Here is a 281,349-nt window from a genome sequence, read left to right on the forward strand (position 1 = left end):
GATTGGCTGTGGATTTTTTAAAAAGTTGCTTCAGCAACAGCTGCCACAACCATCTTCACTGCATTACTGAGCATGTTCATTTTCAAAACCATCCTGTTAAACAGAGATTCTGCATGAAATGTCGAAGCGTTACTGTTAGAGTTACATACCTGCAGGGCTTTTTTTCTGGGAAAAGAGGTGGTGGAACTCAGTGGGTTGCCCTCAGAGAAAATGGTCACATGGTTGGTGGCCCCGCCCCTGATCTCCAGACAGAGGGGAGTTGAGATTGCCCTCCTCATGGTGCGGAGGGCAATCTCAACTCCCCTCTGTCTGGAGATCAGGGGGCGGGGCCACCTGCCATGTGACCATTTTCAAGAGGTTCCGGAACTCCATTCCACTGCGTTCCTGCTGAAAAAAAGCCCTGCATACCTCACTCCTTCATATTTTGCAGTTGGCTCCGCCTCCTGGAGCAGCCATGTTGTGGTTGCACCCAATATCCTGAGCCAGAATTCCAAAGGGGTCTGCAAGGCTTGAAAAGACTCGGGAGCCCCTTCTCTAAAGTGCCACGACTAGACTCCTTTTTGTTTTTGCTGCAAGAAACATCACCACCACTCTGGATCCCCCCCCCCCCCCCACAACTGGAGATGTTGCCAGTTGAACCTTGGATATTCTGTATGCAAAGCATGTGCGGCTCAGAGTACATTTAGTAAAACTCCAAGATGCATAGACACAGATGGAGTCCCTACATTCACACATCTGCCTGTTCCAAGCCCTACCCACTTTTAATGCTGGTGGCTAATGATGCAGGTTTTGAAACTGGCACTTTAAAATCGGTAGGTTGCTCGTCAGGAAGTTTCCCTATCACCCGTCACTTTGCCTGTGCTACTGTGATATTATTTTGGAACTTCATAGGTCATGGGATATTCAGCTGCCAACGTGGGACACTGCTTGATGGGGGGAAACCTTACGCAGGGCCAAACCTCTGTGCGCTGCTGTTGAGAAAGGATGCCAAGAGAAGAGAAGGACTGCATTTCACATATTGGTCCATCTTTGGCTACAGGTCTCTAGTTAATTAGCATATGCAAATTAACCCAAAGGCAGGATTTTTCTGTATTTCCCCTGGGAGATGCAACAAAGATCTATCTTGGCTTCCTCCGCCTCCCCCGCCCATAGCAAGGAGTCAATGAATTTGGTCTTTGTTTCTGAGTTTCTCGTAAACATCCCCCTGTGTCGCAGCAAGCTACTGATCCAATCTTCGCCTTAAAACAGGCGTCTTTCTCAGGCAGACAGACAGTGACAGCCAGGCCAGGCCTTGTCCTAGATTCAACACAAGAAGAAATGAAGGTGAGGACAAGCGGAGACACTGGTGTGTATTTGGTTACTTGCTGAAGGCATAACACTCCTACAGAGGGGACAGCAGCAGCTCTGGCCTAATACTTGTAGAACTAGGAAAAGGAAGGGTGCAGGATAGGGTACCAAGCCTGATGCACTCTAGGGCACCTCTGGATTAACTGGAGATTGATAGTGACCTAGGGTTGCCAGCCTCCAGGTAGTGGTTGGCAGGGCTCATTTCGAGGGGGAACGCTCAGGAATGCAGTTCCAGCAGTTCCCCAAAGAGGTCACATATCAAGTGGCCATGCCCACCTGACTCTCGGCCATTTTGGGCCCGTTTCAGCCTGGATTGGGGCCAAAACGGCCCAGATCAGGCCTCTGATGGGTGGTGGATCACTCTCCCACTCAGCAGCGGCCCAATCTTGACCATTTTGGGCCCCTTTCCGGCCATTTCCAGCCCCTTTTTGCCATTTTGGGCCCAATTTCGGCCCTGAATGGCCAGGATTGGGTCCAAAACAGCCAGTATAGGTGATGTCAGGGGGTGTGGCATATGCAAATCAGTTATGCTAATGACACACTTCCGGTGATGGCAAAGGGCGTGGCATATGCTAATGAGTTATGCTAATGAGTTCCTCCAGCTCTTTTTCTACGAAATGACCCCTGGTGGTTGGAGATCTCTCAGAATTACAACTGGTCTCCAGGCCACAGACATCAGTTCACCTGGAGAACTTGGCTACTTTGGGGGGTGGACTTTATGAAATTATGCCATGCCAAGGTCTTTCCCTCCCCAAACCCCACTTTCTCCAGGTTTCACCTCCCAGATCTCCAGGAATTTCCCAACTTGGAGCTGGCAACCCTATTGTGACCATAAAAAGGGGTTACTTTTTCTTGGTATTCAAACGGCTGCCTACAGTGCAGGGGCAGTCTTAGTAATTCTGGGGTACGGGCAAAACTAGAAGCTGGACCCCCAGAAATCACTGGGAGTGGGGCTGTTGGAGATCTCCTGAATTATAACTGATCTCTAGGCAAGAGATCAGTTCCTCTGGATAAAATGGCTGCCTTGGAAGGTGGACTCTATGGCATTATTAACCTCATTGAGGCTCCTCCCCTCCCCAAACCTCACGGTCTCCAGGGTCCACCTGCAAAATCTCCAGGAATTTCCCAACCTGGAGCTGGCAACGCAGTGGGGGTGGTGGTGATCAGCTATAAATATTTGAAGGGTTGTCACATAGAGGATGGAGCAGAGTTGTTTTCTGTCACCCCAGCAGGGTTAAAATTAAAGCAAAAGAGTTTTCGGCTAAACATTAGGAAGAAGTTCCTGACATTAAGAGCGGTTCCTCAGTGGAACAGGCTTCTTCGGGAGGTGGTGGGCTCTCCATCCCTGGAGGTATTTAAGAAGAGGCTAGATGGTCATCTGATTCTCTGACTTAATATGAATGCAAACCGAAAGAGTGCATGAAGAGATGAGCCGGTGCTTGGCTCTCATGGCCTTTCTTATATGCCCAGGGTAATGCTGATCACCACTTTGGGGTCAGGAAGGAATTTTCCTTTAGGCCAAATTGGCCAGGAACCTGGAGGTATTTTACCTTCCTCTGGACATACAAGCAGGGGTCACTGAGGGAGGTGAGGGGATGGGATAGCTGTGAATTTCCTGCGTTGTGCAGGGGGCTGGACTAGATGATCCTTGGGATCCCTTCCAGCTCTATGTTTCTGTGCCTCCCCCCAAGCTGATGGCCCTTAGTCTCAGGCAATGCAGATTGCAGCGGGGTCTTCAGGGCAGCAGGGGATTCCAGGCTCCCCCACACACCAGGGCACAGCCTAGGCAGCCCGAATCCTTCAAAATGTGCCTTGAACTTGGGAGATGAAACTGCCCTTTAGCTGATTTTGGAAAGTGTTGGTCTGAACTGGGGAGCCAGGATCTGGGCACGCAGCAAGCTGTCCAACCATCGCAAGTCACTTTTCAATGACCAGAGTGCCACATCCCATTTCACCACCGTGCCATACAGGTGAGGGATAATAATACTGCTGTTCATCCTTTTTTAAAAAAATGAACTGGATGGCAGCATGCGTCCACTTAGGAATGGGGACACGTTCCAGCTCTAAAGAAACAAAGTATAACCAACTATAAATTACAGCTAAAGAGAAGATTCACAAAATGGCAAGGCCGTGCTCTGGGTGGGTTGGCAGAGGGCAGGAATGGTGATAGACTTATTAGCGTCTGCCACTTGCTTCAAGAAGAATGGCCAGGCTATCTGAGTGCTCTTGCGTTGGGGTCATACAGCAAAGGAGAACACACACAGCCTCCTAAGCATTTTTTTTAAAAAAACAAACTTTTCAAAGATTCATAAAGTAGTGTGGACGGGGTGGTGTGGAGGTATATGCTGTTTGTCCCTAACCACATTGCAAAATTAAATATCTAATGACTGCTACAAGACTCGTAGCAGCAAATTCCACCAAGTAGCCACACCAGCAGCAGATGCCCTCTCCGGAGGAAGTGTTGTACTTCCCCAGGCGCTGAATTGCACTTTGCTCAGAAAATGCAACCAAAGCACAACCCTGAGCTAGAACATCTGGATCTTGCAGCTACATGGGAGACAACATGAGGTTTGCAATGTAAGAAAACTGGCTCTGAGGGTCAACCCAGGTCAGCTTGCATCTAGACATGCATCCCCTTTGCACACCCTACAATCATCTTCCTTTACTACAGCTCTCTACCTAGCATTACTGCCTCACTTCTTTCTCCGCCTGCTCACCTCTTTTCCTCACTTGTCCAACCAGACAGCCCTCTACCCTACAGCCTTCCTTCTTGCAGACACATTGATTTATCCATCCTCAACCCTACTTCAAGGTGCCGGGAACAATTTGTCCCAGCCTTTTCAGTCTTGTTTTAGGCCAGGCCATGGATGGAGACAACTCTGGTGTCTCTAGTTGATGACTTCCAGCTGAATGCTCCTTCTGGACCTACCTGCAGTCTTCAATTCAGTAGACCAGGTCATCTTATTGAGGCATTTAGAGGTATTAGGGAAAGTGCCTTGGATTGGTTTAAATTGTTCCTCATAGAATGGGCTGAAGCGGTCACTAATGGAGACCAGCTATTCATAGAGTGGGGGATATCTTGTGGGGTTCACAAGGTGCAATCTTATCCCTCATGTTATTCAACCTCTATGTCAAGCCTTCAAGAGAAATAATTTGTAGCTCTGGAATTGGATGCCATCAATATGCAGATGATACCCAGCTCTACGGGAGGGAAGGAAGCACGGTATAGCCTGATTTCATCAGATCTCAGCAGCTAAGCAAGGTTCATCCTGGTTAGGCTGTTTCTGCACATCCTTAAAGGGCTGGCCCACTCACCGAACGCAGGCGGCTTTTCCTCTTTACTTCAGACATCTACGTTTTCAAAACAGTGGCAGGCTGTTTGGCTTCCTTTTTTCTGCGCCTTTTCTGGCACCATGGGAACGTGCGGTTCTAGAAAAGGCGCCAAAAAAACGGAAGCGAAACAGCCGGCAACCATTTTGAAAATGTAGATGTCCGGAGTGAAGTGGAAAAGCTGCCTGTGTTCGGTGAGTGGGCCGTCCCTTTAAGGATGCGCAGAAACAGCCTTAGTATTTGGATGGGCAACCGCCAAGGAAGACTCTGCAAAAGAAGGCACCTCTGCTCCTCACTTGCCTTGAAAGCCCTTTGCTGGGGTCAACATAAGTCGATTGTGACTTGACAGCACGCACACACACACACAGATCTTTATCTCTCTATCCAAATCCCCTGGTGATGCTATAGAGGTACTGAGTAGCTGCTTGTCAGCTGTTGTCAAATGGCTGAAAGCAAACAAATTGAAATTGAACCCAGACAAGACAGAAAAGCAGAGACTTTGAAGAAGACTGTGCTTCCGACCTTTGATGGGGTCCAGTTGACCCTGGATGACTCAGTTAAGAGCCTAGAGGTTATACGGGATAGAGCACTGCTGCTAGAGAAGCAAGTAAATGCAGCAGCCAAAAATGCCTTCTTCCAACTCAGGTTAGCCTGGAAGATGATCCCCTACCTTGACACAGGGGATCTGGCCACCTGGATTCATGACACGCTAATATTGAGGCTAGACTACTGTAATGCACTCTACATAGTTCTCCCCTCAAAGTCAACTCAGAGACTCCAGTTGGTGCAAAACATTGCAGCTCGTTTATTCTCAGGAGCTAGACGGAGCATGCATATCACTCCCATTTTACAGTCACTCCACTGGCTTCCCATCAATTACCAGGCTCAATTCAAGGTCATGATTCTCAAATTCAAAGCCCTTTGTGGCCTCAGCCCCTCATATCTGTGCAACCAGCTCCCTCCCTATGTTCCACCACAGCAGCGCCACTCATCTGAATAGCCTGTACACATGCTTTCTCTGTGGCAGCCTCCACTTCATGGGATGGCCTGCCCGAGGAAGTGAGAAAAGCTTCTACTTTCCTGGCTTTCCGCAGGAGGTCTTTCTACTCAAATTATAGGATGGTGTCATAAGAAATAGCTCAAAGAGAGATCTTGGTAAGGCAACAGGGACTATTGGGTACTGTCTGTTGATGTAAATGTTCCTTCTGGATAGTTTGAAGTTGCTAAAGATGTCATGTTAATTAATTACACTTTGTTTCAGAAAGGTTTAATCTTCGTGTTCAGCGTTTTGCCTGTTTTCAAATTTATTGCTATTATACCCTATTGTGTCTGTTTTTGATTAATGTCCTGTTGATCATATTGTATTGTGCTCAATGAGTGTCCTAGCTATTGATTATATTGTATTTACTTACAATGTGTAATCCACCTTGGATCTCAATGAGAAAGGTAGACAAGTAATAGTGGTAGTGTGGTCATGGGCTCGGGCTCCCCCCCCCGCCCCGCCCGCACGAGGCACTAAGCCAAGCCCACTCAGACCCATTCACAGAAACTTTTAACAGTCTCCTACCTCGATATAGAAGTTCCATTAACCCGTCATAGCAAACAGTGGTTAACAGACTTCTCCATTAAATGTGTCTAATCCCCTTTTAAAGCTGTATGAGCCAGTGGCCATCATCACATCCCATGCTCAGGGGGAGTGAAGAAAAAATTTCTCACTTTGTTCACAATTTAAACCCCTCTAATGTCCTTCCTTAGCTGTGTTTTTTCTAAACTAAAAAGACCAATGTGCTTTGGTCTTTTTTTTTAGGGAAGATACTCCAACACCTTTAACAAGTTGGTTACTATTTTCTACACCTTTTCCAACTGTATGGCACCCTTTTTGAAATGTATTGGCCAGAACTGTACACTGTATTTCAAACACAGTTACACTGGAGATTTATAATAACAATAGATCCAGAGGAGTTGGCTATGTTAGGCCGATTCCAGATGACTAACCTTAAATCGCTTCATGCCGCCCTCTTCCGGATCGCGACGGGGAAAATGCGAAATATCGCGTTTCCTCGCGCGAGTTTTGCGCGACGACGCGCAAAACTCGCGCGAGGAAACGCGATATTTCGCATTTTCCCCGTCGCGATCCGAAAGAGGGCGGCATGAAACGACTTAAGGTTAGTCATCTGGAATCGGCCTACGTCTATAGTCACAAAATAGTAAAGAGTCCAGTAGCGCCTTTAAGACTAACCAACTTTATTGTAGCATAAGCTTTCGAGAAGCACAGTTCTCTTCATCAGATGACAAACAACAATAATAGCAGCAACAACAACTGTGCTTGTATACCGCTCTTCTAGACAGATTAGTGCCTCACCCAGAGTGGTGAACAAGTTAATGTTATTATTATCCCGACAATTCAGCTGGGGAGCTGGGGCTGAGAGGAGTGGCTTACCCAAGGCCACCTACTGAGTTCATGGCACTGATGGCAGTAGTGGGATTCGAACCAGTAGAGTGCTGATCCACAGCCGAACCACTTAACCAGCAGCTACGGCAGCTCTCATACCACATCCTACTTTAGCACAGGGCTCACTTATTATTATAATAATAACAATAACCATGTGTTTTTATACAGATTAGCGCCTCACTCAGAGAGGTGAATAAAGTCAGTGTTAATAACATTATATAAATCGAATGTTGTTATTATTATTATTATCCCCATAATACAGCTAAGGAGCTGGGGCTGAGAGGACTGGTTCACCCAAGGCCACCTGCAGAGTCTATGGCAGTAGTGGGAGTTGAACCAGCAGAATGCTGGTTTGGAGTCCGGCCACTTAACCACTATGGTATAGTGGCTAATCTCCTTCTGCAAAGAATCTTTTCCTCAACTTGTTTGCTGAGGAAACTTGCATGCTGCAAAGGATTCTAGGACATGTTCTAGGGCAAACAGTTCAGACAGGGCCTGTTTAGATAGCAGATGTGGTCTAAAACATACCCAGTGTCACATACAGCTACAGAATCTCGCCCGCTGTTACTGAACTGCTCATTTAGGAACTCCTGATAAACTTCTGAAGAATACCCGGGGGTCCCTGAATACAATCCGAAAACCACTCTCATGTTGCCCCATGGAATATACATACTGGTTTGTATATTTGGCTCTGTTCTTATGGAACAACATAGCAATCTACAATTTTTGTTGTTTTGTCCAGGAGAGGCTCTACATATCAAGATGGTGATCTTCTAAAGTCTAACACTGGGACTTTGCCTATGGGAATTACAAATGCCCCAACCATTAGGTAGTGCTATCCAATTTAACTTCTATTGACCACCTAAAATTAATTTCCCGCTTGCCAATGTAATGACTGTGAAGTGATTCTTTGTTTGCTATTAAGTAAAGGCTATTAAGTGTTTCTTTATTTCCACTTCCTATTTTATGAGGTACCCTGTATTAAGATCCAATTAACACTTGAGAAAGAATCTATATTGCAACTGGCTTTTTATTTTCAAAGGAAGGGCAGCCATTGCTTCTTTATCCCAGCAGTCTTGGGTGCAACCTAAAATCTTTTTTGCACCTATTTGGTTGAACTGAATTAAATCTGTGTAGCATTTCCTGTGCTCCATCTAAAGACGGTTGCCCTTTGCTTTTCCATCATGTCCAAAGGCAGGTTTTTCTCCCACCCACCCTGCAATTTTCTACTTAATGATCAAGAATTCTGGTGGACTCAAAATTTGATCACAGATTTGTGGCATTCTAGTTGGTCCCAATAAAAGGTATTATTACATTATTGCTGTTTTCTGTTTCTAGTTCTATGGAAGCCAAATTCATTTTGGCCCAGGCCTTAGGAAATGCCTGGGTGGCCCTCTGCCGTCTCTAGCACGCACCTTCCTTCTTTCAGTCTATCTTTCCATTTACCATAGGTTTCCAAGCAATCACCAATCCTTAAAATGCAGACATCCATTTCCCCCCAATAAACTGATTCTCTGGTCCTCACTCGAACCCTTTCCCTCTGTGTCTTTTCTTTCTTCCTTTCCTCTGGTTTAATCTTCACCATCTCCACACTTCTTGGCTGCAAGACACCAAGTTATTATCAGCTCAGAGACAGAAAATGATTCCCTCAGTCATTCTCTCCCCGCTGATGCGGCTGAACGTTGCAGTCATTTCACAGAGAGGCTGGGGATGAGAGATGGTATTCCCGTACAAATCTCTGCTGCCCTCTCCCCAAAGCCAGCTGCATCTCAGCTTCCTGGAAGTCTCCAGGTGCCAGTGAGAGAGCACAGATTGATGCAACTTTATACATGCTCATACACAGTGCCACTGGAGCCACTGGGGCATAATTGCTCCTAAGTCCCATCAGATAATCACACACAAATCATACAGATATATGGCACAGGGTCTCCCTGAAAATGTTCCTACAGCACCCCACGGTGTCTGCCAGAACACACACAAAAATGCCAACAGAAATACGCAGCAGCCCCCCTCTCCAAGCCTCCCACACACAGATATTTCATGCCTATGAAATACTTATAAATATAATCGCAGCCCATGGAATGCTACGTTTCCTTTCAACTACATTTTATGCAGTATGCGCAAACACAATCACAGAACATGCAAGGCACATTGAAGACTCATCCATCGAAAAAGCATCGAATGCAAGCACACCAAATGGCTCAGAAGCAGAACCTCACAAGCTACCCAATCCTGCTGCAAACTTTGCAAAGGTAGCTAGTCCCCCACAAATTAGGGGTATGTACAAAGCAGTAATCCTAACCCTGAGTTATTCCATGCCACAAACGCCATCACAAGTGTGCAGCTAAACAATTATACTATCAGTCACCATGTATTGTCGAAGGCTTTCACGGCCGGAGAACGATGGTTGTTGTGGGTTTTCCGGGCTGTATTGCCATGGTCTTGGCACTGTAGTTCCTGACGTTTCGCCAGCAGCTGTGGCTGGCATCTTCAGAGTTGTAGCACCAAAAGACAGAGATCTCTCAGTGTCACAGTTGTGACCTGATGTGACACTGAGAGATCTCTGTCTTTTGGGGCTACACCTCTGAAGATGCCAGCCACAGCTGCTGGCGAAACGTCAGGAACTACAATGCCAAGACCACGGCAATACAGCCCGGAAAACCCACAACAACTATCAGTCACCATCTCAGGCACACAACCAAAGATACACAATGGCCTCAGTGCAGCTCTGGCACCCCAATATACAGCACACGCAGAGAGATGCAGTTGTAGTGTGGCCTGTATGTTAAAAAGAAAGCCACTGGTGAAAGGCAGTGGCTAGGGATTGAGGCTGGGTTTAACACATCATTTTAAGGCATGCTACACCTCAGCAACTTTAATTTCAGAATAAAGAAACCAATGGCTGCTGTACACCAGAGGCACATGGCAGTGCCAATGGAGCTAGCTTCGAGTGGCCAACGACCAGCTAGGATGGCAACCAGGTAAACTGCCTCCCCTTTTTGCTCAGTTGTGCCTCAGTTATGTGCCCTCTCAGCCATTCTGTGGCCACATAAAGACTTTGACCTACTACAACAGAACATCTGGAAACAGCATCTGGCACCAGCAAGTACAGTGGCTGCAACACAAGCAGATGTGCCATGCCAACAATCCGGCTCGAGTTGCCTTTCTCGCACACTCTCCACAAATCATGCGGAAGTCCTCGTGGGTGATCCTGTGTCTGTATTTGCTGGCAGGGCAGCTCATTCAGCTGAGCCGTGAATCTGCATCTTTTTTGCAATTCCGTATCTATTTAAGTATTCTGATGCCTTCAAGGCCGCTGGCTCTGCACCCCTCCCCTCCCTTTCCACTCTGCCATGCACTGGCTTCCTTATTCCCTCCCTCCCCATTTTTGAAACATTTACTGAGTAGTGTTAATTTTCATGCAGGCTGCAGCCCTGACAGGTGGCAAATCCCCTGGGAGGCCTGCCGCAGACCTCTGAGGTGCCAGTGCCTCCCTGGTATGCGGCGGGCACGACCCACAAGCTATGCCAATGCTTAATTTAGCTTTCGTATCAAATTGGAAAATCAGTGGAAAAGCGACAGCATCTACAGGCCTGCAGTCCCAATGGGAACTTGCTAAATTAATCCCGTGTGTGTGCTAATAGGCCTGGTTCCATAAACATCCTGGGCCAAGGTAACTGGGGAGGGCTTGGAAGAAGTGGGCAGTGGAAGAACTCAGGGTTGGGATTACTGTGTTGTACCTACCCCTAATAAGTGGGGGACCAGCTACAGTTAGAGCCAGGCCATATTACAGGCTGGTGGGATTTTGGTGTTGGACCCTGGCTCTGCAGAGGCCCCAAAGAGGCAGTTGCCAATATGCCAGCCACTGCTGCAGCAGGCACAAGAGTTCAACTCAGTGCTTGGTGGCCTTACAGTAGTGAAATCAGAGTGCCACCTAGTGGCTAGAGTTTACAAGCGATGTTTAAATTTACATTCTTGTCCTCAGCTCTGTATTTCCCACTCCCAAAATGAAAAAACCTCTGTAGTGGCCTGGAGGTACCTTCTCATTCGTGTAATAGCACACACTTGGTTTTAAAATTTTGTACTTTGGCACAATCCCTGTTACTGCACATCAGGTTCCTCCCCTGCTCGTAATGCATTCTTGTCACCCTAAGTTGCTAACTGGGTCGGAATCCGTTCCCACTTCTAGAGGCCTGGATGGAGTCAGACTTTCTCCTTAAATGACAGTTACCTGCCAGCCCATTTCAAAGGCAAAGGTGAAGTTATCTCCTGGCCCACATCCCGAGAAGGGGGTCAAGACATGTGTTCAGCTCTGGCAGAGTTATAGAACACTTACCTGGAGACCTGATGATTTGGCAGACACCTTCTTGTAAAATACAGAATTCATGAATACAGGTTGGTTGTATCAGAAGGTAACAACCAAGATTCACTTAGTTCAAAAAGAGGGTTATGGCTTCAAAGCTGCCCTCCAAACCGAAGCAAGATTGAGAGACGTTTGCTTGCAGCTTGAACTGTTATGGAGTCACAACCCAATGCCTGGGTGCTGGCAAGTAAAAGCTCACTTGGGCTGGTTTTAGGGTTGCCAGGTCCAGGTTGGGAAATTCCTGGAGATTTGGGGGGTGGAGCCTGGAGTGGGCAGGGTTTGGGGAGGGGCCTCAGTGGGGTATAACACCATAGAGTTCATCCTTCAGAGTAGCCATTTTCTCCAGGGGAGCTGGATACTGTTGCCTGGATATCAGGTGTAATTCTGGGAGATCTCCAGCTCCCACCTGGAGGCTGGCAACCCTAGCTGGTTTGGGGGAGCAGAAGGCCTAAACCAGGGTATCAAATGATTTTGTTATCCTTGTAGATTTATTTTTAAAAACTAGGAACAGAGCTGGGCTCGTGCCAAGGTAGCTTTGAGAGGAAAGCCCCCCCCCCCCCCGCACACACACACACACTTCTTTTCAGAAGTGTTGAAAGTATTGTATGTGCACAGCCTTGGGTGTGAATCGCTATTCTAACTCCCTGCTCAAACCTGAATTGTGCGACAGTGGGTAAGTTACCGTCTCTCAGCCTAACAACTGGCTTCACAGGGTTGTTGTTAGGAGACAAAACACTTGCAAATCTTGTTTTCTGCTACAAAGTGTTACAGTCGTTATAAATATGACAAAGCTGATGGGAGCTGAAGGGGAAAACCCAAGTTGGAAAGTAAATCAGAAACCAATTCCCTTATAAAATTATTTGTCTCTAAGTGGCTGTTTATGAAAGATTAGCAGGTGTGCGCCTTGCTAATAATGCTTCCGATTGCCTCCCTTCCCTGTCATAAACAGTTAATTAGCACATATAAAGAACTGCCTGGGCTGATTCAGAAAAATGTTCATTTCTTCTGAATCAGCCCACTGGACAAACCAACACAGCGCCGTTTACTCTGTTGGCTCTCCCAGCAGTGGAGATCTTTCACAGCTCTGCTATTAAGGCCCAAGTTTGACCAGAGATTGAGGATCTTATACAGGCAAAGCAAGGATGCCCAATGGGGTGGGTGTCTCTGACCTCAATGGTTGTGTGAGAGTCAAACCCTCCACAAGTAAACGATTCCCCATCATTGCAACCCATCAGTCCCTGGCCTTCATACAGCTGTCAGCCTCGGGCAGGGTTTCCTGTCTGCCACAAAAATGGTTTCTCAGTTCTGCTCTCAGAGACAGCCTGAGGCAGAAAGAGCAAAAGATGACACTCCCTCTCAGCAATAAAAATATAAAATAAACAATTGACAATTTGCTGTGCTTTAATGATATTCCAGAATATTCATGTGTTTGTTTATTTAATTTATACCCAAGCAGCTTATATCATCCGTCTCTCCTCCATTTTATCCTCACAACAACCCTGTGAAATAGGTTAGTGTGTGTGACTAGCTCAAGGGTTTGATCCCCCACTCCTCCATTTGAAGCCAGCTGGGTGACTTTGGGGTCAGTCACAGCTTCTCAGAACTCTCTCAGCCCCACCCACCTCACAGGGTGATTGTCCTGAGGATGATAACAACACACTTCGTAAACCACTCTGCGTTAAGTTGTCCTGAAGGGTGGTATATAAATCGAATGTTATTAAGATCACCAAGCGAGCTTCGATGGCAGAGTGGTGGGGATTCACCCAGATCCTAGTCCAATGCTCTAACCACTACACCACACTCCTTCTGAGGTAGGATACTTCACTCTGCCTAATGGGAGGGCCAATCCCAGTTGCTCTGAAGCACACGGGACAAATTGTAGTCCTCCTCAAACCACACGAGGCTTTGGCCACATCTTCTCTGCTTGCTTGAAGCAACATTGCTTCCATGTAGCCCACACTGTAGCGCCCCCTACTGATGCCCTCCAACCCTTCTTTCATCTCAGCTGTTGTTTCTAGCCTGTCTCCCACCTTGGGAATCATAGCTTAGCTATGCGCCAGCTTGTTCAACAGTGCCGCCCGCAGCCAGCTTCAGCTGCCCGCTGACAGAGCCTGCCTGCCTGCTTCCTGCCTTGTCACATTATGGGATGCGACCCTCCCGCTTGACTGCACACAGCAACTTTCTGGCTGAGCCGTAGCAGCCGGCAGGCTTCGGGACACGCTTGTTAGCAATTTATGATCCTGCTGAGGATGGATTGCAGCCTGCAGGGCTGGGAATCAAAAGAAACAGAGATGGCTGTGATCTGTCCCTAGGACTCGAGAAGATGGAGAAGGAAGGCAAGAGTGATGTACTAAAAAGGCTGAGACAACCAAAGATTCTGAAAGCTTCATTTTAAAAACTATTATTATTTGACCAAGAAGAGGCCATGCTGCAAAAAAAGGAGACTGGGAATGAAGTGGTTACCCAAGGAGTGAATTTTGAAGTCTCAACTCGCCCTTGGTGATGGGCAGTCTCATAGTTCCAGTGACAAAGGAGGACTATGAATGAATGAATGAATGAATGAATGAATGAATGAATGAATGAATGGAGTGCTAAGCCCGTCTTTTGGCAGGCATGTAAACAGCAGTTTCTTGAATCACCTCCAGGTCTTTTGTAAATGGGGGGGGGGCTGTTGCTTTTTATTTTTTCTAATATAACTACTAGCGTAAAACAGAGGTACACCTGTCTAAATCAATGGGCTTAGACGGATATAATTCTGCTTAAGATTGTACTTGAAGGTAGCTACATGTCGGTGGGCAGGCTAGGGGGAAAAAATTCCTAAGAATTAGCAACTGTTTGTATCCTTATTGGAAATGCTGTGCTTTTCAAGTCTGGAATGCATCGCTTGTAAATATTTGTTTTTTCCTTTTAAATTAAATTTTTAGTAAGAGTATCTCTACACAAGATATCTTACACTAGGGTTGCCAGTCCCCTGCTAGGGGTGGGGGATCCCCTGCTCCCACCCTCTATCCCTCGCCTCACTTACCTAGCCGTGGTGGGGGGAAATGCACCTCCCGGGGTGTGCTCCCAGTCCACAGTGGCCCAATCTGGGCCCCAAATCGGCCTGAATCAGGCCCAATTTAGGGCCGAATTGACCCAGATCAGGTCTGAATTGGCCTCTGCAGTGGCCCAATTTGGGTCAAATTGGCATGAATTGGGGCCAAATCAGCCCACTGCAGAGGGCAGCAGCACTCTTGTGCTCTGCAGTGGCACAATTCGGGTTGAACTGACCTGAATCAGGGCCAAATTGGCCTGCATAGGGCCCAAATCAGGTTGCTGTGGAGCTCTGCAACGGCCTGATCCAGGCCGAATTGGCCCAATCCAGGCCCAATCCGGCCCGGATTGGCCCGGATCAGGCTCTTGCATGGCCCATGAAATGACATCATTTTCCAAAAGTTCTCAATTCAGATTGAGAGTGTGGCATGAGAAGGGATTTCAGCCTTCCACTTGCAGTGCTGGGGAAAACATAGGTGTGCTGATGGCTACGTGTAAGTTTCCCCAACAGGGTAAATAGGTCAGGCCCCTCTCCACAAGCACCAACATTCCAGTTCAAATTGGGCACCATGCACCTGGAACTCCAGGCACACATCTGTTAACAGTCCACATGACTCCCATCTGGACTCTGAGAATCAGCCCTGAGTCAATTTGGTTCCTGGTCATTTGGAAACCCTGGCCAGCCAAGGAACTGCCTCCCTCAGTGCTTCAGGGCATTAAGTGGGACAAGCAGGATTGCAAAGCTGAAGTCCAACAGCCTAATTTCAGCTAGTCCCCATCCGCCAAGAGAGAGCACAATATTTATCTGTACATAAAGAACTGGAGTGGGTCAAAACGACTAATACAGGGGAGTCAGCCCAGCATTTTTTTAAAAAAGCCTAGCTTAAAATGCCCTGACTGGATGGTCTAGGTAGCCTGAACTTGTCAGATATTGGAATCTAAAGAGGGTTGGCCCTGGGCAGTATTTGGATGGGAGGCCACCAAGAAGTTCAGGGTCACTATGCAGAGAGGCAGGCAATGGCAAACCACCTCTGAATGCCTCTTGCCTTAAAACCCCAAGGGGTCTCTATGAATTAGCTGTGACTTGACACACAGAGCTGAAAACGCACTCAGGCTGTCTTTTTTTCTTTGCAAAGATTCCATGTTTACCAGCTACATGGTATGCAGAAATTCAACAATGGGAACTTTACCTACCACTTAGGGCTGCCAACCAAAACAGCTGCATATAGTTCCAAACAGCTGCTTTGGACTCTATGACCTTATATTTTATTTATTTAGATTTTTATTCCACCCTCCCTGCAAGTGGACCCTGCTGAGGTACCTCTCTTCCCCTAAACCTGCTATTCCCAGGCTCCACCCCCAAATCTCCAGGAATTTCCCAGCCCAGAGTTGGCAACCTGACTGCAAACAAAGGCACTACCAGTTGGGTTCTTCAGACACACCTCCTGCTCCGATGAGGTGGAGGGAAGCCAGGACTGGCTCTTTGTTTTGATGAGGAGATGCTTTGGGGAAGAAGCAAGTGGGTGCCAGAAAACACAAGAATAACTATAATAGCATCCCCAGGCAGCGCAATGCAGTATTATGTAATGGCTAGAGGGAAGGGTTTTGATTAGAGAGAGACCTGGTTTCAGATCTACTGCCTGACCTTGAGCTAAGCACTACATCCAAACATGATTGTCTTTTTAAACTGATTGCCTTATGCATCTTTTCCATTGGGAGCTTTTCCTTTGTTGTCCCCTTCACCTCCATTACCGTAAGCTGCCTTGATGTACTTTGGAATAGAAAGGCAGAATGTTAGTTTTTAATACCAATGCGTAACTTACCTCACAGGGTTGTTGTGGGGATAAAATGAAGGACACCCCACGTGCTCTATCCTTAGTTTTTTGAAAGAATGTTTGGGTTTAAAAAGAGAGAAAGCTTTCCTATTTTAAATAAAGCACCAACAAAAGTTACTAGCCTATAGCTTATTTGACTGTTAAGGGTGAGGGTTTTTTTTTTACATTTCATATTCTCAGAAGTCAAACATACCCCTAATTAGAGATTTTTTTATAGGTTTTACTCAGTGAGTTAATTAATTCGTGTGGGGGTAGTGTGAGGAAGTGGCCAATTCTGGGCACAATCAATTAAGAGTAATTATTTAGCAGAGAGTAATGAAGGCAACTGTGACAGAAGGGCATCAAGTGGTACAGAGATGTAGCTAAGCATTTCCAGAACGCTAAACCAAATGTATAATGGAATCAGTAGGGCTGCAGAGAATGGGGTTACCATGGTGATTATAAGGTTGCCAACCTCCAGGTGAGGCCTGGAGATCTCCTCGAATTACAACTCATTTCCAGATGATATAGATGAGTTCCCTCAATAAAACGGATGTTTTGGAGGCTATGGCATTATATCTTATTGAGGTCACTCCCCCTCCTCAAACTCCGCCCTGCCCAGGATCCAGTCCCAAATCTCCAGGAATTCCCATCTCAAGAGCTAGAAACCCTATTAAAACAAGAACTGCCCTTTTCAGAAATGGCACTTCAGGGTATCAAAGTCGAGTTTGCTTTTTTCCAAAATGGTCTTGATACGCTTGCCAGTATGTAACACGTCCATCCTGCAAAATAGATGAATCCATACGTATGTTTTTAAGACTTTTACAAAAAAAACAGGCAACAACAACCAAAAATTAAAATTTGTGGGCGGAGTAGAGGGGAGAATGCCCTTTTCCAAGATGGCAGCAATCAGGGTAAAGTAACTCAAAATGGCGGCAGATATTCTCTACCCACACTCAAAATGGCGCCAGCCGATTACTGTTTTCGATGAGAGCTGCTCATTTTGTTCCTATGAATGGCTACCTCTCTCCTTCTCAAGGTTCAAAGACCTGATCACGCCCTCAAAAAATTATTCAATTGAACTGCCAAAATATAAAGCCGTCTCTCTTTCCTTGCATCTACAAGAAAGCAGTTTACCTTAATTAAGATGGCGGCTCTGGCGACTTCTAAAATACTAGTATTCTTCCCGCACTTAATGTGGCTTCTGTACTTTTTTAGCTAAAGTTTGATTGCCGGAAGAGGGAAGTTGTCTGGCCGTTACAGGTTTTTAAAATTATTGCAGGGGATCAGGTCTTTGAACCATGAGAGGGTGAGATTTCTACTCACTTTCCAAGACGGTGACACACTTTCTTTAGCGCTCCCCTTTCGGAAAAACATTATGAGCAAGCGCACAAACAACGCCGGAAGTTAGGGATGCTGAGTCTCGATAGGCGGAGCTATTTGCCCTTTTCCAAGATGGAGGACGCTAGCCCGTGGCGTGAAGGGACCAGCGGGTCTAGCAGTAGTGACAGGGAGGAAGATGTGGAAATGGAGGAGGAGGAGAGGAAAGGGGAAAAGAGAGCAAAAAGGATGGGTCCAAGACCAGGGCTTTATTTTCAAGGGCAGGACTGTGCTGCAGAGGGGGAGGAGTTGATGATGGATGAACGCGCGTATCGGCTTTACCACCGTGCAGGCACAGGTGAGAAAGCACTGTGCAGTCTGGGCTCTATATTTTCGAATGGGAGGAGGCAGCAACTAGGAGGGATAAGTATATGGATCAGCTATGGGAGTGCTGGAGGTGGTCCCCGACTGTGCTGCATGAATTTGCCTTAGGTATGCAGGGATCCTGAGATTTCGTAGGGTTGCCAACTCTGGGCTGGGAAACTCCTGGAGATTTGGGAGGAGAACCTAGAATGGGCAGAGTTTGGGAAGAGGAAGGACCTCTGCAGGGTATAATGCCATAGCATTTACCCTCCAAAGCAGCCATTATCTCCAGGAGAAACTGTTCACTGTTAATCTGGAGATGTTGTAATTCTAGGTCTCCAGGCCCCACCTAGAAGTTGGCAAAACCATCGTTGGAACATTCTTTTGCCACAGCCACATGGGGAAGGCAGAATTTGTTTTGAGGTTATTATACAACTGAGAAGTCAGTAAAGGTTATTAGGTGAGATGCAGAGGGCCAGGAGCACAGAGGTATAAAGTGGACCCTTAACACCCTTTGGCCGCTTTCCTAAAGTTGCAGTTGGAGTCCCTGGAAGTAGATTGAATTAGTGACAAGATCTCACTATAGACCAAAAGAATATTGTAATAGAAATGAATAGGGATCCCATCTCTTTTCTCCACCAAACCCAGGTGCTCCTTGCTTGAGTTTTGATATCTTGCACGATGACTTTGGTGAAGATCGAACCAGCTACCCCTTGAGTCTTCTGCTTTGCGCTGGCACCCAGGCTGAAACTGCCAACGCCAACAGGTGAGAGTGCCTTGAGTCTGATTTCAGAGGTGGTTACAGGTAACGCAAATGGAGTGACCCTCTGAGCCAGCAACAGCAACAACTGTGTTTAAGTGAGCAAGAACATAAATCTACTTATATACCCTTTAAATGCTGTTCATGTTCCCTCCCTGCCCCCCAATAGATTGATGGTAATGAAAATGCATAACCTGCATGGGATGAAACAAGCCACCAAGGAAACTTCGGAGTCAGAGAGCAGTAGTGATAGTGATGATGATGATAATGAAGAGAAGAAACCCCAGCTGGAACTGGCCATGATCCCCCATTATGGGGGTATAAACAGAGTTCGGGTATGGTCCATGTTCCCTGTCCAGTTGCCCTTGCTTTCTGACATAAGTGTCCACCTTAATGAATATCCCTGTCTATTTTGTTCATAGGTGACAGAGTTTGGTGGATCACAGATAGCAGCTGTTTGGTCTGAGAAAGGGCAGGTTAACCTATATGACCTACGGAGCGCCATAGTGGCTGTGTCAGACCCTCAAGCAATGGCTGCCTTTCTGCGAGAAGAGCAGGCTAAAATCAAACCCATCTTCTCCTTTGCTGGGCACATGACGGAGGGGTTTGCTATGGACTGGTCCCCCAAGAAACCAGGTAAGTGGAAAGGGAATGAGGGGAATGCCATCAGCCTTGTAGAGAAAGTTGGAAGACCTTAAGTCAGCTGGACTGCACAGTTCGAGATACTTGGTGTCATCCGTTCCAGGCACTCTTCTCACTGGTGACTGCAACAAAAATATCCACTTGTGGACGCCGAAGGAGGATGGCTCATGGATTGTAGATCAGCGGCCTTTCACAGCCCACACTTCATCAGTGGAAGACCTGCAGTGGTCTCCAAATGAAGCCACAGTGAGTAGTAGTTGCTTTGGGGCATGTAGAATTGTATGCAGTCTTATTGCCCTATTGCTGTCCCAGTTACACACTTCAGTCTGACCTACCTTGCAGGGTTGATCTGAGGATAAACTGGAGGAGAGGAGAATGATGTAAGCTACTTCGGATCCCCATTCGGGGAAAAGGCAGAGTATAAATAAAATAAGTAAACAAACAAAAATAATAAATATATAATAAAGAAATTAATAAAAATAATACATATATCAAGTGAATAAAAAATTAATAAATACATAAGAGTGAGAATTTGAATATTTTGGAAAACTCCTTCCCTCCCCTTTAGAGCAAGTTTACTTTGCTTAACTTTCTCTAAATTAAAGTTCCTACTGATTGCCTCGATGTGCTCTAAATGTTAGAAAGACTTCTACTGTTGAAGAGCTTCTATGCCTTTTTTTCGACTGAGGCAACCAAAAAAGAAGCACTCCCAGTCGAGTAAACCAAAAATTAATAATGGCAACCCACAACCAGGAGTGGATACTAAGACACAATAATCAACATTATTTTTAAATTAATTAAATAAGTACAAAGTGCTACGTGCTAAATTCGTATAAAAACAGAATAAATACATTTACAATAAATAGTTAAAAGCCATACAAAATATCCAGCAAATACAATAATACAGCCAATGAAGTCCACAGATTGTAATATGAAACTGACATCCAACAGAGAGCTCATAGTTGATTCTTTCTTTCTCTTTACAGCTGCAACAGCAAAAATGGATCCCAAGGGAATAAGAACTTCGACAGGTAAGTGGTGTCCAAACTGAAAACCAAACACACATATTATTATTTTTTTCTTTTTGCTACAGGTGGAGCCGGAACGGGAGGAACCAAGTTTCACAATCCCAACAAGGGGTCAGCTAGTAAGGGTCTTGTTTCATTGGACCAATTTCACCAGGGGATATTAATAAAGTCCACCCTGCATCTGGAAAGAAACTATCAGAATAAATATTTTGATATTAACACCCAAGAATTTCTCTGTTGTTCATTCAAACATTACTCACCCACTGGCACACCTGCAATCTCCTGTGTATCAGCATTCGCTGCACCCCGCGCTTCGGCTGTGCGCAAACTGCCTCCAGGGCTACTTGGCTTAAATGGATAACCGTTTTGTAACTGACAGAGGATTTAAAGGTACATACATATACTACAATTCACAAGTAACAACTAAGATTCAACTCATTATTTAAACCACGTGGGTCCAAACTCCCTAAATAATGGATCCAAAATGCTTCCTTCTGTAATAAGATTTTATGAATTCTATCCGCTTTATCTTTGGCTCCAACAAACAAAACCATGTATTTAAAAGCATCACATTTATGTTGACATGTAATGAAATGCTGTACAAGAGGTGCTTCTGCCATTCTATTTTTAATTCTAGATGTGTAGAATTCGTACCTTTACAGGGTGGATAGTGCTGCCTACATAGATTTTTTGACATTCATGCTCAATCAGATAGACGACTCCTGCTGTCTGACACGTGGAGAAATGTCTTAATTTGATGGTAACTTCTCCATTTCTAAGGGTAATGTTATTCCATGCCAAGGCTAATGTGCACACCTTACAACGGCCACGTGCAAAGTGGCCAGTAACATTCTGGGGTGTGCATGCGGGCTAAGCTGATCGTATAGCATTTCATTACATGTCAACATAAATGTGATGCTTTTAAATACATGGTTTTGTTTGTTGGAGCCAAAGATAAAGCGGATAGAATTCATAAAATCTTATTACAGAAGGAAGCATTTTGAATCCATTATTTAGGGAGTTTGGACCCACGTGGTTTAAATAATGAGTTGAATCTTAGTTGTTACTTGTGAATTGTAGTATATGTATGTACCTTTAAATCCTCTGTCAGTTACAAAACGGTTATCCATTTAAGCCAAGTAGCCCTGAAGGCAGTTTGCGCACAGCCGAAGCGTGGGGTGCGGCGAATGCTGATACACAGGAGATTGCAGGTGTGCCAGTGGGTGAGTAATGTTTGAATGAACCACAGAGAAATTCTTGGGTGTGAATATCAAAATATTTATTCTGATAGTTTCTTTCCAGATGCAGGGTGGACTTTATTAATATCCCCTGGTGAAATTGGTCCAATGAAACAAGACCCTTATTAGCTGACCCCTTGTTGGGATTGTGGAACTTGGTTCCTCCCGTTCCGGCTCCACCTGTAGCAAAAAGAAAAAAATAATAATATGTTTGGTTTTCAGTTTGGACACCACTTACCTGTCGAAGTTCTTATTCCCTTGGGATCCATTTTTGCTGTTGCAGCTGTAAAGAGAATCAACTATGAGCTCTCTGTTGGATGTCAGTTTCATATTACAATCTGTGGACTTTATTGGCCCTATTATTGTATTTATTGGATTGTGGATATTTTGTATGGTTTTTAGCTATTTATTGTAAATGTATTTATTCTTTATTCATATGAATTTAGTACGTAGCACTTTGCACTTATTTAATTAATACAAAAAATTGATTATTGTGTCTTAGTATCCACTATTAACTTTCATTTTATCGAACGTGCTCTGTCCATGCAACATTAGGTATGCCTAAAACTGCTGAAAGCAATGGGTTTAGGATCAGTTTTGGGAAGGATTAGGCCATGCTTGTTTCCCTTGTCTCCTTCCATGCCATCATTCTCTGTCATCAACATCCCAAATTCTGCAGACTCACAAAGTGAGATTCTATGAAAGGAGTACTTCTGCCTGAGCGTTGCTTTGCATCACTTAATTTGAGCACAGCATTTTAACAGTGTAGAGCAAAGGTGTGCTAGTGTCTAGGTTGCAGATCCGAGCCAGATCAGGAAGACACGAGTTCTGCTGATGCTAAGCTAGACGGACCCATAGGAGTCTTGGATGGGCTTGCTACCGCTGTGCTTTGGGTACCAATCCCTGACCTTGTTCTTGGGACAGGTGTTTGCATCCTGCTCAGCAGATGCCTCCATCAGGATCTGGGATATAAGGGCGGCCCCTGGGCAAGCTTGCATGCTGACCACCAGCCAGGCACATGATGCAGATGTCAACGTAATCAGCTGGAACCAGAACGAGCCCTTTATTGTCAGTGGTGGTGACGACGGAGCCCTAAAAATATGGGACCTGAGGCAGTTCCAGGTTAGTGACTGGCTCCCTCTATTGCTGCGTGTCACTTGTCCTCTTTTCTGCCCCCGTTTATGGACTCTATTGCTAACCCCTCAACTCAATCCATCCTTTTGTCTTTCCGCGCTCTGTAGAAAGGTTTGCCCGTTGCCACCTTCAAGCAGCACACTGCCCCCATCACCTCTGTCGAATGGCACCCTACAGACAGTGGCGTGTTTGCGGCGTCCGGTGCTGACCACCAGGTTACTCAGTGGGACTTGGCTGTGGAGCGAGACGATGCAGAGGAAGAGAAGGACCCAGCTTTGGCTGCCATCCCACCCCAGCTCCTGTTTGTTCACCAAGGAGAGAATGAAATCAAGGAACTGCACTGGCACCCACAGTGTCCCGGCACCGTCATCACCACAGCTTTGTCGGGTTTCAACGTCTTTCGGACCATCAGCGTCTGAGAGGAGAGGCTTTCAAAAGGGCAGCTCGCATGTCCCTGATAACGACAGACTGGCTGTTCTTAAGATGGTTCTTCGCCTCTGCTTCAGCAGTGCTTGTTTCAAAATGGGTATCATCCTGTGAACTCAAAAACCCTTTCAAAATGGGTTGTTTTTCGGTCTGATTGAATGAGGAAAAGAAGTCACCACCACTTTACTAGACTAAGCCTTCAATGAGGGCCTCTACTTTCCTGTCTTCCAGTGACAGAATTATCTGTGTGCCACTTTAACAGTTATCGCTTCTATGCCAGAAAAGAAATCCCATTTTAACTGGCCAGGGGGGATTTCCCCCCTGTAACTAAGTCTGACAAATCAGTTATTCATGCACAACCATTCTGGTGAGGTGGGGGAAAGGGCTGAGCTCAGAAAAAACATGGAGCTCTTCAGGTGGAAGGAAGCAGCGTTTGGCTGAGTACCTCAGAACCAGAGTCCCTCTACAAAGAGCATGCCCATGGCCTGTTTATTCATGCCAGACCTCTTGAAGATAACTCTACATTTGCATTTAATTAAATAAAGTATTTTGAAACAAAGTCAACCCCCTGGGCTCAGTCCTTCCTGCTGTTGAATTTTTCGCACAGCCCTGAACGTCTTATGAGCCACTTAGGTGTCTGCAGGCCTGACCCACCAGGGGCTCAAGAAGCTTTTGTCTTGCTGGCCATGCAGGCATGTTGACAGAGGGGCTTGCTCAATATCCCGCCTCTGCGTCATAAAGAAAACTGCTGTTGGCTGCATGAGAGCCAGTTTGGTGTAGTGGTTAAGAGCATGATAATCTGGAGAGCTGGGTTTGATTCCCCACTCCTCCGCTTGAAGGCAGCTGGGTGACCTTGGGCTAGTCACAGCTCTCTGGAGCTCTCTCAGCCCCACCCACCTCACAGGGTGTTTTGTTGTGGGGATAATAACAACATACTTTGAAACAGCTCTGAGTGGGCATTTTCTCCTGATAATAAATCAAATATCATTATTATGTAGCAAGAGCTACCTTTGCCTTTAGGTCACATTCCCAGCCCTGTTTCCTCAGCCCTGGTCCCCTCGTGTTTCTGAGCTGGCAAACGAAAAAAGCAGCACTGGAAAGAGACGTCCCTTTCATGCCACTGCAGAGGTTTGTAAGAACAGGGCATTTTGCCAGCTTCTGTAGAGTGTAAGTTTGAAACTTTGGTTCAGGCTTCTGTTCACGCAGGCTCTGCATGAGGCCTGTTTTGTGGGAAGTCCCTTCTTAATTGGATGCACCTGTGGGCACTTTGTTCCTGTGAGAAAGTGGCCTTGAACAGGCCACAGCCTGGTAGCTGAACTCCTCTCCTAATCAGCACTCTCCATATTTTCACACGCTGTAATGCCAACGAAGTAACTGAGCCCTGATTGGTTCCCAGACTGGTGGGCCGACCTACACATATCTTAAGAATCCTCATTGTCTCTAAGCAAACCTCAGCCTTTACCTCATTGTTGCCCATCTACAATGCGTGAGAGAGCTTCTTAGCTCCATGCCACTCTGCCAGGATACCTAGAGTTGGATGGCATGAGAGTTGGTTGTTCTTTGCTGAGAACAACCAGCCTTGGAACTACGCCAGAGAACGATAGACTGTTAGCTTGTAGTCGTTTTAGTTATTTAGATGATATATAGAAAAGCAAGCACTTACTTGTTTTTGTGCCTTATCTAAATGTCTTTAAAGAGTGATTCCTGGTTTACATACGCTCCTATGTTCGTTCTTTAATAAACTCCAGTAATACATTTTAGCTGCCTGTGTCCAGTGGCTGAGTTTCAGCATTGAGGGACGGGAGTCTCTAGATCGTGGCAGGGTTGTTCATGGCAGCCTGGTAGAAATAGTCTTAACTCTTTCCAAAATGGAGCTCTCTGTAGGTGCCCCTGGAAGAGGTTGGCTGTACAAGGACCCCCCTAAGAATTATTGCAACCGTTTATGCAATGGAAATGTTGATAAAGGCCAAGTGTGAGCAAGGTGGCCTAGAGCAACCTTCGCTGAGGAATACCAGCCCCTCTCCATTGTTGGAATGGCTGGCCTAGAGCTCAGCAGTGTTATCTGAATACCTTAATAATGGCCAGTCTATTTCTCACTGCATCCCGCTCCACTGCAGGGATGTGTACACTACAGTCCCATCCTGGTCCACCGAGCAAAGAAGAACAGTCTTTTTGACGCTGGTGCCAAGCCGTCCCACACTGATGATGTCACACAAGGAAAGGGGTGCATCTCGAGTCACACAGAGGGCGATGTAATGGGCATGGAACCTCATTGGGTCACCTGCAGGGGTGGAAGGCAGAAGGATTACCAGAGGAAAAGTGACCAGTCTGTGCAGCTGTAGCATAGCAGTTAAATGGTTGAGCTACGAATCAGCACTCTGCTGGTTCGACTCCTGCCATGAGCTCTGCAGGTGGCCTTGGGAAAGCCACTCCTCTCAGCCCCAGCTGTATTGTGGAGATAATAACAACAGTGACTGTTCACCACTCTGAGTGGGCACTGATCTAGCTAGAAGGGTGATACATAAGCACTCTGTTGTTATGAAAGATCTCATCCTTGATGGCTCCCTTGTATTCTAAAACAAATGGGTGCAATTTTTTTCTAAAGTGCACATCCCCAGGTCCAGAAACAAGCAATAGGTGCTTCTCCAAGGCTAGCATGCCCCATAAGAACCTCAGGTGTGGCATTTCTTAAGGATTTCTGAGCTAACTGCCATTCCCAAGAGACTCTGGAGGAGACTACAATATAAGCATGACTTAAAGTCTGCTGCTGTGGCTATAAGGCAGAAAAAATGGATGGGAATCTTAATCACTTCCAAGGAAGTACTTAGAAATAAACCTTTACTTCAGATTTTTTCCAAGTAAGAATTACTAGACTAGGAGCATGCCACCACCCTTTCATTGTAGGGGGGGGGGAAGCTAACCACAACATAATTGGAAATTTCTGAATTTAGAAATTGTAAGGACAGTGTCAGAGGCAGGCTACGTTTCTTTAAGACTGCACGTTGCTGTTTCTCCTCAGCTATCTGGATAGAGGGCAGGAGACTCCTTCAGTCAAGCATCCTCCTTCCCAAAGAACATAAAGTGAGGAATGGCAAATCAACTTTTTAAAAAATTTTTCATCAAGATGGGTAGTCTTGTTAGTCTGTCTGTAGCAGTAGAAAAGATCAAGAGTCCAGTAGCATCTATAAGACTAACAAAATTTGTGGTAGGGCATGAGCTTTTTTTTTTCACTCTGGAGGTGGCCTAAAAGTAGCAGTGCTTCTGCAGAGGAATTTCAAAGGGAACTTAGAAAGAGAGACTGCTGAATTGCAACTGATAATGAAGCTTAAGACAATGTATCCACCTGCATTCAATCAAAACCTGGGCTTCCTGTCTCATTACCAATGCCGTTTTCTCCCTATCCACTAGCCCTCTGCATACCTCACCCTATCCAATCACACCTGCTATTGTCATTCACTGGCTTTTGTCATTTGGCATCTGGATCTGAACACTCTCTTATATATAAGGACAGATGGACTCACATTCCAGCTGTATCTGAAGTGAGCTGTGACTCACGAAAGCTCATTATCTACCACAAATTTTGTTAATCTTGTTGGTGCTACTGGACTCTTACTCTTTTCTAATTTTCTTCAGCTACATACGGGGGAGTTTTTTCCGCTCAAGAGCCTGGAGAGCCACTGCCTGTTCGGAGCTAGATGGACCAGTGGTGGGAATCGGCACGTTCATCCATTTCACGCTTCCCTTGAATGGGCTCACCAAGGCAGAGTCCACAAACCCTGCTACTAGTCCCCTCAACTCCCTGCCAGCCACAGACATTTCCTCTACCTGGATAAACAAGGAAGTCGCCCCCAAATTTGCTCCCACTGGTGATATAGTAGCCTTGTTCCCAAAGGCTCTGGAAAACACAGTAACGCATCTCATGTTCCGGTTGTCCACCATAAGGCCACTCTTTGGAGGGCAGGTGCCAGTCGACCTCTTCTTGACCCAGCCAGGTCCGCTCTGTGGGAAGCTGGACCATCATAGATTCCCGGGGAAACACAAAACTAGATTCCGGATCTGCAGGTTTTGACAGAGGCTCTAGAAAGAAAAGCAACAGTGAATATCACCACACCCAGCACTGAAAAACTGGCTGTACTTTCTCCTTGAGCTTCCTGTGGGTGGTTGATCCACACAGGAAGTAGCATCAGAGTTTATGGTCCCATTTCTAGCAACTTCACTCCCATCTTTTTAAAGGACTTGTATATATCTTTGATTCTCTAGATGCATTGTTACATAAATGATTTGATATGTAATCGTGGTTTTATAGAAACAGTTTTAGGGATCGTATCTTCAGAAATAGTCCTTGGAGCTGCAGATCAGAGGCTGAGAACCACATCCTACTATATAAAAGACAACAAGCATATTCAAGACAACTCACTTCCTACCCTGGTGCACCACCAGAAGGTCATTGTTGTGGACGAAACAACAGCTGAGGAAAGCTTTCATCTGAGGAAAGCCCAGATGAAGCAACCGGACCTCCAGAGAGTATGCTGCGACAGGTAGCCCAGGCTGAAATCAGGCACAGAGCAGGTGACAATGCCTGCCCCCTGCCTTCACCCATCTGGGATCAGGAGGGAAAAGGTGGCAATGCCCACTCTCCGCCTCCACCCAACTGGGATCAGGAGCAGAGCAAGTGGCAATTCCTACCTGCCCTTCACCCAGAGGATCAGGAGGGGAGCAGGGAGCAATGCCCATCCCCTGCCTTCACCCAGCTGGGATCAGGCATGGAGCAGGAGGCAATGCCCACATGCCCTTCACCCAGCTGGGATCAGGAGTGGAGTAGGTACCAATGCCCACCCCCCCGCCATCACCCAGCTGGGATCAGGAGCAGAGCAGGTGGAAATGCCCACCCCCTCTTCACCCAGCTCATATCAGGAGCAAAGTAGGTGGCAATGTCCTCTCTCCCCGTTCACCCAGCCAAGATCAGGTGGCAATGCCTGCACCTCCCCATCCAGGTTGGATCAGGAACAGAGCAGCTGGCAATGCCCACCCCCATCTTCACCCAGCTGGGATCAGGTGGGAGCAGGTGGCAATGCCCGGCCTCCTTCACCTGGCCCAGGATCAAATGAGGAACAGGTGACAATGCCCGCCCCCTTCACCCAGCCTGGATCAGGTGCAGAGCAGGAGGCGATGCCTGCCCACCTCCCCACCTCCGTTCAACCTGACGGAATCAGGAGCAGAGCAGGTGGCAATGCCCCCCCACCCATTTCACCCAGCCAGAATCAGGCACAGAGTAGGAGACAATGCCTTCCCTTCTTCACCCAACCGGGATCAGGAGTGCAGCAGGAGGCAATGCCCACCCCCCCCCCATTCAGCTGGCCGGGATCAGGCACAGAGCAGGTGGCCATGCCTGCCTGCCCGCTTGGCCTTCATCTGCCTGGGATCAGTCACAGAGGAGGAGGCAATGCCTGCCCACCCTCCCCTTTCTAGAGCCCATTGTATTTTTTCCCACAACGGGCTTTGTTGTTAGTCTGAGAATAATTTCTCAGTAGGAGACATAAAATATTAATTAGAAAGAATGCTATGTAAATAAAGCCATGGAATAGAAAGGGCAAATACAAATTGTTTATTCCTGATCTGAGCTAATTAGTTAATTAAGCCTTAGCTAATCAACATTAGTTTAGGAAGAGAACAGACAAAAGTTAAATAGCCCCCCACCTTCTAACACAGAGCCCAGAACTGTGCTGGCCTGTTGCAGTTTCCTCCAGTGCTATCGCTCATTCATGGAATGCATGAAGATGAGTGCTGCTGAGAACACATAGAGGTTTTTCCCCCTAGTTTGTCCATAAAGAGGTTAAAAATAAGTAATCCCTCAGCTTGACATGGCGAATTCTGTGCTAAAAATGGCAAATTCTGTGCTAAATATTATTAAGAAAGGAATTGAGATGTATGGCATCAGTGTCCTAGTATCACTCCATAGTGTAACCACATTTGAAATACTGAGTACAACCTATTTCGCAAAAAGGATATTGTAGCTCTGGAAAAGTTGTAGAAAAGGACTGTCAAAACGATAAAGGAGCTGGAAAGAATTTGCTATGTGAGTTTTCCCTTTTACATAACAATAATAATATTCTATTTATATACCACCCTTCGAGATAACTTAAAGCCCACTAAGAGCGGTTTACAAAATGTGTTATTATCCTCACAACAATCACTTTGCGAGGTAGGGAGGCTGAGAGAGCTCAGAGAGCTGTGACTGACCCAAGGTCACCCAGCTGGCTTCAAGTGGAGGAGTGAAGAATCAAACCCGGTTCTCCAGATTAGAGTCCTGCTGCTCTTAACCACTACACCAAACTGGCTGCTCTTACACTCTCAGCTAAAGTGGAGTTCTGGTTGATAAAGAAGTTATGCTTACGTGCTACCCATGGTTAGTGAGTGAGGAATATCACTACAAGAGATGGTTATTAATAGTAACAAAATCTACTGGCCATTGCCACGTCTTTTGGCAGTAGCTAGCAGACATCTATATATGTGATCCCACGTTCTAAGGTTATGAAAGGTAGTGAAAAATGGGTTTCTGTTCATAGCCTTTGTTCACAAGCATGGAATCCTAACACCTTCAAAACCAGAAACAGAATTAAGGAATATTTATAGTGTCTTCTGCTGGACGTTTCCTGTATTGTTTCCTTCCTGGAGCATCCGCTTCTTGCCATGGATAACCGCTATAGGATTGGTCCGGGCCAGTGGAACTGTTTTTGTATCCTTCTGAAGAGTCCCTGTCTCTGCACCCAACATACAGGCACCACGGTGCTAAAGAGCGACACTCACCTCCTCCTTCCCCTTTCTGCTGCTGTTTCTTTGCCCGACCCTGCGCGATGCGTTCAGCCAGGGAGCCCAGCAGGGCCTTCCTCTGTTCAGCCGCCAGCCTCAGCTGTTCCATGTAGCTCTCCTCTTGCTCCTCTTGGTAGGCAGCCACTGCCTCCAAGAATAGGGGATCCTGTAAACACGGGCATGCAAGCTGAGTGGCGCCTTTTCTCTGCTTCTGCATCCCAGAATAAATCTGACTTCGGAGCTCAAACTCAGTTTTACGAATTCTCACAGGGTTATACTGCAAACATGCCAATTTCACCAGGTTGCAAACTGCACATTTTATTCCAAATCCACTACTGGAATAACAACAACGACAACTTTATTAATTACTACTCTCACCACTGTCATCATGTATTTAAAAAACTCACTATGCTCTTTTATTATATTACTTAGTAAAATATCTAATAATCACAAATATTAATCAGAGCCTTTCTTTTCTTTTACAGGATAAGGACCCATACATTACCAGGTCACTGGCATCCTACCTTTTAGTAATCCAGCATAAAATTAGGAAATTTTTGTGATTGGAGTGAGATGCTTTTATCAGTATTATTGGGAATAGTAGTTTTAGTATTTTGTCTTTGTTAATGGGGGGTTAGGCTTAAGGCTATGGCCAAAACAACTGTACCAGGAAAGGAAAGGACATTTTATTGGAATTATTATTATTAATAACCTTTTATCCCCCCCCCTTTCTGCCCTCACAGGACCACCAAAGGGGCTAACAAATTTAAAACATACAAATTAAAACATCATCTTTAAAAGCCATTAAAACCAACATGTAAAAGTATTGTTAAAACAATTTAAAACCAGAATTTAAAAGACAAAAGACAAAAACAACAGTTCAAACACTGGGGAGAGAGGAGGCATCACTAAGGAAATCTCAAGAAAAACAGAAGTCTTCATCTGCCACCAGAAGACAGCAACAGAAAGGGACTGACGAATCTCCCTGGGGAGAAAGTTCCAGATTTTGGTGCCACCACCAAGAAGGCCCTCTCTCAGGTTGCCACCCACCTAATCTTGGAAGACAGGGGCACCTGAAGCAGAGCCTCCAACAATGACCACGGTGCTTAGGTAGGTTCATAAGGGAAATAGGCAGTCTTTCAGGTATGTTGGCCCCAACTAATATGGGGCTTTAAATGTCAGCATCAGCATCCTGAATTGTGCATGGAAACAAATTGGGAGGCAGTGTAGGTAAATCAAGATTAGAGTGATATATTCCCTGTGACCCACCCAAAATCCTGGCTGCAGCATTCTGCATCAACTGAAGTTTCCAAACATTTTTCAAGGGCAGCCCCAGGCAGCACGCACTGCAGTAACATAAACTAGGGCATGTACCACAGTGGCCAGATCTTTTCTGCCCAGGAAAGGCCGCAGCTGGTTAACAAGTCAAAGCTGGTAAAAGGCAACCCTGGCCACAGCTGTGATCTGCTTATCCATCTGTAGTAGAAATCACTACACAATATGGACCAATTCCTTACTATAATTAGGAATGAAATGGATAGAGAAGGATTTATAAACTGCACACTCTGAGGAGAGGACCAGGTAGCCGTGCAAGCTGGACATGACCTACTCCATGACCACTGGCACATGGGGAATGCAACAGATGGTGAGAAGGGAGGCATAAAGAGTGATCTGTTGCCATCCCGCATCTTTGGACCAGCCTTTAGGAAATGAAATTCCAGCTACAACCGTGTGCCCAACAAAGTGCAATCACATTTTGACCTATTGGGGCTTGAACCAGTGACACCATCACTTTGTTTTTTTGGTTTGAGTTTCTTTTGAAAGAGAAGGAAAGGATGAGAGAGTTGCTCTATTTGCAACCGTTTTGCAGCATGGAAGAAAATATTTTGGTGGATGGGGCTTTCTTACCCTCTGCTGCTCCTGCAAAATTTCTCTTTTCTTAAGCCCGTATTGAACAAGGAGTTCTGCCATTTTTTACATCTGAGCATCTAAAGGGGGGCAAGGCGGGCAAATCAGAGAGATGTCTGTAACCCGTGGGTTCCATATTGCCACTCAAGATGAAGGACGGCTCCTGGGTCTGAAAAGGTTGCAGGATACTGATCTACTCTACATGGATGGCAGCATCTAGGAGGCCCATCCTCCCTGTTCGTCCTAGCCGACACCAGATCTGCCAAGGATATGGGGCTTTTCCTCTGTAGGGGACTGTCAAAGACTGGATCGACCATTACCTGTTCTGCATCATCTGCAAAGGGCTTGGAAGATGGGTTTTTAATCAAGGTGGCCACATCTTTCTCCAACAACAGCCGGGCCTCTTCCGGCAGCAACTGGAGGGGAAGACCCAGCCGCACATTCTGCCGTGGCTTCCGAGCCAATGCCCCAACCAGCGTGCCAACAATGCGATGCTCCTCTCGGATACGTTGCACATCAGCGCAATTCCACACAAAAGCCTTTCCCTCCAAGACGTGGATTCGGATCATTACGGTCTGTTAGTCTTTCCCTAGAAAGACCAAGTAGAAAATGATTGCAAGATTCCTTGGTCCCAGAAGCAAGGCCAGCTGATTAGAGAACTTTCCCTGTGTCTGGCAACACCGTCCTTCTGTCTACCCCCACCACCAGCCCTGCAGCAACAGACACCATCTTCAGGCCCTGCAGCACAGCCTCTGGCAGTACCTCAGTTGCAGGAGCCTTTACAGGCCCCCAGGCCTCTCTCACCCTTAGGCCAGTTGCAGCCGACGCCCAGGCACCACTCTGGGGAACAGCCTGCAGCCACTCAGCAGACTCACCCTCCTTCTGCAATTGCCCAGACAGCTCCACTTCATCTAGGCCCACAGGAGATTGCCATCAGCACAAGCCAGACAGGCACAGGCCCCAAGCTGCCAAGGGAGCCACTGGAGAGGTTCAGAAGCAGCAGGGACGAGCAAGGCAGAGAGTAGACCAAATGCCCTACCTTAGGCTGGGATGGAGTGGGTGGGGAGACTGCGGAGTCTACCCAGCCCTCCTATCAGATAGGCTGGGAGCAGGGCCAGTCAGGGAGACTAAGTGGAGATTGGGGGCAGAGCCAGGGAGGTGGGGCAAGGGGAGGCCTTTAAATTCAGGTTCCTGTGAAGGCCAAGGAGGATTTTGCAGGGAGAGGCAGCTGGAGTGTGCTGTTACTCCCAGGGAGGGAGAAGGAACAAGGTGGTGCAACCCCCTTCCCTGCCCATCTGAGGCCAGAGGACACCTGCCTGGAGAGCTGGTAGGATAGCAGGCCGTCAGTTGGGGATGCCGGTGAGGGAGAAGCCTCACACCCAACAGACTGGGAAGGCACCTGATGCTGAGGTGTGGAGAGGTTGCCTTACACACAAATGGTCTCTCACCCCTGGGCCGAGAGGTGGGTGTTGTCACTCTGTACTTACTAACCCCAATGTTCTTTCTCTGTTTTTTCCAGAAGAAATAAGGAAAATTAAAAACTATAAAATGCCACTCAAAGACCACACTATTCCCTTCCATGAATTGCAGAAATCATTTCTCATATGTACCCCAGAGGATGTGTCATGGCCCAGTCTGAGAGTGAGGTCTCCTCTGGAGGAGAGGAGCCTCGTGTAGCCAGCCAGGACTCCTCAGGAGAAGAGGAGCCCTGTGTAGCCAGCCCTAGCCCTGATTCAGCAGAAGCCAGCAATCAGGAGCAACAGCTGCTGGCTGATCAGAGCTTACAGCCAGCAGCTGAGGCACCAGCACCCTCTAGCTCCAATACTACAGAGGAAGCTCAGCCAGGGACTTCTACAGGTGCAGCGCAGCCAAGAGCCTCCACCCCCCCATGTTCACCCACGCCCAAGGAACGCTGCAGGCAGCGCCAGAGACTGGAACTGCAGGAGAGATGGCGCAGTGCTCGCCTCTTGAGCCAACGCCAGCTGCTGGAGAGTAACGATGAGTAGTGGCAGGATAGAGCCCCAGCAGCTGGCTGAAAACCACGCCTGGCTATAAGAGTCAGTCTGAAGGAACTGCTGGGTATGGAAGCAACGTATCTATTGCCTGCAACCACTCTGTGTTCCGTGAACCTTGCCCATGCCTGCTTTTGGACCTGACACTATCGGTGACTGACCTTGGACTGTGCCTGACCTTGTTTTTGGACTCTGGACTCACTCCTGGCTTTATCTCGTGCTCTGACCACCGGTTTGACTTGGCTTTTGCTCTTGGAACTCCCCTTTGACTTTGGCCTTAAGGTTTGGACTTGAACCACCCTGCTTGGGCTGGCCCAGCCCGTGACAGGATGCTTCGTTCAACAAATAAACAACTTTTGGTGGTCCCTGGCCCAAGGGAGGCCCGCCTGGCCTTGACCACAGCCAGGGCCTTTTCGGTCCTGGCACCGACCTAGCCGAACACTCTGTCTGAGGAAACCAGGGCCTGGTAGGATTTGTTATCTTTCCACCAGGCCTGTAAGACAGATGTTCTGGCAAGCATATAGTGGAGGCTAGGTTGGGCCCCCACTGGTCACACTAAAGATCTGTCCACCACTCTACATGTGAGTCTATATATGAGCCAGAGCTTGAAAAGCAGTATTTTATCATCACCATCTGAAGAGCAGCTGTATTGTATTTATTGTATAAAGTTGTTTTAATGTTATTTGTATAATGTTTTTAACTGTTATTTATGTAAATTGAAATGTATTCCACCTTGAGCTCACCTGGTGAGGAGGGTGGATGAAATAATATAATAAATAAATAATAACTAAAGGTACAGGTATACCTACAGGTTATAGGGCTGCAAATATCCAGGTGGGACCTGAAGATCTCCCAAAATTATAACTGATCTCCAGATGGCAGGGATTATTGTAGCATTGTATTGCAGGGGTGGGGAAAAGTGCTGTGAAGAAACGGCTGACTTATGGTGACACCTGCTGGGGTTTTCAAGGCAAGCGTCTAACAAAGGTGGTTTGCCCTTGCCTGCCTCTGCATAGAGACCCAGGCCTTCCTTGGAGGTTTCCCTTCCACTTACTATTCAAAGCTGGCCCTGCTTAGCTTCTGAGATCTGATGGAAGTGGGCTTACCTGGGTCAAGGCATGACATTACACCTAGCATTATATCTGTGGCATTATACTTACCTGAGATCATTATGTACGACATTATACCTAGCTGAGATCCCTCCGTCCATCCCCAAACCCTGCCCTCCAGGCTCTTCCCCCAATCCGGAGCTGGTACCCCTATAGGGTCACAACTTACGGTAGTCAATGATTTGGGGTGGGGGTGGGGAACGACTGAATGGAAAGTAGTAGAAAAGAGTAGCACCTATGAGACTAACAACACTTATGGTACTCTTGTCAGTCTTATAGGTGCTACTGGACTCTTGCTCTTTTCTACTGCTTCAGACAGACTAACAGGCTACCCATCTTGATCTAACTGAATGGAAGATGTTCAAGCAAAATTTAAATAATCCTCTACCTTTTCCTGGAGCAGGAGAAGCTCTGCTGATTTCATATCTCACTTAACAGTAACACTCAACTGACTACCTGGGGTTGATTCCAAGCAAACCTGCCGCAGATGGGGCTGTAACTAAGGGGATAGGAGATTTGGGGGAGGGGGAGGCATCCCGAAAGAAAGCAGGAGTGTCGGTCGCCTCCATCCCCATTCTGAGTCACGCGTGCACGCACCTTCGAGTGTCCGGATCCTTCCACTCCCAGCTCGCCCTCCTCTGCTTGCAAACCGGGTCCTGCGCTTTCAACTCCTTAGCCGCGTGCAAATGGGATTCCGCGTGCAAGCCCAGGAATCCTGTTTCCCATCGCTGCCCCCTTAATGGAAATGCCCCCTCCAATCGTCCTGAGTGATAGATACCTCGTCCAATACAGTATGCAAGAAGGGCCAATGGCTGCTCTGGGAGTCGGAGGAGGAGGGCCGGGTGCGGGGAGGAAACCCTCTCGTCCCCGCGCTTCACTTGTGCAAAGACGGAAAGGAAACCGCGCAAGAGGAGCAGGAAGCGTCGCGCACATCAGGAAGACGGGAGTTGGGTAATTTGGCAAAAGAGGCTTGGGCGCTTTGTCCGTCTCCAAAATGGATTTTGCAAGACACTGATCGGCTCGGGGGGGGGGGGGGTGAGCGGCTAAGCGCCCCCCCCATCCCCTTTGGACCGCTGCCTGCACGGGCGTAAAGGAGCCTCCGCAGAGGTGAGCGCGCAGGGTGACTTGCAGCGGGTGCCTCGTGGTTTAGATCAAGGCGGGCGCCGGCAGGCAGAGCGAGAGAGGACTCCAGTGGCTTGGAAGAGTTGCAAAAAAATGGCAAGGTTCGTGACCTGGTGCTTTGCCCAATGATTACACCAAGACTTGGAGAACGTTAAAGAGGAAAAGACTTTATTCCAGGAATAAAGGGGCACAGAGTTCCAAGACAGTAAAAACCCTCTGAGCCCACCCTAAAATAATGGGGAGGATCTTTTTATACCCCTTGGTTCGTGCTGAGACAAAAGGCCCATCGTCTTTTCTCGGCTGTAAGTGAAACTTTCCCACTCTGGCTGGTTTCAACCAGTAGCTGTTTACTGTTTCTGCTCTTGCTGGCCAAGCATTTCTCTGCTTTTACACTCAAGGCCAGGCAAAAGCAGCTTTGTGTTTCAAGCTAGTAAGAAAAAATGGCTGTACTTTTGCTCACATAAGCAAGATTACAGTCTGTATCCGGTATATTTAGAGATGCTATCTAAGAGGAAGAGGAAATGCTGCATTGTTTTCTTCCCTTGATTTTATTCTACCATGCTGAGTTTATCAGCGACTATACACAATACATTAATTCTCCTTTGAAAAAAGTCTGATTTAAGTGTGACTCTGGAAGGCAAGGAGAACTTACCTGTGCAGTTTTGCACATGCCCAGTGTCTTGTTCAACTTGGGCCCCTACCGATGCAAACATGCACAGCACTAACATCACAGTGCAATAGATGCCTGCCTTACAGATCTCAGGTGGTGTGAACATGAAAAGTAGTTGCTTTGCATAGGTAACAGACCAGATTTAACAAGACGTTGTGGACAAATGCAAAACTGCATGAGTAAGTCAGGTCTCACATGGCACCTAGAAATTTCAATTGTGCTGCCTAGTATTTTCAGCAGTGTTTTTATTGTAGCATCTTTCAATGATGCTCAGGTGAACTAGAAAGCGTATTTATTGTTTCACAGAATACATTTTCTTCTGTGATGCGAAAATGTACATGCTTAAGTTCTTGTCATTGCTAGTTTATGTGTTTTCCATCATTCGGTGGTGGTAGATGAATTCATTTGGGGAGAGCCAGGAGGGATGCGTGGGGATCAGGATTCCAGGCTTCTCTGCAGCAGTGCTGGTGTCTCTAAAGGCCCTTGGCCCTCTTTCCCTTAATCTGGCCCAAGGATTCCTGCTTAAATATAGAAATCCTGGGGAGTAAGACGGTGAAGGATTAAGGAGACAAGGACGTCTGCACTGGCGACTGGGAGAAAGCCGTGCGGGGGCAGGGATGCTTGTGCAAGAGCACAGAAATGGAACTGGGTGTGATCGGCTGGGGTAGGCTCTGGTGGCAGAAGTGTGTGTTGGTGGGTGTTGAATTGTGATCTCTTTACACAGACTTGATTGGAATGCAGAGAGTTGGGACATAGGATGTGGGGGACAGCTGTCCCTTAAGGAAGAATTTCACCAGTTGTGGCTTTCCGCATTGTGCTGCTTTCTCAGCTGTGTTAACTTCTACACTTAAAGGTACTGCACTTGGCAATCTTGTCTGTGACATCCTTGCATAACTTCCCCGGTCACTTATCTACTCCCTTTGCTTCCCTAGTAATCAAGGACTCCTTATGACTGCTGTATCTTGGTAGTCCCCCTTCAGCTCTCGGAAGGACATTCAGGAGGCTCTGGGCAGCCCAAATTCATCACTTCTCAACACCCTTTGACCATTTTCTTCCTCCTTGTCTTTGTTGAAGGGTAGACTCTTCCACCTTTAGAACGTCACTCTGTGTGCAGATTCCAATCCAAAGCTCCAATACCTTAGCCAGGCAGACAGAGGTTCCAATGGGAAGTTGTTTTCCTGGCCGAGGGCTGAAATGATAGGGAATAGTTGTCTTGTGTTTCCATGGGTCAGGCAGCTGTTTAAGACAGAAGAGTACTCGTCAGGGGACAAAAAAGCTGGGAAGCTTAATTTGAAATTGTTACCGTGAAATCTGAAAGTGCAGAAATATATGTAGACTCAGACTTTTGGCTACTAGCCCCAACTCTGACCTTCGGGATCTCACCCCTTTCAGAAATCCAAGGGTGCAGGTTACTAGCAGTCCTATCATCATAATCAACTAGACTACATTCTTGTTAGAAATCTTAGCATTCCTAGCTGTAACACACAAAATCTCAGCATCCTTTAGTGCTGACCGTGGGGTCCGAGTCCTTTGACGCGAGAACCCAGGAGTCCTGGCTTTACTGCTTTTAATCAACTGGACTATAATCTACAGGCTCACATCTTCTTTAGATACTCATCCATTGTTTCTCTCTCCTTCCAATCCCGATCAGCCACAGAATCACCGCCGGCATCTTTCCAGTCTTTTGAGTTTTGACCTGTGCAAGTTGTTCTGACTCCCTGGGAAAGAATCACCAGTAGCAGCCATGCCGCCCGAAGTAATGATCATCTTGGCTGCGTTGCTCATCTCCGTCGCCATTGGTTTTCTCTTCAAGAAAGGAGGTGAGCATTAGATTCAAGGGCTGCCTACGTGGGTAGACAGAAACCTTGCCCCACCCCACAGGGCTGAGTTTTCCAGCCTTCCCGGAAGGGTTGCCTGGAGGAGGCGTTATTTAAGTCTCAGTTCCGTCACAAACACAGAAGAAGGTAGAAGATCTTTCAGGGACAGAGGAGACGTCTGTTGATTGGAAGTTGGGGTGGAAAGAAGGTTGAACAAGCAAATTACGAGCTTTGCTTAGTCTGCTGAACTTTCAGAACTGAAGCTTGATGCTCCTATCAAGGCCACAGTAATGGGTTGGCAGTGGTTACTACTTGGTAGCTTGAAGACAGGTGTTTCCTCCCGTCCCCATCCAGGAGGTAGTGCAAGTTTTTGTGCTGTGGACTGAGCCCTGCTTCTCCACTTCTATCTACTGCCTCATTGGTGAATCTCTTTCTTTCCCTCCTCGGTTTTCAGAGGCATAAGATCCCAGGAAGGATTAAACATTGATCAGTGCCTTTAAAGACACCCCCCCACACACACACCCTTTTTGTATGTTAATAATGCAGTTCCTGGCTGGTGGAGGGGGCTTGTGGTTATGACTTCCATAGGGCGCTTCTGTTGCTCCTCAGATTCAGTTTGGAAGCTTGTATTTGTCCCAAAGGGAGTGAGTTTGGATCCATAGCAGTCCATGAAACATGCATGTCTTCATCCAGTGAGAAAAGGAAGACTTGCCATTTTGCGTGTGCTCGCATGCTTGTATGTGCCTGAGTGCATCAGATTTTTTCATCTCCTTCCCTGCAGGGCCAAAGACCAAGCAGTTTGGAGGGGCAGCCATGGGTCTTTTGTTTATGCTGGCTGGCTGCCACATCCACACTCTCCACTCACTGGTCACTATCCTTGGTTCGTGGCTTATCATCAATATCTCTCCAAGGCATGTTGTACTCTGTGCAGTGGACTACCGCAGGGGATTATGGGAGTTCTGGCAGGCTGGGAAGCCTTGTAAGTTGGAGATTTGAGGTAACCAGAATGTCTTGGCCTTCTGGAAGGGGAATGTAGTGTGGGCTATTGCGAGGGATTTTGAGAGCCACCAAGTATTTTGAATTTCTGGGGCCCAGGAAACAAAAATTGGATTCTGGGAATTGTCACTCCTTGGTCTTCTTGTGAGATCTCATGAGGCCAAATGAAGGAGCAAATATTGTGCAGTTTTTAGAGAAAGGAGTAGATTCCAGTGAGTTGGCACACAGGACCAGGAGTCTAGACTGATCAGAAAACTTCTTACAGAAGGAAATAATTGTTAGTGAGAAGGAAACACTTTTTTTGCAGGCGTGGGAGTGGAAAATGGGAGACAGTAATATTTATTGCTTCTCTCTTTCCACACTAGGTCTTGCCACTACTTGACGCTTGGATGGACCTTTTCCCACCTGCTCTTTCTCCGCACAGTTACATACTTCGGTTTCCCTGAACCAACTCTGTTAGCCAATGCCATACAACCCCTGTTTGCTTTCCAGGTAGCTGGTTGTGTTGTGGAAGGGGTGGGAAGGGCCTCTCTAGGAAGCTCATTTTCCCTTGTTATCTCCCAGATGGTGAGCTTGGCCAATGACGTGCAAGAATTCACTCAAGGAAAGAAACAGGAAGTGACATCCTTTAGCAAGTCTCCTGTGATTGGTGTGATCCCCAAAATGCCAGGACTGGTGGAGATACTGTGCTACAGTTATTGCTATATGGGACTAATGGCAGGTACCTGAGTTTCCTAAAAGGGTAGGGTGGAATATGTGTAGTGTCCATATATCCATAGTGCACTTTGCTTTGACAGCCATGTTGGATTGTTTTGTTGTTTTAATCATGGTTGTGACCACTTGGGGCAGTTGAATGTCCACATCCTGTAACCTCTTCCACAGGTACAAAATCTTGTGACAGGAGAGAGCATCACTGGGTGTCACTGTTTTCTCTTTTGGAAGTCTATGGATGATGGCAGAACAAAGGAGGAGAAGAGCTAGGAATCCATGTTTGCCCTCTGATGTGATTGTCACTATCTGTTTTTTGTTTGAGTTGTGTTTTTTCTGTATGTACATATGAATGTTTCTGTTTCTTCACCACATGTTGTTATTCCTGGTTTTTTATCTGTGTGTTTTCCAGTTTGTACAGTGGCTTTTAATTGTTGTATGCATTTTCACATCTTTCTGCTACAAACTTTGGGATTAGCAGCAGTTGACAATGAAAACTGAGATCTTAGAGGTTTTGCTCGTGTTGTCAGATTCCTTCCAAAAAGACCTAGGGCTGGGATACTGGGCATGTGGACCTATTCCCCTGGGCCTAAGAGACATAGACGAAGCTATTAAATTGTATGATTGTGTCATGGGCTTTTCTTCCTGGGTTGTGACTCTGCTCACCGGTCTGAATCTCCTTTTTGTTGTTGTATCCAGGCCTGTTTTATCGCTACCGTACACACTATGATTGGCTGAACCAGCCTAACTCTATAGTTATCCCCAGCTGGCAACCGCTGCTTTCCAGATCTAAGATGCTTCCCATCTATGGGGTCTCATTCCTGGTGGTCTCTCACTTCTTTCCCCTTGACTACGTGCGAAGCGACGCCTTCTACGAGCGAGCACTTCCTTTCCGCCTCTTCTACATGATACCCATCTTTTTCGTCTTCCGCATGCGTTTCTACGTGGTCTGGCTAAGTGTCGAATGCGTCTGTATCGCAGCTGCCTTTGGGGCTTACCCAGTTGCCGCCAAATCCCGACCAGGCAGGGGCCCCACTGTGGAATATGAGCCTCTCAGTAGGTGAGTTGCAGAGATGTTCCTTTTCTGGAGTGAGGTTCTGTAGCCTTTTGGAATTGGTTTAGCTTTAGAGAAACATCATGGGAATAGAACATACAACCTTCCTGCCCTAGTGATGCCAAGGCATTATCCCTTGTTGTCTCAAACGACTGTGATCCAAAGGAGTTAGCTGTGTTAGCCTGTAGTAGCAAAATAGTAAAGAGTCTAGTAGCATCTGGGTGCTACTGGACTCTTTACTATTTTAAAAGGACTGTGGATCACAAAATGCATACACCTAGGTGTTGCCAAATTCTACCCTTAAAATATGCAAAAATAATTTAATGGATCCCATGTTTGTTCAATCTGCCTGTTCAGTAACCCTATATCCAATTTTTATCCCATCTTTCTCTGACGAGCTCTTGGTGGCATACATGCATTTCCTTTTTTTCTAATTTTTCCTCCCAATGACCCTGCAAACTTCACCATTGTGCTTATTTTATTTGGGTTTTTTTTCTTTTATTTACTTTGGATTGCTATTCCGCACTTCCCACGAAGGGCTCAGGGCACATTATGTTTAAAAACATATTAAAATTAATTTATACAATTAAAACCATAAATAGATTTAAAAGAGAAATTCATTCATAAAATATACACTAATTACAATCAGATGGTGGCAGTTGATAGGCAGCAGGCACAGCTGACAAGATAAGGTGGTGGACAGCCCTGGCAGGGAGGGATTCAGGCTTTATATTCTTCTCCGTTTTTTCAGCTGGCAGAGATTTCACTTTCTCTAGTAGGTCTTACATTATGGACTATTTATTTACTCTCTCCTAAGCCACTGTGAGTTCACACGAATGGCCCAATGCCCTCTTCTGCAACATGTGGTATGGCTTGCTGGGGTTTGGTCATGTCAACTGCAGGTCACTGGGTGCCATTCGTGTTCTGCTCTCTGTGTGTTGTGATGCAAGTTGCATGAGCAAATATGTCACAACTGACTGTTACTCATTCAGGAACCCCTGCAGCTGTTCCGCCACCACCCGCTCAACCACTTTACCCAGGAACAGGAGGTTTGAAACGGGGCGGTAATAGTGGGGTCCAAAGATGGCTTCTTTAAGAGAGGCCTCACCACGGCCTCCTTTAGCGACCCAGAGAAGACTCCAGAGCTCAGGGACAGGTTGACAATGGACTTGCAGTGATTCTGTACTCCATCGCCACTGGCCTTTACCAGCCACGACGGGCACAGGTCCAAGAGGTACATGGTAGGTCTCCCCACTCGCAGGATCCTGTCAATTTCATCCCCGCAGAGTGGACTGAAATGGTTAAGTGTTGGCCCAGAAGACGGCCACGGGGTTTGTAGTTACATGTACTGTATCAACCGAGTGTTGCCTTGCATACTATCTGTTGCTGTAAGTATGACTCTAGGTAGTTCTATGTTGTCTAATGTCAGTCCCAGAATTGCTCATGCTTTGTTTCAGCATTTCTTCAAATCTATATCGGATTTTTGCTGTTGCGTCTTTGTAAACTTGCATTTATTTACCCTATGGCATTGTTTATTGAAATGTCCTTGATATTGACTGTAGTAATCTCACTCAGTCTTGACTCTCAGTTAAAAAGGTGGACTGTAAATGACATAAATAATAATAGGTTAGGCCGAGAGAAGGTGACTGGCTCAGCGTTACTCAGAGAGCTTTCTGTGGGGATTTGAACTCCAGTCAAAAATGTGCATTGAAAAAGATGTATTTTCATAGCATGAACTCCTACCGGGCATCTGTTCTCTGGCACATGCATGTGTCTTACAATGAGAAAGCCAGTTAGGTATAGTGGTTAAGAGCAGCAGGACTTCAATCTAGAGAACTGGGTTTGATTCCCCGCTCCTCCACCTGAAGCCAGCTGGGTGGCCTTGGGTCAGTCAAAGCGTCTCAGAACTCTCTCAGCCCCACCCACTTCATGGGGTAATTGTTGTAAGGATAATAATAACACATTTTGTAAACCATATTATTGATATACGCTCCTTTCCAAAAAGCTGTGTGTGGGAAGTGACTTTTGACTATGTCTTTTAGCATAGTGGAGAAAAATGCAAATATCTGCAGATGCAATTTGCATCACAACATGCAGAGAGCAGAACACAAACGGCATCCAATGACTTGCAGTCAACATGACCAAACCACAAAAAGCCATACCACACGCTGCAGAGGAGGGTACTGGGCAAATGCAATCCAGTCCATTCTTCATGAACTCTCAGAAGTTTAGGAGAGTAAATATTCCATAATGCCATACCAACTAGATAAAGTGATACCTATGTTATTTCTAGAGAGAACTATTGATCTAACAATATAAAATCAGTCGAACAGCTAGGTAAATAGAAACCCTTCTAAGCACTGCCTATATACTTTCGATCTGTCAGATTTCAGTCGAACTGGAGGTTTTATATGGAGTGAGGTGCACTCTGAGTTATGAAGGATTTTATAGGTCAAACAGCATCTGGAAAAGAGTAGGTAGCAAATGCAGCTGCAGCAAAGTAGGATATTTTCAATTTTTAATGGTTCACCTTGGACAAAGAGATAAGATGTACATATCTTTGTGCTAGTTAAAGTCTCTGTATAGCTACCAAGGGCATTCATCGCAGTAGTCAATCAAGAAGGATACAAAAGTATAAAGATTTTCTCCTCCCTTTTTCCTGCAAATAGATCAGCTGATGGAGAGGTGTCAAGTATCACCTATGATTATGAGACAATTAAGAACATTGACCCACATGGCACAGAGTTCTGCGTCAAGGTGAAAGATGGCATGCGCTGTTGGAACATGACAGTACAGTGGTGGCTGGCACAATATATCTACAAAAGAGCTCCTTTCCGTTCCTATGTCATGAGGTAAGAAGAATAATTCTGGAGAAAGGGTGGGGCAAATAGCCATTAGAAGGACAGGGGGGAAAGGAAGATTTAAGAAAGACAGAAGAAAGTCCCTTACGAGCCAATTGGGGGCTGAGCTGTGTGTGAGGGAAAATTGAAAAGTTCTACAATAAATTGCTCAGTGTGTGAAGAACCTTCTTATTGAAGTGGTCAGAAAGGATTGTGGGGTAGAATTTGAAAGCAGGCAGAGAGAATTCTGGGAGCGATAGAAGCGGGCAGGAGTGTGTATGCAAGGGAGGTGATAACAAGTGAGTAACAGACAGAAAAATAGGATGGCTGGTGCAAGGGGTACAGTGAAGCTTTCTGGGATAGGTGAAAGAGAATAGCTGAGAGAAGAGGAAGAGGGAGACAGAAGTTGAATGAAAAGGTTGCATGGGAAGACGTACTGATGACTTGGGAGAGAGAGTGGCAGGCAGGAAGCTGAAATGCAGGAAATCCACAAAATCCTTCCTCAGGAACATAGTGACTGCTTCTGAAAGGGTTGATGGTTGCCATGATACCTACAGAGGAGAAATGATGGTGGGCTGCCAAATGAGTTCGTTTTGTGGAAAGAAATGTCTAAGTTTCTTTGAAAGATCCCTGGAATTGGCTTGAGGGGGGTATCGAAGGATTCTGGGGGTCGATTGGGTAAAGGCAGCAGAGAAGGAGGTCAGGGATTGATAATGAAAAGCATAAATAGTAAACTTGGTTTTATTCTGCCTGTTTTATATTGTGATGCAATCCACTCAGAGCCTGCTCTGCAGGGAGAGTGGAATAAAAATAGAGGAATAAATAAATTAAAAGGAGCAAGGGACAGATAGTGAAGGATTCTGGGGATCTGTGTGGGTTGGCAGGAGGGGAGGAGTCTAGGCTTGGTGTCTCTCTTTCTGTGCAGGAGCGCCTGGACTTTGCTGATCTCTGCATACTGGCATGGAATTCACCCCGGCTACTACCTCAGCTTCCTGACCATTCCACTATGCCTGGCCGCTGAAGGTGCAATGGAGAACGGCTTCTTGAGACATCTCTCCCCTGCAGGGCGTCTCTATGGTGACTGGGTGCAGTGGTTCTTGAAAATGCGGGCCTACGAATACGCTTGCATGGGCTTTGAGCTGCTGACCTTTGAGGACACCATGCGCTACTGGAGCTCCATCTATTATTGCATCCACGTGGGAGCAGTGGCCTTCTTCCTGCTGGGGAAGCTGTTGGGAGGTCGGAGGGAACATGGCAGCTCAAAGGGCAAAGATGGAGCTGCGCAGAGGGGGGAGTGATGGGGCTGAGGCAAGGGGTGGCCACTAGAGGTCAGCATAAAGCCCACAAGGTGGGGCACTCCCTTGGGTCCTGGAGACTGGAGAAGTGACACAAGACTCTCTCTTTTGTTGTTGGTTTGCTGCACTGTTGCAACCAGCATTGGAGGTCCAAGGGGAAATTTTTAAATAGTACTCTGCTGCCAATTATAAATCCCCCTACTACCCCCAGTTTCCTGGGGTAAAGTGTAGATGACTGGGGAGGGCAATGGCAAACCACCCCGTAAAGTCTGCCAAGAAAACGTCGGGATGCGAAGTCATCCTGTCCCCACCCCGGGGTTAGTAATGACTCGGTACTTTGCCTTTTACAAACAAATATGAGTTTTGTTGTTTTAAATGAAGCTCAGACGCATAGTCTCTTTATCTCACATGCGTAAAGAACAGTTACATCAGAAAACCTTATATGCCTTAGTACTAATTGTTTACAGAATAAAAGATCAAGAGGGTTAATACAAAGTTTTTCAGAATTACATTTACCAGGACACATGGCACGGAGTGATAGGACAGTCAGCTTTCACTGTAATACAAACATTTTAAATGCTTGGAGCCACACTTCTGTTACGGGTTCAAGACTTCTCTAGGAAACTGTTCTTCCAAGGCTAAAACTTAGTTATGAATTAAAAACCAGAGAAAATGATTACAGTTGAAAGGAACTTTCTCGCCTCAGTGCAAGACTGAGCTGACTTGCAGTTTAATCTCTAAAGTGAGGGAGAAAGAATCTGACTACCGAGGCAAATTTCACCTCCTGTGGGGATGTTCAGCTTGAATAATGCTCACATAGGATTTTAGGAGAGGGGTCCTCAGAAAAATCCCTTAACAGGAAGCATCCACCCCTGCTCTTGACCTGCTCCCCTGCTAGAATCCTGACCGTTCCCATTGCCACCTGCAATAACTTGCTAGGCATCAATATTTCTTCACTTCTAGCCGTTTTGCCTGCTAGTTTTTTTCTTTCCAGCCTCCGTTTTGCATTCAGAGTCCTGGCTCCTCACAAGGCTCTGCTCTAACAATTTGTTTCGTTTCTTTCCTCCTCAACCCTCAGCCATTTTTCACAGGAGCATGTCAGAACATCGCAGGAATGAGCTGACCTCCGATTCTTGCCTGCTTCCTAAGAGGCTCCTGGCTGTCTTTTTTTTAAAAAAATGTAGAGAGAGAGACACATGCACAACCATATATATGTACTAGCTGAAGATATGTTTTGGGAGTCATAGTGAATGGTAAAGTTGAGGGCTCTAATAGGTCGAAAAGTGGGGAAATGTCCCAGCTTGAGTGGTGGCAGCACTCTGTGTAATGAGCTGTTCAAAACTCTGACAGACTCTGTGTCCTGAATCAGTGACACCTCCGCCCCCCCTCTCTACCAAGCGGGGGTGAGGTTCTGGGAATTGCGGATGCACTTCTGGCCCCAGCATCTACCATGACAAAGGAGAGCCAACTTCCATTTTGTTAACATGGAGAAAAAGAAAGAAGTCCTGAAAAGAATTTTTGCCAACTTCCAAAGTCTGGTTCAGGTGCTGCACATTTAAAGGATCAACCAGGTGTTTTAGATGCAGGATTGTATTTTAGGAAGTGCAGGTGCTGTTGGGGGTGGAGGTGGCTTGAAAAGTATATTTCAGGTTTATGGGCTTCGAAAGTTGGGTTTTATGTTACAGAACCAAAGTTCTATTTGGGCCAGTGTGATTTGGTGTCCCTCTGGGAGGGCGGGGGGAGGTATGAAGAAGTGAAAAAAAAACATCTGGCCTGACTGCAACCCTACTTCATAGCCAAGGCTACTGTAGCTCAGTTGGAAACTTTTAAAGAGAAATAAAAGTTTTGAACGAGACCTGTCTTTGGAGTTCAGTTCCCTGAATATCCTGTGGGGGGCACTAAAGGATAAGCCTCTGGCCTTGAAACAGCTGCTCTGTGGTTATCATAGAAAGTGGGCCAGTGTGCTCAGTAATCCCAGAATTCTTAACTGAAAAGCAAACACAGCCCTCGTCTGCCATTTCAGATACTTGCTGTTAAACATACTATTCACTACTATTTGTATCTCAATAACGTGACCCAACCCTAATTGTCTATTCCGTCCAGTCACGCACACTTTTTGGCAGTAGCAAAAGCTTTCAGACCTCCTGTCCTTTAACAAGCCACATTGACCTCGGATCTTCCACAGGACCAGTCTCAGCATAATACTGCAGAAGACAGAAACTGAGTCTGAGATTGCCACACTCTTCTCTAAGGGGCCCAGGGTGGTGGTCATGGTTCCTCCCATCTTCTCTACCTAACAACCCTGTGAAGTAGGGTAAACTGAGAATGAGTGACCTCCTCAAAGTCAAATGAGCTGTGGCTGAGCAAGGATTGGAACCTGCCCTTTCTAGGCCTAGTTCAACACTTTAGGCCTGCCCCTGCATACCCCTGACTCTTAGAGTGGCCTACCTAAGGGGTGTTTGGTGAGTTTGTGGCATTTGGGTTTTTCTAGCTGCTGGGGGCCCAAAATGACAAGGGAGCACAAAAATACAATTCAGATAAAACTATAGAATAATACTTCAAGATGCCTGATTGATCCTGGATCAACTGGACTAGCACATCTAGAGCCATAAGCTATGAGCCCTGCCTCATGATCATTTTAGTTCTTGTACTTTGGTTCTAGCTACCCTCAGGCTTAAATAATGGTAGTAGAGGGAAATGGAAACTGCCCAGATCTCACAGCTTCCCAAGATGTCCCCTTTTAGGAGACTTGAGCTCATGGCTTTGTGGAGCTTTGCCTCTATGCTATACCAGACTTTTCATGGATGTGTACGTTAATTTAGAACATGTCTTTACCACTGAGGACTTATGATCAGCTTCCCGTCCACATTATAGTTTTAAGGCAGCCTTTGCTGTTTCAAGCGTATGCGGATACATAAAATATGAAATACGACTAAGAGGTAAACCTGTGTCATACAGGAGTGTTTGTCAGAGAGATGGATCACTTGTAGCTCTATGTTCCATATTTAGATTCAGTAAGCCCAGGTTGTGTGCTGTACAATGCAGGAAATGCTTTATTTCAGAGCTGAAGGTCTCAGATGCAGCACTGCCTTGGAAAGTTAGCAAAGGCTGCTGCTGCTGCTGTCTTAAGGGCCAAACTACAAGTGACGAATGACACAGGTTGGACACTTGGGAAATGTAGGCAGCTTGGCGGAATGTTGGACAAGTGACAGTTGAAAAGTCCATTGGACAGCAGTTGGGAGAGCCAAGCTTCAAGACCAGGATGCCTACATTTCCCATCAAAACTTGAGGGAAGCTGACAAGTGTCCAACCTGTGTCATTCATCACTTATAGCTTGGCCCTAAGTCTCTGGGTCTGTTCCCAGCAACTCTGCCAAGTTACAGCCTTTGTTCATGGGGCAAACCATCCAAATAAATCATTAATCCGTGCCAACCCATTCCTCTCACTTCCTTGTTCTACCTCTCGTTGACAAGGGGTGAAGTACACAACGTAACAACAGCTGTCCTGCAGCCATGGAGGATGGCTGGGAAAGTGGTTTGGGGACTGGGACCGACAAAGCACACACGGGGGCGAGCACCATGCCATGATCTTGGAGCACAGACCACAGGATACTGGGAGGCTGTACTCGGGTTTTAAGGTGGCTTCGCCTCAGAAGTGGAAGCCAGTGTAACGTAGGCGTAATAGGCACTGGAACTGAGGAGACTCAGATTCATTCTGCTTTGGAGTTTACTGGGTAACATGGGACCTAGTAATACTTTCAGCCTAGCCTAGATTACTGGGAGAGTTGTGAGGATCAAATGAGGGAAGGAAGAAACATGTACACCTCTTAGCACTCCTTAAAGGAAGAGTGGAGCAAGCATTTACAGAGAAAGGGCACTAGTGCTTAGCATAAGAGAAGCAGCTTGGCATAATGCTGGATCTAGATAGAGCAGATCTTGAAAAGAGCTAATATAGTGTAGTATTCTAGTGCTGGATTAGAATCTGTCAGCTCCATTTTGGGAAGATTTGGGGGGTAAAGCCTGGAGAAGGCAGGGTTTGGGGAGGGAAAGAACCTCAGAATGGTATAATGCCATAGATTCCACCCTCTAAAGCAGCCATTTTCTCCAGGTGAACTGATTTCTGTGGCCTGGGGATCAGTTGTAATTCCAGGAGATCTCCAGCCACCACCTGGAGACTGACAACCCTTGGAACTCCCCAGAAGCACTTAGGAAACTGCTGGCATTGGGTCTGATTCAGCAAGGCTCTTCTTACCCGTTTGACCATAAAGCGCAACAAGGAGAGATGGATAATAATTCTCTCTGATTCAATTTGTTTATTATTTAGATTGTTTTAACCCACTTTTCTCCCCAGGCCCAACAGGGAACCAAAACAGCTTATTACATTGTTCTAGTTTATCTTCACAACAACCCTGTGAGGTAGGTTAGGATGACTGACTAATTCAAGATCACCTAGTATTAAATTTGGATAAATTAAAAAAAAAAGATCACCTAGTGAGATTCCATGGGAATTTGAACTTGGTTCTCCCAAATCATAGTCTAATATTCCAACCACTACTTCGCACTGACTCTGAAACTGATGAACCCCTCTGATTGTGACAAACTGTCTTATAAACTGAAATTTCATGTGAAGTGGGGATGTGTTAGGTGGCCTTTGGGCCTCTTCACTCTATTCTCTCTACAGGGTCCAGCCTGGGTCTCAGTACCCCATCTCTCTTTCTCCAGCTACCAAGAAACCAGACCCTGTTTCTGTGGCAACAGGGCAGAGGCCTGGGGAGCAGCTTTAGAGGGGGGAATGGAGTCCTCGGTGGTTCCCCAGGACTGTGTGGTGGGGCAGGAGAAAGAAGTCAAAAGACCTCTGAGAGAGCTGCCCCTCTGTTTTTAGGACCCTCTGGGTTCTGAGGAGGCCTGAGTTCTCAAAGAGAGAATAAGGGGAAAGATCTGAGTGAGGCTTCCTCCAGGAGCATTTTCTTGTGGCAGAGGATCCTGATAAACAAGAACATCTAGGGAGAAAACCACATTTCATAAATTGGATCTGGCAAGGGGCATTGGCTTCTCTGCGCAAGCACGGATGGTTGTTAAGAGAGGTACGAACTCCCTTGGTGAGTGGACCTCCAACTGCCCACACTTAATCTACAACAAAGCAACAAATGGAGGAAAAAAACACGAGGGGGCTCAGAGAAAAACCACTGCAGGTTGGCACCCAAACCACAGGAAAATCTCCATGTAGCAGGATCCTTTCTCATCTGTGCTTTGGGTGTTAGAGGCAGAAATCATGCAAGAGTACCTTCCCCATCACTGTATAGCCAGAATTGGTGCTTTTGTAGCAAACCTATGGAAAATACGATAGCTCAGCATATGTTATGTTCCATCTATTTTCTGGGACTCCTGGATTAGGTAATAGGGTCTATAACAGTTTCTGTTAGGCCCTGGATTCTGTGGGGATGGGGAAATTAATTTATTCTTTCCCCTCTCCTGTAAGCAAATGCCTCTTGCGTGCATTATGACCCCTCTGCCCACGGCTCGGTCAGCTACTTTTCCTACATCATGGATCTTCTGTCTGGCAAGGTAAGAGATTATCCTAAGAATATCCCCAGAAAGAGTTGCTACTGCCCCATTTTCAGCAGTGGTCAATGATATGTTTGTATCTCCCTGCAGGGTTTTATGGAACTCACCTACCTATTCTATGGCTACTACCAAAATTCAGCTGTCGGTTTTGCCAGTTTCTCGTACAATGTCCCTCTTGCATATCTGCTCACAGCATTCTTCTACCTCCTCTTCTGTCTGATATGGATTGTACAGAGGTAAGAGCAGCTCTGCGCTATATAAGCAGCCATCCTCCACCCCAGATGCAGATACATCTCCCAAAAGGTGGAAGAATCTATTTAAATATCTGTTCTCTCTATCCTTCCTTCCTCAGGTCAGTCTATTGTCTCAAACACAGCTTGGTTAGTGAAGATGCTTCCCTTGGATCCTACAGCAACAAAGTCTTTGCTGGCTGGGATTTTGGCCTGGTGCAGTTAAGACACAAAGTATTCACTACGAACTGCGGGTGAGGCCCGTTGGCAACTCTAGACAGGCTAGAAACAGATATCAAAGTGTGCTGGTGGGTTTGGGCTTGAATTGCAAGGAGATTGGTATAGAGCTGTCAGCTCTTAGAACCCAGTTCCTTATCTAACACAGAACTGCACAGCAAGTCTGAGGAGGGGCCTTACAGCTGTGTACCTGTTTGCACACCCCAGCTTTGGCACACTGTAAATCATATACTTCCATGCCCTGTCACCTGTCTCCTTGAAGATGAGTCATGGATTTCTCTGATACATCATTTCATTTTTGCACAAAGCTATACAAGACATAATGACCCCAGGCCAACAAAAATAATTATGCGGGGACCAGCCAAATTATACGCCTACAAGGGATGCCTCACCATTGTATTTGGCCCTATGCTGCCTTTTTAATTTTCATTTTCAGTACTGAATAAGTAAAGGGGCACCAGAATCAGCCTTCAGACTTGTCCTAAAAGAGAAGAGAATGCATCTATGGACCCGAATAACTAAGGATGAGCCCTGACCTGGATAGCCCAGGACAGCCTGTTCTTAGAAGCAAAGCAGGGTTGCCCTTTGTTAATAATTGGGTAGGAGACCTCCAGTGAAGCCTATGGTTGCACAGCCAGGCAATGGCAAACTACCTCTGTTTGTCTCTTGCCATGAAAACCCCACCCGGGGTCACCATATGACTTCAGGGCAGGATTTCAATTACAACTAGGGATGAAAGAGTGACAAAGAGGCACCAGTAATCAGCGGAATCCCGTTGAAACAAAAACATGCTGCCTACACTAGCATACAAGAAAGTCCTAACTACACAAGCCATTTTCCTCGCATTCTCCCAGATGTCCATGTTCCCCGGGAGGAAGTGGCTTTTTCAGAGGGCAGGGTCTACTGCATCCCATCCCCGCAGAACGACCTGCCCCCAAACTCTAGGATTTTCTCAAGCTGGAGTTGGCAACCCTAATTACCTGATACAGACCGTGTCCATGTTGAGTACCATGCTGTCGTCCCGATCGAAATCAGTTTCCAGCAGAGAACTTGCATCACATGTCTGATTACACAGGACATGAGGAAAATGTGACATCCGATTATGCATCGCAGCAGCCTTTGGGGGTGGTTCCATCTTGCTTTGCCTGGCAAAGGACAGGTTGCTTTGTTGGAGCTTGAGGAAGTTGCGGATGCTGGTGAAATGTCTCTGTTTCAGTTCCTTCGTTTGAGAGTCCACTGAATATTTATGGTACCTTTTATCATTTTTGCTTTGTTTACAAATGCATAAGGCGATTGCGCTTCCCCACCAGGGGGAACCCACACCGGCGGTTCATTCGTGCAAAGACAGAAAGGAAACCGCTCAAGAGAAGCAGGAAGCGAGCGAGCACGTCAGGAAGACGGGAGTTGGGTAATTTTGAGAGGGAGGCTGGGGCGGGTTTGCCCGTCTTCAAAATGGATTTTGCAAGGCACTGATCGGGTCTCGAGAGCCTAAGCGGCCCCCCTCCCCGCGATCCCCTTTGGACCGCTGCCTGCACGGGCGTAAAGGACCCTCCGCAGAGGTGAGCGCGCTGGGTGACTTGCAGAGGGTGCCTCGTGGTTTAGATCAAGGCGGGCGCCCGCAGCCAGGACTCCTGGGTTCTATGGGCGAGAGAGGAATCCAGTGGCTTGGAAGCAAGATCACGGTCTGTATCAGGCAATTAGGGTTGCCAATTCCAGCTTGAGAAAATCCTGGAGTTTGGGGGCAGGTAGTTCTGCGGGGATGGGATGCCGTAGACCCTGCCCTCTGAAAAAGCCACTTCTTCCCGGGGAACTAAGCCCTGTAGTCTGGACATCAGTTGTAACATCAGGGGATCTCCCGTCTCCCCCTGAAGGTTGGCAATACTGTATGCTTATGGTTAGAAATGGTATCTAAGAGGAAGGGGAGACGTGTATTGCCCAAAAACGTACATGTATGATAGGACCAGCCAAAATGTGACTAATGCGTGCAAGTTTTCAAGCCCCCCAGAACTCTGCATCAAATGTGGGTATCGTTTTGGTTGGGGTGGGTTGATCAGTAGCTCTGATTTATGCAGGAATTCTAAGTGTCCACTGAGTGGCTGGGAGGATCAATCGTTGTTGTGTTGCCATGAGTCTGGCGGTGCATGACAAGCAATCCCAGGGCCCCCATCTTTGTAAGAAAGGTATTTGTGTTATGACTTCCATGCTGTCTGTGTCGGCTTGTGCAGAAACGGCTTCGGGAATCTGATTGCTGGTTCCTTCTTCGGTGGGTGAGAAATCTCACAGAAAATCTTGCCCTGTATAAGTATTCCTTGGGATTTTAATTTTCTTTCAGTTTGAGGGTCCATTGCTTCCCCTCACCCAAATGCTCTTAATGCTACTTTGCTGTTTTCTTCCAGGAACATGGATGATTAGACCTGATTTCTGATTTACTGGCACTCTTGCCGCCTACAGCAAGAAATCCATTTTGCCTGTGCTCAGAAACTTCTCTGGGCTTGATAACTCTTTTTCTTGGTCTCCAGCCCTTCCACTGGAGCGCTTTCAATTTTATTATCCCCTGAACCTTTAAGCCAAGCCAAAAATTAATGTTTTCACTGGACTGGAAAGAGATTGAGGAAGATTCTGGCCGTGGTTAAAATGACGTGACCATTATATTTTCTACAAATGTCTGCTAGTTACTTATTGGGCAGACATTCAGCCACAGCTTTGAGTTTTATTAAAACTTTGAAGAGTTTTCCTAGTCTTAAAAAAATCTCTTCTAGCGTAATGTAAATTTGTTGGATATTTTACTTTTACAAATTCTCCAGTTTTACTTAAAATAAACTTCGAAGTAAAATTCTGTAGCAACTCCTTATTTGGAGGCTTCTTTGTAACCCAGGTTCTGTTTTCTCTCCAAATCCAGTAGCAAGTATTTTCTGTCCTCCACCCTGCCCGCCCCCCACAGCAGTATACACTGTAGTACACATGGGGGTGAGTACCCCTATCTCACCACTTCACTGAGCAAAGTTTATTCATTTATGTATATATTAATTTAAATATTTATATCCCACCTTTCCATTTGGCTCAAATGTGAAGCCTTCCTCAAGTCGCTCTTAAAAGCTACATAAAGTTGGAAGAATGCTACTTCGAGATGGTTGGATCCATCCTGTTATCTTCTGTCTTGGTCAAGTTTAGCTCTTCCATCTTGTTTTCCCATCCCAAGATCTCTGCAGTTCTGTTCCTTAACTATTTCTTCTAAATTAACCCCACGAGTCTCTCTCTCTCTCTGCACCCCATGCTGTCCCCTTTCTCTCTGCACCTCTCTCTGTACTCCCATCATACCCTCTGCTTGCTCACTTTCTCCATCATACAGCGGCTCAGGTAGCAGGTGGTATGAAAGACCTCTGCCTGAGGCCCTGGAGAGCAGCTGCCAATCAGAGTAGACAAGACTGACCGTGACAGATCAAGCTCCTGTGGTCACAGGTCTTTGCCTCCTTCCTGTGTCCCCCCCCCTTTTTTTCCCTTCCTTCAGTCTCAGATTTTGCGGCTTTGTATTCTTCCCTTGACTTTATTCTGCCATGCTGAGTTTATCGATGGCTGCATATAAGACATTAATTCTCCATTGAAATAGGGCTGATTTATGCGTGACTCTGGAAGGCAAGGAGAACCTACCTGTGCAATTTTGCACGTGCTCAGTGTCTTGTTCAACTTGGGCCACAACTCATACAAAGCAGCAACATGTTCAGCACTAGCATGGCAGTGCAACAGATGCCTGGTTTACAGACCTCAAGTGTGTGAATATGAAAAGTAGCTGCTTTGCATATGCAGCAGCCCAGATTTAACAAGACATTGTAGATGCATGCAGAATTGCATGAGTAAGTCAGGTCTCACCAAGCCCCAGTCTCCATGGCACCTAGAAATTTCAATTGTGCTGCCTAGTATTTTCAGCAGTGTTTTTATATTGAAGCGTCTCTCAATGATGCTCAGTAGTAGTGGAAAGCATATTTATAGTTTTACAGAGTACATTTCGTTGTGTGATGCTAAAATGTACATGCTTACGTTCTTGTCATTGCTAGTTTATGTGTTTTCCATCATTCGGTGGTGGTAGATGAATTCATTTGGGGAGGGCCAGCAGAGATGCGTGGGGATCAGGATTCCTGGCTTCTCTACAGCAGTGCTGGTGTCTCTAAAGGTCCTTGGCCCTCTTTTCCTTAATCTGGCCCAAGGATTCCTGCTTAAATATAGAAAGCCTGGGGAGTAAGACGGTGAAGGATCAAGGAGACAAGGACATCTGCACTGGCGACTGGGAGAAAGCCGTGCGGGGGCGGGGATGCTTGTGCAAGAGCACAGAAATGGAACTGGGTGTGATCGGCTGGAGTAGGCTCTGGTGGCAGAAGTGTGTGTTGGTGGGTGTTGAATTGTGATCTCTTTACACAGACTTGATTGGAATGCAGAGAGTTGGGACATAGGATGTGGGGGACAGCTGTCCCTTAAGGAAGAATTTCACCAGTTGTGGCTTTCCGCATTGTGCTGCTTTCTCAGCTGTGTTAACTTCTACCCTTAAAGGTACTGCACTTGGCAATCTTGTCTGTGACATCCTTGCATAACTTCCCCGGTCACTTATCTACTCCCTTTGCTTCCCTAGTAATCAAGGACTCCTTATGACTGCTGTATCTTGGTAGTCCCCCTTCAGCTCTCGGAAGGACATTCAGGAGGCTCTGGGCAGCCCAAATTCATCACTTCTCAACACCCTTTGACCATTTTCTTCCTCCTTGTCTTTGTTGAAGGGTAGACTCTTCCACCTTTAGAACGTCACTCTGCGTGCAGATTCCAGTCCAAAGCTCCAATACCTTAGCCAGGCAGACAGAGGTTCCAATGGGAAGTTGTTTTCTTGGCCTAGGGCTGAAATGATAGGGAATAGTTGTCTTATGTTTCCATGGGTCAGGCAGCTGTTTAAGACAGAAGAGTACTCATCAGGGGACAAAAAAGCTGGGAAGCTTAATTTGAAATTTTTACCGTGAAATATGAAGGTGCAAAAATATATGTAGACTCGGACTTTTGGTTACTAGCCTCAACTCTGTCTGGCCTTTAGGATCTCACCCCTTTCAGAAATCCAGAGATACAGGTTACTAGCAGTTCTTTCGTCATAACTGATTAGACCACATTCTTGTCAGGAATCCTAGCATCCTAGCTGTAAAAAATAAAATCTCAGCATCCTTTAGTGCTGACCGTGGGGTCCGAGTCCTTTGACGCGAGAACCCAGGAGTCCTGGCTTTACTGTTTTTAATCAACTGGACTATAATCTACAGGCTCACATCTTCTTTAGATACTCATCCATTGTTTCTCTCTCCTTCCACTCCTGATCAGCCACAGAATCACCGCCTGCATCTTTCCAGTCTTTTGAGTTTTGACCTGTGCAAGTTGTTCTGACTCCCTGGGAAAGAATCACCAGTAGCAGCCATGTCGCCCGAAGAAATGACCTACTTGACCGTGCTTCTCATCTCCGTCCCCATTGGTTTTCTCTTCAAGAAAGGAGGTGAGCATTAGATTCAAGGGCTGCCTACGCGGGTAGTTAGAAACCTTGCCCTGCCCCACAGGGCTGAGCCCTCCAGCCTTCCCTGAAGGGTTGCCTGCTAGGAAACCAGGGTTCCCAGGTGCCTGCCAGTGGCGGGCAAACTTCTGGGGATTTCCCCCCTCGCTCACCAATCCACCAGTGATTGGTGGGAGGGGGAAAGCCCCCTGGAGATCACCCGCTACCAGCAGGTACCTTGGGAACATGTGCAGTGCGTGCATTCCCAGGGGGTGAGGCGACATAACTTCCAGAAGTGATGTTGTCACGTTGGCCGCAGGAGTGTTCTCGCGCTCAGTTTGGGGCTGATTTGGGTCCCAAACGGGCTGAATCGGCCCCGCACAGAGCGCTGCTGCGGCCAGCGTGATATAGGGACCTGACAACATGGAGACATTGTTTAAGTCTCAGTTCCATCATAAACACAGAAGAAGGTAGAAGAGCTTTCAGGGATAGAGGAGACTTTGGAAGTTGGGGTGGAAAGAAGGTTGAACAGGCAAATCAGGAGCGCTGCTTAGTCTGCTGAACTTTCAGAACCAAAGCATGGTGCCCGTATCAAGGCCACAGTATTGATTGGTTGGCAATGGTAGCAACTTGGTAGCTTGAAGACAAGTTTATCCCCCTGTCCCCGTCCAAGAGCTAGTGCAAGTTTTTGTGCTGTGGACTGAGCCCTGCTTTTCCCCTTCTCTCTACTGCCTCATTGGTGGATCTTTCTTTCCCTCCTCGGTTTCCACAGGCATAAGATCCCAGGAGGGATTAAACATTGATCAGTGCCTTTAAAGACAAAAAACCCAACCTTTTTGTATCTTAGTAATGCAGTTCCTGGCTGGGGGTGGGTGGGGGGCTGGTGGTTATGACTTTCATATGACTGTTGCTCCTTGGATTCAGTTTGGAAGCTTGTATTTGTCCCAAAGGGAGTGAGTTTGGATCCATAGCAGTCCATGAAACATGCATGTCTTCACCCAGTGAAAAAAGAGAGACTTGCCATTTTGCATGTGCTCGCATGCTTGTATGTGCCTGAGTGCATCAGATTTGTTCATCTCCTTCCCTGCAGGGCCGAGGACCAAGCAGTTTGGAGGGGCAGCTGCAGGGCTTTTGCTTGTGCTGGTTACCTGCCATGTCCACACTCTCCACTCACTGGTCACTATCCTTGGTTCGTGGCTTATCATCAATATCTCTCCAAGGTAAGGGAGCATGTTGTACTCTGTGCAGTGGACTACCGCAGGGGATTATGGGAGTTCTGTCAGGCTAGGAAGCCTTGTAAGTTGGAGATTTGAGGTAACCAGAATGTCTTGGCCTTCTGTAAGGGGAATGTAGTGTGGGCTATTGCGAGGGATTTTGAGAGCCACCAAGTATTTTGAATTTCTGGGGCCCAGGAAACAAAAATTGGATTCTGGGAACTGGCACTCCTTGGTCTTCTTGTGAGATCTCATGAGGCCAAATGAAGGAGCAAATATTGTGCAGTTTTTAGAGAAAGGAGTAGATTCCAGGGCCAGGAGCCCAGACTGATCAGAAAACTGGCAGGGGGGATCTTACAGATGGAAATAATTGTTAGTGAGAAGGGAACATTTTTTTGCAGGGGTGGGAGTGGAAAATGGGAGACAGTAATATTTATTGCTTCTCTCTTTCCACACTAGGTCTTGCCACTACCTGACGCTTGGATGGACCTTTTCCTACCTGCTCTTTTTCCGCACAGTTACATACTTCGGTTTCCCAGACCCAACACCATTCACCAATGCCATACAACTCTTGCTTACTCTCAAGGTAGCTGGTTGTGCTGTGGAGGGGCGGGGGGCGGGAAGAGCCTCTCTAGGAAGCTCATTTTCCATGGTTACCTCTGTATCTCCTAGATGGTGAGCTTGGCCAATGAAGTGCAAGAATTCACTCAAGCAAAGAAACAAGAAGTGACATCCTTTAGCAAGTCTCCCGTGATTGGTGTGATCCCCAAAATGCCAGGACTGGTGGAGATACTGTGCTACAGTTATTGCTATGTGGGACTCATGACAGGTACCTGAGTTTCCTAAAAGGGTAGCGTGGAATATGTGTAGTGTCCAAATATCCATAGTGCGCTTTGACAGCCATGTTGGATCGTTTTGTTGTTTTAATCATGGTTGTGACCACTTGGGGCAGTTGAATGTCCACGTCCTGTAACCTCTTCCACAGGTACAAAATTTTGTGACAGGAGAGAGCATCACTGGGTGTCACTGTTTTCTCTTTTGGAAGTCTATGGATGATGGCAGAACAAAGGAAGGGAAGAACTAGGAATCCATGTTTGCCCTCTGATGTGATTGTCACTATCTGTTTTTTGTTTGAGTTGTGTTTTTTCTGTATGTACATATGAATGTTTCTATTTCTTCACCACATGTTGTTATTCCTGGTTTTTTATCTGTGTGTTTTCCAGTTTGTACAGTGGCTTTTAATTGTTGTATGCATTTTCACATCTTTCTGCTACAAACTTTGGGATTAGCAGCAGTTGACAATGAAAACTGAGATCTTAGAGGTTTTGCTTGCATTGTCAGATTCCTTCCAAAAGACCTAGGGCTGGGATACTGGGCATGTGGAACTATTCCCCTGGGCCTAAGAGACATAGACTAAGCTATTAAATTGTATGATTGTGTCATGGGCTTTTCTTCCTGGGTTGTGACTCTGCTCACTGGTCTGAATCTCCTTTTTGTTGTTGTATCCAGGCCCGTTTTATCGCTACCATACTCATTATGATTGGCTGAACCAGCCTAACTCTACAGTTATCCCCAGCTGGCAACCGCTGCTTTCCAGATCTAAGATGCTTCCCATCTATGGGGTCTCATTCCTGGTGGTCTCTCACTTCTTTCCCCTTGACTACGTGCGAAGCGACGCTTTCTACGAGCGAGCACTTCCTTTCCGCCTCTTCTACATGATACCCATCTTTTTCGTCTTCCGCATGCGTTTCTATGTGGCCTGGCTGTGTGCCGAAAGCGCCTGTATCGCAGCTGCCTTTGGGGCTTATCCAGCTGCCGCCAAATCCCGATCAGGTGGGGGCCCCACTGTGGAATATGAGCCCCTCAGTAGGTGAGTTGCAGAGATGTTCCTTTTCTGGAGTGAGGTTCTGTAGCCTTTTGGAAGTGGTTTAGCTTTAGAGAAACATCATGGGAATAGAACATGCAACCTTCCTGCCCTAGTGATGGCAAGGCATTACCCCTTGCTGTCATCCTATGACATGGTTTATTGAAATGTCCTTGATACTGACTGTACTAATTTCCCACTATGTAATTAGCCTTGAGTCTCAGTGAGAAAGGCGGAGTATAAATGACAACAACAACAACAACAACTATAATAATAGGTTAGGCAGAGAGAGAGTAACTGACTCAGAGTTACCCAGAGAGCTTTCATGGCTATGTGAGGATTTGAACTCTAACCTCCCTTGTCTCATATCAAAAATGTATATTGCAAAAGATGTATTTTCAAAGCAGAAACTCCTACCAGGCATATGCTATATGGCACATCCATGTGTCTTACATTGATGTACGTTCCTTTCCGAAAAGCTGTGTGTGTCCCTTTTTTTTGAGAACTTTGGCTAGAATTATGATGTAGGAAGTGAAACAGAACAGAGGTGAAAAGTGTAACGGTCAGTTGTGACATATTTGCTCATGCAACTTGTATCACGACACGCAGAGAGCAGAACACAAATGGCACCCAGTGACCTGCAGTTGACATGACCAAACCCCAGCAAGCCATAGCACATGTTGCAGAAGAGGGCACTGGGCCATTCGTGTGAACTCACAGTGGCTTAGGAGAGAGTAAATAAATAGTCCATAATGTAATACCTACTAGAGAAAGTGATAAGCTATGTTATCTCTAGAGAGAACCATCGATCTAACGATCTAGAAAATCGAACAGCTAGGTAAACAGAAACTCTTCTGAGCATTGCCTGTATACTTTAGATCTGTCAGATTTCAGTCGAACTGGAGGTTTTATATGGAGTGAGGTGCACTCTTTGAAGGATTTTATAGGCCAAACACAGGATCTGGAAAAGAGTAGGTAGCAAGTGCAGCTGCAGAAAAGCAGGGTATTTTCAGTTTTTAATGGTTCGCCTTGGTTAAAGAGATAGATGAACATATCTTTGTGCTAGTTGAAGTCTCTGAATAGTTGTCAAGGGCATTCATGTATATGGCATTGCAGTAGTCAATCAAGAAGGATACAACAGCATGAAGATTTTCCCCCTCCCTTTTCCCTGCAAATAGATCAGCTGATGGAGAGGTGTCAAGTATCACCTATGATTATGAGACAATTAAGAACATTGACCCACATGGCACAGACTTCTGCGTCAAGGTGAAAGATGGCATGCGCTATTGGAACATGACAGTACAATGGTGGCTTGCACAATATATCTACAAAAGTGCTCCTGTCCATTCCTATGTCATGAGGTAAGAATAATTCTGGAGGAAGGGTGGGGCAAATAGCCATTGGAAGGGCAGGGGGAAGAGGAAGATTTAAGAAAGGCAGAAGAAAGTCCCTTACGGGCAAGTTAGGTTTGGGCTATATGCGAGGGTGAATTGTAAAGTTCAACAATAGGTTGACTCTATAGTAACTCAGTGCGTGAAAAACCTTCCTATTGAAGTGGTCAGAAAGGATTGTGGGATAGAGGCTGATTTGAAAATGGGCAGACAGAGAATTCTGGGAGCAATAGAAGCGAGCAGGAGTGTGTATGCAAGCGGGCAGGAGTGTGATATCAAGTGAGTAACAGAGAAAAATAAGATGGCTGGTGCAAGGGGTACAGTGAAGCTTTCTGGGATAGGTGAAAGATAATAGCTGAGAGGGGAGGAAGAGGGAGACAGAAGTTGAATGAAGAGATTGCATGGGAAGACGTACTGATGACTTGGGAGAGAGAGTGGCAGGCAGGAAGCTGAAATGCAGGAAATCCACAAAATCCTTCCTCAGGAACATAGTGACTGCTTCTGAAAGGGTTGATGGTTGCCATGATACCTACAGAGGAGAAATGATGTAAGATACTGGGAGGTTGGTGGGCTGCCAAATGAGTTTGCTTTGTGGAAAGAAATTTCTAAGTACCTTTGAAAGATCCCTGTGTTTGTCTTGAGGGGGGCATCGAAGGATTCTGGGGGTCGATTGGAAATGGCAACAGAGAAAGGGGCAGGGATTGATAATGAAAAGGAGCAAGGGACAGATAGTGAAGGATTCTGGGGAGCTGTGTGGGTTGGCAGGAGGGGAGGATTCTAGGCTTGATGTCTCTTTCTGTGCAGGAGCGCCTGGACTATGCTGATCTCTGCGTACTGGCATGGAATTCACCCCGGCTACTACCTCAGCTTCCTGACCATTCCACTATGCCTGGCTGCTGAAGGTGCAATGGAGAACGGCTTCTTGAGACATCTCTCCCCTGCAGGGCGTCTCTATGGCGACTGGGTGCAGTGGTTCTTGAAAATGCGAGCCTACGACTACATGTGCATGGGCTTTGTGCTGCTGACCTTTGAGGACACCGTGCGCTACTGGAGCTCCATCTATTATTGCATCCACGTGGGGGCAGTGGCCTTCTTCCTGCTGGGGAAGCTTTTGGGAGGCCGGAGGGACCATGGCAGCTCTCCAAAGGGCAAAGATGGGGCTGCGCAGAGCCCCCAGCGGGGGGAGTGATGGGGTTGAGGCGAGGGGTGGCCACTAGAGGTCAGCATAAAGCCCACAAGGTGGGGCACTCCCTTGGGTCCTGGAGACTGGGGAAGTGACACAAGACTCTCTCTTTTGTTGTCTGTTTGCTGCACTGTTGCAACCAGCGTTGGAGGTCCAAGAATGGGAAGCAGCCGTCCTGGCTCCCAACCCCTGCTCTCGACCTGCTCCCCTGCTACAATCCTGATCGTTCCCATTGCCACCTGCAATAACTTGCTAGGCATCAGAGTTTCTTCACTTCTAGCCGTTTTGCCTGCTAGGTTTTTTCTTTCCAGCCTCCATTTTGCATTCAGAGTCCTGGCTCCTCACAAGGCTCTGCTCTAACATTTTGTTTCGTTTCTTTCCTCCTCAACCCTCAGCCATTTTTCACAGGAGCATGTCAGAACGTCGCAGGAATGAGCTGGCCTCCAATTCTTGCCTGCTTCCTAAGATGCTCCTGGCTGTTTTTTTTAATGCATACATTATCTATATAGAGACACACATGCACAACCATATATATGTACTACAGCTGTACTAGCTGAAGGTATGTTTTGGGAGTCATAGTGGATGGTAAAGTTGAGGGCTGTAATAGGTCGTAATGTGGGAACATGTCCCAGCTTGAGTGGTGGCAGCACTCTGTGTAATGAGCTGTACAAAACTCTGACAGACTCTGTGTCCTGAATCAGTGACCCCCTTCTACCAAGCGGGGTGAGGTTCTGGGAATTGTGGATGCACTTCTGGCTCCAGCATCTACCATGACAAAGGAGAGCCAACTTGCATTTTGTTAACGTGGAGAAAAGCAAGAAGTCCTGAAAAGAAATTTTGCATACTTCCGAAGTCTGGTTCAGGTGCTGCAGATTTAAAGGATCAACCAGGTGTTTTAGATGCAGGATTGTATTTTAGGAAGTGCAGGTGCTGCTGGGGGCAGAGGTGGCTTGAAAAGTATATTTCAGGTTTATGGGCTTTGAAAGTTGGGTTTTATATTACAGAACCAAACTTCTATTGATGCCAGTACGATTTTGTCTCTCTCTTGGGGAGGGGGGTCATGAAGAAGTGAAAAAGAAAAACTTGATCTGATCTGACTGCAACCCCACTTTGTAGCCAAGGCTACTGTAGCTCAGTTGGAAACTTAATGAGAAATAAAAGTTTTGAACGAGACCTGTCTTTGGAGTTCAGTTCCCTGAATATCCTGTGGGGGGCACTAAAGGATAAGCCTCTGGCCTTGAAACAGTTTCTGTGAATGGCTGCTCTGTGGTTACCATAGAAAGAGGGCCAGTGTGCACAGTAATCCCAGAATTCTTCACTGAAAAGCACAACCCAACCCTCTTGCCTGCTATTTCAGATACTTGCTGTTAAATGTACTATTTGCATCTCAGTAACATGACCCAACCCAAATCTGTCTGTTCCATCCTGTCAGGCACACATTTTGGCAGCAGCAAAAGCATCCACAGTTCCTGTGCTAAACAAGCCACATGGACCTTGGATCTTCCACAGGACCAGTCTCAGCATAATACTCAGTGTTTCATGTACATATAATAATATTGCAGAGGAGGGAAACAGTCTGAGATTGCCACACTCTTCCTTCATCTAAGGGGCCCAAGGTGATGTTCATGCTTTCTCCCATCTTATCTACCCAACCACCCTGTAAGGTAGGGTAAGCTGAGAATGGTTGAAAGCCTCAAAGTCAAACAAGCTTCTGTGGCTGAGCAAGGATTGGAACCTGGCCTTTCCATACTTTCCTGTCCTTGCATACTCCTGGCTCTGAGAATGGCCTACTTAAGGGGTGTTTGGTGAGTTTGTGGTTGAGAGTATTATTTAGGTTTTTCTTGATAGTGGGGACTCAAAATGGCTCACTAAGGAGCACAAAAATACAACTTGGATAAACACAAAACTATAGAATACTCCAAGATGCTGGGCTGATCTGCTTGCCTAGCATATCCTGAGCTAGAGTTGTCAGCCTCCAGGTGGTGGCTGGAGATCTCCTGGGATTATCACTGATCTCCAGGCTATAGAGATCAGTTCCCCTGGAGAAAATGGTGGCTTTGGAGGGTGGACCTTATGACATTATACCATAATGAGGCCCTGCCCTTCCCCTCCCCAAACCCCACCCTCTACACTCCACCCCCAAAATCTCCAGGAATTTCCCGACTTGGAGTTGGCAACCCTATCCTGAGCCATAAACTATGATCCCTGGGCCACAATAACCGATTCTTGCACTTTGGTTCTAGCTGCCCTCAGGCTTAAATAACAGTAGCAGAAGGAAATGGAAACTGCCCCAATCTCACTCAGCTGGCAGCTTCCCAAGATTTCCCCTCTTCGGAGACTTGAGCTCACAGCATTGTGGAGCTTGGCCACTATGCTACATCAGATCTTTCATGGAGGTATACATTAATTTAGAGCATCCATGTCTTTAATGCTGAGGACTTAACCATCTGCCTCTCATCCGCACAGTTTTTAGACAGCCCCTGCTAAGATGTTTCAAGCATATGCTGAAATACATAAAATGTGAAATATGACAGAGAATTAAATCTGTGTCATACAGAAGTCTTTGTCAGAGAGATGGATCACTTCTAGCTCTCTGTTACATATTCAGACGCGGCAAGCCTAGATTGGATGCTGTACAATGTAGGAAAGGGCTTTTATTTCCAAACTGAAGGTCCCAGATACAGCGCTACCTTGGAAAGTTAGCAAAGAATGCTGCTGCTGTGTTTAAGTCTCTGGGTCTGTTCCCAGCAACTCTTTGCCAAGTTACAGCCTTTGTCTATGGGGCAAACCATCCGAAGAAATCATTAATCTGTGCCAGCCCATGTCCTCTCACTTCCTTGTTCCTTGTTCCACCTCTCATTGACAAGGGGTGAAGTACACAACACAACTACAGGTAACCTGCAGCCATGGAGGATGGCCGGGAAAGTGGTTTGGGGACCGGAACCGACGAAGCAGGTATGGGGTGAGCTTCCCCTCTAGGGGTACTGGCTTGAGATGGGGCTGGCTGGTCTCAAGGATCTCTAGCTGTGGCTTTCAGCTAGATTATTTTCTCTGAAAATTGTCAGAACCAGCTATGATCTTGGAGCATATGCCAAAGGGTTTTGGGGGATTGTACTCAGGTTTTTAAGTGGCTTTGAGTTAACAGATGAGTGGCTTGGCCTCAGGAGTAAGGGACAGCCAGTGTAATGTTGAGTAATAGGCACTGGGACTGGGAGGCTCCGGTTCAAGCCCCCACTCTGCCATGGAGCTCACTGGGTAACATGGGGGGCCTAGTCACACTTGCAGCCTAGCCTAAATCATTGACACTGGGAGGATTAAATGAGGGAAGGGAGAAACATGTACATCTTTCATTCCTTAAAGGAAGAGTGGGGTAAACAGAGAGAGAGAGAGGGCACTGATACCATAAGGGGAGGAGCTTGGCATAACACTGGATCTAATCTTGAAAAGAGCCAGTATGGAGCAGTGTTCCAGTGCTGGCTTAGAATCTGGATAGGGTAGTCAACTCCAGATTGGGAACTTGCTTAAGATTTGGGAGTGGAGCCTGGGGACAGGGTTTGGGAATCAGAGAGACCTCAGTGGAGTATAATTAGAGTTGCCAGCCTCCAGGTGGTGGCTGGAGATCTGGAATTACAACTGATCTCCAGGCAACGGGTCAGTTCCCCTGGACACCACAGCCTTTATTAATTCCATAGAGCATTTAACGGTCCCCCCACTATCCGTGCTAGTCACCATGGACGTGGAATCGTTATACACTTCAATCCCCCATGAGGGAGCTAGAACAGTGGTGGAAAACGCTCTTTATTCACGATCCCTTAACATTCCTCCCACCAGTTTGTTGTTACAACTGGTGGATATTGTTTTGGAAATAAATTATTTCCGGTTCAGGAATAAATTCTACTATCAACGTAAGGGGGTGGCTATGGGATGTCCGGTTGCACCCAGCATAGCCATACTGTACATGGCGGATTTAGAAACAAGATACTATCTAAACCCTGGGGTGAATCCCTTCTATGGGGAGATCCTCTATTACAGGAGGTACATTGATGATGTGGCCATGATCCTGAGATCTAGTGAACACCTTGAGGAATTAGGACACTGGATGAACTCGGTGGATAGCAATATTAAATTGACTTGGCAGTCTGATTCCAACAGCATTAGCTTTTTGGATGTGGTGGTGTATAAGACCTCAGAAGGGAAATTAGGGGTAAAACCATTCAGGAAGCCCACGGACAGATGGGCATACTTACATTATTCTTCCCACCATAAGATGAGTCTCAAACATAACATTCCATTTGGCCAGTTTTTAAGAATTAAACGGAACTCAACTAGAATGGAGGACTATAGGAGGGAATCCACTAAGATGAGGGATGCCTTTCTTTCTAGGGGGTATCCTTATAGAGTGGTGGAAAATGCGAGGAGACGGGCGGATGCCACGGGTAGAAGTTCCCTATTACGTTCAACCACCAGGCAGGAGAAAAATAGACTGGCGTGGTCACTGGATTTCCCCCCCCTAGCTTTGTCAATCATGAGCATCATCAGACGGAATTGGCATATAGTAAGCAGCATTACGGGCTGCTCTCAGCCTCCCTTGGTGGGGCTGAGACGATCTAAGAACATAAAAGATCTGGTGGTGCATTCTGACTTCAAAAGGGAAGAAGCACCTCGCTCCCTCCCCACTGGCCATTTTCCATGCGGCCACTGCAATGTTTGTCCCTTATCTGTGAATGCAAGCACTATAATGAATCCTGTGTCCAAGAGGAATTTATTTTCGAAAGATTTCTCCACGTGCAGTACCTGTAATGTGGTCTATACAATAAGATGTTCTTGTGGGCTGTTGTATATAGGAAGCACGACCCGCCCAGTTAGGCTCCGCGTTCAGGAGCATATGTCAAAAATCAGAAACAAAGTTTTGGAGGCGCCCCTCACCCAACACTTCATTCAGCATCACACCAACGAACGGGAATTGGTATTTACAGTTTTGAAGGTTTTACAGGAGAGGGCAGGCATAAATATGCGGTGGTCTTTACTAAGATTGGAGATAGAATTGATCATCAGACTACGCACCTTGGCCCCAAATGGTCTTAATTTGGAGGCAGATTTCACACCTTTCTTGTAGTTTGAAGTGTTCTCAATAAGGAGGTATGTTTCAGGTGATAAGACACCGGTACTGTATTTCCAAGAGATGGCGTCGTTAGAGTCTGTTTTGTGTGGTCGAGGGAAATGGGTAAATGCGTGTGTGCACTTTAAGTAGTTAACAGCAAGTAGCAACCCTCATCGGGGCGATACTCTTATAAACTCCACCCAGAATTACACCTATACAGGAGAGGAGATCGAGAAAGGATAGAGGTTTTGCCCAGGATTAAAATAAGGAAATCCACATGTTATACGACTCCTGCTTCATATAAAAAAATAGGTTTCATTGGTGAGTACATAGAACCGGTGGGTCTCTTTTGCATTTTACATTATAACTCCAGGGCAATTGTTAAGATTCATGTATTTGGACATACATTGAAGTGTATCCATTTAATTTGTGTTCCCAGGCAAATGTATGGAGGCTTTTGAAGAAGCGTGTATATAGCGAAACGGGATACTTAGCCAGGCACACCCGTTGCCACTCTCCCGCCGGGAGAAACCCCCAACTTCTCGCGGGGGTTTACTCCCTGTATGATTATTACTAAATTGGATGTACAACACATTGCCTGAGATGAACCAGTAAAAGAACTTTGGAAACGAATTTGCGTCCTTTCACGGTCCTTTTTCACTTCAACCCTAAGTATAATGCCATAGAGTCCACCCTTCAGAGCAGCCTTTTTTTCTCCAGGGGAACTGATCTCTATAGCTTAGAAATCAGTCATAATTCCAGGATATCTCCAGGCTCCAGCTGGAAGTTGGCAAGCCTAGATCTGAGCATCCCAAGTTCAGATCACTGCTGTGTCTGATGGAAACTTGCTGGGTGATCCATGGGAATTTGAACCTGGTTCTCTTAGATCATAGTCCAATACTCCAACCACTGCTTCATACTGGCTCTGAAGCTCTTATGGAGTGAACCTCTCTGAGACAAACTGTTTTATAGACTGAACTTTCATGTGGTGGTGGTGGGGGGGTGTTGGGTGGCCTTTGGGCCTCTTCACTTTGACTGACGTATGCACCCTGTCCCATCTGTATCCTTTCTCCAGGGTCCAGCCTGGGTCGCCATAGCCCATCTCTCTTTCTCCAGCTACCAAGCAACCAGACACTGCGTTTCCGTGGCAACAAGGCAGAGGCCTGGGGAGCAGCTTTAGAGGGGGGAATAGAGTCCTCGGTGGTTCCCCAGGACTGTGTGGTGGGAGAGGAGGAGGAGGAAGACCAAAGACCTCTGAAAGAGCTGCCCCTCTGTCTTGAGGAAAAACGGAGGCTCAGGTAGCAGCTGGGTTCTTGGGGAGGGCATTAAAGGAGTGCAGGATGCCTGGGTTCACAAAGAGAATAAGGGGGAAGATCTGAGAGAGTGAGGATTCCTCCAGGGGCGTTTCCTTGTGGCAGAGGATTCTGGGAAACAAGAACATCTGGGCAAAAAACCCCGTTTCATGAAGTGGTTCTGGCAAGGGGCATTGGCTTCTCTGGGCAAGCACAGATGTTTGCTAAGGGAGGTGCAAACTCTCTTAGTGAGTGGACCTCCAACTGTCCACACTTAATCTATGTGGTATGTTTGTGTGGAAAATGTTGTAAGTTCAGAAAAGCTGTGGTGCTCTGTTTCATAACCTTCAAGAATAACTCCAACCTTCCTGTAAGACTTCCGGGTATCCCTCAGGTTTCTGCAGGAGCAGGCAGCCAGCAGGCTCAGCGGTTGGCGGCTCTGGCGTGTGGAAAAACAACGGACATTACGGCATCTTAGGAGCCAAGCAGGCACAGTGATGTCATATGTAGTGATGTGGAAGAGCACGCTGCGCCACATTGAAGGTATGGGTGGTGCTCAGTTATCTCCCGTAGGATCAGGGTAGGGGGCAAGTTGTACTCTCCGACCTAACCTTGTCAGCTCTTGCTTCTTGCTCCCCCAAGGCCACTTTGGAACAGGGATCCAGTCATACTTCAACTTTCTGCGATTCTTGGTCCTGATGAACTTTGTTGCCTCTTTGCTGGTGGTGGGATTTGTGATCGCTCCCAATGCAGCATTCGAGGCCCTCCACCTCAATTGGACAGGTCGACCAAACAACGTCTCGGGTAGGTCTATGAGCCAGGAATGCATCCTTGAAGAAGAAACAATTTCAGCTGGCAGCATGAGTTGACACATCTATAATTGTTCATATGCTTTGTTTTCATATTTGGGTCTTTTCACACAGAGGTTTTGAGCTGCAGAGGTTTTCGTCCAAGCTTCCTTACATTCTTGTTTTCTATTTGTTGTTTCTCTGCTTTCTCAAATCAAATCAAAGGTGGTTTGAGAAAGCACAGAGAATGGACAACGGAAATATGGGAAAGCAACATATGGAGGGGAAAACACATGAGGAAGTTCACAGAAAAACCACTGCAGGTTGGCACCCAAACCACAGGAAAATCTCCATGTAGCAGGATCCTTTCTCATCTGTGCTTTGAATGTTAGAAGCAGAAATCCTGCAAGAGTACCTTCCCCATCACTGTATAGCCAGAATTGGTGCTTTTGTAGCAAACCTATGGAAAATACGATAGCTCAGCATATGTTATGTTCCATCTATTTTCTGGGACTCCTGGATTAGGTAATAGGGTCTACAACAGTTTCTGTTAGGCCCTGGATTCTGTGGGGATGGGGAAATTAATTTATTCTTTCCCCTCTCCTATAAGCAAATGCCTCTTGTGTGCATTATGACCCCTCTGCCCACGGCTTGGTCAGCTACTTTTCCTACATCATGGATCTTCTGTCTGGCAAGGTAAGAGATTATCCTAAGAATATCCCCAGAAAGAGTTGCTACTGCCCCATTTTCAGCAGTGGTCAATGATATGTTTGTATCTCCCTGCAGGGTTTTATGGAACTCACCTACCTATTCTATGGCTACTATCAAAATTCAGCTGTCGATTTTGCCAGTTTCTCGTACAATGTCCCTCTTGCATATCTGCTCACAGCATTCTTCTACCTCCTCTTCTGTCTGATATGGATTGTACAGAGGTGAGAGCAGCTCTGAGCTATATAAGCAGCCATTCTCCACCCCAGATGCAGATACATCTCCCAAACGCCGGAGGAATCTATTTAAATATCTGTTCTCTCTATCCTTCCTTCCTCAGGTCAGTCTATTGTCTCAAACACAGCTTGGTTAGTGAAGATGCTTCCCTTGGATCCTACAGCAACAAAGTCTTTGCTGGCTGGGATTTCGGTCTGATGCAGCACAGTGCGGTGCAGTTAAAACACAAGAGTATTCGCTACGAGCTGCGGGTGAGGCCCGTTGGCAACGCTAGACAGACTAGAAACAGATATCAAAGTGTGCTGGTGGGTTAGGGCTTGAATTGCAAGGAGATTGGTATAGAGCTGTCAGCTCTTAGAACCCAGTTCCTTATCTAACACAGAACTGCACAGCAAGTCTGAGGAGGGGCCTTACAGTTGTGTACCTGTTTGCACACCCCAGCTTTGGCACACTACAAATCATATACTTCCATGCCTTGTCACCTGTCTCCTTCAAGATGAGTCATGGATTTCTCTAGCAAAAAGTTTTATTTTTGCACAAAGCTATACAAGATCCCAGGCCAACAAAAATAATTATGTGGGGACCAGCCAAATTATATCCCTACATGGGATGGCTCACCACTGTATCTGGCACTATGCCGCCTTTTTATTTTCATTTTTAGTACTGAATAAGGAAAGGGGCACCAGAAACAGCCTTCAGACCTGTACTAGAAGAGAAGATAATACATCTATGGACCTGGGTAACTAGGGATGAAAGAGACAAGCTAAGGGCTCAGGGTGACACTTAAAGGCAGGCACTAGTAATCAATGGGATCTTCTTGAAACAAAAACATGTTATCTACACTAGCATGTATAAAGGTCCTAACTACACAGGACATTTTCCTCGCATTCTCCCAGATGTCCATTTTGAGTACCATGTTGGCAATTTAATTCCCAGGTATGCACAGATCCCCTTGCCTCGTTTGCTGTGGTCCCAATCAAAATCAGTTTCCAGCAGAGAACTTGCACCACATGTCTGATTACACAGAACATGAGGAAAATGTGACATACGATTATGCATCACAGTAGCCTTTGGGGCTGGTTCCATCTTGCTTTGCCTGACAAATGACAGGTTGCTTGCTGGAGCTTAGGGAAGGTGCGGATGGTGGTGATATGTTTTTGTTTCAGTTCCTTTCTTTGAGGGTACATTGAATATTTATGGTACATTTTTGCTTAGTTTACAAATGCATAAGCAGATTGCCCTTCTCCAGCAGGTAGCAGAGAGCAACCTGTAGAGCCCAGTCAGAACCTCACACTCCCAGCTAATTGCCAAAATTCTCCTCCTCCTCTTTGTGTCTCTTCCAATTGAAACTGCTTTTTTGCTCTCATGAATCTCTTCCCAAATGCCAGAGATTCTTGTCAGGAGCTCTTCCGAATGACAAGACATTGGCTATTCATGCTGGGCTGTTAAGCAGCAGCCATAACACCATGTTCAGTCACCTCATTACCAGAGTAAACATGGCATCTGATGGCTGTCATCATTTATATTTCACCCTCACAGACCTCCTGTGTCTCCTTGCTAGGAAACTCCACCCCCCCACACACATTTCCTGAACATTTGTCATGTCAGTGTTCACCTGCACCCAAGCTCTACCAAAGTAGTGGTGATTCTAGGTTAGTTTCGGCATCTCTTTCCACGCCTCTGATGAAGATTTTGCTTTCAGCAGTTATATAGCAGAAAAATCTGACAAGGCAGTTTTCAACCCACGTGTCTCCACTGTAAGAAGTGAAGGATTTTATGCTGTCCAGTAGTCTCATATTACATAGAGTCAGGGAGACAGAAGGGTCAGAACTTTTCCATCCTTTCTTTGAAGCATCTCTTTGAAGGATAGACTGATGCTCTTAAGGACTTCCATGCGTCTTTCTCACATCATACCATCTTCTCCTCACTTCTCTTTTTTTTCTTTATCTTGCCAGCCATGAGGGGAGGAAGTCTACATTTGACAACCTAGACTAGATAGAAATAATAAAACGTTATTTCTATTCATATCCTCAGTGGAGTTCCTATAACAAAGAAGTCATATTGCTTTTCTAAAGCTTGAACCAGGATCCAAGTGTAAATTTGTTCCTCTGCACGCACTCTGCATTCAGACACACACGCACACTTTGCTCCACCTACTACACAACTCTGCTAATATCCACTACAGTGGAATTTTGCCTGTGTGTAGCTTTCTTCCCTCTGACAAGGATAAAACAATTGAGCATTGTTATTAGGGAGCCAAGATGGTTTACAGTGAAATCCTAAGCAGAGTTATTCTAGTCTAAGCCCATTAATTTCAATGCACTGAGACTGGAGTAACACTGCTTAGGATTTCACTGTTAGTTGTTTAGAGTGAGAGACTACGACCAGAGAGACTTGGATTCAAATCACCACTCTGCTATGAAACTCACTGGATGACATTAGGTTCAGTTTAGCTCACTGGGTTCTGAGGGGAAAAGATGGTGGGGAGCAGTATTGACTGGCCACAACTCTTTGAAGGAAAGCTGGGATAAAAAATAAACTCTATCAAAGCATTTCAGCCTCTGATAGGGCTTGCTGTGCCAGAGTGACATCATGTGAACCACCAGGTTTCTGAGATCTTTTTCATCCTAGATTTAACTCATGTATAGAAAAAAATAACAAGGATTTGGGCAGAAATATGTACTCAATTTCCCTCCATCTTGGTGAACAGGAGTCTTCTTTACTTTTGTTGTATCAAACTAATATGGCTATCTCTCTGGAATTATGATGATCGATGGAAGCCTCGTTCTTGGGATGCTAAGAAGTCTCTTTCCTCCTTCCCGGGTTGCAGATGGATCTGGAGGAGGAGGCACTCCGGAGGCGCCTGGCAGAGAGGACCACAAGGCAACGAGCCACTCTCTACATCCTCCGAGGCTTGCTCAACCTTCTGGTTTTAAGCCTCTTGGGTGGAGGCTTTTTCTGCATCTACCTGGCGACGAGCTATTCCCAGTGGCTTCTGGGATCGGTAAAGAAATAGTGTTCACATGCAACTTTCCCATCAATCTCTTTTTGATGTATTGTCGAAGGCTTTCACGGCCGGAGAACGATGGTTGTTGTGGGTTTTCCGGGCTGTATTGCCGTGGTCTTGGCATTGTAGTTCCTGACGTTTCGCCAGCAGCTGTGGCTGGCATCTTCAGAGGTGTAGCACCAAAAGACAGATCTCTCAGTGTCACAGTGTGGAAAAGATGTAGGTCATTTGTAAAGTGGGGAGGGGGGGGCACACACACCACCAAACTCCTGCCTTCAGATTTATCAGATGATGGGCAAACAGGGTTGCCAGCTCCAGGTTGGGAAATTCCTGGAGATTGAGAGGTGGAGCCTGGGGAAGAGTTGGAGTTTGGGAGGGGAGGAACCTTAGCGGGGCATAGCACCAGAGTCCATCCTCCAAAGCAGCCATTTTCTCCAGGGGAACTGGTCTCTGTGACCAGATCAGTTATAATTCTGGGATATCACCAGCGGCCACATGGAGGTTGGCAGCCCTACAGACTAACTATGCTGCCCTCTTAAGGAACTTGCTGGGAGGGGGAAGCTGGACTGAAAGGGAAACTGGCTCTTCGACTGCCTGCACAAGCAAGCCAGGTCTATGGGCAGAAACTCTGCTGAGTTGCAGAAACTCCACCGGAACAGGTCTCCCCATTGTTGCACCTGTTGAACTTCTTTCAGAGCTTCTCAAGAAAAGAAATGGCAAATCCTCTCACTCACCCTCTCTCTTTGCTATGATTACCTTTTCAGAATTCTCTTTCTTTTTTAGGCAGACTCCCCGGTCAAAGGTCAATACATCTTGGAGCTGCTGGTGGCTTATCTCCCATCTATTGTTATCACAGTTGCTAACCTCCTTATCCCAATTATTTTTGGGGTCATCGTGCAACTAGAGAAATATCCACTCAGCTTTGAAATCAAAATCACTCTTCTCAGGTACAGGAAGAGCTGGTTGATCTGTGGAGCCTCGTAAGGTTGCCGGCTCTGAGCTGGGAAATTCCTGGAGATTTTGGAGGTGGTGCATGGGGTGGGGGGGGGGGATTTGAGGAGGAGATGGACCTCAGCAGGACATAAAGCCATAGATTCCACCTTCCAAAGCAGCCATTTTCTCCATGGGAAATGATCTCTGTAGCTTGAACATCAGTTGTAATCCCAGATTTCCAGCCACCATCTGAGCCTGGTATACACCACAGATACTGGTAGCTAGCTGTACTGATAATAATGATACTACTAAGAATGCATTAAAAGCTAGGTGGAGGACAATACATGAGATAAAATGCACAATCCTGCTGACATTTTTGAAAAGACCAAAAGGAAATGGGGAACAGGACACAAAATTAAGGGGAAAGGCAAAAGAGAGGCAGAGTTTAAAGGCCAAAAGATTAGGGAAGAGGTACCTTCTTGGATGCTTTGAACAGTTTATGAGAGAAAAATGCAGATCGGTGGTGAATTCCAGAGACAGGCAGCAGGAGAACAGGGGAAGGAAATAGAAATAGCCATGATGTAGCCAAGAGGAAAGAGTCAATTGGGGAAAAGACAACAAAAAGTAAATAAAGGGGAAGAATACAAGATGGATGAACTAGAACCAAGGAGTTTAAAAACAAAAAGCAGTCTCTTGAACTGAATCAAATGAGGACATTGAAAACAATGAAGAATGTGTATCAAAGGAGAAATATGATCAAAACAAGTCACAAGGGGGGAAATCCACAAATGATCAATAGAGCGAAGGATGTAGTTTCCAGCTGTGCCAGTCAGTCACGGCTGAATTAATGATCAAGCTCACGCATTACAGAAAGTGTTGGGATCCTTTTCAACACTGCTGTTATCTGAGAGTTCTGTTTCCCTTGCTTCCTGAAGCTCCTTGGGGTGGGACAACTCTAGCAGTCTTGGGCATGTGTTCCATCAGCTAGGTCAGACAATAGCGAAGGCCCTCATTGGTTTGGGGCCTGCCACCCAATACTGACTGCCACAGGCAGGTGTTAGGCAGATGGTGCTAGAGCACGTTCACATTTTGTATGATGCTCAACCAGTCACAGGCACCAAAGACTGCCAGCTTTTCAATCTGCAAGCCTTTGAAAGAAAATTGCTGTGTAGACATTAGCAGCTATTCATCCCCATTTTCTGGAAAGCTTCACCTACTGAATTTTCCTTGACAAGCTGTTCTTAGAGAAACCTGCCAGAATGGTTGTTTTTCGGTTGGTAACTATGGTGTCCGTCTCTTTGTCTTGTAGGAATGTCTTCCTCCGTCTTGCCAGCTTGGTGGTTCTTCTTATCTCACTTTGGTCTCAGATTACTTGTAGTGGGGACCCAAAAGATTCCAATTGCAAGGACTGTGGATACAGCCATCTATTCCCGGTGAGGGGAACCAGGAGACTAGAGCCTAGATTTTTGAGTTGGGAGTGATACCTAATGATTGGACCAAGTTGAGGGATATTTTTTTTTGGCCCAGGTAAGGTATACCCATTACTCCCTCTCACACCACTGCCAGCTGGTTCTAACCATATCCCTGAGATGGAATGGCACCTTTTTCATTGTAGCACTCCTCTCAAACTGCCACTGGCCAAAGATCTGGCCCAGAATCCTGATGACTTTTGGAAAGGAGCTAAAACTTAACTTGCTGGCATAGGGGCTCTGGCAGGTGAGTGTGGTGAGTTAGAAAAGAGCAAATAGCTATCAGGATTTCTGGATTGTCTTGGGGAAAGGCTAAACACTCCATCAGTATTTGTGCCAGGTGGCCTCTGTGGGCCAAGCTACAAGTGACGAATGACACTTGAACGGCAAGTGTATTTCTCCCTGTTCACTTGCCCTCCACTCAATCCACTTGCCGTTCAAGTGTCATTCGTCATGTGTAGCTTGGCCCTGAGATGGTTCTTTCTACCCTTCCAGTGCTGGGAGACTTCAGTGGGGCAGGAAATGTACAAGCTGTTGATCTTCGACCTGCTGATCATGTTGCTCGTGATGTTATTTGTGGAGTTTCCAAGGAAGTAAGTTTTGCTACCCCTGTGTTACAGGAGCTGGGCATATATGGTTGCCTTCTGGCCAATATGAAATTGTCTGGTTTGGGTTTGTTTTTTAAAAATAGGGGTGGTTGACTTTTTGCTCTTTAAGCATGGGTTTAGCTGATCTTCCAAGTTGTTCATAGAAAAACAGGACTGAAAGGAATTTAAAGATCATCTAGCCTACCTAAAATTGACAACAGGCCTACAGAAAAATGTCCTGTCCCTTTAATAGAGATATCAGAAGAATTATTATCAATGTTGTTGTTATTAGTCCACTTTTCTCACTGGGGGTCAAGGAGGATTACAAGTATGATTAATCAGTAGGTGGATTACAAGATATGAATGATAACATTTGAATCTAACTGCAAAGAGTCCTAGTAAAACAAAATAATGCAGTTGGGCTGGAATTGTAGAGGGGCGAACAGAACGTGCAAACATATCTGTTTATGGCAAGAAGACAATCAGCGCAGGAAAGACTTTATCCCTAATAAAAATTACCTCTGGGGAAAAGGCAGCTGAAGCTGTTCATGGCGTGGAGGTAAATAAGATCACATGATACATAATATCCCATTAAGCCTCTATCAATGGGACAGGACATTTTTCTCCAGACCCATTGGCAATCATCAAAAAGAGTCCAGTAGCACCTTTAAGACTAACCAATTTTATTTTAGCATAAGCTTTCGAGAATCAAGTTCTCTTCTTCAGATGCCTGATACAGAGACTGGTCAAACACAGAAGAGCAGAGGGAAGAGGCAATTAGGAGGGGAGGGGGAGGGAGCAATCAAAACATTCCTTTGCTAGTATATGTAAACATCTCCTTTTGGTGTGTGTATCAGTTGGCTTCAAAGGAGTTTGCCCTGTTAGTTTGTAGAAGCCAAACAGCTAGACCATTCAATTCCAATGCAGTATGGGCCTTCGATAACCACAGCTCTCCCTGCCAGATGCATCTGACAAAGAGATCTGTGGTTCCCGAAAGCCCACGCCAGGTACCACTGAGCTCCCCCAGACCCCACCTCTGTAAAGGAAATCTGTTACCTGTGGTAATGTGATAACCATTCATAGTCCCTATTCAGTCCCAGCTTGACAGAGTCAAATTTGCATATGAATTCCAGTTCAGCAGCCTCCCGTTGGATTTTGTTTTTGAAAGGTTTCTGTTGAACTACAGCGACCTTTAAGTCTTTGATGGAATGTCCTGGTAGGTTGAAGTGTTCTCCCACTGGTTTCTGGACGTTTCCATTTCTAATGTCAGATTTGTGTCCATTTATTCTTTTGCGTAGAGGTTGGCTGGTTTGTCCAATGTACAGAGCAGAAGGACATTGTTGGCACATGAGGGCATATATCAGATTGGAGGATGAGCAGCTGTAAGAGCCAGAGACAGTGTAGTTGATGCCATTGGGTCCTGTAATTGTATTCCCTGGGTAGATATAGGGGCAGAGCTGGCATCTGGGTCTGTTGCAGGGCCTGGTACCTGTGCTGGTGACTCTGCTGGCTGATTCATGGTTGTGAGTGAGAAGTCGTTTAAGGTTGGGGGGCTGTCTGTAGGCAAGGAAAGGTCTTCCACCCAGGGCTTCTGAGAGAGAGGTATCATTTTCCAGGATGGGTTGTAGCTCACTGATGATACGTTGGATGGGTTTGAGCTGGGAGCTATAGGTGACAACCAGTGGTGTTCTGTTGTTAGTTCCTTTAGGTTTGTCCTTGAGTAGGCTGTTTCTGGGTACTAGTCTGGCCCTGTTGATTTCCCTCTGCTGTTCTGTGTTTGACCAGTCTCTGTATCAGGCATCTGAAGAAGAGAACTTGATTCTCGAAAGCTTATGCTAAAATAAAATTGGTTAGTCTTAAAGGTGCTACTGGACTCTTTTTGATTTTGCTACCACAGACTAACACGGCTAACTTCTCTGCATCATTGGCAATCATAGCATTGGTCCAAAGCAAGATCTGAAAACAAAAGCCATGTAATACCTCTTTTTTAAGACCACCCCAAATGATCCCAAAAGTGCAGTCTTTCAGGTTCTCCAGAACTCTTAATCGGGCTGAATGTTAAATAGGTAGGAGGGATCTTTCAGGCCATGGTGTTGAAACCTTCATGTGTACATCCTATAGGATGACTATAGGACCTCAATGAGCACAGGGTGTGACTAGCTGGTTAACAGACTGCACCCTGGCATGCTTGCAAGAAAAATAAAAAATGGCCAGGTGTTTCTCTGAGAACAGACAGGATGCATGGATCCCTTGAAAGGCTGAGAGCGGCAGAAGAACATGGTAGTCCTTGTATTGGCAGTAGTGGAAATTAATTTTAGTTGGTGCACAAGGTAGAAAATCAATAGAACTTCTTGTTCCACATAACTAAGTCTTAAGGGCCCTTTTTGTGCTTTCCCTGCATCAGCAATGTTAAAGGAAAACTTGCACTGATTAGAATAAACATTCAGTCAAAAGCAAACCTTTCCCGTTTTATTCCATGCTATCAGTATTCATGTAGGATCACAAAAAAGCCTAAGAGATGCTTTCAGTATTCTGCATGAAATATCACATTTTCCGGTGATAGCCCTAGCTCGGTCTAGGGCAGTTGGGTTCTGAAACAGCACAACAAAAGGGCATCCCGAACGTATGAAGCCATCTTTCACCACCACTGATCCCTCTAGTTCAATATTACCTTCTCTGCCGTATGGCCGCTCCACAGTGGCTCCACCTGCATAGTCCACATCTGCTTATTTTCTTCCTTTGCATTCCAGGATATTGGTGACATATTTGCCCTCCTGCCCATTACTTAAATTATGGGGCCAGCAAGAGTTCATGGTGCCCTCCAATGTCCTGGATCTGGTGTATGGACAGACCGTGTGCTGGACAGGCGCTCTCTTCTGTCCCCTGCTGCCTGTACTCAACACTCTCAAATACATTATGATCTTCTACCTGAAAAAGGTGACTCTTGAGTGGAGAAGGGTTTGGGAGCAAAGCAGCATGTGCCTGGCGGGGAGAGACTGGGAACAGAACACATGGAGAGGGCATCTGAGGTCTAGAGCTGTATTTTCAAACTTCCTACCTTTAGAAACCCTTTCCACATTGACATCTGCTGAGAAAGCCTTGCCTATCCGCCATGACATCCCTGCATGTGTTAGAGGACTCCGAGGCATGTTCTAGATGTGCTTAGACCCGGTCTATGCCATGCAGCAGAATAAGGTGGTTAGATTCCACAGAAATAGAATGGGTTCTACCACTTCAGGGTTGGGGCTGGGTTATAATACTCCCCTGTATGTAAAAAAGTCAGGAAGTGAAACAGCAAGGAAAAGAAAAAGCTGGAAATTTTTCTCTTCATGTGTTCTTTATTTAATAGGGAAGCTTACTGTCCTCATTGAGGAGTCCCTAATAAGCTTCCAAGAAACTCTGGAGTCTGTAGTCTACTAGACTAGGGTTGTTTCCAGACGGCTTACCTGCCCCCAGAACATCGCGCCACATTGCAGGGAAAATGCGAAATATCGTGTTTTCTCGCGCGAGTTCTGCACGACGTCGCACGTTCGCGTTTTCCCCGCAACGTGGCGTGACGTTCCGGGGGCAGGTAAGCCGTCTGGAAATGGCCTAGGTCTGCCACTAAATGACAGCAGTACAGAAGCCAGCTGGACTTTGGTGCTGCATCTCTTGTGACTCCCCATGCTTCTACCTGGAACAGGGCCTTAGAAGATGACTTGAGTGTCTGAGTAGATTCTATTGCACCTTATTCCAGGGACTTAGGTTAAAAGGGATTCCTGGCTTCTCCTGGCAATGGGACACAAGCCGGGTCTCTTGAGCTCTTACCCCATTGGATATTTTCTTCCTCCTCCTTTCTAGCTAACCCTCTATGCCAACTGCCGGCCAGCTGAACGGACATTTCGAGCATCCAGCTCCAATTTCTTTTTCCTGTTGGTTTTGCTGATGGGTCTGACTATTTCTTGTGTTCCTGCCCTATACAGCATGTTTGTGTAAGTATAACACCCTTGCCCAGTCTCTGAATTGAGAATCCCACATAGCAGAAAGGTGAAGGGGCAGACTGTGGTTTAGTGGTAGAGAATCAGGTGAGAATCAAGACCCAGGGAGCAGACTCTAAGCCATAGCCTCAGATCAGGGACATTGGAGAGGGCTGTCCTCACCACGGAGAATCATCTCCAGGCTTGTTTCATGTACATGGAACTCTGAATGTTTGGCCATCCTTATATCCTGATGTCTTGACAATTCAGTCTAAGCAATTGCTGGTGCCAGCTGAAGTGGGAGTGGGCAGCTCTTATGCCTGTGATAGCTGCTGCATGACAGGCAGTTGTCATTTTTCTGGCTGCCTTGAAGATATTAAGGGCACAGAAGCCCTGCCACGGGGGGAAAGGGGCAATTTTCTGCCTATCCTGAACCTTTGCCCCCCAATGGAATCCAAGTGCCAGTAAATGAATCTCCTCTTCCTTCTGCAAAGAGGCTACCAGTCAGCTTTGCCTGTAATTGTTTGGCATGCCTGGCTTTGGGTAATTGTTGGAGATGCTGCTCACCAATGGAAGTTCGGAATAAACTGTTTTCTTGTGTTGGTTTTTGTGGGTTTTCCGAGCTGTATTGCCGTGGTCTTGGCATTGTAATTCCTGCCGTTTCGCCAGCAGCTGTGGCTGGCATCTTCAGAGGTGTAGCACCAAAAGACCGAGATCTCTCAGTGTCACAGTCACTGTGTCACAGTCACTGTGACACTGAGAGATCTCGGTCTTTTGGTGCTACACCTCTGAAGATGCCAGCCACAGCTGCTGGCGAAACGTCAGGAACTACAATGCCAAGACCACGGCAATACAGCCCGGAAAACCCACAAAAACCATCGTTCTCTGGCTGTGAAAGCCTTCGACAATACATTGTTTTCTTGTGATTCTAATAGTTGCTCTGTTATAAAAGTCTCATCAAGCTAGAAGTATATATGTGACACTGGGGCTCCTAATGCTTCAGTTTTGTCCCCATTCTCTCTCTTCCAGTTTGCCCCCTTCAAAATCTTGTGGCCCATTTCGAGGTGAGCCCACCATGTGGAACACAGTTTCCAATGCCATTTCTGAGTTGCCCCTCACGGCCCAAGAATTCCTGGAGTTTGTAGGCTCTTTGGCTTTTGCAGTGCCCTTGTTCCTGTTGCTGAGGTGAGAGGATTGCTGGGCATGGGGAGGGAAAAGCGATAAGGATGCTGTGCCTGGATTTCTGCATCCTGGAGACAGAAGCGCACCCGTTAACTGCTGTTCTCTCCCCATCCCCTCTTTTGCCTTTTATTTCACCTTCAAGCATCCTCATGTTCTACCTCATGGCTCTCGCTGGTTCCTACAGCTCCATGGTCAAAGGTCTGAAAGGGCAGCTCCGACTGGTGAGTGGCTAACAAAGAGGCATCAAAGGAGAGTGGGTGGGTGGCAGAAACTAACCTCTTGCACTGGCTGGTTCCAGATGGGAGGGGTCTGATCTGATGGCCATCTAAAGGAGTGAGGTTAGTTTAGCATGTGCCAATTTAATCTTTGCCTTCCCAAATAGTAGGTTCAGGTAGGTGTGAACTTCTGCCTAGATCTTCTTGGCAGACTATACCAGATTAAGCTTATACGGAGCAATGATCTGATATGATGCAAGGAAAATTCCTTTCATCCCTCACTACCCTTCACCCCTTTAAAGCTGCATTCCACCTCCACATCAATTCTGATGCTGAGAGGACTGCAGCTGCCATTTTCCTGTAGAATAATGGACCTTTTCTCTATGAGAAACTGCAAAAATGAGAGAATTTTCAGTACAAAGGAGGAAATGCTGAAAAAATGCTTGGTAACATTTGATCCCACTGGCCTAATATGGAATAGTGAGGAGGGAGAGACAGACAATTCCTTTCTTTCCATTTTCTTTCTCTCTTTTTTCATACTCAGGAGGGTCAGGACAAGCTTTTCTTAGTAAAGCAGATCTCCGAGTTGAGCCAATGACACAGAAGAATGTATGCCAAGACTGTTGGATCAGAAACTGTTGGATGCCATTGGTTTTTATTATATCAATTCTGCCAACTTGTACCCTCCAGTTCTACTTCTAGATGCTACGGCCTCTTGTTCTTCTTCAGTTCTCTCCAAACAGTTCTCCGTCCACTTAAAACTGCTCCACAATAATGTATTTTTAATGCCTTCTCATAAGGAAGAGTAATTGTTAGACTCAGAACTGATACGGTTGGCTCTGGGCATGGCATCTCTATTAAGGGTTAAAGAAATTTAAAATGAGCTGCAATGCAAACTTTTGAAATTCTGATTTCAAATATTATGAAATTTCAGGATTATAGGGAGAATTTGAATTTTCATAAAAGAATATTAAAATTTTGTGGATAAAAAGTCAAACCTTGGTATTAAGAACATTTGAATACATTCGGGTTTTTTTTGAAACACATGCAGACGTTGTTACATGTACTGTGAATTATACAGGTGAGTAGCCATGGTGGTCTGCAACAGAACAAGATTAGGGTCCAGTAGGTCGTTAATGATCAACAAGATTAGCTTTCAAGAGTCAAATCTTTCTGATGAAGGGAGCTTTAACTCTAGAAAGCTTATACTCCGAAAATCTCGTTGGTCCTTAGGACTCAAATCTTGCTGTGAATAACATTTGTCAAAATGTGACCCTTTAGATTTCTGTAAAAATTTCAAGTGTAAAATTCTCTGGGAATTATTTCAAAGTAGAGAAAAAGTCAATCTGGTGTAGACCCAGATTCAAACCATCATGGGTGACCTTAGCTAGTCATTTTCTCTCAGCCTATCCTACCTAACAGGCTTGTTGTGAGGATAAAATGGAGAATGCTGTCATAAACTCTTTGAAGGAAGGGTGGGAATAAAGTTCCCTAATAAAATTAAAAGATGTGTAGGATTGGGACGTTATGGTGGCGTGTGTGTGCGCGCATGTGCGCCACTGCAAACTATTTCTCAGCTGCTTGGGCCCCTGTATGTAATATGGGGACAACACTACCAGGCTACCTTGCAGGGTTGTTGTAAGACTCACTTTGAACTACTGTAGACAAAAATAAAATATTATTTATATGTTACTAGTAATACTAATTGTTTCAAGGTGTGAAATATTTTAAATATTTACATTAGAATTGCAAGAGCCAGATTCTGAGTTAGAGCTTTCCTTGTCAGCCTGCGCATGGACTTTCACTATAATGTCACTTAAGGCATCAGTGCGCTGATCTGCTCACGTCTTGCATGTGATTGTTTCCAAGTTACGGAACGAGCCGTCTCCATTTAGCAAAAAACTTCAATTTGGGCTCAAATTGCTGATGGGTGGGATTTTTAAAATGTTATGCACTGGAATTATTGAGAGAAAAATAAAATTATGTTTTATTAATAAAAAAAATGTAAGCACCATACGAGGGTAGAATCCAAATTCACCTAGGGGTTAGACCTGGACCAATCAACATGAATCGGTGAAATGACCGCTACCAATCAGAATACTCCATGAGGCGCCTTTGTCCCACCCACCTTCAAACTGACTAACGAGACAAGGCTGCAGCCAATCGGAGAAGTGAAAGTTTTTGCGGAAGCGGAAATCAAGGTACAGAGAAGCAGGGCTCCGAAACAGAAGCAGCTATGAATATCCTCCCGAAGAAATCGTGGCACGTGAGAAACAAGGACAACGTAGCTCGAGTGCGGCGGGACGAAGCGGAGGCCGAAGCCCAGCGGCAAAGCAGGGAAGCCCGCGTCCTGCTTGCTGAACAGGAGGCGAGTAATTCTCAGTCCGCATGCGCGAAAACAGTTGGCGGGAGCGCATGCGCTAGCTGCCTGGTGTTTTGCACAGGAAGAAAAAACTTATTGCGCATGCGTGTGCGTTCTACGGGCAAATGGGAGGAATATAGTGTATGCCTAACCATCGTTGTAATGGGGATGCGGAAAACTCCCATTATTCAGTTACCTACATTTAAATCCTAACCTTCCTCCAAGGAGCCCCACGGAGGAGGAGAGCCTATGTAAGCCGCTTAGGGTCCCATGGGGAGAAAAGTGAAATATGAATGGAGTAAAATACAATATATAAAAATATAGAAGGGTTGAGGTCACCAACCTCCCTGTGGTTCTCCAGGCAACAGAGATAGTTCCCCTGGAGAAAATGGTTGCTTTAGAGGGTGGACTCTGTGGCATTATACCCCATTGAGGTGCCTCCCTCCCCGCAAATCCTCCCCTCCAAGCTCCACCCCCCAAATCGCTTGGAATTTCATATGTCCAGGAACGAACCTGGGTGCTTCTGCATGCAAAGCAGACGCCATGGTCCCTCCTTGAACCTGGGTTTCCCAAGCCCACCATTTGAACCACTACATCATTACTTTGGCAAGCTGTTTTGCTGAAAAGTTAAAGCTTGTAAGAGGTTCCTCATTGTTAAATATTTTATTGTAGTTCAGTGGGTAGCTAGCAGGGAGAAAGGAAGGATAACTGTTATTCACTGGAACCAAACGTAATCCCACTGTGAAGAACAAACAGGAGGAGCCTAAAACAACTTCCAGTGCCTGTTCTTTTCCTCCCTTCCTTTCACCCAGAGAGCTTGCTGCTTGAGATCCTAATGCAAAACTGCATTATAGGGAAGTTTGATTCTCTTTGTTTAGGGCTGCTTTGAGACTGCAGCATTTCTTTCATGTTACAGGTATTAACACACATCTTGCTCTGCTAACTTCTCTCCAGCTCCTCTATTTTATGAGAGTGGTCATGGTGTTTCTTTGGTGTACTTTTGAGCTTTTTTTTTAATGGAAAAGATGAGGGCCATGTTGACCTTCCACACATGCACTGAACGCACAGGGAAAACATGGGGTGAAATGCACATTAGTTCATGAGAGCTTATGCCACAGAAAGTCTGCTAGTTGCTGAGGTGCCATTTTTAAAAACTAGTTTTAGGTGGTAGCCATGTTGGGCTGTAGTAGCAGAGCAAGATTCTAGCTTTTGAAAGTCAGAATTCCTTTTGGCAGATATGAGGTGTATCCTTTTTCCTCTTGTGGGGAGTTCTAACTCTCAAAAGCTCATACGCTGGAAATCTAGTTGGTCTTTAAGGTGCTACTGGAACCAAATCCTGTGTTTTTGTCTGCACCCCTAAGTCCCATGTTCCCATTTGCTGCTTTCTTTTGAAGTCTTTAGGTGCTTGGAGAAAGTTCCAGACAAGGTGCAGGCCTTTGCTTCCCTAACATAGGCTTGTGAATTTCTGTTAAGAACGTAAGAGAAGCCATGTTGGATCAGGCCAACGGCCGATCCAGTCTAACACTCTTGTGTCACACTGGCCAAAACCCAGGTGTCATCAGGTCTGCCAGTGGGGGAGGGACACTGATTGCCCCCCCCCAAACACCAAGAATACAGAGCATCTCTGCCCTAGAGAGAGTGCCATCTATACCTTGTGGCTAATAGCCACTGATGGACCTCTGCTCCGTATGTTTATCCAATCCCCTCTTGAAGCTGTCTATGCTTGAAGCTGCCACCACCTCCTGAGGCAGTGAATTCCATGTGTTAATCACCCTTTGGGTGAAGAAGGTCTTCCTTTTATCCATTCTAACCCAACTGCTCAGCAATTTCATTGAGTGCCCATGAGTTCTTGTATTGTGAGAAAGGGAGAAATGTACTTCTTTCTCTACCTTCTCTATTCCATGCATAATCTTGTAAACCTCTATCATGTCCCCCCTCAGTCGTTGTTTCTCCAAGCTAAAGAGCCCGTTAAAGAACTATGCTATTTCTCTCTGAACCCAACTCAGTAAGAATATATAGAGGCCATGGCCTATGAGGGGAATCTCCTGGTTTTTTTTCTTCATTAAAGTTCTTTTCTGGTCCTCTCAACATCCCATGTTTCCAGAATACTGGCAGATTTAGTTTGTTTTGAATGGTCTCTCTTGCAGTGAGCTACACATTTGTATTACATTTTTTAAGCTTTGCTTTTCAAGCAAATTGGCTCCAAGAAACAGCTGACACCAATTTTAAACCAAGATAGATACCAATTAAAATATAGTTCTGGGGGTTCTTGGTGAATTGTGATTCGAGGCATGCTGCTGCTTCTCCTGCTGGCTTTGCTGAGGACAACTGGTGTTTAGGAGGAAGGGATTCAGAGGCAGAGTCAGGTGCCAAGGAGGAGTCTGGCTTCTTCGTCTTTTCCTCCTTGTAAGGCATAAGGGAGGTAGAAGAAGGCAGGCTAGCATAGCAGAGGCACATGTTCAGGAGAGGTAACTGTGGAGATGGGGAGGAGGTGCTATGGGCAAAAAGATTCTGCTTTGGAAACACCTTTTTTTCCTCTACCCCATAGGCCCGGACTGAATTCTTGCGTAAGAAAGCACGCCTGTCAGCTCCAGAAAACAGCAGCGGTAGCTCAGACCTCCAGTCTCTTGGCTCAGAAGGGCCCTCACAACACCTCAACCTTTTCTATGAGTTGCAAGAGGGTGGCAACAAAGAACATGAAGAGGAGAAGAAGCAAGAGAAGGTAAGGGGAGCACATGAGAGAAACAGGCTCATATAGTTACCCACTTAGCAGCTGAGAGTGTTCTGAGCACCCCAAATTTTGGAGATGGAGGTTGCTTGTAGTTGAGGTGGTGTGATCGTGGCATGAGAAAAAAATACAGGTCTCCAAGCACAAATGATTTGGGGGGCCTGCTTCACTGTTTTGGTAAGTATAGTCCAGACTTCGATATCCTTTGGTCTTCCTCTCTAAGCACATCTGGACATGTATTTCCTCGCCGTCTGCCTTAGAGATTGTTCCCAGAGAATCCATAAACACTTCTGTGGCTTATTCAAGATTTAATCAATTAACTCCAGACTAGTTTATGCCAGGTTGGCCTTGGTTAGTACTTGGATGGGAGACCACTAAGAAAGTCCAGGATTGCTGCAGAGAGGGAGACAATGGCAAACTACCTCTGTTCATTTATTGCCTAGAAAACCCTGGAGGGTTGCCATGTGTCAGCTGTGACTTGATGCTTTCCACCATCACTTTATATTCCTTCTTTTCCTAGGGCAAGCTAGCATCACAATGCAAGTTAGGTACCTATTAACCAGCTTTTCATACTGATTGCTAGTAGAAGCTAAAATTTCTCACCCATGCTTTCAGTGGAGGAGGATTGGTTAAGCATGAAAATTTTAATTAGATTTAGTCTGAGACTTCAAGGAGCCTGAAGAAAAAGGTTGTTCCTATTCAAGGCCTTGAGACTGGCCTGGACAATACTGTAACATAGTGAGTAGACGATTATATAAATGCCTGCATTAGATTATTGGAACCTTCTCTGAGCTTGTTAAGGGAAGAGTGAGATAAAAGTAAATTGAAAGCATGCAAATAGTTTACAGCTAGTATTTTGGCATGTGTTGGGAGGTACAGTTGGTTTTTATTTCTCTGCAGGAGCGACGGGAGAAGGCTTTGGGTATCCTCACTTACTTGGGCCAGAGTGCAGCAGAGGCCCAAACTAGTTGCCCTTGGTACCAGAAGCCCCCGGAACGCAACGAAGCTCTCGCCAAGGATGTGAAGCTGAAAGGGAAGCTGGACCCTCTGGTTGAGATGGAAAGGAATCTGCGCAAGAAGAAAAGCTCCCAAAAGGAAGGAAAGAAAGGAAAGGGGGAGCAGAGGCAAAAGGAATGCAGAGGGAACTTGGCAGTAGAGTGCGTGCACAAGAGAGGGTAAAAATCCAGCTCTCTTAGGATATACACGTTTGCCTGTTGAGAGCAGTGCATAGGAAGTGCTGGCTGCTTTCCTTTCCAGCAACACCAGCCAAACCACCAAATGACCAGACTGTGGAGGGAGATTTAGGTGATAAACACCTTGTCGGAGCCTCTTCCTTCTGGAACTTTATTCAACAGAATTATTAGGGGGATAAAATGGCTTTGAAAAAAAAATCTCTTAGGAAAGGAGTACTTGAGGACAAAGTCCTTCCCCTCCCCAAAGGGATATTAAGGCACAAAACAAGCAGCCAGATGTTTTGTTACATCTGCACACTATTCCCCAAATATAAAGACTGGGAAACGGTTTGTTGAAGACAGACAGAATTTCTTGCTTTTCTGCTGAAAGCAGGAGGTAGGTAGGTGTTGGTGGCCAGTGGGAGACTGTCAGGAGTAACCTGCCTGCAGTCCAGTGATGAGAGGGCGGCATGCTTACTGGGTTTTTGCTCTGGCATCTTTGTTCTGTAATACCCGGTGCTGTTAAATCCAGTTTCCAAATGGAACTAATTAGGTTTTGTGTTCATATTAGTGATGAAAACTATGCTAGGGCTATGCATAGTTCTGTATGCTGCTGAAGTTGCCAGTTGTGAAAAACCTGTTACTCAAGCAAACATTGTTTTTGATGTCTCTGGGTATCTTCCGCCTTCCTCCCTAGGGTTACAAGTTGTAAGGATTGCTGAACTTCCTTACAACCCATGTGGGCTTTGACTTCTAACCTTCCCTGTCTTCCCCTACAGGACCTCCTCCTCCTCTCTGGAGAAGCTACGGCAAGAACGGCTGCAGCGTGAGCAGGCAGAGCGATCTCGGACAGAGGCTCTTCTGGCCCAGAAAACAGGAAAACTCCTTCCTGGAGAGGCAGAGGAAGAAGTGGATGAAAGGAAACGTGGGTACAACTCCCAGTTTCACCCACAGCTGGCAAGGAAGAGGGTCTGGGAACTACCATGAGGGAAGCCCTGCTTTTGCAGTGGGATCAGCATTGGCGCAGAGCTGGCAGTCTTGAAAGACTTGTAAGTGTTCTGCGTTTGCAGGCCTATGCCTTCCCTGGACAAGCGGAGGCGGCAGATTAAGTTCACCTCTGAGTAAGTTCACCTCTGTGAGCTGAGGAAGACTTCCAGTAATTAGCCTTACACCGCAGACAGTTTATCACACGTTTCTGAGAAACAGGCTGTGCTACAACTACTATGAATTGTTTTAAGTGCCAGTGGACCCACTGCAAGAACCAGGGAGGACTGTCAAGTTCCTGGCAGGAGTACATGGTGTGCTCTTTGGTAGGTTTTGAATTTTGTATGTTTACCCAAAACCCAGACTGTAAATGACAATAAAATTAACATATCAGTTTCCTCAAAATTAGTAATGGTTGGGCTGTATGTAGCATAATTACACAAAAATTGTAGAATCTGCTTTATCTGTAAAGTTTAGCTTTCATGGGGAGGCGATTTGGAATGTTTTTAAATCAGATTATGCCAAGGAAGGATATATATTCCTTCTTTCAGAAACTCTGATCATCCAGGTGTTAAATAAGCTACAACATCTTGTGACCACTGCCTTGGAGCCTATGTCTGTTTTGCCTGCTAAGCCTGGCCCAGTTTATCCAACTTGTACACAAGAAAAGGAACAACTGAGCTAAAGCATTCCAGGTGCTTTACAGGAGCCCTTATTCTAGTTTTGCTTTTCTGAAGTGGCAAGTGATGAGACAGTTCTAAACACACTTCTTTGCAATAGTCAACCAGGTTACAACATTCAGCTTTTCCTGGGGCAGCAGAGCATGTGCAAATTTTTAGATGAAGAATGTTTTACTTGGGTAACAAAGGACAAACAGGACCTTAATATAGGCTATGCCAGGCCAACCTGTAACATTAAGGCAAGCCATAGAGATAGGAAAAGCCGAGTAATACGAATCACAGCCTGAGGACTGCCTATGTAAAACTGGTTTTCCACTCTTAGCTTCCAGCACAAAGGATATATCATTTTCACTATAGCCAGAAGCTTAGGCCTACACCAGTGCTATTTAGGCCCCAAACATGAAATCCAATCAATGGATACTTTCAGATTTTCCATTAATTCAGGCCAGGTGTAATTCTATTGTCCTTCAGTCAACCACAGCCCTTACCTTGATTGGGGGGGGGGATGGGCAATTAACTGAGTTTGGATACATTTCATATCTCCCAGCCCCGCCCCCACCCCATACACACACACACAAACAAGGCCTTTTTTGGTCTCCCGTTTCTCTGCAAGAGAAGAACACTCATATAAAACTATTTATTCATAAATATTTTCCAAAACGAAAATAGGCTTACGAAAAAATATCTTAAACAGCGGCATGGGCGGGGTGCTCCAGTTCAGGGAGGGGTTAGATGAGAGATGGGAGTGAACACAGCCGTCTTCCCCCTCCCCCTGGTCTTCCTTCCCTTCTCCCCCTTCCACAAATCTTTCCCCCTCTGATCAGGAATAAATTGCAAGTAATCGAGGAGAGAGGGTGTCTCTTTAGGAGGAGCAGCGCATGAGATTATGAGCTCAGATACCAAATTGGGGTGGGGGATGAAGTCTGGAAAACTTGGGCGAGGAGAGAAGCAGCACTGGGGGACTCCTTAAGACAGAGTGGCAGTAAGGGAAATGAAGGTATGGGATTCCTCAGACCCAGAAATTTATGGACTTCTTCCAAGCCAGGGTAGGATGAGGGCAGATGGACATTACACCCCCCCAGCCCCCAAAATCACTACACTTAAGGAGGCAAGTGAAAGTTGCAGGAGGTTGTCTCATCAAAGGTGCCAATCCTCAAGAATATTTTTGTGCTGAGTGCTATTATCATTTACAGCTTTCAATAGTGACAAGTTGGCATTGCTGGAAGGCAGCTTTTCCTGAGTGGCCCCTGACACTTCCAACTTTTATGTCACTCATATAGGGCCCTGCACCCTCTATATTATGCACATACAGGATCAAATTGGCACAGAGATAGCGGGGGTGGGAGGTCTGTTCTATATTTGCTGCAGTAGGGAGGGGCGTAAGTTTTCTGATTCGGGACACCCCCCAGAAAAAAAATTGGAGATGGGGGAATTTTTTTAATCTCCATTCTCTCACCCAAAACTGGTGCACACAGAGAGCATCCCCCATTTTTCTGACCTCTCTGTATGCATTATAGGCTGAAAAGGTAAGGGAAAGGCAGAAGAGAATCCCGCCGCCGCCCCTCCTCCGTCCCGCGGTCACTTTAAAACTTGCATGCATTTTTTTAAACGTGCGGCTCAGCCCCATGTTCCCCAGGTTGTGATTTGGGGTGGGGGGAAATGGGGTGAGATGGGGGGGTTGGTTGGTCTCTCTCCCTTGGCCGCTGCTCCTTGCGCACTGCAGTTATTTCAGGAAGGAAGGCTTGGCACCCCCTGCTGGCCCAGGACATCATTGCAGATCCCGGTCTTCCAGGTAGCGGTATTCAAAGGTGAAACCTTCCTTTTTGCGCTGGCCCCATTTCTCATAGTCAAAGTAGATGTAAGTGCCCTAGACAGAAGAAGAACAGAAGTGTTTACACACAAAAATCAAATCTCTCCACTGATGGGATGCTATGATCAGATATTCCTCTCAAAAAAGCCCTGCAGGTTTTGCATTTATTAGCCAGAGAAAGCTCTTAAACTGGGATTACAAATAACTTAGCCCCACCAAGGCAAACAAACTAGAGGAAGGGAGAAAAAGCACACATCCTTTCAGATTTCCAACTTGGATAGGACTCAGAACTTGAGTTTCCCCCTCAGAAACAGGGGAGGGTGGTACCATGTGATTATTTCAAACCCAGTTGGCACATGGACTACATTTGCAACAAGCAACCAAGACTCAAGGCAACATTCAGAAAGCTGTATGATGGTCATGGCAGAAAGTCCCAAGTTTTCTTTTTAACTTTTAAGGCATTTTAATTAGGGAGGGAGATTTTCTGATCCAGGTAGCTGCAGAGATTTGCTTTGGATTTAACAAGGATGGCGTTAGCTTCTTCTGTTTGGCTACGCCTATGATGTCTTCCCCTACCATCACCCCTCTTTTTGTATACTTCCTCGTAACTGGAGCCCCTTCTCCAGTATGAGAAGAAGGAAAAGACAGTGTGGGATCTCTTGACTGCACTATGGGCCAGATAATATTATGCCCATATGCTTGGTGTTCTGTAGCTACTTTCCCTGTCTCACCTGCTCAAATTCGTCCGTGATGGTCTTCGGTTCTTCGTGCCGCTGGAACCACATCATGTACTTGGTATGGAAGCGCCACGACTGTTTCTTCAGTGCCTTCGCTGCCAGATACTGTGCCTTCGTACCCTTTAAAGTGGGAAAGAGAAAGATGGAAAGGGGCTGTGAAATCCAGCAGGAACAATCCAAGATGCTGGGGGTTGTACCTCATGAGCAGAATAACCCCAATGAGAAAAAAAGATGTCCCTACCAAACAAAGAGGGTCAGCATCTCACCTCCAAATAATAGAAGATGAAGAAAAGAGTCTCTGTGGAGAGGCGTTGGTAGAACTCCACTGTGTCGGAGTGTGGGGGAGGCATCTGGTGGTGGTATGGAGGGGTTGGGCATGGGTTCCGAGGCAGGTATTGCCTAAAGAGATGGGCGGGCGGTGAGGGGGGGGGAGAGAAAAAAAAATCAGGGAAAGAAGTCTGAATGAGTCTGCAATGAGGAAAAAGCCCCTTGGCTTCCAGATCCTTCCAAGGGGAAAGAGAGAGAAATAGAAAGCGAACTCCCTCCCACACAGCTGAAACCCAAGTTCCAGCAAGTCACGCATTCCCTCCTAACGCTGTTACTGAACTGTTGGTGAACTGACTGTTCTAGAATAACCACAGTCAGAAGTTACTCTCTTGACGACGACTCCAGCAAAAAAATTATTTGCCAATCCCAACATATTTTTATTTAAAAATATTTTATCCAGCCTTTCCATTCATAAAGGTTCTCAAGGCAGCAAACAACTTAAAAAAAGACATTAAGAACCAACACACACAAAACAACAATTAAAAACAAACAGGAAGGAGGCTGAGTAAGGGAATGCCAAAAACTCTTCACCCCCTGGCAAAAGATAATGACAGAGCAGGACAGAATAAAACACAGCCCTCCTTACCTGATCCTTTCTGAATCAGATGGGTGAGGCATATGGTGCCAGGCCGCTTCCTCCATGGCCTGTTGGTAGAGCTGCTCCTTGGTGAGAGGCACAGGCCCCAAGGGGCACACCCCAAGTGAAAGGGGGATATTCACCTCAGATAGCTGAAGGGGGGGCTGATTGGAGGCTGGCTGGGAGGTCGTGCTAGTAATTAAGATGTCAGCTGAGGGAGGGGGAAAGGGAAAGGGAGGGAAAGAAGAGAATAAGTCACTCAGAAGGGAGATAATATACTCAAGCCTCAATATACCATTCAAGTGCTCTTATTTTGAATCCGCTCATTATGGTTTTCCTTTTAAAGATGTTTTTCTCACTCTTGTGTTGAGTGCCTGGATCTGAGACAACTTCCACCCTTGGGCATAGACTTTGCAGCTGTATCACACCAGGGCAGCTTTGTTTTACTGTTGGCAGCAAAGCCGAAAACTCATCGTTTAAGACTTTGGGGTCCTCTTTATTTTGTTCCTTAGACACTCGGCTAAGCAACTGGAACCACCAGAGTCAAATTCATCCTCCACAGTTGGACCATCTGGCCCCTCCAGATGTTAGACACAAGGGGGCAAGCATCATTTGCAAGACAACCTGCCAAGCTTGGGATGAGAAGAGGGAGGGATTGTAGGTCTTAGCCTACTTTAGCTCATGAAGCTGCCTTAGACTGAAGCTGCTTTCACACATAGTAGATGATGCACTCTAGCAATCATTTGCAAATGTTTCCTTTTTCACACAGGAATATCAACTTGCAAGAATGCGCTGAGTGCATTCAAAGTACATTATTCAATGTATGCAAAAGCAGCCTGAGTCAGCCCACCGGCCAATCGAGGTGGCAGTGGTTCTCCAAGGTCTTAGGTGGGGAGATCTTTCACCTACTACATGAACCCGTTTTTACTGGCGATTGAACTTGGGACCTAAAGAATACTGAGCAGAAATTCTTCCACTGAGCCACAGCCCGTCCCTTAGCTCACCCTCAAAGTGGATCTCCAAGAAAATTAGTTTCTGACCAAGGATGTCAGTTGCTACAGAAATTTTTGAAGGACTCCAATGTATACCCAGATTGCAAAGGGATTTATTCAGGAATAGCTTTATACACATACAACCTCCCCCCAAATGATGAACACAAGATGTGTCCTCACCCCTTTCAGTGAGATGAAGAGATGGCACAGGGTCCTCTATGCTAGAGCCAATTGCTGCCCTCTCAGCCATCGACTTCAATGTACTTAGAGGCTCGGGTGCCTGCAAAGCGGAGAACACAACAGGATATTGGAGACAAGAGAAGGCAGTTTGCTTTTTCAGAATTCCACTGAGACTCATTGCAGTATAGCACCTACAGCACTGGAGACTACAAATCTCACTCTTGCTCCCACCATGAAGCACAGTGGGTGATCTTGAGCCAATCACCAACCTCTCAGCCTAACAAAATTGTTAAGAGGACAATAAGGGGTGATAAAAAGATTACTATTCACCAGCTAGCAGTGGACAGAGTAGGCCTCTCACCTTGATCTCAGGCGTGGAGCTGAACTGGGGTGGCCCATTGAGCAGTGGCTGGGCTGTCTTGCTGTCGGAGAAGCTGGGTGTGGGCGAGACAGGAGGGTTGGCAGTCAGAGGCACCAGGAGGCTGGATGCAGTGCTGTTGCCACTACTAGGCGGCTGTGGGGCTGCGCTGGGCTCTTTCCTGTAGAAAAGCAAAGGGGGGATATCAAGGCTGTGAGGACAGCTTGTCTCTTAAACTAAAACCTGGCCCTGCATCACCCAGCCCTTTCAAGAAAGGATCTACACTGGGAGTGGGGGTGAAGTACAGGTCACTGTGTATAAAACAAGACGAGAATGAGAATTCTGGACCAACGTAACCCAAATTCTACCCATTTGCTTATATTGCATTACGTGTGGGGAGAGGGGAAAAGCAGACTGTAGTCTGGGATGCAACTATTTGGCTTTCAGAGAACCACAGCGCTCTCTTACTGAAAACACATGTTTGTAGCCTTCATTATGACAGGGGTATGCTTCACCATGTGTGAGTAATGCTGCTGGCATCTGAGAAGCCAGAAGGATGTCCTAATTAGATGACAAAGGAACTGAGCTCCACTAGCCTTCATAATGTTGTGACTTTTTACTGGCAGGCAAAACCCAATTTACATAGTTAAAAAAATAAAAGAAGTCACATGGGTCTCTTCTGCTGACACAGAATTTGGGATTGCTGAAGGATGGTATCAGTAGCGAGTGCCCTGTGCCAACAGCCAGTCTTACCCCGAATTAAGGTTTGCAGGCACTCAAGATAGGACCCTCTCAGCCACTGCCTCCATAGCATGGAACCCGCTGACTTCTGAGGTTTGCTTGGCCCCCTCTCGTGGCCTTCAGAAATGTTCCAGAAGTGATTTGGCACTGAGTGGCCTACTATTTAGACTAGCTGGACTGGCTGATATTTACTCTAGAAGGTAATTTTCTTATTCTCTACAGCATCTGACCCAATTTTAATTCTAAATAGGAAGCAGTGTTAAGTTTTTAGCAGCAGTTAAATAAAAACAGGAGTCCAGTGGCATCTTAAAGACCAGCAACATTTATTTCTGGCATTGTGACTCTGAGCTCATTTCCTCAGAAACTAATGCTGAAATACATTGTTAGTTTTCAAGGTGACATTGACCTCCTGTTTTATTGACCTGATTTTATACTGCAAATTTTACCGTCTCATATGGCATTTGATTATGCTGATTTATATTTTGTTGTTTTAGGAAACAGAACGATGGAATAGAAATGACCTAAACAATTAGTTGTCATGGAAGTTTTTTAACCAAAAAGCTGAGGCAAATCCAAAGAATTCTGAGAGGAGTCAGATGAGTTTGGCAAGCAAAACAATGTTCTCTCAGCTGATAGGTAACTATACTTGCTAAGCTCCCAAAATGGCTCCCAGGGTGGGCAAAGAAGGGAGAGAAAGAGTGCAAAAACACATATACTGAAAGGGGAAACTCACGTGGAAGCACTGGGGGGGTTGTGCGATGATGTCTGGTTAGGCAAGGATTGGTTGCCACTGCTTAGTGTCGAATCAGAGTTGCTGTCGGCTACCACAGAGCTGTAACCTGGTCAGGAGACAGAAAGGATAAGCTCATGGTTTCTAATTTGGGCTAACCACCTATACAACTTACACAAAACAGGAGAAAGCGCCTTTATGTCCAAAGTTCAATTCCCTGCTCCGGCATGAATTCCAGGAAGGGCAGGAGAATAACAACCTCCACCTGCCTTGGCCCATTCCCAGTCTATAGTGGTCTCCCTCACAGATTGTCAACTGACCAAAAAAAAAAAAGACCCAGCTTAGCCTGCTCTTGAGCCTTCAACAGCATCTTGATGAGCAGAAGGCAGCAGGTGAAGCTTGTCACAACCTTGTCATCTGCTCCTTGCTGCACTGAAGCAAGCCTCAGTGAAAGGAACAGCAGCTTCCAAAGTGGAAAACTATACAACAATAGAGTGCTCCAAACCTGCTTTCCAGCTGCCACGCAGGGAAGAAAAACTGAGACAGAGTGTAGGTAAATTAGTCTGTGGAAACTAAAGGCCTACAAGTTGGCCTGGGGATGGGCCCTGGTGCAAGCTATCACCACCAAGAGCTAACTGAGTTCCAGTCAGAACAAGGCCCCTGTCGCTTTAAAATCTCTGAAGCGAAAAGTTTCCAACACTAATCTCCTCATGGCCACACCTGTGGAAATCTCCACTTGTGGCTCTTAAAAGGAACAGAGGCCAGCCCCTGTCAAAGTCCCCTGAAAGCCCTGTCAGACCCCCAACTAAATATTTAGGAAAACCAAACAATTTCCCAACACATTTCATTTTTCTTCAGCAGCAATTTTTTTTAGAAGTAGTTTTAAAATAACGGCTCCCTCCACAACTCCTCTCCTCCCCCATCTTTTCTCTGAAGCCCTTGCTTAACCCTTGAGCTCCCAACCAGCCTAGAGAAGAATGTTTTGTCCCTTTAGTAGAGGCTTAATGGGACGTTATTTACCTCTCTGCTGTGAAAAGCTTCAACTGCCCATTTCCACACACTGTGGCTATATTAAAGGGACAGGACATTTTTTCTCTAGGCCATTTGGTGAATTTATTTAACCTGCCAGTCTTAATCCTCAGGGGCCATAAACCCCCCAAGGCTGCAAATCCTTTGCATATTTAACTGGAAGTAAGCCTCACTGAACACTTAAAAAACTATTTCTGAGTAGACATGTCTAGGGTTATGCTGCAAGTAGGCCCAAGTGCTGTTGCTGCCACGCATTGCTTGTTATGCCTTGCCTTTTGCACCACTCTTTTCTCTCCTCATTGTAAAAAAAAAAAAAGCCCTGTACATTACAATCATCTCAGAGCCCTGGTCTTTTCATTTATGCCATGAAGTAGCATGCACATAGTGTGAGGCTCCCTTCACCGCTGGTCTCCAAATTGCAGGTTAGGTCCCACAAGATGGATTATGCCAGTAATACAAAAAGATAGGGGAGAGTATGTCTAAAATGACAACATTTGTGCCGGTTCTGTGCAAGTTAACTGTCATGGTTCCCCAACCTGGAAATTGCTGTGTAGTGGGGCTGCTAAGATTTTGCTGAGAGATTATCTCCAACCCCAAGCAAGAAGAAAGTACAAGCTCCAGATTTCCAGGGCTCCCTACTCACAACTATCTGCAGATAATCCCCAAGAAAGAGAAGGACATACATGCTTTTATAAATATTAGAAATGGGCTGCTTGTTGTAAGACAGAATTAAAAATGACTCCTAGGTCGGAAGAGGTTTTATTAATCTCAACAGCTCTGAAAAGTTGGGAGCCAGAAAAAAAAAGCTGTGACTTTCCTAGTCTATGGAGAACCTGGAATAACAGCCGACCCCTGACCCTGGTCCCGAACCCAACACAGACTCACTGGTTGCCCCGTTCTGCTTGCTGGCATTCTGCTGGGTGCTGGGTGGCCTGGGTTGAGAGGCGTTGGTGCTGGTGGGTGGGGGTGCCACAGCCTGGGCATAAGGAGTTGGGGTGGTGGGTGCGTGCCCCGCCGGCGGGTTTGCTTTGCTGCTCGCATTCCCACTGCCAGCCACAGTCCCGTTGCTGTTGGAGCCGGGCCCGTTCCCCAACGAAGAGGAAGTGCTGGAGCCGCTGCCCACTGGGTAGCTGGGGGGGATGGCGGGGGGTGGCTGATGGTGGTTGTTGTGGAGGCTTTTTGAACCGTTCTTTGCTGGCGACTGGAAGAAAGGAAGACAGAGAAAAGATTTAGGCTCATAACCATTTCTCTCCACTCACTGTTAAAAAAAACAACCCAGAACTATGCAGTCATAGTTCACTTGGCCCTCCAAACACAACTGGTATGTATCTGGATTTTGTGGAGTAGAAGTTCCCACTTCCTCCTTTTGCTTCAGTTTGTTAAGCCTCCCTCCAACTCTGTGCCTGGTAGAGGGTCCAGTGGAAATCACTGCCCCTCTCTTTTGAAGACTCGAGTGCCATTAAGTCTTTGAGACTGTGTGGATTTATGCCACAGTTCTTGATACGGTAAAGTACTCTGATGAGATCGTACCTCCTCAGAATACATATGAGTGATAGCTCAGTTGGAAACATCTCCCACACTGGCAATATTTCCTTGTCTATCAAAGTTCTGTTATGAAGGCAAAGACAGAAACCTTGCCCAAAATACAAGGCTTCCATAGGCAAGGAGGTTTTGCGTACACTTGGTGCATTCTGGGTATTGTCTCCACAAGAGGGCCACACCACCTCAGAAATGATACACTTGGGTCCCTATCCCATCTCTCCCTTTGCCCAGTTAGTCAAGCCAGGAGAGTTCCTGGCCTCTCCTTCAAACCCACTGAGCTATGATCCCTGGGCCCCACACTCACTTGACTCACTTCACTGTCTGTTGACCGTCCCCGTTTCTTGTCATCTTCAGAGTTTTCCTAAGGGGAGGAAAGGGGAGGTTAAGTTTAGTATTGCTGTGAGAGGAATGGTTAGCCAGAGACTAAGCAAGCAAGTTGGGCTGCAACCTGCCTTCCTGAAGGATTCCCTAAACAACTGTGACGGACTCTCAGTCACATTGCTTGGGAGAAAGGTGGGCTATAAACAGATCCTCCTTACCGTTGTGCAGTTCGCAGGACTGGGGGGGATTGGGGAACTGGACGTGGTGGACGTGGGCGTGCTGCTGGACTGGTTGAACATTTCATCCTCCATGTGGCTGTGGCTGGGTGGGGAAGTGGCTACCAGGGCCTGTGCTGTAGGGCCAAGAGCAAAGAGAAGCTTACCAACCAAAACTAGGCCAGGAGTCGTCTATAACCAGCACAACAAGAGCTCATCCTATGGCAGGCTCAATATGATGGCTAGATACTGCAAATCTCTCATTTTTTAAGGAAAGAAGAAGAAAGCTGATATTCTTTTTACCAAATCCCACAACTGTTCCTTCTTCTGTTTCTCAGAAACAAATTACAGAGACTTGCACAACTTAAAATATTTTGGTGCACGCAGCCTTTATTGTACCTGCTTCTCTCCACAATGGAAGCAGGAATTTCGACTAAGGGCCAAACTACAACTGACACCTTACACAGGTTGGACACTTGTCAGCTTCCCTCAAGTTTTGATGGGAAATGTAGGCGTCCTGGTTTTACAGCTTGGTTCTCCATTACAGCTGCAAGACCAGGATGCCTACATTTCCCATCAAAACTTGAGGGAAGCTGACAAGTGTCCAACCTGTGTAAGACGTCACTCGTAGTTTGGCCCTCAGTAGCCAGCTGAACTGCACCAGTTCAATCAGCAGATCAGGTTAACACACTGCTTTAGCAGTAATACACACAAAGAACTACAGGAGACCTGCAACCCAATGCAATATCAACAGCTGTGAAGGCAGCAACTGCTGTACATAACGATAATAACAAGAGTCAATGTCTTCAAATTGACATTAGTCCCCAGAGATTCAGATTTTAAGAGGGGAGGAAGAAATCTGGTCGACCTAAATGGTTTGGGCACGTGCCCCTTTTAGCTTCCATAACAAGCACTGCGACACTTCAAGTGATGGGTCTGTTAAGACCCAAATGTAGTTTCATCCCGTGAAGACAGATGCTCACACCCCTTTCCAAAGCAGTCGACCCATGAGAGGCACTTACGAATGTCTTCTAAGTCGAGGTCATCGTAGAGGAACTCATTCTCCTCAAAATCGGGGTCCTGCGAGGAATCCACGTAGTACTCCACGTCATCTTTGATCTTGCGGATGGAGTCCACCATGATGGAGTCATTGTCCAGCATTCGTAGGATGGTCTCCAGCATCCGGATATGGTACCGATGCTTCTCAATGTGCCGCTTCAAACCCTCAATCCGGTCTTGCTTCTGAGGACAAGGGGGGAGAAAAAGCAAGGCAATGGGAACTGCATTGAAGACCAAAGGATCCAATTCTTCTAAACTCTTCTATAGCTGCACCCAGTCTAGAAACAATTCAAGGTGTGCACTGAGACTCTGAAACTTTGAACCCTTGGGGCTCCCACAGGGACCAAAAGCCACCATAACACAAGTCCTAAGCTTGGACAAGCACAACCAAAAGGGCAGACAAGCATCACTACCTGCTCTGCCCCTCAACTCTATCACCTGTAGAGTTGCCTTAACCAAATGTGATTCAGTGCATGCATAGCAGTTGCCAGGCAAAGCCTGGCATCCAGTGGGAAGGTTGGGAAGGAGCAGGGGCATGGGGTGGGGGGAGGTATGTTGGCAACATCACTTCTGGGTACAACCTGAAAGTGACTATGGATAGTTCTGTGAATCACCTGAAACTATGGTAGACTCTATGGTTTACCCAAAAGTAACATACTGGTGCAGAGGCCAGCAACGGTTTTTCTTAATTTTAATCCTGCCACTGCTGTAAGCAACAGAGATGATCAGCGGGAGATTGCCCACCATAAGCTAGCACATGGTAAGCTGTGTGTGTAAGTGCCTGTAATTTCTTAATGGCATTATCCACCCTAGGCCTTTGAGACAGGGTTAAGAAAATCAAAGCCAACTTCCAGAACTTGTGCTTTCCTTCCAGTTCCAACCCAGAAGGGAAATCAGTGATGCCTTCTGCACTGAACAGAACCCAATACTGATTGCTTCCTATGCTATTATCAATGGCTGCCAATTCCCCACTTGGATCACTTGTTACCTGGCTTCAGTACCCTCCTTTCATTCCACCTGAGCTATCAGTTCCCCAGTCCTATCCCCTAAGAACCCAGAAGTTCCAACTCCCCCTCTTAACACACAAGTGAGGCTACCTCCCATATATGAACCCGTATGATCCGGCACACAGACTCTAAGGAGGACGCTCAACAACTCACATCCTTGTCTCCTTTCTTCTTGCGTGTCTGGACAGAAAGTGACTCCACTTCACTCTCAAACTGATCCACCTGCATGTTCAAGGTGTCTATGGTATTCTGGGAAAGGAAGAGAGAAAAGGGAGGCACAAAGATCACTTCCCATTCAGCCCCGAGCCACTACACTCAAAAGACTAGGTAGGTAAATAAAACCAACAACAAATAAGCCATGATACTAATAATCAGCCAAAGGAATCTTTGTGCGCAGAGCCAGTATACCAAATGCTAGGCACAAATACTTTTGTGCTCTGGGTAGGTTCTTCTAGGAAAATACCATGCAAGATGACCCAGGCCTAACTCAAGTAAAGCAGCTTCTATGTTCTCAGTTAATGATGGAGTCTCCACTCCCTTCAATAATGGGTACCTCTTCATTGGCCAGATCGCCACAATCTTTTAAGAAAACCCCACCGCCCAACAGCACAGAGCTCCAAAACTTACCCTTACCTTAAAACCCAAGTAATCTTGAGCCATTTGCTCTGCAGCCCTTTTCGCACATCACACCTGCCCTCTGCTCATAGTAATGCCAACAACATGGTAACATGACAACGCAAGCCGAACAATTTGGAATGCAATCTGATGGACAGTTGCCCCGGCCTTGTAGCAGGTGAAAGCGACTAAGCAATCTTAATGACAGCTCTGTCATACCAACAGACGCATGGCTTTGCTCCCTTCAGAATCTTCCCTGTCACCATGTACTACTGATGCTTACAATCTTCTTTAACTTCTGTAACTTCCTTTCTGTTATATTTATAACACCCATCCTGGTCTCCATTCAAAGCATAAGCTCTCCCAAGCCCTCTGCAGAGCAGATCAAAAGAGGAAATGAAACCACCCCACCCCACTGCTCTGAGCTTGGCAAGTTGAGGTCCCCAGGCTCAAGCCCTCTCATCTCAGGTAGCAGGACCCGGAAGAGAACTCCACCTTTCCAAGACCTTAAAAAGCCTCCTTCAGTCATAGTAGACATTACTATGCTGGATGGGCCCCTGAGCCTGAGTTGGCCCAGTGTAGCTCCTCACAGCTAAACACTCTAAATCTGGCCCTCTTAATAAAATGAATCTCTCTGTACGACTCAACATCTTCTACTGAAGATGTCTTCTCCAGGTTTTCCATCAGGACCCCCTCCCCAAGCAAGCCTGACGTTTTTCTTACCGTCAGCCACTGCCCAACTTCCTCTTTCTCCTTCTGGGCTGGGTCCACTTTCTGTGCCAGGCCGAGCCCCTCCTTGGAGTAGGCTTTCGTCTTGGTCTCGCGTTCTACGACCTTGAACCGCTCCATTTGCTGGAAGGACAAAAGCAGGAGGCTCAGCAGGGAAAAGAACAGATCAAAGGACAACAAAGCATCCAAACCACTCTACATACACACTTCCATGAACCTTTTGGAGCAGAAGGACAGTGATCCACAATGGCAGTAAGGGAGATAAACATGGCACACCAGAGGATGACTGATGCAGCTCTCTCTCACCCTCACTCTCACCCTCACTCTCACCCTCACTCTCACCCTCACCCTCACCCTCACTCTTGGACTGTGATGACAGAAAGAGCAGTAAAAGGGTGAAGTTTTCCACTCAATGCATACCTGTGGAGTGATTATTTTAATCTGCCATATTTAAATTAAACAAACACAGTTTTTAAAAACACATGCATATGCTCGCTCCTGAATTCCAAAGTGATATAGTCTTAATAGGACTACACTATATGCTTTTCCTTAATGTGTAAGCCTAAATAGATCCATGCATGCAGCAAAACGAGGTGGCAGAATGGACTATACCACTTCAGGCTGCAGACAAGGGATAATTTTTGAATGCTTCCTATATATAAAAGCGAAACCTCCCTGCAAATACGAGCAAGGAAGGCTCTAGCCTGGCTCAGTTCTCTCTGTCTCTCTTCTGTGCTACTTTCCTTCTGGCAAGGAAAACAAACATGAATCTTGCGGCACTTTGAAAACTAAAAAGTCCTTCTAGTAAGGAATTTTTATAGTGTGGGAAACACTTAAAAGTGGTATCCCCATACCAATTTACCACCTCCAGATTTTACTCTCTCATTCTGCTGCCAAAAATGCATCAGACTAGAACTTCGCAGGGAATCTTACTGCCAATCCTGCCTTCCCAGCCATCCGCTGGAATTCACAGTTTTTCCCCCCAGCTAGGTATCCTGGCTTTCAGCCCTACTTTTTTTAACTACATGGGGCAATTTTCACAACTGTTCTATTTTTTCTTGATGCCTCCAAACAAACACACACCAAGCTAGCGAATGTACTTTATGAAGTGTCACCGTACTGAGAAGGACCATTTCATTACTGAGATGCAAATTCCTGAGAAGAAGAACAGCTATTCAGAACAACTTCACATATCATGTTTTAACACAGAAATACACTTAAGGAGTACCCATAAAATACTTCATGCATACCCAAAATGCATCTCAAGGCATATGCTAAGGAGCTGCAGTTAGCAGTAGCCAGATGTACACACAGTGGTAAATGTGTGTGCTGACACTTACTGCACAAAGCAGCCCCCAATTTGAATGATCCAACCTACACACTTTCACCAGTCAACAAGAATTAAAGGTGTACAATATTGGTTAATGATCACCAGTGGAGTTTTTTCTTTCCTTTTCCAAGAGGAAGACTTATCTTCTACACCCCTGTGCTAGCATGTGTAGGCAACATGAACCTGCATTGTGCCAGTCAGTGCACAGCTTCATGAAGGCATGGGAAAGACAAAGCCAACTTGCCCTAGGTAAAAGCAGCTGTTGAACTACAGTCCTTCCCCCCCCAAAATCCCAGAAAGATGTGGTTCACCACGCAAGGGACGAGTTGCCACAGGTGCCCCCCAAAAGCTACCTTCAGAACTTAAGGTACTTCTGCTGCTCCTCTCCTTGCCCTCTATCCCATCCTACCTCACACAGAAGACCCGCACCAAGGGCACACTGGCCCTCCACAGAACCCTATTCAGCAGCTCACCCAGCCTACATCTGGACTGTGACAGCTGGCAGGCACTGTGACCTCATAAAGGAGAGCCAGCTAGCCAATTGCAACCATGTGGGGGAGGAGCTAAGCAAAATTAAACCCACACCTACAGGTCTGAAGAGCAAAGTCCAGTGCAGACTGTGAGAAAAGTCAAGCGGCAGCTAGACCTTGGGGAAAAGGACTGACAGAATATGGCGCATGCCTCCAATGGACCACATAACTCTGAATTAAGAAAACAGCACCACACAGATCCTTTCCCACCTCTTACCGTCTCAATGAGTTTCCGGTTTTCTATTAGCTGCCTTTTGTCCTTAATCTCGTTGGACGCAACCCACGTTTTGATCTGGTCCCTCAATCTCTGCAGGAGAGAGGTTGAACAGGGGGAGAGATTTGTGAGACAAAAGAGACTCCCTCTGACACACACGTTCAGATTTCAGCAGTAGAGGCTAATGGTCAGAGCAAGATTCAAGCGGAGAGAATAAGTTACTACTCATCTGCATCAAACAATCAGCAGCAGAAACAAGGAGACCGTAGCCACGCTGCTTTAACCACTCTGAAGGAACAGAATCCCCATTCTTCTGTACTCTGCACACTCACCTGGAAACCCCAGAAGTTCTGGCTCTCAGATGCCAGACTCCCCTCCCACCCCACCACCACCACCACCACCACCACCACCACCACCACTGAGTGTTTCATTCTTTTCTCCCAAGGTTTGCTAACAGACTCTCAAAACCAGCCTTAGTAGAAACTTACCTGGAGTTTTTTAATCTCCTTTTTCAGATCGGCTTCATATTTCTCCTTCTGGTTAGCATTAGCTGCATTGTGGAGCTACAGCATAAACAGATAAGAGGGAAAAAATCAAGACATGATAAAGGTTCAGGGACCCAAATGTTAGGGGAGGAATGAAAATCATACCGGAGCAATAAATTGGGGAAAAACCAAAGCAATTAAATTTTTTAAAAGGCAAAAGAGGAACAGAAACTTTTCGTAGGACAGCAGATGAAAAAATAACAACAGGATGGTACACCTTGATTGGAGAGGCTGACATGAGGAGGAACAGCTGAGTAGAACTAAAGGAGAAAAGAGAATCTCCATTCTCACCTTCTGCCAGATATCTTCAAACTGCTCCACTCCTTCTGACACCTTTTTCAAACACCGATCAATCTCACCTGGGAGTGGGAAAAGGAGAGGGCTGCTCAGTGCAATCACTGAAACTACCAGCCACTCCCTGCTCATTAAGCTCAGTTTATGCCTGCACCCTCCAGCCCACCAGGAGCAGATGAGAATCTTGAAAGCACTGGATCACTTCTTCTCTCCCCTTTTCCAACATCTTCGCCCTCAACCTTTTGATCCACTAGACACACACCCCGCATCCAGAGTACCCAAAGCTCTTCCCACTTCCATCCACTGTCCTCTTGGAAAACACAGGCTCCAGTTTCCAGGAAAGGTACAAGCCCTCGTTCCTCTTTCATTCGGCTCCCCACAAAACCAGGTCCCCTGCTTCCATCCCACTCTAACCAGTGAGACTCATCCCCTTCTAAGAACCAGAGGGCCTGCCTCTCTGAGCAACAGACCCGCCCTCTTGGCCAAGCGCCCCGCCGAGGCGGGAGCGCTGAAGGGGTCCGGAGACACTCTTACCTTGTAGCTTCCTCTTGTCTGCCATGTTTCCTTCACTATAGAGGGGCTCTCTTCATACTTTATAGAGCGTTGATACTTTCAAGAAGAGCAAGCAAGAGATACGGGTTAGAAAGTGAGGCCAGGTGAGAAGGCGCCCCCCAGTGGGAGGGAAGAAATGGAAACAGGGACCAGGAGGGCAGAAGGAGGGGGGTTAAAAAACGAACAGGCAGACTGAGGCTCAGTGCCCTTAGCAGCCATGTAACAGAGAGAAATCCTCAAGCGAGGCTTTCTCTACCACCACCCTCGCATGCTGGAAAAAACATTCCTGGTGGAATTCTGCCTGTTACACATATGCTGGCCTCCTGTTCATGTAAAGGCAGAGGTGGCACCCCTGTGTTATGGAAGAGATTCCACAAGGGGGAGGAGAAATGAGGAAGTCCTGAGTAGGTACTCCAACTTCACAGTTTCTATCCCATTGCTCCTCAGTACAGCACAAATGGATCTCCCTTCAGCTTCCACTATAATCTCTTAACCACCTTATGAAATAAGTCAGGATGAGTATGAGAAAATGGCTCAGGACGCTTCACAGCTGAGTGAGGATTTGAACCTAGGACTCCCTAGCCCAGCACTAGTCTATAACCACTACAACAAACTCAGTCTTAGTTCCAGAAAGACAGGAGCTAGGGCAGGCACAATTCAAAGTTAATGTTTGTTTCTGGTAGGACTTCTCTCAGGTGTGTGGCAGACAGAAGTTCAGCGGATGAAACAACTCTGTTTTGCATATGCCATGATAGGCAATTTCAGCTGCTGAATTTTTGTCATGCAGGTATTCAAGTGAACAAAAGGTTGAGATGGGTGGGATGGCTTTAGTCACCCACCCACCTGCCATTACTAGCTTGGTCCATTTGAGGCAGTGAGCTTTCTACAGGATTCTTAGGTTTTGTTCTGTTACACTTTCACCTGACCCAAGTGCTAGGAGTGAGGGAGGGCTTCTTTAGTCAAATGAATGAGTTGATCTGATTCGTTGACTCTGGCCTATCTTAGAGGCTCAAGGGAAAAGCTCTCCTTCCCAATGACTCAGTGAGTAGACTTGACCTGGTGCCCCTAAGAAATGGCTCTCCTGCTCCTTCTGTGGTGTCCTCACTAGCCTATAGCATAGTAGCAAAGCGGTTGAGATGCAAATCAGCACTCTGCGGGTTCGAATCCTACGACTGCCATGAGCCCAGCAGGTAGCCTTGGGTAAGCCACTCCTCTCGGCTCCAGCTTCTCAGCTACAATGTAGGGATAATACTAACACTGATTTTGTTCACTGCTTTCGGTGGACACTAATTTGTCTAGTAAAGCAGTATAATAAGCACACTTGTTATTATTATAATAAATTTGGTCTGCTCATTTTGTGATTTGTTTACGTGGGCCAAGCATGAACTATTCACCACTTCAAAAACTCGGAGGTAGGTTCCTGTTGATTTATTCTGTTGTTAATTTGAGGGGGAGGGGACTAGTTACCGAGGTTAAAATGAAAGGACCTTCATTGGGAAGCATCTCTTGGATACATTTACAACTTGGACGGGAAGGAAGAAAAACTTCAGGATGGGGAGAGAGGCGGCTGCCTTTTCAGATTGTCCTCTGGCTGTGTTGCTTTAACTGATGGAGCTGAGAGCCTTTCAGGGAAGGCGATAGAAGGCTTGCACTTACCTAGCAGCCCCTGGGTGCTTGCTGTCTGCCTCTCTCCAGCCAGGTTCCTGTGCAAGAGAGGAAAGCACATGACTAGCAGGGGAACAAGCCCCACCTTTCCCTCCCCCAACCATCTGCCAGCTATAACAGAAGGCATGCTGGGAAGCCAGAGAGCCACGTATAAAAGCACCTTGGTGCCCAGCGCTGTAAACATTAAGGGAATCATGCCTGATGTTGGAGGGGGGGGGCACCATGGAATAGCCTCTTGCTTCCCAAACAGTATTCCTCCCTTGCCTGCAAACAACCCCCCCCCCCTCCCAACAGTTTCATACTAAGCAGAAATCCAGCAGGTCAAGCTTTCCTTGTTTTCGTATTTGTGTCAAGAATGTCACTTGCTGAATTTGTTCTTGCCCAGCAGCTTTTAAAGGTACAGAAGACTTGCTATACAAAGGTGGCAATCTGACCATTCCCTAGCCCTTCTCCACTCAGTCCGGGGAGATAAAAAAGTCATCTTCAGGTGAGAATGTCTGTAAACTGGATGGAAAGACATTTACTTGTTTAAACTGGGAAGATGTCACAAACTATTTATCTAGGTATTTCTGGGCAGATGAACTAGTAAATAAATAAATTACACAAATGGAGGAGAAGAGAATCTACTGGATCTGATTTCTACCTTCCTCTTGGCTGCCTCTCCAATTTCTGTTCCGTTTTCAAAGAACTCAGGAGTCCCGGGGACTGCTAGGAAAATAGAGATTGACTTGGATATGTGTGTGTTTTAACCAGGAAGTGGAATGAAGTGGAAGATGAGCCCCCACCCTGTGAACACAAGCAGCTTTGTCCCGCATGAAGCCACTGGCCCATCCAATCTGGTATTGCCTACTGTGGATACAGCACACCTGATACAACCTTGCTGTCTCAGAGAGATCCAGTGGGAGAGGTAAAGTTTTAAAGCTGGGACCCTCTGCCCAAACAGAATGTACTACACTCATGAGTATATAACCCTTCTGCACTGGTATGGCAGGCTGGGGGGAATGATATCATTTACAGATACTCCTTCAAGTTTTAAGATAACAGAAACTAGGCTGCAACTGTAAAAACAGAAAACTTATCTCCATGGAGAAAAGTTCCATTTCAGCCTGTTTTTTGCTTTGCTAGTTTTCTACCTGCAGGGGTTTGGGGTGTGCATATGTTTTATATAGACAAACATATAAAAATGTGTTCCCTATCTGAAGTAGCCTAATCCATTCTACTGCCTAGGGACTCCACCAGCCTATTCTTGTGCACCATCAGGTCACAACCAAGGCAGAGGATTCCAGCAAGAGGCTTTCAAAGTAAGTGAGGAACAAAGGGGGGGTTGCCATTGCCTTCCTCTGCAGTCTTCCTTGGTGATCCACATCCATATCCTGACCCCGCTTAGCTTCCAGGATTGGGCTACACCATGCTGCCTCCCTTCTCCTGTAGACCAAATAGCTAGATCCCTATCTTCCCAAGGATTCCACCTCCTGCTTTGCACCCAGTCCTTTTCCAACTTCCTGATCTCCGCTCTCCTTCCAAAGAAATCTTGGGGAGCTCGGTGTTCCATTGTCCCTGCTGTCAACTGACAGACCCATCACAGTCTTTCGTAAGTAAGTAAAGTAGCCAGGAGTTCAAGACTCTGAGGTTGCCCTTGTGTAAATAACCGTATCTTCAGGAAGGGCCCCAAAGACACCTTCAGACCTGAATATGCGCTCCTAACACCTCTCTTAACAAGCCAGGGACTTGCACCCAGAGTTGCCTTTGGAGTACATGTAGCCTGATCCCATGCCCATTTAGTCACAAGTAAGTTCAGCTGAGGTCAAAGGGACTTCCTCCCAAGTATGCATGCACCCAAATTGTCTCACCTGAAAATAATGCTTGCACTTTCCCCACATTTCCTAACCCGTCTCCATTTTGCAGTAGAGCAAAATTAAAACCGTTAGCTACAGTAAGGTAGGGAGGAAGGTGGCCAGGGAAGCCGACTGCTTTTCAAAGTTTCTACCTTCAAAGAAACTTTTCCAAATCAGTTCAACAGCTGCCTTGTTGCAGAGCATGTTTCTGGGTGCCCAGTCAATTAATGAGGGGTGCAGATTAGAGATGGGTACGAACCACAAAAAAAATGAACCATGAGGTACGTGGGTTTTCACAAACCAGGCACCACGAACTGGGGCAAGTTTACGAACCAGTTCATGGTTCGTGGGGTTTAAATGCCCCTTCCCGGCCGCTTAGCAGCAGCAGGGAAAGGGGCATTTGACAGTTTAACGGGCCCTATCCTGCCTTGCAAGGGGCAGGTCCCTTTAAACTATCAGCTGGCAGCCCCCACCCCACCCCACCCCAGACTTACCTTGCCCTGCGGGCCCGCAACATCCTCCACCTCCTCCCGCAAGGGGTGGGAAGGCCATTTTTGGCCTCTTCCGTTGCAGAGCGGGCCCGCAGGGCAGCCATTTGAGGGGCCACATTGTGGGCCCAGAGTGGCCATTTGAAGGGCGGGAAGGCCATTTTTGGCCCTCTGCTGCTCTGCGTGCCCATGCAGCAGCAGAAGAGGCCAAAAATGGCCTTCCTGCCCCTTGTGGGAGGAGGGGGAGGATGCCATGGGGCTGGGGTTTGGGCAGTTTAAAGGGCCCTGCTGCTTGCAAGTGGAAGGTCCCTTTAAATTATCAATGGGCAGGTGGCAGGGGGGGATCCCCCCCTTGCCGCCTGCCAGCTGATAGTTTAAAGGGACCTTCCGCTTGCAAGCAGCAGGAAAAGTTTATATGGCCATTTCCCTGGAGAAATGGCCATTTAAACTGCCCCTTTAATACAACCCAAATGAACAAGTAGACCAGTTCATGGAAGTTCGTGGAAACGAGCTTCCACGAGCCACTGGATCGTGAACCACGAACCGGCCTCACTCGTGCATTTTTTTGGGTCATAATTCGATTCGTGCCCATCTCTAGTGCTGACTGGGCCTGGTAAGCCTTGCTAGTGCCCTGCTTTTTATGGAGAGTATGACCAAGAACAGACCCAACACACTTTTCCGAGATGCGTGTCTACTGGTCTCATTAAGTAACCCTCTGATATGCTTCTGTGAAGTCACTTGGAAGCCATTACATGAACACTGCATGTTTGCTAATCAGGCCTGGCTTATGCATAGCCAGGGAAGGACTGATTAAAATCACCAACCAAAGGAGCCAGTTTAAATCTGGTCTCCAACTTTCTGCTTCTGGAACAAGCTGGCTTACTAATTGGTTGCTATAGCAATTAAAACATCTCTCTTTGCAACTACATTGAGGCTTTGTACTACACAGATGCATAATCTAGGTTTTGTGAACTACCCAAACTGTCCAGCCAGGGCTTCAAAGTGAATGCCAAATGTGAATCTTAAAAGGAGTATGAAGGCTAACCTGGAAACAGGGGTTTGGCCAAACTATCTGGCATTAAATCTGCTCTATCAAAATGAGCCACAGGTTTAATTTTAAGAGGTTGGCAATATAGAACTAAATAGGCTTGTACAGCATTCAAACATTTAAGGAACACTTGGTGTAATCATTGGCTTGGATCGAGATGAAGATTTCCATCAGCAATAGGTCTCCTGGGAGACAAGGACCCCAAAGGGCAGCATGGGGGGAGGGGAGCAGAGGTTTATAGTGAGAGAGGAGAAGCCATGAAAATTGCCCCTTGTCCATCTATGGAAATTCTCTGCAAGATCCAACCCAATTCATTAAAAACTTGATTTAAAAAGTGTCATTTATTTTTATCTACCTTCTTCTGAGCCCGGTTCCTGGCATTTTGATGTACAATTTTGTATTCGGCTTCATTATTTTGGAAGGGGGAGTAAGCGCAGCCTGGATTACAGCATATTTTAGTAAAAGGTGAACATCTTGAGAAGGGCTACTGTCTACAGCCAAAGAGAGGAAACAAGGCAGAGTGGGGGAAAGTAGCCTGTGTAGTCATAGCATCGAACCACTGAAAGGGGGATGCAGGAATGGCTAGAGGGCAGGCCTGAGCCAGTACACAAAACTTTTTTAAAAAAAGAATGAATGGACAAGTAAGACTCCACGCAGAATCCAAAGCCTGACTAAATTCTGGGGAAGAAAGAAAGAACAAGAGCAATTTGCCAATAATCCCAAACAGCACTAACCATTATTAAATGATATCTCTCAGGGTCAAATATTGAAAAAATGAATAAATAAGAAATGTGTATAAGATCAGCTTCCACAGTCTGATCTTCCACAGGCCCACTTTCACAGGCTTTGTGACCCACAGGATGGGAAACGCTGCTCTAACAGTGAAATCCTAAACAGAGTTACCCCAGTGTAAGCCCACTGAAATCAATGAGCTTAGACTTGAGTAACTCTGCTTAGGATTTTAATGTCAGCCTATTGCTGGACACTAACAGCCCCGTACATGCCTATGGCACTTGAGCACTACTGATGTGTGACCCTTCAGAGGAGACAACTTGGCTTGAGGCAACAGCCTCTTTAGGCATCTCTCAGTCTCCGGCCATATCTGTGATATCTGATAATTAATAGAAATCAAATATAAAATTAACAAGGTTTCTGCTTTTAATATTTGGAGGCATGGACATCGCAGCACAGCAAAACAAGCAGCCTTTAAAAAACCATAGAAATAGTTTCAGATTGGTGGTCTGCAGTAGAAAAGAAAGATTTGGGTCCAGTAGCACCTTAAAGGCCAAGTAGATTTCCAGGGTATGAGCTTTCAAAGGGAGGCTTGACTCTCGAAAACTCATACCTGGAAAATCGTTGGTCTTTAAGGTACTACTGGACCCAAATCTTGCTAAAAAACCATAGGTAAAGTAAGTCAAGCTAGGAAGAAGTCCATTTGGCAGGACGCTTTCCTTGACTATATTAGCCTCTTTTGTGTTTATGTTTTTGACGGGAGCCACTATATCTCAATGATACATCCAGAAGCTGCACAGTCTTTAAAGAATCGGGTTTTTAAAAAATCGCTATAGCTAAAAAGGCCTCTAACAAGACAGTACAGGAGGGACAGATTTACATTTTTCATCTCAAACAGCGGCATGCATACTGTCACATAGGTAGGCCTATGGCACATGAATAACTAGCTTTCCACTCTGCAGTCATAATAGCAATTGACTTGGTACTCATTACAGGAAAATCACGTTTCCCCAGGAAGAGCACACAACAGTTCCAAGTGCTGGGAAAATGCAATTTCACAACAACAGTAGCACCGCTTTGATAAAGATATCTGGATGCTGTACTTTTTAAAAAAATCAACAACAACATAAAATGGAACGCAGTCACCAAACCATCTAGGATCCACATCTCTTGATAAGAATGTTCCGCTTTAGGGACTGCCTCATCATTAGAATAATCTGAACCAAAAGTCCCAGAAACTTGGGAATTCAAAGTGCATTTTAGTTGTTACCTAAATGCAGGGTCACGGGGAATCTCTCTCCCAGCCTCCATTCCCTTTCTGTAAAATGGAAATAACAGAACATACAAAGCTGTCTTCTACAAACCCAGATTTCTTTTCACAGATCTAGCCCAGTCTAGTCTAACCTGCAGCAGCTCTCCAATGCACAGGCAGAGGTCTTCCATAGCCCTGCTGCCTGAAATCCATTGAGGTGGTAGAGAAGGAACCTGGAACCAAAGCGTGAAACATGTACCCATCACTATGCCACAAGTCTTAAACCGGCAAAAAGACCCTGAATCAGAGTCATCGAGCCAGGACTGACCCAGTCTGGCACCACCTGGGTACTATTAACACGACCCAAATGATTTACTTTACAAGTCCAGCAAATTATTTCAAGATTCCTAGGATGAGGCCCCCGTTTTTAGATACCACTCTCAGCCTCAGTTGTTAAGCAGCTGAGTTACCAAGCAACTGAGACTTTCCTGGTCCTTTTCTGGTCTACGGTATTGCTGAAATGAAGTTTGTAAAGATCATGTGTATTGCGTGTGTTCAGCTTTCACTTCAGGCAAATGCAGAAACTGGAACAAAATTCAGCATCCTGTCAATCTCAGTGTTCAGTTTTGAAAACAAGACAGCAAGCACAGTAAGGGGGCAACCTCTGCTGTAATCGCAAATGCCAGGAAGATTTCTTGAAAGCAGGGTCTCTCTACTCCCATGTCTCTGGTCTCCTCAGCCCTAACCAGCCAAAGCATAATCAAGTAGGGAAAAGAAGCAAGTGTATGTGACTGTGTTATTTAGACAAGTTCCAGAGAGAGCCACAAAAGTCTTCTGGTAAATACAGATCCCTGTCACCTCAAAACTACCTGCAGACCCTAGTCAGAGAGGACATTCCCCTTGTGAAAGCCTATAGATGTTAACTGCCAGCCGCTGAGAACCCTCTTGCACAGAGTTCCTGTGGAACTCCCTGCACATCCCTCTAGGAAAGAGGGTGGCTTTCACAAGAGACGTTCCTTGCAGACTCGGTCACTTCCGTCTAATTGTTTAGCACACAGGCTCACCTATCCCTGATGGGCCCAAGCCATATAAAGGTATATGAACAAGCCCACCTTTCCCTGGAGAATCTCAATATTCACAGCCCCCCTTCACTGCTGACCCTATATAACGTCGCCTACATCGCCTTTCTTTCTACCTCGCGTCGCTCCACCCCAGATCGCACTCTTCTCCCTATCCATAGGATCCCCCACCGTCCCCATATAGATGCAAGTTCCTCCTATGGGGTCGCATCTCTCACATGGCTCCCTTTACGGCCAATTCAGATCATAGCACCACCGAACGCCCAGATCCTTCTATAGCCCCTTGGGCCTATAGATCCCCCACTGGCGCCTATAGAAACTCCCTCCCCCCATACAGCCCCCACCCCAAAAAGCCCCTATAAGACCCCCTTTGGCCACACCCCCTACGGAGTCCCCGCGGGTGCCCCTAGGCCCCGCCCCTAGGCTAGGCCCCGCCCCTTCTCGCTCTCTCACCGGCGGCTCCGGGTCTCCGGGTCTCTCTCTTTTTCCCTCTCTCTCTCTCCCTCTCCCCCCTCTTTCGGGCTCCGCGGCATCCAAGATGGCGGCAGCCTCCCCCCTCTCGTCTCCTGATCGTCCCGCCTCTCCCCGGAAATTATTGGTTCAGTCACCCGCCGCTCAAAACGACCCCGGTGGCGATTGGATGTTGGAGAAGAGGGACGGTAGAGGGAAACAGGGGCGGGACGACGCGACGGGACTTCAGCTGTCACTTATAGAGAAAGATAAGGTCTATTGGCCCAAATGGAATGTCCGTCAAAGCACTTTCGTGTTTTGATTGGCTGACTAGGCACGGATGTATTCAAGAGGGCACGCCTATTAGTCCGCGCAAAACAAGCTGTTGGGGGCGGGCTTTACGACAGAGCGGATCAGAGGTTGGGCATCAGAAGTGCTTCTCAAACAGTTCCCTTCGGTAATTGGCTCTACGCGAGCGTTCCACGGCAAGCGAAGTATTACTGGATTGCAATACCACCACTCAACCCAACAGATTAAATAATTGGCTGTTACAGTGAAAGGGGCGTGAACGCAGCGGTGGAATCGGCTGTGGCTTCCCCCATTGTGAGTAGGGAAGTAGGCTTTCCCACGTTGCTCTCCCATTGGATGATAAGGCTCTCCCCAAAAACCATTCCTCTCTTCTATTGGCTGAAATTCTTTGGGGCGGGGTGCAAGAGAAGAACGCGGCCGGGAAGAGAAAAACAGAAGGCGGCCATTAAGGCATGTGATTGGCCGAGGGAGCCTACGACTTACGTTGACAACAGCCAATGAAAGGGGAAGAAGCGACCAGCCTCTCAACACCCATAGTTTTAAGTCCGGGCTGTTGCTTACCCCGTTCAAGCCTCATTGCAAACTTGTACGGTTTGTCCACCATTAAAAGAATTCGCAGGCATTTAACAAGGACTGGCTTACTGTGCAGCTTACAGCCTGTAGCACTTTTTCGCCCAAGGAAACACGGGGGTCGCTGGAAAGGTTTCACGGCAACATCAGGCTCGCACCTGGCGAGTGAAGCTAGTTTTAGGTGGATAGCCGTGTGCGGGATCTGCAGGTTCGGGTTCTGGAGCCCCCAGCTTTAAGCTCCTACTCTGGAAATCTAGTTGGTCAAGACTGGAGCCAAATGAAGGGATCTTTTAAGAGGCTACGAAACCCAAGTAAAGTCTCCTTTGCATTTGCAGTGCAAGTAATTTCCCTTGCAGAAACAACTATTCATAGGGCAGAAATGAAGGCAACAGTGCTATTACCAATTGCACATCAATCTCCTGAGCTGTCTACGTTTGAGAGAAGAAATAAAGTGGAAAGTCACTGAATACCTCCTTTCAGCAACACTTTTCTTCCATAGCTGCTTGCATGGTATATCTTTTGCCTGAAGTGCTGTTAGGGCCAGTCTTACCCCATAATGGTTGGCCATGCAGGAGACAAGACAAAGCAGACACAGGCCAGGAAAAAGTGCTTTTCTCCACAGCTGAAATGAACTGTCATCAAGTCCACAAAATCTTATGCTACATTGAATTTGATAGTAGTTACAGGTCACCCAGGAGTTGTCTTGATTAAATTTCTTCTGGTCAACCAAATGGCAAAATGAACACAAGCCCTCTACCAATTCGCCTGGCCTGCTGCACCACCCTATGGAAGCTGTATATCTCTCAGGATGAAGGGCCAATCTTATCACAATAAGAAGAATAAGGTTGGTCGCTACAGGGCAGCCATCAGTTTCAGGAGGGAAGAATGCTGTGTATTAACTGAGGGGTAGGGACAGAAAGGTGGCCAAGACACGTGGGAACAGATTATAAAAATGTGCTGTGATGGCCACACACAAGTCACCAGCAGAGTGAATTATGAAGTACTATGGCCTGCTGACTAAAAATCAAAGCTAAGCCTTTTCATGATTTCAAGTTCTATGTCCATGCAGGATGGTAATGCTCCGGGCAAAAGGTGGGATATTTTTAGAGAATTGTGCAGAATAAGCTTTCAGGTCATAAACTATAAACAAACATGACCCAAGCCACAGGATCAAATTGAAGAATTCCCTTAGTTCTGCCCACTTGACCCCGCCATTACGAAAGAACTGAATTGCACACAGGTTCCAATGGAGTTCTATTTGTTCCGAAAAATTTCACACATCAAGACAAATAAAAGTTTGATGTTACAGCTGTTTAAATACATATCCCACACATCCAGCTGCTACTTTTATGCCAAGACTTCGGAGTTCCTAAATTTAGACTAGGAAAAATCTAAACATACAATGCAATTTTTCTAGACATACTTCTTGCAAGAAGACATACTTCTTGCAAAAAGTCAGGTAACAGCAATTATTGGCATCTATATCATACATTCTAGGCGGCACAGCGCCCACCACACCCAGGAAATGCCATTTGCCTCCCCAACCCCAATGAGCTGAAAATTGTACACTGAGAAAATGTGATCTCTTGATTAGGCACTCTACAGGGAGAGCCACAATTGACAGTTATCTTCAAATCCTTCCATATCACTTACACTTCTTAACAGTTACTCATTCTTGTATATTTAAAGGACCCCTGTGTGTATGTGTGTGGCTTCAGCTGAAGTCTAATACAGAAGGATCATTTCTCAGCTGCTACTTTTAGTTAGCCCTTCCAAGCCATTAAAAAAAAGCTCATATCAACAAATCTGATTTGGAATGAGACCTGGGAGAAGGTTTTTGTTCTCTATCATGCAACAGACAGCTGCAACAAGAGGAGAGGGTTCTCTATAGAGATCCTTTTGGTTAAAAAAAAAAAAGAGGACTTGGCCCAGGATGTCCAGAGATGACATCCATTTCTTCAGAACTGTCCAGTCTTTGCTAGTCCAAGAGAAAAGGTTCACCTCTTGTGTACAGGCCTCTCCTGCCTGCATCTGTTTTATTGTTCTGACTGCCAGTTAACACAAGCAGCGTCCATGCCAGAAGGAAGAGCACATTAGGAGGTGGACATGATTCCATTCTTTTCACTCTTCACCTTTAAGAACTCTGCCATGCTGGAGAAGTACTTCTGGTTGGCTTCAGCTACTTTCTTCTCAGCCGCTTGTGGGTTCACAATCTCCAAACCCTAGGGGAAAGGCAGAGAGAAAATCAGTTTCTGAGGGCAAGTGACAGCAGCCCTTAGCCTGCATGCCTTGGACAGGAGAAAACCACCTGCAAGACATTTCTTGGTAAAGAAAGGGAGAAGACAAAACACCAGTGAAGGCTACTGCCCCTTCTTTGAGAGTTTTGCTTACACGAATACAGAGGCTTTCTAAGCTGTGGCTAACAGCAGAACCTGCATTTACCAACATCAAAAACTGCACAGATGATCATGGCAATTCAGAGGTGTAAGACAGAGTGCTCCACTGTTGTGACTCAACCTCCCCCACCATGCCTTCTATAAAAGTATTCTCTAACATGCACAAGTGCTAAGTACACTGCATCCCACAACACACATTCTAAACCTTCCTATCCCCCTCATCCCTTGCCAGATCTCAGTCTCAGTTACTGATACTTAAAAAACACGTGAGCCCAACCACAGTGGCTTACCTGCAGAGGAGTGAAGGCCACACTGGAGGCAGTACCCGAGGAGCGGTCCCGGATGGTCGACTTCCCTCCATACACCATGCTCTGCTTTTGGAGTGTGCGCTGAGTGGGAGGACAAACCAAAAGAGCTGTTATGAGCTTTGCAAATGATGTAGTGGAGAGGGAAAAGAAGCTAAAACAAAGAAAAGGCAGCCAATTCTGGGGTGAACAAGCAGTTCAGATAGCTAAAGGGCATTTGTTGCCTTCCCTGGTACCAGAAGGCAATTTAACCCCCGTTCTGATTCCCAGCCATCAAACATCTCTCCTCCTCCACGGGTTTTTAATTATTCAGGCTCTAGTCACAAACAGGCTTAGGTGAGCTATATTCATTTTAGCATTAAAAGGAACTCTTCTTGTGCTCCGCTCAAACAATCTAGTTACATTCAAATTTGCACACCAACTATCAAACTAAATAGTTAATGTTACCAAAGGAGTTGCCTGATTGTGTCAGCTAAAGCTTCTGAACTGACTTCAAGGTCAGCTTGATGGAGCATCAAGCACTGGGAGATCATTAGGGAATCTGAAGCAAAACCAGGATAGAGATACTCCATATGATTATGCTGGGGTCCTACTCAACAGTACACTTGCAGTGGAATCCTAAGGAGTTATTCCAGTCTAACCCCATTGAAATCAGTGGGCTTAGACTGGAGTAACTCTGTTTAGGATTTCACTGTTAGCATACTAACTTAATCTCAATTATCAACAATGCTGATGCAAGTAGATATCACCACCAAGGGCTTGGTGCTGCTACTGACTTGGAGAAGGCAGGACTGGCAGTGCCTTCTCTAAGACTGGCACTCTCATTCACCCCCATCCCTGCCTCCTAACCTGCAAAGTCTTTGAGATGCGCGCCTTCGTGGCCTCGTTGACTTGTGTCTGTCGGACACGGCCACTGCCCGATTTGCCCAGGTGGCCCAGGCTAAACCCAAGGTCTTCCTGGTAAGCATCCTCTTCAATCTGGGAAATGGAGGGAACGAGGAAAAGGTGAGAAAGGAGTCAGATACATGTTGAAGTTGCTGGTGCAAGGTAGAAATTCAGGACAACAAATTTAAAGAGCAGTCTTAAAAAGACATGTAAAAAATAAGACTAGCCAGACAAATGATGGAAAGAGCAACTCAGAAGAGGGAAAAAGAAGCCAACCAATGCCTCTTCTCCTTTTGTAAAGACACCCCCTCCCCACACACTCACATTGTGACTAAGTGCTTTGGGATTCAGTAAGGTCAATACCAGAGTATATTAGAAATCAAATTAGGACATTCCCGCACTAATTCTGCAATATGACCAGAGAAAGGATTGCAGATAACATCATGGGCCAGGCCCTCTCACTTATGTACCAATAATTCAGAACAGGAGGAAATGGCCGCTTTAATGTTATAAATAAATAAAACCAAGCTGCCTATTCACTGGATCATACCTCCAAACACCCTTTCCATGTTTTCCCCCAACAAGCTTCCATGTAGGAAAAGTGAAAAGCCAACTTTACAGTTATGTGCAACTATGTACATTGCGCACAAGCGTAACAGACTTGCAAACAGCAAAATGCATATGCAGCTTCTAGAACAGAAGCGCTCTCCTTACACTGCATGTGAAACAGCCTTCAAGTATCTGTCCTGGACACAGAAACAGAACCCAGAAGTCCTGCTTCCTACTCCCAAGTTCTGCCAAGTATTAAGGCACCATCCATTCTCCAAAACTAGTAGGGAGTCTTACACAAAAAGATCATACACAAGATTTCTTACTTCTCCAAAGCTCATCCGGTTTGCCTGCTTTCGTATTTCTGTCAAGCCGAGACGCTCCTTCATCTTACGATACCTGAAGGAATAAAAGCAGGCACTATATTAAGGAGAGAAACTAGCACCAAAGAAAAAGCTGGGAGTGAACAAGATAACCTTTGGCATGAAAGCAAGTTGAAGCTAGTGGAAATCAACTAAGTGTGGGATCCACAAATTAAGTTACTTGTTTACACCCTGCATTTTGCTTCAATGGGGACCCAAAGCAGCTAATACAATTCCTCCTCTCTTCCACTTTATCCTCACAACCCTGCAAGGTATGTTAGGCTGAGAATGTGCTATTGGCCCAAGACCACCCAGCAAGCTTCCATGGCAGAACAGGAATTCAAAGCTGGGTCTCCCAGATCCTAGCCTGTCTATCCACACCGGCCCTCTGCACACCCCGTGTTCAGTGAACAGAGAAATAAAACTGCTTTGATGACGTAAAATCAGTTTAGATGTAAGTACTTGTAATTATTTCAGTTCTGAAGGAAAAACAGGTGCTGAAGAACAGCAAGACAAATTGTTAAGTTTCTGGGAACAAATAAAAGCTGATGTAACAAACACTTAAATTTATGAAAGCTGAATAAAAAAGTTACATCTCCCCTCTTCACACGAGTTGGAGCACTCTTATGCCTGACTCTCAGTCCTTCCCTGTTTCTTTAATTGGATCAGATCAGTCAGCATCCCCCTTCAAGGCATCTCCTCTTCTTCCCCCCATACCTGCGGCCTCCACGTTTCTTCCTTTGTCCATCCAAAGGTGCAGGCAGGGGCTTCACTTGCTTAACAGGAGGGGGCTCCTGCCACTTGTCAAATTTCCTTTCAATCTCCTCTTTGAGATCATAACCAACCTGGATTGTAATGGAAAGTGGGGGGAGAGAGTTGGATTACAGGAATAAATCTCATCTCTCCCCTCCACCCACTCCATCTCATACTTTCGCACTTCTGAACGGTCAGGAACTGCAGTCTTAACCTACCTTTGCTCTAAAATAATGAGTGAATTTTGGCTCCCATCATCACCACTCTGGCCTTTCTGTTGCCAGGCACAACCTCACCCCAGCCCCACTTGTACACTTTTCACCTCCCGAGCTGTTCTCTGGCTTCTGCTCCTGCCCCCAGCGTACTAACTTCCTCATGCTATATCCCTCACCTTTCCCTCGGCACTTTCATGAAAGCTGTCCACACGTGCTGCCAGTGTGCATTTTGCAGACACCAACCGAGCGGCCTTCCTCCGTAGATCCTGCAAGGGGAGAAGTAAAGTGAACACTGGCTTGTTAATCACTAAGAAGGTGCCAAAAAAGCAATGGACAGGGAGCAGAGCTGCAGGACAGCACATACCGGAGGCAATGATTGTACAATGTCACTGTGGTAGATGTAGCCGGTATGAGGCAGGACGGAAGTGCTGGAAAATCCAGACAGAGTCTTCCTCTGGGCTCCCAAGAGCATGATGTTACAGGCAGGCATCTTGGAGAGGTTTGTGAGGCCACCAGCAATACCTTGGTAAGTGAGGGCAACAGAGGATGCACACATCAAGACAAAGATGTGGGGATAATGATGACATACTTTGTAAACTGCTCTGAGTAGGCATTAGGTTGTCCTGAAGGGTGGTATATAAAGCGATTATTATTATTTATCATCATTATCATTATTAAAGAGGCCAACATTTCCAGTTTTCAGACCATCCATTCCTGGCGTTTCCCTCCAGTGGAAACAAAATCCTATTGCAAATGCCTTGTTCCAAAGGGTGAAGATTTAGTGCACAGAGCAGGACCTTCCGTTCTTTTTCCCATGGAGATCTGCCAGAACTCATCAGAGGTTCACGATACGGCACATTTTGTTACATGGCTCTTGACAGAACAGTGGGTTTCCACTTCCTTAATTATGAGTGTTTATGTCACCATTTCCTGCCTTGACAAGCTACAGCTCTTGGAAAGGTAGACTGGAAGATTACATATTTAAGATAATACATTATATGCTGCCTTTTCATAGAATTGCTCCCAGAGGCTTATACAAACAAATCTTATCAGAGTAACTGTTTTCAAATCAGCTACACCACAAGATATACAGCTGTGACAAAAACCAAAAGCAGCAGTAAGAAAAGCCAGCAGCATCCAGGAGGAGGCCTGAGGAAATTCAATATTTTTTTGGCCGACACATTGATGTCAGGAAAGAAGGTGGAAGGTGTCGGGGGGTGGGCAGTAACCTTCACCCAAAAGAGGGCCTCGGGTGATTACCTAAGTTACAGACAAAATCACCAGGGAGGAAAGAATCTCCACAGTAACCAAGTACACAAAAACAGAAGAAATGTAGACTTTTTGAAGGCCTGGTTCACATCCCCACCCCCTACTCGAGAATTTCATGCTTCACTTCTCTTGCATGAGGGAAACACAAGGGAGAACATGCAGGTTTCACACCCAATGTATGAAAGAACAGCCCCCACTCCATAAACTCCCCCCCCCAACATGCTAAATTCACACATTTCTGATGAAAGCCAACACTTCCGGAGCCTCACCCATGATCTTTGCAGCAGTGGAGGCTCCCACAATGATGGACAGGTTGGGGGCAATGAAGGACATGCGGGACTCCACATATTCATAGATGCGGTGCTTGGACTGGTTCAGCTCCAGGGCCATGTCACAGGCCTCCTCAATGCGCTCCAGTTCTTCCTCTGTTAACTGTTGCCTGCAGGGAGAGAAACGCAACCCCTGAGTGCAGCTGCTCAGCCATCCCACTTCAGTTCACCACATTCCCTCCTAGAAGACTAGTAAGATTTTAAAAAGCCCTACCTGGAATTGATGTGTTGCAATTTTTCTGTCTCTCACCCCACCAACCTTTAAGGACACCCCCCCCCAATGACATTCTGTCATTGCCCGCTTTTTTCATTTCATATCAATTCAGCCCTTTATCACAATCTCTTCCCACCCTCTCAAACATCCCTTTGGGTTCCCAGAGTGCCCATCTTACCCCTGGGTAGTGGACGCTGTGACACTGACCACCATGATAGTAGCATTGGTGAGAATCTGTTGAAGGTTCTCATTGTTCTTGCATTTATCCAAGCTGTTGCCCAGCTCCTGCAAGTGACAAACATTTCAAGCAGAAATAAGAGGATTTCTTGAAGCAGAACAAAAAAATATATAAAACTCTGAACATGCTAGGTTAGGAAGTATTGCAAACATACTGCAAACAAAACTTAACTCTGGGACCTTCCCCTGAAGAATTCTGCTTCTAAAATTCCAAACTCTGCCTTTGTAGAAAAACATGAAGGAATGAGCCAAGGCTCAGCAGTGGAGCATGTGCTTTGTTTGCATGAAGTCCCAGCATCAATCCCTGGCTCCCATACCCAAGCTCAGTTCTCTTGCTACTGCACTGAGAATCATCACTTCTTACTACATGAGCTAATTGACAAAATGCAAAAGATTCTAAAGGGACCTTCTAATGTTTCTTAGTGCTTTCATAACTAAGCAGATGGGTGGTGTGCTATTCATCAATGCAAACCTAATCAGACAAAGTATTTCAAGACAGCCAATACCTTTACAGTTCGGATGTAGTCCAAAGCATTAGGGACAAGGGATTCCAGTTCCGGGAATCGCTTGGAGTATTTATCCCGGATAAACTTGTGAATGATGTCTAAGGAGAAACGGTAAAGAGATGCCCATGAAGGCAGAAAGCAACCCAAGATTTCTTTACAATCCAGAGAACAAAATCAAGTCACTGGGAAAATATTGTCCTATTTATTGTATGTAGTGTTTTAAATTTTATTGTAATGTTTTATCTGCTTTTATGTGTTTTTATGTAAATTAAAATGTTGTGTTCTGCCCCGAGCCTGTTCGGCAAGGAGGGCGGACTAAAAATCTAATATAATAAATACATTGTCTAGTGCTGCAAGGAAGTATGCCTCCTCAGGATTTGGCCAGCCTAGACAATTATTCATGGCAGAAAGAGCAAGAGCTTCCATCAAAATCACCAATGACCCAAGGCATACATATGGATAGACAGGATGATGTAATGGTTAGAATATCAGACTAGGATCTAGGAAAACCTGTCTTTGATCCCCACGATGTTGTGCAAGTCACTTTGGCCAGTCACTTTCTCTCTCGCGGCCTACCCTACCTCACAGGGTTGTTGTTTTAAGAAAAAATGGAGCAGAGAACAAGGTTCTTTGAGTCTCCACTGGGGAGAAAAGAGAAATAAAAACAAAACCTTCCCCATCTTAAATCCTCCATCTTCCTGTTTACTTAGCCACATTCTCTTGCTAGTTAATCCAGTCTCTCAATCTGCTTCCTTCATATCACTGAGCAGTAGGTGTTATATTACACTTCCTCCCTCCATCAAAAGCTGTCAACTTGAGCTTGCACTCACTCAGCTCATTCTCAATTTCCACCGTGAGATTGTTGGCATCCACAATGACTCTGTATTCAGGAGCAGCCTCAACTGGGCCTAGAACTAGGAAGGGGGAGAAAAGCAAAGTCAAAAACGATTTGTGGCATGTAAAGCTATGTGTATGTGTGCCTTATACTGCACAGCAAAGACCTACAGCAGTTGCCACACTGATAAAATGGTGTCAGGGGAGAGCTTGCACAAATTTATCTTTCAAGAGAAACCTGAACTTGAGCAGCTAGGTACCTTCAGATGCTTTCGGTTGTTTGCTGATGTATTCCTCAATCTTAACCATGATTTCAGCAAACTGCACAGAAAACATGAAAAAAATATGTTAGCCTTACTCTGAGGAGGCCACTTGCGAAGTTAACCCCCAAGTCAAACCCCTCTATGTACTCCAACATCTATGACAGGAATAGCTGACTAAAGCAGATCTTAAAGCAGTTCCTTATTTTGAATCACTCCGCTAAGCTACATACACTCTCTCCTCTGAGAAGTGGGACTGTTATACATTGAATTCTTATTACGAAGGCCAATAGAGGAAGGTCTGACAGAAACGCCTTTGGCATATTGAATCCCTGATGTTACATTCAGTAGATACATGGTACAGATTTTTTTAACCAATATAACCCTTAGCAATAAATTGTAGACCATCATGTCTCAGCTACATAGAGTCACTCCTAAACATATCACTCCTAAACATATCAAGTTGGCCAATGTCGACCTAGACCAAAAGGGGTCCTGTGCCCAAGCTCATTTTTCTCACCATCTTGCTGTCCCAAAGCTTGGCAATACTCTTGACTGAATCGGTTGCCAGATCCATTTGCATCTCCTCTTGGACATCCTCAATGGTAGGCTCATCCTCCTCATCCACAAAGCTTCCATCCTCTTCCTCAGCTGCCTCCTCAAGGTCAGCCAGAAGTTCATCTGCTAAAGACATGGTGGATCAGCCTGCAAAGGAAAAAAGAATGGCAGAGCAGAAAAACTTCCTTGTGTATCCTGATCTAGCACTTCCAGTTGTCTACTCTAGCAGATAGCAACAATGCCCAAAACATCCATAGAAAGCAGCATTTGCATCTATTAACACCAGTCACTCATTCTGCAGATTCCTCAATTGTTATTTCACCTCCAGCTCTTCTACAATTCTTAAAAATCTTCCCTTTCCATTCTACAATGAAGGCAACTCTCTCTTTCTACTGTTGCTACCTCAGCCCGTCAATATTTATCATTGCTGCTGCTTCTACCCTGACAATAAATAGCTCTATCCACTCATGAAGAGGGGAAAAAAGGAACTTTTATTTACACACAGGAATAGAAAAAAGAAACTATTTACAGGTGTAACAGTCCTGCTTGGCACCTTCATGTACAAATTAGGAGTGCAGAGGGCAATTAGCCACTAAGTTTGCTTTTATGAGATGAATATTGGCTTTCCCTCAACATCCTCCCAACATAAATGTGAACATTTCCCAGAAAACACAAATCTTGCTCTAGTTTCCCTATTTGGGAAATGGGGCTTCCAACCAGCTCTCGTGCTAGCCTGCTTATTCACAACAACCAGGTTCTGAGTCTTCCAAACCCTTTTAAGACATCTTCTTTCCCAGCTAACACCTGAAGAGACAAATCTTATCTTTACGCATCACAATTTCCCCACTGTGCTTCAAAATAAAAGCATTCTCAAGACCAGACTAAGTCCTCCCATTTCCACAGGGGATGCCAGCACCAGGTTGAGAATTTCCTGGAGATTTGGACAGTGGGGGTTGAAGAGAGCTGTGTTTGGGGGCAGGAGGGAGCTCAGCAGGTTATAAATGGCTGTAGAGTCCAGCTTCCAAAGCATCCATTTACTCCAGGGGAACTAATCTTTGTGGCCTGGACGTTAACGATGTCCAGCTCTCCAGCCAGCATCTGGAGGTTGGCAACCAGAGCACACACACCAGGCACCAACCCGAATACGAGCCACCGCCGTCACCGAACTCCGAATTTCTTTTCTTCCAGCTGCTTCAGTTTTTGCTCTTGAGGCGCCTCTTCAGCAAGCAGCAGCGTCTAATCCCGCCGCTCTTCCTACAAGCAACGGCGCCGCGTTCTCTTTCAGCCTCTCCACAAAAGCGCCACTCTCACGCCCCTCCGTCGCTCTCAAAATCGTCATCAGATAGCACCTCTCGTACCACAACGGTAATACATCGCGGTAGTAAAAACCGGTAAACGAAAAATCACTTCCAGTTTCCGCTTGGACGCACGCCTAACAACGACCGAAGAGACCGCGCTACCCCTTTATCTCAATGGTATCTTCCGACCTAAGCGAGTCACCACAGCCGACCTAACAAGCACTTCCTGTATAAACCGGAAACGTTTTATACACGCTAAACTCAACTGAAAGTATGATTTTACTATAGACAAATGAAGGCCTAGAGCGGCAACATGATTTCAATTTTTGCCGGAAGTTCAAACTGTAAAAAAAATGCTACCTTTAATAGTCTTGGTGAACGTGAGATGACGCATTGCTGCGCAAGTACCGGCTTCCTCTCCAATCTGCTACAGCCTCTTTCATGTGGAGACCCTCGGCGATAGTGTGGCCCTCAGGTCTTTGTACCTCACTGGAGCGCGACACCCTCCTCTTCATGTCCCTTCCCCTCATTCGGCTCGAGCTTAGGGCGGTTGCTAGAGTACTGTATACGTCATCAGCACGCGACGATTTATTTGTGTTTGCATCCCTCGAGGACTCATTGACAGTGCGAAGGGAGGCATAAAGGTGGGTTTTGGTGCGTGGGGATTAGTTAGAGACGCCTTGGGCGCTGTTCAGTTCTTCCTTTGGAGACTCGCCAAAGCGGGAGCTTGAATTTCTTTCACAAACCTTTTCAGTTGGGTGTTTAATAGGGTCTGAGTCTATCAATTGTTATTTACGTCCTTCTTATTCTGACGTTGTGTTGTTTTATATCCTTTTGTCGCCATCGAGATGGCAAAAAATCCTAACGAATACATAAATGAGGAATTAGCAGTATCTCGCTCTGTGTTCAGACTGCTGATATTTTGCACAATGTATTTTCTCTATAGGTTGCACCTGTTTGGGTGGGCTCACTTTTAATTAGAAAATGGATTTCAATTTTTTACTGGGTTAACTATAACTGGGTATAACAGTGCTTATATATCGCTCTGTTAGTACTCTACTCAGAGTGGTGAACAAAGTCAGTATTATTATTATCCTCACAATACAGCTGGGGAACTGGAGCTGAGAGGAGTGGCTTACCCAAGGCCACTTGAGTAAGTTTGTTTGCATGCACAGAAATTCAGAAAATCTGAGTATTTGATACTGGGTATACAAATATATAATGGGTATGTTGGGGGAAGTTGTGGGGACATATATAAGCACATCTATGGGGGCAGTTGTGGGGAGAAATATATTTCAGTAGTGGTGGTTTTCTTTAAAAATCCCTGGCAGTGAAGTTCTAGACTGGTTGACTTATTTGTTAAATGTTACACTAAAAATCCTTTCTTATTTAGTCTGTCAAATGTTGCAGGGTATGAGGAGATATTGGGAAATATGTTGTTCTTTGAAAAAGCTGCTGCCTCACCATTAACCATTCACACTGGGGAGGTGGTGGAACTCATGAATAGATGATCATGAGTCAATATGTCACTTTCTTTTCCTCATACTTTCTTGCTCAGGAGCATGGCAGGTGTGGGATTTGAAGAATTTTCAGTGCCACCTGGCTCAGAATTGGCATTGCCTCCTCTTTTTGGTGGTAACATCCTTGAGAGTGAGCTAGAGACAGAAGTGGAGTTTGCTGATGGGGGGCTGCAGGATGAGGAGGAGGAAGAAGGAGTGTTGCGGCAGCAGGAAATGACACGACGCAAATGCCAGGCACTTGCTCGGCGCTGCAAAGAATTAGAGCAGGTATTTATTTAAATTTTCTAGCCCACCCAACCAAAAATCAAAATGACTTACAACAATAAACAAAACAGACTCAATAAAATCCAACTTGCAAATCAAACAACTACAAATATAAAAGCTACCCAAGTGGGTTACGGTATGTATTTTTTAAAAAATTAGACCACAGTACAGATTTATAATGTATAATGGGCATAGAGCTGACATGGGAGGTGAATTGTATTGTACCAGCTAGATGCAATTAATACATGTTTGTCACTGTGAATTGTGCTTTTGTTTTTCTCTAATTGAAGGACCTTTAACAAAAGCATTTGTGAATCAATGATCCCTTGGAAGGCTGACATTCCTCACTAAATACCCTTATAATTCAGTAACTAAAAAAAAATCTGTATAATGCATTGGGAAGTGACTGTGGTTCAGTAGTAAAGCAAATGTTTGCCTGCAGAAGTTTGCAGACTGAGGGCTAAGCTACAAGTGATGCCTGACACAGGTTGGACATTTGTTAGCTTCCCTCAAGTTTTGATGGGAAATGTAGTCTCGCAGCTTGGCTCTCCAACTGCTGTCCAATGGACTTTTCAACTGTCACTTGTCCAACATTCCGCCAAGCTGCCTACATTTCCCATCAAAACTTGAGGGAAGCTGACAAGTGTCCAACTAGTGTCAGGCGTCACTTGTAGTTTGGCCCTCAGTCTTCAGCATCTTCAGTTAAAGCCAAATAGCAAAGGTTATTAAGTAGAGACTGGGAATCAGGGCCATTAAATGGAGGGAGAGAAGACAAGGGTGAATAGAGCTGGTTTTATTTGAGGCGCTCCCATGCTGTGGAATAGGCTCCTGAAGGAAATGAGAAGAAGATCTGTATATTTTGCAATTTTGGAGGGCTTGTAAAAAAAAAAAATTATCAGAAGAGCCTTTGGCTCCTTGAGGTGATTGCTTCATGGATATCTTGAAAGATTGTGTTTGCTGATTAGATTTTAGTTCTGATACTGTTACTCTTACAATTATGCTACATTGCACTGATTTTATTGTTCCTCACTGTGTATCCCAGTTATCTGGGAGTAAAACGGTCTCATCAATGTTTTAAATAAGTACAATTCTAATGTTTTCCTTTGAATTCTAATGACAATTACAGGTGAATGAGAGGATGTTAAATCGGCTGCATCAGGTCCAGAGAATAACACTGAGGCTCAAACAGGAAAGGAGGTGAAGTCATTACTTGCTGTTTGTAGACCTCTTGCTAGCAAGAAAATAGATGGAGATGTAATTTCCTGAGGATTTCTTCTTGACAAAGTTTTCTTCAATTCAGGTCTCTTATGAGGGTGCTGGATTCCTATGGTGATGACTATAGACAGGGCCACCTTGATATAGTCCTGGAGGTAAGAAATATTTGGTTTGAGGCAGAATAGGCCAAATCTTAAGTCTACAGGAGATGGACAGCGGACAACATATCCTTTGTCAGTTCTTGGTCCACTGCCCACTACAAAAACTCAGCTGTCCTCATTTGCCAAGGGAACATCTTATGGCCTTCCCAGATTGACTTTACTTACTCCTAAAGGCTCCAATTCCCTCCCATCTGTATCCCTTTTAGTGTCCCATAACTGCTGCTTACCTCTAGCACATAACCTGGAAGTGGTTTTTGGCCAGCTACTCAGAAACCACATCCACCTATAGGGAGTTTTGCCGGTTTACTCAATCGCCCTCCCCCACAAGTAGCTGAACCCTATATTAGTAGAAAGAAAAGCAAATTTCCTTCATTGTTCCTCATTACAGGTGGAAAGGAGTATTAGAATGGAAAGTTCCAGCTCAATCATGTTCTGTCTTTAGGATGAAGGAAGCCACAATATGGATGCCCCAACACCTGGCAACACAGAAAATGAACCTCCGGAGAAAGAGACCTCCAGACGCCTTCCAGGGCCTTTGTCTGCCCAAGAAGCTGAGAGCCCCTCGCCCAATGAGGGGCCAACCAATAAGAAGCGCCGGCGCCATGTACGAGAGGAAAAGGAAGCAAGGTTGCGGCGAGCAGCACCAGCCTTACTTCCTATGGAAGAGTTCCCTGCTCAGGTACCGGAGAATCTGTCAGCTTTCATGACTGATCTTGATAGATGGTTTTATGGTCCTAGCTTCCCATGGGATGTTTCAGGAATGTCTCCTGATGTCGTGGTAGCCAGTCACAGGGTGTGACTTCCATGTACTGCAGACATTAGCCACATACAGTATACTATCTGGAAAATTTTGGATCCTGCCTTTAATCTTTTCCACAGATGTCTAACACAGTGATACTTAGTGGCTCAGGAGCCACTTTCACATGATGATTTTGGGTCTTTTGATCACGATTTCCCAATAAGGCACCCACCTAGTGTTGCCAACTCTCATTTGAGAAATTCCTGAAGATTTGGGGATGGTTCCAGGGAGGGTGGAATTTGGGGTGGGGAATGAGATCAGCAGGGATGTGATGCCATAGAGGCCACTCCCCAAAGCTGCTATTTTCTCTAGGGGAAGTGGTCTCTAGTCTAGAGATCAGCTATACTTCTAGAACTCTGCCCCCCCCCCAGATGTTGGTAACCCTGCACCCATGCCATGTTTCAGAAAAGGGGGTTAGGCTATTGCTTGGTGAGACTTGTGGTTGGCAGGTGGTTTCAACCTTGAAGGAGCTGCTACTGGAGGATGAATCGGCTGCAGGCCCAATGGCAGGGATGGAAGGACCTGGAAAATCATGCGGATGCAGCTGAGGTTATGTTCTATGTTTAATACTTATATTTAACATTATCGTATATGTATGTTTGGTGGGTAGCGTACTGGGCATAACGCCATGTACCTGTTTGGCTTTATGAAAATTATAAAGGTGGCTGTCCGAGAACCTCAGAGTGAGTACCACAGGTCTACCCTCTGACCTTCAATTTGGCATCCATCGGAACTTGCCTACCCACTGATGGGTTTCCTGGCACCCACTTATTTTTCCAAAGCAACAGTCTGACTTTACCTCACTTGAGCAGGAATCTCTTCAGAAAGTTTCAGGAGGCATAACATTTTGTGCTGGCAAGTAGAACCCCTTTGAAAACGGTTATATCGTAGAAGGGTGCTAGAAAGGCCCCCACACTTCTTTCGTTTCACAAAATGTGCAAAACAGAATTGTTCGGGAGGACTTTCCTGTAGAAGGTGTAATGGTTTGGCTCGAGGTGACTTATTAGAGAGAAAAAATTTCCTACACAGATTGTTTTGTTGCCTTAAACAGATGTCTGCACGCGTTCAGGTTTTTCTTTAATTCTAGTGCAACCATAGGAGGTTTTTTTGTCTTACTAGGAATCTTTTCTGTTAGATATGAATATTACATCTTGTCATTCGCTGATTCACTGAGACGTTTTGTTAATCATACTCATAATCCACCTTAGGTTCCAGCGAGAAAGGCAGACTAAATGAAAATAATAAGAGGCTTGGAAACTCTCAGCATCAGCCCCGCCACTGTGGCAACCATTTTGTGATTGGTTTCTCCCTCTCCCACCCTGCCTATGCAGCTATTTCTTAAAATCCAAACATGCCCACTGGCTCAGCGAAGTTGGGAAACTTTGGTCTAGCCTTTCCAGGTTTTTTTTTAAGAATGGAAAAACCCTTTCAGCTCTTCCTTTCTATCAATCAATCTTTATTACGGTCATAGACCACACATTAATAATGTACAGCCTACAGTCAGGGTAAGTCTATCATGTCTCTTCTGTTTTGTTTTTTATAACTTCAGATAAAGACTGAAGAGGATTTTCACTGTGAGCAAGAGGATGTCCTAGCATCTACTTGGCAGCAGTCGAGTCCCCGGGACAAGTTACTCCATTATCCCAAGTTTTCTAGCGCTGGAGCCTGTTCAGACTTTGACTGAAGGTGGACTTCTGAAAGGCCACTTGTTGAAACCTCTAGAGGAGATTTTATATACCCGCGTATCAATTGCCTAAGAACAGACCCACTTTGCTGTCCAGTGAATATTGTCTGAGGGTGAACCCATTCTTTTTTAAGGAACATAAACAAATGGACCATGAAGCTTTAGTCTGGAAAAACAAAATGGAGTGCACAGCACTGTATTTTGTAAAATGTATGATAGAATTCTTCAAACCAGTATGTATTAAAATGTGAATGGATTCTGCTTCTGATTTTTATTTTTAGCCATCAAGTCACATTTGACTTATGGTAAGTCTGTGGGGTTTTCAAGGCAAGAGACGTTTAGAGGTGGCTTGCCATTGCCTGCCTTTCCATAGCAACCCTGGACTTCCTTAGTGGTCTCCTGTCCATGTACTAACCAGGGCTGACCCTGCTTAGCTTCTGAGATCAGGCTAGCCTGATCTAGCCAGACCAGGGGGCTTCTGATGTACGACAACTTCATATTGGGTATGAGGAGGGAATGGGTATTTAGGGCATTTCTAAGTCCTTTAATTGTTGGCGGGGAGGGGAGGTAACTGAGCCTCCCACGGGAAGAGCTTAGCCACACACTACTAGTATTCTGGGGGAGGCAACTGAGGACTAATATTTGAGGCAACAACTAACCCCCTCATGGTTTCCACACATTGTTCTAAAAGTGACTGGAATCAGAAGTACATACTGTTTGAGGTGGAGAGATTCTCAGTGAGCAAAGGATGTTTCTGTGCAGCTAAGAAGAGAAACAACCTCTGCACCATGGTGCCAAGGCTGTGTGAGTAGTTTGACACAATGAGATGCGGCACGACAGGCTGGCGGTTCCTATTCTAGCCTTTCAAATTTCCTTGCTGTGCCAACAACTGAATCCTGCAATTGTAATAAATTATACAAATTAACTATTTGCTTGTACTGATAGTTAATTGAAGCGCTGCAAAGCCCTACCCCCCAGCAGTGCTTATACATTTTCCAGCTTACTGTTGTAACCCTAAGGAATAGAAACTTGCTTTTTAAATTTAATTTTTTAAAAAGACAGCATTTAAAAAATGCAACTCTGAATGAGGGATGCTGTGACTATGAGGCATCCAAAGAACATCTCTCTCATTCTTGAAGACCACAAGCTTACAGCATACCCTTCTCTCCCCCCGCCCAACTCCACCTCACAAGCTACCTTGAAGCATGCTGCTACTTATCTACCGAAAGAAATCTAACTAGTGCAGTTGTGTGAGAATGCTAGGTATTAAAGGAGATTTCTTAATTCCTTTTCAGCAAAATTGTAATTTTAAAGCATCCCATGATGAGAAAGCTGCAGAACCTGAACCATGCTGACAATTTCAGTCGTGCTTTGGAGAATTCAAAAACAGTCTGTTTTGCCCATCCTGGAGAAGCTTCCCATAACAAAACCCCATGAAATCAGTCTTTAATTCACAGCAGTTTTATTACACTCTGGGTATGTTACACATCTACAAGAAAACAACAGGTAGTGGTGTGGTGCCAGTGGGTTGGTGGACCCTTTAGTTGTAGCTCAGTATGCCTTTTGCAAGGTCTCAGAAGTTCTTCAGCCACTCAAGGCTTGGGCCTTCCTTGTCACATGGGTGGGAGGGAATATCGGGCATGTTGCCATCATCCCGAACTGGTACTGTGGAAAAAGGGGAAATGTGGGAATCAAGCAGATTTGTACTGGTGGACTTCCAAGCTTCAGCTTTGATGAGGCTAAATACTTTCAGGAAGGAAGGAAGTACAAGCCCAGGGCGCCATCTGAGCAGCTTCCTACAGTATGCTTCCCAGCCTATGCGCTCAATGCATGTAGCTGTTACAGCTAGCCTCTCTTTCACAAATTAGGACCTAGTATGCGGGTGAAATTGGCTACTACTCAGGCACTGGCTTTCATAGTGGTGGTTCCCACACTATTGATTGGCTTTTCAGAAATCCTCAGGAAAGCCCTGCTATGGAAGTTTTCAAGGAAGTCTGTAAGGTGGAATAATTCTAAGGGGTATTTCAACAGGTAGAATGATAACATTTTGGTTTTGTTTCACTCTTCATCTGGTTTCATCTTTCTTCAAGGTTTTCTGAAACCAGTTTTAATAAGACATTGTGCAGCTTTGAATTCTTTGGCGGTAACAGATTTGAACTGGAAACTTTTTACATAAAACAGCCACAGGGTGTATTTTTGTGGCATACTCAACAGGTTTGCCATTCATGTGTTCCCCTCCCTCCAACCATTCACAGAATCTGAAGATGTGAGCGCACTCATTTTCAGGCAACTGTTTTCAGAGCTTTTTGCCTTATTGATGGAAAAGACGTAAACTGCTTAAAATATTTATATTCCACCTACAAAATGTGTAGGGATTTTTAAGACAGCTATGTATTTTTTTTAAAAAAAACTTAGCAAAAGAATAAACCTGGCCTGGGCATCTGATCCACTAATCTCACAGTATTGTGGAAGATTCTTATCCTTGAACCATCTGTGTGATGTAATGTAAAATGAGCCCCTGCTTGGATCAGACCAAGAGTCCACCTAGTTCTGCATCTTATTTCCTAGGCTGGCCAGCCAGAGGCTTCCTGGAAGCTCACAAGGAGTACAAAGCCAAAAGTCCTGCCCTTTGATTGTCTCAAGTTGTTATCTCTGTTGGATGACTTGTTAACTTCTAATCACTTAAATTAGCCCTAAACCTATGCATCTTGCATAGGCATTCTATTTGCCTTCATTCTTCAGATGCCCTCCTGCCCCCAAAACTGGTTTTGGCATGGGTATCATGCCAAAGACCAACATAAAGAACTCACACAGCTTCTCCCCCACCCCCCGCCCCATCAGATCAGCAACTGCCCCAGAGAAGAGTGAGCATTATAGATCGGTGGTTGTACCTGGATATGTGTATGGTGTAGCTTGGTTGATCATGGTGGTATATTTAGTCAGCGGGCTGACCCAGGGTACTGTCACAGCTAAAATGGAGAAAGGGAAAATAAGGATGTAGGTCAAAAAGGCACGCTAAGCAGAACATAAGAGTAGCTCTGGTGGATTAGATCAAAGATCCATTTGCGCCAGCTTCCTATGGCCAATCAGATGCCTCCCATCACGAAGCCCGTGAACAGGGCAACAGCCCTTCTCCACTGCTGGAACTCCACTGCCTCTGCAACTGGAAGTTTTATTCAGCAGTCTATGATAATGATGTCCTGTAAAGGAGGGGGTGTTCTGTAAGGATTCCTGAGATGAACAGAAAAGCCACACGTACTCACCTAGGATGGCAATGGCAAAAGAGGCCACAATAACAGGTTCCTTGGCCCAGGCATTTTTCAGATACGCACCAATTTCTGCAGAAGCAACCAGAAACATGCATACTTAACAGAATTATTTTAATAGTTGGTTCTGTTTAAAGTGACTAGTCTAATAAATTAGAAGAGCGGCCGGGGGAGGGGGGGGAGAGCTGCACCTCAGTTTCAGAGGCCACAGCTGGGTGAGTTTTACTTTGATCTTCCACTGTAGAAAATGACACAGGTCACCTGCATAGAATCACCTAGAGCAACCTACTCTGAAAGCACCCTTGCTCTGCCAGTGCTTGCATTGCTTTATGTAAGATAAACGGTAGAGGCTCAATTAGATAGCCATGGGGTGGGGGTGGGGATCCCATTTTATGGTTCATGTGCTTAGAGTTCTGGGAACCCGGGTCCCTAGGTCCTCAAGACACACTAACTCACTGGACTGCCTTAATCAAATCAGTGTTTGCCCACACATCCACTTTTCATGCCTGTAAAACCAGAATCATAGTATCAGATAGAAAGCTCACTGAGAACTGATGGATGAACAAAAAAAAGGGGGGGTGAGGAGTCGCCCATCCACACCTTAGAAAATTTTTTAAACAACAAAAGAGTAAAAAAATCACGTAGTATGTAGGGTTGCCACCCTTTAGGTGGTGACTGGAGATCTCCCCGAATTACAACTGTTCTCTAGGCTACAAAGTTCGGCTCCTCTGGAGAAAACGGCTGCTTTGGAGGAAAGACTCTGTCGCGTTATTTCCCGCTGAGGTCCCTCTCCTCCCCAAACCCTGTCCTTCCAAGGTTCCATCACCAAATCTCCCGGGATTTCCCAAGGGGGAGTTGAAAACTCAACATAGCACAGAATCTAGTGGAAACAAAACTGACATTCCTGGAGAAAAGAGAGGGACTCTACAAGTCTGGATGATCGGGACTGGAAACTCACCGAATGTAAAAACCCCAAATCGTACATGTTGTCCCCTCTCATACAGTTACATTCCAACATCCTTTCTCCACTGACCAAAGGTCATCCTCTGATGTTTTTAACGTCCTTGGATTTCTTCCCACCCCTTTAGAAACAAGTGATCATTACACCCCTAATCATAGTCCTTGATGCCTTTTGCAAAGGGGGGTATAAATCCACTGCTTGCCCTACCCCAAGCAAAAACTGATTCCCCTCTTTCCAAGCAAACCCACACAAACTAATACTGCACTTACTGCTAAAAGCGGCCATCTTGCAATGGAGCAGGAAATGCACAAAGCATTCTGGGAACGGTAGTTTTATAGGCGCTCTGATTCACGAACGCTCATGCTGGAATAAACGTTAAATCTGCGAGATACTAAGTAGGTTCCTATTTCCCTTCCTCTCTGCAGTGCCTCTTTAAATATTTCCAAGCTGAAATTATTTCCTTTGCTCTTCAGATGACAGAGATTCGTTCCTCTGGAAAACTGAGGGTGGACTCTATGGCATTATAACTTCCTGAGCTCTCCTCTCTCCCAATTGTCCCTAAATTCCGCCCTCCCCAGGCTCCACCTCCCAAGTCTCCAGGAATTTCTCAACCTGGGGTTGACAACCCTCAGCTGATGCATTTTCTCCAAAGGAGAAAAGGACTTCTTCTCATATAGCTGCAGTATACCAGGTACCAGTCCTTTCTCTAGCGTTGCCAGCCTCCAGGTAGTGGCTGGAGATCTCCTGGAACTGGTCTCCAGGCCACAGAGATCAGTTCACCTGGAGAAAATGGCTACTTTGGGGGGTGGACTTTATGGAATTATGCCATGCCAAGGTCCTTTCCCTCCCCAAACCCCACTTTCTCCAGGTTTCTCTAGATTTCATCGCCCAGATCTCCAGGAATTTCCCAACTTGGAGCTGGCAACCCTACCTTTATCGTCTGTGATACCAAAACAAAACTGGCCCCTGCTAGAAATAATGGGTGTTTGAGTGAAATAAATGAAAAATGGGGAAAAGTAACCTCCAGAGCATGCCCATACTGCATTTTTCTCCCCACTTAATAATCCCTTACTTTGTTTCATTTATAACCCAACTTTCTTCTGAATGGGGACCCAAAAGAGGCTTACATCCTTCTCTTCTGCATTTTAGTCTCTCAACAACCCTGTGAGGCAGATTAGGCTGAGAGTATAGAAAATGGCAGCACGGAGATTTGAACATGGACCTCTCAGATCCTAGTCTGAAACATTTCTCATTTCTGGGGGGATCAGAAAGCAGGGCTCTTGTATGTTTTTAGGCAGGGCTTTTTTTATATCCCACTTTTAGGAATTAATTTCTGAGGTCCTCTGCCAGTAACCCCTAGGATCCATTGTCTTTCCAAAGAACCATGTTGCTGTCTCCCCCACCCAAACCCAAAGGGAGCTCAGTCATCCCTTCTCTTTGCACATATACAGACATACACACACACGGTCTAGCAGCTGCTTCCTTTGAGTCATTCGGGACTTTTTGGCTGTAAGGGAAGGAAGCTCATTCTGTTGTCCAGCCTTGACATAAAGAGGACATATCATGTTCAGTTCCCCTTCAAAACAGCCAGACTGCAGGATAAAAATACTCTGTTCTTTTTGGCTCAGGAATATCCCTGTAGAATGAAACTCGGAATTACGCAGGATCTGGACACTGTTAATTTCTAATGCTCAAGTACAAGCCTGCTCAGGAATCCCGTCACTGTTGCCAGGCATATAAAGGAGGGCTCAGGTTACCCTGACGCCCCCTACCTAGGGTTGCCAACTTCCAAGTGAGACCTGGAGATCTTCCAGAATTATAAATGATCTCCAGATGACAGATCATTTCCTGTGAAGAAAATGGCTGCCTTGGAGAATGGACTCTATGGCATTAGACCCTGCTGAGCTCCTTTCCCTCCCCAAAACCCAGCATCCCCAGCATCCACCCTCAAATCTCCAAGAATTTGGGGAGGGAAATCACCTCTGCAGGGAATAATGCCATACAGTCCACCTTCCAAAACAGCGAATTTCTACAGGGGAACTGATCTCGGTGACCTGGAGACCAGTTGTGTGGGAGATCTCCAGCCACCACCTGGAGTTGGCAACCCTTGATTATTATATCCAGGTTGACCCTAACATTCAAAGCAATAATAATATGATTTCGCATGCATACAAACATTTTCAGTGGCTTCATGCAGATGATCACAGAACTCTCACCATAGCCATCCAAAAAGAGCTCCAATGTTGTTGTTTTCCTCATATTGTGGATTTGAATGTTGAAGCTGACAGGAGGCAGCTTCTTTAAGGCCACTCCATTGAGTTCACAGTCCTGATCTGGATGACTCAGGCTAGCCCAGTCTTGTCAGATCTCAGAAGCTAAACAGTGTTGGCCCTGATTAGCACTTGGATGGGAGACCACTAAGGAAGTCCAGGGTTGCTACGGAGAGGCAGGCAATGGCAAACCACCTCTGAATGTCTCTTGTCTTGAAAATCCCATAAGGCCAAAAAGAGTGAGTTCAGAACAAGGCTAAGATATAAACCAGGGTTTTGATTCTAAACTCTGGAAAAAACTCCCAGCTTCATGCAACCTTGGGAAATCACTTTTATACCCACCCACACCTCAGCTGCCATGCTTTTGACTGACTGATTGATGTCATTTATAGTCTGTCTCACTGAAATTCAAGGCAGATTACATAGTGTGCAATTAGTACAATCAATATCAAGGACCAGTCCTTTTTTTCTGGGAAAAGAGGTGGTGGAACTCAGTGGGTTGCCCTCGGAGAAAATGGTCACATGGCCGGTGGCCCTGCCCCCTGATCTCCAGACAGAGGGGAGTTTAGATTGCCCTCCGCACTGCCAAGCGGCGCAGAGGGCAATCTAAACTCCCCTCTGTCTGGAGATCAGGGGTGGGGCCACCGGCCATGTGACCATTTTCAAGAGGTTCCAGAACTCCATTCCACTGCGTTCCAGCTGAAAAAAAACCCTGTCAAGGACAGGGTTTACAAAGTTTACAAGTTTACAAAGACAGCATTAGCAAGACTCCAATACAGAGTTGAAGAAATGCTGAAACAGAGCATAAGCAATTCTAGGACTGACACTAGACAACAAATAACTACCCAGCAGGATCTTAATTGAAGCACAGGTAGCACTTTGCTAGCCTCCAGGTAGTGGCTGGAGATCTCCCGGAATTACAACTGGTCTCCAGGCCACAGAGATCAATTCACCTGGAGAAAATGGCTACTTTGGGGAGTGGACAATGGAATTATGCCATGCCAAGGTCTTTTCCCTTCCCAAACCCCACTTTCTCCAGGTTTCACTTCCCAGATCTCCAGGAATTTCCCAACTTGGAGCTGGCAACCTTAGGTAGCACATAGGAGCATATACTTAAAGCAACAGATAGTATGTAAGGCAACACAGCTACCTCCAGGTGGTAGCAGGAGATCTCCCAGAATTATAACTGATCTCCAGGCCTTAGAGCTTAGTTGCCCTGGAGAAAATGGCCGCTGTGGAGGGTGGGCTTTATGGCATTATACCCTGCTGAGGTCCCTTGCCTCCCCATTCCCTACCTTCTCCAGGCTCCACTCCCAAAATCTCCAGGAATTTCACAACCTGGAGCTGGCAATCCTAGGAAGTTTGTGGTCCCTAACTCATTAGTGAAGCATCTGAGACCCCCTCCCTACACTACAGCCTTCCTATCTGAGTAACAAGCCTTTTTGAATCATTCAGTTTTGCATTGTTTGCAGAAAGCCAGGAGTGTGGGGGCTCTCCTGACTTCCTCAGGCAGCCGTTCCATAGGGTCGGGGCCACCACAGAGAATGCACGTGGAGCGGCAGCTGCTGATTTTGCCCATGTGCAGGGCAGCACCTGCAGGAGACCCTGTTCAGATGAGCAAAGTTATCATGGAGGAACATGGGGGAGAGGGAGTCCCATAGATATGCTGGACCAAGGCCGTAAAGAGCTTTGTATGGGATAACCAATACCTTGAACTGAGCATGCTCTTGTCTTCCCCAGCCCCCCACCCCAGCTTCTATGCAGAGACGTACTGCCTCTGGACATGGAAGATCCAAAAGAAGCTTTTCCTGAGCATCAATAAAATTTGGCAAACCGATCTGTGCTGTGGCCACCCATAAAAGGCCAATGGGGGTAGGGGGTTGACTTCCTAGTTTCCAAAATCACCTTACAGACATAAAAATTGACTGTGGAATGGTATGCCCTCCATCATTTTTTTCTTGTCGAGTTTCAAAACCTGGGCTGAGGATCTTTGCTTCCAAAGTTATATAGGGGGAAAAAAATCTTGTGTATGCATTCATTTATACCTGCCTTTGTCAAAAAGAGAAGTACTATTTTTCTTTCCTTTTTTCTTTTTTCCATTGTGGTTGATGATGGATCATTTCCTGAAAGGCATTATGTGCTGAGAGTTCCAGAGGCTTCAGTTCTCGTTTGAAGACTCCTTGTATGTTCTGAGGATGCCTGTTACTCTCCCCTTCTTACTTCTTACTATCTGTGAGTACCATTTGGCTCTTTAGATCCACGAGTAGTTAGCAGGGTAGCTCGTGGTGTTTTTCTTTCCTCTGTGGATAATCCTTAGGCATTGAGGAAAACCAGCGGGATGTGGAACTTTGGGGACAAATCTTCAACTAGGAAGATAAGTGGAGGAATCCTTTGAGTTAAGCAAAAAGGAGTGAAGGGTTAAGCTCTGAGAATATGCAGAAATAATGCTTCTGAAGAAGAATGGGTTAATGAGATCCAAGCATAGTGACTGGATTCTTTGGGGGAAGGATGGCAATAGAGAGGATAACTCGTGATTTTAGATAGAGGGGATAACTCGTGATTTAGAGTTTTAGATAGAGGAATTGGGATCTTTTAATTAGAACATAGGGTGGGAGTCGGAAAGCACCTTCAGAGTTTTGACTTCGGTGATTTAGGGTGGATTCAGGACAGACAAAAAAAAAAAGGAAGTTCATTTTCACACCGCATAATTAACTTACAGAATTCATTATCACAACATATGGTGACGTCTGCTTAGATCATTTGAAATGAGGATAAAAAAATAATGGAAGATAGCTATCTCAGTGGATAAGTTGCTTGTAGCTGTGTTGGTCCAAAAGAAAAATCCAAGAATGCAATCCCTTGTGATATCTTTTATTAAGTCCAACTATGGCCGTTTCCACACGACTTACCGTCCTCTGGAATGTTGCGCAAAACACACAGAAGATAGTGTCTTCTCGCGCGAAATCGCACCAGGAAGACGTGATGTCGCACAAAACTCCCGGATGATAGCAGCCGTTTCCACACTACTCACCTTCATCTGGAATGCTGCAGAATTTCACGAAAAAAATGCAGAAGATAGTGTCTTCTCGCATGAGTTTTGCACGACATCGCACAAAACTCGCACGAGAAGACACTATCTTCCGCATTTTTTTCATGACGTTCTGCAGCGTTCCGGATGAAGGTGAGTAGTGTGGAAACGGCCAGCATCTTCCTGGTGCGATTTTGCGCGAGAAGATGCTATCTTCCGTGTGTTTTGTACAACATTCCAGAGGCTGGTAAGTCGTGTGGAAACGGCCCTAATGTCACGTAACAAGATGCAAGCTGTTGAGTTCCCCGGAACTCTCCATCAGGCCAGATGTTACAAAATCAAAAAAGAAGAAAACAGCCAGTTTCTCAGTGCAGTTCTTCCAATGGGCAGCTGTCTTGCACTACCTTCAGGATCAGAAGTGGTGTGGGGAAATGGGTGTTATGTCCTGGTGGTGAGCTTCCCAGGGACATCTGGCTGGCAATGTTACAGTCTGGAGGCAATTCTGGCTCGGTCTTGTAGGTTAACATCTGGTGGCAGGAGGTGGAAGGAACCAGGGGAGGATTGGCCGTTTAACTTACATGGAAATTTCCAGGTGGCAGGCCAGTGTACAAGAGGGCCACTGGTGGCCAGGAGCAAGCAGAACCAAGCACCCGCAACTGTGACTGACCCTCAGGGAATGCTTGGCTCGGACTCTTCATCAGCCATGACGGGTGGTGTCTGCTTGCCAACTGTCTCCTACTCCATTGAGGAATGATGCAGTGGCTGAAAACATACTGTTGTCCACCACATGAAACTGAAGTGGCCCTGCAATGCTAATCTGGAACACTCAGCTTGACTTGCTCCAGGGCAACTTTAATTTCTCTCTCCACTCCAGGAAGGGAGCAAGAGGATTGGGCAACCTGAATCCAGGGTTTCTGGGGTTTGCAAACCTCCCCTTCTCTCTTTTAGCCCTTCCAAAACCATCCATCTTCTGGCACCGGGCTCCAGACGCTGAAGGAAAACACCACTTTCGATGTACATCTCCTGAGGAATATGCAGGCGGCTGGTTCTCTCTATACCAGGGAGGCATCCAAGAACCTGTAGCTGAAAAGAAAGCCTCACCCACACAGTCTGAAGTGACCTTCATAGTCCACAGCTCTGGCTCCAGTGAGCAATTCCGCTGCAGCTATCAGGTCTGGGATGCTGGGAAGACACTTCATTCCCCACACAGCAACCCTGTAAATGTCACTGAAGGTAAGCATTGGGCCAGGAGTCACTTCGCCAGGTTTGGATGGCCAGAAGTTGCACAGCGAAGGAGGCTTGATACAAGGGCTGATGGGAGAGCCACAGAAGGTCTCCTGTGTGCTTTCATGGTTAGGAATCGGGACCCTGATGCTTTGAGCCTAAAGTTTTTGTTTATTCCAGGCTACCCAAATGCTATGGTTTAGGTTCCTAAAATACAGAGGCCCAAACCCTATGTTCCATGTAAACCAGTGAGGCTTACCTCCCATTTGATAATGGCAAGGGTCAAGAAAATATATATGATATGGGTGTTTGTCATCCTCCTTTCCTTGGGTGATACAAAGATCTGGGCAGTCTTTCTGCAGTTTCTTTTCAGAGAGTGAGCTCTGGCATGAAACTAATGCTGTTTTTAATAATTGTTTTACTTTCCCCATGCTAGGAAGCTGGCACATGATTAGGGTTTCTAGGTATCTGGAGGAAAAAAATGTCCTGTCCTTTTAGTACAGGCTCAATGGGATGTTATTGACGAAGTGATCTTATTTACCTCCATGCCATGAAAAGTTTCAGCTGCCCATTTCCACACACTAAGCTTCTATGAAAGGGAAAGGGCATTTTTCTTCTGCCTGTTGGCAACCCTACACACAATATTTATGTCTGCCCTCCCCCTTGGAGGCACTTCCCTCACCTGTCCACTACTGGAAGTGCCAACAGGAGGTCAGAAGAGCGAGTGGAGAAGGAAGCAGACCGGTAGGGAATATCGATTAACACTCCACACCATTCTGGGCTGCCCCACACTTTGATTCAAACAAGCAAGATAGGCTTTGCAAGAGGTCTGGTATAAGTCAATTAAAACGAATCTTTTTAGTCAAATCAGTGAGAGAGGAAAAAATAGGTTAACTTTTTAACGTTTCTAATTGTTATTTGGGAAATATTAAAAGGCATGGTTTAGTGTGGCTCACTCATAGGCTAGGAGTGTGAGCTTTGAATTTAGGAAATGGGGACTACAAAGAGTCTCTCTACATGATACTTCTTACATGAGGACATTCAAGTGAAAGGAGATGCAGTGTTAGCCTGGATGTGTAGTTTAAAAAGACAGAACGGAAGGCTCTGTCAATGGGCCCTGCCTTTTCAAACTATTGCCCCATTGCCTAAATTCTGTCTTTTAAAACTATGGGCGAATCCACATTACTCATTCTAAGTCGCATGTTCCCCGCATTCCCCACGCAATCCCGAGTGCCGGTCACATTACCTCATTAAACAGACGCATTTCATTCGCATTTCTCCCGAATATGTGGTCACAGTTTTTCAACAGGAGTTTCACGGTGGCCGTGAACGGGCCAATGCACAATTTATGTGGTTTTTTTAAAAACCACCCCCCTTCCTGTCTCTCCGGCCGTTCCAAGAGTTCCTATTGGCTGATTCAACTTGCAAGTGCTCCGTAGTCTGCAAAAGACTGTTTTTGACTTCATAGCATTGGATTTATTGATTATGCTGTTTCTGAATCAAATCTGGTAGTTTGAAAAATCATTTTGGGGTGAATCCATCCTCAGAACGGACTCGCGAAACTTCCTTTTTAACTGTTTTTTTATTTTTTTTATTTTATATTACTGTAATATCGAAATTACGGTGAATCAGTCATTCGAAATAAAGAAAACACAGAGCAGGACCTTCAGTAAAATTCAGGCACTGAACTGTCCTGCATAGTAAATGCCCACGAAAGCTTCCCACATGCTTCCAAATTTCCAAAAAAGAAACGGGAGAGAGCCATCAGTGCTGTCAGTGGGGGAAAGAGAGGCATCATTATCTTCAATGATGTTTCTTTATAAGGCAAGATCGAAATAACGGAAAAGTGCGCTCAAAAAAATAAAAAAAATGGGCGGGAAAAAAAGGTCCCGCCCAAAAAAGCGGTTTTCGAGCGGCCGTGTGACCGGAGGGACGCGCGAGAAAGATGGATTGGAAGCAGGAATGTGAACGAAGAGGAAAAAATTGCGGATTGGAGGCAAACGGAAGATATCCGATAAACATGCGGGTAATGGGTGAATGTGGATTCGACCTATGTCTCCTGCATCTTCCTTCACTTGAGTGTCTTTGTGTAAGAAACATTCTGCAGAGACTCAAAAAGGGGTGGGGTTTCTAGGTCAGAGGAGGGGCTTAAGTTGGCTCCCTTTGGCTATTCAAAGGTGAGCGGGTATACTCTACTATTTTTTTTCAACTTAAATTACGTGACGTCACGTGACATCGCGCAAATCTCGCATGAGAAAACGTGATCTGCATTTTTTGCGCAGTCTTCCAGGTTGTTACAAGCAGCGGTAAGCCGTGTGGAAATGGCCCATGACTGGGCTCACAAGAAGGTTTTACTAAAAGAAGGAGCTCTTGAGGAGTATAGAAAAATGTCAGCAGAGAATAAGGCCTAAGGCTCAGTGGATGGACATTTTTTCTGTCTGCTACAGATCATTACCCCAAGCCATTCATTGCCGTGAGTCCTGGTACTGAGGTCTCTTTGGGGCAGGACTGGACGATCCGCTGCTGGGCTCCATTACCTGGAGTGGCCTTTGTCCTCTATCAAGGCAGGGACTTCAGGATGGAGGTCATCCCCCGGGGAGACTCTTACATTGCTGAATTCTTCTTGAAGGATGTCACTGTGGCTGATACGGGCAGATACACCTGCTATTATCACAGCATCACAGAACCTTTCATCTGGTCCAATGCCAGCAACCCAGTACAACTAACAGTAACAGGTGAGGAATCTTAGGGTTTTAAGGTGACCATCTTTGTTTTGGGAATGCTCTGGGCTTGAGGTTTTCACATGGCCTGCTCCCTTTAAAGGAAATATTGGGATCAAACTTGGGTCGTTCTGCATGCAAACCGAAGCTCTGCTGCTGAATTGTAGCCCCTACCATTCTGCCACTGATTAAAGCTTAGCATCCCTGCTTAAAAAAAACAACACCTAACGTTTCTAGGGATGGTAGTGGCTGGAGGCTGAGATTGGCTTGTTTAGGAGGTATCAAAGGACGTGGCCAGGAGAAAACAAGTAGATTGCAGCAGCGGGGAGTGGCTCTAGATGTGGCTCATTATGGCACAGAATAATGTATGGTGTGTCTAACTCTGAATCTTGTTTCATATCTTGTGTTTGAATTGTTTTCCATTTCTGGAATCTGAGCCATACTGCATTGTTTATTGGAGGCTCTTGCTGTCTGTTTGAATTACTTATTTTGTCATCTGCCTTGAGTCTTGGTGAGAAAAGTAGGCTATTAATGGTTATTAATAATAAGTTCCAGTAATCAAGAAAGCAGAGGTGTCCCTTGATGTAGCAAAGGCCACAGACCTGCCTTTTTGCGTGCCGGTATTCCAAAACTATAAATCCTGAGAAACAAACAACAGGCACAGCTAAGAACAAATTCTAAACCAAAATAAAGCTTGCAAGTTGATTAAAGGCATTCAGCTTTGTCAAAAATGTTACAAGCATGGAATTAAAATTTTGTGAGTATACCATTTTGAATTACATAGTGCAGAATTCCCAGTGTTCTCTGGCCTTTTGTACATAAAAGGCAGGAAGGGATACTGGATTTTGTACACACTTGCTTTCCTAGCTTTATTCAGGGACAGTCTCAGTGATTCTGGGGCCCTTGGCAAACTACACCCCCACACACACACTGCCCCACGATCAGGGTCATGCAAGGAGTGGCTCTCGCTCTGTGTGAGGGGAGCATGAGCCACTGCTGTTGCCAGAAGCCAGCTGCCCAAGCAGCAAGCCCCAGATTGGAGTGTGTGTATGTGTGTGTGAAAGCAGCAACAGGAGGTAAACTGAGAGACCTTCTCTGCGGCCAGTAATTTGGACTGATAGAAAATTCCTCTAACCTTTGCAGCCTCATTCGTCTTCTTTTTTTTAAGTATAGGTCTATGACCATGAGGATGAGAAACATGCTACTTAAAGAGAAAAAAAACATTGTAACATCACTGAAGTTTTCTTCAGATTTTTTTTTTCAGTTTTATCACCTCTCAGGTTTACTCTTCCAGATGCAGCTGAAGTTCCTATTTACCAGGAGGTATTGGTGGACTCCGCAGGGAGATATCGCGTGAATTGCTCAGCACCTTCCATGAGTGAAGGCTGGTTCTATCTTTACCAGAATGGGAAGCTGTTTGCTCAGACCAGAGCTTGGCAAGATGGCAGGACCACGAGCTTCAACCTCACTGAAGAGGCCCTCAGTACTACCACAGGAGAGCTGAGTTGCCTGTATGGGTTAAATTGGCTCAATGACACTGATGCGTGGACACAAGGTGAGCCCAAGGAGACATGGAGGAAGTGTAGGAAAGCCAAAAGTCAGGCAGATGGACAAAATAATGGGATGATGAGAGCCAGTCTGGTGTAATGGTTAAGAGCGGCAGGACTCTAATCTGGAGAACTGGGTTTGATTCCCCACTCCTCTACAAAGACAACTGGGTGACCTCGAGTCAGTCACAGCTTCTCAGTGTTCTCTCAGCCCCACCTATGTCACAGGGAGTCTGTTTGTGGGGATAAAAATGACATTGACTTTGAAAACCACTTTAAATGTGGCACTAATCGATCCAGAAGAGTGGTATATAAGCACAAGGTTATGATAATGTGTACATATGGAAAGATGGATGTGGTGAGGTTGAGCCAAGGTCAGCAAGATGGATGTGTGGAATGGATGACAGGCAGCCATACTCAAGCAACCACTAGGGCCCAAAATAGACCTCTTGTCAGAACTGTGGCTAGATAATGTCCTTACTCCAGACTACCTTCTGCAATCAGACAAAAGCCCGTTGTTTTCAAAAGTTTACTGAAGAAAGAATTCATTATAGTCCACGGGCCCAGATACAATATCCAGGCTGGTACATGTGTATTGTTACGAATGATAGGCAAAGCATGAGTTACAAAGTATCAGAACCCAGCAGGCCCAACCTCCCCACATAGTTCTCAAAACAATCCCTTTGAAGCTGAGAAAGCGAAAGTTTCCCAAGGCTGGAGAAGCGATAGCCAAAACAATCCCCTTCCGTGAGATAGTGGCTGGGAACATCCTGGCACCTGTGAACAAAGCACTTAGAATACTGAAAGAATTAATATGGAGTCTCTTTGGTTACATACAAACACTTCAACCCTGACACCTCTCCAATAAATATGTTGACAGGAAATTATGTTGCATTGGAGTCTGCTATACCAAAACAAGCTACCAGGGTATGTTTACAAAACTCTCAGTACATCAGTCAGGGCTCATTTTGAGGGGGAATGCGCAGGAACACAGTTCCGGTAGTTCTCCAAAGAGGTCACATGTCAGGTGGCCCCGCCCACCTGATTTTTGGCCATTTTGGGCCCATTTTGGCCTGCATTTGGCCCAAAATGTCCAGGATTGGGCCTAAAACCACCAGGATCATGCCTCTGACAGGTGGTGGATCACTCACCCGCTCAGCAGTGGCCCAATTCTGACCATTTTGGGCCCCTTTCCGGCCTTTTTCAGCCCTAAATGACCAAGATTGGATCTAAAACAGCCAGGATAGGTGATGTCAGGAGTGTGGCATATGCAAATCAGTTATGCTAATGACACACTTCTGGTGATGGCAAGGGGTGTGGCATATGCTAATGAGTTGTGCTAATGAGTTATGCAAATGAGTTCCTGCAGCTCTTTTTCTACGAAATGACCCCTGACATCAGTCATCCATATCAAATAGAGAACATCTTAGCACAGTAGATTTCCCCACATCCCCCCAGCAGCCCCCATGATCCCCCCAAAAGTATTGCCACCATCAAAGCAGGCCAGGGATAAAAAGGCACAAAGGAGAGCAGTGTGTAGGTGAGTCAGGGGGGATAATTGGCCAAACTTTCCTCATCTTTTGTGCTAGTAGAAAGGAGATTATCGGGGACTTCTGGGAGAAGGCAGGAAGATCCATTTCCATGTGCATTTGTATGATCCAAACTATTACGTTTTTTCAAAGTGGGGAAAAAATTCAGTGTGGGAAACAGCAAAAGCATTTGTATGCAGATCATTGCGTGTGAAAGTCACACATATGTGTGTGGTGCTCCTGATGAACTTGCAGGGCACGCATGCTAGAAGCCATCATCAGCTGTTGCTTTTCAGCTTGTGCAGCAAAAGACATGCTTGCATAATCTGTTCACATGGGGGTTTTACAGATTGTTTTCCAGAACAGAAGCATTTACCATTAAGGCTCAGACTATACGGCTTTTAACAAGTAGGATTCAGGCTATGCGGCCTTACTCACCCTCCCAGTCACACAGGAGCTTTGGGGAGCTGCTTTCTCAAGAGCCACAGGGGCCCAAATCTGCTCAGGACCACGGTATGGGCAGATATGTCGCTCCTGCCTCTCTCCCCCCATGATATTTTCTTGAGACAGAATGGCCCAAAGGGAATCTTACTTGCTCCATTTTGGAGCTGCATACTCAATGATTTGATATAGTTAGCTAAAATAAAAACTTTAAAAAAAAACACTCTGTATACTGAAAACTTTTAAAAATAAGAGAAAGTTCATTCTTTTTGCTTTGTTGTAAAGTATTTCCTCCCCCCCCCCCCCCTCTGTTCCTTGAAAGACTCTCGTTCCCGGAGCACTGATTTCAGCAAGGCCAACATGTTGCGACTTGGACTTGGGGCTGGCATCCTTCTAGTGGCTCTGCTTTTCGTAGCTGATGCATATTGGAATGAGAGACAGCAAAGGGGCTGCGTGCCAAGCGAGGAGATCCTGGCCCAGGAAGATCCCAGTGGACTGATAGAGGCTCTGCTTTGCAAAACCTCCTGCCCTGGTACCTGTGTTTGAAGAAGTGAGAGAAGGATGGGCCAGAAGCCAGCCATGGCAGGCCTCTGCCAATTTATTCTGGTGTAGTCTTCTCTGAAGGAAGAGCTTGGAAGATCATGACTTTAAAGCCACAGATCTACAAGACTTCATTGACCATCTTTTATGGACCTGCCACCAGACCACTGATACATTTAGCTATATATTTAGCTCTATCTCATGGTAACACCAGGGCCAGCAACTGGGTTGGGTGGTCCCTATGGTTGCCAACCTTCAGGTAGGACCTGGACATTTCCAAGAGTTACATCTCCAGACTACAGAGATCATTTCCTCTGGAGAAAAATGGCTTGGGAACCTGGGAACTTTTTTGGCCCAGTGGCTTAGAAGTTGGTTCTGGATCTTGGGAAAGTGGGTTCAAGATCAGGTTTCAGAAGGTCCATACAAAACACACTGTGTAGCCTTTGGTAAGCCAATATTCCTCTGCCTCAATTTCCCATTTGTAAAATGGTAATAAAAGCAACCTACCTCACAGGGTTGTTGTGAGGTTGAGCACAATAAAGACTGGTACAGATTTAACAAAGTAAAAGTACAATTCCACAAGTATAATACTTGGATTTTTGTCCACAATACCAATATGTGGCAACCCAAGAGGTGGATTTCTTATAATTATGGGATTGTCAGTTCTTGCTCCTACTATGCCTATGACAACTGTGTGATATGGAAAGATTCTATAGGTGCCACTTTTCCCTTTTTTTTTTATTGTAACTATAGGTGCCACTTTTCCCAAGCATGGAGCTACTATGCAACTAGGCTGAATAAGGAATGAAGAACTACAATTAAGGAACTGGGAACCAAATCTATCCTGGCAGTTTTAGGAAAAGCTTTACTCATTGAATGTTTGTGTGCCATGCTACTTTTAAAGGCATACGAGTGTCAGGAAAACAAATTGCAGCCTTAGGAATAGAGTTCTCTGGAGAGAGTGAGAGAGAGAACAAACTAGTGTGGTGTAGTGGTTATGATGTCGGACGAGGACCTGAAGACCCAGGTTTGAATCCCCACTCTGCCATGAAAGCTTGCTGGGTGACCTTTGGCCAGTCACACACTCTCAGCCTAACCTGTCTCACAAAGTTGTTGAGGGGATACATAGAAGAGAGGAGGATTATGTAAGCCCACTTGGGTTCCTACTGGGGAGAAAAGTGGAGGCATACATTAATATAAATAAATAACATTAATCAGACAGCCACAGCATGTTAAGGGTTAAGTGTTGCTCCCTTCCCAGGTGAAGCCAGTTAGCAATTTCTAGCTTGACTGGGACTGGTGGTATAAACTGCTGATTAAGAAAGGCAAATATGTTGTTGTTCAGTTTCAGTGCGAAAGAACGATGTTGTGGAAAGCACAAGTATTTGGGTAAGTGAAAGAAGTTTCTTTGCTTTGTCAGTGAAGAATTCTGCCCCGGAGCCTAGCTCAGTAGGTCCTGTCCCTCCCCTTCCTCTATTCCACCCTGTCTGTGCTTTGTAATCTAGGCCCCCTTTTCATTAGTTTCTAGCGGAACTAATTAATGACTTCCACCAGAGTCCCATTTCTAGGAACAGCAGATGGGATAGGTAAAAATAGAAAAGCTTCCTATGGAGGATGTCCAAAATGAAAAGCGAAGCTTAAGCATGGAGGAGAAGCGGGGAAATAAGTACATTTTTCAGGGCTGGGGAAGGGAGCAGGGCTACCACACTGGCCAGCTTTCTTAAGCTTAATAAAGGAGGGAACGAGAGAGTCTATTTTTTATTTTATTTTTTAACCACTGTTTGTTTCGTAATTGGAACACAGAGTTGCCAAGTCTGGGATAAGAAATTCCTGAATATTTGGGGGTGGAACCTGGAGAAGATGGGGTGAGGGCAGGAGAGGGGTGTAATGCTATAGAGTCCACCATCCAAAGCACCCATTTTCTCTAGGGGAACTGAGTAGTCTGGAGGTCATTTGTAATTCTTGGAGATCTCCAGGCCTCACCTGGAGAATGGCAACCATAATGGAACAACCTGAAGTGTTTCAGGTGAGATCAGATCCTTCTGATCTTACCTAAAGTGATCTGAATAGTTGTGATCAGGGCTCATTTTGAGGGAGAACGCGCAGGAACGCAGTTCCGGCAGTTCCCCAAAGAGGGCACATGTCAGGTGGCCCCACCCACCTGACACTCAGCCATTTGGGGCCAGTTTTGGCTTGGATTAGGGCCGAAATGGCCCGGATCGGGCCGCTGATGGGTGGTGGATCACTGTTCTGCTCAGCAGCGGCCCGATCCTGACCATTTTGGGCCCCTTTTCGGCCCCTTTTTGCCATTTTGGGCCCAATTTTGTCCCTGAATGGCCAGGATTGGGTTCAAAACAGCCAGGATAGGTGATGTCAGGGGGTGTGGCATATGCAAATCAGTTGTTAATAACACACTTCCAGTGATGTCAAGGGGCATGACATATGCGAATGAGTTATGCTAATAAGTTCCTCCAGCTCTTTTTCTACGAAATGACCCCTAGTTGTGATCATAAAGGAATCTCTCTGCTACTACTAGGGTTGCCAACCTCCAGGTGAGGTGTGGAGCTTGCTTAGAATTACAATGGCTTTTAGGTCTGCTAGCCTCCAGGTAGGGCCTGAAGACCTCCTGAAATCACAACTAATCACCAGATGACAGAGGTAAGTTCTGCTGCAGTCAAAGACTGCTTTGGAGGGTGGACTCTAGCGTTATACCCTCGTTAGGCCTTTCCCATCTCCAGACCCTGCCCTCTCCAGGCTTCACCCCGAAATCACCAGGAATTTCCCAATATAGTGTAGGCAACCCTAGCCAGGCCCTCACTTGGCCAGATCTGTGCCACTGAAGAGTGGGCAACCTTAGAGGTGTCTCATAGGCTGTGGGGCAATGACCATGCTGTGGTCTACTCGTGTATCTTTAGACATTGGTAATCTTCTGTTACTCATTACATGGGTAGTGTGCACGCATCTATGTGCGCGCGCGCATGCATTACAAGTGACTACCAAGTTGTGAGAAGTGGTGATTGGGCCCTGACTATATAGGTGGTCACAGAAGTGTTTTAATGGCCTGTGGGATCTTAAAACAAGAGACTGCTAGCAAGCCTGCCTACTTTATTGCCCCAAACCTCTGTTGGCTTTTTTACTAGGCCTTGCCCTGGAAGTGAAAGAGGGACCCCTTTGCAGTGCGCAGAGTTGTGAGCTGCTGCACTGTCATAATGGCACACATTTGTGGTGGTGTTCTGTTCCCATCCTGAGAACAGGTAGTGGGTGCCGTTCCAAAATGGTTGTCTTGGTATAGGGGCCAATTACAAAACACAGGGAGTTTTCAAGCCAAGCATCCTTCTCCTGATGGAGGCAGCAGTGTCCAAAGGGGTACTACTTCCTACAGACATAAAAGTAATGCTTCCTGGGCTTTTCTGAACCACTACCCACTCCAATCAGGTGGAGGAAAGTCTGGTTGGCTACTTGCTTTGGGGGAAAGATATGCTGGGGACGAAGCAAGTGGTTAGCAGGAATCGCGCATGGTGGGCACCACAAGGGGGACACGGTGCTAGGGAATGCATCCAGTCCCCCAGGATTTGAGGGTAGTGTGAACCAGTATCAGATAACTGTGTTTACTCCCATTTGTCTATGTTGCTTTTGCTACTCCCATTTTTCTTCCCTCCCTGAACTTTTCTCCATACTGTCTGCTTATGAAATTTAGAGTGTCAGGTCATTGTGGTGGGAATTTCTCTCTGTGCTGTGCCATGGGCACTGTCCTACTATTAATAGTATTAGCATTGCTACTTAACACTGAAATACTCAAAACAGCTAGTGAATATTACTAAGTGGTAGTTATTGGAGGTAGTGTGGTGGCTAAGAGTCTGAACTGGGAAGGTCCCAGTTCAAATGTTGCTTTAGCCATGGGACTGCTTAAGTGGCCTAACTACTGGCCTACCCTTCAGGACTGCTGTGAAAAATAAGGGGATGTATGTTATGCTCTATAAACGCTCGAAAGGAATCCAGAATATCATTAGTACTAAGGTTCTACATTAAAAAGAACAGTGTTTGCACCAACTTAAAAGTAATGATGCTTCTGATCAACGATAAAGATAGGGTTGCTAACCTCCAGGTGGGGCCTAGAGATCTCCCAGAATTACAACTGCTTTCCAAATGACAGAGATCAGTTCCCCTTAAATTCAATTTCCTGCCAGTGTCCTTTTGATGCCCATTTGTGACTTGGGCGCTGAGAAACCAGAAGTGACAAGGGACGCTCTGGCATTTCTGGAAGACTCTATGGTAAAACCCTAGCATTTTGAGAAACGTCAGAGCACCACTTCTGAACACACGGGAGTGATGTGAGCATGTTACTGGCCATGTGAGTGCATCATCAGCCCCATTATCTCCCACCAGTTGCAAGGGGGCACCCACAACCCTAGTTCCTCTGGGAAAATGGCTGCTTTGGAGGGTGGATGCTATGGCGTTATATCCCTCTAAGGTCCCGCTCTTCCCCAGGCTCTACCCACAGTTGGCAACACTAGATAGAGATGGGACTTGAAAACTATCCTTATTGGACTCAAAGCCATACTTCTTAGTAGTAGGCACTAGGTAGTAGCAACTGAAGATGGAGACCACCATAAGTTTCTAACTGTGGTATCAGGGTTTCTTCCCTGCCACTCCAGAACCAATAGCTACATTTTCATTTGTGCTTCTGCAGATGTATCCATGGATCAGTCTTCTGGTGTGGGGTTTAAAGGAAGCATCCTGACTTTCCTGCGGGGCCACCCTAGGGGTGTCCCCTTGAGAGAATTTGGGGATCTCTATCAGCAGCAGAGCGGACAGAAACTGGACTTCTCCCAGCATGGCTACTGTTCCCTGCAACAACTTCTAACCGAGATGAAGGAGCATGTAGTGTTGGATCAGATGGGAGAACAGCCCTGGGTGAGGATTAGGCGACTCTCCGTCCCCAGGCTACGGGGGAGGAGACACCCCCGCAGTTGCGAAGATTCTTCTGCGGCTGAACCTGAACGGCTAAAAAGCTCTGAATCAGGTAAAGTTCGACAAGCTAAAAAGGGCTTTTGAGGGTGATCATAAATACCAGTTCTTCTTCATTTGCTCCAGTTTTGGTGTAGTGGTTAAGAGCGTGGGACTCTAATCTGGAGAGCCGGGTTTGATTCCCCTCTCCACTGTTTGAAGCCAGCTGGGTGACCTTGGGTCAGTCACAGCTTCTAGGAGCTCTCTCAGCCCCACCCACTTCACAGGGTGATTGTTGTGGGGATAACAATAACATACTTTGTAAACTGCTCTGAGTGGGTGTTAAGTTGTCCTGAAGGGCGGTATATAAATCGAATGTTGTTATTATTATTATTATAGTTACTTTGGAGACTGAGAAAAGAGATCACTTTTGTTAAGGGAATATTGCTTTCTCCTGCACTTGAATGTCACAATTCGTTGCCCGCTCCCGCTCCATCCCAGCTCATGTTTTGGTTGTGATGGCTGCATGGAACATGATTGTATGAACATCATGAGCGGCTTGCTGGAGGAATGACTGCCTCTCCTGCCGTATTGGTCCCACTTATTTGCTCATAGTGGAGAGCATGCATGACGCTTGAGAGCATAAGGCAAGCCTCTGCCCCAAGAAGCTTACAAGCTGATATTTGCCATAAGGGGAAGAACAAAGGAAGGCAGAGATGCGAATAAATGAGGAACGAATATGCATTGCTCTTGATTACTGAAACTATCTTATTGCTTGTTATGAAGTCTGTCACAAGGATTTTCAGAGGGATGTATGTGCCGCAAGTCCCCTAGTGACGATTTGTTTCCTAAGGACTGGGTCTGCAAGGAGACAGTTCTTAGCCTTCTGCACGGTACACAAGGAAATGTGCAAATTTGCCTCCAGCTGTGCCTTTTGCTTACGTGGATTTTTGATCCTTAAAAATGCTGAATAGGCGGATTCACTGTAAACTGGATCCTACCATCTCACGCCTTGAGCGAGGGGTGTACTGGAGTACAACTATGTCTCCCCCCTCCCTCCCCAAGACCTGGAGCAATGATTTCAGCAGCTGGAGTCCCTGACGGGGACAGAGGCACTCCGATGCTCATCCTCCACAGAAAATTCAAAACCAGAAACCGTACCTTTTATTAAGACCCATCAAAATAACACAACACATTGCAAACTTCTGAGTTCTTCAGAACACCACTATGCTGGATTTTTTTAAAAAAAAAAGTGGGAGGAAGAGAGAGAAACACTTCTTTCAGGCCCAAGTGTTAAGGCCTATCTGTCTGGTTGTTTGAGGTGGATATCTGTGTTGGTATGCAGTATTGCAGCAAGATTTAAGTCCAGTGGCACCTTAGAGACCGATAATATTTCCAGGCTATTTGCTTTTGAGAGTCAAAGCTCTCTAACAAAGGAAGCTTCGACTCTGGAAAGCTTATATCCTACAAATCTTGTTGGTCTTTAAGGTGCTGTTGGACTTGAATCTTGCTGTTCTGTCTGGTTGCTTGGCTATCTTCAATAGGCACAGGGTGTCACTGGCTGGGAAGAAGCAACAAAAATGAAGCATGTTTGGCTTGTATGATATAAGCGTGTTATCTTCTTCTCTAGGTCCCAGGCCTTGGAGTTCCTGTCATAGCCTTGCTAGAACTGGCAGCGCTCATCCTCTGCAGCTGAGGGCAAAGATGACACCCTATGAAGATGGGTCTCGGTGGGAGAGCCGCTTACCTGTGGCTGCTTCCAGATTGACCCAGAGGGGGACTCCATCTGATAAGTTCCGTCCTTCTGCCAGCAGGCTCCCTCGCCTGCTCATACGACACCCTATTCCGCAGAGTTTCCGAGAAGTCAACATGACGGGAGACAAAGCTACCCCTCTTCTGACCTCGGATAGTAGGGAAGGGTACACACGGGGTGTGAAGAATTGGTTCCAGAAGTGCCTGACTGAAGCTCAGCTGCTTCCTGCTCTGTCCAGGGAGCCAACCTCCTGTGTCACTAACGGGGAGAGTAGTGGTAGGTTGTGCTTTGCAAACTGTCCTCCAGTTGTATACAGCTGACTTAGCATAGATGGAGTTGCCTGCATGCTGGCTGGTTGGTGTGTGTGGAACATACATAGTTTTTAACTTAGCTGTTAGAGGTGACCCAGCTGCCAATCTTTTGCATTCCAGTGTGTTTTCTGTGTAGTAGGGAGAAGATAAGATATATTATAATACAAATGTATACCTGCTTAGCTGTTATGAGTCTAAACAGGTAAAGGGCTAGTGATCTCCACCACCAAAGAATTTTAAGCACTTTGCAAAATATACTGTTCTTGGTTTTGAGGGTAGGGAGGCAATAAGCATCTCAAACTCCAATCAAGATGCCCCTTGGATGGGGCACCGCTGACAGCTATGCTGACAGAGAGGGGCTTGGGCGTGGTCCTGGATGCCTCCCTTTCAGTGGAGGCTTAGGTCTGGGCAGTTGCCAGATTAGCATTTTTCTATCTCCACTAGACCAAGCAGCTTATTCCCTGTCTTGTGCCATGCCACCTAGCTACGGTGATCCAGGCAACGGTCATCTCCAAATTAGATTACTGTAACTCGCTATATGCAGGGCTGCCCTTGAGGCTGATCCGGAAGTTACAACTGGTCCAGAATGCAGCGGCATGGACCCTCACAGAAACTCTGGTCAGGATACATATAAGACCTGTTCTGTGTCAGCTGCACTGGCTCCCAGTTGAGTTCCAGATCAAGTTCAAGATACTCTCTATGACATTTAAAGCCCTTAGCGAACTGGGACCAACATACCTGCGTGACCGTCTCTCACCGTATGTTCCCCAGAGGGCACTTTATTCTGCTGACAAACACTTTCTGGTGGTCCCTAGCCCCAGGGACATTCACCTAGCTTCCACCAAAGGCCCTGGCACTGGCCTAGTGGAACTCCCTCTCCATCAAAACTAGGGCCCTGCGAGACTTGTTACAATTCCACAGGGCCGGTAAGACAGAGATATTTTGCCAGGCCTATGGTTGGGACTGAGGCTTGGATGAACTGTCCAATTGCTGCCTCCCCCCTCCCGCCGCTGTGATCTGTGGTACATCAGTTATTAATATCATATATCATCTGCCTGTCCTACCCCATAACATCTCAAGTGATGGGGTGTATGGTGTGGCAGCAGAAGAGGTGAGCTCTCAAATGTTCTCCTTCTTTCCCTCACTCCAGAGTTTTCATTGTCTACTGCAAGGGGGTTGGGGACTGCCACCAATCCGACTGCTGCCCACATGCCAGCATCCTCCATCTTGGAGGCCCAACATGATGCCAGTTCCCTGAAGCTATTGTGCCAAGAAGATACACCTAATGCACTTTTGCCAAGTTGTCCAGCTGGCCTCAACAGCCACTCTGGCCTGCCAGTGACTTGCCAATTCCTAGAAAGGCGGTTGGCAGAAGAAATGGTCTCCATAGCTACCACCACGTCTGAGGACATGTTGCCTGCTGGTCTCCTTCCTCCTAAAGATTCTAGTTTACCTGCTCCAGGACCTCTTTTTGAGATGACCATAGCATCTGAAAACCTGGCTCCCAACCAGTTCTCCTCAAATGTTGCTTTGAGCCTCCCAGCTTCAAATGGCCAGGAATGGGTCTCACCAAATCTTGCAAAGTCTGAAATAGTGCAGTCTGAGATTTCCCTTCTGCCCACAGCTTTGGTATGTCCTGTACAAACTTGTTCCTCTGTTCAAGATTTTTGCTCCATGGAAGGACTTATGCAGGGCCCACCTAGTGAGCAACTAGCTTTAGATCTCACTAATCCAACTTCCCCAATACTTTCTATTAAAGATCTCTCAGAAATGAGAGAGAATTTTCTGCTGAGACAAGACGCTGCCTCTGATTATTTACCAAAACCCCAAATAATGCCAAACCAGGATCCTGTTCCTAACACTCTTACTTTTCCAAAGGCAGCAGAATCAGCAATTTCTAGGACTCCTGATCTACCAGAAAACAAAGCATCATTGTCTCCAAAGCAGCAAGTGTATGGGCAACTTGACAGGAAAGCTGTTGGACCCCACAATTCTCCCACTAGGAGTCCAAGCACAGAAGAAAAGATGCTGGAAATCTTACGGAAGGAAGCCGCCTTAGGAAATAATTCTCTGGCCAAAAGCCTAGAGGGCAGTGTAGAGGGACAGCAAATTCTCCCAGCAGCCTCTCCTGTGAGGCTTAAACATGATCTCTGTATCATTTTATGATGCCACAGAAGTGCGGACTACACCATGACAGAAGCCTGTAGGATTGCACACTAATGCTGGGGTGTGAGAGAATCTGATAGCAGAGAAACTTCTTATTTTCAATAGACTGTTGTTGCATTAGCCAGATAGCACAATATGGTCTGTGCAAGTTGGCATGGGGGGGGACAGTGGGGCGCTCTGCATCCTATTCTTTGTGATGCTGGTCAGTCTCAATGTTCCTTTCATGAGAGGATGGGGCTGTCTTCCCGATAAGCAGTTTAGATCTGCAGAAGGATGTAAACTGGATCCTAAACTCTCACCCAGAGGAGACAAGTACAAGTTGTATATTGCAGCCCCTGAGCCAAGGAACCTTCTGGATTTAAGCTGATGTTCTCTAGGAAGAAGAGGCTCCTTCCATGCATAGTATTGTATGATAGTAACTCACTGAACCTTGCATCACCGCTCAACTACAGAGCCAAACCTGTTCCTTTCCTGTGGCCTTCTCCAAATACTCTTTGAGAACTGCAAAAAGGTTTAGGGGGCGTTTGCCAAAACTCTCCTTAAAAGCCCTTTTGAACTACAGTTCCTAGGATTCTATGATAACTTGCTCTTTGTGTACCAACTGTGAATTTTAAATAAAATGGATTTCTATTTATTTCAAAGGGGAGTCACAGATTAAAGTGGGTAAGAAATCATGGGGCTGAGAGTTCTTTGGAAAGGAGGGTCAGGTTCTAAAGGGCTGGACAAAAGTTTCTATGTTCACTGGGGCATAGGGGTTCCTGCATCTATTGTAGAACTACAAGCAGTAAGTATTTAGCTTGTTTGCAAAAGCCTTCTTCAGGTGTCTAAAAATAAACAGTATCTGTTACACAGTCTTCTCTAAAACCTAATGTCTAATTTATGTTTATTCATTTGAAGTGGTCCTAAAAATAAATGTTCCAGCTTTGATTCTTCATGTTTTTTAATCCTTTGGTTCCTTTGTCTAAATCTTTAGTACTTCTAAACCTTTCCTTACAGGGGACAAGCTCTGTAGTGACTTCTAACCCACAAACACTTATCACATACAAGAGACCAGTAGCACCTATAAGACTAACAAAATTTATTGTAGGGTATGAGCTTTTGTGAGAGACAGCTGTTCTGAACTGTGTCCTGAACTGAACTGGACCCCTCATATGTGCCTGAGAATGACCTAAAAGAACTTGAGTTCTTTGCTCTGGCAGGCAGAGGATGTGCCTTGCTTCTGGTACTGATGCTCAGATTTAGAACAGGTATGTTTATGATATTAAATACAGAGCAAAGCTTCCAGAGAAATGACAGGGCCTCAGCCATGCTATTGTTTTTCTGTATAGTAGGAAGGCTTTCCTGTCATGCTTGAAGTTGAATTTGCACAGGCTGTAGATGAAGACACAATGTGCACAAGCTTCCCTTTGAACATTGCAAGCTGCTCTGTTTGCTCGGTATAGAAGAACTGGCACGTTCAGCTGGGGGTGCATCTTTACTGCCTCTAGCATTAATTTAACTTTCCTAGCCCAGAAGTGACAGAAAAGACCTACACCAACATCTGTCTATGAGCAAGCTACAAGCCAGTTCTGCTGCAGAACTCTAACATATGCATCAAGGAAAGCAGGGAAAATGATTTTAGTTTTTTAGCTTATACGCACAGACACACACACTTTATTCCTATGCATATGGCTTGTACTGTTTGAGATACCCATAATTTTAGGCTCCAGGCATGTAGCTGCCAAAATAACAGAGTCCTGTAACATCTTCAAGACTAACAAATTTATTGTGGCATAAGCGTTCATGAGCCACTGCCCACTTTCATTTTGTGCATCTGACAAAGTGGATTCCAGCTCCTGAAAATTTGTACCACAGTAAGTTTTTACTTCATCTATTCCTTTTTTCCTCAAATGAGGACCCAAAGTGACATATTGTTCTCTTTTCCCCCATTTTATCCTCACAACAGCCCTCTGGAGTAAGTTAGGCTGGGCATCACTGACTGGCCCAAAGTCACCCAGCAAGCTTCCATGGAAGGATTCGAACCTGGGTCTCTCAGATCCTAGTCTATTACTAACCGCTACACCATGCTAGCTCTTGGGTGACTCATCTCTCTCATTTTAGATTTGCTGTGAGTAGGTGAAGCAGATGTATTCTGATCTTTTTGTAGATCAGAACAATTGTTATAAACCTACACCAATATTATCTACAAAGATCTGGTACCGTTTAAACAAAACGGGGATTTGTGCCTTTGATATGCATACCTTGTAAAAAAATCCTGTTTCCTCTCAGGGTGAAGAGCCAGTGACTTGGCCAGAAGCACCCTTGAAGAAAAATTGCAAGTGGGTGAGGGATACTAGCAGCGTTCCTCCCAGCTTGACCACATAGTCATTATCTGAGAGGTGGCACAGCAAAATGGGGTACCGACTTAGTAGACATAGTGTGAATATCCATTTTGCAGCTATTTCTGGGTATTGCCTGACCCTAGCATGAACAGAACCTTGACTCAGATTAGTCAGTGATGTTTAGAGTGTTCTTTCTTGGGTTCGCACTGTTTGTAGGATGAAGTTCTTGCCCCCTCCCAGGGTGGTAGGAATCTTTGAGCCTCGATTTCTGTTCCATAGTAATCACTGGTAAGGAACAAATATTAGCGTCAAGCCAGACAGCTGTCTGCCAGCAGCTCCAGCATAAATTAACAGCAAGGGAATGTGTGAACATGTAAATTTATGTTCCAGATTTGTCAGAGAACGATGAGATTTTTTTTTTTTGCAAAAAAATGTCCATTGTTTAGGATCAAATCGTTCTTTGTTCAGACTTCACCGTTAACAGACAAGGCATACTAATGCACAAGGATAGCAGAGTAAGACGGGCCACCTCAGAGAGCAAATGTGGGGATATTGTGTGAGAATTGCCATAGCTCAGTGGTAGAACACATACTTTGCATGTAGAAATTCTCAGTTCAAGAGCCAGCCTGAAAGGGTTTTCGGTATCTGGTATGGGGTGATCCTTTGCTAAGACTGTGGAGGGCAGCTCCTGGTCAAAGTAGGGTACCTGCCAACATTTCCCAAATGACAAGTTCACCTCATTCTTTTAGCAAGTATCACTGATTGAAGCTCCCCCTCCCCACCACTCTGAGGCACAAGCAACCCTGCTAAGGTTGCTAACCTACGGGTGGAGCCTAGAGATCTCCCAGAATTACAACTGATCTCCTGGAGAAAATGGCTGCCTCAGAGGGTGGCTTCTGTGGTATTTTACCTCACCGAGGCACCTCCCTGAACCCTTCTCTCCCCAGGTTCCATCTCCAAATCTCCAGGAATTTCCAGGAATCGCCAGGAATTTCCCAACACAGAGCTGGCACAGAGCTAGTAACTGGCTCAACGTCACCTAACAAGTTTTCATAGCAGAGTGGGGATTTGTACCAGGTTATCCCAGATCCTAGTCCAATGCGCTAACTACTAACATGACTCTATGAGCATATATGTTAGGAGAGAATTAACTTCTAGAAACTCCAAAAAGAAGGGGCAAATGGGGAACAGTGAAGAATGGCAGCTTTAGGAAAGTGTATGAAGATTTTAACAAAGCATCTCCCAAAGTTTAAAAAAATGGGTATGATTTTTTAGCAGGACCAGGCACCCCAAATCAAGGACTATGCTGGGTAAATATGGGCAGTTGGAGGGTGTGAAATAGTATTGGCATGGATAGACCAATGATCTGTCTTTAACTAAGGCAGCTTCATAAAGAACATAAAATGATCAGTTGTGTCATTTATTATGATGTATCTTCATTGGGCTACCATTTGGGTTTTCCTGCCTCAGACAATAAAATGTATTGATCTGTTTCTGCATAGGATTACTGCTTCACAAGCTGCATGTGAAGCAGGCCTGTGAAGGAACCAAGAGAAGGCCTATGGCCACACTGCAAGAAGTGAGTGTCTGAAGCCAACATAATCCCTAAACAGACCTTGTGGTCTAGAGCATAAAATCCACTTTAGCTGATAGCTAAACCATTCTGTCATTAAAAAAAAACCCTGTGAGGCAGATTCACTTGGTAGGGTTGCCAGCTCCAAGTTTGGAAATTCCTGGAGATTTTGGGGGTGGAGCCTAAAGAGGGCAGGGTTTGGGGAGGGACCTCAGTTTAGGGTATCATGCCATGAAGTCCATCCTCCAAAGCAGTTAATTTCTCCAGGGGGCCTGATCTCTGTGGTCCAGAGAATAGACATACCCAGCCACCAACTGGAGCTTGGCAACTCTAGGAACTAGGTACCTGTGGGGAAGCATAGCAGAATGTTCCTATGTTTCTAGGGTTGCCAGCCTCCAGGTGGGACCTGGAGATCTCTCAGAATTATAACTGATCTCCAGACTATGAACATCAGTTTCCTGGAGAAAACAGCTGCTTTGGAGAACCCCCACCCTTTCCCAGGCTCTACTCCTGAATCTCACACCAGGAGTTGGTATCCTTAGATAATGTTTCTCAGGATTCTCCCTTCCCTACAGTGTAATCTATCAATCATTCAGATGTTTCTAGTTCTTGCATCCACCCTTTTTATTTATTTTACTTCTGGCAATTTTTTATTTTACTTTTATAGCTCAATGCTACTCAATGGGTCTTTTTTAAAAAACTGCACAAATGAGTTAAACAGACAATGTCTCTCTCCTGTGTTTTCTTCATGTAGCAGTGCTGACTAGCAGCACATGAAAGCCATGCCTGACCTTGGAATCCAAGTCGCATTGCATCAAACAGCTGCTAGTGGTAGGGCCTTAAATATCATGTGACTGGAAATGGAGACGAATCCTTCTCAGACTCCACCCTTTGGGCTGCCCTCTTCTTTTTGCCACACCTCCTCAAAGGCAGATTATAAAAAAGAGGACTGGACGAGGTGGTCTTTTGCCATTTTTTTCTGCTTTGGGGTAACTTTGTTTTCTGCTACTTGTATATGTGCATGTATATAGTATGTTTATTTAAAGATGAGCTTTTATGCATCTTGTGGGGAAAAGGAAAACCTGGATGTCTTTTAGCATTAGGGTTACCAAGTCTAAATTGGGAAATTCCTGGAGATTTAGAGATGGCGCCCTGAAAGGGTGGAGTTTGGGGGGTAGGAGGGGGCTCAGCAGGTATGTGATGCCATCTGCACAAACTGCCATTTTCTCCAGGGAAGGGGATCTCTCCAGTTGGGGCATCAGTTATAATTCTGGGAGAACTTAAGGTTGGTAACCTTTTTTTCTTCAGGCTGACTTGCCAGGATTCTTGAATTTTCAGAGGAGAGTGGGGTCCAGAAGGCTGCGGCCTAAACCTCAATGGAAAAACCACGCTTGGAAGTTGTGATCATCTCTAGCAAGGATGCTGTATGTCCGAACAAGCAGGTGGCAGCCCTTGAAGATCAGCCTGTTTGTAAGAGACTCCGAATGGCTTCACCCATTTACCCTCTGGAGTGGGAGACCTCTCTGCAACCAAATAGGGGTAGGTGCACCTGTTATAATAATGGGAAGTGATATGGGAGGTCGTCCACATAGGCTGTTCTTCATTTCCAAAAACCATCCTTTGTTTGGTAAATGTAAGGTCTCTTTACAAATTCAAAGATACTAGCAGCTTTGATTTAGTACATAACAATGACAGTATACAGGGTCGCCAAACTTCAGTGGGGCCTAGAGATCTCCTGGTCATGATTCATCTCCAGACTATAAGAGATCAGTTCCCCTGGAGAAAATGGCTGCTTTGGAGGGTGAACTCTATGGCATTATATGCTGCTGAACTTCTTCATCTCCCCAAACCTCACTCTCCCTAGGCTTCACCCTCAAATATCCAGGAATTTCCCAACCTGGAGTTGGCAACCCTAAATAAACGTTCTGACAGACATAAGATGCCATTTTCTTATAGTCTTGCAAGGTGTTGCTTATTTTGGAGCCCTTCAGGGTGGCAATCCTAGCTTTGTGCTGCTTTTTAAAAATAAACAATATTTACTTTATTATACCCCACCTTTCTCCCCAATCAGGATGCAAAGCAGCTTCCCTCGTTCTCCTTTTTTCCTAGCCCACTTCAGTAGTTGTGTCTGTGTAGCCCCCAAGAATTGTTTTAGCCCAGTAGAACTATGGAGCTTATAAGCAAAGGAAGAGGCTGGTTGCTTGGGAGCTTGAAAAGTTTATCTGGGCTCTTACCACCTTGTGTAAAGAGCTATGTCTTTCAAGCTGCAGATTGCAGCTTGGTTGCCAAATTGTCCAGTTTGTGAACTGTTTTGAAAGAAAAGAATCCTGCACCTTGGTGGGACTTTAACGTCCCATCAAGTTTTGCAAGCAAGAACCAGTTGTTAAATTTAATTCTGAGAGGCTATCTGTTGCAGTTTCCGGATCACTGCTATGTTTATGTGTTGGCTGGCTTAGTTTTGTTGCATTGTTCTGTATGGTGGAAAGATAGATTTAAAGAGATTTTTATTTTAAAATCAATGCATCTTGCAAATTCTATTCCAGAATAAGCCCTGTAGAACCTACACAGTTTTAAAAAGCAAGCTGTGGTAGTTCTTCTTAGTTGGTTAATGCAGAGAACAATCAGTTCTGTTTCTACATAAAGTATGTTTTGCTGCTGCAAGGACGGCCTGGGTTTCTGGTGAGGCCTGGCAATTGGGAATTAGGATTGTTGAGTCGCAGTTAACGGCTTAAAACTGTGTAGGATATTCACCAGGGCCGATTCCAGACAGCCCTCCCCATCCCGAAACGTCGCGCGTCGTCACGCAGAAAACTCGATATTTTGCGTTTTCTGTGCAACGACGCGCAACAATGCACGACGTTTCGGGATGGGGAGGGCCATCTGGAATCGGCCCAGAATCTTTGTTAAGTGTGGTGTGGTCATGTTTAGAGCACGGGGAGGAGAATGAACAGCAATTCTATCTATGCATTTGCCTCCAAGGAGCTCAGTGTAGTGAACGTCCCTCCCATCTTATCCCCACAATTGCCTTGTGAAGTAGGTCAAGCTGTGAAAGAGTGGCTAGCCCAAGGTTACTCAGTGAGGTTGACAAGAGAGTGCGGATTTGAAGGTGGGTCTCAGGGTTCCCCGTTGTGGTACCCAGGCACCTGCCATGTGCTTCAGGAAAACAGGTTGGTCCATTGTGAAGGCAGGAGCAAGGACTGGCTGTCTTCATGCAAATAAAGAGGCCTTTCACCTTGGTCATCTTTCTGTGTTTTTGTGTTATTCCCTCTTTTCTCCCCTTGGTGGTGTTTTCTCTCTGTGTGTTTTATCCTGCCTTTCACTCAGTAATTGTCATTGTTGTATTCTGTGAGTGTGTATATTACTCATCCTCTTTTGTGTGTGTGTGTGTGTGTGTGTGTGTGTGTGAGAGAGAGAGAGAGAGAGAGAGAGAGAGAGAGAGAGAGCTTGGCTCCGCCTCCTGTGGCAGCCATTTTGTAGTGGTCCCTGCCACCCTGCCTCAAAGTCCCAAAGTGGTCCACAGGCTCAGAAAGGTTGACGTCCTCTCTCTCAATCTAACACTCCAGCCCCGTCCCCATACTGGCTGTTGGACATTCTGGGTACGGGCATGAGGTCAGGTGACTGAGTTTTAGGGGAAGAACATGGGAATCTGAATTCCTCAGTTTTTTGTTAAGTAGCTTGTAGGATCCTCATTGCTGGTGGAAATGCCGCTATATCACAGAGTTCTGGAATAAGATATTAGTTCAGATCAAGCTTATAACATCCTATAAAATACCTTTGAAACCTGAAATCATTTTGGGGGTATTTGGAAAGATCTGAATATACCATCTATTAGAAAAGAGTTAATAACAATATTACTTAATGCAGCAAAAACCTCACTGGCATCACATTGGAAATCAAAGTCAATCCCTACGATTAATGGTTTAATAAAATTTGGGACTTCTTATTGATGGAAAAAATATCCGAAAAGTTTTATCTTCAGGCCAACCCAGTAGGTGTTACAAATTTCTATACAAAATGGGAACCTTTCTTAGAATTTCTAGCTAAAAACTAACTTTTATTAACAAAAGTTATTTTATTAACAAAAGTTTCAAGAAGTTATGGAAATGGAGAAGTGGGGTTTCTGGTAAATTTAACTAATAGGACATTATATCAAAAATGTTACTGCCATAATAGTATGTATCTCGTTTTATGATTGGGTGAAAGTTTATATATAGATAAGGTTATCTTTGTATTAAAATGGTTGAGATTTAGATATTTAATACTGTTACTGTTCTGTTTTGTAAGTTACAAGTTATAAAATAAAATTTTTATTTAAAAAAAAGGAAAAGAAGAAGAAGAAGAAAGTAGCTTGTAGGAAATGGTTTTGATCCAATCGGAAGTATTGTGTAGGGTCACAAAACACAGCTGTAGTTGGTTTTAACTTCTGTTTTCTTCCCACAGACTTTGTTGCCTCCAGCCTGGTTTGCCCCCCAGTAAAACCTCCATCCACACAACCACAAAAAAAACTTCCATGCCGGGTCCCTTATGATCCCAATGACTTCACTTCAGATGAGCTGGACCCTGCCTTTGAATGGACAAGGGAGCCCCCTCCAGCAAAGAAATGTAAGAAACCTGTAGGAAGGCTAAGAGCAGTTTTGTGGGGAGATCATGGGCTCCAGTATGTGACAATGAAATAACTGAAGTCCAATAGTTGTGGGAAAGGCAGCTAAGTAAAAGATTAAAGAAAAAGAGGATGTCTGAATTCTCTTGGCATAAATTGGCTACCTGTTTCTTCCTGGCAGGGCTCCAGTGCCTTTGAACAGTTGAATGACAGGAAGAAATTCAGCAGGCACAGCTTTTCCAATTGCCACATCTCCACGCAGGAGCAAAACAACAGAGTTTTGAAGCACACTAAAGAATAACAGATTTATTGTAGCATAAGTTTTCATGGACTTGAGCCCACTTTATCAAGGCATAAAGTGTTATTCGCAGTTTGCAGAAATATATTTATAAACGCGCATGGTATAGAGTGAGAGAAAATGGTAAACAGAAGGGCCAAGAGGCTGTGGAATGCAAGAATGTTGCATAAAAAGATTACAAAATGAACCCTTTTCTATCTCACAGCCTTTTGGCCCCACTGTTCACAGGTTTCTTTTTTTTTTACTTTACAGGTATGTGTATATCTTACTTCAATCTACTATGAAATGCAAGTATATCCTGTGAGATATCTGTGGAAACATCCACTGTATCCCTCTTGCTTTTCATGAATGTTTAGTACCTCTGTGTATAATCTTTTATTTTTATATACTATATGTGTGTGTGCACAGATATATCTCTGCCAAATGGGGATAACATTTCATGCATCAGAGAGGAAGAGGGCTCTAGTCCACAGTGCAGCTTTAAGCTTCCTAGCCCTTATGGTGCCTCCTTTGTTTTTGCAGAAACATACTAGCACAGTTGTCAGTCTCGAGAAAGCTGCTCCTGTTGAATTTGATTATAAACCGCTGTTAGAAGCACAGGATTCTTGGTAGAAGAAAAGGGTCCATTACAGCTAGGTGGAAGGAGATGACGAGGTTCAATGAAAAGCCTGAATCCTAGCCTTTTTCAGAGTGGCAGGCCTTGGCTGTGGAGGTAGGATTGCGGGGGAGCCCCTTTGAAAGGACTGACTTCGAAGTTAGAGAAGGAAGTGTAGAGAGTCGGGGTGCCTTCTGTGAGGGGGGAGAGTTGTGTGGGATCAGTTGCAATCAAGGTGGCTGAAAGCCTGGAGCCAATTACGGTAGGGGTGGCTGGATATGAATCAGGGCAAGAGTCATGTACCAGCAATAGGTCATTGTATCATCCAGCGGAGCTTGTTGGGTGTTTCAGTCTGCACAAGTAGAGATGGCTGTAGCTGATTCTTCACAGCTATCAAAGTTACAGTAACCTTGCTCTCCTTGCCCTCTGAATTGCCAAAGGTGGGTGTGTCCCTGGCGCCAGAGGTTCCAGAACAAGCTAAACTGTAAACGTGAGTCAGAAATGGTTTGGCTGGAAATGTTAAATCTTTGCTCAGCGCAAATAGGCTTTGCTATTCTGGCCAGTGTGTTTCCCCAATACTAAACTCTTATATCGCCTAGTGCCTTCCCGTATTCCAGATGGTGCTGAGGTGGCTCTCCTGCAAAGCATTCTGGGTCAGTTTCCTCTTGGGTTGCGGCTGGACAAGCTGGTGACCATGATGTGGAAGGAACACAAAGTCCATCTGTGGAAACTGAGCATGGAGCAAGGCTATAGGGACATCCAACGGTTCTTGGAGAAGGTGCCAGGAGTCAGAGTCAGCATAGCCAAGGGGGGGTCCCGCTACCTCGTGCAAATGGTTTGAGGTGAGTGTCACTCTCCCCTCCCCTGTCTCATATCCTCAAAGGAGTGCAGTGGGTCTCTTTGGCCTGGCCTTGTCAAGTTTTATTATTTGACACTGTTCTGGGCCGTTTCCACATGGCTTTCAGAAAACAGCATCTTCATGCGCGAAATCACACGAGAGGACGCTGTTATTGCGTGAAATCGTGCAAGAAGACGCTGTCTTCCGCGATAACAGCGTCTTCTTGCGCGATAACAGCATCTTCTTGCGTGATTTCGCGCGTGAAGATGCTGTTTTCCGAAAGAAGGTCAGCCGTGTGGAAACAGCCCTGGTCACTGGGGAGCTGCTGTCCCATTTCCCGATAGAGAAACCTCAAAAAAAATCTCAAGTCATCTGTAGGAAGAATTTGCTTATTTATTTTAGATTTTAGCCTACCTGATTCAGAAGGCTTCACGTGGGGAAGAATTACATTTTTAAAACAAAAAAAAAATAATAGAAAAATCAGCATTATAAATGTTTAAAAGCCCACCCAGTCCCCAGGGACTGAGAGCACCATTCCAAATATGTATGTCTTGTCCTGCTTCCGCACCCTCTTTCAGTTCTTGCAGCATCTGACGAAGAGAACTGTGATTCTCGAAAGCTTATGCTACAATAAAATTGGTTAGTCTTAAAGGTGCTACTGGACTATGTATTGTCGAAGGCTTTCACGGCCGGAGAACGATGGTTGTTGGGGGTTTTCCGGGCTGTATTGCCGTGGTCTTGGCATTGTAGTTCCTGACGTTTCGCCAGCAGCTGTGGCTGGCATCTTCAGAGGTGTAGCACCAAAAGACAGAGATCTCTCAGTCCAGTGCTACTGGACTCTTTTTGATTTTTGCTACTACAGACTAACACGGCTAACTCCTCTGGATCTATTCACTCCTTGTGCCCTCCATCTAGTTTCTCCCCACTGGTTCCTCCACCTGTTTTTCATGCACATTTCTCACTTTGAGTTACCCAGAAACTTGACTGTGTGCAGGCAGAGTTGTGTGCCGTTATTACAAAAACAGACATTGAAAAGTGCACATGTGATGCCTGGCCAAGCCCTGTGATACCAGAAAAGGCTTTAATAGGATTTCAAGTGAGTGGTGGCATAAGAAGAGCCCTACTAGATCAGACCAAAGGCCCATCGGCTCCAGCATCCTGTTTTAGGTAGGGAGCCATGTCACTCTACAGTCGAACAGCTGGTTTGGAGTCCAACAAGACCAACAAGATCTTCAGGGCCCTGTATCTGAAGAAGGGACCTTTGACTCTCGGAAGCTTATACCCTGAAAATCTTGTTGGTCTCTAAGGTGCTACTGGACTCAAATCCAGCATCTTTTTTCTAACAGAAGTCAGACAGATACTACCAGAAAGTACGTAAATAGCACATGAAGACAATGTTGTTTTTAATGTTGGGGGATTTTCAGACATCGTATTCCCCCACCTGTCATCTGCTGTAGTGCAATCTATGCTGTCACCTAATTTTTCTTCACGTGGAGGCCTGGCGTATAATAGTTGGTGTTACCCCCATGTGCAAGGTACAGGTGCAGAGCTTAGAAGGCCGTAAAAGGACGTCTCCTGCTTAGCATTGCATATGTGCCTTACACTTTGATTAGCAGAAACATAATAAATTGTCATGTATAAATATTACGCAAATGAAGCAAAGTTACCCCTTAAGAGGCAATGCCACTTTTTTTGGTGCAGAACAATACTTGTGAGAGAGACCGTTGCACTGAAGCTTTCTGGTGCTAGGAGATCCATGATCAGATCAACCTCCTTTCCCCTTGTATTTTTTCTCAGATCTGAATTGGTTCCCTGCGCATCTGCTATTTGCACGTTTAATATGTTGTGAAGATCCCATTGCAGATCTTCCAGCAATTTGCCTAGCCGATCTCTCCGTTGACCGTGAATATTAGGGATGGCTCTACCATGAGGCAGACTGGGAAGGCCAACTGATCAGGCAACAGCTTATATTGCTGTTAAAGAGCAGCAAACTGCATTTATTTGAATGTATATTCCTGCTGTGGTGGTGTGTGTATGTTTAGGGATGAGATCCCTTGACGTTCTCCAGCTCTGATGCCAGCATTTCTTGGGCTGGCCCTGTTGGATCTGTTTTGATAATTTATTAGAGGTGTTTGCCACATTATACAGAATAAGGTGTAAGGCCAAGGGCAATAGAATTTTGGATATACCAGTGCAGGCTGCAGTGGTGGAAGTACTTTCCCCTGTAGAAAACTAGCACCTCAGGAGAAAGTTTTTGCTCAGTATGTTCTCTCCCTGATGAATTAGTTTATTACATGCAGTGAGATATTTAATGGAAGGAGGGGTTAATTAAACACGTGCAGCCTAAAGTTGTACAGTCCAGTGTTCTGCAACTGCAATTTCTCTTCCTCATTCTATGTAATGCATAAACTGATCCTCTCTTCTGTTGAGGAAGTAACAGCCCTCCAACCTTTGAGGGTTTTCAAGAGAGACCACAGGTCAACAGAGTCCATGCTTTGTATGTGCAAGGTCCCAGGTTCAGTCCCTGGCATCTCTAGTTTTAAAAAGATTTTGGGAGCAGGAATGAAATACTGTTCTTTTTACAGAAAATGACTTGAGTGCAAAAAATAAGAACTTGGGCAGGCAAAGCAGCAGGTTTCAAGTTAGTGAAGAGGAAGAGTCATAAAATGTGTGAAAGGCAATAAATTGATTAAGCTCCATAGCAACAAGTCCAGTCAGTGTCTCTAATTACCCTTTAAAACACCAATAATTAGAGAGTAATTACTTAAGGCCATGACACCATCAACTGGTTAACATTCAGTTGCAGACAAAACAGGCGTAATTGTGATTGGTCAAACTTCAGTACTTGTAAACAGGAGGTCAGATGTGGCACTAAGAGGAGTCACACAGTTACAAAGGATAAGGTAGAAGAGCAGGATTCAGGTCCAGGAGCTCCTTAAAGACGGACTACATTTCCAGAGTATGAGCTTCCAACAGTCAAGGCTCCCTTCGTCAGGGAGGACACGAGGGTTGTATAATACGTAATCAGGACCTTGTAACACTGGGCTAGATGGGTCAATGGTCTGATCTGGAATAAGTCTGCATCATGTCTTTGAATCCTTGGTCCTCCAGTCTCTAAACAGCTGTCTTTTCTTCTACAGCTTGTCAGCAAAATCTTCGGCTCAGTTTCTCTGAACACGCGAGAAGTGACTCCACCCAAGGACTGCTTTGTGGGTTTTTTTCTGTCACAGCTATGAGACCTGTAAATAGGTTCTGGTTTAAAGAGGGCTCTATCTAGCGGTTGGCTTATTTCCAACAAGTCCCTCCCAAAAGGGGCTTGCTTTGGTGCCTCTTCCACTTTTCTTGGTTTGGACATTCTTGTATTGATGTGGCTACAGGAAACCGTGCCTCAGGGTTCCAACCTCTAGAGGGCACAACTGGCATGTCTTTGGTTTTTCCCCAAACAGTTTCTACCATATGGCAAACTCTTCTGTGTTAATAATAACGTAATACTTTATCCCTGATGTTAATAGCTAATGGAAGAGAGGATTAAAAAGGGCTTGGGAATAGATTCCCCAGTACTGAAGCATGCCAAGTGTTTGGTTTAACAGAGCGGGAAAGGAAAAGAGACAAATTGTGGAAGTCTGTATAACATTTCCTCGTGTTGTGTTGAATGCTTAGTTTTAGTTTGCGGCTTTCTGCTTCTTCCCAAAGGTCTACTGGCTATCACAAATAAAGGAGGGCAGAGGAAGGGATATTTTCCATTTCTGGTAATGCCCTTCCTGGCACTAGCCCCCACCCACCAAGATGCCCTCAAGACTTGTGCCAATGGGATGGATAGCTGAAATTATTGCAGTAGGTACAGCAACTGCAGGGTGAAGATGCTGCTGCATTTTTTTCCCTTGGGACAAAAATTATTTTGATTGCTGAGGAAATGAGATTCCCCTGTAGTGGAAGCAATTGCTTGAAGACGAGGCTTTCAGAATCGCCTGGACATCCTTTGCTGCTGCTGATCTGCTTTGAAAAAATAACGGCTGTTGTCTGGTGGAGCCCAGAATATTATTTCTTCAGTTCCAGATCTGGACCATTCTCATGTTGTCCTTAACAGATATTACACAGAGGGAAGCTTTAGTGGCCAGGCATTCCCCCCCCCCCCCTCCAAGTTATTACTGTGATAGATCTACTTTTGTTTAGTTACCTAGATTTTTCTCTCCCCTTTTGTAACTTGAATTTAAAAAACAACAACATGAAACTATTTTGTTTCCATTGTCTAATCCTATATTCCTTGAGTACATAATGGAGTGTTCCTTCCTCCGGTCTTAGAGCAAGTTACCTTCTCTTTCATCTGCCCTGGGTTTGTATTTCCCAATTCATATATGCCTGGGGAATGGAGTCCCTACCCTTATGAAACAGCAGGGCTGTGTCATATGCCAGCATCCCTTGCTTATATCTCAAATACTGTATTTTGATTGTGCAGAGAGAAGTCGACAGCATATCCTTGACCTGCAGTAGTTGTTTGTAAATTCAGTCACAGTTCTCCACAAATAGCCCCCATTTTTGCAAATAATTTAGGGCAGAGTGAAGGCTCCATCCTGCCTCCCCTATTTTCCTGCCAGTATGATCCATATACCGATTCTCAGTGCCTTAGCAGCTGTACCCAGAATGTGCAAGTTTTCAAGCTTACTGCTTGTTTCCAGTTCATCCTAGTATAAACCAGTCATGCTCCAATGTAGCTGCCCTAGAGGGAAGCTGTTCCGCTTCCCTTACTTGCTGCTTAAAATAAATCGCTTTAGAACAAGTTCCTTCCCCAGTATCAAGTAGCAACAATCTCGAATATCATCCAGCAGTTATTACTACAGTTCATGGGGCAGCAAAAGCCTCCTAGCATATCCCATTATAAACCAGCAACACCAAGTTACAATTCTTCTGATATTCTGTATCTTCGATCTCCAATAAGCCATTGTTCTTGGAGCAAATCTTACAGTTTGCATTCCAGGTTAGCCTCCCAAAAGATTCTCTGCCTCAGGATGGAGGGATTTCAGAACCGTAGCTGATGCCCATGGGAGGGCTTTCCCGAGTGCCCCCAAGCCCTGGGTACGCCTGCATGGGCAGTTGTACGATATAGCTGTCCTTGTAGTCTTCCTAGACCTGGGTAGCCAGGGGAAGGTGTCATGCGCCCATGTGCCAGGTACACAGGTATCCGTGGTTCATCTGGAGGGTGGCCAGCCCCTCTCTGTTTCATCAACTCCCTTGCTGGTGTATTCTGGTAAGCCCATTTCTGCAGGAAGGTAAAGATACAAATGTGGAATCAAGAGTTGTGTGTATGTGTTATACACCAGATAGCATATGGTATCGGCCCTGCAACTTGGAATAGCTTTTTTAAAAAACCCAATTTTTAAAAATTAAAGTCCTCATTGTTGAGAACAGGTGGGACAGAAAACGATTAAAGGTTGCAGGCTGGTACTTAAAGAGACTTTGAAAGAGCAATAGGTAAAAGATGATAGATGGTTAGGGACCATTTGTGTTCAATTAATTCCATTAAACCTCTGTTTCTAAATTGGAACAAAATAGCCATGAGCTTTCAAGCTCTTCTCCACAACCATCAAGACAAGAAGCCTGTTTATAAAAAATTTGGAAGTGTAGATTCTCTTCAGCCCATACCAGTTACACCTGCTGTACCAGGGCTGCCTTCTCTAAATCCGATTTTGGAATAATATATGAGGGCTCAGAGCAAGTGCAAAGTGCATTTTGCACCATTGCCTACTTATGCACATCTGGATTTAAGGGGCAGGGCTTATGGGTCAGCATGTTTGGCTTTCAGAAGTTCTTCGACCCAGTTCCTCTCTCTTTAGAAATCAAGGCTCTCTCTAGTTCTGACGTTTACGGACTTCGCGTTCCTGGATTCTATACAGGCAAGACTAGGTACAATAGAAGCAGGAGAAGAGAGTAAATTAGTGGTTCAAAGGAGAGGGAGCAGCAGGCTCTAGGATGTGGGGGTTAAAGGAATATGAAATTCAAAGACTGGAATAAGAGGAACAGCCCCTGGGCCATCTTTTTGTATTATTATTATTCCTGGCAGGGTTTCTGTGCCTTTAACTGTTCTGCTCCTGCCACAAAGGATTGGTGAGAAGAAAAGCCACGTCTGTTGAATGACTGCCTGCTGCACAATTGTTGAAGGTGCTAAAGGGAGAAAAATGAGGGAACAGCTCTGAGTGATAAGCAGTCTCAGCTACCAGAGTTCTTTGCCTGGTGTGGGTGTAGCCTTTATCAATATTGACTGAAGGTGATGGTTTACACTTGTTGGCCCAAGGTGGGAGCCAGACAAGAGAAGGAATGAGGCCTTTGACGGCCCAGTTTGTTAGGAAACTCCAGCTCAGAGGGAGGTGTTCCAACTGGGACAGGCCCAGTGCCTCTCTACACCTTCCTCTCCAGGGCTCATTGCTGGAACCTGCATTCCTGCTGTTTCCAGTGGTAATGCCAACCAGTCCCCCTCTGACAATGGGCCTCCATTTCTTAAGGCTGTATACCACTAGCAGGCTGGGCCCAAGACATTTTTGTACCTGAGGCGGAAAATCCAAACTGCAATCCTCTCCCCCACCACCTAATGATCATGCAGTATAATAATTCTACTTTCAGCCATTTTCAGGGCCGTTTTCACGTGTCTTACCTGCCGCCGGAACATCGCTCAAAACACCCGGAAGACAGCGTCGTCTTGTGCAAAATCGCGCCAGGAAGACGCCATTTCATACAAAACTCCCAGATGATAGCGTCTTCCTGACACGATTTCTCACAAGAAGACACTGTCGTCTGAGTGTTTTATGTGATGTTCTGGTGGCAGGTAAGATGTGTGAAAATGGCCATGATCTCGGTAGTCTGGAGATCAGTTGTAATTCCAGGAGATCTTCAGGCCCCACCTGGAGGTTGGCAATTGCCTTACAGGCTGCTTTCTGTCATAGTCGCTCCCCCCTGCAATATGAGGATAATATTGGCTTACTTTACAGGATTGTTGTTAGGTTGCAAACCTGCGGAGGGGGGGCGAGTTTTCCAAGAACTGCAACTCATGCTACAGGGATCATTTCCCTCAGAGAAAATGACTGCTTTGGAGGGTGGGCTGTATAGCAGTATACCCTGCTGAGGTACCTTCCCTCTCCAACCTCCCCTCCCAGGATCTGCCCTCAAGTCTCCAGGAATTTTCCAACTGGGAATTGGTTGCTGTAAAGAGTAGAACAGGTCAGGATAACAAGTTGGATAATGTGGTAAATTTCCACTAATGGAAGGGGGGAGGGGAAACAATTTCCCACTGATCTCCCCACCCCCATGCTTGCTGCAGATTTCTGATGTTCCTTTCAGGTTGGGGTCCCCTAATCCCAGAAGCAGCATTTTGAGCATTATTTCAGGTTGCGACAGGAAGGGGGGAGGTGAGGAGGATGTCTCATGCACGGAGATTTACTACAGCATCCAGACCAACGTATAGGAAGCGCTTTGAACATTTGAAAGCTTTATATGAATGTTAAGCATTTTTATATTTCATCTCAGGTGTAGGCTTACAAGATAGCCTTGGGGAAGAGATAATCTCATTTGCTACTCTCTAAACCTATAGTTTAGAAATTAAGATATCAATGTAAGAATTAAACAACTGGTGAATGGAGTCAAGTGTAACCTCAGGGATGTTCTGCCTACGTGAAAATGGTTTTATGCTGGAGGATTAAATAGTGAACCATATTTCAAAATTTCCACCCCTAGTTTGCTTCTTGAATTCACAGAGATTGAAGCTCCATTCCTTCTACTGTAATTGAGGAAAATGGGAAAGAAAAATGTTGGTTCCTGTAATCACTGGAGTTTATGGGAAAAGAAAAGGTTTTTATTCCCACAATAATCAGTATGTCTGAGGTCTCAAAACTGGCACGGATAGAAATTTGGCCTTTGTAGCAGCTGGAGTATGTGCAAGCGAAAGCTGAGTGCTGTTTCCTATAACATCTGGAATTTATGGAGTTTTTTTCCCTAAAAGCAACTGGAATTCATAAGGAAAATATTATTTGAGTCTCTGACCAGAATGTACAAGGATACAAAAATCACAGTTCCTTTCACAGCCTAGATTTATAGAAAGGCAAAATTTGGCCACTTTCAAACCAAGATTAGAAAATATTGAAATTTTGGTTCCTATGGAAACCTAAATAAAGGAATTTCGATTTCCAGGGGAGTCAGAGTTTAAGCTGCACAGGAAGGTGAATTTGTTGAAAATGGAATAGGTTTGTCTTATGAAAAGAAATATGAGGGGTGGGGGGGAGAATCAAATTTCTCTCTGGAAATTACACATACTTCTCGGCTGAATATAATTCCAGAGGAGGAGTTCTGTATGGCAACTCAGAGTGAAATTGATGAGGGCAGAGCTAGACGTTAACCTTGGCAAAAATATGTTTGCCAGGTAACAGACTTGTGGGGATGGGATTTGCGGGGGAACAATTATGTCGATAAGGAAGGTAGCCCATCTTACATTCACGGATTGTCCCCCTACCACAGTTTTTCTTCCTGGCCCTGCTTGTTTCCAATCTCAAAATGCTGCTAGGGAAAAGCTGGTGGGGATTATTGTACAGGGGAATCAGCAAGTGAGGTAGAGTTATGAGGATCCCCATTCCCTACCCACTGATTCTCAGAGACTGGGCACCTTGGCTGTTTATACACAAAGCTCCTTCCTGGCAGATGGACTCTAAAAGGAAAACTTAAAAGGCCATTGATTTGTTAAAAGTGGTAAAAGTCATGGAAGGAGGAGAAAAACATAGGTTTGCTATGACAGCCTAAAATGGGAGCGCTGAGAAAGAAGAGCCCGAGTTCAGAAGGAAAGTGGGCTGAAGTGAGTTGAAGCCTTTCTTTTCTTTCTGATTCCTTCTCCCTTTTCAGCTGGCTTCAGTGCTTTCTTGACCAGTTGGCTTGGGAGTGTCCTAGTCTGGCTCTTCCATGTGGCAAGCTCGGGCCCTTGATGGGACTAGCACTGCTCAGCTGCTCGAAAGACAGAGTTAGAGGTACTTACTCAAGTCAGTCTGCTCTTGAGTAGGCACACCAGTTTACCATTTCAGATGGTAGGTTGGGACACTTATGTGGGAGTAAGTGTGCCAGCCTGTTTCAAATACCCTGCTTGAAGGGGCAATGTCTTTTGCAAGGCCTACTCAGCCACAGAGGAACTGTGTGGAGAAGGCAGTACAGTTGCCCCTGGTGGCTGTGGTGGGAAGTGCTGTCGAGTCACAGCCAACTTATGGTGACCCTTTGCCATGGTTTTCAAGTTAAGAGATGTTCAGAGGCGGTTTGCCATTGCCTGCCTCTGCATAGTGACCCTGGACTTCCTTGGTAGTCTCTCATCCAGGTTCTAACCAGGGCTGACCCTGCTTAGCAGCTGAAAGATAACAAGATTGGGCTAGCCTGAGCCATCCAGGTCAGGACACTGTTGCCTCTACAGAAACACAACTGGAAAGTTGTGCCCTAAACAAGGACGTCATCCATTAACGGGGGCGGGTAGCACTGCTTGCTTCAGCTGTGGCCTCTGATATATCAAGGGGGAAACTGCCTGAGAAAGAAGGCATGAAGACTGGAAGGCAAGGACTCTTCTTAGGTATGGAACCCAGGCTGACTGGTGTACAGTGTGGGTGTAGAAATAGTGTAGTGTTTAATTTTTCAAATCACCCAACTTTCCTGGAATCTAATCCTCCTGTCATGGTAACTCTCAATCTTAAATGAAGATGGGTTGCCATTATTCAATGACAGAATAAAGGCACATCTGCTTGTGCTTAGAGCAGGGGTTCCCAACGTGGCACCATCTGTGCTTGCAAAGACCTTTCCTGGTACCCTTCAAGTGTTTTTAGGAAGTAGGCAGGGCCAGGTGGGGCTTCTGCCCAGCAAGGCTTCTGATTGGCCCCTGGAGATTTGGTTGGCTATGCAGATTAAACTTTTTAAAGAGAGATTCTGCCTGAAATATTGAAGAGTGACTGTGAGAGTTATGCATTCACTCCCTGATATTTTTTGGTTGGTTTTGCCTCCTGTGGCAGCCATTTTGTCATTGTGTCCACCACTGTGTTAGAAATGGTTTGAAGACGAATCCCTGATTATTCCTAATCCCTTAAATTAGACACTTGGATGTCTCTATTTTTAAAAATTATTTATCTTTTTAATTTTTATGCCACTGTTCCTCCACAGATTTTGGGGCTTTGTACATTTTGTTCTCACCTCTTTTTCACAAGCGTGTGAGGTAGACTAAAGTCTACTGAGCTTCAGGGCTGAGCAAGAATTTGAACCCAGGTCCAAGTATGGCAGGAGTCATGAGTCTGGGGCTCTCTGTGAGGGAGGGAATGCTGGGAACTGGACATGAGGAATGCTGGGAAACTGGACATAAGGAAATTTCTAGATTCACTCAATGGGTTGGGAAGGATGGGTGCTGCTTACCTTTGCTTCTTCAGATGACTCTATCCCATTATGTCCAAATCCTGTGCTGGATCCGGAGAGTTGGCTGAAGCGACTAAGGTCCCACAGTGACTTACTAGCACGGGCACCTGTGGTTTTGGCTACTGAGAGCCGGGACCGCTGTACATTGCGGAAAATATCACTGAGAGCGCTGTGCCGTTCTTGGCATCCCTGTGGGGCTCTCCCAGATAGATCCATGCCATGCCATGCTCCCAAACGGTTTCGGATTGAAACCTCAGGCACTGGAGTAGGTAGCGCAGGGTCTTCTGCAGTAGCAGGTGAGGCTAATACCAGTTCCCACTCACCAGCACGACTCTTGGCGACAGGCTGTGGTGCCACAGAGCGCCTCTCTGCAATGCGGTTGGAAGACAGTTGTACCCCATCCAAGATACTGATGTATGGAGCAGGTTCTGGTCCATTAGTAGTAGGTAGTGAAAGAGTAGGAACAACCTGGGGCTTAGGTGGTACCTCCAGGCCCAGCAAGGAACAGGAGGCAGCATACAAGGTCCGAAATTCCCGGTCAAATGCTTCTGTCACCTCCCCTGTAAGCCGAGTGACCAGGTGGCGGTTCAGACGTGCATCGGTCCATGTGAAGCTATTGAGAAGGGAGAACAGGAGTTTAACCATGGATCCCATATGCTTTGGTTTCTCAGATTTTTAACAATAAAAGTCACTTTTTTGTCTGAACATAGAACTTGCTTTTCGAAAAAGGAAAACCAAAAAGTGAAAGGGTAGGGTGGAAAAATTCTGAAAAATACAAGCTCTGTTCACCAAGGATATTGCAGGGCTTTCACCTTAGGAAGAGCACACTTTATCAGTTATATATTAGTTTAATTCTCATGGCTCATCCTAAAGAATTCTGGGAATTATTGTTTAGGATGCTGAGAATTCCCACCCTTGCCTGCGGAATTATAGTTCCCAAGGTCCCTAGGAGAGAGTTAATAACATTTCCCCCAGTTTGCAGTATAGACGGAACTTTGGTTTTTGACAAGCAGTGGCTCATTCTTCTACTGTGCCAGGAAATGAACAAGTCAACGGGGAAACGGAAGAGATGAGGCTGTTTGAGAGCACAGCAGGGTTTAAATTCCCCACAGGAGGGGCCCTCATTCAGTAATTATTTTAACATGCCCCATGCAACCACCTGGAAATGTAAGGAACTGAGGAAACCGTAATTGTTGCCTGCCTGAATTCAACAGATGGCTGCATTTGTTCCACATTTGTTTATAACCATTATGGTGCATACTAGGGTTGCCAGCCTCCAGGTAGTGGTTGGGGATCTCCCGGAATTACAACTGGTCTCCAGGCCACAGAGATCAGTTCGCCTGGAGAAAATGGCTACTTTGGGGGGTGGACTCTATGGAATTATGCCATGCCAAGGTCTTTTCCCTCCTCAAACCCCACTCGCCAGGTTTCTCCAGGTTTCACCCTCCAGATCTCCAGGAATTTCCCATTCAGCCATGATGCTAACTTGAGCGGAAGGAAAAAAGAAAACCGAAGCCTCAAAATGAAAAGCATACAATGAGCACACAATGAAGCCACAGAAACAGAAATATATCAAAAGTGTGAATATAATAAATATCACAATTGGTGTATATTAATTAAACGTCAAATTGTATATACATAAACTACAACCATGCCAATAAATACAAGTCCAGTGAACACCAAGGTGCTCACAGGCACCAAAAGGGGTAATACCAATATAAAAGTCACGCAGGCACTTCCTCACAAGTAAACCAAAAAATACAATGACAGAAACAGTATCAGGGTGTACACAGGCACTCACATAAATAAGAGACAGTAAGGGTGGTTGGAAGGAAACCACCCAAAAACAGAAGCGGCTATAACGTCCAAAAGTAAGCGCAGTATGAAGAATGCAGAGGATGATGGAAATCAGATGTCCGACGTGCAGTCAGACTTCATATGCCACGCCTACGGGATTTGCCAGCATATAAAATCTCAACCCGTTTTGTGATTACTTCACTTCTTCAACAGGCACATATTTCTTGTATACAATGTTGCAACCAAACAAATCTCAAAAGTCTGCCTCAATGAAAACGCTCATAATGGTTTTAATGCGGTCCACCCTTACTGTCTCTTATTTATGTGCTCATTGTGCACTCATTGTATGCTTTTCATTTTGAAGCTTCGGTTTTCTTTTTTCCTTCCGCTTGCGTTTGCACCGGGGCTGCCACTCCTTTGTTTCCGCTATGATGCTAACTTGGACAGGTCACTATTCTCTTAGCCCAACCTACCTCAGAGTTTTGTTGTGTGAATAAGGAGTGTGTATGGGAGGACTATTTATTTCTGAATTCTTTGGAGAAAGAGCGATGTAAAAATACAATCAATAAATAATCTCTGTCCAAGTGAACCCACTTAGGATAGGATAGGAAGGTATTAGAATCACCCATGATAACTAGATTAAGCAATAGCCTAACTGTTCCTGGATAACACTGACACCCAATGCGGTGTGGTGGTTAGAGTACTGGCCTAGCATCTGTTTGAGTCAGGTTCAAATCCCAATCTGCCACGGAGGCTTTCTGGGTGACCTTGGGCCAGTCATACTCTCGCAGCACAACCCACCGGTTGTGTGGATAAAATAGAGGGCAGTAATGATGTAAGCTGCTTTGAGTTCCCACTGGGGAGAAAAGCAGGATATAAATGAAGTAAATAAATAACTCTACAAATTCCATCATTCTAAAAAAGCCCAGTACATAGAAATCTAGATGTCAGAGAGACACATATAAGATCTTATTTTGCCTGTCATGCTATTTTTCTAAAGGTTGGATTTTTCCTCAAAAAGGAATCTTCAAATATGTAGTTGCACCTCCATATGCTATCTGAAGTGAAAGATTCTATGAAGAGGCAATCATGCAATGAGCCTTGGCTGAAATCTTCCTGCACCGTCCCACACTTTGTCCATGAAGTTTTTAATATGATTCTGCCAACAACCCCGCAAAATAGGCAAGCTTAGTGGAGAGATGGAGGCTCCCCAAAGTCACCCTGGCTGAATGAGGACTTGATGTGGGTTTCCCACATCCAGACCTAATACTCTAGGTTGGGTGTCTGGCACCCAACCCTGAAACTTTAACAAGATAATTAGCGGGAAGGCAATGGGGAGAGAGAGGATTAACTAAAGTAGTCACTTCTGGAAATAATTTATCCACCCCATTGTTAACTTGTCCCTGCAATGGGAAGTTTGTACCTCTCTTGAGTCTTGTAATTTCATCTCTTTCCTACATATTCTCAGTGTTTCTCTAAAGGTTATTTTCTTGTGTTTTCTTTTAATGCTGCTTCAAATCTTGGTCCACTTTTCTTTTAAGGCAGCAGTATGGACTAGATGTACACAGACTTCCTAGGAGGAAAAGTAATTTTTCCTTGGCATTGGTCCATTTTGTTAGAAGGAATGGAAGAGGGATTTTCTCTTTAAAATAAGGAAAAGTTCTCAGGAAATAAGCAAGTAACCGACTGTTTTTATTTGATGTAGTGGTTAAAAGAGCGGCAGGACTCTGATCTTGAGAACCAGGTTGATTCTTCACTCCTCCACTTGAAGCCAGCTGGGTGACCTTGGGCCAGTCACAGCTCTCTCAGAGCTCTCTCAGCCCCAGCCCCCCCTCACAGGGTGATTGTCATGAGGATAATAACAACACACTTTGTAAACCGCTCTGAGTGGGGCATTGAATTGTCCTGAAGGGCAGTATATAAATTGAATGTTATGATGTTATTTATTTTAAATATTTGTCATCTGCTCTCAAGCCATTAAGGTTCTTGAAGCAACTTAATAAAACTTTTAAAAATAAAACTAGAAAGTGGGAGGGGGCGTGGCTCAGTGGAAGAGCCTCTGCTTTGCATGCAGAGGGTCCCGGTTTCAACCCCCAAAGTCCGGGCAGTAGGTTATATTCAAGACATCTATCCTAGACCCTGGTCTGAGTAGACAAGACTACTGCCTTGATGGACTGATGGTCTGATTCCATATAAAGCAGCTTCATGTGTGTTCAAATTACAGCACACCAATAATATACATTTTAAAACATTTAAGCATACAAACACCAGTGAATGGATTTTAGAACAAACAAACAAAAACCCCATTGCCAATCACTAAAATGGCTGGGGAAATATGTTTTAACATGCTGCCAAATTTTTAAAAGACTCCGTGCCAGGCTGGTGGCCATGGAAAGGGAAAGGTTTATATCATTGAGGTAAGCATGGAAACTTTCACAGCAAAAGGAGGAGGTTTCTGCTAAAAGAAGAGTCTGTTCTACCAGAGGAAACTAAGCTTGGGATAGAAGATGGCTGCCTGGAATGACAGCTACACCCCAGTGTGTCTGTATGGATCCAAGAATTCGATTACTCTCTAGTCACTGTGGATTGGCTCTCACAACATTTCATTGAAAGCAGAGCCTTCCTCCAACTCAAGATGGCTGGAGATTTGGAGTGGAGGCTGGGGAGGGGAAAGCTTGGGAAAGGGAAGTATATTATACCCAAGAGGGCATAATGCCACAGAGCCCACCCTCCAAAACAGCCATTTTCTCCAGTTGTCGTGCCGAGAGATCTCCAGGCCTCACCTGGAGGCTGGCAACTGTCCAGCCTTCCCTTCCAGCAGTACCTTTCTATCTTTGTAAAGGGCTGCCAGGCAACAGCAGCGGTGTAATACCTTTGTATGAGAACTAACAAAATTGCACTGAACGAGCATTCATTTGCTTAGTATTCTTCATTAGACTGGATGCTCCCCCTCCCCCGGAACACAGTATGACCTCACATTTGGGGAGGAGGCTTCTATACAACATCAAACTCATTTGGGGCATGACTTGTGGGGTTCCTTGGGCTTTTGCCTTTACATTGGATCAAAAGACAACCTTCTTTGATCCCGTTCAAAGGAATAAATATGAGCAGGGTGTCCACATGGATGCTTGGCCCACAGCTCAGCTGGGAAAGGGATTTGCCTTGTGGGCTTTTGGCGGGGGGAGGGCTGGCCCAACTATAATTCCATTTATGCTTCTGCTCAGAAGGAAGAGGCAAGGACAGCAGCAAGCAGCATAGGGACAAGGTGTATCCCTACTTGCTGCCACCACCTTGCTGCTGCTTCTGCGGGGGGTGGGGGGAGTGCCATTTTGCTCCCCTGCCTCACTTCGAAAGAAGCTTTAGGTTGCTTTCATACAGAGGTTTATCTTTCAAAGTGGCTCAGGGTTTTTTAAGGATTAGATGATGCTGGATACAAAACACTTCAAAACACCACAGCGGCTAGCAAGATGGGGGAAAAAAACCCAGCCACTTTGTCTTTGAAAATATAAACTGCCACCAGTTAATCACAGCCCACCAGTGCACTAGCTGGAGTACAGGGAGCTCTTGCAGCTAGGTAGAGAACAGCAAAAAAAAAAAAAAAAAAACAACCACCAAGGTGGTTCTTATATGAAGAAATTGGAATTATCATCTTTTGGTAATGTGCAATGTTAAGGAGTTGATCGATGCCAAATTGTGTAGCATTACCTACACAACTGGAGGTAACATAGATTTGCAAGTAATGGGTTGCTCTCCTGTCATGTGATGCTCCATGTTTACTTAAGTATTTTCCTCATGAGGACAGTCTTGTGTGTTTTCTCTTTATGGCTGCTGATACACTGCAGTGGCAACGGGGCTTCCACATGGCTGGTTTCCCCACAGTTTTCCTGCCCCAAGTCTCTTGGCAGTATCTATCTCCCCACTCCTCTGTGTGCCACTGGGAATTTTTCAGGTTGGTTTTTTTTTTTACAATTTGGCAATTAAATATCGTGATATTGTTATGACATTATAATAACCAGTGTATTAGTGTTTATGAATTTCCAGCTTTACTGTTTTTAAAAAGTTAAGTAAGGAGATATAAGGTGAAAGGCATATCTCTGTAAAGAAAAGGGCTAGAGACTTCCTTTTTTTACAAAAAAACGAAAGCTGGAAATTCGGATATCATGATACACAGATTGTTGTAATGATATTCAACTGCTGCTTTAAAAAAAAATGGGAAAAGCCTTGGTGATGCAGGGGAAATGGCTGCCATGGGGACAGAGGTAGAGAAAATGGCTACCGTGTAGGTGGGTCTGGGAAAATCTGACACTATGCTGAAACGCTGTTCACTTCAACAGACTGATTTACTAGAAAGGTACCAAGGTATACTTGCTGAGCAAATTATGTTGGTTGTATAATGATGATGGTTGTGTTAATAATATTTTTGTGCCTTTTTTAGTAGGTAAAAAAAAATTCTAATATATTTTATGTAGGGCTGGAGGTAAATTTTGTTCCAGAAGAAGACATTCTTATGCTCCTAGAGGGAAATCTGATGAATTAGATCTACAAACATGTCAGTAGAGGCTTGAATGATTATGCAGGCAAAGTAGAATCCTTTTGAATGGTTACAATTTCCTTCAAGTACATTCAATTAGAAGATTGTTTTGGGGGGAGGGATGGTGGTTTAGGCCTCACATCTAAAGCCAGTTCAAGAATTAAATGTTTCTGTGCTTATGCAACAGAAAAAAAACCTTCTCCTGAATTGGGTCAGATGTCCAATATGACCTTCAATCTCATAGCTTCCCTACCAGGTACTAGCAGAATGATTACAGATACACATTGATATGTCTCCTGAGACTTCTCTCTGCTCCAAAATCTCATGTTTTTAAAGAAGCAGGAGACCTTCCTCACCTAGTGAGTTGCATAAAACTCATTCAGACCCTTATTGATTTCAGATTTCATGCCATGAGGCTCAAAGAGCAGCTCTCAGCCCAGAGAGGAGTAAATGCGCAGCTGGTAAGACAGAGGAGAGACCCACAGAGAAAATGCTGGGAGGCAGAGATTTGGAATGATTGGGGGACTGTATGAATCATTGCATCGAAAATCACTAAGGAGAAATTGTGCCCGAACTTGGGAGACTGCAGAGGTGGCATTGTTCCACACAGCAATCTGCTGTAGCCTCCTCAGGGAACAAACTGTGATGTCTTAATGGACCACAGAGGCCCAGCCATAAACATGGAATCTACATGTTCTGGACGAATCATTCTGTGAATTAGAATTACTGGGGAATTTGGGGGGGGGGAATCTAAACAAATGCTACAGACATTTTTGTTAATAATTCATATAAGGCAGCCAAGACATGCAGTTCTTCTTCACTCGATGCAGCCGTTTCTGGAATATACCATCACACCATAGACACAAGGATTTAGCTTTTTTAAAAAGGAGTCTTTATTGCTTGAGGTTCACAGGAGACTTAGCAGGATCATGCCTGTGAAGAGAAGTTGGAGAAAAAGGGATGGAGCTGTTATGGCCTGAGCTGTATTGCACATGTCTCCCTGACAGCAGTTGGTGACCAAGCTGTAGGTGACTCCCATATAGGAGACAGGTTGCTCCTTGCCACAGTTGATGGCACGCGTGCAACCTTTATTTTTGATCAGTGAGACACCCATGGCAGCTCCTTGGCCCTCAAAGCAATCTTCATCATCTCCACAAACCATTTTGGTGCTGGGACACCTTGCTGAGGCAGTGATTTCACAAAAGTAGCATTCTTTAGAGAAGATGGGGGGCAACATGCCAGTCAGAAGGCAGAAGATGCTGAAGAAGCGAGGATGTTTCATCTCTTGGTTAAGATAATATGGAAAGATGCCTGGTTTCTTCCTTGAGTCTCCACAGATCAGTGGTGTGGAAATTTAGGGGTTTGTGAAATCCTTTTAAATCCCCTCTTCCAGCTGATCGTGCATGTATATAATTTCCACAGACCTTCTATGTATTTGACTTCTATTTTGTAGCTTGTGAGACTTCAGAAACAAATGAACGGCTTTGTTTTTCAAATCCAGATCTTTACAAAATGGATTTTCTTAGGTTCCTTATCACAGAGAGCTTGTTTTCAGCTGGTGATTATAGATTTCCTTAACTTCAGAACTGTACTTTTTAGTATATTGGATCCAAGCTTCTTGATCCTCCAGAGGAAGCCTGTAACGGGGGAATTTATGTTCCCCTTAACTCTGTTTTCAGAACCAAGTTGTGGCAATTGACTTTGACTTGGTTTCCTTAGTCACAGAATCAGCTTTCTTCATTTACTTCCCCCAAGATCTATAGGAACTTCAACCAGATTGAGGGTGCTTGACTTGAGACCTGAGCCAGAATATCTGCTTAATCTGTGCTTCCAAAGAAGTAGCTTTTCCAGAAGCAAATTACTGCGCCAATTTTAGGCCCTTTAGTTCCAGAAACGTGGGACCTAGCTGTTGGATTCAAAGCTGAAATGTCTTCCAAACTAGCTGGACTTCAGTGGAGATATTTTAATGCACAGGAGCTTCAGAACAAAAATATTGCTTGATCTACATGGACTATTCACAAAGCCAACATGAACTCGTTTCCTTTAGCTTCAGTATCTTCAGACTAGAGTGATAAAACGTGGTTGATTCAGTATGCAGTGTTCTAAAACCAGATTGCAACTCTTGGATTTGGGCCCTTTTGTCCCAGTAGTTTCAGAAGAAAGTGTGTTGGCCTGGTGAGCAATCTCCAGTCTTGCAACTCTAACCCACTCCAGGGATATACAGTGATCCTCCAGTGTTAGCCCAGTGGAATTTGCTGTGGCTTGAGCAATGTCATCACAATGAGTGCCAAAAGTTCATTGGTGGATTCTATCTGGGACTTCCAGTTTAAGTCTCCTGATATCATAGGTTGTTGTGACATCACCTTTATGATGTCACAGAAGGAATACAACAAATACTGAGGTGATATACATAGAAATAGATTTTAGAGTCTTGTGGTTGGAAGTGAGATACTGGGACTACCAGATTCTCAAGGGAAATTAGGTTCAAGCTTGGTTCAAGGGAAAGAGTAATCATAACTTTGAGCAAAGTAAGGGAACTAGGAAGTAAATCAGAGTCTCCAGTAATATAAAGGGGATTTATAGCATGATTGTTACACTCTCTTTAAACTGGTTAGGGATGCTGATATGTCTTGAATCTGATTAACAAGGAGTCTTGTAAAATTTTATTTATTTATATCCTATCAAAGAGTTCAGGGCAAAATACATCCCCCTTTCCCATTTTATCTTCACAACAATCCTAAGACTTTGGTGAGACTTGAGAGAGAGTGCTTGATCCAAGGTCACCACCCAATGAGCTTCATGATAGCTTGGGGACTTCAACTCCAGGTATTTCTGGTTGCATTGAACGAAACATTTGTCCCATCACTCCATAAAACAAAGAATCCATTAAAAAGGAATGAGTGAGGCTTGAAAAGAAGATGGTTGGAGGCAACTTTTTTTAACCGAAGACTTGTACTGCCGTCTAGTGCAGGAAGTTGCTCCATTATAGGCATAGGAGCTCGATCTCATATAAGGCTGCTGCCTTTTTGTAATGGACAGGGTCTCCTTTCATTGAACATCTACATGATGGGTAGACCGTGAATGGATGTAGCATTCGCCAACACGATGCTATAAAAAAAAAGGATCACTTGTTGCATTCCTGCTTGTCACGCAACTGGTGAAAGGACTCTGCCTGGACCAAAAGTGGTAACAGTGAGAGCAAGAAGATCAGGAATGGAGTCCCATAGCATGGAAACGGAAAGAGATGCAGTTACACCAGGAAGAAAATGGGAGGCACGCAATTCTCCATGCCAGGTTTAGGATTTCAGGAGCTGTTGAGCAAGGTTTATCTAACTGGGTACCTTTAACCATGGACAGGACATGTGTGTAAGGTGCTGTCAAGTCAAGTCACAGCTAACTTGCGACAACCTCATAGTGTTTTCAAGGAAAGAGACGAACAGAAGTGATTTGACACTGACTGCCACTTCAAAGTGACCCGGGAACTTACTTAGTGGTTTCCCATCCAAGTACTAACCAGGGCCAACCCTGCTTAGCTTCTGACACCTAACAAGATCAGGATAGCCTGGACCATCCAGGTCAGGTACAGGATATGCAAACCAAGAATGTGCCCATACAGCACTGACCTATCCATGCACAAAGTGAGAATCGTAGGGCCTAAGCCTGCTGATTTTTGAAGTGTCTTTTTAGCAATGTGCCTTTAACAGCCATTTGCCTGACAGCAGTTCCGCATCACCTGCTAGTTCTTGCACATCAAAGCTGGGTTGTTCTTGTTTTCTGACCAGTTGGTAATCTGGGCAATATCCTGGCAAATGCCTGATCTTGCTGCCTTCTGGCCTACCTCTGTGCCTGTTGTATGAAGTGGAGCAGGCAAGAGCTCTCCTTACCTGTAGCTACCTGTGATCACTACGTCTCCATCAGCCAGTACAAATTTCTCTTTTAGCAATCCTGTGACCTGCTTCTGGAGTCTGGTTTGGAAGGTGCAACCCTGGATGACTCGGACTCTCAGCATCTGGAAAGGGGATGAAGGACACAGAAAAGGGCAACATCACATTTTCTAGTACATGCTCTGTGCAAAGGGGCAACTCTCTAACTACTTGGGTGATGAACTGATGCTCTTTGTTTGGAGGAAAGAGTCGTCTGTGAGTTCATTATTAAGATAGATGTCATTTCCCACAGTCATTCCTGATGCAGGTGTTTCATCAGGTGTTTTTAAAATCCCATATTCTTTCTTAGTTTAGGGAGGAACCTCACCCAATCAATAGATCATCAGGGTTGGGCTATAATATTGGCCCACAATGCTTACAATTTCTATATGCACCATCATCCTGTATCGTTGAATCAACTTGCACTCCTACTGCAAATGTAAAAATCCCTTCTGGATTCCCCATACTTCCAGCATAACTCTGAACCCCCCTGACATTCTAGTCAGTTTAATGGGGGTTTTTAAAAAAGCCAAATCTGACCAAGAGCCAATTTGGTGTAGTGGTTAAACTTAAGAGTGGCAGGACTCTAGAGAACCGGGTTTGATTCCCCACTTCTCCTTTTGAAGCCAGCTGGGTGACCTTGGGACAATCTCAGCTTCTCGAAGCTCTTTCAGCCCCACTCACCTCACAGAGTGATAATTCTGGGGATAATAATAACATTATTAAGTTGTCCTAGAGGGTGGTATATAAATTGAATGTTGTTGTTGTTGTTACAGAGCAGCAGTGGTAGGTTCCAAAAGATACAGTTTAGAAGTGGGTCTTGCTGTGTCATCTGGTATTGAATTAGGCTGATTCCGCACGGCTTACCTGAAGCCAGGACGTTGCGGAACATGCCGGCAAAAAAGCGAAAGATCGCATTTTCTCATGCGAGATTTGCGCGACATCGCACAAAACTCGTGCGAGAAAACACGATCTTTCGCATTTTTGCCGGCATGTTCCACAACATCCCGCAACATTCTGGCTTCAGGTAAGCTGTGTGGAATCAGCCTTGGTCTGTGTTATCTTCTTCTGCTTAATCTGCAATTTGCTTGTTTAAATGTCTATATAAGAGGAAAAGCATATCTCCATAACGAAAGGGGGCTAGGAACTTTTTTTAAAAAACAGAAAGCTGGGAATTCATAGGACCTGATACATTAATCGTTTTAGTGATATAACAATATTCAGCTGCTGATTCTTACAAAAAAAAAAGCCCTGAAGGCCTAAGAACCAAGCTACAAGTGACGCCTGACACAGGTTGGACACTTGTCAGCTTCCCTCAAGTTTTGATGGGAAATGTAGGCGTCCTGGTTTTACAGCTTGGCTCTCCATTACAGCTGCAAGACCAGGATGCCTACATTTCCCATCAAAACTTGAGGGAAGCTGACAAGTGTCCAACCTGTGTCATTCGTCACTTGTAGTTTGGCTCTTAGAGGAGGTATGGCTGGTGTTGAGGGACTGGTGCAAGGAAACCTGCCATGTAGAAGCCCTGTTGCCACTGCAGGTGCAGCAGTAATGGGAAACCTCACAAGCCTGGCCCCACGTCGAAACTACGTGGGTGAGAGTCAATCAAATTGACCCAGGGCTGAGCTGCAGCGGCCCCCAGGGCAGGGGCACATGCATAGAATGGAAGCCCTCCCCAAATTCACCTCTGTGTAGCGGACATTAAGGCACATTTTCTCAGCCATGATGAGGAAGGAGTCAAGATGCTGTCTGCTGAGGATGATGTAAACGGGGACTCGGCGCCTGACTGCAGCATCATACAGATCCGAAAGGATGTCAGGATCCGTGAAAACATCCATGACTATAGCAATTACCTAGAGAATACACAGTTTTGTGTGTGTGGATATATGGAGGCAAAGAATCTAGAACATTGCTCTTTAAATGAAATAAAAATAATCAAATAGAAAAGCCAGGTGCAATTATGCAAATCCAGTAAGAATGTGTACTTACATTTACCCGATTTGCATCTTGTATACTGACTGAGGAAATTTGTTTGGCTTTGGTACACTGACATTTTGGCTTTCTGGGTAAGCAAGCAAATTGACCCTCTCTTGAGCTGTGTGGTCTTTTTATTGCTGGGGGTGGGGGGAACAGATAAAGCTGTAACTTTGTTAGGAATCTAAGACGGCCTGCACTCTTGTTTTTGTACCACTGTCATACCAGTTCAACCAATATAATAATGACAAAAATACTACAGATCTCCAGTCCTCTCCTTTACAAAGAAAATTCTGGAGGAGGGGCAGTTTGAAAAAGAGAGTTTTGTTAAAAATTATCTAGAAATTTCCTGGCATTGGGGAGGCATACATCTTGCCCCGTTCTAGAGCTGTCAACCTCCAGATGGTGTGGCTGAAGTCCTAGAATTAGAACTGATTTCCAGGCAACAGAGATTGGTTCCCCTGGAGAAAACAGCTCCTGTGGGATGTGGATTCTGTGGCATTATACCTTGCTGAGGTCCCTTCCCTCCCCAAATCCTGCCCCCCCCAGGCTCCACCCCCCAAATCTCTGGGAATTTCCCAACTTGGAGCTGGCAACACTACCCCATTTACTAAACCTCTATCTTTAGTTTCACGACTGCTTATTTATGCTGGCTAAGAACATTCTATTTTTTTTTAAAACCCTACACATATCCTTGTCCATACCTTGTTGGCTTGCTGGAGACATCTGCGCACCACCTCCTTGATGTGTGGTGCTCTCTCTCCTGGTGGATGGGTGTAGACCTCAGCGCGGGTAATCCCTTTCCATGCCCCATTGTCTGGCCACCCCAGCTCCAGGTCTGGAGTGGGCTCATCTGATCGTCCAGGCCAATAGCTGAGACTCGATCCTTTATCCCCATGGTTCTGCCTCCCTGCTCCGCTTGATGGGAAATCCTGCGAGTTTTCTGCAGTTGTGGCCTCCTCCAGTTCTTGCTGTTCTCCGTCGGACAGAAAGGGACGCAGCTTTTCCTGCACAAGGCATTCTTTAAACGCATCCTTGCCCTTAGCGAGCAGGGCTTCAAGGGCCAGCCGCTGACCCTCAGAGTAATAAAATTCGGGATTCGATTCAGTTACTTTAGCATAAGGCTCTTCGCTCTCCAGGCAGTGGACCTGGGAGCCAGCCATGGCCTTTGAGAATGGGGCATAGAATTACAGTGAACTCACAGCTATACCTCTGTAACTAAAGCAGGAAATGGATCCACAGAAGACTTCTGCCCTGTTCAACCCTAAACAGCACACTTAAACCGTTCTCTAAAAATCTAATGCAGATTAGTGGAAACAAGTACTTTACTATTTTTTCTAACTCACTCTACATCCCTTTCCTAACCCTTCACTTCGAATCTGAGGATGTGGCACAGTTATCAGCTGGCTTGCTACTTCACCTTACACCCCAGCCCTTAAGTATAACCCTCGCTGTTGTCAGGTGAGCTCAGATCATCATCAACTACCTCAGACCCTCTTCTAAAACAGCATCCTGTTAGGGCACACTGAAGATCCTGATTCGTTCCTAACACAGAGATGAGATACAGTGCATGGCCTTTTTGAGGACTCCAGTAATCTCTGTTTCTTATATTCTGTTTCTTAATCCTAAACCAAGAGTATAGGAATCATACAGGTGTCTTGTTTTTTCCATCTGTACTGAAAGAGACCCCAAATCTCATTAATAAATCAGAGCCAGTGAGTCATCCTGTAATCTATGTACAAATTTGATTTTGAAACCACTATTCTACAACCAAAACCACAAAATCTACACCCAAGTGCATCAAACTGTGTCATCTGTAATCCTCCCAGAAAGATACGTTGTGGGGGAAACCACTCTCAGATATGAAAACAGATTTCCTAAGTGCTGAAGCTAATGGGCACATGGCCGATTTCTTGTTACTCCAACATTAACATTATCAGAATCATAACCTGGAACTGTTACAGCATCTTCTAAAAATCTGCTCAAAAGTCACACTCTTCCAGTTGACTGCCACAGTAATCTGTTTGGAGCTTTTCTTCTTGATGCAACTTTGCTTGAAACCTAAAGCAATTTTCAGTTTCTCCTTGTGCTATTGACTCTTGCATATGACTAACCTCTGGAATCTTTTATAGGAAATGAGATTAGAGAGGGCTAGACTGGCTGCTGGGCGGGATTCCTGGATCCACTATGAGGGAGTACTTTAGTAGGCTAAAATCAAAAGGGGTGGAACAAGGTGAGAAAAAGAAAGCTTGGGGGGGGGATAGTGGAGGTTAGGAAAGTCTCCTTGGTTCTGTCAGAGACAAAGTTGGGCCAAGCCAATATGATGTTGTTCTGCCAGGTGGTTTTTTCCCTCCAGTATCTCTTACCAATCTTTCTCTCCTCTTTTTCCAGCTTCTGTCGACAACCTGTTACACATCCACAAGGCCAAAAGATTTTCTCCAGTAGTCCATCCAGAACATCAATCTCTGTTTTCACTTTTCAGCAATTTTCCAGATACTTGTGGGAAATGGTTGCTGAAGACTGGAGTAGAAACATTCCAAAGTGAAGATTTCCGTCCAACTTCTTCCTGAAGACCAATCAATGGTTGATACAAGAATGTTTTCCAGCACCAGTTAAGAGCCAGAAATTATCCTCAGCTAATCAGGAATAGGATACCATTCAAGGATATTTGCTGTTTTCAGCAGACAACTGGACAGCATCTCTTACCCCACTCCCATTTCTGCCCCTCACACCCATTTATGGGAAACTTTCAGCTAAAGTAATAAATTGTTGATTTCAAGGAAGTCCATCACAATCTTATCAAGTGCTATTTCTTTCACTTTCATGGAGAGATCAAAATGTGGTAAAAAAATCACATTACTTTATCCTGACCTTTATCCCACCTCATTTGTGAACTTCAGAAACAACAAACAAAAGTATGGATGTCTCAATCAAAAAGATGCCTTCAAAATGGGAATCCCCACAGTTCTAAGCTATTGACAGCCAGTCATCAACTGGAACTGAGACCCTGAGCTGAGCTATGGCAGGAAACAAAATCTCATTGTTTCAGATAATCAGCATGAAAGTAGGACTCCATTCTGGACCAATCAACAAGCAAAAGCGCTCTCCGTTTCTTACAGTGCAATTCCAAGCTAAGTTACACTCTAGGCCATAGACTTCAATGGATTTATAAGGGCGTAAGCTTGGGACTGCAGTATTAGCTTACAAACATCTGTAGTATATTTCCTCTGATGGTTTCATACAATTCCTGGAATCTTTCCAATGAGCAGTTAGGACTGGCTGGGAAGAGGGGACAATCCAAATATAGGTCTAGCCAAATTCCACCCTCTTCTGCAAAGAAATGGAAACTCTTCCCATTTTTTGTAGTCAGTTTTTTTAGTTCTCTGCGCTAGTCAGAAATGAGATAATGTCAGGAATTAATATAGCCTCAGTTCATTCTCAATGGTTGTCAGCTAATTCCAGACTAACAGGATTTGCTTTTTGGGGAATGATTGTGGCCAGATGGAATCACTCCGTCTGAAGAACAGCTACCTTTCACCGCTGTAAATTCATCTTTTTTTAAATCCATTCTTCTGTTCGCTGTTCCTAATGTACACGGGAGAGAGAGATAGCATAACATGATTTTTAACCCCAACTTTATCTCTTTATCAAAGTGAAAGAAACAGACTACCAAAAAAATGTGATGGATTTCCTTGAGATCCCCACTCCTGCTCATTGTCTCTCGAACTTTAGCCTGTCAGGTATACCAGCTGCCACACAGGAAACTGCGGATAAGATTATGCTGGTCTGTTTATCTGAGCCTCACCTTGATGCCTGTTAATGATAGAGCTCTATAGAAAAGTGAAAACGGAGCTTAAATGTAAGAGGCAGGGGCTTTGCTAGGCCCTCTAGGAAGAAGGGGGGCAGTGGACTAGAGTATCATAGGGCTGCTGTCAAATCCAAACAATCCTTTATTCGTAAATCAATGTTAGAATGAAACAAGAGATCTTACCCCTTTCCCACTCCCACTTTTTCTGAAAACACAGAAATCCTGGATTTCAGTTCTTACGCTAATTTAGAATCTCTACCCTTTTTTGGTGAGGACTCCTGTGTCCCTAAAAAATTGTTATATAAGAGATGCGACTATGGGGAAAGCCCTCCCCTCCCAATAATTTTTATGCACATTGAAAGAAGAGGATCTCTGCTGGTTAAAGAAAAATAAAGCCGCAATTAGGGTGGTCCAAGTCCCAATGCAATAAAAGGCTGCAGATTCGGCACCTTTTACATTTGTGTGGGAGGCACAACTCTTAAAGGTACTGAATCGTTATCCTCTTTTGTAACTCATAGTAGCCAGGTCCCTCATCTCCCACCTGCAGGACACATTTCTTGTCAAGAAACCAGGTGGTCTAGCTCACAACCTTCCCCTCTGTCTCCCACTCAAAACATTTGTAAATATTGTCTTTGCAGCAAATTAGACACAAGCTCCCTTCAGGGGAACCTGGATTTCTGCCCCTCCCCCAGCTACTATAACCTTTACACATCATGTCCTTTTCCTCAAAGTCAGAGAGACCTCAAGAATCCTAGTTCCTCCTGCTCATTCTCCCATTTTACTTTTACACACACATACCTGCCTGCTCAGGAGTTCCGGGTGTGTATCCTCTTTCAGTTCACCTGTTTATTGTTCCTCCTGATGAGAGAGAAGGCCAAAATCCCATTAGTTCAGAGGCAGGTCAGAGAATGTCAGTTCCCATTTGTCTGTCCCCCCCAATCCACTTTTGGAGGGGATTCTTTTGCAGATCTTCTTTCTGTGACTGTTGCCAGGTGTAGAGTAGATGTGACTCAGCCAATCCAGGAAGCCTGGAGATTATTTGCAAAGCACCTGCTAGAATCCAAGGCAGCTCAGAGAAATCACCCTCCTCTGAAAGCAAATAATATAACCTGCTCAGAGCTGTAATTACTTAGGCAATTTCATGCCAAGTTGGGAAGGAGGGACTCTCTGACCACTTTGTTTACAACACTTGGGCTCTATCCCTTCTTTAAGGCATTCGGGTAAATCTGCACATACAAATAAATCTTTCAGTCACCTGCATGGCAGCTTCACCCATTTTCAGAATTTCGAGTTCTCTGCAGTACTGAACATTTCTACATAATCATGAAAGGGGTTGATGTACAATCAAAGCATGTTTCTTTCTTATCTGTTGAGCACCTTGATTTATGTATAATCAAAGCATGTTTCTTATCTGCTCTGCACATCTTCCATCAAGGTTACCTTTAATTTGTAAAGATGCTGGATATTTTAACAGCACAATGTTTCAGTAGCTGACAAAATGTAACTATTGTTGGGTAGAAGGTAGTTGTGTAGATCTCACAAGCACCTATTGGCTGTGTTCCCAGTGACACAGTTAATGTATTATGAGTAATGTGTTCTTCTGCTCCAGTTTCCACAAGCATACAATTCTGCAATCTTTTACATTTTTAAAAATTCTTCCAAAGTTGTGTTCTCTCCCAGTCACCTCCAACTTAGTTTTGCTCACCCAGCATTTTTGTTTTAAGTGACAAAGGGTTACTATTTTCTGAATATGGGATTTAAAAAAAATATCCAGAGGCTGTGTGCAGTACTCCCACAGGGACAGCATCTCTGTATGCTCTTGTTGTTCCCCTATTTTCTGGTCTCTGTCCTTGGCAAAGCACTGCCATTATTTTGTAGACAGTCTTGCTGTTTTAAAAATGCCTTTTTAAGATGCTGTTCATGTGAGTCTCTAAGGTCGTCATTCTATGGAGTTCAGTTCCTTCGCCAGATTTTCTGCAAGTTGCATCTCTAGAAAATCTGAGTGTGTGGGTGGATTACTCTCGTCTCAAGCGCATGTGAATGCTTGTGCATGAAGGCACAGGGCTGTGCATGGCCTTGCTATTTCACACACTGCAGCTGCAGAAATACATTTTGAACTGTATATCTTTAATCCAAAGAACCATCTCTCTCTTGGCTTTTAAATCAGTAGAGGATGTGCTGTAGCGGAAGACATTAATACGGTAGAAGGGATGACCTTTCAGCAATGCATAACAGAGCGGGGTGGGGTGGGCTTGGGCATCATCCTTGGACTGGGAAATAGGAGGGTTTCAAGCATGGTGTTTTCCGCATGCTCACACCGGGTTTTCTGGATATTTAATGTCTCTGTTTGTGCTTGTGAAAGGTGGGGGTATATTATGTACACAACTAGCCAGGATGATGGTATATGTTTTTTGCTTAAAAGGGGGGTGAACAGCAGCAAGGTTACCCTCCCATAAAACATTATTATATGCAGCTGGGATATTGCATTATTGTAAGAGTATTTGTGGAGAGTTCTGTGAAAATGCAGTTGGGGCATCAAAAGCTGGTCAATCGCAGGGCTTTCTCTCTTTTTTAATCGTGTGTACGCCAGGGAAGATGTCTGACCTTTGATTCATTTGGTAATCAAGTGGATTATACTTTTTTATTTTGTTTTTTCCAGTGGTGCCGAAAATATGCTGTCCCTCTTTTCCACTTTATCTTTTCCATCTCTCATGGTCCTCCTGTTCAGACAGAGTTGCTGGGGGCAGGGAGGATGTGCTTTCCCCCTATGCTGGTGCATTTGTTATCATGGGTGCCTGCAGATGCCGTACTGTCATAAGCTGTGAAAAATGACAGCAGGCCCTCACCAAACCCAAATGGGCCAATTGGAAGAGCTGACCTGAGCCCATTAGTGGGTCAGGAAGCAAGCCTTGGCTTTTTTCTTCTTCCAATGGTCCCTCAAAGTGAGAGAGAAAAATGGTGCACACCTGGGATGCTCTGTTGTTGCCACTGGCATGAAGAAATGATGCCCAGTAGATAGAGTGTGACAATCTGGGCTTGGAGCACAACCAAGGTGGGTAATGGCCCACCTTCCTTCTTAGTTTATTCTCTTTGAGAAGAATTGGTCATAGATCTGCTGCTTGCAAAAAAAAAATGTGTTTTTACTTAATGACAATATTCAAACTCAGTAATGTTCAAACTGGCTCCGATTTGCAACAACAGCTGCAAAAGTCAGATGAGAGTTTGTTAAAAGCCAATATATGTTGTTGAGAAAATCATGTGAAATAATATGTTGCTTATAATATTGTGAGAAATTTTTCTGTTTGTTTTTCTGGTTGAGGAGGCTACTTGCAACGTTATACCACCTGTTAAAATTGGATTCTGTCTCTTTCTCTCGTTCTCCTTTTTTCCAGTCCAATTTTAAAACTGTATTTAGTTGCCATTTAAAGTCAACGTATTTGTAAAATTGGAATACTTTCTGAATATTACTCTGAGTAAACGATCTTTTTTTACTGAGTAGAGTAAGCTATTCTAAGGGGATTGTCTATATTCGAGGGCTTTGGCTGTTTGATGGTTGTAAACCCCTGCACATATGCGCGTGCATGCACTCACACACTGATATCCTCTTATGTACCTTCCCATATTTCACAAATGAAAATAGAAACATGCTTATATCTCCCCCTTGTTCATACCAAGGATTACTACCCCAGCTGCACCCAGTTACACATTGCTAACGGCTCTGCTCCATCTGCTGCATTCTTTTACTTTGCAATAGCTGGTCCTGCATTGTTTAAAAAGCCAAGCGTCTAGACTCGCAAGATTTTAATGAGATGTTCCTCTCTGGAAGAACTGGGATAAAATGGAGGTAGAGATTTGCAAAAGCAAAGTCCCATAAGGCAGAAACTGTGCCTGGAAATAGGGGCAGCTGAGTAGGTATGTTGTTGCTGGATTTTGGCTAACAGAGCATCTAGGATTTGAATTAAACAGAGCAAGACACGTAGCTGGAAAGCCAGAAGTGGCCAAAATGAACAAAAACGGGGAAAGAAACCTCTGCTGGTTTTGACACAGTGTTCCGGAGAGCACCAGGAATCCTTGCCAGCAATTTTCAGACATTTTTAGTAGAATTGTAAATACACATGTATGGGGGCGGGGGAGAATCACAGTGGCAAACAAGCTCCACCCAGAAGCTGCTGTACCAGGGCACTTTTGCTCATCTGAGCAGGATCATCTGCAGATGCCACCTTGCAAATGGGCAAAATCAACAACGTGTATTCTTTGTGCACATGCATTCTCTGTTGTACCCCTCCACTTTATGGAATGGCTTGCCTGATGACGCTAGGAAGGCCCCCACTCTCCTGGATTTCTGCAAACTATTCAGAACTGAATTATTCAGGAGGTCTTTTTTGCACTGGTAATGGAGTTGTATGGCAACGAAATGTTTTAAGGGATAGGGACTGTGGATTATACCACTGTGTACTGCACAAATGCCTTGCTTGCATTAATGAGTCATGTTTAAATGCTTATGCTTTGCTGTAGCTTTATTTCAGCATTGCTTCAGATTTCTACAATCCAATCCCTATTGCACTGTTTATTGGAGGTTCCATCCTGTTGATCATATTGACTTACACTGTGTAATCCATCTTGCATCTCAGTGAGAAAGGCAGACAATAAGTTATATAAACAAATAAAATTGGAACACAATGTATAGATTGTATGCATGAATGTGTGTGTGTGTTTCTGTTTCTCTCTGCAATCAGGAAACCTAAGGCTGGATTCCCAGCTGTGCAAAATGAAAATCCTACACACATACACTTGAAAAAGCTCCATACATATTTTTCCGTGAACATATATTAGCTGTGGCACAGCTTGCCACTGTCAAATTGCATATGCTTTGCTGTTATCAAATTTTTGCAGTCTATAACCTATTGTATTGTTCAGGTCTTTTTTTCAGCAGGAACACGGTGGAACGGAGTTCCAGCACCTCTTGAAAATGGTCACATGGCTGGTGGCCCTGCCCCCTGATCTCCAGACAGAGGGGAGTTTAGATTGCCCTCCACACCACTGGAGCAGCGTGGAGGGCAATCTAAACTCCCCTTTGTCTGGAGATCATGGGGCAGGGACACCAGCCATGTGACCATTTTCGCCAAGGGTAATTTAAACTTTAAAAAACTCCCCCCTTGTTCCAGCTGGCCCAAAGTAACGTCATTGTGCAGTCCTGAGTTCCACCACTGAGTTCCACCACCTCTTTTCCCAGAAAAAAAGCCCTGATATTGTTTATCGAATGTTGTGGTCATTGATCGTGTTGACTTATACTGTGTAATCCACCTTGAGTCCCAGTAAGAAAGGCGGACTATAAATAACATAAATAATAAAATAATTAAAACAATTCTGTTGTCCCATCCCCGTACCGTGCACACTCATTTTATCTGCTTAGTACATCTGAAATGGGCAAATTAGAAGATTGGTAATGCCAGAGAAACTCCCTTGAAAGGCAACTTGTTCTACAATTAGGAAAATAGATATTTATTAAAGAAATAATTTCTACAAACAAACATAATCACAGTTCAAAAATGGAAAGGTTACGAAGTTATTAACTCCAAAAAACTGTTAATACAACCAAATATTATAGAACATTGTAAAACCATTATCAAAACACTTCAAAAAACTTTAAAACACTTTAAACACCAACAAAGTTATAACTACATCCAGTTGTTTTTTTGGGGGGGGGAGTCAACAGGAAGACTAAATTATATTTTAAAAAAACAGGAAGACTAAGAGACAAAATTACAGTAAGAAGCTTTTCAAGGAACAAGGGAGTTCACTTTCCTGTACCATCCCCACCTGTTTGGCCACACTTTGACCCCTTTTCTTCCCACCTCCATACTTTGGCGAAATAAGTAGTGACATAACAAACTGTGTCTGGAAGGGGTATCTCTTGTTTTGCATATATTTCCCGTCGCTTGTTCTTCATTACGCTACTGATAAAGATGACGTTCACAAGGCAAACTACAAACCAAGGGGCCTTACAAAAACTAGTCTTCCATCTAGTCTTGGGTGACAGGAACAGGCCCTTTCGATGTCCAAGTGCCACAGTTAAAGATGAGGAAAAGAGAAAGAAACCACAAGCCTATTTCTAACAGGCCCAGACCCCTCTCTTTGTGTTTCCTGCAGACTACCAGTCTGGCTAAGGGAAACATGAGGGTCCCAAAAACCCATTTGAAGATCTCCTTGGTGACTATTTGAACTGTGGATTTAGGAAAGACTGTCGCCAGGTAATTGCCTGCTCATATGCAATAGGTCATGAAGAACTGACTCTTCTTGGCAGTAGACAGCCTCCAGTGTTTCCATCTTTCCAATTGCTCCAAAGCTCCATGATTTCCAATTCTCTCTCTAGCCATCGACCTTCAACATAAAAGAGATCCCTAGGATCTTTATGGAGGTGACACGTGTCCATGGCTCCATTTCTGTTTCCTCATCATCATCACGGTCCACAGCCTCTCCATTTCCCTTTCCCTCTTCGAGCCCTTCTCCGGGCACCATGAGGGCAACATCAATATTTCCAGTCTGCCTGTCCAAACTGTAGATCTTACTCCTGGACTGGTTGATTTTAGCTCCAGAGATGGTTTCATAATGGTCCAGGTAGCTCCTCACGCTAGGCAACTCCTCTTGCCCTTGGAGTGCAACATAACACTCATCTGCATGGACCAAGCTAGAAATCTGGTACAACAGACAACCCCGAGGTGAAAATCCCCTGATGTTCGGGTCTCTCTGAATGGCTTGCAGCCAATGGTCCAGAGTGAGGACATATAGCAGGAGGCTCAGAGGGCACCCCTGTCTGACCCCACTGAAGACCGGAAAAGGAGAACCCAGACAGTCTCTGACTCTTGGGATCACATGGGCACCAGCACACAAAGCCTGCAAGAGGCTGACCAGAGCTCAGGTATCCCATGGTATCTCAGAACAGACCATAGGTAACAGTGAACGACCTGATCAAAGGCTTTGGTTTGATAGAGCTGCAGCAGACATAGATGGCTTTTCTCCTGCTGCAGCCAATTGAAGAGCTGTCAAAAAGGCAGCTGGTGTGCGCCATTCTCCGCCCCAGTACAAAACTCGTCTGACCATCCTGCACCAATCTGTCTGCCACATGCTTCAGCCTGTCATTGATGACTCTGGTGAGTATCCTCTAGTCCACATTATTCATGGTAACAGGGCTCCAGTTGACGATCAGAGTGGAGTCCCTGCTCTTGTACAACAAGGTCATGATCTCTTCCTAGAAGCTGTACCCTGCCTTCACATATTGTAGCATGACGTTGATGACTTCGCTCAGGATCGGGATGAGGTACTCCTTTAAATTTCTGTAGAGCTCATAAGGGAGTCTATCAGATCCCGATGTGAAGGTTTGTTTTCCTGCTTTGATGGTTTGGTGTACTTCCTCCTCCGTGAAAAGTTGAGAAAGGTCCCAATAGTCTTCCAGACATACAGACTGTCCTCCATGCAGTGTCTCTTCCAGATAGGAGCGGATACTGGTCTTGTCCAGGAGGTCTATAGGCGCAGCGTAGACTTTCTGGTAGAACTTGGAGATCTTTGGACTGCCAGTCACATTTAGGTTCCTCAGATGGTGTTTCTCGCAACGTGGAAAGCGTTTGACCTGAGTAAGGCAAGCGGTCTTTCTGCCATTCCCCTTTTTGGATCAGCTGTCCTGAGGCTCTGTCCACTTGAGATAGATTCCGATGCTGTCATTGGATGAGCTGATAGTCCTTGATGGTTTTCTGGCTGCACCGCATTTTATTGTGATCACCTGGAGGCCTTTGTCCATCTTCCACCTCGCCGCAAGAAAGTTCTGTATGGCCTGATGGTAGTGAGTCAGCTTGTAGGTGGACTGGACGCATTTGGCTCTGATGGAGGTGTATTTGATGGCGTCCTTCATCCTTTCCCACTGTCCGGCGACGCCAGCCTTTTGTCCACCCTCACCACCAGCCCTGCAGCAGCAGACACCCCCTTCAGGCCCTGCAGCACAGCCTCTGGCAGTACCTCAGCTGCAGGAGCTCCTCCAGGCTTCCAGGCCTCTCCCACCCTTAGGCCAGTTGCAGCCGACGCCCAGGCACAACTCTGGGGAACAGCCTGCAGCCACTCAGCAGAATCACCTGTCTCCTGCAGTTGCCCAGATGGCTCCATTTCATCCAGGCTCACAGGAGGTTGCCATCAGCACAAGGCAGGCAGGCGCAGGCCCCAAGATGCCAAGGGAGCCACTGGGGAAGGTTCAGAAGCAGCAGGGGCGAGCCAGGCAGAGAGCAGACCAAATGCCCCACCCTAGGTGGGGATGGAGTGGGTGGGGCCAGGAGACTGCAGAGTCTACCCAGCCCTCCTATCAGATAGGCTTGGAGCAGGGCCAGTCAGGGAGACGGGGTGACGATTGGGGGCAGAGCCAGGGGAGGCCTTTAAATTCAGGTTCCTGTGAAGGCAGAGGACGATTTTGCAGGGAGAGACAGCTGGAGCATGCTGCTACTCCCAGGGCAGGAGAAGGAACAAGGTGGTGCAACCCCCTTCCCTGCCCATCTGAGGCCAGAGGACACCTGCCTGGAGAGCTGGTAGGATAGCAGGCCGTCAGGAGAGGGCGCCAGTGAGGGAGGATCCTCACACCCACCATTCCAGGAGATTCATCTGTGGTTTGAGCTGTTTGAGATGTTCAGTGGCCATGATGATGTCTGGCTCCATGTGAAAGGTACGAAGGTCCACCTCTGTCAAACGCCAACATGATTTGTGTTTCCTTCTCTCTGGTTACCCCACAAAGGAGATGTGCAAGATTATGTGGTCTGACCAGGGGGTGACGATAATCCGGCATTCCATGGGAGCGAGCTCCATCGGCGCCCAAATCCAAGCTAAGCTGCTCATGGCTAGTGGATGGAAATAGGTCATCTTGCATCCCAGCTCTATTTGAAACTTCTTTTGGAAAAAAGCCCTGTGGTGGGTAGGAAGATAGTCTAATTCTCCTTTGATTTGGAGCCCTGTGTCAGCCAGTTTGAGTTTGTCTTTCAGAAGGCTTTTGAGTTTCTTCTCTTCCACCATGAGCTGTTTGATGGTGGTTCCACTGGTGGTCCAAAAATTGATCTTATCTCCTTCCTCTGATCTGATATTAAAGTCCCGTGCCATGAGGAGAGTCCTTCCAGAGTTAATGTAATCACCCAACATTTGCCAGAGGGTGAGCCTTCGAACACTCTTGATGGGAGCATATAAGGCGCAAAGTCTAAATTTGGTTTCCGGGCTTTCTGAATGAGCCTTCAAATTAAAGTCTATAATTAACAAATGACCTGGAAGCACCTCCATGGTTCTGATAATGCACAGATTCCTTCTTTGCTTAAATAGGATGGCCACTTCCCCAGCTCCTTCCTCTTTTTTTTTTAAAGGACCAACAAGAGGGCCCCCAGGTCCAAGCTCTCTGGGCTGCACTCCTCTCTCTAAGAGATCAGATATTGGTCTCTTGAAGTATAAAAATATCTGCCCTTAATTTACTACAATGGTAGTAATTCTACAATTAGGGTTGCAACCTCTCAGTGAGGCCTGGAGATCATCTGGAATGACACCTGATCTCCAGGCTACAGAGATCAGTTCCCTGGAGAAACTGGCTGCTTTGGAGGGTGGCTTCCAGGGCTTTATTTCTGGGAAAAGAGGTGGTGGAACTCAGTGGGTTGCCCTTGGAAAAAATGGTCACATGGCCGGTGGCCCCGCCCCCTGATCTCCAGACAGAGGGGAGTTTAGATTGCCCTCCGTGCTGCTAAACTCCCCTCTGTCTGGAGATCAGGGGGCGGGGCCACCGGCCATGTGACCATTTTCAAGAGGTTCCGGAACTCCGTTCCACCGCGTTCCTGCTGAAAAAAAGCCCTGGTGGCTTCTATGGCATTATACCCAGCTGAGGTTCCTCCCATTCCCATCTTCATTAGGCTTCGTCCAAATCTCCAGGAATTTCCCAACCCACAGCTGGAAATCTCACTTTTAAGCCACAAAGTGAAGCCACAGGAGAATGTCAGAGCGGAACTACAAATGACGAAAGGCACAGATTGGACAGTTGTCAGCTTCCCTCAAGTTTTTATGGGAAATGTAGGCAGCTTGGCGGAATGTTGGACAAGTGACAGTTGAAAAGTCCATTGGACAGCAGTCAGAGAGCCAAGCTGCAAGACTAGGATGCCTACATTTCCCATCAAAACTTGAGAGAAGCTGACAAGTGTCCAATCTGTGCCTTTTGTCACTTGTAGTTCCACTCCCAGTTGGGTTCCAGAATGTACTTTATAGGGCAGCAGTGAAGCTCAATAAATCTATGATCTGGCCTTTTGTTTTGGAGCAGGATTGCCAGAAAAGCAAGTTTTAAAGCCTCTTTCTCTCCCAAGTTATATACCTTAAGTGATCAGAGATTGTGCTGGGTTCCAACTGGGAACTATCAAAGTCAGGAGCTGCATCTACAGGTACCAGATTTTGTTTTTTTAATCCAAGAGTTGTCATCCGTAATGTGAAGTGACTGCATACCGTAGAACGTGACCCATAATTCTCTGCAACGTGCAGAGGGTTTGTGGGAAATGTGTAGAGGTTTCTCAGCGGACAAATTGCTGTAGATAGAGTTCTCAGAAGGAAGAAAGTTTGAAATTTATTGACGTTCAGACCAGTTTCCTTGATAGTGAGATAGGAGAATTAGACTAGTATGTATGGTCTGTTCCCAAGAAAGGAAGAAATTATTAAACTGTGCTCTGACCTCACAGAGTGGTTGAAGGTGAAATGCAAAACTCTCTGGGAATATATGTTAAAAAATAAAAAAACAATAAAAACTAGTACCAGGAAGCAAATCACAACCCCCTAAGGCAAAGCAATAACTGACTTCAGGCAGGTATAACTTGTTACTTGAAATTTGATCCTACTATTGTTCCTTCCTCAAAGTTCCCAGGTTATCTGTCGTTGCAGTGATGTTTTTAGGAGGTTGACTGGCTCTCTTCCACCATGGTCCGCTCCCTGGAAAACGCACAACTGGAGATATTTTAAAGTGGATTTCTATTCAGACTCCCAGTAAGAGTATGATAAAAACAAAAATATGAAGATGCTTAATAACAGCTGTATTTAAGGTAACTTTGCAGTTTTAAAAGTCTGTATTGCTCAGCTCCGTTTATAAACTCTGCTCTCAACTTGGCTGGCAAAGAAAGTAAAGCAATGAGACCGTAGACCCATGCTACCTGGCAACTAGAGTTAGCAAAACTGTATCACTAACTTGCAAAGGAGCCAGACTTGCAAGCTGCTATGCTTTGATCTAGCTCTGGTCAGGCAGAACTCATTTTAATTAATTGGAAGCATTGCCCTTGTAAGTGAGGTCCGTCTCTGCCTCTTAAATTTGAGGCACAATTTAGGGGCGGAAAATTTTGCCCCAGATATCTCTCTCCAGCCCTAAAATGCACCAACTCTTGAGGTGGAAGGGCAATATGGAATACCCCACCCCAAATAGGGTTGCCAACTCCATGTGGTGGCTGGAGATCTCCTGGAATTACAATTGCTCTCTGGCAGGCCACAGAGATCTGTTCCCCTGGAGAAAGGGGCTGCTTTGGAGGGTGCACTCTACCTAGGGTTGCCAGCTCCAAGTTGGAAAATTCCTGGAGATCTAGGGGGTAAAACCTGGAAAAACCTGGAGAAAGTGGGGTTTGGGAAGGGAAAGGACCCTGGCATGGCATAATTCCATAGAGTCTATCCCCCCAAAGTAGCCATTTTCTCCAGGTGAACTGATCTCTGTGGCCTGGAGACCAGCTGTAATTCCGGGAGATCTCCAGTCACTACCTGGAGGCTGGCAACCCTAACTCTACCACATTATACCCGCTCAGGTTCCTCCCCTCCCCAAACCCTGCCCCCTTCAGGCTCCATCTCCCAAATCTCCAAGAACTTGACAATCTGGAACTTGCAACACTACCTCCAAAGCACTAGGCCTGTGCTCACAGGTGTCCAAAGATGGTGAGGTTTGTTCCAAATGCCACCCCCCTAAGCCACTGGAATAGGTTCTCAACCAGAGGGGAACTGAAAGGCAGAGGTGGCTGGTTCAGGATAGAGGGAGAAGGTTTCAAGGCTAGGCCAAAGGTGGGGAAGATTGTACTTGACTCTAAACTTGTATCAGGAGGGGCAGTGGGTGCTGTCGACAAGGCAAAAAGATACTTTGTCTTGGCCACTCATCACGAGGCCTGATATTGCACACCCTGCCCTTCTGTGCCTGACAAAGGACACAGTTGGTTCATATCCTAGAATCTCAGTTCAAGTCCACAATCCAGTTGTTATTGGAGCAGTTTGGCACCAGCATTGAGGAAGTCATTTTGGATAGCTACCAGCATACGTTGCCATTGCAAATAACATATGGATCCACATTTGTGCAGAAGCAGTTTGTGGGCCACAGCTACCCCTCTGGACCACGCCTCTGCCTGAATGGTGAAAAGCCTGAATCTGGCCATGGTATGTACAGTAGCTGTGTTAACATCAGGGCTGGTTCCAGGTCTTGGGGAGGGCAGGGGACAGGCAGAGAGTTCCCAGGGCCCCCTCCCCTCCTCTGCCTAACACAGCACTCATGCTGTCCCTCCCACCCACTTGCATGCCTCCCACCTCCCAGTGTGTCCTTCCTTTGTCTGCTCCCAAGCACAACCACTGCCCACGCACACTGTTGCTTGCAGACCTTTCCCCAGCGGCACCAGGCAGTGCACACAGCTGGGAGCATGGGTGGTGCAGCACTAGCATTTGGGTGGGCACAAGATCTTGGCAGCAGTGGGCCTGGTGGTAGCTGCCCCACTTCAGGGTATGCTGATATCGGCCTTGCAGTTTACAATAGCTCATGCATTGCTTTGTATGTTGTTTACCATAGCTATCAATTACATCACTTATTAGCTGCTCTAAAGGTGTCCCACTCAGTGGTGTTGGGAGGTGGGGGAGTTGGCAGGCTTAACTAAATGCTGGATTTATCCTCCTTTTTGAGCCCTTTAATATATTAACAGTGTGTTTGATTGAAGTGAAACAGGAGCATTTTGTGAAGGCAAGATGTGAAATGAAGGTTACCAGGGGGAAAGGTTGGCTCCTTTGGGTCTACTAAGAGTTGCTATTAGGAGGAGGAAGAGAAAGAGGAAGTGGAGGAAGAACTGGCACTAAATTCAGGGCAGGCATTACCTAGGTGTCAAACGCCCACGTGCCCACAATGATGGCAAGAAAATTGTCCTTTCAATGGAACTTCCTGCTAAGCCCTGCCTAATTTACTGCTCGCTATAGGATTTGAAGACATGTGCTGAAATTTCTTGAGATGAAAGGGAAAAAGGGGGGAAATTGATTTCCCCTGCAGAGGTAAAATAGCTAGGCTCAACCCCACCCCTGGGGCCTCTACCCACTCTTGTCCTTGTATAACTCCTCACGCCATCATGGCATGGGGAGAAGTAGGTAGCAGACAAGAAAAGGGGCCCTGTTGGTTACCGTGGCACTCCCATCACCATGGAAACTGGATGATATTCTACACACTGGGAAACATCAGCTAATTGAGCTAAATTACTGATTCCCTTCCTCTCCTTCCCCCCACCCCCCAGGCCTGATAAAGTCAAGGTGGGAGTGAGGAATAAAATATGGAACTTGCAAATGCAGGGATCCCTCGCCTGGCATCGCAATGTGGCTGCCTCTGGGGTGGAGGCGGCTGTTTATATGCAGGAAGAGTGTCATGAAATGCGATCTAGGGCCTTTCCTGTCTAGGAGAGATGGCTGCATTCCAGAAGTAGCTGAGAGGGAGCCTCCTAAAAGCTGGAAGAAAACAGGGTTGAGAGCTTGGAGGGGAAGAGGCTGCGGAAAATGAAGCCTCTCCAAGGGTCGAATGCAGGCATGCATGCATGCAGATCATCACAGTGCATTTGCAAAGGTTAGCCAGGCCCCGCAGGTGTATACAGCTTTTGTGCAAGCAGCCAGTTGTAGCTCCTGTTCAAGACAGAAGTTTTGGGGACGGAAAGGCTTATGGGCAGTAGGCTCTAGACAACACATGAATGGAGTGCTATTAGTAGAAACCCAGAACACAATCCACCTAATACTTTTCAATAGGACTCAGCATATAACAGTGATTAAGCTTGCAAGTTCCTCAGAACTCTTCTTCAAGCCCGATATTACAAAAAAAACTTTTAAAAAGGAAAATAAAGACGCTACGACATTATGTAAAGTCCTATTGTCTGCTTCTCTGTTGTGCTCAGATGTTAGATGCTAAGCTGATGCTGTTATGCAGAGACTTCTTGTTTTTCAGTGGAATGTAATTTTTTTATGGCTTTGTGCTCATTAAAATGCTGGGAGCCTCTGGATATCACCAGTATCAACTTTGCATATAACATCCAAACACAAGAGAGAAGCAGATAGCAACAAGATTTTACGTAATGTGCTAGCATCTTTATTTTCCTTTTTAAAACATGTTGGTAACATCTAGCCTGACAAAGAGCTCTGCAAAACTCGGAAGCTTGCACACTTACGTGTCATTTGGTTGTTCCTGATAAAAGGTATTATGTGGATCACAGGGCTTTTTTTCCTGGGAAAAGAGGTGGTGGAACTCAGTGGGTTGCCAGCATAGGGGGCAACTCTTGGTGGGAGGTAGTGCCCCTGGTACCTCATGCGCATTCGCAAAGTGTGTGCATGCTCCCAGGACTGCACAATGATGTCACTTTGGGTCAGCTGGAACAAGGAGGAAGTTTTTTTACAGTTTAAATTGCCCTTGGCAAAAATGGTCACATGGCTGGTGGCCCCGCCCCCTGCTGGAGCGCTCCAGCGGCACGGAGGGCAATCTAAACTCCTCTCTGTCTGGAGAGCAGGGGGCGGGGCCACTGGCCATGTGACCATTTTCAAGAGGTGCTGGAACTCCATTCCACTGTGTTCCAGCTGAAAAAAAGCCCTGGTGGATCATGATCTGGTTTTTGGATTTTTGTTTTGGACCAGCACACCTGACAACTTCTGTCTACTTTTATATGCTGTTAAAGTAAGTGACTGAGAGGATGCTTCCCCACAGATCCTCCATCCTCCTGGGAATAGAAACTAGCCCTCAGGGTCTCCAAGCAGACAATATTTGGGAGCGCTAGGTGCCATTTTGTTCTCACGACTATGCCAAGATGGTACCAAGAGGTCAATTGTTCCCAGCCTTCCATAGAAAGGCATTAACGGTGGGTATATAAGATCCAAGGGAGATTGTTTAATGTGAATTTGATACCCCTTATCACCTTTTTACCAATCTTTTGGGCTCATAGTCAAGATGTGATTGTTTCCCCCATACTCTAAATATGTGCGTACAGGGCTTTTTTTCTGGGAAAAGAGGTGGTGGAACTCAGTGGGTTGCCCTCAGAGAAAATGGTCACATGGCTGGTGGCCCTGCCCCTGATCTCCAGACAGAGGGGAGTTTAGATTGCCCTCCGCGCCGCTTGGCGGCGCGGAGGGCAATCTAAGTTCCCCTCTGTCTGGAGACCAGGGGGCGGGGCCACCAGCCACGTGACCATTTTCAAGAGGTTCCGGAACTCCGTTCCCCCGCGTTCCCCCTGAAAAAAAGCCCTGTGTGCGTATGAATTGAAAGGGTTCTAAGGCATGTTAGAAGTCATATTCACTCTGGGTTTATAGTACTATATGCTAGGCTGTATATTTGATGTATGTTCAAGTGACCCCCTTCCTTCAGCACAGGATTGCTTTTACTCTTGTCCTGGTTTCGATTTTCTAGCCAGAGGAGGAGGAGAAAGCACATCTGTTCCCTACACAGCTGAGTTCCAGTAATGTCCTTGCCTCAGCTTGGCCTCATGCCTCTGGTCAGGATGTAGCTGGCCATTTTGGGGTGTTACAGGCTATTTCTGCTGCATCCATATTTGTGCCCCCCCACACTGCTATTCTACTGACCTACACTAGCACCAAGGATATATTAAATCTTGAGATTACACTCATAACTGCAAGACTGGTGATGTAGAAAGCACTGTCAAGTCGTAGCTGACTTATAGTGACCCCTGCTGGGGGGTCAAGGCAAGAGGTGGTTTGCCATTGCTTGGCTCTGCAACCGTCGTCTGTGTTGGAGGTCTCTCGTCCGATTACTAACCAAAGCCAACCCTGTTTAGCTTCTGAAATCTGACGAGATTGGGTTTGCCTGGGCTAGAGTACCTAATAATATTTCCAAGAATTTTCTTTTGTTTTCCAGTTCAGTATAAGAATATACAATTCAGCTGTGGCGTTTCCCCATCCCCAACCACAGTCAGATTTCTAATCCTGTAGCCTTGGCAGCTGGCTAACTGCAGCCCTAATATAATTCAGGTAATTGTAGCACACATGAATGTACATATATGTGGGTAATTAGTCCAATTGGTTCCTGCTCCTTGAAAGCCATTTTAAAAGCAGCGTCCTTGCCCAGTGGAGGCACAGCATGGCATATAATTCCTTTCCACATGCTGTCCTGGAAATTGTCATAAGCCCTGTTCCCAAATTACAGTGAATGCACGTACAGTCTACGGACAGTGTACACTGAATTTTTCCTTATATGTACATTGAGTAATTCTCATGTTACATTCAGAGCATGTACGTGTGATACAAATCCACATTTATCCAGGTGCTGGTCCCCAGTTTCATTGATAAAGTGGATGCACTTCCATGCAGGATGTATCTGCATTTCTTGTGTCAAATGAATAGAGCTGTAGTCTCATTCCATAGCACCTTTTCCTTTCACAGCTAGGCATGCTACCATTTTTCTGACAATGCACCTGTGCTTTTTAACAAGCACATAGTGGTCAAGGTAGAGTTTGCTGTTTATGGCCAAAGGCCAAAGGTCATAATGGGCAGAAACTCATGTGTCAGAGCTTTCCCCATCATCACAGCAGCTGTTATTCTGCCCAACTCTAGGACTCGTCCCCTGGGCTCAATCTCTGAATCTGTTTTTCAGTGTCCAGAGAAACCATCCTAAAGAGGAGAATGCTTCTGAGCATGTATAAACTAGCTAACCTCCATGCATTTTGGGGTGGGACTTTCATGCAGATGTAAGCCCTGGCATCTCTCTTAAACCATTGAGTAAGAAAAATAAACCATTGGTTGACCACTACATTCCGCTGCATTTTGATTCTACCTCTAGGGAGCCCAGTGCCCTCCTGCCAGATTTCCCTAATTACCAAAAAAAGCCAACATCAAATGGCAGATCTACTGATCTGGTGCCAACTGGGAAGTAGAAGGAGCCAAGAGATATTTTTGCCAGGCACGGAGCTGGCATGAAGAGAGAGAGAGAGAGAGAGAGAGAGAGAGAGAGCACATGTACAAGGAGCAGATGGGGACGGAGAGGAACTGGGATATACCATAGTTCTCTCCCAGAGATCATTATTTGAGTAGTACATGAGACAGTCTGTATCAACAGAGGGACCCCAGGGGTAGTGTGAATGTGTACAACGATGTCCTACAGATTCCACAGAGACAAATATTCTCCATATCACTGGATGCCTGCAATATACAGATCCTCTCTGTACACACCCTCGCCTATCAAAGTAATATAAATCTCACTAATATTCACTTATATAGCACTGTTAAGGTACATTTTTACCTAGTTCACAGTTCAAATTAAAGTAGATATCCACTGCATCTGTGACTGTGCTGGGTAGGAATTTGAACCCAAACCTTTTGCATCTAAGCCTATCCATGTTGCCTCTAACACTGAACGGCAGGGCTTCTTAGGGCCAAACTATATGTGATGGCATCCTTGGGTCAGCCACAGGGATGCTGCTGGCATTTTAAAGTGATTGAAAAATGCTGCAAGGGCCAAGCCAATCCTGATTGGACCTGCAGCGTGGTGGGGCTAAGGCGCTCTTGTTTCCTCCCTTCCCCTTTTCAAGTGCTGAAACAGCAGTTGAAAAGGTGTGGGAGGTGGTAAACTAGAGTGCTTCAGCCCACCATGTTGTGCCCCCCCCCTTGTGGCCTTTCAAAACTACTTTAATCTCCATGCTGTCTTCTCTTCTACAATAAAGCAGGTCATTCTTGAGAACAAGGTCTTTTTGGTGGTGTCTCCTTGCTTGCAAAATTTGCTTCCCATAGGAGATCATGTGACCCCTTATCTTCCCTCCTTAAGAGGGAATAAAAATCATCCTGTTTAGGAAAGCCAGAGAGTGTTGGCTTTTGTGTTATATTGTTAGCTGGGTATTCTGTGTACACATAGTAATTGCATAGTAACAGTAATTATAGTGCCATATAGCTTTTACCATTACTTATCTCGGATTCCTGATATCGAGCAGAAAAGCAGGCGTATAAATATTTAAAGACCACCTGTGCACACTGAACTGGCTGCAGTAGTTCTGGTAGCAACCATCATGAACTAATAAAAGACTAGTCAAATAACCTATGGCTATACACTCCATAAGGGATCAGGCTAAATGATTCCTTTGTAAGAGGAAGAACTCTTCAGATGGCGGAGTACTGGAGCAATGAGTTCCATTGGCTGAGAGTCCTAAGTTTTCTGGAAAGGACTGTTTAGAATCTATGGGACAGCAGTGGGTAATGAACACAGTTTGCTCTTTCCCCTCCTTTCTCAATGCAGAAAGAAGAGGGAGACTCTTTGATTGACAGCCTTCCCTGTCCAATCACGTGCCCTTACATCCCGCTGTCTTTGCCCCATCTTGTGCTGGATGTTCACTCTTTTTTTTCTTAATGAAAGCTCTTCCCACTCACCCTTTTCACTCCTTTGGGTCTTGAAGGCAGTTTGAAGGGAGAGATGCAGTTTTTGGTGAGGGACCATAGTTATCCACTGAGTACATTTTCTCCACCAATCAGAGCAGCCTTCTCCTGGACAACCAGCCAATGGGATTGTTAAAGCATCATGTCTAATTCATTCGTTGCTTTCCCTTTCCCAGAGTGGAATTCCATTTTTTAATAGAAAGTACCCACTTTTGGTGTGGGATTTTTTTCTATTTAGGAAAATTAGATATTTCCTTGCTGAGGGTGGGAGAAACAACTGGAATTTCAGGTGCTCCTGTTTTTTTTTTTAAAGAAATAGATGTTGCTACTGATGGGCTGCAGCAAAAAAATCGACACCATCAGGGGAAGTGTTTTGTATGGGATTTTTTAAACAGATCAAGGTAAGCAATGGATTTTTATAGATATTCTTGTTAATAACTGGATTGAGTGGGACAGCGGGCTAAAGGGGTTGCAGTTTTCTACCAAGAGTATAGGAATTGGCAGGTGGCAAAAGGAGGGGAGAAATAAAAAAGGAAAGACCTCTTAAAGGATTTGATTATGCTTGTGTGCATGCTGCATGTGTGAACACATGTCTAAGTTGCGAGAATGTGTTTTTCCCCTCAGACTTATGAGTGTTTATGAGCGTATGTTTGGTAACATTTTTTATTCCTCAGATTTTACTACGTTTGGAGGTTTGCACCACTTACGCAAAATCTGAATATTTCTGTAATTTTACAAACACTTTCTCAAGAAGGGTGGGGTAACACTTGGTGCTGCCAAAGAGGTGGCTGTTGCATTTTGGTGGCATTCTGGTGCAAATGTATCCTGGTTTGAGTGTGAGGGGGAACCGAATTGTCTTGAAATTCAGATGAGATGTGACATTGCTCTTGGGATGGTTCAGCAGAACACAGGTGCTTACTATAATGTGAGTGACAACAATTTTGTAATTGGTTTTAGTGGGGCATACAATTTTGTCTCTGTGTGTGTTCTTGAGGTGGCTGGTGAAAACAGGGACTGGTTTCCCTTTGCTCATTCTTACGTCTATACTTGAGTATGTGTTTGTATGCATGCGTGTGCATGTTTCTGACACCTTTGATGTAGCTGGATAGTTATTTGCTAGCCTAAGTATGTGTGAGCATGAGATAGAGGATTCTGTGTGTTTCTGTTGTATGCTGTAGACTGTGTGCTTTTACTAGGTGTGCGTGCGTGTATCAGTGCTGCAGGTCTGGGCATATGACATTTCCTTTGTGTTTATGTGTGTATCACATCATGACTTGTGCATTATGCTTCTTGCTGCTTTGTATGTGTGTTTGTGCGTGCATGTAAGGGTCTGAGTGTGTCACTTTGTGCGCTGTTTTTCTATGAGAACATCTATGTGAATTTGAAATTATATTTTAGCAGCTTCTACACGAGCCATTCCTGTGGCATTTACACATGAGGGTAACTTGCTTCTTCTACTCTCTCTCTCTCTCTCTCTCTCTCTCTCTCTCTCTCTCTCACACACACACACACACACACACACACACACAGACGTGTGCACACGCGCATGCACACACACACACACACATACACTGAACGAAGATGAAAGAAGCTGACTCCTCTGAGATTCCTTCAGCTGGCAGAGCTTGCACAAATTAACCGTAATGTTCCCCTTTTTACCAAAACCCTGAGGCTGCCTTACTGCACCTCTGCCTGAATTTGATAAAAGAACGGATCCAACAGAAAACAGGTGCTGGCTATGTGTGTGAGAGGCGCATGTGGCAGAATCCACAACTATGTCATCTTGCGTGTCTGCATTCCTGTTTTCCTGTCTGGAAAAGAATGGTTTTATGTATTGTATTGGGAGATTCAGAACATACACGTGTGCATCAGGCAAACTATACCCATCAAGTGTCTCTGTGTCAAATAGCATAAGTGGGAATGTTTGCATGTGTGAATAGGGGCTTCATTGCACAGGTGATGTGTGAGAGTAGCATGTTGCTGAGAGAAGTTTATGATAGTGCAAGCAGTAATGAGGATGTATTAAGTGCTTAAATATGCATATGCTTGAATATGCATATCCAGGTGTATAACTCAGCAAAGATATGCGCGCACTTGAGAGTGCTTGTGAGGGAGGGAGGTGATTGTGTGAATGCAAGAGAGGAAACCTAAAAAAATGAAAGCATTCTCACCAGATGCCAGTGAAAAGCTATCAGTGAGAGTGTACAAGCTGTGCACACCCACAGGTGCTTTGCCAGTAAAATATCCTTCCGTCAGAAGCAGGGATTGGAACAGAAGGGACATGGGGGCATCTCAGGTAGTCTGTGATGGGAGGGTGGATATCAGAATGGATGGAAGGAAAGAGAGAAAAGGAGAATCCAGCGAAACAGAAAGGTGAGGAGGAAAGATGATGGTGAGAAATGAAAGATTATAAAATAAGAGACATTAAAGAAGGAACAGAGAGCTAGGAAGCTACGTTATAGAAACCAAAGACTGCTGTGCAGAGAATTTAGCTGCATTTTAAAATTGTTTGTGCTCCCCCAGCCCTTAAACACAGGTGCCGACTGAGCTAGAGCGTCATCTCCCCCCCCCTGCTTTTTTGAGCCTTTTTGACAGTATTGCCCTGGGGCTTCTTTTCCAGGCGAGTTGAGCCAGTGAACCCCAGTTGTGGTTAAGGAAGAGAGAAGTAACAGTAGAAGGGAAGGATGGTGATAAGGGGGAGGAGATAATGGGTTCTGCAGTTTCCATGGCAATGTTGTCATGGAAACAGCAAGGCTGCCTGGATCCTGTCAGATGAATGAAGACCAGTCATTGGGGGATGAAGGGGAGGAAAGGGGTAGGGGTGGGGGGAGAGGTTCATTAGAAATCTGGACTGGGGGGTCACAATATGCTGCCATTGGTGTGAGGGTCACTTCTTGTCACAAAGATGTGTCAATCAACAGCAGCCCGTACACGAGCATTCTCTGTGGTGGTCCCTACCCTGGGAACGGCCTGCCTGAGGAGGTCAAGCGAGCCCCCACTCTCCTGGCTTTCTGCAAACGAAGCAAAACCAATGCAAAAAGTCTTTTTACTCAGATAGGAGGGCAGTATTGTAGGGAGGGGATCTCAGATGCTTCGCTAATGAGTTAGGGACCATAGACTTCACCACTATGTTGCCTTACATATTATCTGTGGTGGTCCCTACCCTGGGAATGGCCTGCCTGAGGTCAAGTGAGCCCCCACTCTCCTGGCTTGCTGCCATTGATGCAAAACCGATGCAAAAAGTCTTTTTACTCAGATAGGAGGGCAGTATTGCAGGGAAGGGGTCTCAGATGCTTCGCTAATGAGTTAGGGACCATAGACTTTACCACTATGTTGCCTTATATATTATCTGTTGCTTTAACTATGTACTCCTATATACTGCCTGGGCTTCATGACCGTTTTCACATACCTGTAACCTCTGGAAAATCGTGCAAAACTTGCGGCATGATGGCATCTTCATAGTACGATTTCCTGTCATGATCCCATTTAATGCTGCGATTTCTGATGTCATCACGCCATTAAATGGGATCATGACAGGAAATCGCACTATGAAGACACCATCGTGCTGTGAATTTTGCATGATTTTCCAGAGCGTTTACAGGCATGTGAAAACGGCCCATGTTGTCTAATGTCAGTCCTAGAACTGATTATGTTCTGTTACAGCAATTCTTCAACTCTGTATTGGATCCTTGCTAATGCTATATCTTTGTAAACTTGTATTTATTTATCCTATGGCATTGTTTATGGAAATGTCCTTGACACTGTATAGAAATGTCCTTGATACTGACTGTAATAATCTCACACTATGTAATCTGCCTTGAGTCTCAGTGAGAAAGGCAGACTATAAATGACATAAAATAAATAAATAAATAAAAATAAAATAGATGTGTTCCCTTTAGGAGCAGACAGGAATTACTTAGGGAATTTCTGGGAAGAAAGTGGAACTTGGGGTCTTGTGGGTTTGAGTGACTGCTAGTCTAGGACTTGCAGGTCTGGATTGGGGTGAGTACCCTAGAGTGTTTGGATAGACAGGAGTTCAATGTTGGCCAAGCTGGGCGGGGGATGGGCTGATGTTAGTATCTTGTAAGTAACTAGTCTTTTTTAATGCATTCGACATCAGCCATTGCATATGCATATGCGTTTTGTATGCATTCCCTATCATCTATATTGGCAATGGAGAAATGCAGCTTCGTTTTGACAGTCTGAGGGGACACCTTCCCTCAAGGGCAGCCATTTTGGCAACACATATTTGTGGGTTGTATGGCCGATACATAGGTGGCGTTATATTCTTTGACAGACAATATTTCCAACTCTGTTGTAACACTCATTTGATTCAGAATCAGAATGCTCCCTCTCTTCTTCAGGTAATATGATCGGGACACATGAAGTAGGAAAATTCTCGACAAGCAATTCTCGTCAAACTTCCATCCATTTAAGAGGCACAGGCCTTTGTGTGATTGGCCACTGTCCCCCCACTGGCCAAGCTAGAGCAGAGTGTTGAACGTTTGCACTGCGTATGTGAAATGTCAGCCATGATGAGAGAAAAGATTTCTGGGTAGCTAGTTGGCCCAGTAATAAGTGGCCTCCCTTCAGTGGCCATATTGAGAGTAATTTATAGCCGCCCTCCCACAAGCTTTTATTCAGCTAAAGGTTTGTTTGAGTAATCAACAGGAGCCCATTTTAACTGGTAAATCTGCAGGTTAAGGGCACACTTTTAAATTTTGGTTCTGGGCTTTTACTGTAGCAGGGAATGATGAGGGAAATATTCAAGCTGTTCGGTTTTAATATTAATTTACTGGGTCAGATCCCAGACTAACTTTTCTGCTCATGCACGGCAGTTGTGTTAGTGGAACACAAATTTCCTTCCCCTTCCCCCACTGCAGCCCATTGCTCCCTCAAATGCAGCTGCTAGGAGACATGGGACCCTCAGGAAGAGCCTGAGAAGAAAATTTGTGGGTTTACGTCAGGAAGGGGGAACTGGTTTGGAATCCCGGCCCCCTGGTGAAGGTGGTAAAATGGCACACACGTGTGATCTGGCAGTCCCGAAAACTGGAAGCTATGGTGTCGCAGTGGGGACAAATTGGCCCCAAATATAGCAAAAATGCACAAGGAGGCTGAATTAGGGCCCCCACCTCCATATTTGATACCTAATCCCCCTCCTCAAAGTTTTATGGTAAGGTGGGGCTGACAACCCTTGAACTGGTGGACTTTGCCCCTCCCCTTCTGAACTCACTACCTCCTCCTTCCTTCTATACATCAAAGTCAGCTATGCTCAAATGTTGGTAATACAGAAGTGTATTGAAATGAATTAAGGATTGAGAGGCAGGTGATTAATTAGCTAGATATCTTTGAGTCTTGAGAATAATTCTTGAACACTGGGGCATAATTTGTCATTTCAAATTCATGTGTCAAATGCCAGCTAATTGCCCCCAAGTGTAATGCTTTGTTGGGGACAATATTAGGGTTGCCAGGGACCTGGAGTCCCTCAACAGGGGATCCCCAGGTCTCTGTAGTCTCCCGGTGGGGGATTGGGAGCTGGTACTTATCCCAGCTTCCTTTCTCTGTATGCGCATGCACAGAGAGTGATGTCATCACGCGGGGTCAAAGGGCACCCCAGGTCAAAGGGAGTCCTTGTTGCTGCTGCCACCGCTCGCCCCGACCCGCACTCATTTGGCCTGCCTGCTCTCATTTGGCGCACAGGGGCTGTGGCGGTGAGAGCCAGCGGCAGCAGTGAGAGCCAGCGGTGGCGGCGAGAGCAGCCTGCTTTTGCCGCTGCCCGCTCTCACAGCGTGGGAGTGCATCCCCTGCCCGGGGCGTGCCGCACTGCCCGGGAAGGGTGCACCTCAGGAAGTGCGCCTCCCCCGCCAGCCAGGTAAGTGGGTGCGGGGGGGGAAGGGGGGATCTGGCGGGGGGGAAGGAGGATCTAGGGTTGCCATTCCCCCACCAGGGGCGGGGGAATGGCAACCCTAGACAATATTGGCCTTATGGTAGACATATTGGTAGCAGCAGTAGAGGCATCCCAGCATTCTAGGGGATTCTGGTCAGCCTCTCATTGTGCATATGTCTGAATAACTTTGGCTATGCAGCTCATATATAGTACCCAACCTCCAGGTGGTATCTGGAGATCTCTTGGAATTACAGCTGATCTCTCCAGGTGATAGTGATCAGTTCCCCAGGAGAAAATGGCTGCCTTGGAAGGTGGATTCTGTGGCACTATTCCCTTCTGAGGTTGCTTCTAGGGTTACCAGTCCCCTGGTTGTAGCATGGGATTCCCCGCTTTCACTCTTTGCCCCCCGCCACCATTCATCTGGCCTCAGGTGGAAAAGGCACTGCATTGGACTTTCCAGGTGCATTCCCAGGATGGCACAATGATGACACTTCCTGGGAATGATGTCATTGTACCATCCTGAGAGCGCTCCCGTGTTTGCAGCGAGCTGATTTAGGCACCAAACAGGCTGAATTGGACATGCTAGAGACACAAATTGGGCCAGTTTGAGGCCCAAATCAGCCCGCTATGAAGTGAAGCGCACACATGCGCTCCTGCACCTGCATGATGATATTGCCTGCAAAGTGATGTCGCTGGAAGTGCTGTCATTATGCAGTTGCGGGAGTGCATACGTGCTTGTGAGTGCCTCCCACCAGGAAGGGGACCTGGTAACCCTAATTTCTCCCCTCCCCAGACCCTACCATCTCCAGGCTCCACCCCCCAAATCTCTAGGAATTTCTGAACCTGGAGCGGGCAACCCTAACCTCCTTCCAAGGCCCCAGGCTGGTGCCTTGGGTGTGAGGTGCGTTTGCATACCCAAAGTGATCATGCTAACCCTGGTTTTTATGAAGTTTGGCCTGATTGACACTTGCAAAGAATGGTATGGCAGCTGCTAAGAGTGCAAGCACTCTCCCTGTTAGTGTCCAGTAAGCTTCGTCACGTCACCGTTTCTCTTTTTCCTGTGTTTCTCATCATCTCTGGATCTTAGTTGTAAAGCAGACTTCATTATACCATTTGCTTGTGCAAATCAGCTCTAAATCCTCTTCAAGGGGTGAGTGGGTGTAGATTGGCCATTATGTGAAATCCAAGAACTGACTCTCAAGGCCTGCATTTTTGCTGGAGTGTGTGTGTGTGTGTGTGTGTGTGTGTGTAAACAAACAGTACAGATGTGAGGATTTTATTTAGAAATTGGTGTATAATAAACATTGACTCAGATTACATAACTAACAGTGAAATCCTAAACAGAGATACTCCAGTCTAAGCCCACTGAAATAAATGAGTTCATACTGGGTTAACTCTGTTTAGGATTTCAGGGTTTGATTAGGAACTGTTATTACCTTTAAGCACTCAATTGTGTTCAAAATCAAGAAGGTCAAAATAATGGATTTTTGACCTGCTTTTTCAAAGATCTCTTATTGGGGAAGCAAGAGATTTAACACACACTACAAGAACCAGTGCTGGTAGTTAACCTTGATTAGTTAACAAGGAATATAAGAATATGAATTTGTGTATACGACCCCTGTCTCATCTAGGCCAGTGACTCGCCCTAATTTTTTACCAGATTCACCTGGTTCATGTATCTGGTTAAAGGGCTCTTTTAAACCCGGAAGTTTAGTTAAACTTGTTTTGTAAATAATCTCACAAAAGCAACTAGCCCACATATTTGTTTACAGGCCTGTCATTCCACATACTCAAATTTGTTTATAAGAAAAAGCTCTTTGGGGGTGGGCAGTAGCAACCAGAGAAAGGGGCTTTTTAAATGGTGGTGCTTCACCTTTGGAATGCCTAACACTTTGGCATTTGCCTGATGCCTGCCTTACTCTCCTTTAGGTGCTGGCCCAAAACATTTCTTTTTACCCAGGCCTTTACGTAAGGGCTTCCAATTTTCTTAGCTGTATTCTGTTCTTAGCTTGAGGACTATGTTTTTTTTTAAAAGGTGCCAGTACTCAATACCAGTGAGTACCATCACACACAAAAGCCACGATTTTATCAATATAATTTTAGACAGCACAGTTTGGTTAATGTGCTTTTATGCCATGGTTTGTTTTTATTGGCTTAACCTATTTCTATTGACATTTATTTATTCATTGGCTCAGATTGTTTTCATCGATTTAGTTTTATTGACTCGTTTTTACTGTCTTGGTTGGCTTTGTTTTCATTATGAGCTACCTCAGACAGGCCAAGAGAAACGGTGTACAATGTTCTAACCATGTTCTAAATAAAATAAAATAAATAAATAAAACTGCCTCGTCACCTTCAGGCCATCAACCAAATGGCTAAGGTACCCACTCCCAGTAGCCCTTTATATAAAAAGGAAGGGGTATACATGCAGGTCTCTCTTATTTTCTCATTTGAGTAACTGACTTTCAGGCAGATGGAGACGAAAAGATAGGCACCTGTTGTGACAAGACAAAGGCACAGAGTGAACTGCACCAAGGCTGACACATGTTCTTGCGGACACACGCACAGAGCTCAAGGGTACAGGCGGGGGAAAGAATGAAAAATGGGAATAGGGTGAGTGAAAGTGTGTGGTTAGATGGACGGAGGGAGGGAAGGAAAGAAGGAAAACTAAGATCCCCTGTTGGGATGGATGGGGAAATGGTGTGTCATTAGGATGGATGGAAATCTTAGGGGTTGAACAGAACCTTGCTTACTTGCAGAATGCGCCGAGGAAAAATTTTTTTTTGTCGCATGCTCATAAGAATCTGCAAAGCCAGCAAGCACATTATGCAATACCAATTTCACTCCTTTATACATCTATATGCATAAAACGTCTGGGATCATTCATAGATATGCAAAGCGATCTCCTTTCTCTGCTCACATACACACAGACTTTTATCCTCACAGGCACTGAACAGACGGTTACAAACATGAGCTACAAAACCCCCTACACAGTCTAGCTCAGGGGGCTTAGAAATCTGCATGGCTGTCATCACACTGCAGAGAAGAAAATGCGAGTGGAATGGATGGAGGGGGGGAACACAAGTGGTTTATGCAAATGTCTCCCTCCCAAATTGTAGCTCCCCCCCCCCAAATAATTTTAAGAAGTCTTCTAATTACAAAGACTTTTTTGACAAAGAAACTGAACTAAGGCTGGGCAGGAATATCTGGGAAAAGGGTGAATAGGAGCAGAGCTGCTTCTAGGATTTTTTGTACGGGGCAGAATTGACAAAAGCCAATTGATGTGCCCCATTGGGGTAGATGGGAGGTTGAGACACACAACCTGAAAGATTACCTCCAGAGCTTTCTAAGGTTTACGGACTCCACCTTCCTGTTCAGCACAGTTTAATTTCTATGCTCAAAAACTGGACTCTATTAAGATTGTTTTCTGCATACACATCCATTTGGTTGTATAATATCCCAACTGCACTGACAAACCTTTGATGGCACACAAAATCCCATAAGCACACAGTTTTTGGAACACATATGACCTGAAGAATTCACATCCTTGCATGTTGCAAGAAAACACTTGTGTAGAGAAAAGACTAAAGGTTAGACCTATGATTCCATTTTTCTGTTGCCAGAGCCTTACATGCACAGAACACATTTCTTGCACTGGTGCAAAGTTCCTTGCACTGGAGTAGGGCTGCCAACCTCCAAATAGGGTTTGGAGATTGGCCGAAATTACAACTAATCTACAGACTATAGAGATTTACTCCCTTGAAGAAAATGGCTGCTTTGGAAAATGGGTTCTATGGCATTATACTCTGCTGAGGTCCCTCTTCTCCCCAAACCCCTCCCTCCCCAGGATCCTTCCCCAAATCTCTAGAATTTTCCAAGCCAGAGCTGGCAAGAATACATTGGAAGATGGCTTAGCATTAATGAAAGGGAAACATGGGATTACACTCAATGCAATGAAGTAGGTCCAGTGTCTAATTGCCTACACGCATGCACGCACAGGCAGCGCTTAATTACTTTACAACATAATCACACACATAGGCAGTCATTTTTGCCGCCTAAAATCCAAAAGGTGGCATCCCTCCCCACTCATGATGCTATGAGAAATTCCAGCCAGAGTTCCAGAAATAATAATTTGGGCTGTAACCTAATTAAAACATTTCAGTTGATTATTGTATTTAATGGATTGATCTGCATTCATTTACACATAAAATGGGTTGATCCAGTTAATCTTGTCACTACCTTCCTCCCATAGGAGAAGCCTTCTTTCAATGAAGAAAGACTTCTTTCTTTCAGAAGTCTTTTGCCTCCACATAAGAGAGTCATTAGATCCAGCTTAGCAGAGGAGAGTCCTTAGATCCAGCCTGGTATTTCTAAAGAAAAAAGCCCATTTTCTTTACTTTGAGGTCATGTATGCCTCTGGCACAGCAGGCAGCATCTTAGAAGAGGCTTTCCCTATTATCTTTCACACAGGAGGGGATGCTTTTTTAAGATGGCATTTGCTGACTTATTCTTCAAGGATGTGAAGTTGCAATTCTTTCACCTATAAAGACAGGACAAAGGATGCAAGAACCAGGCGACAAAAGAAAATACAGTTTTCAACAGTTGTGAATCATGTTTAATTTTACTTAGGCTACTCTCCAAAGAAGTGAATTTATGATGATCTAATGGGAAGGGCTGTGGCTCAGTGACAGAGCATCTGCTTAGCGTGCAGAAAGTCCCAGGTTCGGTCCCCAGCATGGCAGGCGATGAAAAAGACCTGTGCCTGAATAGGGTTGCCATTCCCTTGCTATGGGCAGGGGATCCCCTGCTCCCACCCTCCACCCCCACCCCCACTTACCTGGCTGGCAGGGGGGAATGCGCCTCCCGGGGTGTGCTCCCAGGCATCTCATCGTGCTCCCACATGCCACGGCAGCTCAATTCGCTCTGAATCAGGCTGCTGCAGAGCACGGGAGTGCTCCCAGGGCAGCACAGGCCTGCGCGATGACATCACTTCCTGGAAGTGATGTCATCACACAGGCTGGGAGCATGCACATGAGACAGACAACAAAAGGTAGGTGCTGGGCCTCCAACCTCCTGCCCAGTATGAGTAGACAGACAATACTGACCATGCTGGACAAAGGTTCTGATTCAGTCTAAGGCATCTTCATGTGTTCACCTTTTTTCTTTCCTTACTTTTTCCCTCTTCTCTCTCTTATGGTTGTTGGAATGGTGGGAAGTGGCTGGGGACAGGAGGGCGTGAAGCAACTTGTGTTTTGTATTTTAAAATAATTTTTTAAAATTAAGGCTGGCACTTGGCATTTGCAGTTTTGTATAAGTACCTATGTTAAAAGTTAGTTTAAAGATTAAAATATGTAAACTGATTACTCAGGGATACGTTTTTAGTCAATGAAAATGTTTAAATCAGTTAATCAACTGAATGTTAAAGCCTGGATGATAACAGGGAAAATCCACCTGGATGGCTACGTAGAATGACCAAGGGTGTAGTTCAGAATTGCTGCAGCAGCAATTCCTTGTTTCCAGTTTCCCTTTACCTCCACCAGTCGTTTGTTATGAAACAGCAGGCCATGTGAACTCTTTTATAGATTCCTCAGCTGTGACAAGGACGGGGACAGCTGAAGCTGGTAGGAGCAGAATTGAATTATGTGGAAATGTGCAGATATTTTATCAATTTATTTAAAACATATTGATGCTGATACAGTCAAAGCCGTTTCCATATATACGACATACCATTAAAACGGGCAGCAACAGACCAGCTAACAGATCGGCACAGCTTGGCCTTACATCCCCCCTCCCGTCGAACCACTAGGGATGATATATCCTGCTATTTTTCTACGCAGTGCATTCCGAAGGACTGGGGCTGCCACTGAGAAAAGCCCAAGTATCAGCAGCAACCTTCCTATCTTGGCGTTGGAAATATAAACAGCCTCTGTTGTGACAAGTGTAGAACTCTCAAGGGCTCATACCAGGAATTATGCAAATGCTCTTAATTTAATTATGAAGAATTCAGCTTTTCTTGGCCCAGATTTTTTGAATGCATGAAGTCTATCAAGATGGGTAGCCATGTTAGTCTGTCTGTAGCAGTAGAAAAGAGCAAGAGTCCAGTAGCACCTATAAGACTAACAATATTTGTGGTCGGGTATGAGTTTTCGTGAGGCTCATAGCTCATATGAAAGTACAAAAGCTCATACCCTACTGCAAATTTTGTTAGTCTTATAGGTGCTACTGGACACTTGCTCTTTTCTACTGAGTCTGTCAAGGTCAGTCTAGTCTACTCTGACTGGCAACACGTCTCGAGGGTTGCAAGGAGAGCCTTTTCATATCACATGTTATCTGATCTTTTTATAAGGAGAAGCCAGGGGTTGAACCTAGGACCACCTGCATGCAAAGCAAGATTCTCTTCTAATGAGCCACACCCCCTTTCCCGTTTTCTTAGCTCAAACAATTGATTTTTAGTTTTTTTAAAAAGTCCACTGAAGTCCAACAACCAGTAGGGTTGCCAGCTCTGGGTTATGAAATTCCTAGAGATTTGGGGGGTGGAGCCTGGGGGGAGTTGGGTTTAAGAGGAGAGGAACCTCAGAAAGGTATAATGCCATAGATTGCACCATACAGAGGAGCTATTTTCTCCAGTCATCTGGAGATCAGTTGCAGTTTGGGGAGATCTCTAGCCACCACCTGGAGGCTGGCAAATTTTTGAAGCAAGGCTTGTGAACCCTGGCAATTCCGAGTGTTTTATTTCAGAAGCAGAAATTAAATGCACGATCAAAAAGATGGTTACAAAAGAAATAGCTTATCTATTGCGGAGGAAGGAGGGGTGTTATCTCTCAGCGCCCTTATTTCCTTTCTGGCAGCACTCACAATAATGCCGCCCCCAATGACTTCCTCTTGTGCAGAAGTCAGGCTGCAATTGGCACTCTGTCTGCATAACACATGATAACACCTCAAGGCCTTTTTGGCCCTTGATGGCTTTTCTTTCTTTTTTTATTAGTACATATGAATTCCTGAAGCACCACAATATGGTGGGGCTTGCCCTCAAAAAAAGTATTCCACTGAAATATTTATAGTATAAAATTTGAGGGTAGCAAACAAAAGTTTGTAAAGAGCCAAAATACAAGCTAAGCAATAGCAAAACACCTCAAGAGGCCGGACAAGGCAGAACAACAATATCCCAAAAAGCGTTTGGAGAAAAACGTCTAAATGCTATGAGGGAAGGGATATGTGGCAGTCCCTTCAAAAGGCATTCTGCAGTTTCAGGGCCAGTGTTGGATACTATGACTTCATTCTGCATACATTTTGCTTTGGCTGAAACACCTACGGTTGCCAACCTCCAGGTGAGGCTGGAGGTCTCTCAGAATTACAACTGATATCCAGACTGAAGATATCCGTTTCCCTGGAGAAAAGGACAAGTTGAGAAGGTAGATCGTATGTGGCACTACATTCTTCCTGAGTTCCTTCTCCTTCCCAAACTCTCTGCCCTCCTCAGGCTCCACCCCCCCCCCCAAATCTCCAGGAATTTCCCAAGCTGGAGTTGGCAACCAAAAAAAATCCATTAGCACCACGCTTTGCACAAGAGCTCACTGAAAACCATTGATCTCACACAAACAGAAGTACGGGCAGCAGAGAATGTTAATTGCACTTCAGCTGGAGCAAAAGGTATGTAGAGCAAGATCATTGGATCAAAGCCACTATCCTGAGAAGCCACCTACCGAGCTGGTGGGAGTATAGAGAGCAAGGGCCTGTGACAAACATATGAAGGCCAGAGGGGGGTGAGGGAATGGGGACATATCCCCCCCCAGATATTTTTTCCAAAGGAAAAAAAATTGAAATTTTGAGGGTCACTGGGAAACACTAAAATATTTTCTCTTGTGAAATCAGTGAAGTGTTTTTAAAAGCAAGGTTTTACTCATTCAGGACATGTAGTATGAAAATTTTAATATAAAATAATCTGCCCTGCATATGGTAATTCCTGCATATGGTGTAAGCATATACAATATTTTCAAGGATTTATTGTTTGGCAGCACAATCCTGAAGTGCACCATGCCACTGGCACCTGTGTGCCCGCATACCTGTGGCGCTGTTCGTCTGCTCCCTAAAGACTTTCACAGGAAAAAGCTATGCCAGCGGTCAAACTCAGGAAGGTGCGGCAAGACGGCTCTTGAGAACGCTTGCCCCACCATTCCCCTGACAACCCCACCTGCAGCCCCCAATGGCCACCCCACTCCCATGACAGGCATGCAGGTGGCAAGCAAAGGCACAGCTAATACATGGGCTGCAATCTGTCCAGGGTAGCCCCAGTGCCAGGGAGGCCCCTATCACCGACTGGGCAAGTCACAAACCCGCAGCCCTCCTGGCTGTGCAAGGGGTTCTCAACTGCCCCATGCAGCCCAGGTAGCTGGACACTCGTCTCGGGGTATGTGTGTGTCCGCTCTGGCCATGGCACGTAGCCTTGCAACACCCTCCATTGCTGGCTTCATGCAGCCCACTGGGCCTGTCTCCCTCACCCAGTCACATACACATGGGTGCAAGGGTGGGTGATCTGGTCTTCGGCCCTGACCCGCCCCCACCTGCTACAGAGAATCTCCATGTGCAGAGGAGGGGGCTATCCTGGCGATAGTTGCTCTTGTTTATGGCCTACCTGGGAGGCACCCAATGGGATCCCACTTGGGCAATTGTTGCCAAGTAGGCCCCCTCCCCTGCTTTGAAGCCTGCTATGAACTGTGCTAAAGTTTCCTGCGTTGCTGTTTTACTGCTGCACCAAAAGACTGCTTTGCACGTGTGTGTTCTGATACACGTGTCAGTTTCCTACCTGCGTGTCAATTACCTTGCTTCTGCCATAGACTGTGTAGTTTACTGACTCCATGTTTGGTTAACTGCACCAAGGACCCTCTTTTCTGGGCAGCCCTGCCCTGATCTGTGTCTGGACTTCCCAGTGTGCGTTTGGACTGTGTTCCCCGTGCCTGCTTTGCCATCTGCCACGGACCGTGCCTGTTCCCTGCTTTGGACTGTGTTTTAAAGTGTTGTTCCCCTGCCTCCATGGAAGCCTGCCTCATATGGGCCCAAGCCGCTGCTAGCAGCCGGGCGCCTGCCGGGGAAACCTCCAGCGAGCCTGGCTAGGCGCTCCCTGGTCAGTTCCCGCCTGGAGCCTCCCGCGAGCCGGTCGCCGAGCTTGCCCTCGCTACCGGGCAGCCTGCTATCCAGCCCCAGCTATGCCCAGCCGGCATCCATGTTCTCAGGCAGCCAGAAGACCCTGGGAAGAAGACTGCTTTGAGAAGCCATTTCGGCGAAGCGGGCACACCACGTCCGCAGCGAGAGCCCCTCGCCCCGCTCTGCATATCTTAGGAGCCGCCCCGGAGAAGAACTAAGTGCCGACCATCCCAAGCACTTAGAGAATGCATCTCAAAGAAACCTCCGCATTCCAAAGCTGATGACATCAGGACAAGCCCTGTCCGCTGGAACATCCTTTCAGCCCACTTGGATTTCCCCCTCCCTCTTTTGTCCCCTCTTCCTGAGGTGTCACTTATCACAATCTGATTACCAAAGTGGCCCATCCAAGCCATTCAGTAGCCCATTAGACCCTTTGTTTTAATCCGTGAGAACCACCAAGTACAGCACCAGCCCCAGGGTACGTTTTGGGGTATTTAAGCTGGTCTCTCAGACCACTCGGTGCCTCGGCCATTCCCTATCCAGACCTCCTTGCTGTCCGTCTGTGGTCCCAGTGCTGGCATTGGGCCACCTCGCTGTTGTGTCTCTGCTTCGCTCCAGGATAAGTGAGTATTTCCCTTACCATCGTTGGGAACCAGCTAATGCGAACGTCTCTGTATTTCATACTCTATGTTTCTTAGACCTTGTATGTTCTTTGTATGATTGTGCAAGCTAGGCTTACGCTACACTCAATACACGTGTTTGAACCTGACTCGTTGTCTGCCTCTTTTTCACTAGAGTGTCTGGGATCAGGACCTCCGTATACATAGGTTATGATCCTCGCTTAATATTAATAGTTACAGACTGCTATAGCTAATTCCCCATTATAATAAAGAGCAGTTCTGGTAACAGTTTACTGGTGGAGAATATGCGGGCATAACCCAGTTCGTGTGAATGCACGTGAGTCGACACGCGTGTCTTCAGCGAACTGACTTAGAGGAAAATTTTCCAGACCTCGGTGTAAAGAGTGCAATTTAGCTCAGGGAATTAAAAGTGTGAGTGTGTGTGGCTCTAGTGAGCATTTCTATCTTGTGGGTTGGCTTTTCCCCATTTCCTCCTTCAGCCAGCTTTGGACTACTTGCCTTTTGTGGTGCACCGCGAGGCCCTCCAGCCGTTATAACCGGTGTACTGTGGGTGAGGACCTCTGAACTGGTGAAGTTCCTGGCCACTTTCCGGGCCGCCTAAACGCGTCTATGTGGGTGGGATCCCAGAGGTAGGCTCTATAGATATATATATCCTGAAGCAGCACATATAAAACTCTTTTCCGCCCTCCCCCGTCTCTCCTAAGTCCGTCCAAACCCCGTTCCTGCCAGCACTTAGGCTTCAATCCCCGCTCCGGAGGAAACGGGAAGGGATCGATAGTCCGTTCGTTCAGTCAGTTTAGCTTTGGGAATCTAAAGCCAGGTTCCTGAAGCCCCGCGGCAGCCTGCCGCACCGTGCTTAAGAGTTTTAAGTTAGACTCTTGGGCGCCTTTCCGCTTGCGAGTTTTACGTCAGACTCGTGGGCGCACCTCGCTTGGGAGTCAGTGGGACTCTTGAGCGCACCCTGCTTGGGAGTTGTTAGAACTCTTGAGCGCTTTTCCGCTTGGGAGTACAGTAAATTTACTCCTGAGCACTTTTGCTTGGGGACTTGCAGAGGCAGTCCTTGAGCGCATTTAGTCTTTTGGTCGAGGCTTGGAGACAGTTTAACCGTTTGTCTCTGAGCACGAGGCCTGGGGACACTTTGAGTATAGTTCTTGGGCAGAGAGCTTGAGAGCATTGTTAGCTTCTGAGCAGAGGCTTGGAAGCACTTCAGTTCCTGAGTAGAGGCTTGGGAGCATTTCTGGTTGCCTGAGCAGAGGCTTGGGAGACCCCCTTAATTGCAGTTCCTGAGCAGAGGCTTGGGGACACTTTTTGGTTTTCCGAGTATAGGCTTGGGAGACCCCTGAGCTTTAGCTTCTAGGCAGAGGCTTGGAAGCACTGAGCGTTTTTGGTTCTTGGGCTTAGAGAGCTTGAGAGCACCCTCTGAGCCAGTAAACTTTTCCTGGTCCCGTGGCTTGTAGGCAAGCTTGAAACGGGAATAGGAATTTCCCTTCTCCCCCGGTGGAGAAGAACCGAGTGTAGGACCCTAAAATACCCTGTGAACCTAAAAGTAGAACCTTAAAACCCCCTGGTAAAAACCCTTGAGGACCTGAGGGAAGGATAAACCTCCCAAAAGGAACATAGAGAGGAAGAAGTTGTTAAAACCCTTGAGCAGCTTTAATCACCCCACCCCTGGTGTCGCTGATCTACTCTTTAACCTCCCCGAGATCAGCCTTAAACGAAAGTAAAATGTACCGGGCAAACCCCGCCGTGCCCCGCCTGGAGAAGTGGCTAGTGAAGAAAGGAGATTGCCCTTGGGAAGCCGGTTCCTTCAAGGGACCCGACCCACTCCAGATAGTTAGAAGCGCCTTCCAGGACTTTTGTGACAAGGAGAAACCTAGGTCTAGCAAAAAGGACAGATATGGAGCCTGGGCACTTTTCACCGCCCTGCAGGACAGTGTGTCCCTAATTAGCAAGTTGCAAACAGCTCAGGAGGAGTTAGAGGAGAGGTCAAAACGAGAGCAGGACGCCCTGCGTCTAGAAATCCAGAGCCTCAGGGCCAAACTAGTCGAACAGGAAAGAGACCATGAGGAGAAAGCAGTTGAGTGGCGCGCCGAACGCGTCAATTTCATATTAGAGAAGCAAGGACTAACTACCGCCCTCCAGGACGCTCAGCACAAGGCTGAAGCGGCCACCACTCGTGCCGATATGGCTGAGCACGCATTAACGGAGGGACAAGAAGAGATTACCAAGCTCACCCATGCCGCCCGGTTCATGGCGGACCACAACCAGTCCAAAACCGCAGCCGCGGACCATTCAGCTTGTAAGAGGGAGCTAGAGGCCCTAAAGCGACACTTGGGGATGCAACAGGCCGTAATCTCCGCCGTGCACCCCTCAGCCCTCTTGGCCCTCCCAGAAGATAGTAAGGATAGCTGGGCATCTCAGTCGCCCCAGCCCGAGGAAGCCCCACAGCCCCTCCATCCCATAGCTACCAAGGAAATAGTATCCATGGACGAGGATGGCAGGAAAACAGACCGGGTCGTTAAGGAAACCCGCAATTGGAGGCCCGATGAGCTCCAAGCCATAGCAGACCGTATGGGACCCCTAAACCGAGACACGGCCATCCAGTGGTTCACCCATGTGACCACCTCCCAGCCCTCCGCTAGTGGTTCCGATGTGGCCCAACTGGCTCGCCAATGCACCGCCCCTGAGATAGTTTCGGCCCTCAATGCCTATATTTCTAACCGACGGCTAGCCACACGCAGCCAGTATGGAGCAATTAAAGAGATCTGTGCATTCCTGTGGCCCACCAAAAGCTTGAAAGCCCTGTACATTGCGGAGTCCCAGAAACCCGGGGAGGACCCAGAGGCATATTTAGCCAGAAAGCAGCTTCTTGCTGAGCTAGCAGATGAAGTAGATTTGGATGCCAGCGATGTACCCGACTTTGACGAATTAGAATTCAGGAGAGCAGTCTTAGATGGACTCAATAGTACCACCCGCCTAGCGCTAGCAGGAGTAGAGCCCGGGAGCATCTCATGGGGAGACCTGGAAGCTCGCATCAGAAGCATTGCTGGCCTGTTGCGAGAAACCGGCGCCATCCGCCATGTGAAGCCCCCGGCCTCTCGTAGGAAGGAGAGCGAGCCGATAAGTGCAGTCACCTATGCCAATCATGGCCCCCACTCTCAATACCGACCACAGGGACGCAGCCCGTATCCGGAGGCAAGGGGAGGAATCCTGAGGGGAAGGAGCGGCAGCTTTAACCGGGGAAGAGGACCAAGGGACTACCGCCCGGGAGTCTCCTTTGCGCCCGCCCCGAGTTACAGTTCCTCCTCCCAGCAAGGACCCCACGAGCCCCGACTGCAGGATGCACCCATAGCCCCTTCTCACTCGCGAGCATCGCACCCGTACCACCATCAGGTCTACCCGCCTCCAGATCAGTCCAATGCTTGGGGAGCATCGCAGGGCGACCACGAGGGTTACCGGGACCGCGGCAGCACGCCCCAGTCCAGGGACTCCCTCCGTTGGGAACTTTGGATGCGCCTCAAAAACATTGGAGCGAACATGGAGCTCTTCGACGGAAAGCCCACGTCCGTTCTAATGAAGGCGATCATGGAGTGGGAAGACCAGCAGCAGCCCCCAGTACCTCCGTCGGCGCCTCCTTTGCCGCCAGACCCTCCCTTCTCGAGTCCCCCGATAGCTGCGGTTCGAGAGCACCCGAGCCCCAACAACCCCTTTAGAAGAAGCGCCGCTTCCACCGACCAGAGTGCAGGATCAGAATAGGGTTGCCCCGAGTCCCAGTCTCCCTCCGTGGGCATAGTTGCCAAACTAAAGCCGGACACATGGGGGAGACCGACAGTAAAGGCAGGGATCGGGACTCCCGGGGAAAAGAAGAAACCTGCCACTCTCCTTATAGACACCGGAGCTTCTCTTAATATACTCCGGCCCACCTTAGTTGCAAAGGGCACCCAGACCCCCACAACCATGCAGCTCGCCGGTTTTGGAGGCGGCACGCAGGAATCCCCGGTCTGGCAGGATATCCCCCTCTCCGTTGGGAACCTGGCCACCCGGATTTCAGCGTGCGCAAACCGGGGAGAAGACGATGGACTTTTGGGCATGCCATTTTTCCGTGCCGAGGGACTGACCATTGACCTAGCGAACGGGCTCCTGTGGCGCATCCCGGGAGGCCCAGACTTTGTTAATGCAGTCCATCGATGTGCAGCCCTCAAGGCCCCCCTTCCTCTCGCCCCCATCACAGGAGACCCCTGGGTTCAGGACTTTCCCGAAGTGTGGGTGACAGATAAAGCCGAGTGTGGGATAGTGAAGGGCGCCTGCGTCCTGATTGAAGGAAAGGACCCCCCTCCCCAAAGACAGTACAAGTACCCAGCAGAAGCTGAGGCAGGGATAGCCAAGACTATAGAAGGACTCCTTGAGTGGGACGTCATACTCCCAATGCAGTCCATCTGCAACGCCCCATTGTGGCCAGTTCTGAAAGCAGATGGAGTGACCTGGAGAATGACGGTCGACTTCCGTGCCCTGAATGCCACCACCCCTCCAGTTGCCCCGGTTGTGGCCAAGTATAATGAGATCCTAACGGCCATTGCCGCTGGGTCCCGGTTCTACTCGGTCATAGACCTGGCCAATGCCTTCCACTCCATCCGGTTGCATGAGTCTTGCTGGTACAAGTTCGCGTTCACTTTCCGCGGCCAGCAATACGCATTCAAGCGGACACCCCAGGGATTCCACTCCAGCCCCAGCATTTGTCATGCCCATGTAGTTCAAATGTGGGAACGCCTCCAACCCTCCTCGAGGCCCCACGTACTGAGCTACGTGGATGACATTTTAGTCCACGCCCCCACGGAAGAATTAGCCCGCCAAATCACCAGGGAAGTCCTGGAACTCCTCCGCGAGACTGGGTTCAAGGCAAGCAGGGAAAAGGCCCAATTGGTTCAGACCAGCGTCAAGTACCTGGGTCTGACCCTGGGACCCGAGGGTCGTACCCCGGACGCCCAGCGAATGGAGGTCATTTCCAAGCTGCCTGCACCCACCGATGTCCCCTCCCTCAGAGCCCTTCTAGGAACTTTTAACTTTTCCCGAGACTTCATTGAGTCCTTTGCAGACAAAGCTCGCCCCCTTTATGCTCTCCTCAAGAAGAACACTCCCTGGGAGTGGGGACCGGAGCAACAGACAGCCTTAGCCGAGCTAAAGCGCAGTCTGGCCGCAGCCCCGGCCCTAGCCCATCCAGACGTAACTCAGCCATTCTTTATCCAGTTAGCAGTATCAGACAAGAGCATAGGAGCCACGCTCACCCAGCAGCAAGCGGGAACCGCTAGAGTAGTAGCCTATGCCTCTCGCAACCTAACCGCAGTAGAAGCTAAGTTTAGCCCATGCGAGAAGACATGCCTTGCTCTAGTTTGGAGTCTGACCCATTGGGAATTTATCATAGGAGGCTCCCGCACAATAGTTCAAACTACCCACACGCCTCTCAAATATATTCTGTCTGGCAAAATACAAGACGGACAAGTCTCAAACGCCCGCATAGCACAGTGGACCCTGGCCCTGGTCAACCGCGGAGTAGAATTCAAAAAGGAAACCACTGAGCCACCAGCCCCCTATGGCCTATTGGTAACCGGGACCGAGCACGAGTGCCCCCTGGACCCGCCACCACAGGTTGTCTGGCCAGTTACTTGGGGAGTCCCGCTAGAGGAAGCCCGACAGAACGGCTTCACATGCTGGTTCTGTGACGGCTCTTCCTTTCACGTTGGAGGCTCCCCTCGGACAGGCTATGGCGCCGTGCGAGTGAGCGACGCCCATACCCTCAAAGGTCCAGCCCGCCCCCATTCCAGCCAAGCGGCTGAGGTGCAAGCGCTTCTGGCAGTGCTTGAGTTTGAGCCCCCAGAAAGCCCACTTGCCATTTACACAGACTCGGATTGGACGGCCAAAGCCGCCACGGTCTGGCTCCCGGTATGGCAGAATCAGGGGTGGAGAGCTAGCGATGGGAAACCCGTAGCCCACCTACAGCTATGGCAGCAGGTAGCAGCACTCCTCCAGTCCCGCTCAGGCCCAACACAGGTGACCCATGTCAAGGGACACCAGAAGACAAATTCAGAGACCGCTTATTGGAACGACCAGGCAGACCTTGCAGCCAAGGCAGCCGCCACTGAAAATGCTCCCCTACCGGAATCAGCCACCGACTGTCCCCTCCGCCCTGTCACCACTCGGGCACAAGCCCGCAGCCAAGCTCAGGGAACCGCAGGAACACTAGACCTAGCACAACTGCAACTATCTGACCCAGAAATAACCAACCTCCTAGCCGCAGGAAGGGATCAGACAGGGAGACTCATGATCAGAGAAGAGGAAGGCATAGTTTGGGCAGTAGATGCAGCCGGCGAACGCCATTGGGTAGTGCCATTGGAAGTTAGGGCTGACTTAATTCAGTTTGTCCACGAGCAAGGACACCGAGGCAAGGATCTGACTCTGGAAAGGGTAAAAGAGGTTGGTTGGTGGCCTGGCATGCGCACCGAAGTAGCGCAATGGGTGGACAACTGTCTGTCCTGCGCTATGGTCAATGCAGACCCCACCGGACCTAGAGCTCCCCTCCAGCATCAGAGAATTGATGGACCCTGGGCTCGCATACAGATTGACTTTATCGGCCCTCTCCCCCCCACTGCTCGCGGCAATCGCTACTGCCTCACTGTCATAGACCCCTTCAGCAAATGGGTCGAAGCGTTTCCGTGCAAGCGCAACAATGCAGCCACCACAGCCAAATTACTGTTTAATAATGTTTTCTCGCGATGGGGCATCGTGAGAGTCATGGACTCTGATTTAGGCTCACACTTCATCGGAGAAGTAACACAGGAGCTTTGTAAAGCACTGGGCATCCAGCAACGTTTCCACATAGCCGGCCACCCCCAAGCTTCAGGCGCCATAGAAAGAACCAACCGGACCCTCAAGGAGGCTCTCCGCAAGATGGTTCGCTCCTCCGGGAGAGACTGGGATGAAAAACTCCCCATAATCCTAATGGCCATTAGAGGCACTACCGCAGTTCACGGGCTCACACCCCATATGGTAATGACAGGGCGAAGAATGCAGCTCCCGGAAGCCTTCTGGCTAGATACGCAGCTCCCTTCCGATATGCAGCCCGTAGTGATTAATGATGCTTGGGTCCAGGATCTGCTCTCATCCATACACGCCGTCCACATGCAAGTGGCCCAGAGGTTGGGCACAGCTCAGAAAGATATGGACCGCAAACTAGGATGGGTCAGGAACCCCAGGCAGTGGGAAGAAGGACAGCTCGTTCTGTACAGGAAGTTTTCGCAAAAGGCGCATTCACTAGCAGCCAAATGGCAAGGCCCAGTCCCTATCACAAAAAGAGTCTCCCCAGCTGTCTATCAGGTAGCCATCCAAAGAAAGACAGGAGGAACGTGGCTAAAATACTTTCATGCCTCTCAATTAAAAGAATGGAAAGGGAAGCCGCTGCAAACCGCCCCCCCTGTGTATGATCCTGGGGGAACCACCACCAGCCCAGCCCCCCTCTGCCCAGTGATTCGCCAGATATCACTCCACCCTGGGCCAGAGATACCGTGTGTCCCCTTAGATCAGACTTTTGTAGCTTTAGAATAAAAGAAACAATAGAATATGTAGATATCGGTGTAAATGGTAAAAGTTTTTCCAGTTCTATTCTTTGACCTCATTAGGCGGGCCCCACAGTTGGGACCCTTAAGAGAAGACACGGCAATCAAAGCCAAATAGGACCACCACCGAAAGTGATTCTCAATTGGATTATAAGCCGCATGTTCGGGAAAAAAATTGCACAGGCAAAAGAGATTTGCTGTGTGTGGAGGTGGTTGGAGAGGCTTTGGCCCAGAAGTGAATGCAGTCTTCCAACGTTGAAACCACCAAATAAGGTGATTTCTTTGTTTGAAAACATTTCACCCGCCGTGCTGGTGAAGATCCCGCATCTACGTAGATTCGGGGTCTCACCTGCCAGACCCACGCTTTCGCATGATGGTCGGCTTTGGCTTTGAGGGCCGTGCCTCCCCTGGAAAAGGTCCCCCAGATAGCCCAACACCTCTCTTTTACTAATGCTCATATTCGTCACGGTGAGTTGCTATACGGCGCCACCAGCCAGTACGCTTTAGTGCAAAGGTAAAAGACCCGCCAGTATTCTGTAAATATGTGCCCTCTGGAATATGTTATTGGGGTGCGTTCGCCACGCACAAGGGGCAGCGTACCTCATTTACATAGCCAGGATCCCCTGCGCCAAGATGACCCCCAAATAACCCAGACCCAGTGGCGCCGACAGATCTCGGCCGCCTCCGCCGCTTTTCGATAAACGCCGCCGAGCGCCTTCGGCTCCATTTCGGCCCTTTCCGCCAGCAGCCGCCTGCCCCACGTAATCTTTTCCCTTGCCCGTACCGTATAAGGGAAAAGAAGGGGGGGAGACATATTGAAGTTTTAATGAAGCCCTGCCAGGCCTTCCAAGTGAGGGCAACCCAAAAGTACCCCACACCCGTATGCCTCTTGCTCCGTGTATTTTTCTTTTGGCTCAGTGCATTTTTCTTTTGCTCAGTGTATTTTCCCCTTTTGCCCGGTGTATCGTTTTTCTCTTAACTAGAAGATGGGGCCTCCCGAGGGAGTCCCCCCCAAAAATTGGTAGTCCTGCAAACATATGACGAAGGCCTATTTTTGAAAAATTAAAGCGAGGGCCCCCGTCTGCAGCAACCCTTATAGTCAATGTAAGCCGCTCTTTAGTTTTCTTTTCTTTTTAAAACGGCAAGGCCAGGCCGAGCCGGACAGATAGCTCTCAGCCCGCAAAATAAAAATAGCCCGCCACCGAGCAAGGGGCACCTGAAAGCCACATAGCCTAGGCACCCAGGGACCCCCGGGGCGAGTTTGCATAATCCCGCCTAACGCACAGCCGACCCTTGCTCGACGCAAAGACGTCCCCCCTGAAATATACACGCTTGAGAAAGAAACCTTCGCACAGGAGTTCCCCAGAGCAACAAGCTGGAAGGCTCGCTTAGTGCTCTGGGACTTCTCGTTCGAACCCCGCTTAATAAACAGTGCTGGCAGAAAAACCCCCTCTCTTTTTCCCTACTTTACTTTATTTTATTTTGCTGCAACCAACTCAGGGAACCTGTACTTATATCCGCAGGTCTCCCCAGGATATTTTCACTACAGAAAGGAAAAGGAAGGCCAGGAGATGAGGCACCTGGCTACTCTGTGTTTACTCGTGCTGGCAGGCACCCTAACAGAGGGACGCCCGTCCAAATTAATGCCCTACCCCCACTGGAGATGTATAAACACCCTGGCAGGGAATGAAATGATGGTCTGCAAGGTTGTGCAGCAGAGCAATATGACCACCCCCACGGATCGCACTAACTTCCGCAGTTGCGAAGAGCAGTGGATCCGACCCCCAGAGCTTGTTATTTTATGTGTGGGAGTCAAAACTCTGTCCCAAGAGCTAGTGTGCTATTCACCTACTGACACAGTGTCACCACTTGCTCCGATTCCTTGTATGTTTCTTCCCCGTATCAGGCCAGCCCCCACCGCAGTCCCGGTGGTAGACAAATATACCACCCCTGCCAATTTCGAAACCTCGCCATTTGTTACTGAGGCTCTCGGACCATACTGTGAAGTTATTTTAGTGTCGGCCGCAGTATGGAAGGCAGGAGACCCCTTTAGAATGACCATCCTACTAGGCACCACTACCACTGAGTCTGCATCAGTCATTATCACGCCCCCTTCAGGCACAGCTCTCTCCTTTGCTATAGAACGCTGGGAGAACCTGACCTGGATTGTAAAGGAGGAAGACCTAGCCAAACATGGCCCACCCGATTGGATACTGGTTCAGCAGACGCCCGAATGCCAAACCAAGCCCCTAGTAGAGAAATTTCACCGGCTTGGGCTGCTCTTTGTAAATTTGACTCACGAACCAGGCAATTATTCCCTGCTGATCCGGACCCAGGAGACCCACACCATCCAAATTGACCCGTTGATTGCTAGCAATGAACAATTAAGCCAAGGCGGCACGCATATAGTGGGCTCCCATGTTTTGAAAACTGACATTCGAGAGAGAGTTCTAGTCCGCCCGCAAATGTCTTTGAAAGAGATCCGCATAGACTTAGCTGAACTGAATATAACCCAGAGGCTGCCGCAGTGCGCTCCCTATCTGGAGGCCGGTAGCAAGGGTTGGAATGCATGGCTACAACTGTGGATCGATCCCTCCCCCTCTCTCTCGCGTGCCAGACGAAGCATTGCCGACTGGACTGCTCCTGCAGCCGGAGGCTTAGCAATCATGGATTCGGTCAACATTGAGACTCTCGCTAATAAGTTTGCCCATGTTACGACTAGCATCTCTGACTTAGGTAAACCGGTGGTGCAGTCTCTAAATTCCATTTCGAATGGGCAACACGAGATCAGCTCCATTTTAGTTAACTGGGAGAGTCAAATTGAAAGAGATTTTTCTCTGCTGCTTAAAGGGACACAGTCTTTTGAACGCAACGTGTCAATAGCTATGGCATGTATGCAAGCCCAACAATTAAATCAGGCTGTGGCCATGGGGCTAATTCGGCAAGCCATGGATGGGCACTTGCCCCTGGAAATTAAAAGATTGATTATGCCCAAATTGTCACCCACAGAACTGGAGCTTGAATCCTGGTGGTCTCTTGTAAATTCCTCATTCTCACCGACCACCCAGGAGCTTAAATTATTTTTATTAACGGCCAGTGCGCACGAGTCATTCCATGTGTACCCAGTTGTGCCTCTGGGACTCCAAGTCAGCGACGCCGAAGTCCTCTACGCCAGACACCCCGACCATTGGGCCCGCTTCACCCCGACCGGATGGCAGCTCGTCAGCCTCCAAGGGTGCCAGCATCGAGACCAGACCGGCTTCATTTGCCAAGACCAAGCCTTCGCACCTCATCACCCCTGTGTAGCCCCGCAAGTCGACGCCCTCAATGAGTGCCCTTTCGAGGTCGTCCAGGAGAACGGCTCCGCTGTGGTCTACATTGGAAAAGGATGTGCCTGCGTGCGAACGGCCTGCGACTTTGTGATCCTGAACTCGTTCCAGCTCAAGCCCGTGATCCCGGGAGTCAATCGCTGCTTTTGCAACCTGTCTTCGGTGGCAGCCTGCGACTTCACCTACACGGTACCGGTCTGGACCCAAGAAGAGATCCTGGTGGCACCCTCCATCTATCGTTATGTGAAGCCCATTCCCCTTGGCATCGGTATGGAGCTAATCCACGAGCTCCTGACCCACCCGCAGCTCCACCGCACCCTCCAGAGCATCCAGAGGGACGGGGACACTACTGCTTTGGTTGTGTCCCACAACGGAAAGGAGATTTTGGATCTTGTCCAGCGGATTAAGACCACCGGTGAGCACTCGTGGTGGGAAACCCTCTTTGGCTGGAGCCCCACTGCCACTGGAATTTATAACTTGGCTTTGCACCCGATCATCGTGATCTTGGCCTTTCAAGTTTTATTATGTGCCTCATTACTTTATTTGGGCTGTTGGAGCCGCCGACAGCTCCAGCAACTCCAGCTGTCTTACCGCTTGGATCACTATAACCCCGACCTTCTTTTGCCTTAAGGGTCGTTCTTGGCGCCCTCCTTTAACCCTTGTTTGTTTTATTGCTTATGTTGTTATGAACTATGACTATGTTTTATTATGTGTACGGATCCTGCACCGGCCCCATGGACGCTCTGCTGCCGGACTCCGCTCCGAGGCCCTCTTGTGGACTAGGGGGGGACGTGTTTCTCTGCCTCCCAGCCCACGGCCCGTCTCCAAACGACCGCCAGCGGCACTACCTCCATGAGGACTAGAACTGTGTGCCTGAAGCCCTTCTCGCCGCCTGCCGACCCTGCTCTGCGGATTGACACAGACAGCAAGGGGGGGTGGAAGTGTGTTTTGGAGCACATGGACTAAGTTTGCTTGTTTCTGTAAATATGCAACCCAGTCCAGCAGCTGTACTGCGGACTGAGCCGCCTGTGATCTTTGTTACTCTATGGTTTTATGAATTTCCTTCCATTGCTTTTATGAATTTTAACTCCCATGAATTTAGCCCCGAACTAGTCCCTCTCTCTCTATCTATTGCAAGTGCGCCCATGAACTTTAATCCCTATGAATTTGATTTTAACCTCCGGAATTGCCTTTTTAACCCGACTCCCTCCGCCGAGGTAATTCTAGCATATCTATTATTTTATGAATTTGGTTTTAACCGGGACCCCTCCTGAACGGTCTCTTTTAAAGGTTATTTTATTTCTGATTTTAAGCTCGATGAATTTGGTTTTAATCTGACTATATGAGTTGGTCTTTTAATTGCAGAGTTTATTTTTCTGTCCCCCATGAACCCTTCCGCCGCTTACCCCCCCTCATGAATTGTTTCCACGCACTTGTTTTTACTCTTGCTGCTTTATTGGTTTTAACCTCCCGAATCATTGCTTTTAATCCTATGTATTTATGTATTTATGGTTTTAATTATCTATGAATTGTTCAATCTATGAATTGCTCTACCCTCTATGAATCGATCTATGCCTTGCTTGCACATTTCACTTTACCTTGTATGAATTGCTTTTAATCCTACATTCATGAATTGAACCATGAATTGTCTTTGCTTTTAAATCTTATGCTTATGAATTAATCCATGTATATGAATTGCCCCTGGTTTTTAATGCTTTTAACCCGCCATGAATTCCATATGAATTACCTCCCGCCATGAATTGATCAATGTACCCAAACATGAATTGTTGTTGTTTATATGCATGAATTGATCACTGCTGCCTATTACTATGAATTACTATTGCTATGAATTATTGCTATTTATTCTAACAATTGCACTTAGCACACCCCCTGGTGTGAACCCAGAGACCTGCAGCCCATTGGCTGATCTAAATTTGCACTTATTCGGATCAGGTGGTTCTCCAAACTAAATTTTTGAGTGACGCCTCCCCCTCCTTCCCTTCCCACTCCTTCTTCGCTCGAAGCTCGACCACCGGACATTGCCGACCACCTCGCCTTTGAAGTCAAGTTCGGAGACCCGCGCGCCTGACGTCCCGGGGTCTCCGAGGGGGGGAATTGTTGCCAAGTAGGCCCCCTCCCCTGCTTTGAAGCCTGCTATGAACTGTGCTAAAGTTTCCTGCGTTGCTGTTTTACTGCTGCACCAAAAGACTGCTTTGCACGTGTGTGTTCTGATACACGTGTCAGTTTCCTACCTGCGTGTCAATTACCTTGCTTCTGCCATAGACTGTGTAGTTTACTGACTCCATGTTTGGTTAACTGCACCAAGGACCCTCTTTTCTGGGCAGCCCTGCCCTGATCTGTGTCTGGACTTCCCAGTGTGCGTTTGGACTGTGTTCCCCGTGCCTGCTTTGCCATCTGCCACGGACCGTGCCTGTTCCCTGCTTTGGACTGTGTTTTAAAGTGTTGTTCCCCTGCCTCCATGGAAGCCTGCCTCATATGGGCCCAAGCCGCTGCTAGCAGCCGGGCGCCTGCCGGGGAAACCTCCAGCGAGCCTGGCTAGGCGCTCCCTGGTCAGTTCCCGCCTGGAGCCTCCCGCGAGCCGGTCGCCGAGCTTGCCCTCGCTACCGGGCAGCCTGCTATCCAGCCCCAGCTATGCCCAGCCGGCATCCATGTTCTCAGGCAGCCAGAAGACCCTGGGAAGAAGACTGCTTTGAGAAGCCATTTCGGCGAAGCGGGCACACCACGTCCGCAGCGAGAGCCCCTCGCCCCGCTCTGCATATCTTAGGAGCCGCCCCGGAGAAGAACTAAGTGCCGACCATCCCAAGCACTTAGAGAATGCATCTCAAAGAAACCTCCGCATTCCAAAGCTGATGACATCAGGACAAGCCCTGTCCGCTGGAACATCCTTTCAGCCCACTTGGATTTCCCCCTCCCTCTTTTGTCCCCTCTTCCTGAGGTGTCACTTATCACAATCTGATTACCAAAGTGGCCCATCCAAGCCATTCAGTAGCCCATTAGACCCTTTGTTTTAATCCGTGAGAACCACCAAGTACAGCACCAGCCCCAGGGTACGTTTTGGGGTATTTAAGCTGGTCTCTCAGACCACTCGGTGCCTCGGCCATTCCCTATCCAGACCTCCTTGCTGTCCGTCTGTGGTCCCAGTGCTGGCATTGGGCCACCTCGCTGTTGTGTCTCTGCTTCGCTCCAGGATAAGTGAGTATTTCCCTTACCATCGTTGGGAACCAGCTAATGCGAACGTCTCTGTATTTCATACTCTATGTTTCTTAGACCTTGTATGTTCTTTGTATGATTGTGCAAGCTAGGCTTACGCTACACTCAATACACGTGTTTGAACCTGACTCGTTGTCTGCCTCTTTTTCACTAGAGTGTCTGGGATCAGGACCTCCGTATACATAGGTTATGATCCTCGCTTAATATTAATAGTTACAGACTGCTATAGCTAATTCCCCATTATAATAAAGAGCAGTTCTGGTAACACAGTTGCCACAGCAGGCGCCATATTCCTCACAACAACTGGCCAGCTTCCCCACACCGGGGTGGAAGGCCTGCTCACCATGATCAAAAGGACGAGAGAGGGTGGGCAGGCAGATCGGGAGTGGGAGGCTCGTTCAGCTTGGGCAGCCTTTGGGCTACCTGGGCTGGTCTGATCGAGACTGTTAACCCTGTGAGTACTGCTAAAGAGCTGGTGCGTGCTTGCACCACTGCATGCGTGCTCCCTCCTCCCTGGACAAGGAAGCAACAACTGGGGAGTGATGCTTCGCCTCCATCTCTTTTGTTTCTTCAGTACTCTCTGGGTTAACGGTCCCAGTCGGAATGGGGGAAAGACCAGCAGCCACCTGTCCTGATCCCCACCTTCACTGGTGAAGAGAAGAAACCCCCCGGGGCATGTGCACATGTGGCATGTGGCCTGGCCCACCCCCCTCCTGCAGATCATCCCCTCCCACCCACCCCCAGGTTGCCACAGCCATCTGCCTGGTTCCTCAGACCCCAGTGGCACTGTGGGGGGCTTGATGGCCCTCCCCCACTCATAGGCGAGATGCCGCATTCCACCCCATTTGCCCCTCTGGGCAGGATGAGGTGGCAGCCCCCATGGGATCAGCAGCCTCCTGCTCCGTTCGAGGGCTGAGCCATCCAATGAGGTAGAGGCACTTGGTGGATCTTCGGGGCTGCTGCTTCCCTGGTAGCCCAGGGCTGGGGACCATCCCTGGGGATGGGCCATGGAGCTGCCCCAGAGAGGCCTGGGGGTGGGGGTGGGGGAGCTGCTGTCAAACACCTGGTGAGCAAAGAGGCAGGGAGACACTAGTTGTTCGACACAGACTTTATTGAGCTGCTAATAGTGAACATGTTGCCAACTTTCCTCGTCAGGGACAGGAGCAGTGCATGTTTGCGTGACAGTTGGAGCCATGAGGGCTGTTCCTCATGCTTCCTTCTCAGGAGTAGAGTCATGGGCTGCCTGGGGAATGGTTCCATGCGTAGGGCTTGGATGGCAGCTGGGAAGAATCACCAGAGGTTAGTATAGCCATGCTCCCTGGACTTCCTGGTGAGTCGTGACTTGCCTGAAAGGGAAACTGAGACACGTGTTGCGCGGGGTTGGGCCTTGTGCTGGCCACGACAGGATCTGCCACGTTCTGGGAGGATGTCCATGGCCGGAGACAGCAGCAGAAGCTTTGTCATCACAGGTGCTGCCAGCAACCAGATGGGGGATGCCTCTCTGGCAGGAAAATGCTCCTCATCCGCATCGGGCTGTTCTGCTCCCATGGCTCCTTGGAGTTCTGATCCTGGGAGGGAAACAGTCAAGGGGTTGTGCACCTGTTGTCACAAGGAAGCTACAAGAGCAAGCACTCAGTCACCCCTGCCCACTGCCGTGCTCTCTCCTCTGCCCAAGGGAGGAGAGAGTCTGAATAGAGCCCCGAAATGGGCTGCTGGAAGCGCCCTCGAAACAGCTATGTTGAGTGTGGCTCCCTGGGCAACTGCCTCAGTGGCAGGCATGGGCCACGCTGGTTTACAGACAGGGGCTGTAGCAAGCCTCAACTGCAGAGGCCAGTGTTTGGGGGGACGTGAATGAAGGAAGAGGGGAGGCCAGTGTGAATGAGATAGCTGGGGCAGCTGCCTCCCCAGCTCCTTACCTGTCAGTTCACCCTCACCCATCCCCAAGCTGGTACTCAGGAGATGGGTAAGCTGCAAGGGAACTCTGGTGGTAGTTGTTAGTCAGACATTCTGGACGTGACTCCCCTCTCCCACATGTGAGCGCGAGGTATGCCCTGGATTTCACAAACTCCTCCACCACCACTGCGAGCACCCTCTCCCGCTTCACGCTCTAAGTCCTCATGGCAGGGGGCTCTTGGGCAGAGCATCTGGCCACCTCCCTGCTTACTGGGATTCATGAGCACCCTGGCTGGCGGTTATGTAGAGTGCCTAGGGAGCTGAGTGGGTGTGGGGAAAGGGGCTTGACCACCAATGGGGCACAAGTAGGTTGGTCTTCACCACTGGGCCACTTGGGTGGGGCTGGGTGCAGGGTTTATTAAAAATACTTTTCCTGTACAATGGGCACCTATGAGCTACTCTGTCGTTTTTCATGGTGTAACTGCACCGCTTATGGGGGTGTTCCCATGCCCCACCCCCACAGCCCGCTAGCACACGGACTTATGCCCTTGTTATGCCCACACCCAGCTGTTGTGGCTGGATGCCAGTGGAAGGCCTGGGCAGAGTGGTGCCAGGCCTCTGCACCAGTATACGGTGGGTTATGCAGACATAAGTCTGGGATACGCTGGCATAACTCCTAATCGGCTCCCAGGGTGCTTCCCCCTTGTTCAGGGGATTGTGCTTTAAATTGAACTAATTTTGTCCACACTTTTCTGCACAGGCAGTTTTCACCAGTTCTGGCCCCATACTGCTTCAGTTTTCTTCTGAATTCCACATGTTTAACTCCAGATTTCAATGAATTTTCTGTGTGTATTATTCGCCAATGTTTTTCTCAATATGGTTTCGAGTTGGCTTTTTCCATCATGCAGAATTTTCCTTTCATTTTCCCCCTCCACCTTCTGTTCTCTCCCTGCCCCCTCAGGCCACTTCTCATTGGTTGGTCTCTCCAGCCTCTTCTCAGCTCCTCCCTCCCTCTTTCCCCCTACTCCTTTCCCTTGTCCCCCTCCTTTCCCAAGACTTTTTTTTGAAGAAAACTTAAATGACATTATAATGTCATGATGCTGGTGCTATTGCATTGTGTTGGTTTGCCCCCATGATGTGCCATTTTTAAAAAGAAAACTCAATGACATTGTAATGTTGGTGTTAGTGCATTGTGTGTCGGTATGCACCTCTGGTTCCAGCCTCTGCCTCCCAGCTCTGGATCAGCCTAGGAGGGGCTCTCTGGTGTGGAGTGGGAGGGAGGGGTCATGATGACTCATAATAATGTTACAATGTTATAACAACTTTATACTTGGTTAAAAAAAAATCCCCAAGACATGACAGCCATGCTCTGAATAGACATTTTTGTTTAGGATTTCTGACCCCTCCTCCCAACATGGTCCAAACTTTGTGTTGTGGTTACATGGATCTCTTTTAGGTTTTCAAAGATAACCTATCTATGGGGTTAAAAGTTCTATGTTTGGGGTTACTGTGCACCCACACTGCACATGTGCCATGTTGGGTTTCTTTTTGTTTTTGTGTCTCTCTTGTTTTTCAGTTTTCCCACCTCCACTAATGCCTTAGTGCTAGGCGCCTCCAAACATCATAACGTAATGTAATAACACAAGTGGGCATGTATAAAAATTCAAAAAAGGTGTGTGTCATGTGATGGCATTTGTGACACCAGTGTATGCTGTAATGTGTGTGATGATGGTACCCCATTGTTTCAGTGGTTTTAATGTTGGCGAAACATCAGGAACTACAATGCCAAGACCACGGCTATACAGCCCGGAAAATCCACAACAACCATTAATGTTATAAAGTTTAACTCAATTGCTAAATATATTGCTTTGTCCTACAGTGGCTGCAGGACTGTTTCTTTTCAAATCATACATGTTCTTTTGTTTACTACAACAGAAATGTTTTAAATTTTCAATGTTTATTTTTTTCTATCTCTCCGATGGCAAAAATGAGGCTACGTGTGTTAAGGTAGCATAGAGTGCAGCAGTTTGCCGGTGTCTCTCGCACTGGGTGCTTTTGCCATTTTGCCTGTAGAAAATGAAGGGATGTATACTTCTAAATTTCATAAATATCTCAAATTCTACAACTTATATGCTAACTAGGCTATAAATGATGGATGTTATGTTCTTAGTTGTAAAATAACTGTAGAGTTGATAAGGAAGTATTTAGCATATATTTCCATTTCCCTAAAAAAATCCAGAAATAACGTTTTCTTTTCTCTTATTTTAAAAATCTCCAGAAATTTTACATCTCTAGCCTCTGAGACGATTCTCAATGTATGGGTACTTTAATACTGTATCAGGTAAATAAGTTTCTTGGTTAGATATGCTTCAAGTGGGAATCAAATTTGAGTAAGTTTTTACTTAATTTTACTTTTTAATTTTATGATATGCTTTAAAGTACAAACATGCTTGGCTGAGTCCAAAGCTGAAATGAATCAGGATCCCTGGGGCCATTAGAAAACAGAACTGAAAGTGGACAAAATGGTCGTTTTCACACTGTTTACCTTCTCTCGGAACAACCCTGAACATCGCTCAAAAACCGCAGAAGATCACGTTTTCTCGCACAAGATTTGCGTGACATCACACAAATCTCACGTGAGAAAATGTGATCTTCTGCGTTTTTTGTGCTATGTTCTGGGTCATTCCGTGAGAAGGTAAGCAGTGTGAAAACGGCCCATATCTCTGGTGACTTGCGCGGTGTCATAGCAGAGAATAGCAAGGTGTGTTTCACTGTCAATGCTTCTGCTTGCACCTAACTGTTCGCACTGATAGGTACCTGGCAGCTCAGACAGATTCCTTGAACTATGTCACATCCAATTGGCTTCAGTGGACCACTAGTGAATGAAGCATAATCCCTGGTGATTTTAGTCTAGTGTCTGGGGAATTATCTTCTCAGCTGTTGCCTCGCAGGGCAACCCATTTACTTCATTCTGAGTTTTGTTTCTCTGTCACTCTAGAATATGACAGTGACACTGGAGTGACAGAATGTCAGCTTCTAAGCTTTTCTATACAGAAGACAAACAGGAGAGGAAATCCTGTTCTTTTCCCTGTTGGCCACTGGCCCCATGCTCTGAAACTCTAGACAAATGCAGCCAGCTAGAGGAGACAATATAGATGGACTAATGGTGTGGCCTGGTTTAAGGTGGATTCATATGCAAGTTCTATGCTTGGTGTAATCTATAGAAGCATCATCTAAAATCAAATAATACTTCCTCCCCACACCTTTAGAACAATTTTTCTCTCCTGCCGAGTCTTCACCTCCTTTTCGCTAGTCTGTTGCAGTTTAAAAGTCTACTTTCTTTCCTCTCTGTTTTTGTCAATCTGTCCCGTTTCAAGAGATAGCGATCTTTACCTTCTCTCCAGCTTTCTCGGGTTGTAATCGCTGTTTCGATCTTAAATTCTCCTCTCGACTTCCCTCCCCGATCGAAGCTTGGGTATGTAGGTCTTATGCCAGCCGAATTGGCCCCAAAATTGCCGCAGAGATTATAGCCGCCCCGTCGCAAGGTGGGACCTCAAGGATCGGGGGGGAGACTCCTTGTGTAGAGCCCCCCCTCGTCCGAGATCTAACTCACCCTAGGGTCTTGAGCGTTCTTTGCCTGCTCCCCACCTGAGAGCAGTCGGCCGCGGGTTATTTTCACCCCTCCGGCCGGTTAAAACGGCAATCCGGTCAGCTCCACAAATGGAGCTGCGTTAGACCTCCATGAATCCCAAACCGGAAGTTGTATCTTAAAAGAGACTAAGTTTAAAGAAGTTATTACAAAAATCGGACTATTGTTTTGAATACCTGTGGTTTTGGAGCTGTGGGAAAAAGACACCATCGCGAGACCTGCTGTGGGAAGACGGGAGACAGGAAGTGCGTAACAACAATAGAGTGGCTGGAGGGAAGCGGCCCTTGCCAAAGGACAGGAAGTGGGGAATCGCCATCTTTGAAAGTGGAAGGGTCGTGGCTTCAGCGGAAGAGGAAGTAGGCCATCTTGGATTATAATAACATAGAGAAACCATAGAGAAAAGACGCCCGACATTTTGGATATAAAAAATTAATTTTGGCAAAGATTGGGACATTTAAAAAAAAGGAAAACGTTTAATTATACGCCACGGAGCTGAGGAAGAGAGCAGATTCGTGAGAGCGAGCTAAAGCAAGCCCCACGATATCGAAAAAAGAGTGGCAATCGGCAATAGAAAACTTGGACAAAAAACTTATAGACATGATGAAAGAACTTAAGGACACGAAATTGGAGCTTATTAAAGAGGTCAAGGAAGTTACACAGATAGTAAAGTCGGAGCTGTCAGAAGTGAAAAAAGGTGTGGAAACGATTAGCAGTGAATTACAAGGAACGCAGCAGAGAGTTAAAACAGTAGAAGACGCGATGGAGAATTTAATAGACACGCAACAAACAGAGATGAGGCTGGTGAAGGGGAGGATGTCAGTTGCAGAAACTAAACACATGGAGAAGCAGCTTCGTTTTCGTGGTTTGCCAGAAGTGGAAGGGAAGTCAGCGCAAGAACAGATGACTGAGGTGTTGGCTGATTACCTGGGGAAGGAGGAGGAGGAAATTGTGGCTATCCTAGATGTGGCGTATCGTGTGAACTCGAGAATTGCAACCCAGAGGAAACTACCAAGGGATGTGATTGTGCAGTTTACAACTAGAAATATGAAAGAGAGGATTGTGACCAAACAATTTCAAGATCCATTGGAGATTGATGGCAAGACGATTATTATAATGAAGGAACTGCCCAGATCAGTGTTATTGGACAGGAAAAAATATAGAGTGCTAATTCAGACTTTGAAGGACATGAATATCAGATACAGATGGGAGTTACCGGAAGGAGTGTCCTTTGAGTTTGGAGGGGCAAAAAAACGCATCAGATCTGAGCGGGAGATGGAGAGATTTATCAAGGACAATGAAAAAGACTTACCAACAAAACCATGAATATGGAGTGTAAAGTATTATCTTGGAATGTAAATGGACTAAACTCACCGAATAAGAGAAAAAATATTTTTCATTGGCTACTAAAACAAAAATGTGATATTGTTTGTTTGCAGGAGACCCACATTAGAAAACAGGATGTAAAATATTTAAAATCTGGAAAATTGGGCAAAGAATTTGTAGCGGCTTCCAACAAGAAAAAAAGAGGAGTGGTGTTGTATATAAAAGAGGAGCTGCAGCCAAAATTTGTTATGAGAGATGTGGAAGCTAGATTTGTAGCAGTGGAATGTAATTGGAACTTAAAGAGAGTGTTGGTAGTCGGACTTTATGCACCTAACGGTGCAAAGGAAAGCTTCTTTGAGGACTTAAGGAAGCACCTAGACGATCTTGTATATGACCAGATAATTCTTGCTGGAGATTTCAATGGAGTGACAGATTTGGAATTAGACAAAAAGACTACAAAAGCACAAAAGAAAAGAGGACTATTGCCAAAGCTTTTTTTTGAGTTGATTCAACAAGAGACTCTCGAAGACGTATGGAGGAGAGAATATCCTAAAACCAAACAGTTTACTTTTTATTCTGCAAGGCATCTTACATTATCAAGAATTGATATGATCTGGGCCTCAAAGGACTTAGCGCTATGGACTAAGGAGGTAGAAATAATGCCGATGGTAGGCTCAGATCACAACCCAATTATGTGGAAATTTGGAAAAAGGAGAAAAAGGAAAGCCTGGAGAATAAATGAGGACCTGTTACAGGAAAGTGAGAATATGGAAACACTGAGAAGAGAGACTAAGTTTTTTATACAATACAACGTGAATAAAGAAGTACCAACCAGTAAAGTTTGGGACGCGTACAAGGCGGTTGTAAGGGGCATACTAATGGACTTAAATGGTAGAGCAAGGAAAAAGAAAGAGGAGAAAAGACAAGAGATTGAGGAGAAAATAAAGGCCAAAGAAGTACAGTTAAAAAAGAGACCAGGGAAAAAGAAAATACATCAGGAAATCAAAATTCTTCAAGAACAGTTAACAGCAATGAGTAACAAAGAATTGGAGTGGAACCTTAAAAGACTGAATCAAAAAGCTTTTGAGGGTGCTAATAAACCTGGGAAATATTTGGCATGGCAATTAAAGAAGAAAAGGGAAAAGAAAATAATAAATAAAATTTGTGAAGAAAACAAAACGTATTTGGAGCAGACTACCATTAGCAGAGCCTTTTATAAATTTTACGCTAAGCTGTATAATAAAAAAGAAGTAAACAAAGAATCAATAGCATCATATTTGGAGAAAACCAAACTTCCAGAGATCTCGGAAGCTTGGAGAAATAAGCTGAACAGTGAAGTAACTGATGAGGAAATAAATATGGCAATACAATCCGCAAATCTAGGAAAGGCGCCAGGGCCAGATGGACTTACGGCTAAATTTTATAAGACAATGGCTAATGAACTGGCACCATTCCTAAAAGAGGTGATGAACGGAGTTTTTAGGGATCAAAGAATTCCAGACACTTGGAGCGAAGCGAATATATCATTGATCCCAAAAGAGGGCCAAGATCTGACTAGCGTGAAAAATTATAGGCCTATATCACTACTCAATAATGACTATAAAATTTTTGCGAAGATATTGGCGGAGAGATTGAAGGGGTGGCTCTCGGAAGTCATAGAGGAGGAACAAGCAGGCTTTTTGCCAGACAGACAAATAAGAGACAACTTAAGGACAGTGATCAATGCTATTGAATACTACGACAAGCGTTGTGACAAAGAGGTTGGTTTCTTCTTTGTAGACGCTGAAAAAGCGTTTGACAATTTAAACTGGGACTTTATGTTTGCCACTATGGAAAAGCTACAACTGGGAGAAAGATTCGTCAGAGCAATCAAGGAAATCTATAGAGACCAGACTGCAGCAATTGTAGTGAATGATGAATTGACCAAAAAATTGACGATTAGTAAAGGAACAAGACAAGGTTGCCCGTTATCTCCATTGTTGTTCATTTTAGTATTGGAGATTCTGATGATACAAATTCGACAAGATGAGGAAATACGAGGAATAAAAATAAAGGACTATTCATATAAGGTCAGAGCATTTGCAGACGACATAATGTTAATTGTAGAAGACCCACTGGAGAACATGCCAAAAGTGATAGACAAGATCAAGGAGTTTGGAGATTTGGCAGGTTTCTTCATTAACAAAAAGAAGTCAAAGATATTATGCAAAAACATGACTAAGCAGAAACAACAATTGTTAATGGAAACAACGGATTGTGAAGTAACTAGTAAGGTGAAATACTTGGGAGTTGAGCTGACTGCAAAAAATATAGATTTGTTCAAGAATAATTATGAAAAATTATGGACTCAGATAGAGAGAGATTTGATCAAATGGAATAGATTGAACCTGTCATGGTTGGGCAGGATTGCAGCAGTTAAGATGAATGTGTTACCAAGAGTAATGTTTTTGTTACAGACAATACCAATCATCAGAGACTCTAAACAATTTGAAAAATGGCAGAGGAAAATATCAGATTTTGTTTGGGCAGGCAAGAAGCCTCGAGTGAAAGTAAAAGTATTACAAGATGCAAAGGAGAGAGGCGGAATGCAACTGCCCAATCTGAGACTTTACCATGATGCAATCTGCCTAGTTTGGCTAAAAGAGTGGATGACATTAAAGAATAAGAAACTATTAGCCCTAGAGGGATATAAAAAAATTTTTGGATGGCACGCATACCTATGGCATGACAAAGTAAAGGTCAACTCGATGTTCCTGCATCATTTTGTAAGGAGAAGTCTATTTACAATCTGGAAGAAGTATAGAACTTACCTACAAGAAGGAACCCCCTTGTGGGTGGTTCCATATGAGGTGATAGATCCGAGAGCTGTGGACAATGAACAACAATGTTTAACGTACAAAGAAATAACTAAGATTGAAGTATCTAAACTTAGAATAAAGACGCAAGAGGAACTATCACCTAACTATGATTGGTTTCAGTATAGACAGATTAGAGACTTATACAACTCAGACTTTGCAAAAGGGGGCATACGAACAGAGAACTCGGAACTAGAGCAGACCCTTCTTAAAGAAGACAAGAAAAGAATATCCAAGGTATACCAAGTATTGCTGAAATGGTATACTGAGGATGAGATAGTTAAAACACAGATGGTGAAATGGGCTATAAATTTCAATAAAGAAATAACAATGGAGGCATGGGAATACTTGTGGAAAACTACAATGAAGACAACGACATGTATCAATATTAAAGAGAACATTTTTAAAATGATCTATCGTTGGTACATGACACCAAAGAAGATTGCGCTAGGGAATTTGAATACTTCTAATAAATGCTGGAAATGTAAGAAACATGAGGGCTCCCTCTATCATATGTGGTGGTCGTGTGAGGTAGCTAGGCAGTTCTGGGGGGAAATAATAAGAGAAATGAGTGAAATTTTACAGTTTCAAATAAATAAGAACCCAGAACTCCTGCTGCTAAACTTGGGAATGGAGGGAATTCCAGCCCATCATAGGACGTTGATTTTTTATATGACTGCAGCAGCTAGACTTTTGTATGCGCAGAAATGGAAAGTACAAGAAGTACCAACTATTGAAGATTGGATCTACAAATTGCTGTATATGGCTGAAATGGACAAGATGACAAGAAAACTGAGAGATCTGGACTCAGGGCAGTTCAACACAGACTGGGAGAAGCTGAAACAATACCTGGAGAAGAAATGGGAGGTGGGAGGAAAACTGTGGCAGTTTGAGAACTACTGAAATATAATAAAAGTATAAAAGAGAGGGGTGACTTTACCGGGGGAGGAAGAGAAATGTGAATTTATAAGCAGTTAGATTAATTGATTGAGATATATATAGATATGTATAGGTCAACTGATAGAGAATAATTAATGATAAGGTTTAAACATGAGGATTGACTAACTAACAATATTTTCTTTCTTTGACAAGATTTATATGCACCAAACTGAATGTATAGAAGAGTTAAATTGAATGAGTATCTGAGGAGTTATATAGAATTACCATAAAAAGTTGAAATGAGTAATATATAGAGAACAAATCAAATTGTTTGATTTAAATGTGGGAAATTTTTATGGTTTATGATATATAGGTTTATATAGAATTATTCAAAACTGGAAAATGGGATAAATTGTTTATCTAAAGACGTATAGTTTGGGTGTATAATAATTAAAGGAGTTAATGATGCACTGCTTAATATAACGGAGAATGTATATCTGTTTTAGACAGAGGAATTTAATAGAAGTAAGGGAAAAGGGACAGAGGGTGGGAAAGCTGTTGGAAGTCAACAAAAGGGGGGGAAAGGGAGGGGGTTAGAAACGAAAAATTAGGGGAAAATTGATTGTAATGTAAAAATAAAAATGTTCTAACCCAATAAAAAATTTTTCAAAAAAAAAAAAAAAAAAAAAGAACAATTTTTCTCTCACATGCAGATTTATGAAGATTTAATTAACAGATTAATTGATCAACCATGGTGTCCTCAACAGTGTTATACCCTTCTAAGTCCATTGAAATCAAAGAAGGGTTTACATTTATTTGGGATTTCACTGTTAAACTTATAAAAGTTCATTGACTAGGATTTCTTGACTCGAATGACAACTCTAGTGAGATCCATTGTTGGAGAAAAAAGAGCCCTTGAGCCCTTTTCTCTCTCTCTCTCTTTTCAATTACTTATTTTCAAAGAATGGCAGATCCATAGTTTCCCCTTTATCTCTCTTAGATTTCTTCTCACTTTCAGATATACTTTCTCCTCTTCAGCTGTAACTGGTTTCCTGCTGGGCTTTTTGAGAACTGATTATTGATTTTGGCTATATTTGTAGCAAATGAGGTATTTGGTGTTGCCTGGGCTGAATCTCGCTATAGAGAGAATGTTCTCAGCCAAGAAACACTGCAAGAGAAGGTTATCCTGCTCATTGCTAGAGGGAAGTGGCACGGCTTGTTCTGGGCTGAGATGAGAAAACAGATTCCTGTGTAGGAGAACAGAAGCTTTATGGGCTATCAAGGCAAGAACTGAATAGGGGGGAAAGAAGAAATAAAAAGGGCTTACTTGTGCCTTACAGATTTATTTATATGGCATTGTGAATTGCATACAGCGCTTTACAGAGTACTAGAAAAGAAGGCTGTCCTCCAAGGAGTCCCAGTTTTATGTTACAAGGAAGAGAAGGGAAGTGGAGATAAACAAGGGGATGGACGTGCATACAGTTAAACATACTTAGTAAGGGAGGGGGACCAAGAGGTGGTGCTCGAGCTTTCCCAGAAAAGGGGAGTTGAGAAGAGAGAGTAGAATAATGTTAGCGAAGCATCATCAGGCTGGTGTTCTGGAAGGCAGCTCCAGGCATGATGGGCAGCAGGGGAGGGTCTTCTGATGGAGCAGGGAACATCTGAATGGTGGTCCTAGAAGAACGAAGCCCACAGGCATGAATAATGGGTGGGGAGGGCAAGGCTATGGCAGCCTTGGAAGGTATGAACTGTCACAATAATATGTGTATGTGGGTAGGATGAAGCACCTTCTCCTTATGTGCTCTGGTCCCAGTCCAGGTTGGGTCCACGTCTGCTTGGGAATTCTCTAGCAAGGAACAGCTGGCACACCGGTGATTGAAAGTCCACAAGGACTTTGCAACATGTGGATTGGTTGTTGTGGGGCAACTGAATGGGGAGGGGCTTGAGCTTCTCTGGGATATTGACCACCGTGGGAAGCATGATGCTGGACAAGATAAACGTTTGGTCTGATACATTAGGGTTCTTTTTATATGCTCACATTCTTAGCTAACAAGCAGAGATAGCAGTGAGAAGTATTTAATAATAATAATAATAATAATAATAATAATCAATTTATATACTGCCCTTCAGGACAACTTAACACCCACTCAGAGTGGTTTACAAAGTGTATTCTTATTATCCTTACAACAATCCCCCTGTGAAGTGGGTGGGGCTGAGAGAGCTTGGAGAAGCTGTGACTAACCCAAGGTCGCCCAAGTGGCTTCAAGCTGAGGAGTGGGGAAGCAAACTGATTCTCCAGATTAGAGTCCTGCTGCTCTTAACTACTACACCAAACTGGCTTTGGAGAAAGTGGAACTTTGGCCAGCCAATGTTATGCTGTTTCACATTCTCCATTCCTGGGAAGTTCCAAGCTGCTCTTATGGAGTCACTTATCTCTGTGTGAGAAGAAGCAGAGGGTACAGGCAACACAGTAAGGATGTAGAACCAAGCAGGCAGGCAAGCAGTGCAGGGTTAGCAACTTCAAGGTGGGGCCTGGTGTTCACCTGGAATTACTCCAGTGTACAGAGATTCAGCTCCCTTGGAACATGGCAGTTTTGTAAGGTGGATGCTACGGTATTCTGCAGAGTCTAGAAAAAAAGAGTCATTCTAAAATGACACTACATTGCTGCTGAGTTGCCTCAGGGCCGGATCTAGGGTTGCTGGCGCCCAGGGCAACCCTAGTCCAATCCCTTGCGCGCACGCGCATGCGCGCGCACACGCTCGCAGCGCACATGCTCCCAGTGCTGCGTGTGGTGACTTCTGTGACATCATCACACAGGGTGGAGCGTGCCACCAGCACGGTATGCCGGTGGAGGAAGCATGCAGGGCTGGGAAGCTGCCCGTGCCATTCACCTCCCCGCAGGACAGGGGGCAGCCAGCCGCCCCCTGTCCTGCGGGGCAGGCGAAAGTCAGTGCGGGGGGCTGCGAGGCTTCCCCTGCTGCCACCCGTGCGCTCCCGGCAGCTGGCAGCTGCTCCCAGCACCCCCTCCCTGGCGGTGCTGGGGGCAGACTACCCCCCTGCCCCCCCTTGATCCAGCCCTGAGTTGCCTCCCCTCCCAAACTCCACACTCCCCAAATAACCAGGAATTTCCTGAGCTGGAGTTGTCAGCACTAAAGCAATATCAGTTCCAAGAGAACATCAGCACTCTGAAGCCTTTTTATTTATGCCGCGTATAGTCTGCCTTTTTCACTGACTCAAGGCGGATTACATGGAGTGAGATTAGCACAGTCAATATCAAGGAGTGTGAGAGTGTGACTGTGAGATTAGCACAGTCAATATCATTTCAAAAAATAAGGCCATAAGATAAATAAATGTGAGTGTACAAAGACATAACATTAGCAAAAATCCAATTCAAAATGGAAGATATGCTGAAACAGAGCATAAGGACTGGCATTAGACAATATAGAACGACCCAGTAGGATCATAGTTAAGCAATAGGTAGAGTACGTGCTTAAATCAACGGACAAGACATACGGCAACTTAGTGGTGAAGTCTATGGTCCCTAACTCGTTATGGAAGCATCTCTCTGAGATCCTCTCCCTACAATACAGCCCTCCTGTCTGTGTAAAAAGCCCTTTTGAATAATTCAGTTTTGCTGTTTCACCTTCTGATTTTACACATTGGCAACATAGTTCCGTTATGTTTTACATGGAGTCCATCTCTTTTGTACAGACTTGGCTTACCCCAATCTTTTTTCTGATGCTGCAGTCTCCAGTGGGATGCTGCAATGCTGCATATATATGTGAAACTGGCATTTTTCAAAGCCCTTCCTACCTGAGAGCCTAAATTTGACCTCGAGAGTATATCTCTTAGTATTGTTGATGCTGATGCATGCCATAGCCCAGCTAACTTAGGCCTCAGTTATGTGTGTGTGTGTTATGTGCCGTCAAGTCGTTTCCGACTTATGGCGACCCTATGAATGAAAGACCTCCAAAATGGTTGTTGGGGGTTTTCCGGGCTGTATTGCCGTGGTCTTGGCATTGTAGTTCCTACAATGCCAAGACCATGGCAATACAGCCCGGAAAACCCCCAACAACCATCGTTCTCCGGCCGTGAAAGCCTTCGACAAGACCTCCAAAATGTTCTCTCTCTAACAGACCTACTCAGATCCTGCATACTGGAGGACGTGGCTTCTTTTATTGAGTCAAGCCACCTCGTTTGAGCTCTTCCTTTTTTCCTGCTGCCTTCCACTTTTCCTAGCATTATTGACTTTTCCAGAGAATCTTGTCTTCTCATGATGTGACCAAAGTAAGATAGCTTTAGTCTTGTCATTTTAGCTTCTAAGGAGAATTCCGGCTTGATTTGATCTAGTACCCACTTATTTGTCTTCAATTATACATTATAGTTTTTCTCATGTTTATTTTAAATGATACCCCCATGTGTCTGTTGAGATTGCTTTATCAAGGAGGAGAACAGTGTGGGGAGAAAGGCAAGCATTAGCCCTTTCCTTCCTTGCTGGAATAAACTACCCCATGAGGCTCGCTGGGGAAACCATACAGTTACTTGTCAGCAGGGTTTTTTTCTGGGAAAAGAGGTGGCAGAACTCTCAAGAGGGAAATTAGGAAGAAACACACAGGTTTCTTTGAAATAAAATTATTTTCAAGAACTATTGCCAAGTATTTTCAAGAGGCTCCGGAACTCCGTTCCACCGCGTTCCCCCTGAAAAAAAGCCCTGTTTGTCAGTGTTCCCCAGCAGGAGTAACAACAGCTGGGGGAAGGGGCTTTTTCTAGTGAGAAAACAGCAAAGAAAGGGTTAACATTTCCCTCCCTCTCTCCCTACTCCATTCTCCTCCTAGATAAAGCAGTCCTAGAGATTGCATTTGCCATGACCTGGATAGCTCAGGTGAGCCTGATCTCAAATCTCAGAAGCTAAGCAGGGTTGGCCTTGGTTAGTAATTGGATGGGAGACCTCCAACAAAGACGAGGGTTGCAGAGCCAGGCAATGGCAAACCACCTATGTTAGTATCTTGCCATGAAAGCCCCACCAGGGGTTGCCATAAGTCAGCTATGACTTGAGGGCAATCTCCACCATCACCAGAGACTGCATTTGCATTAGAAAAAAAAGTGGAAACCATAGCCTATAGCTGATCTTAGCTGCCTGTGTATATAGTTGCAAAATAATCCACCAGCAGCCATCACTGGGAATTTTGAAAAACATTGTATTAGAAGAATATTATGTTTTATTCCCCACCCACCCCACCCCCAGCAAATGAAAGCTAGGAGGATTTGCTTGAGATTCTTTCTTTTTGGCTGGATGGAGCAAACATGCTCTCCATGAGGACCAAGTAGGGTTTGGACATTCCTGGAGATTTAGCAGAGGAGCTTGAAGAGGGTGGGGTTTAGGGAGAGGAGGGACCTCAGTGGGGTATAATGCCATAGAATCCCCCGTCTAAAGCAGCCATTTTCTCCAGGGGACTGGTTCTCTGTCATCTGAGGATTACTTGTAATTCTGGGAGATCTCCAGACCCTACCTGGATGCTGGCAACCTAGTGCCAAGTCAGCTGTAATATTTTTAGCTGAACTTAATAATAATAACAATAATAATATTCAATTTAAATACCACCCTTCAGGACAACTTAACACCCAATCAGAGTGGTTTACAAAGTTTGTTGTTATTATCCTCACAATTGCCTGTGAGGAGGGTGGGGCTGAGAGAGCTCCAAAGAGCTGTGACTGACCCAAGGTCACCCAGCTGGTTTCAAGTGGAGGAGTGGAGGAATCAAACCCAGCTCTCCAGATTAGAGTTTTGGATTTTTATGAATGGCATCATTACCTGTGACTCTTATCTTTCACCCTTTCTCTTTGCAGAATTTCTTCCTGGCGCTCTTTTGTAAACTTTTTTTAATACGTCAACCACATCGTGGGCAAATTCTGCTTGATATTCTTAGCCCTATCTCGCTCACCATGTACCACTTGCTACCAGTACTGATTTATGCAGCTCTTGAATCCCTGGCTGGACATCCAGCATTGGCTGTCTTTCAGGCACCTCATCACACAAACCAGAGCTGGGTGCTGCCCACCTTTTTGGCCCACCTCAAGCGCTTGGCATCCTCAAACATTACCACCACTGTGATCACTAGCAAGGTCCGGGCCTCCGAGATGTGCCAAGGCTATTACGATGTCATGGGGCAGTACGATGCTGCCTTCAACTGCACCACAGGGGGTTACCGGTTCTGCTGTGGCACCTGCCACTACCGTTTCTGCTGCGATGACCGGTCCAGGAGGCTGGAGCAAGGGAAGTGTCCTGAGAGTCCACCATGGATCACCACCCCAGCTACCGGCACATCCACAAAGGGACCTGAAGCACCAAATGGGAACAAGCAAACTGGCAACAGCACCGTGTATGTGATCTGTGGTGTCATTAGCTTCACCTTAGCTGTGGGAGTTGGGCTCAAATTCTTCTTCAGCAAAGCCTCAAGGAGGCCCCATGGAAGAGAAATCAATGTGCCCAGGTAAATGCATATGGCAGAGCGGGGCCAAATGTGGACCTCTGACCCTCTGGTGTTAATGCTGATGGAGTCTTGCGTGAGAGCTGAACTTGATTGTGTTCTCAGGGCTGATCAGTGCAGCGAGAGGTTCCTGTGGCCACCCCAAGGATTCTGTATTGTGTGAATCAGCCCTAAATTTTTCATTTAGAGGTGAAATCTGGAATGGTTAGAGACTGGGTTTTGGCGTATTCAGATTCTGATCTCTTCTTCCTATGAGGTCTGCTTAATCAAGATGCCCGTGGAAAAAGTGTGCTTGGGTAACGCGCTTCCTGGCTGAATTTCAGTTTGCCAGGTTGTGATGGGGATGTTGTCTGGGAGGACCAGGAGAGAAGCACAGGAATTAGGAGCAGTTGATAGCTTCTGAGAAGAGGTTGTGATGGTGCGCAGGTATGCCTGGAAGTTAATTACCCTGTCTACCAGTCTCGGACGTATGGAAGAACCAGAGGTAATATAGTGGCAGTGGAGGTGTACTCTGCACATTCCCAGAGACATTATTTGTCATTATCTTTCATATACTAGATCAGTGGTTGACAAAACTGCATTCCAGGGAAGTCTGAATTTCTTCTAAAGCATGTTAGAGATTTCCCAATGAGAAGATTGGTAACGGGTGGTGCGATGAGGGGGGTAGCTTTCCTGAAAGGTAATTTGTATACCAATATAATCAATCTTCCCCTGGAATGTACAAATTGTTTGGGAACTCTAGATGCATTTTCTCTCATCTTCTGCTAGTGGATCAGGGACCTTATGTGGAGTGTGGCCTGACTTAATATGGCTCACACCATACTTGTAGCAGAGTTCTCATCCAGCAGCTCTGTACTACACTGTTTCTTGTCATCATAAAGCTGGTTTTAAATGCATATTCCAGGCATCTCCACCCAGCCCTAACAATTGCTATGCAGGAGTGTTTTGCGAGCCATTTAACCGACTCAGTTTCTTTTCCGGGACAGGGCTCTGGTCGACATTCTCAGGCATCAAGCGGGAAGCAGCTCGTGCTCTGAACGCAACAACAGCCTGGTCATTAACTCAAACTTCCAAGACAATGGTTCGGCTCGCCCCCCCAAGAACCTGTACAGTACAGTGAAACCTTCCAAAAGCAGCCATGGTAAGGGAAGATGCTTGCAGCAGGGGAGAGGAGCCAAGGTTGCCCAGACTAACACGGCTAACTTCTCTGCAACTTTTGCACCAAATACTGTAGCTGCACATTTAACAGCAGCTTGATCTACAGATATCAGGTCATGGTTCTGTTTGTCTCCATGTTGTAAAAAGGTGGTTTCTTTCCACTGAGCAACAGGCCAGGCTTTTTTGGTTTTTCTTTCCATTGGCAACTTTCCATTGGCGTGCGTAGGCTTGACATTTGCCTGCCTGTAGTATGTAAAACCCTGTCCTCAGCCCCAGTTCTCTGACCTTGAGAAATTAAGGAACGAGAGGCAATAACGGCCAGAAAATTTATTTATTAATTTTTAAACATTTCTTTGCCATCTTTCCAATCAAATAGGGTCCTCCATTCGGTGAACGGCAAAACGTTACAACGTTTCAACAGTAAAAAATTTAAGACATTAAAACAGCATTTAAAAAGTGTATATTTAATGAATTCAAATGATTTAAATAATTCAGCAAAGACATATAAACACACAAACAACCATAACAAGTGGGGAGGAAGGCCCATAACAATTATTGGAGGTACACCAAACTAAACAAAAAAAGTCTTCATCTGCTGGCAGAAGACAACGGTAGAAGGAGACAGACAAATCTCTGTGGAGAGGGAGTTCCAAAGTTTTGGCACCGTGACCAAGAAGGCCCTTTCTCTCAGCCAAGCTACAAGTGACGCCGTACACAGGTTGGACACTTGTCAGCTTACCTCAAGTTTTGATGGGAAATGTAGGCATCCTGGTTTTACAGCTTGGCTCTCCATTACAGCTGCAAGACCAGGATGCCTACATTTCCCATCAAAACTTGAGGGAAGCTGACAAGTGTCCAACCTGTGTCAGGCGTCGCTTGTAGCTTAGCTCTGAGTTTGCCATTGTTGTAGCCTCAGATGATGGGGGAACCCAAAGCAGGGCCTATGAAGATGATTGAAGTAGATGGGTCAGTTCATATGGGAGAAGGTGGTCCTTCAGGTCAGCTGGCCCCAAACTATATAGGGCTTTAAAGATCAATGTTAATACATAAAATTGATCCCGGAAGCAAATTGGGAGCCGATGTAGATGGAACAAGATTGCAGTGATATTGTCCTTACAACCCACTCCTCCAGTCAATGTTGTAGCTGCAGTATTCTGCACCAACTGTAGCTTCCAGACAGTCTTCAAGAGCAGCCCCACTTAAGAGTACATTGTAGTAGTCTAATCTAGAGTTACCAGGACATGTACCACAGTGGCAAGATCTTTCCAAGAAGAGCTGAAGCTGGTGGAAGACAACCCTGTTTATCCAACAGAAGACCTGGGTTCAACAGCACCCCCAAGCTACAACCCTGCTCATTTAGGGAGAGTGCAACAGGAGATATCCCAGTTCTTGGGTTAAACCTCCCCCCACCAATAACAGCTCTATTTTGTCAGGTTCACATTTCAGTTTGTTAGCCCTCATCCATCCCAAAACTGCCTCCAGGTACCTTCCATAGTGACACTCTAGAAATTTGCCCATGTCACACCCTCCCAAGGCACCACCCACAAAATGGTATTTGTTGAGGCATTTCTGGCAACTGTAGGTATGTGGTACTTGATAGGGTGTGTTTGTACTGTGCTAAACAGGGAGATGCATAGAAGTGTTTGTGCTGTGGAGGGTGCTACAAGCATGCCTCACTAGCTTTTATGACCAGCAAATCCAAAGCCCTTTTGCTATCGTGAGTGCAACATCCTGGCCTACAGCATAGTATGAAGGGACTTGATTTTAACTCCCTCTCTAAAGCCAAAAGGACCTGTCCAATATCTTAACAAGAAACCATCCAGGAACTCCAATAGATGCTGTTCTGAGACCTTTGGAAGAAGGGGTGTCACATAAATATAACAGAAGTCCTTCTATTTCCCTTCCTGGCAGTCGCTCTACACCTTACTTCTTTTATGAGGATGGGGAAATGTCTCTCCTCTGCATTGTTTTTGCATGGAGAAAAAAAGCTTGGGAGAAAGACAGGAGTTCTCCCTCCCTGGACAGCAGCTTTCTGAATCCATTTGCATGCTTCTTTTTTTAAAAAATAGAAGCCAATCCCCACGGTGATGTGTGTCTGCGCAGAGCATGAGTTGACTCCGTGGAGAACTCGTAAGAGAAATAATGTGTAGAGTGACTGTGAGACCCTTGGAAGAAGGGGTGTCATATGAACGTAACAGAAGCCCATCTATTTCCCTTCCTGACTGCCCAGTGCTCACTTAATCCAGCACAATTGGAATCAAAGAGGTGGAGGGACAGCCCGCATCTTATTCCTGGGTAGGTGCCTGCCCTCTTCCTAGCTGGCCATTTCCCATCCATGGCAGGTGGTAGCTCTTGAAGGATCATTTTTTCTATCCCTTATCCCCACCTTAGCTTCAGCTCTCCCCTCACTTCAGCCATCTTTTTGGAAGGGATATCTCTTGCTTGGTTTTTGGAGGGATGCAGCTTTATATATATATATTAGCACTGGGAATTAAGCTGCAAAGCTTGTGGAGAAACAGCCTGTTTGCCATGACAACCAGTTCTTGCTGTCTGGCTGTCTTTGTGTCAACTTGAACATTAATATTGGGGTTGGGGGGGTTGGTTAGTCATGAACTCTTTCCTTTCCAGGTGGAACAAAAAAAAAACCTTTGAGTGCCCAAGAAGAATGGTGTATGCTGCTTCCCTCTCTCCAGACCCCATCTGACAATTTCCCTTCTCTCCCAGATACTCCAGGCACCCTTGAGCTCCCCAAACACCAACCTTCATAATAATTATTGTTATTACAAAATACCCACAAGGGACAGGCAGCAAATGGCTCAGCCCCCTTTCTCTCCCAAAGGAATGGCTGAGGGATTTTGTGTCAGCTCCTCCCCTCCACCATGCCAAGTGGTACAAAGATGGAGAGTTATTTGAGAGTTCAGGGCTTATGACTCCCCCTCCCATCTTTATTGAACATAGTGGGGAAATTGTCTTAACTCCTGCCGATTTTCTTTTATCATAAACAAAGCTTTTAAATGCAAAATTCGAGTCTAGTAAGCACCTTAAAGACTGACAAGTTTTCCAGGGTACACGCTTCCAACAGTCAAAGCTCCCTTTGTCAGATACAAGATCATATTTGATTGAAGAGGGCTTTGACCCTCAAAAGTTGGAACTTGGATATCTTGATGGTCTTTAAGGTGTCACTGGACTCAAATCTTGCTTTTCTATTGCAGACCAATACAGATACCCACCTGAAAAAGATTTTTAATTGTTTCTAACATTCTGTTCTTACAGAAAGCTTTGCTCATGCAAATGTTCATTGGAATGGGTTTCTCTCTCTCTCTCTCTCTCTCTCTCTCTCTCTCTGTGTGCAAAGTAATATTTTCAGCATTCTTAGGAGGCCCCTGTCTTCAGTGGATGGCCCCATTTCATTTTCCTATTAGTCAACTCAGGGCCACTAGGTTTGCTATAGCAACGATTGTGACCTTTTGAATAACTCTCATCGAATTCATCCTCACAAAACAGTGGGAGAAGAGTCACCCTTTATAGATAGAATACTGTGAGACACAGAGAAATGATTTGACAAAGAATGAGTTGCAAATTCAAAATCAAGCTGAGGTATCCACCACTACTAAACACAAAACAAATGGCAAAATATATTGAGCGCAGAGCAAATATTATATTAAAGGAGTCTGCTGCTGAAAACACATCCCCTAGTACAGGGGTCCTTATTTCTGAGCCTGTGGGCACCTTTGGAATTCTGACACAGGGTGGTGTGCTCAAACACAAAATGGCTGTCACAGGAAATGGAGCCAACCACAAAGGCTGTTTCCACACTGCTTACCGGCCACGGAACATCGTGCCGAGCTCCCAGAACAGCAGCGTCTTCCTGGTGCAATTTCACACGAGAACAGCAGTTCTCATGCAAAATCACGCCAGGAAGATGCTGTCATTCCGGGAGCTTGGTGCGATGTTCCATGGCTGGTAAGCAATGTGAAAATGGCTAAAATGTCAGGGAGCAAAGTTATGTGTAACTCTCATAGTAACTTCAACATTTCAGGCAGAAGCTGTGCTTGGCAGGACGCCTTTTAAAATGAACATATTGTTTAAAAATATTGTCTTGCTTATACACAACGTACCTTCAGTTGTGCAGAGCTGTGGTGGCAGCTGTTGCCAAAAGCAAAGTTTTTAATAATCTGCAAAGCCAACCAGATCTCTGATTGCCAATCAGAAGCACTGCTAGGCAGAAGCCCCAGCTGTCCTGGCCCACTTTCTCAAAACACTTGCCAGGCGCCTGGGAAGTTATTGGTGGGTGTCATCAGGGGTCATTTTATAGAAAAAGAGCTGCAGGAACTCAGTAGCATAACTCATTAGCATATGCCACACCCCTTGACATCACCAGAATTGTGTCATTTGCATAACTGATTTGCATATGCCACACCCCCTGACATCACCTATCCTGGCTGTTTTGGACCCAATCCTGGCCATTCAGGGCCGAAACTGGGCCCAAAATGGCAAAAAGGGGCTGAAAATGACTGAAAAGGGGTGCAAAATGGTCTGGATCAGGCCGCTGCTGAGCGGGAGAGTGATCCAATACCTGTCAGAAGCCCAATCTGGGCCATTTCAGCCCCAATCCAGGCTGAAATGGGCTCAAAATGGCCGAGAGACAGGTGGGTGGGGCCACCTGGCATGTGATCTCTTTGGAGAACTGCCGTAACTGTGTTCCTGTGCGTTCCCCCTCGAAATGAGCCCTGGGTGTCATCATGGTGCCCATGGACAGCATGTTGGGGACCTTTGACTAGAATTACAATTTTTAACTGGCCCATATTCCACTGTCTTTAACAACAGGGGGATCAACATACCTTACGAGGCAATAGTGTTAACATTGGTGCCTGAAAAGCTTTGCCACTTTGTTTCTACTGTAAAAGGCACAACAAGAAGCATGGCTATTTTTTTCTGGTCAGCTAGCAATCTGTAGCCAGGACTCTTTGCAGCAAGCTTGAGCTCAACCATCTCTCTTCGTGGGAAAGCATCCTAACGAGGCAGATTGAACCCACAGGCTTCCACTAGCAGACCTTTAGACCTGGTTAGAGAGTCGTATGTTCAAACCAGGCTTCTGTGCTATTACGTCTCTTCCCCACATTACTGTGAATGTAATTTTAGATCATTTTGTATTGCGTTTATATTTGGTAAGTTGCTTTAGAAAGTCCCTTGGGACAGAAAGGCAGCATGTAAAAATAAAAAGCCGTTTAATTAAATAAATGAATTCTGACTCCCAAGCCACAATCCCTTGCTTGGTGGAAAGCAGAAGATCAGCATGCAGAGTCAAATGCAAAGAGCTTTTCCTGGGCTGTAACATTTCCGTTTGCAGCTGGGAGACTGTAGGTTGAAAAAAATATATGGAAAAAAATCTCCCTGAGTATAGAAAGGTAACAGGTCAGGGACACTCTAGTTTTATACATACAGGGGATTTTAAAAAAACAGATCAGCATTTAAACATGCAACCCTATACTTGTTCCTTGAAGTGGTGTGTTCAAAGAAAGGGCTTGCCTCTTGGTTCTGCTTCTACTCAAGGTATAAACTAGCTTCTCCATGGAAAGTGGTTGATAGCATATCCTGGTTTGGATTTAGCTTTAAATTGAATCCAGTGACCCCTAGTGGCTGCTTCAGAAAGAGGAGGATTAGGTCCCGTCTGTCTTGCAGAGAAAAGTTAATGTCCCCCACATCTTACCTGGAACATGAGGACCAAACAGGACAGGAGACTGGGAGATTTGTGTGTTTTTAAAATGGAAATAGCAACCATATAGTCCCTCTATTTAGATCAGTGCCACAGCAGGAGAGAAGAGAGAGTTTAACCCTTCCGCCTCTGCAATTGTCAGTTGAAACTCCTCTTCTGCACTGTTATTAGCCCGAGAAGGGATCAAAATCAGACGCCACTACAGCCTGCTATTTCAACTTTCTAGGCATTGGGAAGATCCAGTCACAGATCTCCCAGCATCTTACCTGACTTGATCCTGCTGGATCAGACCAAGGGTCCATCTAAATCCAGCATTCCATTTTCCTCCATGCCAAACAAATGCCTCTGGGAAGCATGCAAGCAGGGCATCTTGGCAATAGCCATCCCCTGCTGTGCCTCCCACCAGCTGCTATTCAGGGCATACAGAGTTCTTTTTAGCCATCATGGCTTATAACCGCTGATAGACATTTATCTTCCATGAATCCTTCTGACCCCCTTTTGCAGCCTTTTAAGACAGTGGCTACCACCACATTTGGTGGGAGAGAATTCCCTATGTTAATTGTACATAATTTGAAGAAGGGTTTTCTTTATGTTACGGAATATACAATGACACAGTTCCATTGGGTGATTCCCGCCCCCCCCCCACCAAATTTTAGACTATGAAAGAGGGAGGGAATAAGTTCTACTTTATTCACTTGCTCCATTTTGATTTGCTTTATTTGCTTTGATAAACCTGTCTTTTTTTTTGGTGAAGTCAGAAAGCCTCCCTTCTTTTGCCTTGCAGATAACATGCATCACAATTACATGCATTTGAACTCCAACAGCCCCAAGCACCACACAGCCACTTTGGGTAAGTGTTGAGAGTTGGTTACCACCTCTTAGACAATATGTAGGGATGTTTTTGAATTTCTCACCCTTGCTGTTTCCACTCCAAAACTCCTGTTTCAGTTTTGCTTCTTCTGGGCAAAAACTGAACCTATGATTCTTTAGTTTTGTATCATTTTCTGTTTCTCTGCACAAGATTTCCCCCATGAAATGTATGAATTTTTCAATGCTATTTCTACATTGGTAAATTAGCATATGCTATGTGTCAAAATGGAGGAGAAGAGAATGACATCAACTGCTTTGGATCCCTATTGGGGAGAAAAGCAGAGTGTAAATGAAGTAAATAAATAAATGAACAAATATGTATATTATGTGCACGAGTGACATACATTGTATATATAAATTGTGAATCAAAATTGTTCAGCGTGTGTTCACAATTAATATAGATCTGCAAAATCTTGGACATAATGGATATGTATAAACAAGTATAAATAGTAACAAACATTTGCTTTTCTCCTGTGGTCCTGGAGTGGGGCAGTCAAGACCTTTCCGACTGCCCCGCTCCTGGACCACCGAGAAAGGAAGCTTCGCGGTAAGTGAATATAAATCTTCCAATCTCTTATAGCATGTTGAGTGAGTGTAGATGACTGGGGAAGGCAATGGCAAACCAGCTCGTAACAAAAAGTCTGCCAAGAAAACGTGATGTGACATCCCCCCATGGGTCAGTAATGACTCAGTGTTTGCACAGAGGACTACCTTTACCTTTTTATGCTGAGTGAGAGGTTTACTCTCTAGAAGTGTAACCATATTAAGCTTGGAGCAACAGACAGACAAAACTGAAGTGCACGGGGCAACTTAGAAATAAGTTAATTTACTGTGGTGTGATCTTTGCAAGTGAAGTGGGACTGAGAACAGCACACTTCACAGGGCATGTCATAAAATGGTTAAGAAAATATTGTTTATTACCATAAGGATTAATGAAACTTTTCATAGTTAGTTAACAAAAAAATATGGTTTTCACAAGGATAATGGGCCACAGGTAAAATGGATCCAGATAAGGTTAGTTGGAAAATTAACTGTGAATTAATTTATCTTTTAAATTAGATGTCCTCTTAAAGGAAATAATCGGTTTCTTATCATACACGGGAATGTCATATAAAATGTTTTCATGTTAACAATGCTCTTTTTGAGTCAAACACTTAAAACATTGAAAGTCAAGCCACATGTAAGCCTCCCAGGATCAGTTCTTTTCTTATTTTGTAATAAACCTCTCCTGTGGCAGACAACTGCTTTACGATAAGCCGATTGTAAACTCTGGCATGGGCAGCCTCTGGTTACTAAGTTTTTGTTATAGGACATTTTTTTCTTGCTACTTACAGGTAGCTTTCTCAATTAACCCTCAAATATATAGAAAATATAATGGGACTGATATATTTTTCCTCTCCTTTTTCTGCCCCCAAAGACTGGCATATGAACCACACACCCAGCCACTCCACTGGGAAGTACAACACCCTCAGCTGCTCCCGTTCCTTCCACAACCTCTCCCATCTGCCACCATCTTACGAGACAGCTGTCAAGTCAGAGCTCAACCGCTATTCCTCACTCAAGCGCTTGGGTAAGTCAGAGCATTTAAGAATGGAACAAAGGACATCCTTTCCAAAGGATGTCTGCTCTACCTCGAGACCATTAACTGGGGTTGAGGAGATGAGACCAGAGGAACTGAGTAAGGTATCCATCCTCTAGGTAATGGAAGTTCCAATCCTTATCTTTCTATTTTTTTAATCACCGCGTTATCTATGCATTCATTCCTTTCCCTCTTGGAGTGTTTTCACACATGAGGCTTAAATTGCTTTGAGACTCTCTTGGGCTATTTATGTTAATTACATGGTCATTAATGCAGAAGAGAAAGAAGAAACAGAACATAGGCAGTAGAGTTGCCAGCCTCCAGGTAGGGCCTCATGATCTCCTGCAATTTACAGCTGATCTTCAGCTGACAGAGATCAGTTCCTCTGGAGAAAATAAAGGCTTTGGAGGGTGGTCTTCATGGCATTATGCCCTGCTGAGGTTTCTCCCCATACTGCATCCTCTTCCGCCTCCAAACCCAAGTCTTCAGGAATTTTCCAGTGAAGAGTCGACAACCCTAATATGCTATGTTCCAGAAAAGCAGTCATTTACTTGACAGTTAAGAGGATGTTTTTCATCCTGGCAAGTGTCTTTTTAAGGTAAATGAATTTGCTGCACTGTGCATTTCAGACTGTCACAGCACTAGGCTTAACCAATTTTACTGTCATTTTCAAAAGAAGCTTCCCTTCGTGCTGCAGCTGCAGATTTGGGCTGCCCTTTCTGATTCCTTCACCTCCATCTATATGTCTATATCTATCAAGAGACTGCATGCATTCCCGACTAAACAACCTCATCAGGTAAAACTTTATCCGAAAAAGTGGACACTGGTCTATGAACTCCTGCCATAGAACTCCTTGATCTAAAAAAAAAAAGGACAGTCTTCTTTACTTCTGCCATAAATTCTTTTTGGACAGGAATTTGAATTAAACATTGTATCGGCCCCTTTACAAGCAAATATATAACTAGCTTCAATACCATATTAACTTGTACTTTTTATGGTATAAACTGCAAATGTAAAAAAATTAAGGACTGTACTAAATTTCTTCACGTTTTGTGAAGGTCATTTCCTCTACCAGAAAATGACATATTGTACAGTATTTGAATCGGATGCACAAATTGCATATTTGCTGACCAATTTTTTTTTTAATTTGAAAGTCAAACCAGTCAAAAAGATACAAAATTAAGCACAAATTCAAAGAAAAAGTCTTTTCATATGTTCATTAATTTAAATAAAACTGAAAATAGTGAACACTAAAGGTACATTTCCAGTGCAATGCTAAGCAGAGTTGATTTCAATGGGCTTAGACTGGAGTAACTCTGCTTAGGATTGCACTGTTAATTCTTTATGTTGAAATGATTGTTTATTAACACTGATTAGTATGATTTGACTAGGCATTATCTTATAGTATTCGTGATAATACCAGACTTTACAGCTGATAAGAAAATAATAGAAATGGATATGGCTATTGGGAACCCCTGCACACAGTGCTATGGAATGGTCTGGCCACTATACATACTATCAAGTGAAGGGCCGTTTCTACACGACTTACCGGCTTCTGGAACGTTGCGCGAAACACGCAGAAGATAGTGTCTTCTCGTGCAAATTCACACCAGGAAGACGCAATGTTGTGCAAAACTCTTGGATGATAGCATCTTCCTGGCGTGATTTTGTGCGAGAAGATGCTATTTTCCGTGTGTTTTGCACAACGTTCCGGAGGCCAGTAAGTTGTGTGGAAACGGCCAAGAATTGGCTTGAAGCCCCGCGTGTGAAAATGCTCTCTTTCTCTTTTGCACACACCTTTTCTTTCACTGCATCTATCTCTTTCACTCTGTATATTGAACTCTCCCTAAAATTCCTTTCTGTTTCTCCATTTCTTAAATTCACCAGCATACCTATCCATCATGAAATGACATTTCACTTACTTCCTTGTCTCCCAGCAGCTGAGAAGGACTTGGATGAATTCTATGTCAAGCGGAAGCATCTTGTCGAATTGACACGAGGGACACTGCCTTTACATGCTATGAAGATGAACTATGATAGGGATGGCTACGCTGAGAAATCACAAAATCCACGACGTGTCATGTCCCAGGAGCACATCCTTTCTGATGGTGGTGGAGGAGGGGGAAGCTACCGTCCATCACACTATGACTACACTATTCCACGAGAACGTGTAATCTCTCATGAACGCCTCCTCTCCCGTGAAAACTTGCATTCACAGGAGCGCTTGCTTTCACCTGAGCGTCTCCATCAAGGCACAGGTCCCTTCCAGGATATGCATCTGAGCCATCAGAAGGCCCTCTCTCAAACCAACGTCTGTGCCAGCAGTACCCCCATGCTTGACCACCATCACATGATGAATATGAACTCTCATCCTCCTTCCAACAACTCCCCCAAGACAACGGCTCCTTGGGAGGCCAGTGCTAACCAAGGTGCCGCCAGCCGGCGCCAGGGCTTTGCGGCCAAGCGGCAAAGCACCATTGACCAACTCCAATACATCCCTGGGCACCACCCAGGCCAGCACATCCATACTGGCAGCAAGAATGAGGTCACTGTGTGAGATGCCCCATTTCCCAGCTCAGGTTGATTAGACTTTCCAAGGCCATATTTCTCAGCTCTTTTCTGCTCCACCCCACCCTTTCTTTGGTGCTCACCATCTTTTCTTGGGGATTCCCCCCTTTTTTCCTTAAAGCTCTATGGCCTCCATCTTGGTTGATGTCAGGTTTTAGCCTGGTCTTTGATAATGTTACCATCACAGTTCATTGACATCTGAAGATGTCCGGGTGACCAACCAGGTCTTGATAATGTTTGATGTTGAAATTAGCTGTAGCTATTTTGATGACATCGGTTCATTAGTTTATGTCAATTTGTGATGATGTCAAGGCCTGCATGGTGTCTCAGGGCATCTAGCACACAATCTTGGTCAGTTTCTAAAGATGCTAAGAGGTCTCAGAGATACACGATGCTGCTGTTTTCTGTGTCTGTTGACACCGCTGCTGTTAAGATCTGATGACACTGAAGCTGAAGTGATTGTCAAAGACCAGGGTGGATCTCTTGTGGCATCAATAATGTAGCCTTGGAGATAGCTTTGGATAATATCACAATTGCCAGGCCTCATCATAGCTATGGGCTTTGTCTCAGACTTTTGTATACTGATGACAATACCTGTGGATTCATTATGAAGCCAGCACCCTCTGCTTCTGATACTAAAAGCGCTGTGAGCATTGCCAATCCTTATGGAGGCTCCATTGACCAACAGACACCATCAGCACCATCAGGGGTGTCAACACTGTGGACTCTGTCGGCTACTGCTGCTGATGTAAGCGCTGTGGGTCTTGTTGACCTCTGATGTCCTTGCCATCAACATTTGATGGTGCAACACTGTGGACATTTGATGACATCAGCAATGTGTGACTTGTCACTTATAAATAATGTCAATGGAGAGGAAGGTTTGTCAGGATATTGATTATGATACAGATCTGCAGGCCATTACATCGGACTGATGTATTGTCGACATTTTATGATGTTGGGACAAATCATGTTGATATATGAAGAGGCCTTGTCAACATTTGATCATAGTATGGCCAATCTTGTTGATTAAGGATGTTGTCAAGGTTCCTGTGCCTGTCAGCTTTTGATGATGTCAGCACAATGGACTCCGCCAGTAGCTACAGATGTCAAAGTAGCCAAGCTTGGCAATGATGTTGACTTTTGGTGACTTCATCACTGTGGGCCTGATCCAGCATTGCTTATATCACTGACTGCTGTGAGCTCATCCACTTTGGATGAAGTCACCCCTTTGGGGCTTCATCTACTTTTATGACTGGGATCACCACCTTTGACCTGGTTCTCATCAGCACCTTCGTAGGAGGTCAGGGCACCTGGCCCTATGAGGTCACGAAGACCTTCTGATTACATGATCAAATGCTTTGCCCATGCAGTGGCAAAGAAGAGAGCCGCCCTCCCTGCCCCTTCTTTACAAATGCTCAAGGATAAAAATGATGGGAAATGGTGGCCATCTTGTCTTGTGGCATCCTGAACTGAGTTTGGCTAGAGTAGGAAGTGCAGTTAGTGGTGTTTCACCCCACTCTGCCCTCCGCCATTCTCATACCATCCTTATTTTACAACCTTGCCATGCCTCTGCCCATAAGGGATATAGGGCAGGGGTAGGTCCACCCCCTGTACATATCTTTATATATCAATGGCATTCTCTTTCTCTTTTTTTCTAGTGCTTTTTATTTACCTCCCTAGTACTTGGGGGGAGGGTTTGACCCTCAAGCCCTAAGCCCTTCTTCTTGTTCATGTGAGTGTAGTTTAAGCAAGACTTGAGTTTTTTCAAACACTATTATCACAAACTCTGCTCTCAAAAATTTCATCCCATTTTCTTCCTCTGTAAAGCTCTGTTCCTTTGGAACTACAAACAAGAGAGAGAGAAGAGTATAGTATGCCCAACTTTTAATGAGACAGGGCATTGCTTTAAGAAACAAAATTAAAAGTGAGAATAAAAAATATTTTTGAAAATGAAGGGTTTTTTTTAATAGTTTCCTACCTAAACCTAAATTTCTTCCTTGATTTTTTTCTAAGGTAAAAGAAGTCTACTTGGATGCAAATTTTGTTTCTAGGTATGACTTTATTTAATTTAATTTATTTAATTTAAACTTTCCCTAGTCCTAAGTATATTGAGATCTTGAAGTTACACAATGATTTAAATCACTACTGCAGTTTTCTGATCAGAACCACAGGGACAAATCCATAGTAATTTGTGGGTTTGGTAAATTTTCATTGCTGTGAATGACATATTCAATTTGCCTCCCTGCAAATGTATTTAATCACTTTGTCCTATTTCCTCCCACTGATGGACCTTTGCAAAGGAAACAGATTATTTTGTTTTCTTTGAAAATTTACTGGAAAATATTTTTAAAATAACAAGTTTGGCAGGGAAAATGATTTTTGTTTTCTATTAGCTTTTTCTCTGCTGCGGGGGGAGAGACAGTTTGTACAAGCTATATTTGAAATACTGAATTTGTATTTGAAAATTTGTATACCTCAAGTTTCATAAACGCTGGAGTTTGACAATGGAATTTCAGTGGAAAGATTCAAATTATAACAACCATGTTCAGGATGGCAAGTCCAAGAACGTTGCTGCCAAGACTGGAAATTAATTAGATAACTGAAGCTTTTAGAAATGTTTATGTGACCATTTCAAATTTCATCATGCGTTTTTTTGTTTGAGCACTTAATTTTTGCCTGCTTCATTTTCCACACACAAATGTTCTTGTTAAATGAATTTAGTTTTCTCTTTTGCTACTGTGACAGTTTTAGGGATTAGAGGTTGTTACCCCTTTGGGGAAAAGATTCTCCTATCCTCTGTCCTCCTATTTTCCTCAAGCCATCCCTATGCAGCTTGCTCCTTCATCCTGACTGCAGTTCAGGTCTCTGCCATTATCTCAATAAATAGTTCCTTGGAAAAGGCAGATAACAACCTTTTGCCATCCAAAGTCAACTTTTGCTTACATTCCTACCTTCTGTTCCCATACCTTATATTTGCTCCTCAGCAAACTCATATCAAGGGCTAATGACCTTTCTTTTTCAGGGTCAGATGGGTGATGTTTTTCCTTCCTGAACTTCTCAATGCAAAACCTTGAGGAAGGGAATGGTGGGGAGTCGGGGACTTCTTTCAAAACACAGAGAGAAGTACTTCATGGGTGGATTTTGGAAAGGGGCATTTGTGGTGGGGAAATAAGTGAGGATTTGTACCCAGAGACAGTTTTGAGAGCATGATCTAGGCCTGATCAGAACAATTCATTTTGTTGCCTGTTAATATAGGACAGAAGGCCTACTTCTGGCCTTCCATCCTGATCACAATTCAACATTATGCCAAACACTAGTTTGCGTTGACCATAGTTTAGAGTCCAAACCATTGTTTGAACTTTCAAACATACAGGCGCTATAGGTTTAAAGCTGCCAGTATGCTTTCAATCTGCTTGGCAATTCATTTTCTAGGTCCAGTGCTGTTCAGAGGTAGAGCAAGGGCCACAATGATGGTTTGTCAGTTCAGATGTTTCATCAAAATGTAGTTAGCATGCCAGAAACCTGCCAACCCACCTGAGACCATAGTCGCTAATTTGGGTTTCTTGGTTGATCACAATTCAGCCACCACTCTATTCCATTTGTCGATTTTTATCATGCCAAACTATAGTCTGCTGTCCTGCGTGATGTCTAAACTGAGCCACTGAGTCACTTATGGGCCTCTTTATATGTTACAAACACCTCATGTTTGTTGAGTGACGACACTGAAGCAGACTTCAATGGGGAAGGGGTTTGTCTATCCCAGAATCATGTGTGCCCCTTTCCCCTTTATTCACCAGGGATCTTGGGCAGAAGCAACTGGAGCCTTACCTCTGCACTGTTTTCTCCTGAAGGGCCCCGTGAATCCACTGCTGGCTCTATTGACCAACTTACATGCAGCCATATAAATACTGTGATTTCACAAATGGATCCAATAGTGGCTCCATGGGGAGCTTTAAGAAAGAGAAAACCGTGCAGAGGGGAAAGATGCAGTCTCTTCTGCCCACACATCCGTGAAGAGAATGGGGCACATATAATGGGGTAGGGTTACTAACCACAAGGCAGGACTGGAGTTCTCCAAGAATTCCAATTGATCTCCAGATTACAGAGATTGGTTCCCTCTTGAGGAAATGGTAGCTTCGGAGGGCAGACCACAAAGCATTGCATTCCCTCTGAGGGAGGTCTCCTTCCTCGGATTCCTCCCTCTTCAGGCACCTCCCCCAGAGGTGGCAACCTTAAATCTGGGAAACACAAAACTCCAATGGGAGTTCAAAGTATTTGTGTCATCACTCAGCAATAGGGTTGCCAGGTCCAGGTTGGGAAATTCCTGGAGATTGGGTGGGGGGGTGGAGCCTGGAGGGTGGGGTTTTGGAGGGGAGGGGCCTCAGAATGGTATAATGTCATAGAGTCCACCCTCCAAAGCAGCCATTTTCTCTGTCATGTGGAGATCAGTTGTAATTCCAGGAGCTCTCCAGCCACCACCAGGAGGCTGGCAACCCTACTCAGCAAACACAAGGATTTTGTACCATGAAAAAAGGCCCTGTTATGGAACCCCTGCACCTTCCATAGGATTCTGGAATGTGTTTTAACTTCCTGTGCGTTCCTGGCATGCTGAGCCCTCACCACTACTCTGTGTGAATTAAAAACGCAACCTAAAACATATTAAATGCTTGTTGTAGTGCATGATGTAGTGGTGGACAAGCAAGTTGTCTTTAAATTTTCCTTCTCGTTGAGGATCACCCTCATATGTGTCTACGCAGTCCCTGGAACCCCATTTCAAAACCACTGGTCTTCAGTTTACTTCAGTTTATCTGCCTTGGTATCCTGTCAAAGAACCTGAGGAACTTTAGTTCTGCAAAGAACTTGGGGGTTTCTGGCAAAGACTTTTCAGTGCCCTCCTAAAATTTTGGAGGAAGCAATAACAGTTAAATTGAGTTTCAGTCCCATTTGTAGTATAGTTGGACCCTGTACAGTTACCATGGTTGCAGGTAGCCAGACTCAGGCCAGTATTTATATAGACAGGCATACTTTATCATGAACACAGGCAGATGGCCAAGTTCTTTGGATCAGGTTGAGTTGGGCTACTACACAAGAAGCAGAAGCGATGGTGAAACACCAGGTCTTCAAAACCTTACTGATCTGACACTGGGACTTTTATTTAAGGTTTGTAGCCTATTAGAAGGCCTAGATGAAGGCCAGTGAGAATATGAAGAAACTCATTTGGCAAATGATGGGCTTTTAAAAGGCGGGAAGGTCTTCAGTCTTTCTCGATCTCCTGGGATAGATCAAAGAAAGCTCCAGAGGCCCAAATGTCTCAAATATGTGGCTAGCTTTCACTATTATGTTTGAAGTAAACAGGTGCATTGTTGGAAATTGCACTATTGTTTAAAGATTCACGAAAACATCACGGATCAAGTATTTTTTTCTATTTCCCTTCTAGAAAACAGATCTATTTTGAAGAGAAAACAGGTTCTCAGAGCCCCTTTCCTGAGGTTCCAAGCCATTCTTTGAAGTTTTGGAAGCCTGTGCACCTGTGACGTTAAGATCTTACAAACTCCTGGGCACAGAGTTGCACTTCTCCAAGAGGGTCAGCTGTGAGATACTTGGTTGAGCTGGGGACTACAGCAATTAATGTGAAGAGAAGATAGGGAAAAGTAGAGTTTCTGGTAGGAATAACGTCTACTTAAGTGGCTAAGCCCCACTGAGTCCCCTCCCCTCCCCAAACTCCACCCTCTTTAGGTCCCCCCCACCAAATCTCCGGGAATTCCCCAACCTGGACCTGGCAACCCTAGTGGGTCAGTGAGTGAGTGAACATATGCTTAAGTATGCTGGATATTCTTATCTAACATTTCCTCAAAAGCTTTCAGACTATGTTAGAGTAGACATGTCATCAAAACTATACCTGTACTGACCTAGACCATGTTTAAAATGACTTAGCTGTCATTTTAACTTAACTTTTCCTTCCTGAAAAAAAATCCTGCAAAGTCTAGTTGGGGAAGCTGCAGAAATGTCAGAGGACTCTTCACACAACTCTAAGTTTCAGAAAAGCACAGGAGAAAGGCATGATCCTAGAGAACGTTGTGCCTCCTGTAAGAGGTGTTTGGGTCACCCTGGGAAGGCCTTTTCTCTGTGAGAGTCAAGAATTTAGAAGAATGTGCCATGTCATGGGAGGCCATTTTGTGTTTGTGTGAATGGGTGTATGAGTAGAGATGGGCACGAACAGCAATACGACCAAAAAAAGCCACAAACAGCCCAATCTGCTGTTCGCGAACAAGCTGTTCGTGAGGCCCCATTCCAAACGAACAGGTGGTCGTTGCAAGCCTCGTTCGTTGCTGTTCGTCAGGCCAGACAGTCTGGCACCTGCAATCAATTCCCTTGGCAACTTAGGCAGGGAGTGTCTGAACTCTGCCTGAACTCCTGCTGTTGCCCTGGAAACCCCAATTTAAGCCCATTTTAGCTTGATAGGCAGGTCTTCCTTTCAAGTGTGGAGCTCCAAATTTGTTACAAGGGAGCAAAGACCAGGGGGGAGGGGGGCTCCCAGCTCTGGCTTTGCAGACAGTGGAGAGGGAGAGAGAGTTGCTGTTGGCATTTTGATAGAGAGAGTTCATTGGAGCTTGAATTTTCTTTGTGTTTGGTGGGATAGGGATCTACCCCTTCAGGTTCTAGGGCTGCTGCCAGGCTCTGGGGCCAAGCTATTATTTATTATTGGTACCTTTCCTGGTGTCTGCTCAGGTCAGGTTTCTGGGAGTGGTGCAGTAGGGATCTTGACCAAACCTGGATAATGGCTGGAGGAGAGCCTGCTGGCCCCCACCAATATCCAACCATGAACATGTTCATGAACAGGTCATGCTCGTAAGTGTTCGTGAGTTCCTGTTTGTGGATGGCAACAACAAACATCATGTTCCTTTTTTTTTTTTGTTCGTGCCCATCTCTATGTATGAGATCAGTGGCCATGGCTCTGGCTACAACATTTATGTTAATAATCACTAGAAGAATGTATATGTGAGGATGATGTAATTGTTCAGGGTGTGTGACATGGGTACAATTATTTGTTGTGGGAATGTTTGGGAAACAGTTAATATAAGCATTTTTGTTACAAGCATATGTGAGGCAAATGTGTGAAAGCAAGAATAATGATAATGTATGTTTTTGTTACTGCAAAGACTGCTTCCTATTTTACTCCTTGTTCCAGCTAGCATTTATTACTCTGTTCCCCAAACAAGCTGGTCAAACAGACTTTCCCTCCACCATCTTAGGCCCAGTGTAGTATTCTTTTTTCCCCCCAATGGTCTTTTTGTGATGTGGTGAAAACCTGGAAAATGCCTAGTATTGTTATGGGAAGAATCCTCTTCTAGAATCTATCTCCTTTCTGAGATTGCTTCTTTAGTGCAATCCTTTCTTCTAGAGTTCACTGGAATTTATTTTTTTCAGTTTAAAATTTAGTTGTAATCTCTGTTTCTCTAAAGCCAGTTTCATCCTTTTAGAGGTGTGTTGGAAATTTCATACTTCTGGAGATGATCTGGTTCTTCACTTTTGTATCATTGAACATATCCTTATCAAACTGTTGTTAGGTAACTCTTTCTCCTTCTAGAAATGATCCCCCTCATTGTGGAACTGAGATCGATAGTCTCTCCCTCTGGAATGGAACTAGATAGTTTCTCCTAACGGGCCCTTCCTTTTTTGAACTGGGTTAAAATATTGCTTCTATAGATTGGTTTGTTACATCCCTCCTTCTGGAGTTGGGTTGATTTTCCTGCCCTTTCGGGTTGGGTTGAACCACATTCTTCTACTTCCACTGGCAGGCTGAGGGATCTTTCGTTCTGCGATAAAGTTCTGGAGAACTTCCA

The 281,349-nt window shown here is 45.7% G+C and overlaps 14 protein-coding genes across 27 annotated transcripts; 8 read left to right on the forward strand and 6 right to left on the reverse strand.

Moving 5' to 3' along the window:
* Positions 1-17,794: 17,794 nt before the first annotated feature.
* Positions 17,795-25,010, forward strand: GRWD1 (glutamate rich WD repeat containing 1). The gene is made up of 7 exons (XM_054993490.1): positions 17,795-18,017; positions 18,671-18,788; positions 18,952-19,117; positions 19,205-19,418; positions 19,528-19,670; positions 22,615-22,812; positions 22,932-25,010. Exons 1-7 carry the CDS (start codon positions 17,795-17,797, stop codon positions 23,241-23,243), a joined length of 1,374 nt encoding a protein of 457 aa, XP_054849465.1. The 3' UTR covers positions 23,244-25,010.
* TSEN34 (tRNA splicing endonuclease subunit 34) lies at positions 19,678-35,863 on the reverse strand. Of its 2 annotated transcripts, none has more exons than XR_008597974.1 (6): positions 35,687-35,863; positions 32,289-32,557; positions 30,058-30,226; positions 27,076-27,327; positions 24,914-25,531; positions 19,678-19,784 (listed from the first exon to the last, which is right to left on the reverse strand). XR_008597974.1 is itself a non-coding variant. In XM_054993491.1 (6 exons), the coding sequence occupies exons 2-5, from the start codon at positions 32,535-32,537 to the stop codon at positions 25,344-25,346; spliced, it is 858 nt and encodes a 285-aa protein (XP_054849466.1). In that variant the 5' UTR covers positions 32,538-32,557; positions 35,687-35,863; the 3' UTR covers positions 21,787-21,870; positions 25,321-25,343. The 2 variants fall into 2 exon arrangements, 1 of the variants encoding a protein (XP_054849466.1); XM_054993491.1 differs by lacking the exon at positions 19,678-19,784 and adding an exon at positions 21,787-21,870 and having other exon boundaries at positions 25,321-25,531.
* Positions 35,864-35,962: 99 nt separating this feature from the next.
* Positions 35,963-47,436, forward strand: LOC129338494 (lysophospholipid acyltransferase 7-like). 3 transcript variants are annotated; one of them, XM_054992784.1, is made up of 9 exons: positions 35,963-36,513; positions 37,606-37,734; positions 38,533-38,701; positions 39,480-39,609; positions 40,060-40,186; positions 40,259-40,415; positions 41,102-41,462; positions 44,126-44,308; positions 45,222-47,436. In XM_054992784.1, the coding sequence occupies exons 3-9, from the start codon at positions 38,626-38,628 to the stop codon at positions 45,592-45,594; spliced, it is 1,407 nt and encodes a 468-aa protein (XP_054848759.1). In that variant the 5' UTR covers positions 35,963-36,513; positions 37,606-37,734; positions 38,533-38,625; the 3' UTR covers positions 45,595-47,436. The 3 variants fall into 3 exon arrangements, with proteins under 3 accessions (XP_054848759.1, XP_054848757.1, XP_054848758.1); XM_054992782.1 differs by having other exon boundaries at positions 35,963-36,196; positions 39,480-39,677; positions 40,060-40,415; XM_054992783.1 differs by lacking the exon at positions 37,606-37,734 and having other exon boundaries at positions 36,115-36,196; positions 39,480-39,677; positions 40,060-40,415.
* A 5,383-nt stretch (positions 47,437-52,819) lies between these two features.
* Positions 52,820-63,953, forward strand: LOC129338493 (lysophospholipid acyltransferase 7-like). Of its 4 annotated transcripts, none has more exons than XM_054992780.1 (9): positions 52,820-52,871; positions 56,036-56,164; positions 56,966-57,134; positions 58,219-58,348; positions 58,802-58,928; positions 59,015-59,171; positions 59,852-60,212; positions 61,385-61,567; positions 62,402-63,953. In XM_054992780.1, the coding sequence occupies exons 3-9, from the start codon at positions 57,059-57,061 to the stop codon at positions 62,784-62,786; spliced, it is 1,419 nt and encodes a 472-aa protein (XP_054848755.1). In that variant the 5' UTR covers positions 52,820-52,871; positions 56,036-56,164; positions 56,966-57,058; the 3' UTR covers positions 62,787-63,953. The 4 variants fall into 4 exon arrangements, with proteins under 4 accessions (XP_054848755.1, XP_054848756.1, XP_054848753.1 ...); XM_054992778.1 differs by lacking the exon at positions 52,820-52,871 and adding an exon at positions 53,007-53,181; XM_054992781.1 differs by lacking the exon at positions 56,036-56,164 and having other exon boundaries at positions 52,824-52,871.
* Positions 63,954-65,651: 1,698 nt separating this feature from the next.
* Positions 65,652-83,960, forward strand: TMC4 (transmembrane channel like 4). Of its 3 annotated transcripts, none has more exons than XM_054993585.1 (16): positions 65,652-65,735; positions 68,957-69,179; positions 69,568-69,716; positions 69,816-69,977; positions 70,572-70,657; positions 70,748-70,893; positions 71,010-71,157; positions 73,737-73,910; positions 74,697-74,860; positions 76,156-76,279; positions 76,811-76,908; positions 79,653-79,839; positions 80,743-80,873; positions 81,888-82,043; positions 82,183-82,261; positions 82,800-83,960. In XM_054993585.1, exons 1-16 carry the CDS (start codon positions 65,687-65,689, stop codon positions 82,851-82,853), a joined length of 2,130 nt encoding a protein of 709 aa, XP_054849560.1. In that variant the 5' UTR covers positions 65,652-65,686; the 3' UTR covers positions 82,854-83,960. The 3 variants fall into 3 exon arrangements, with proteins under 3 accessions (XP_054849560.1, XP_054849561.1, XP_054849562.1); XM_054993586.1 differs by having other exon boundaries at positions 65,659-65,742; XM_054993587.1 differs by lacking the exon at positions 68,957-69,179 and having other exon boundaries at positions 65,685-65,735.
* Positions 83,961-84,367: 407 nt separating this feature from the next.
* LENG1 (leukocyte receptor cluster member 1) lies at positions 84,368-89,896 on the forward strand. The gene is made up of 4 exons (XM_054994597.1): positions 84,368-84,623; positions 87,166-87,339; positions 88,246-88,520; positions 89,297-89,896. Exons 1-4 carry the CDS (start codon positions 84,492-84,494, stop codon positions 89,502-89,504), a joined length of 789 nt encoding a protein of 262 aa, XP_054850572.1. The 5' UTR covers positions 84,368-84,491; the 3' UTR covers positions 89,505-89,896.
* Positions 89,897-90,785: 889 nt separating this feature from the next.
* Positions 90,786-115,253, reverse strand: CNOT3 (CCR4-NOT transcription complex subunit 3). 3 transcript variants are annotated; one of them, XM_054995593.1, is made up of 19 exons: positions 115,168-115,253; positions 108,272-108,318; positions 106,598-106,672; positions 106,061-106,128; positions 105,713-105,787; positions 105,228-105,317; positions 103,145-103,273; positions 101,960-102,055; positions 100,763-100,982; positions 99,744-99,877; positions 99,518-99,565; positions 98,548-98,863; positions 96,637-96,742; positions 95,166-95,343; positions 94,805-94,904; positions 93,642-93,843; positions 92,995-93,127; positions 92,723-92,848; positions 90,786-92,048 (listed from the first exon to the last, which is right to left on the reverse strand). In XM_054995593.1, the coding sequence occupies exons 3-19, from the start codon at positions 106,620-106,622 to the stop codon at positions 91,950-91,952; spliced, it is 2,145 nt and encodes a 714-aa protein (XP_054851568.1). In that variant the 5' UTR covers positions 106,623-106,672; positions 108,272-108,318; positions 115,168-115,253; the 3' UTR covers positions 90,786-91,949. The 3 variants fall into 3 exon arrangements, with proteins under 3 accessions (XP_054851568.1, XP_054851566.1, XP_054851567.1); XM_054995591.1 differs by having other exon boundaries at positions 99,509-99,565; XM_054995592.1 differs by lacking the exon at positions 115,168-115,253 and adding an exon at positions 113,654-113,691 and having other exon boundaries at positions 99,509-99,565.
* Positions 115,254-117,280: 2,027 nt separating this feature from the next.
* Positions 117,281-127,462, reverse strand: PRPF31 (pre-mRNA processing factor 31). Of its 3 annotated transcripts, none has more exons than XM_054994588.1 (14): positions 127,374-127,462; positions 125,678-125,862; positions 125,158-125,218; positions 124,894-124,977; positions 124,064-124,161; positions 123,499-123,605; positions 123,047-123,216; positions 121,873-122,030; positions 121,685-121,774; positions 121,258-121,385; positions 120,505-120,577; positions 119,594-119,722; positions 118,730-118,828; positions 117,281-118,265 (listed from the first exon to the last, which is right to left on the reverse strand). In XM_054994588.1, the coding sequence occupies exons 2-14, from the start codon at positions 125,849-125,851 to the stop codon at positions 118,137-118,139; spliced, it is 1,500 nt and encodes a 499-aa protein (XP_054850563.1). In that variant the 5' UTR covers positions 125,852-125,862; positions 127,374-127,462; the 3' UTR covers positions 117,281-118,136. The 3 variants fall into 3 exon arrangements, with proteins under 3 accessions (XP_054850563.1, XP_054850560.1, XP_054850562.1); XM_054994585.1 differs by lacking the exon at positions 127,374-127,462 and adding an exon at positions 126,854-127,178; XM_054994587.1 differs by lacking the exon at positions 127,374-127,462 and adding an exon at positions 126,843-127,178.
* A 67-nt stretch (positions 127,463-127,529) lies between these two features.
* On the forward strand, positions 127,530-132,917 carry TFPT (TCF3 fusion partner). Its single transcript, XM_054994589.1, has 6 exons — positions 127,530-127,657; positions 128,572-128,800; positions 129,924-129,994; positions 130,098-130,167; positions 130,616-130,852; positions 132,522-132,917. Exons 2-6 carry the CDS (start codon positions 128,576-128,578, stop codon positions 132,654-132,656), a joined length of 738 nt encoding a protein of 245 aa, XP_054850564.1. The 5' UTR covers positions 127,530-127,657; positions 128,572-128,575; the 3' UTR covers positions 132,657-132,917.
* A 1,184-nt stretch (positions 132,918-134,101) lies between these two features.
* On the reverse strand, positions 134,102-137,241 carry NDUFA3 (NADH:ubiquinone oxidoreductase subunit A3). Its single transcript, XM_054995047.1, has 4 exons — positions 137,153-137,241; positions 135,920-135,994; positions 135,548-135,625; positions 134,102-134,321 (listed from the first exon to the last, which is right to left on the reverse strand). Exons 1-4 carry the CDS (start codon positions 137,166-137,168, stop codon positions 134,230-134,232), a joined length of 261 nt encoding a protein of 86 aa, XP_054851022.1. The 5' UTR covers positions 137,169-137,241; the 3' UTR covers positions 134,102-134,229.
* A 5,643-nt stretch (positions 137,242-142,884) lies between these two features.
* Positions 142,885-150,675, forward strand: LOC129339532 (immunoglobulin superfamily member 1-like). The gene is made up of 5 exons (XM_054994114.1): positions 142,885-142,891; positions 143,130-143,414; positions 145,853-146,140; positions 147,420-147,680; positions 149,965-150,675. The coding sequence occupies exons 1-5, from the start codon at positions 142,885-142,887 to the stop codon at positions 150,186-150,188; spliced, it is 1,065 nt and encodes a 354-aa protein (XP_054850089.1). The 3' UTR covers positions 150,189-150,675.
* Positions 150,676-170,071: 19,396 nt separating this feature from the next.
* Positions 170,072-194,621, reverse strand: FAM83E (family with sequence similarity 83 member E). 2 transcript variants are annotated; one of them, XM_054995544.1, is made up of 5 exons: positions 192,924-194,621; positions 191,931-192,098; positions 190,207-190,331; positions 179,995-180,607; positions 170,072-174,841 (listed from the first exon to the last, which is right to left on the reverse strand). In XM_054995544.1, exons 1-5 carry the CDS (start codon positions 193,380-193,382, stop codon positions 174,602-174,604), a joined length of 1,605 nt encoding a protein of 534 aa, XP_054851519.1. In that variant the 5' UTR covers positions 193,383-194,621; the 3' UTR covers positions 170,072-174,601. The 2 variants fall into 2 exon arrangements, with proteins under 2 accessions (XP_054851519.1, XP_054851520.1); XM_054995545.1 differs by lacking the exon at positions 191,931-192,098.
* On the reverse strand, positions 187,230-187,604 carry SPACA4 (sperm acrosome associated 4). Its single transcript, XM_054992692.1, has one exon. It carries the CDS (start codon positions 187,602-187,604, stop codon positions 187,230-187,232), a length of 375 nt encoding a protein of 124 aa, XP_054848667.1.
* Positions 194,622-261,069: 66,448 nt separating the features above from the next.
* SHISA7 (shisa family member 7) lies at positions 261,070-273,494 on the forward strand. Its single transcript, XM_054995692.1, has 5 exons — positions 261,070-261,617; positions 262,601-262,755; positions 269,273-269,338; positions 270,776-270,928; positions 272,875-273,494. The coding sequence occupies exons 1-5, from the start codon at positions 261,070-261,072 to the stop codon at positions 273,492-273,494; spliced, it is 1,542 nt and encodes a 513-aa protein (XP_054851667.1).
* Positions 273,495-281,349: the final 7,855 nt, after the last annotated feature.

This window comes from Eublepharis macularius, chromosome 12 (assembly GCF_028583425.1).
Source record: "Eublepharis macularius isolate TG4126 chromosome 12, MPM_Emac_v1.0, whole genome shotgun sequence".
In the NCBI taxonomy this organism is placed as follows: domain Eukaryota; kingdom Metazoa; phylum Chordata; class Lepidosauria; order Squamata; family Eublepharidae; genus Eublepharis; species Eublepharis macularius.

What these genes read in the sequence shown, in the direction of transcription:
- GRWD1 (XM_054993490.1), top strand. Translation starts at nt 17,795, where the DNA reads ATGGAGGACGCTAGCCCGTGGCGTGAAGGGACCAGCGGGTCTAGCAGT. An exon ending in CTGGTCCCCCAAGAAACCAG is followed by an intron (nt 19,419 to 19,527) that starts GTAAGTGGAAAG and finishes CATCCGTTCCAG; the next exon opens with GCACTCTTCTCACTGGTGAC. An exon ending in GGTCTCCAAATGAAGCCACA is followed by an intron (nt 19,671 to 22,614) that starts GTGAGTAGTAGT and finishes TTCTTGGGACAG; the next exon opens with GTGTTTGCATCCTGCTCAGC.
- TSEN34 (XM_054993491.1), bottom strand. Translation starts at nt 32,537, where the DNA reads ATGATCCGAATCCACGTCTTGGAGGGAAAGGCTTTTGTGTGGAATTGC. An exon ending in TTGCAGATGATGCAGAACAG is followed by an intron (nt 30,227 to 32,288) that starts GTAATGGTCGAT and finishes CCGTGTTTACAG; the next exon opens with GATCCCCTATTCTTGGAGGC. An exon ending in GCAGAAAGGGGAAGGAGGAG is followed by an intron (nt 27,328 to 30,057) that starts GTGAGTGTCGCT and finishes TTTTCTTTCTAG; the next exon opens with AGCCTCTGTCAAAACCTGCA.
- LOC129338494 (XM_054992784.1), top strand. Translation starts at nt 38,626, where the DNA reads ATGCCGCCCGAAGTAATGATCATCTTGGCTGCGTTGCTCATCTCCGTC. An exon ending in AACCCCTGTTTGCTTTCCAG is followed by an intron (nt 40,187 to 40,258) that starts GTAGCTGGTTGT and finishes GTTATCTCCCAG; the next exon opens with ATGGTGAGCTTGGCCAATGA. An exon ending in CTATATGGGACTAATGGCAG is followed by an intron (nt 40,416 to 41,101) that starts GTACCTGAGTTT and finishes TGTTGTATCCAG; the next exon opens with GCCTGTTTTATCGCTACCGT.
- LOC129338493 (XM_054992780.1), top strand. Translation starts at nt 57,059, where the DNA reads ATGTCGCCCGAAGAAATGACCTACTTGACCGTGCTTCTCATCTCCGTC. An exon ending in AACTCTTGCTTACTCTCAAG is followed by an intron (nt 58,929 to 59,014) that starts GTAGCTGGTTGT and finishes TGTATCTCCTAG; the next exon opens with ATGGTGAGCTTGGCCAATGA. An exon ending in GAATATGAGCCCCTCAGTAG is followed by an intron (nt 60,213 to 61,384) that starts GTGAGTTGCAGA and finishes CCCTGCAAATAG; the next exon opens with ATCAGCTGATGGAGAGGTGT.
- TMC4 (XM_054993585.1), top strand. Translation starts at nt 65,687, where the DNA reads ATGGAGGATGGCCGGGAAAGTGGTTTGGGGACCGGAACCGACGAAGCA. An exon ending in GACCGGAACCGACGAAGCAG is followed by an intron (nt 65,736 to 68,956) that starts GTATGGGGTGAG and finishes TCCTTTCTCCAG; the next exon opens with GGTCCAGCCTGGGTCGCCAT. An exon ending in TTTGTGGAGTTTCCAAGGAA is followed by an intron (nt 76,909 to 79,652) that starts GTAAGTTTTGCT and finishes TTTGCATTCCAG; the next exon opens with GATATTGGTGACATATTTGC.
- LENG1 (XM_054994597.1), top strand. Translation starts at nt 84,492, where the DNA reads ATGAATATCCTCCCGAAGAAATCGTGGCACGTGAGAAACAAGGACAAC. An exon ending in TCCTGCTTGCTGAACAGGAG is followed by an intron (nt 84,624 to 87,165) that starts GCGAGTAATTCT and finishes TCTACCCCATAG; the next exon opens with GCCCGGACTGAATTCTTGCG. An exon ending in GAGTGCGTGCACAAGAGAGG is followed by an intron (nt 88,521 to 89,296) that starts GTAAAAATCCAG and finishes CTTCCCCTACAG; the next exon opens with GACCTCCTCCTCCTCTCTGG.
- CNOT3 (XM_054995591.1), bottom strand. Translation starts at nt 106,622, where the DNA reads ATGGCAGACAAGAGGAAGCTACAAG. An exon ending in AGAAGAAAGGAGACAAGGAT is followed by an intron (nt 100,983 to 101,959) that starts GTGAGTTGTTGA and finishes CCTTGTCCTCAG; the next exon opens with AAGCAAGACCGGATTGAGGG. An exon ending in CAAGCAGAACGGGGCAACCA is followed by an intron (nt 96,743 to 98,547) that starts GTGAGTCTGTGT and finishes TCTCCTGACCAG; the next exon opens with GTTACAGCTCTGTGGTAGCC.
- PRPF31 (XM_054994588.1), bottom strand. Translation starts at nt 125,851, where the DNA reads ATGTCTTTAGCAGATGAACTTCTGGCTGACCTTGAGGAGGCAGCTGAG. An exon ending in AGCTTTGGGACAGCAAGATG is followed by an intron (nt 125,219 to 125,677) that starts GTGAGAAAAATG and finishes TTTTCTGTGCAG; the next exon opens with TTTGCTGAAATCATGGTTAA. An exon ending in ATGAAAGTGCCGAGGGAAAG is followed by an intron (nt 121,386 to 121,684) that starts GTGAGGGATATA and finishes ATTACAATCCAG; the next exon opens with GTTGGTTATGATCTCAAAGA.
- TFPT (XM_054994589.1), top strand. Translation starts at nt 128,576, where the DNA reads ATGGCAGGTGTGGGATTTGAAGAATTTTCAGTGCCACCTGGCTCAGAA. An exon ending in GCTGCAAAGAATTAGAGCAG is followed by an intron (nt 128,801 to 129,923) that starts GTATTTATTTAA and finishes TGACAATTACAG; the next exon opens with GTGAATGAGAGGATGTTAAA. An exon ending in ACCTTGATATAGTCCTGGAG is followed by an intron (nt 130,168 to 130,615) that starts GTAAGAAATATT and finishes TTCTGTCTTTAG; the next exon opens with GATGAAGGAAGCCACAATAT.
- NDUFA3 (XM_054995047.1), bottom strand. An exon ending in TTTTGCCATTGCCATCCTAG is followed by an intron (nt 135,626 to 135,919) that starts GTGAGTACGTGT and finishes TCTCCATTTTAG; the next exon opens with CTGTGACAGTACCCTGGGTC. An exon ending in TACACCATACACATATCCAG is followed by an intron (nt 134,322 to 135,547) that starts GTACAACCACCG and finishes CTTTTTCCACAG; the next exon opens with TACCAGTTCGGGATGATGGC.
- LOC129339532 (XM_054994114.1), top strand. An exon ending in CCCTGTAAATGTCACTGAAG is followed by an intron (nt 143,415 to 145,852) that starts GTAAGCATTGGG and finishes TGTCTGCTACAG; the next exon opens with ATCATTACCCCAAGCCATTC. An exon ending in AGTACAACTAACAGTAACAG is followed by an intron (nt 146,141 to 147,419) that starts GTGAGGAATCTT and finishes TTACTCTTCCAG; the next exon opens with ATGCAGCTGAAGTTCCTATT.
- SPACA4 (XM_054992692.1), bottom strand. Translation starts at nt 187,604, where the DNA reads ATGAAACATCCTCGCTTCTTCAGCATCTTCTGCCTTCTGACTGGCATG.
- FAM83E (XM_054995544.1), bottom strand. Translation starts at nt 193,382, where the DNA reads ATGGCTGGCTCCCAGGTCCACTGCCTGGAGAGCGAAGAGCCTTATGCT. An exon ending in GTCTCCAGCAAGCCAACAAG is followed by an intron (nt 192,099 to 192,923) that starts GTATGGACAAGG and finishes TGTATTCTCTAG; the next exon opens with GTAATTGCTATAGTCATGGA. An exon ending in AGTCATCTGAAGAAGCAAAG is followed by an intron (nt 174,842 to 179,994) that starts GTAAGCAGCACC and finishes ACCTTCCTGCAG; the next exon opens with AAATGGGCTTACCAGAATAC.
- SHISA7 (XM_054995692.1), top strand. Translation starts at nt 261,070, where the DNA reads ATGTACCACTTGCTACCAGTACTGATTTATGCAGCTCTTGAATCCCTG. An exon ending in AGAGAAATCAATGTGCCCAG is followed by an intron (nt 261,618 to 262,600) that starts GTAAATGCATAT and finishes TTTCCGGGACAG; the next exon opens with GGCTCTGGTCGACATTCTCA. An exon ending in GCACCACACAGCCACTTTGG is followed by an intron (nt 269,339 to 270,775) that starts GTAAGTGTTGAG and finishes CTGCCCCCAAAG; the next exon opens with ACTGGCATATGAACCACACA.